Source organism: Hyperolius riggenbachi, chromosome 5 (genome assembly GCF_040937935.1).
Source record: "Hyperolius riggenbachi isolate aHypRig1 chromosome 5, aHypRig1.pri, whole genome shotgun sequence".
NCBI lineage: Eukaryota > Metazoa > Chordata > Amphibia > Anura > Hyperoliidae > Hyperolius > Hyperolius riggenbachi.
Genome location: NC_090650.1, coordinates 447,266,022 through 447,554,379, shown reverse-complemented (window position 1 = coordinate 447,554,379; position 288,358 = coordinate 447,266,022). Strand labels below are relative to the sequence as shown.

General features: G+C 50.5%; 2 protein-coding genes across 10 annotated transcripts in view; one reads left to right on the top strand and one right to left on the bottom strand.

Annotated features, from left to right (window-relative positions):
- Positions 1-6,065, bottom strand: part of LOC137519279 (alanine aminotransferase 2-like) — a 76,001-nt gene extending 69,936 nt beyond the window's left edge. The window contains exon 1 of the mRNA XM_068238197.1: positions 6,047-6,065. The gene's annotated coding sequence lies outside the window, so the exon portion shown is untranslated. The remainder of the gene's footprint in view (positions 1-6,046) is intronic.
- Positions 6,066-64,421: 58,356 nt separating this feature from the next.
- On the top strand, positions 64,422-258,568 carry LOC137519277 (DNA topoisomerase I, mitochondrial-like). Of its 9 annotated transcripts, XM_068238187.1 has the most exons (18): positions 64,422-64,526; positions 79,283-79,388; positions 87,636-87,737; positions 136,447-136,504; positions 138,065-141,204; positions 154,132-154,247; positions 158,637-158,758; positions 163,286-163,408; positions 164,821-165,008; positions 171,876-172,020; positions 197,530-197,673; positions 210,377-210,562; positions 213,396-213,464; positions 226,951-227,065; positions 235,904-236,031; positions 251,228-251,322; positions 254,278-254,427; positions 258,367-258,568. In XM_068238187.1, the coding sequence occupies exons 2-18, from the start codon at positions 79,291-79,293 to the stop codon at positions 258,467-258,469; spliced, it is 5,082 nt and encodes a 1,693-aa protein (XP_068094288.1). In that variant the 5' UTR covers positions 64,422-64,526; positions 79,283-79,290; the 3' UTR covers positions 258,470-258,568. The 9 variants fall into 9 exon arrangements, with proteins under 9 accessions (XP_068094288.1, XP_068094289.1, XP_068094290.1 ...); XM_068238188.1 differs by lacking the exon at positions 197,530-197,673; XM_068238189.1 differs by lacking the exon at positions 210,377-210,562.
- The last annotated feature ends 29,790 nt before the right edge of the window (positions 258,569-288,358 follow it).

Here is a 288,358-nt window from a genome sequence, read left to right as displayed (position 1 = left end):
TAGGGCGAGCTGCTGCAGACTGTCTCTCATGGGGAAAGATTAGTTAGGCTTAGCTTGTTCCTGGCTGCATACCTGTTCTGTGAACCCACCACTGCATACCTGTTCTGTGAACCCACCACTGCATACCTGTACTGTGAACCCACCACTGCATACCTGTTCAGTGAACCCACCACTGCATACCTGTTTTGTGAACCCACCACTGCATACCTGTACTGTGAACCCACCACTGCATACCTGTTCAGTGAACCCACCACTGCATACCTGTTCAGTGAACCCACCACTGCATACCTGTTCAGTGAACCTGCCACTGCATACCTGTTCTGTGAACCCACCACTGCATACCTGTTCTGTGAACCCTCCACTGCATACCTGTTCTGTGAACCCACCACTGCATACCTGTTCTGTGAACCCACCACTGCATACCTGTTGTGTTCAGTGAACCTGCCACTGCATACCTGTTCTGTTCAGTGGACCCGCCACTGTATACCTGTTCAGTGAACCCACCACTGCATACCTGTTGTGTTCAGTGAACCTGCCACTGCATACCTGTTCTGTGAACCCGCCACTGAATACCTGTTCTGTGAACCCGCCACTGTATACCTGTACTGCTCAGTGGACCCGCTACTGTATACCTGTTCTGTTCAGTGGACCCGCCACTGTATACCTGTTCTGTTCAGTGAACCCGCCACTGCATACCTGTTCTGTTCAGTGAACCTGCCAGTCACTGTTCTGTCATTCACCTACATCAGCCAGGCGACCACATGGGCTGTAAAGCCACCAAAACCTGCACTCTCGCCATGGTGCGCACCAGTCCAGCACGGCCGTCACTACACAAACAGCTGTTTGCGGTGCGTTACACGGTGAGTTTGGTGTGTCAGTGTGAAGCAGTACCTTAATTACACTACCTGATTGATGTATACACATGCAAGATGTTTTAAAGCACTTTAGGCCTGTCATTTAGCATTCAATGTGATTTCTGCCCTTAAACTGCTGCTTTGCGTCAAATCCAGATTTTTCCCGGGGACTTTTGGCGTGTATCCCACTCCGCCATGCCCCCCTCCAGGTGTTAGACCCCTTGAAACATCTTTTCCATCACTTTTGTGGCCAGCATAATTTTTTTTTTTTTTCAAAGTTCGCATCCCCATTGAAGTCTATTGCGGTTCGCAAACTTTAACGCGAACCGAACCTTCCGCGAAAGTTCGCGAACCCGGTTCGCGAACCTAAAATCGGAGGTTCGGCCCAAATCTAGTTCCCAGCCGCTATATCACCCTCTATGCTGCTATAGCATAGCAGAGGTTAAACTCCAAGACTGAATACAGAGAGATCCACCGCCTCTAACGCTAGGGCGAGTGCGATCCAAACCGACAGAGCGATTTTCTGTCAGCCACCGCTGGCGACAGAACATTTGAAACGGAAAGACAGAACGATTCACTACCGACAACCGCTGGCGACAGTGCAATCGCAAGGACAAGACAGAATAGGCATTACAAATTATAACACAATCCTGACTGCACTAAATAGGGATGCAAGGAGCACTCCCAAAGGGAACTACTCTAAGCTAGAAATAATAACCTACAATGAGCAGAGGGCTGAGACTCCAGATAAGTCAGCAGGAACAAACCATTATAACCAGCAGGGAATTCTGGGAGGAAATGGCATTTATACTGCAAGCCATCAAAGGAAGCAGCTAAGCAATTTGCATGACAACTGGATGCAAATTCCTCACCAGCAGAGCAACTCTGAAACTTGCAGAGTGAAGACAGGTCTCTTTTCCAGAGACCTGCAGCACTCAGACCTAAAAAATGGTCAAAAAGCTGTCTGCCAGTGCAGACAGCAGAGCAGATCATTACACAGTCACACCAGTATGCTCCTATGTACAGCCAGGCACCCCAGGATGCTCCTATGTACAGCCGGTCACCCCAGTATGCTCCTATGTACAGCCGGTCACCCCAGTATGCTCCTATGTACAGCCAATAAGCCCAGTATGCTCCTATGTACAGCCAATCACCCCAGTATGCTCCTGTGTACAGCCAGTTACCCCAGTATGCTCCTATGTACAGCCGGTCACCCCAGTATGCTCCTATTGTACAGCCAGTCACCCCAGTATGCTTTTTATGTACAGCCGGTCACCCCAGTATGCTCCCATGTACAGCCGGTCAGCCCAGTATGCTCCTATGTACAGCCGGTCACCCCAGTATGCTCCTATGTACAGCCGGTCACCCCAGTATGCTCCTATGTACAGCCGGTCACCCCAGTATGCCCCTATGTACAGCCGGTCACCCCAGTATGCTCCTATGTACAGCCGGTCACCCCAGTATGCCCCTATGTACAGCTGGTCACCCCAGTATGCTCCTATGTACAGCCAGGCACCCCAGGATGCTCCTATGTATAGCCGGTCACCCCATTATGCTCCTATGTACAGCTGGTCACCCCAGTATGCTCCTATGTACAGCCAGTCACCCCAGTATGCTCCTATATACATATACAGCCAGTCACCCCAGTATGTTCCTATGTACAGCCACTCACCCCAGTATGCTCCTATGTACAGCCGGTCACCCCAGTATGCCCCTATGTACAGCAGGGCACCCCAGTATGCCCCTATATACAGCCAGTCACACCAGTATGCTCCTATGTACAGCCGGTCACCCCGGTTTGCCCCTATGTACAGCTGGTCACCCCAGGATGCTCCTATGTACAGCCAGGCACCCCAGGATGCTCCTAGGTACAGCCGGTCACCCCAGTATGCTCCTATGTACAGCCGGTCACCCCAGTATGCTCCTATGTACAGCCAATCAGCCCAGTATGCTCCTATGTACAGCAAGTCACCCCAGTATGCTCCTATGTACAGCCAGTCACCCCAGTATGCTCCTATGTACAGCCATTCACCCCAGTATGCTCCTATGTACAGCCATTCACCCCAGTATGCTCCTATGTACAGCCAGTCACCCCAGTATGCTCCTATGTACAGCCAGTCACCCTAGTATGCCCCTATGTACAGCCAGTCACCCTAGTATGCTCCTATGTACAGCCAGTCACCCCAGTATGCTCCTATGTACAGCCAGTCACCCCAGTATGCTCCTATGTACAGCCAGTCACCCCAGTATGCTCCTATGTACAGCCAGTCACCCCAGTATGCTGCTATGTACAGCCAGTTATCCCAGTATGCTGCTATGTACAGCAAGTTGCCCCAGTATGCTCCTATGTACAGCCAGTCGCCCCAGTATGCTCCTATGTACAGCCGGTCACCCCAGTATGCTCCTATGTACAGCCGTCACCCCAGTATGCTCCTATGTACAGCCAGTCACCCTAGTATGCTCCTATGTACAGCCAGTCACCCTAGTATGCTCCTATGTACAGCCAGTCACCCTAGTATGCTCCTATGTACAGCCAGTCACCCCAGTATGATCCTATGTACAGCCAGTCACCCCATTATGCTAATATGTACAGCCGGTCACCCCAGCATGCTCCTATGTACAGCCAGTCACCCTAGTATGCTCCTATGTACAGCCAGTCACCCTAGTATGCTCCTATGTACAGCCAGTCACCCTAGTATGCTCCTATGTACAGCCAGTCACCCTAGTATGCTCCTATGTACAGCCAGTCACCCTAGTATGCTCCTATGTACAGCCAGTCACCCCATTATGCTAATAAGTACAGCCGGTCACCCCAGTATGCTCCTATGTACAGCCAGTCACCCTAGTATGCTCCTATGTACAGCCAGTCACCCTAGTATGCTCCTATGTACAGCCAGTCACCCTAGTATGCCCCTATGTACAGCCAGTCACCCTAGTATGCTCCTATGTACAGCCAGTCACCCTAGTATGCTCCTATGTACAGCCAGTCACCCCAGTATGCTCCTATGTACAGCCAGTCACCCCATTATGCTAATATGTACAGCCGGTCACCCCAGTATGCTCCTATGTACAGCCAGTCACCCTAGTATGCTCCTATGTACAGCCAGTCACCCTAGTATGCTCCTATGTACAGCCAGTCACCCTAGTATGCTCCTATGTACAGCCAGTCACCCTAGTATGCTCCTATGTACAGCCAGTCACCCTAGTATGCTCCTATGTACAGCCAGTCACCCTAGTATGCTCCTATGTACAGCCAGTCACCCCAGTATGCTCCTATGTACAGCCAGTCACCCCATTATGCTCCTATGTACAGCCGGTCACCCCAGTATACTCCTATGTACAGCCAGTCACCCCAGTATGCTCCTATGTACAGCCAGTCACCCCATTATGCTAATATGTACAGCCGGTCACCCCAGTATGCTCCTATGTACAGCCAGTCACCCTAGTATGCTCCTATGTACAGCCAGTCACCCTAGTATGCTCCTATGTACAACCAGTCACCCTAGTATGCTCCTATGTACAGCCAGTCACCCTAGTATGCTCCTATGTACAGCCAGTCACCCTAGTATGCTGCTATGTACAGCCAGTCACCCCATTATGCTAATATGTACAGCCGGTCACCCCAGTATGCTCCTATGTACAGCCAGTCACCCTAGTATGCTCCTATGTACAGCCAGTCACCCTAGTATGCTCCTATGTACAGCCAGTCACCCTAGTATACCCCTATGTACAGCCAGTCACCCTAGTATGCTCCTATGTACAGCCAGTCACCCTAGTATGCTCCTATGTACAGCCAGTCACCCCAGTATGCTCCTATGTACAGCCAGTCACCCCATTATGCTAATATGTACAGCCGGTCACCCCAGTATGCTCCTATGTACAGCCAGTCACCCTAGTATGCTCCTATGTACAGCCAGTCACCCTAGTATGCTCCTATGTACAGCCAGTCACCCTAGTATGCTCCTATGTACAGCCAGTCACCCTAGTATGCTCCTATGTACAGCCAGTCACCCTAGTATGCTCCTATGTACAGCCAGTCACCCTAGTATGCTCCTATGTACAGCCAGTCACCCCAGTATGCTCCTATGTACAGCCAGTCACCCCATTATGCTCCTATGTACAGCCGGTCACCCCAGTATACTCCTATGTACAGCCAGTCACCCCAGTATGCTCCTATGTACAGCCAGTCACCCTAGTATGCTCCTATGTACAGCCGTCACCCCAGTATGCTCCTATGTACAGCCAGTCACCCTAGTATGCTCCTATGTACAGCCAGTCACCCCAGTATGCTCCTATGTACAGCCAGTCACCCTAGTATGCTCCTATGTACAGCCAGTCACCAGGGACGGATCTAGGGGGGAGCAAGCAGGTCTCTTGCCCCAGGCGCAGTTTGCTGAATACTTAAAAAGGCGGCAAAATTTGGATGGGGAATGGCAGTTTAGGCGCCAAAACCTGACCTTGCCCCAGGCGCAACTTGGGGCAACTTGGTCTAGATCCGTCCCTGCCAGTCACCCTAGTATGCTCCTATGTAGAGCCAGTCACCCCAGTATGCTCCTATGTACAGCCAGTCACCCCAGTATGCTCCTATGTACAGCCAGTCACCCCAGTATGCTCCTATGTACAGCCAGTCACCCCAGTATGCTCCTGTGTACAGCCAGTCACCCCAGTATACTCCTATGTACAGCCAGTCACCCCATTATGCTCCTATGTACAGCCGGTCACCCCAGTATGCTCCTATGTACAGCCAGTCACCCCAGTATGCTCCTATGTACAGCCAGTCACCCCAGTATGCTCCTATGTACAGCCAGGCAGTCACCCCAGTATGCTCCTATGTACAGCCGGTCATCCCAGTATGCTCCTATGTACAGCCAGTCACCCTAGTATGCTCCTATGTACAGCCAGTCACCCCAGTATACTCCTATGTACAGCCAGTCACCCTGGTATGCTCCTATGTACAGCCAGGCACCCCAGTATACTCCTATGTACAGCCAGTCACCCCATTATGCTCCTATGTACAGCCGGTCATCCCAGTATGCTCCTATGTACAGCCAGTCACCCCATTATGCTCCTATGTACAGCCGGTCACCCCAGTATGCTCCTATATACATATACAGCCGGTCACCTCAGTATGCTCCTACGTACACGCACCCCCCCCCCCCAGTTACCCTGTTATGGGGTATTATGTAGCTTACCTGGTGCAGTGAGTGAGTTCAGCTGAGCAAAAGCCAGAGTGATAAAAGTTAGTAAAGAATTAATGATGAAGATGGCAGGACTAGTCTGGTTAATCTATAACTCACAGACACACATTAACCTCTGGACTGAAGGCTCATTATTGTAATCTGGTGCACAACCAGGGGCGTAGCAATAGGGGGTGCAGAGGTAGCGACCGCATCGGGGCCCTTGGGCCAGAGGGGCCCCGAAGGGCCCTCCCTCAACTGCAGTATTAGCTCTCTATTGGTCCTGTGCTGGTAATAATCACTTCTATAGATACTTTAAATAGTGCAAATCATTAACAAACTGTTGCCCATCTCCTTCTTGCACCTCTAACACTGTAGTTGCCATTGGCAGGGATTGCTATGTATAGTGTGCTTGGGGGTAATCAGTAACAAGCTGCTCCCCATCCCCTTCTTGTACCTCTGACACTGTAGTTGCCATTGGCAGGGATTGCTATGTATAGAGTGCTTGGGGGTAATCAGTAACAAGCTGCTCCCCATCCCCTTCTTGTACCTCTGACACTGTAGTTGCCATTGGTAGGGATTGCTATGTATAGAGTGCTTGGGGGTAATCAGTAACAAGCTGCTCCCCATCCCCTTCTTGCTCCTCTGACACTGTAGTTGCCATTGGCAGGGATTGCTATGTATAGAGTGCTTGGGGGTAATCAGTAACAAGCTGCTCCCCATCCCCTTCTTGCTCCTCTGACACTGTAGTTGCCATTGGCAGGGATTGCTATGTATAGAGTGCTTGGGGGTAATCAGTAACAAGCTGTTCCCCGTCCCCTTCTCTTGCTCCTCTGACACTGTAGTTGCCATTGGCAGGGATTGCTATGTATAGAGTGCTTGGGGGTAATCAGTAACAAGCTGCTCCCCACCCCCTTCTTGTACCTCTGACACTGTAGTTGCCATTGGCAGGGATTGCTATGTATAGTGTGCTTGGGGGTAATCAGTAACAAGCTGCTCCCCATCCCCTTCTTGCTCCTCTGACACTGTAGTTGCCATTGGCAGGGATTGCTATGTATAGAGTGCTTGGGGGTAATCAGTAACAAGCTGCTCCCCAGCCCCTTCTTGCACCTCTGACACTGTAGTTGCCATTGGCAGAGATTGCTATGTATAGAGTGCTTGGGGGTAATCAGTAACAAGCTGTTCCCCGTCCCCTTCTCTTGCTCCTCTGACACTGTAGTTGCCATTGGCAGGGATTGCTATGTATAGAGTGCTTGGGGGTAATCAGTAACAAGCTGCTCCCCATCCCCTTCTTGCACCTCTGACACTGTAGTTGCCATTGGCAGGGATTGCTATGTATAGAGTGCTTGGGGGTAATCAGTAACAAGCTGCTCCCCATCCCCTTCTTGTACCTCTGACACTGTAGTTACCATTGGCAGGGATTGCTATGTATAGAGTGCTTGGGGGTAATCAGTAACAAGCTGCTCCCCACCCCCTTCTTGTACCTCTGACACTGTAGTTGCCATTGGCAGGGATTGCTATGTATAGAGTGCTTGGGGGTAATCAGTAACAAGCTGTTCCCCATCCCTTCTTGCCCCTCTGACACTGTAGTTGCCATTGGCAGGGATTGCTATGTATAGAGTGCTTGGGGGTAATCAGTAACAAGCTGTTCCCCATCCCCTTCTTGCACCTCTGACACTGTAGTTGCCATTGGCAGGGATTGCTATGTATAGAGTGCTTGGGGGTAATCAGTAACAAGCTGTTCCCCATCCCCTTCTTGCACCTCTGACACTGTAGTTGCCATTGGCAGGGATTGCTATGTATAGAGTGCTTGGGGGTAATCAGTAACAAGCTGCTCCCCATCCCCTTCTTGCTCCTCTGACACTGTAGTTGCCATTGGCAGGGATTGCTATGTATAGAGTGCTTGGGGGTAATCAGTAACAAGCTGTTCCCCATCCCTTCTTGCACCTCTGACACTGTAGTTGCCATTGGCAGGGATTGCTATGTATAGAGTGCTTGGGGGTAATCAGTAACAAGCTGCTCCCCATCCCCTTCTTGCACCTCTGACACTGTAGTTGCCATTGGCAGGTTTTGGTGCGCCGTATCAATTGTTGTGTATAGAGTGCTAGGGGGGCCCCATTGTAAAACTTGCATCGGGGCCCACAGCACCATAGCTATGCCACTGTGCACAACAACAGCTTATTACCTAAATATGCCATCCCACCAACCCCCCCTAATAATAATAATGCAATACCTATATATACTTTATGGGTATTGTTGTACTCAGGGCAGCACCAGCAGTCTGCACATCCTGTACACACTCACAGCGCAGGAAGCAGCAGCACTGTGTGACAAGCAGCCACACCTCTAACCCCGCCCAACCACACCCCTCGTCATGCATACCACAAAGAATTCAGAAGCAAAAAGTGTAGTTTTATTATTCAGACCACACTGGTCCTCTCTATCATCAGTAGTTTTGTTTCATTTTGACACATAAAAATATGAAATCTGTCAATTTAATTGATGGGAATAAAGTTTACAGTCAATTAAACCCATTTTTCAGTAGAAAAATACATATTTACACAGATCTGTACATCAGCCCTGAAAGAGATTTATTTGCCAGTCCCAGGCCTCCAATACAGCCCAGGGTAGAGTGACCATACGTCCCAGATTACCTGGGACGGGTCCCAGATTCGGGGTCCCCTGTCCCAGGCTGGCTTGGGTCCCAGGAAAAGTCCCACTTTTAGATGCAGGACGTCCCAGCTGCGGGAGTATGTGACATCAGTGTTCCGTCCTCGGCCCACCGCCGCCCTGCTCTGCCCTGCTGCTACTGCTCCCCTCCCTCCCTGTCTTCTGCCTGCATTGAATTGGCTAACAACTGGATTCCTGTCGCAGTCTGCCCCGCCCCCCGCTGTTTAAAGGGAACCTAAACTGAGAGGGGTATGGATTTTTCTTTTAAACAATACCAGTTGCCTGGCAGCCTTGTTGCTCTCTATGGCTGCAGAAGTGGCTGAATGACACACCTGAAACAAGCATGCAGCTAATCCAGTCTGACTTCAGTCAGAGCTAGAGTGACCAGACGTCCCGGATTGCCCGGGACACGTCCCGGATTCGGGGTCCGCTGTCCCAGGCTTAATGAGGTCCCGGGAAACGTCCCGCTTTCAGCAGCGGGACGTCCCGGCCTCGGGACTCTGGCCACTCTCTCCTCAATGAACTGGCAGCGGCGTCTATAGACGCCGTGCCAGTTCATTGCCCGCAGCCCCGCTCCAGCCTCGTCTTCCGGTGTCTGTTTCCGACACCGGCAGGCGAGCAGGGCTACGGCAAGATGGCTGCCGAAGCCCTGTACTGGAGACCTATTTGTGTCACTAGTACAGGGCTTCGGGCGCCATCTTGCCGTAGCCCTGTCAGCGCGGGAGAGAAGAGCAGGAGGAGGAAGACAGTCCCGGGACGGAGCAGCGCGCCAGAGGCCGGACACTTCTGCCAGGTGAGTAAATGCTTTCTTTTCCAGGTGAAATGTTTGCCCGCATTGTTTCTTTTCCAGGTGAAATGTTTGCCCGCATTGTTTCTTTTCCAGGTGAAATGTTTGCCCGCATTGTTTCTTTTCCAGGTGAAATGTTTGCCCGCATTGTTTCTTTTCCAGGTGAAATGTTTGCCCGCATTGTTTCTTTTCTGGCGAAATGTTTGCCCGCAGTGCGTTTCTTTTCTGGCGAAATGTTTGCCCGCATTGCGTTTCTTTTCTGGTGAAATGTTTGGCCGCAGTGCGTTTCTTTTCTGGTGAAATGTTTGCCCGCAGTGCGTTTCTTTTCTGGTGAAATGTTTGGCCGCAGTGCGTTTCTTTTCTGGTGAAATGTTTGGCCGCAGTGCGTTTCTTTTCTGGTGAAATGTTTGCCCGCAGTGCGTTTATTTTGTACTGACATGTTGCCCGCATTGCGTTTATTTTGTACTGACATGTTGCCTATTGCGTTTATTTTCTGGTGTCCGGGGTAACTGTTACTGCATTTATTATTTAATGGTCATAGATGGCTATGTTTGCTGCTTTGTGGTTACGGTATACTATTAGCATCACACAGTTTCTGCACACCCATGATACAAAGTCTCGTTTGTCCACATCATGGCGTAAACACTGCTTTCTTATGCCTCGCTGTTACATCATTACGTTAGCTCCGCCCATACAATGTCATGGCCACGCCCATTTTTTCGGCGCGGCGCGCTGCGCGCGCCGCAGCCCCCCTCCCCCACGCTTCGCCGCTGCGTGCTCCTCACTCCTTCCCACTTTTCGCCGCGGCGCACTAAGCGCGCCGCCCCCCCCCCCACGCCCCCCCCCCGTCCCAGGTTGGACCCACAAAAATATGGTCACTCTAGCCCAGGGGCATAACAATAGCGGAATCAGCCCCTGCCCACTGGTGCCCGCTCGGGGCCGTTTTGGGGGGGGGGGGGGGGGGCAGGAGAGGTTGCAGCATGAGGGGAGAGCATTGCACAATGGCGAGGAGGGGAGCAGTCCCTCCCCCTCCTCACCTCGGGCTCTCCCCTCAGCGCTCCGCTCCAGCATCTATCACTGGCAGCGGCGGCAGGCAGGACACATACTTCCATCCACCACCGGATGCCTCTGATCTCTAACTGCTTCACACTACTTCCTGTTTAAACTGGAAGTAGCATGAAGCATGTCCAATATCTATCTCCGGGCAGGAGGGCCCGGTGACTTCTAGTTACGCCCCTGATACAGCCGTCATTCATGTGGGTGCTCTAAGCTGGGGGATGACCTCTGCTCCAAGTCCGTAACAGGCCGGAACCTGTTAGGGACCTTGCTGTGTACGAGTACGGCCGCTCCTGCGCAGTAACGCAAAGCCATCGCCCACAAGCACCTCTGTGTGACTGTGCGTCCATGCTCCTTGCTGTGTACGAGTACGCCCGCTCCTACACAGTAACGCAAAGCCACCGCCCACAAGCCCGTCCGTGTGACTGTGTGTCCATGCTCCTCGCTGTGTACGAGTATGGCCGCTCCTGCGCAGTAACGCAAAGCCACCGCCCACAAGCCCCACCGTGTGACTGTGCGTCCATGCTGCTCGATGTGTACGGGTACGCCCACTCCTGTGCAGTATGCCAAAGCCCCCCCCCTTTAGCGCCTCCGTGTGACTGTGCGTCCATGCTCCTCGCTGTGTATGAGTACACCCCGCTCCTGTGCAGTAACGCAAAGCCGCTGCCCACAAGCCCCTCCGTGCGACTGTGCATCCATGTTCCTCGCTGTGTACGAGTACGCCCGCTCCTGCGCAGTAACACAAAGTCACCGCCCACAAGCGTCTCCGTGTGACTGTGCATCCATGCTCCTCGCTGTGTACGGGTACGCCCGCTCCTGTGCAATAACGCAAAGTCACCGCCCACAAGGGTCTCCGTGTGACTGTGCATCCATGCTCCTCGCTGTGTACGAGTACGCCCGCTCCTGTGCAATAACGCAAAGCCACCGCCCACAAGTGCCTCCGTGTGACTGTGCATCCATGCTCCTCGCTGTGTATGAGTACGCCCGCTCCTGTGCAGTAATGCAAAGCCGCCGCCCACAAGCGCCTCCGTGTGACTGTGCGTCCATGCTCCTCGTTGTGTACGAGTATGCCCACTCCTTTGCAGTAATGCAAAGCCACCGTCCACAAGTGCCTCCGTGTGACTGTGCGTCCATGCTCCTCGCTGTGTGCGAGTACGCCCACTCCTGCGCAGTAATGCAAAGCCGCCGCCCACAAGCGCCTCCGTGTGACTGTGCATCCATGCTCCTCGCTGTGTATGAGTACGCCCGCTCCTGTGCAGTAACGCAAACCCACCGCCCACAGGCGCCTCTGTGCGACTGTGCATCCATGCTCCTCGCTGTGTACGAGTACGCCCGCTCTTCCACAGTAAGCCAAAGGAGACGCCCACAAGCGCCTCCATGTGACTGTGCGTCCATGCTCCTCGCTGTGTATGAGTACGGTCGTTCCTGCGCTGTAACGCAAAGCCGCCTCCCACAAGAGCCTCCGTGTGACTGTGCGCCCATGCTCCTCGCTGTGTATGAGTACGCCTGCTCCTGCGCAGTAACACAAAGCCGCCGCCCACAAGCGCCTCCGTGTGACTTTGTATCCATGCTTCTCGCTGTGTACGAGTACACCTGCTCCTGCGCAGTAACGCAAAGCCGCCGTCCACAAGAGCCTCCGTGTGACTGTGCGCCCATGCTCCTCGCTGTGTACGAGTACGCCCGCTCTTGCGCAGTAACGCAAAGCCACCGCCCACAAGCGCCTCCATGTGACTGTGCGCCCATGCTCCTCGCTGTGTACGAGTATGCCCGCTCCTGTGCAGTAAGCCAAAGGAGACGCCCACAAGCGCCTCTGTGCGACTGTGTGTCCATGCTCCTCGCTGTGTACGAGTATGCCCGCTCCTGCGCGGTAAACAAAAGGAGACGCCCGCAAGCGCCTCCGTGTGACTGTGCGCCCATGCTCCTTGCTGTGTACGAGTACGCCCGCTCCTGTGCAGTAACGCAAAGCCGCCGCCCACAAGAGCCTCCGTGTGACTGTGCGCTCATGCTCCTCGCTGTGTACGAGTACGCCCGCTCCTGCGCAGTAACGCAAAGCCACCACCCACAAGCGCCTCCGTGTGACTGTGCGCCCATGCTCCTTGCTGTGTACGAGTACGCCCGCTCCTGCGCAGTAACGCAAAGCCGCCGCCCACAAGAGCCTCCGTGTGACTGTGCGCCCATGCTCCTCGCTGTGTACGAGTATGCCCGCTCCTGCTCAGTAACGCAAAGCCACCGCCCACAAGCCCCTCCGTGCGACTGTGCGGCCATGCTCCTCGCTGTGTACGAGTACGCCCGCTCCTGCGCAGTAACACAAAGCCTCCGCCCACAAGCACCTCCGTGTGACTGTGCGCCCATGCTCCTCGCTGTGTACGAGTACGCCCACTCCTGTGCAGTAATGCAAAGCCACCGCCCACAAGCACCTCCGTGTGACTGTGCATCCATGCTCCTTGCTGTGTACGAGTACGCCCACTCCTGTGCAGTAATGCAAAGCCACCGCCCACAAGCACCTCCGTGTGACTGTGCATCCATGCTCCTCGCTGTGTACGAGTACACCCGCTCCTGTGCAGTAACGCAAACCCACCGCCCACAGGCGCCTCTGTGCGACTGTGCATCCATGCTCCTCGCTGTGTACGAGTACGCCCGCTCTTCCACAGTAAGCCAAAGGAGACGCCCACAAGCGCCTCCATGTGACTGTGCGTCCATGCTCCTCGCTGTGTATGAGTACGGTCGTTCCTGCGCTGTAACGCAAAGCCGCCTCCCACAAGAGCCTCCGTGTGACTGTGCGCCCATGCTCCTCGCTGTGTATGAGTACGCCTGCTCCTGCGCAGTAACACAAAGCCGCCGCCCACAAGCGCCTCCGTGTGACTTTGTATCCATGCTTCTCGCTGTGTACGAGTACACCTGCTCCTGCGCAGTAACGCAAAGCCGCTGTCCACAAGAGCCTCCGTGTGACTGTGCGCCCATGCTCCTCGCTGTGTACGAGTACGCCCGCTCCTGCGCAGTAACGCAAAGCCACCGCCCACAAGCGCCTCCATGTGACTGTGCGCCCATGCTCCTCGCTGTGTACGAGTATGCCCGCTCCTGTGCAGTAAGCCAAAGGAGACGCCCACAAGCGCCTCTGTGCGACTGTGTGTCCATGCTCCTCGCTGTGTACGAGTATGCCCGCTCCTGCGCGGTAAACAAAAGGAGACGCCCGCAAGCGCCTCCGTGTGACTGTGCGCCCATGCTCCTTGCTGTGTACGAGTACGCCCGCTCCTGTGCAGTAACGCAAAGCCGCCGCCCACAAGAGCCTCCGTGTGACTGTGCGCTCATGCTCCTCGCTGTGTACGAGTACGCCCGCTCCTGCGCAGTAACGCAAAGCCACCACCCACAAGCGCCTCCGTGTGACTGTGCGCCCATGCTCCTTGCTGTGTACGAGTACGCCCGCTCCTGCGCAGTAACGCAAAGCCGCCGCCCACAAGAGCCTCCGTGTGACTGTGCGCCCATGCTCCTCGCTGTGTACGAGTATGCCCGCTCCTGCTCAGTAACGCAAAGCCACCGCCCACAAGCCCCTCCGTGCGACTGTGCGGCCATGCTCCTCGCTGTGTACGAGTACGCCCGCTCCTGCGCAGTAACACAAAGCCTCCGCCCACAAGCACCTCCGTGTGACTGTGCGCCCATGCTCCTCGCTGTGTACGAGTACGCCCACTCCTGTGCAGTAATGCAAAGCCACCGCCCACAAGCACCTCCGTGTGACTGTGCATCCATGCTCCTTGCTGTGTACGAGTACGCCCACTCCTGTGCAGTAATGCAAAGCCACCGCCCACAAGCACCTCCGTGTGACTGTGCATCCATGCTCCTCGCTGTGTACGAGTACACCCGCTCCTGCACAGTAAGCCAAAGGAGACTCCCACAAGCGCCTCTGTGCGAGTGTGTGTCCATGCTCCTCGCTGTGTACGAGTATGCCCACTCCTGCGCAGTAAACAAAAGGAGACGCCCGCAAGCGCCTCCGTGTGACTGTGCGCCCATGCTCCTCGCTGTGTATGAGTATGCCCACTCCTGCGCAATAATGCAAAGCCACCGCCCAAAAGAGCCTCCATGTGACTGTGCATCCATGCTCCTCGCTGTGTATGAGTACGCCCACTCCTGTGCAGTAAGCAAAAGGAGACGCCCACAAGTGCCTGCGTGTGACTGTGCGCCCATGCTCCTCGCTGTGTATGAGTACGCCCGCTCCTGCGCAGTAATGCAAAGCCACCGCCCACAAGCGCCTCCGTGTGACTGTGCATCCATGCTCTTCGCTGTGTACGAGTACGCCCACTCCTGCGCAGTAAACCAAAAAAACCACCGCCCCACAACCCCCTCCGTGTGACTGTGCATCTATGCTCCTCGCTGTGTACGAGTACGCCCGCTCCTGCGCAGTACCACAAAGCTGCCTGCCCACAAGCGCTTCCGTGTGACTGTGCGCCCATGCTCCTCGCTGTGTACGAGTACGCCCGCTCCTGCGCAGTAACACAAAGCCGACACCCACAAGCGCCTCCGTGCGACTGTGTGTCCATGCTCCTCGCTGTGTACGAGTATGCCCGCTCCTGTGCAGTACCACAAAGCTGCCTGCCCACAAGCGCTTCCGTGCGACTGTGCGCCCGTGCTCCTCGCTGTGTACGAGTATGCCCGCTCCTGCTCAAGTAACACAAAGCCACCGTCCACAAGTGCCTCCGTGTGACTGTGCATCCATGCTCCTCGCTGTGTACGAGTACAGCTGCTCCTGCCCAGTAATGCAAAGCCTCCGCCCACAAGCGCCTCCGTGTGACTGTGCGTCCATGCTCCTCGCTGTGTATGAGTACGCCCACTCCTGTGCAGTATGCCAAAGCCACCGCCCACAAGCGCCTCCGTGTGACTGTGCATCCATGCTCTTCGCTGTGTACGAGTACGCCCGCTCCTGCGCAGTAAACCAAAAAAGCCACCGCCCAACAAGCCCCTCCGTGTAACTGTGTGGCCATGCTCCTCGCTGTGTACGAGTACGCCCACTCCTGCGCAGTAATGCAAAGCCACCGTCAACAAGTGCCTCCGTGTGACTGTGCGCCCATGCTCCTCGCTGTGTACGAGTACGCCCACTCCTGCGCAGTAATGCAAAGCCACCGCCCACAAGTGCCTCCGCGTGACTGTGCGTCCATGCTCCTCACTGTGTACGAGTATGCCCGCTCCTGTGCAGTAACGCAAAGCCACCGCCCACAAGCACATCCGTGTGACTGTGCGTCCATGCTCCTCGCTGTGTACGAGTACGCCCACTCCTGCGCAGTAATGCAAAGCCACCGCCCACAAGTGCCTCCGCGTGACTGTGCGTCCATGCTCCTCGCTGTGTACGAGTACAGCTGCTCCTGCGCAGTAATGCAAAGCCACCGCCCACAAGCGCCTCCGTGTCTCTGTGCGTCCATGCTCTTCGCTGTGTATGAGTACGCCCGCTCCTGAGCAGTAATGCAAAGCCACCGCCCACAAGCACCTCCGTGTGACTGTGCGTCCATGCTCCTTGCTGTGTATGAGTACAGCTGCTCCTGCACAGTAACGCAAAGCCACCGCCCACAAGCGCCTCCGTGTGACTGTGCGTCCATGCTCCTCGCTGTGTACGAGTACAGCTGCTCCTGCGCAGTAATGCAAAGCCACCGCCCACAAGCGCCACCGTGTGACTGTGCGCCCATGCTCCTCGCTGTGTATGAGTACGCCCGCTCCTGCACAGTAAGCCAAAGGAGATGCCCACAATCACCTCCGTGTGACTGTACGTCCATGCTCCTCGCTGTGTATGAGTACGCCCACTCCTGCACAGTAACGCAAAGCCACCGCCCACAAGCACCTCCGTGTGACTGTGCGCCCATGCTTCTCACTGTGTATGAGTACGCCCGCTCCTGCGCAGTAATGCAAAGCCACCGCTCACAAGCACCTCCGTGTGACTGTGCGTCCATGCTCCTCGCTGTGTATGAGTACAGCTGCTCCTGCACAGTAACGCAAAGCCACCGCCCACAAGCGCCTCCGTGTGACTGTGCTTTCCATGCTCCTCGCTGTGTACGAGTACGCCCGCTCCTGCGCAGTAATGCAAAAGGAGACGCCCGCAAGCGCCTCCGTGTGACTGTGCTCCCATGCTCCTCGCTGTGTATGAGTACGCCCGCTCCTGCACAGTAAGCCAAAGGAGATGCCCACAAGCCCCTCCGTGTAACTGTGTGGCCATGCTCCTCGCTGTGTACGAGTACGCCCACTCCTGCGCAGTAATGCAAAGCCACCGCCCACAAGCGCCTCCGTGTGACTGTGCGTCCATGCTCCTCGCTGTGTACGAGTACGCCCACTCCTGCGCAGTAATGCAAAGCCACCGCCCACAAGTGCCTCCGCGTGACTGTGCGTCCATTCTCCTCACTGTGTACGAGTACGCCCGCTCCTGTGCAGTAACGCAAAGCTACCGCCCACAAGCACATCCGTGTGACTGTGCGTCCATGCTCCTCGCTGTGTACGAGTACGCCCACTCCTGCGCAGTAATGCAAAGCCACCGCCCACAAGTGCCTCCGCGTGACTGTGCGTCCATGCTCCTCGCTGTGTACGAGTACAGCTGCTCCTGCGCAGTAATGCAAAGCCACCGCCCACAAGCGCCTCCATGTCTCTGTGCGTCCATGCTCTTCGCTGTGTATGAGTACGCCCGCTCCTGCGCAGTAATGCAAAGCCACCGCCCACAAGCACCTCCGTGTGACTGTGCGTCCATGCTCCTTGCTGTGTATGAGTACAGCTGCTCCTGCACAGCAACGCAAAGCCACCGCCCACAAGAGCCTCCGTGTGACTGTGCGCCCATGCTCCTCGCTGTGTATGAGTATGCCCGCTCCTGCGCAATTGCGAAAAGCCACCGCCCACAAGCGCCTCCGTGTGACTGTGCGCCCATGCTTCTCACTGTGTACGAGTACGCCTGCTCCTGCGCAGTAACACAAAGCCGACACCCACAAGTGCCTCCGTGCGACTGTGCGTCCATGCTCCTCGCTGTGTATGAGTATGCCCGCTCCTGTGCAGTAAGCAAAAGGAGACGCCCACAAGCGCCTCCGTGTGACTGTGCGCCCATGCTCCTCGCTGTGTATGAGTATGCCCACTCCTGCGCAGTAACACAAAGCCACCGCCCACAAGTGCCTCCGTGTGACTGTGCGCCCATGCTCCTCGCTGTGTACGAGTACGCCCACTCCTGCGCAGTAATGCAAAGCCACCGCCCACAAGCGCCTCCGTGTGACTGTGCGTCCAAGCTGTGCGTCCATGCTCCTCGCCCGCTCCTGCGCAGTAAACCAAAAAAGCCACCGCCCAACAAGCCCCTCCGTGTGACTGTGTGGCCATGCTCCTCGCTGTGTACGAGTACGCCCACTCCTGCGCAGTAATGCAAAGCCACCGCCCACAAGCGCCTCCGTGTGACTGTGCGTCCATGCTCCTCGCTGTGTACGAGTACGCCCACTCCTGTGCAGTAATGCAAAGCCACCGCCCAAAAGCGCCTCCGTGTGACTGTGCATCCATGCTCCTCACTGTGTACGAGTACGCCCACTCCTGCGCAGTAATGCAAAGCCACCGCCCACAAGTGCCTCCGCGTGACTGTGCGTCCATGCTCCTCGCTGTGTACGAGTACAGCTGCTCCTGCGCAGTAATGCAAAGCCACCGCCCACAAGCGCCTCCGTGTCACTGTGCGTCCATGCTCTTCGCTGTGTATGAGTACGCCCGCTCCTGCGCAGTAATGCAAAGCCACCGCCCACAAGCACCTCCGTGTGACTGTGCGTCCATGCTCCTTGCTGTGTATGAGTACAGCTGCTCCTGCACAGTAACGCAAAGCCTCCGCCCACAAGCGCCTCCGTGTGACTGTGCGTTCCATGCTCCTCGCTGTGTACGAGTACGCCCACTCCTGCACAGTAACGCAAAGCCACCGCCCACAAGCGCCTCCGTGTGACTGTGCGTCCATGCTCCTCGCTGTGTACGAGTACAGCTGCTCCTGCGCAGTAATGCAAAGCCACCGCCCAAAAGCGCCACCATGTGACTGTGCGGCCATGCTCCTCGCTGTGTATGAGTACGCCCGCTCCTGTGCAGTAACACAAAGCCGCCGCCCACAAGTGCCTGCGTGTGACTGTGCGTCCATGCTCCTCGTGGTGTACGAGTACGTCCCGCTCCTGCACAGTAAGCCAAAGGAGATGCCCACAAGCGCCTCCGTGTGACTGTGCGGCCATGCTCCTCGCTGTGTATGAGTACGCCCGCTCCTGTGCAGTAACACAAAGCCGCCGCCCACAAGTGCCTGCGTGTGACTGTGCGTCCATGCTCCTCGTGGTGTACGAGTACGTCCCGCTCCTGCACAGTAAGCCAAAGGAGATGCCCGCAAGCGCCTCCGTGTGACTGTGCGTCCATGCTCCTTGCTGTGTATGAGTAAAGCTGCTCCTGCACAGTAACACAAAAGGAGACGCCCGCAAGTGCCTCCGTGTGACTGTGCGTCCATGCTCCTTGCTGTGTACGAGTACGCCCGCTCCTGCGCAGTAACGCAAAGCCGCCGCCCACAAGCGCCTCCGTGTGACTGTGCGTCCATTCTCCTCACTGTGTACGAGTACGCCCGCTCCTGTGCAGTAACGCAAAGCCACCGCCCACAAGCACATCCGTGTGACTGTGCGTCCATGCTCCTCGCTGTGTACGAGTACGCCCACTCCTGCGCAGTAATGCAAAGCCACCGCCCACAAGTGCCTCCGCGTGACTGTGCGTCCATGCTCCTCGCTGTGTACGAGTACAGCTGCTCCTGCGCAGTAATGCAAAGCCACCGCCCACAAGCGCCTCCATGTCTCTGTGCGTCCATGCTCTTCGCTGTGTATGAGTACGCCTGCTCCTGCGCAGTAATGCAAAGCCACCGCCCACAAGCACCTCCGTGTGACTGTGCGTCCATGCTCCTTGCTGTGTATGAGTACAGCTGCTCCTGCACAGTAACGCAAAGCCACCGCCCACAAGAGCCTCCGTGTGACTGTGCGCCCATGCTCCTCGCTGTGTATGAGTACAGCTGCTCCTGCGCAGTAATGCAAAGCCACCGCCCACAAGCGCCTCCGTGTCACTGTGCGTCCATGCTCTTCGCTGTGTATGAGTACGCCCGCTCCTGCGCAGTAATGCAAAGCCACCGCCCACAAGCACCTCCGTGTGACTGTGCGTCCATGCTCCTTGCTGTGTATGAGTACAGCTGCTCCTGCACAGCAACGCAAAGCCACCGCCCACAAGAGCCTCCGTGTGACTGTGCGCCCATGCTCCTCGCTGTGTATGAGTATGCCCGCTCCTGCGCAATTGCGAAAAGCCACCGCCCACAAGCGCCTCCGTGTGACTGTGCGCCCATGCTTCTCACTGTGTACGAGTACGCCTGCTCCTGCGCAGTAACACAAAGCCGACACCCACAAGTGCCTCCGTGCGACTGTGCGTCCATGCTCCTCGCTGTGTATGAGTATGCCCGCTCCTGTGCAGTAAGCAAAAGGAGACGCCCACAAGCGCCTCCGTGTGACTGTGCGCCCATGCTCCTCGCTGTGTATGAGTATGCCCACTCCTGCGCAGTAACACAAAGCCACCGCCCACAAGTGCCTCCGTGTGACTGTGCGCCCATGCTCCTCGCTGTGTACGAGTACGCCCACTCCTGCGCAGTAATGCAAAGCCACCGCCCACAAGCGCCTCCGTGTGACTGTGCGTCCATGCTCCTCGCTGTGTACGAGTACGCCCACTCCTGTGCAGTAATGCAAAGCCACCGCCCAAAAGCGCCTCCGTGTGACTGTGCATCCATGCTCCTCACTGTGTACGAGTACGCCCACTCCTGCGCAGTAATGCAAAGCCACCGCCCACAAGTGCCTCCGCGTGACTGTGCGTCCATGCTCCTCGCTGTGTACGAGTACAGCTGCTCCTGCGCAGTAATGCAAAGCCACCGCCCACAAGCGCCTCCGTGTCACTGTGCGTCCATGCTCTTCGCTGTGTATGAGTACGCCCGCTCCTGCGCAGTAATGCAAAGCCACCGCCCACAAGCACCTCCGTGTGACTGTGCGTCCATGCTCCTTGCTGTGTATGAGTACAGCTGCTCCTGCACAGTAACGCAAAGCCTCCGCCCACAAGCGCCTCCGTGTGACTGTGCGTTCCATGCTCCTCGCTGTGTACGAGTACGCCCACTCCTGCACAGTAACGCAAAGCCACCGCCCACAAGCGCCTCCGTGTGACTGTGCGTCCATGCTCCTCGCTGTGTACGAGTACAGCTGCTCCTGCGCAGTAATGCAAAGCCACCGCCCACAAGCGCCACCATGTGACTGTGCGGCCATGCTCCTCGCTGTGTATGAGTACGCCCGCTCCTGTGCAGTAACACAAAGCCGCCGCCCACAAGTGCCTGCGTGTGACTGTGCGTCCATGCTCCTCGTGGTGTACGAGTACGTCCCGCTCCTGCACAGTAAGCCAAAGGAGATGCCCACAAGCGCCTCCGTGTGACTGTGCGCCCATGCTCCTCGTTGTGTACGAGTACGCCCCGCTCCTGCGCAGTAATGCAAAAGGAGACGCCCGCAAGCGCCTCCGTGTGACTGTGCGTCCATGCTCCTTGCTGTGTATGAGTAAAGCTGCTCCTGCACAGTAACACAAAAGGAGACGCCCGCAAGTGCCTCCGTGTGACTGTGCGTCCATGCTCCTTGCTGTGTACGAGTACGCCCGCTCCTGCGCAGTAACGCAAAGCCGCCGCCCACAAGCGCCTCCATGTGACTGTGCGTCCATTCTCCTCACTGTGTACGAGTACGCCCGCTCCTGTGCAGTAACGCAAAGCCACCGCCCACAAGCACATCCGTGTGACTGTGCGTCCATGCTCCTCGCTGTGTACGAGTACGCCCACTCCTGCGCAGTAATGCAAAGCCACCGCCCACAAGTGCCTCCGCGTGACTGTGCGTCCATGCTCCTCGCTGTGTACGAGTACAGCTGCTCCTGCACAGTAATGCAAAGCCACCGCCCACAAGCGCCTCCATGTCTCTGTGCGTCCATGCTCTTCGCTGTGTATGAGTACGCCTGCTCCTGCGCAGTAATGCAAAGCCACCGCCCACAAGCACCTCCGTGTGACTGTGCGTCCATGCTCCTTGCTGTGTATGAGTACAGCTGCTCCTGCACAGTAACGCAAAGCCACCACCCACAAGAGCCTCCGTGTGACTGTGCGCCCATGCTCCTCGCTGTGTATGAGTATGCCCGCTCCTGCGCAATTGCGAAAAGCCACCGCCCACAAGCGCCTCCGTGTGACTGTGCGCCCATGCTTCTCACTGTGTACGAGTACGCCTGCTCCTGCGCAGTAACACAAAGCCGACACCCACAAGTGCCTCCGTGCGACTGTGCGTCCATGCTCCTCGCTGTGTATGAGTATGCCCGCTCCTGTGCAGTAAGCAAAAGGAGACGCCCACAAGCGCCTCCGTGTGACTGTGCGCCCATGCTCCTCGCTGTGTATGAGTATGCCCACTCCTGCGCAGTAACACAAAGCCACCGCCCACAAGTGCCTCCGTGTGACTGTGCGCCCATGCTCCTCGCTGTGTACGAGTACGCCCACTCCTGCGCAGTAATGCAAAGCCACCGCCCACAAGCGCCTCCGTGTGACTGTGCGTCCAAGCTGTGCGTCCATGCTCCTCGCCCGCTCCTGCGCAGTAAACCAAAAAAGCCACCGCCCAACAAGCCCCTCCGTGTGACTGTGTGGCCATGCTCCTCGCTGTGTACGAGTACGCCCACTCCTGCGCAGTAATGCAAAGCCACCGCCCACAAGCGCCTCCGTGTGACTGTGCGTCCATGCTCCTCGCTGTGTACGAGTACGCCCACTCCTGTGCAGTAATGCAAAGCCACCGCCCAAAAGCGCCTCCGTGTGACTGTGCATCCATGCTCCTCACTGTGTACGAGTACGCCCACTCCTGCGCAGTAATGCAAAGCCACCGCCCACAAGTGCCTCCGCGTGACTGTGCGTCCATGCTCCTCGCTGTGTACGAGTACAGCTGCTCCTGCGCAGTAATGCAAAGCCACCGCCCACAAGCGCCTCCGTGTCACTGTGCGTCCATGCTCTTCGCTGTGTATGAGTACGCCCGCTCCTGCGCAGTAATGCAAAGCCACCGCCCACAAGAACCTCCGTGTGACTGTGCGTCCATGCTCCTTGCTGTGTATGAGTACAGCTGCTCCTGCACAGTAACGCAAAGCCACCGCCCACAAGCGCCTCCGTGTGACTGTGCGTTCCATGCTCCTCGCTGTGTACGAGTACGCCCACTCCTGCACAGTAACGCAAAGCCACCGCCCACAAGCGCCACCATGTGACTGTGCGGCCATGCTCCTCGCTGTGTATGAGTACGCCCGCTCCTGTGCAGTAACACAAAGCCGCCGCCCACAAGTGCCTGCGTGTGACTGTGCGTCCATGCTCCTCGTGGTGTACGAGTACGTCCCGCTCCTGCGCAGTAAGCCAAAGGAGATGCCCACAAGCGCCTCCGTGTGACTGTGCGCCCATGCTCCTCGTTGTGTACGAGTACGTCCCGCTCCTGCGCAGTAATGCAAAAGGAGACGCCCGCAAGCGCCTCCGTGTGACTGTGCGTCCATGCTCCTTGCTGTGTATTAGTAAAGCTGCTCCTGCACAGTAACACAAAAGGAGACGCCCGCAAGTGCCTCCGTGTGACTGTGCGTCCATGCTCCTCGCTGTGTACGAGTACGCCCGCTCCTGTGCAGTAACGCAAAGCCGCCGCCCACAAGCGCCTCCGTGTGACTGTGCATCCATGCTCCTCGCTGTGTATGAGTACGCCCACTCCTGCGCAGTAACACAAAGCCACCGCCCACAAGCACCTCCGTGTGACTGTGCGCCCATGCTCCTCGCTGTGTATGAGTACGGTCGCTCCTGCGCGGTAATGCAAAGCCACCGCCCACAAGCGCCTCCGTGTGACTGTGCGTCCATGCTCCTTGCTGTGTATGAGTACGGTCGCTCCTGCGCAGTAATGCAAAGCCACCGCCCACAAGCGCCTCCGTGTGACTGTGCGTCCATGCTCCTCGCTGTGCATGAGTACGGTCGCTCCTGCGCAGTAACGCAAAGCCGCCGCCCACAAGAGCCTCCATGTGACTGTGCGCCCATGCTCCTCGCTGTGTATGAGTACGCCCACTCCTGTGCAGTATGCCAAAGCCACCGCCCACAAGCGCCTCCGTGTGACTGTGCGCCCATGCTTCTCACTGTGTACGAGTACGCCTGCTCCTGCGCAGTAACACAAAGCCGACACCCACAAGTGCCTCCGTGCGACTGTGCGTCCATGCTCCTCGCTGTGTATGAGTATGCCCGCTCCTGTGCAGTAAGCAAAAGGAGACGCCCACAAGCGCCTCCGTGTGACTGTGCACCCATGCTCCTCGCTGTGTATGAGTATGCTCACTCCTGCGCAGTAACACAAAGCCACCGCCCACAAGTGCCTCCGTGTGACTGTGCGCCCATGCTCCTCGCTGTGTACGAGTACGCCCACTCCTGCGCAGTAATGCAAAGCCACCGCCCACAAGCGCCTCCGTGTGACTGTGCGTCCAAGCTGTGCGTCCATGCTCCTCGCTGTGCGTCCATGCTCCTCGCCTGCTCCTGCGCAGTAAACCAAAAAAGCCACCGCCCAACAAGCCCCTCCGTGTGACTGTGTGGCCATGCTCCTCGCTGTGTACGAGTACGCCCACTCCTGCGCAGTAATGCAAAGCCACCGCCCACAAGCACATCCGTGTGACTGTGCATCCATGCTCCTCGCTGTGTACGAGTACGCCCACTCCTGTGCAGTAATGCAAAGCCACCGCCCACAAGCGCCTCCGTGTGACTGTGCATCCATGCTCCTCGCTGTGTACGAGTACGCCCACTCCTGCGCAGTAATGCAAAGCCACCGCCCACAAGTGCCTCCGCGTGACTGTGCGTCCATGCTCCTCGCTGTGTACGAGTACAGCTGCTCCTGCGCAGTAATGCAAAGCCACCGCCCACAAGCGCCTCCGTGTCACTGTGCGTCCATGCTCTTCGCTGTGTATGAGTACGCCCGCTCCTGCGCAGTAATGCAAAGCCACCGCCCACAAGCACCTCCGTGTGACTGTGCATCCATGCTCCTTGCTGTGTATGAGTACAGCTGCTCCTGCACAGTAACGCAAAGCCACCGCCCACAAGCGCCTCCGTGTGACTGTGCGTTCCATGCTCCTCGCTGTGTACGAGTACGCCCACTCCTGCACAGTAACGCAAAGCCACCGCCCACAAGCGCCTCCATGTGACTGTGCGTCCATGCTCCTCGCTGTGTACGAGTACAGCTGCTCCTGCGCAGTAATGCAAAGCCACCGCCCACAAGCGCCACCATGTGACTGTGCGGCCATGCTCCTCGCTGTGTATGAGTACGCCCGCTCCTGTGCAGTAACACAAAGCCGCCGCCCACAAGTGCCTGCGTGTGACTGTGCGTCCATGCTCCTCGTGGTGTACGAGTACGTCCCGCTCCTGCACAGTAAGCCAAAGGAGATGCCCACAAGCGCCTCCGTGTGACTGTGCGCCCATGCTCCTCGTTGTGTACGAGTACGCCCCGCTCCTGCGCAGTAATGCAAAAGGAGACGCCCGCAAGCGCCTCCGTGTGACTGTGCGTCCATGCTCCTTGCTGTGTATGAGTACAGCTGCTCCTGCACAGTAACACAAAAGGAGACGCCCGCAAGTGCCTCCGTGTGACTGTGCGTCCATGCTCCTCGCTGTGTACGAGTACGCCCCGCTCCTGCGCAGTAACGCAAAGCCGCCGCCCACAAGCGCCTCCGTGTGACTGTGCGCCCATGCTCCTCGCTGTGTACGAGTATGCCCGCTCCTGCACAGTAATGGAAAGCCACCGCCCGCAAGCGCCTCCGTGTGACTGTGCGTCCATGCTCCTTGCTGTGCATGAGTACAGCTGCTCCTGCACAGTAACACAAAAGGAGACGCCCGCAAGTGCCTCCGTGTGACTGTGCGTCCATGCTCCTCGCTGTGTACGAGTACGCCCCGCTCCTGCGCAGTAACGCAAAGTCGCCGCCCACAATCGCCTCCGTGTGACTGTGCGCCCATGCTCCTCGCTGTGTACGAGTATGCCCGCTCCTGCACAGTAATGCAAAGCCACCGCCCACAAGCGCCTCCATGTGACTGTGCGCACATGCTCCTCGCTGTGTACGAGTGCGCCCACTCCTGCGCAGTATCGCAAAGCCGCCGCCCACAAGAGCCTCCGTGTGACTGTGCGCCCATGCTCCTCGCTGTGTACGAGTATGCCCCGCTCCTGTGCAGTAACGCAAAGCCGCCGCCCACAAGCGCCTCTGTAAGACTGTGCGTTCCTACTCCTGCAGGAAGGGAAGTCGCAAACTAAAGGAGGGTCTGTGACAATCCAGCCCCGCGATCCCGTCGAGATCTGCTCCCGTTAGCGTACGCAGGAAGTACGGGTGCAGACGGACAACAAGACCGGTTGCTGGATCGTCAGAGGTAAGAAGAAAAGGCGACAGAGCGTGCCAATCCCGTCTAATCTGCTCCCGTTAGCATACGCAGGAATTACGGTGAACAGACTGACAATACAGATTGGTCGCGCAGCTGCCGACAATATGTAATGGGACAAACATCCACCAATCCCGTATTACTAGGCCACTGTTGCCATGCAGGTCTCATGCACTAGAGACTGCTGGAGGCAAATTCACTGTGTGCGTAGTAAACGGTTAAGATTGGTTGGAGGTGCCCATACATGTACAATTCTGATTGTATATACAATCGGTAAACTAAAAATATCGATTTCGCGCTGGAAATCGGGTAAATAAACTGCCACCACTCTCTCAAGTTCAGGGAGGAAAGAGACTCCCGCTATCATAATACGGTAGCCAGCCCAATCACGTTCAACACGCTCAAGTCACCGTTCGGGGAATAATCACTTCCGACGGCTTAAAGACTGTGAGCAATGTGACGTTAAAGAAAGGTTACTGGGTCCCTATATGATGCAATCTCGAATTGTATTTATAATCGAGAAACTAAGTTATCGATTTCGCACAGGAAATCTGGTACTAGCTAATCCTAGAAGGAAGAAACGGTTATTTACAACCTAGCTAGCAAATCAACAATCATAAGCAAATCATAAAACAATGCGGTAGTATGACTGACTCTTCAGAGGGCAGATTCGTTATAGCAGCAATCAGATGACCAGAAAAGGCACAAGACTGAACGATAAAATCGTTAGTTTATTTCTAAACTACATACACACAGCTTATTTTAGAACAGATTGATTGGACAGAGAGAAGAGAGGAAGAGAAACAGAATGTCTGATTATATACAGTTCAAATACCGTTATTGGTAGTCCATGCGGCAATCGCAAGTCTTTGGCGAAAGTCCCAAAATGGCGGTTGCCATGCGGCCAACAGGCCTTTGTTAGAAAGTTCAAAGATGGAGGTTGGCCCGTGTCCCTGCGGGCTGCCAGGATGTTACTAGGCATCAGATTGAAGGTAAAGGACGCAGAGCTTTCTGGGCTCTGTCTGGTTATAGCCCCCACTCCAGCAAGGAGGGGTTAGGGGGCGTGGATCACACACCTCTTTGCAGCAGGAGGTCTCTGCCCCTCTTATAGAGGCAAGAATTTACCTGAATCATGATAAGTGTGCTCATCTGCAAACCGTACAAGTTATGTTAAATCTAATAACATTTTTAGGTTTGTCAGAATTTATCAAGAACGTTGATACCAAACTTGGGGGGTTTAGAGTGAACGGTGACCCCAAAATGCATATCTCTGCTTTGGCAGGGCTTACCTTGAATTCAGAAACATCCAATCATGTGGTTGGTTCCGAATTTCAGAATAAGCGGGTTCTTAAGGCCGTTGCCTATTTGGAAAGCCATCTTTATGGCAAAAGATGGATTTCATATTTGTGAGATCACAGAAAGGTCAGCTGGGAGATGGAATCTCCTTGATCCTTCAGCTGAGGTAATCCTGGGAGAACCCCCTGCTGTGATCGGTTCCTAGCAGTCTGAAGGAAGGGGCGGTTTATTAGCTTCTGTCCATCTAATCTCTGATGGATGAGCTATAACCTTTCCAGGGATGCTGGAGAAATACTTTCACACGGAGGTGAGAAGAGCTGTAATTAGAAGCTACCAAAGAGCCAGGGTTTGTTAGCATTTGACCAGGGAGAGGAACTGTATTAACCCCTGGCTCCCCTGATCTTCTTATAAACCAAGCCTTTCCCTCTGCTGTCACTTTTAATAGTGGCGACAGGGAATATTTTATAAGGCTCTAACTACTTTTTTAGGACGAATAAACGTTGATTCGTCACACCTCCCCTTTTTAAGAGATTAGCTGGGGAGGAGTCAACAAGACTCTGAGTAAAGCAATCCACTGTCTGCTGGGTCTGGTACGCCACATTCGGAAAGGCTGGGTTGCGCCTGACCTTGGGGGGTTGCCTTTTACCCATGGCATTGGTCAGTGGGTTAGTCAGGAGGCTACAGGGCGTAGCACACATCCTGTAGTATCCCGCTGTTTCCAGAGAGGCCTGTACCTCTGTCATCACAATCTGATCTGCGTCTGGTTCAACGGTCAGATTGTCAGCTGACAGCTGTCCTAGTACCAGGGACGAGTGATCGCAGTGTTGCTCCCAAGTCGGGGGGAACACAGGGATGTCATCCGGGTACGTGACTGTACAACCGTGCTTGCTCTTCCACAGGTCGTTCCACGCCTGGAGAAAGGTGGCTTGAGCATTCATCATGCCGAAAGACATCCGCATCGAGGCGTTTAAGTCCAAGGGCAGGGTGAATGTGGATTCCAGGCGTGCCTTGGGCACGGTTGGAATCTGCCAGTATCCGTAGCTCCGATCTATGATCGTTAGGTAGTTGGCGGATGCCAGCCAATCCAACAGATCACCGAGGGGAGTCATGGGATACGCAACGGTTATTGGGATGTCGTCCGGCATCCTATAGGCCTCACAGAACATGGTGGTCTGTGAGCTAGAGGATTTGCGGAGGACAGCCATCTGTAACATCTCCTCATACTTCATCTTTACTTTTGCTTGCACCTCCGGAGAGGCGCTGTGGGGGACCTGCCGTAAGGGCTTGTGAGTCCCCGGGTCCCTTCTGTGAACTGTTGTATCCTGCCCAGGGTTGCTGCGAAGATTTCGCTGTGGGGGCGCAGTGCGCTTCAGTGAGGCCTTCTGGGAGTACGAGAGGTGGGGGGTGACTTTCACATCATCCGCCAATTCTCGTGTGGGAGCTATCAAGCCTGGCAGGGGACCTGTGTCTTCCTGTTCTAATTGGCCGTGCTCTCCCAGAACTAACTGCGTTCTATCTGACTGGGCTTCTAACAGATCCACATGGACCGTGCTTTCACCTGGGGTGTCAGTTACATGGGGAATGGGTTCACTGGAGTAGTTACCATTCTCCCTGTACACCTGTAGTGGAGCTTCCACTGCTGGCGGCTTAGCGGTCTGGCCACTAAGCGCACGCAGGTTGGAGTCGCTCTGTAGTATCCTCACGGATGTGGGACTACAAGTCTCAGCCAGCTGCCTAGTGTGATCTGAGGTCAGCTGCTGAAAATCAAACTCTCTGGGGTCAGAGCTGACAGGAATGCCTGCAGGCTCTGAGCTCAGGTTACCAACAGTACTGTGTGTGTCTGTCTGCACAGGTATACCACAATGAACATCACCTTTTGGGTAAATCAAAATCACGTCAATATTGACATTGGTCTGGGGGTCAGAGATATCAGGGGAAGTCGAGACTCCTACCGATAGTCCTGAGTCCGGACTACCGGTGACACTGAAAACGTCATCCAGCGTACTCTCACAAACATGCACAACATTATCAAAAGCGTTTGCATAACATGATATGTCATTTTTAGCATGAGTGTCACCCGCCTGAAAGTCAGAATTGTCAGAGGGAATCCCTGCTGTCAGCTCTGAGTTCATGCGGCTGGCCATAGGGCATGTAATGGCCAAATAATGTACAGCGTTTCTATCACAATTATCACTGACACATGCAATTTCATTAGTAATAACAGGTGCAGAAAGAGATAAAAGACAGTCAGTTGCTGGTACATGTAAATCTGGGGGTACCTCCCGCCCAGCGGCGTTAGGTACAGTAGCAATAGCAGGTAAGGGTTTGACATCTCCCTGTTTTCCCAAAGGCTTGTACAGTACCTGGTGGTCAAGGAGTCCTGCTGGGAACTCCTGCATATCAGCAGAAAATTCCGAAGGGCACACAAGCGTGCCTAGATCAGTGCCAAGCACAGGAGGAGAGGGAAACTCAGCAACAGCCCACTCTGGAAAACCCACCCCCCATCCGGCCTTCTCGGGACCTGGGATAACAGGGTTGTGGTGGTTGGGCCTGACTTCAGTCAGGGTGAGGAGCTTTTGTGGGAGAATATCTTCCTCTGTGGCAAGGTCGGAACAGACCAAGGAAACATCTGCTTCTGGAGCACTGGAGCAAAAGATGATCTGGTCGTCCACTGGAGCACTGTGAAGAATTCCGGAACCGTAGAGCGTCTCTGACACGCTGACAGGCAGTGCAGAGGGTGATGCAGGTGACGGATCAGGGTTGCTGGCCATCTTCGGGCTAGGGACGGTCGTTCTCTTCCTCTTGGGACAGAAGAACTTTATGTGGCCAGTTGCGCCACAAAGATTACACGTGCGAATGGCAGGTGTGTCAGACTGGGATGCAGCAATAGCAGCAGCTGCAGGTCTCAGTGGCACAAAGCTCGCCGGACCAGGAGGAGCGAATGCAGTAGGCTTACCTCCTTCCAAGTCTTGGGACAGTGTTCTGTGACTGTCCAGCACCAGAGTTCTCTGGCTGTCAGGTACAGGAACCTGATGGTACGCCCTCTCAGAGGTGCATACAGGAAAGTCTCGTTCCGTGCCCTCTTCCATGGCAGGAAGTTTTGCTGTGGGGGTCACGGGTAGAGCTTCGCATCTCTCCACCGAAACACATAGTGAAGAGTGCTGATTTGATTGGGTTAGCTGGGCCAACTCCAATTCACGCTGGAGCCGTAGCTCTTCGATCTGGAGATCCCGCTGGCGCAGACACTCTCGGTGCTCCTGGTATCGGCGCAGTTCCTCGCCGGTCAGGTTTGCCAACTCCAATTCCCGCTGGAGTCGTCGCTCCTTGGCCTGGAGATCAAACTGGCGCAGCCACTCTTGGTGCTCTGCTTTACGCTGGAGCTCCTCCGCCTCATGCTGGAGCATGGCTGCCTCATGCTGGCGCTGACATTCTCGGAACTCCTGGTACAAGCGCAGATCCTCGCCGGTCAGGTTTGCCAACCACTCCGGGGTTATCAGGACTGCAGGGAATAGAGGCATTAAGCAAGGTGGCGACAAGGATTCCATCTCTGGGGTTATGCCACCAGCTCAGCCTTGCTTGTGCTGCAAGCAGCAATGCCGTGCGATTCGCAGAGGGCTTGCACGTCAGGAACTGACCAATTTTGGTGAAACTGAACTGAATCAGACATTCAGAAGAGAAGAGTATAAGAAAGAATAGGGTATAGCAAAGAAAAAGTTAGGAAATGTAGACCAATCTATTCGCTATCAATGTGTACCGTTTTGTGCCCAGAACTTCGGTTCTGCAAGACAGGATACTTAGCGACCACTGTCTTATTATTCTGGTTGCAAAGACTGAGTTTGTCAGATCTTTGCGCTCTGATTTCCCAAAAGCTGGCTATGCCTGGTTTTGGGGTGTGCTATCACCACCACTGCCCACCAATGTGACAATCCAGCCCCGCGATCCCGTCGAGATCTGCTCCCGTTAGCGTACGCAGGAAGTACGGGTGCAGACGGACAACGAGACCGGTTGCTGGATCGTCAGAGGTAAGAAGAAAAGGCGACAGAGCGTGCCAATCCCGTCTAATCTGCTCCCGTTAGCATACGCAGGAAGTACGTTGAACAGACTGACAATACAGATTGGTCGCGCAGCTGCCGACAATATGTAATGGGACAAACATCCACCAATCCCGTATTACTAGGCCACTGTTGCCATGCAGGTCTCATGCACTAGAGACTGCTGGAGGCAAATTCACTGTGTGCGTAGTAAACGGTTAAGATTGGTTGGAGGTGCCCATACATGTACAATTCTGATTGTATATACAATCGGTAAACTAAAAATATCGATTTCGCGCTGGAAATCGGGTAAATAAACTGCCACCACTCTCTCAAGTTCAGGGAGGAAAGAGACTCCCGCTATCATAATACGGTAGCCAGCCCAATCACGTTCAACACGCTCAAGTCACCGTTCGGGGAATAATCACTTCCGACGGCTTAAAGACTGTGAGCAATGTGACGTTAAAGAAAGGTTACTGGGTCCCTATATGATGCAATCTCGAATTGTATTTATAATCGAGAAACGAAGTTATCGATTTCGCACAGGAAATCTGGTACTAGCTAATCCTAGAAGGAAGAAACGGTTATTTACAACCTAGCTAGCAAATCAACAATTTATAAGCAAATCATAAAACAATGCGGTAGTATGACTCTGACTCTTCAGAGGGCAGATTCGTTATAGCAGCAATCAGATGACCAGAACAGGCACAAGACTGAACGATAAAATCGTTAGTTTATTTCTAAACTACATACACACAGCTTATTTTAGAACAGATTGATTGGACAGAGAGAAGAGAGGAAGAGAAACAGAATGTCTGATTATATACAGTTCAAATACCGTTATTGGTAGTCCATGCGGCAATCGCAAGTCTTTGGCGAAAGTCCCAAAATGGCGGTTGCCATGCGGCCAACAGGCCTTTGTTAGAAAGTTCAAAGATGGAGGTTGGCCCGTGTCCCTGCGGGCTGCCAGGATGTTACTAGGCATCAGATTGAAGGTAAAGGACGCAGAGCTTTCTGGGCTCTGTCTGGTTATAGCCCCTACTCCAGCAAGGAGGGGTTAGGGGGCGTGGATCACACACCTCTTTGCAGCAGGAGGTCTCTGCCCCTCTTATAGAGGCAAGAATTTACCTGAATCATGATAAGTGTGCTCATCTGCAAACCGTACAAGTTATGTTAAATCTAATAACATTTTTAGGTTTGTCAGAATTTATCAAGAACGTTGATACCAAACTTGGGGGGTTTAGAGTGAACGGTGACCCCAAAATGCATATCTCTGCTTTGGCAGGGCTTACCTTGAATTCAGAAACATCCAATCATGTGGTTGGTTCCGAATTTCAGAATAAGCGGGTTCTTAAGGCCGTTGCCTATTTGGAAAGCCATCTTTATGGCAAAAGATGGATTTCATATTTGTGAGATCACAGAAAGGTCAGCTGGGAGATGGAATCTCCTTGATCCTTCAGCTGAGGTAATCCTGGGAGAACCCCCTGCTGTGATCGGTTCCTAGCAGTCTGGAGGAAGGGGCGGTTTATTAGCTTCTGTCCATCTAATCTCTGATGGATGAGCTATAACCATTCCAGGGATGCTGGAAAAACACTTTCACACTGAGGTGAGAAAAGCTGTAATTAGGAGCTACCAAAGAGCCAGGGTTTGTTAGCATTTGGCCAGGGAGAGGAACTGTATTAACCCCTGGCTCCCCTGATCTTCTTATAAACCAAGCCTTTCCCTCTGCTGTCACTTTTAATAGTGGCGACAGGGAATATTTTATAAGGCTCTAACTACTTTTTTAGGACGAATAAACGTTGATTCGTCACAGGGTCCCGACAGCAAACAGAAGTGTGCTCCAAAATTTCGTGGTTGAGTTGCTGTTTTCAATGTACCAATCAATGGAGAGTAAATAATTTATATTGTCTAAGACCTGAGTCCCGAGTCATTACCGTATACAGGATGCTAGCAAGCAATAGTTTTCACCAAGGAGACCTCACTGGCAGCCCATAAAGATTGAGGGCGTTTATTAGGCTTCAAATACGAAGAAAGCCGCTATTAGAAGAGCGAATGAGCTGAGGGCTGAGTAGTGTTGGGCGAACATCTAGATGTTCGGGTTCGGGCCGAACAGGCCGAACATGGCCGCGATGTTCGGGTGTTCGACCCGAACTCCGAACATAATGGAAGTCAATGGGGACCCGAACTTTTGTGGTTTGTAAAGCCTCCTTACATGCTACATACCCCAAATTTACAGGGTATGTGCACCTTGGGAGTGGGTACAAGAGGAAAAAAATTTTTAGCAAAAAGAGCTTATAGTTTTTGAGAAAATCGATTTTAAAGTTTCAAAGGGAAAACTGTCTTTTAAATGCGGGAAATGTCTGTTTTCTTTGCACAGGTAACATGCTTTTTGTCGGCATGCAGTCATAAATGTAATACATATAAGAGGTTCCAGGAAAAGGGACCGGTAATGCTAATCCAGCAGCAGCACACGTGATGGAACAGGAGGAGGGTGGCGCAGGAGGAGAAGGCCACGCTTTGAGACACAACAACCCAGGCCTTGCATGAGGACAAGAAGCGTGCGGATAGCATGCTTTGTACCACCATGCAGTCATAAATGTAATAAAGATAAGTGGTTCAATAAACAGGGACCACGCGGCAACGCTAACCCAGCAGCAGCACACGTGATGGAACAGGAGGAGGCGCAGGAGGAGAAGGCCACGCTTTGTGAGACACAACAACCCAGGCCTTGCATGAGGACAAAAAGCGTGCGGATAGCATGCTTTGTACCGCCATGTAGTCATAAATGTAATAAAGATAAGAGGTTCCATAAACAGGGACCGGCAACGGTAACCCAGCAGCAGCAGCAGCAGCAGCAGCACACGTGATGGAACAGGAGGAGGCGCAGGAGGAGAAGGCCACGCTTTGTGAGACACAACAACCCAGGCCTTGCATGAGGACAAAAAGCGTGCGGATAGCATGCTTTGTACCGCCATGTAGTCATAAATGTAATAAAGATAAGAGGTTCCATAAACAGGGACCGGCAACGGTAACCCAGCAGCAGCAGCAGCAGCAGCACACGTGATGGAACAGGAGGAGGCGCAGGAGGAGAAGGCCACGCTTTGTGAGACACAACAACCCAGGCCTTGCATGAGGACAAAAAGCGTGCGGATATAGCAGCAATGCTTTTTGCCGCCATGCAGTCATAAATGTAATACAGATGAGAGGTTCAATAAACAGGGACCGGAAACGCTAAACCATCCCAGATGTTCATCGGTCATGTTACTTGGTTGGGGTCCAGGAGTGTTGCGTAGTCGTTTCCAATCCAGGATTGATTCATTTTAATTTGAGTCAGACGGTCTGCATTTTCTGTGGAGAGGCGGATACGCCGATCTGTGATGATGCCTCCGGCAGCACTGAAACAGCGTTCCGACATAACGCTGGCTGCCGGGCAAGCCAGCACCTCTATTGCGTACATTGCCAGTTCGTGCCAGGTGTCTAGCTTCATGCCCGGTTTCAGGTCCAGCGGTGCCAGCCACAAATCCGTCTGTTCCTTTATTCCCCTCCAAATTTCCTCCCCTGTGTGCTGCTTATCCCCAAGGCAGATCAGCTTCAGCAACGCTTGCTGACGCATGCCAACAGCTGTGCTGCACTGCTTCCACGATCCTACTGCTGCTGGTGCTGGGTTAGCATTTCCGGATGAGGTACAGCTTTGAGATGCGTTGGAGGAGAAGGAGTCAGAGAGGTAGGTGCTGCTGTTGTTATCCAGCTGTTTGCGGCGTGGGCAACACCCGCGCCGTAGCAGGTGAGGAATCGCTGCCAGGCTCCACAAGGTTCACCCAGTGCGCGGTAAGGGAGATGTATCGACCCTGGCCGAACGCACTCGTCCAGGTGTCAGTGGTGAGGTGAACCTTGCAGGCAACGGCATTCTTCAAGCTTCGGGTTATTTAGCTGACCACGTGCTCATGCAACTCAGGCACTGCAGAGCGCGCAAAGTGGTAGCGGCTGGGAACCACGTAACGTGGGATGGCCACTGACATCATGCCCTTGAAGCTGTTTGTCTCCACCACTCGATATGGCAGCATTTCGCAGGCCAGAAGCTTGGCTATGCTGGCTGGCTGTTACTGCCACGGCCCGGGGGTCATTTGCTGGCAATTTCCTCTTGTGCTCAAACATCTCAGAGACAGACAACTCAACCGTAGCGCTGCACACCGAAGGGCTGTTGGTTGTTGTGTTTGATGAACACTGGGAGACCTCAAGAGCACTAGTCCGGAAAGTGACAGTGTCAGCATCGTCTGATGTTTGTGAATGTTGTGAACCACGCAATGGCTGGGCTACTGCTGCTGCTGAGGCGGGTCTGGTGGTGAGTCTGGTGAACCCAAGGGAGGCAGTGTTGCTGGTGGTACCCTGTCCTGCCGCGTTTGCCCACAGAGTGGGATGTTTGGATAGAATGTGGCGGCTCATGCTGGTGGTGGAGAGGTTGTTAATACTTTTCCCCCTGCTCAGGCGGGTCTTGCACACCTTGCAAATCGCCATGGTAACATCCTCAGTGCAGTCTTCAAAGAAAGCCCAGACTTTAACTGGCTGAGGACTCGGACCTCGTGCGTGATGTGCTGGTGCTGCTTAACCCACTGCTGGACGCTTGAGAGGTCATCCAAGTAATTATCTGGTCCTGTTCTTTTGGATCTGTGAGGGTTGTTGTCCTGGACAACATGGGCAGTATTGAGTGGGTTTTCTTGGGTGCTCCCCTGTGGCCTGTACGTGAACCGTCAGGGGAAACACCTCTTCCCTTGCCCCTCCCTCTTTCACCGGATTTCTTCCTCATTTCACTTATCCTTAAAGTACACGCTGACTGGCAGCAGTACAGTGGCAGTACAGAAATGCTATACAGTGGTGGGTGAGCGGTGTACCACTATTGTCAGCAGTGACACAGAGCACAATGCTATACAGTGGCGGGTGAGCGGTGTACTACTGTTCCCAGCAGACACAGAGTGGAAGTAAACACAATGCTATATAGTGTGGCTGAGCCGTGTACACAGAGTGGCATTAAACACAATGCTATATAGTCTGCTATATAGTCACCCCGAACAGGGTGATGTTCTGCAGAACCCGAACAGTGGCAAACACTGTTCGCCCAACACTACTGGGAGGGAACGCAGATTTTAGTACCTAAACACACGATACAACATGTTTTCCGGGGTCGGACTCTGAGGCACATACAGATGGTCCCGATCATCATCCTCATCATACAACTCTTCTCCTGAGTCTGACCCACCCACCACCTCTGCCACCCCAACATCCCCAGACACAGACCCCTCATCGTCCTCAACATTAACTTGGGATGCTGGCCTGAGCCAGACCTCCTCCTCCACATCAGGCCCCATCATCTCCTCAATGGCAGCCCTCATTAATCGCTCTGGCGACGGACTGATGGACACAACGTTCTCCTCCGGGGAGGGCTGCTGCTGACCACTGGCTGCTGGGGTGGATGTTATAGCTTGCGTGGGGCGTTGGCTGTTGCTGTTGTTGGGAGTGCTGCTCACAGCGGAGGTCTCTGGGGAACTCATGTTGAGCTCATATAGTGGTTGACGGTGAGTGGAGTATTACTGATCCCAGCAATATACACACTGACTGGCAGAGTACGCAATGCTATATAGTGTGGCTGAGCGGTGTACACAGAGTGGCAGTAAACACAATGCTATATAGTCTGGCTGAGCGAGCGGTGTACTACTGTTCCCAGCAGAATCAGAGTGGCAGTAAACAATGGTATATAGTCTGGCTGAGCGGTGTACACAGAGTGTCAGTAAACAATGGTATATAGTCTGGCTGAGCGAGCGGTGTACTACTGTTCCCAGCAGAATCAGAGTGGCAGTAAACAATGGTATATAGTCTGGCTGAGCGGTGTACACAGAGTGTCAGTAAACAATGGTATATAGTCTGGCTGAGCGGTGTACACACAATGCTATATAGTCTGCTATATAGTGTCAGTAAACAATGGTATATAGTCTGGCTGAGCGAGCGGTGTACTACTGTTCCCAGCAGAATCAGAGTGGCAGTAAACAATGGTATATAGTCTGGCTGAGCGGTGTACACAGAGTGTCAGTAAACAATGGTATATAGTCTGGCTGAGCGAGCGGTGTACTACTGTTCCCAGCAGAATCAGAGTGGCAGTAAACAATGGTATATAGTCTGGCTGAGCGGTGTACACAGAGTGTCAGTAAACAATGGTATATAGTCTGGCTGAGCGGTGTACACAGAGTGTCAGTAAACAATGGTATATAGTCTGGCTGAGCGGTGTACACAGAGTGGCAGTAAACACAATGCTATATACTCTGGCTGAGCGAGCGGTGTACTACTGTTCCCAGCAGACACAGAACAGTAAACAGAATGCTATATAGTGTGGCTGAGCGAGCGGTGTACCACTATTCCCAGCAGACACAGAACAGTAAACAGAATGCTATATAGTGTGGCTGAGCGAGCGGTGTACCACTATTCCCAGCAGACACAGAACAGTAAACAGAATGCTATATAGTGTGGCTGAGCGAGCGGTGTACCACTATTCCCAGCAGACACAGAACAGTGAACAGAATGCTATATAGTGTGGCTGAGCGAGCGGTGTACCACTATTCCCAGCAGACACAGAACAGTGAACAGAATGCTATATAGTGTGGCTGAGCGAGCGGTGTACCACTATTCCCAGCAGACACAGAACAGTGAACAGAATGCTATATAGTGTGGATGAGCGAGCGGTGTACCACTATTCCCAGCAGACACAGAACAGTAAACAGAATGCTATATAGTGTGGCTGAGCGAGCGGTGTACCACTATTCCCAGCAGACACAGAACAGTGAACAGAATGCTATATAGTGTGGCTGAGCGAGCGGTGTACCACTATTCCCAGCAGACACAGAGTGGCAGTAAACAGAATGCTATATAGTGTGGCTGAGCAAGCGGTGTACTACTATTCCCAGCAGACACAGAGTGGCAGTAAACAGAATGCTATATAGTGTGGCTGAGCGAGGTACACAGAGTGGCAGTAAACAGAATGCTATATAGTGTGGCTGAGCAAGCGGTGTACTACTGTTCCCAGCAGTGACACAATGACAGGGGGGACCCTGGCTAGCGTGGCTGGAGCGCGAACTACCCTGCCTGCCTACCCAAAGCTAAACCCACAGACAAATGGCGGAGATATGACGTGGTTCGGGTATTTATTTACCCGAACCACGTGACAGTTCGGCCAATCAGAGCGCGTTCGGGTCCGAACCACGTGACCCGTTCGGCCAATCACAGCGCTAGCCGAACGTTCGGGGAACGTTCGGCCATGCGCTCTTAGTTCGGCCATATGGCCGAACGGTTTGGCCGAGCACCGTCAGGTGTTCGGCCGAACTCGAACATCACCCGAACAGGGTGATGTTCTGCAGAACCCGAACAGTGGCGAACACTGTTCGCCCAACACTAGGGCTGAGGTCAGGCTTCTGGAATTCGCTATGTCAGCTGACGTGATCGCTCTAACAACGACTCATTCTCTAAAGCAGGAACTTTAATCTGTTGTGTTTGGAAAAGCAGAAAGGTCAATGAGGTCAACTAATCATCTTCATAAGAGAAAAACTAAGAAACCGGTACTCTTTCTGGCCTGGGGCACACCAGAGGAGTTTTTCTGAGCGTTTTGAGTTTTTAAATCTGCTGCTAATGTTATCCTATGTGTCTGTGCACACTGGAGCAATGAGGTTTTGTAAAAAAAACCCATAGCATTACATTGGGAAGAGGTTTTAGAGGTTTCAAAAGCTCTTCCCAATGTAATGCTATGGGGTTTTTTACAAAACCTCATTGCTCCAATGTGCACAGACACATAGGATAACCTTAGCAGCAGATTTAAAAACTCAAAACGCTCAGAAAAACTCCTCTGGTGTGCACCAGGCCTCTGATGGAGCAGAGTGTTCTGTACAGGCAGATAGACACCCAGCATAAGAAGCTAGAACTCTTTACTGAAGAAAACATGCAGAGATAAATCACACACACCATTAGGAAATGCAGCTTACTGAGAGAATACAGAGTGAATACAGGAAGTAACAATCCCATAAAGTTTAACATGTTTTACACACAGTGACATCTTGTGGTTGTTTTTCAATACTGCAGTTTAAAGAGAACCTGAGATTAAGTAAAAGTAAAAGTCATACATACCTGGGGCTTCCTTCAGCCCTCTTTGGCTTGATCTGTCCCTCGCCGTCCTCGTCCATTGTCTCGTTCCTCCGCTATGGCTCCCGGTGACTTCAGGAGGCGGGGCTTACTGTGCAGGCGCGGCCCAGCTGCACATACCTCTTCACACTCCCGTCACCGGGAATGTACAGAAAATAAATCCCTGACTCCTCCACCAACAGGAGCATGACGGGGAGACGATCTGTTCCTGCGCTGACTGGCCTTGACTGGCTGAAGTTCCCGGGAGGATTGCGTAGGATCCAGGAGCTGGGGCTTCCTCCAGCCCCATAAGCTTGGATTGCTCCAACGCCGCCGTCCTCCGCTGCCTGTATCGCCGATATCGGGTCCCGTCAGTTCCGCCGGACGCGACCAGTCTTCCGCATGCACAGGGGCTCCTTCCGGCTCTGTACGCAAGCGCCTGCACAGTACGGAGGGAGCGCACTGCGCTTGCGTCGACTGGCCGAAATGAAGGGGACACGGTACCGGCGGATCCAGGTAGCGGTGGACGGCGGCGTGGGAGCGATCCAGGCTTATGGAGTTGGAGGAAGCCCCAGGTATGTATAAATATGTTATTATTTTGTCTCTGGTACACTTTACGGTAATAATGTTGTCAAATCTCTAACACGTTTAGCATGGAGCCGTCCTCAAAGACCAGCCAGCAATAGGCTGCACCGTCTCTGGGAAAACTGACCTGCAACCCCTGCGTCAGGGATGCGGCGAAAACATCACTTCTGTCGTATCACGCCGCCACGTTGGTATGAACGGCCCCGTAGACTTTTATTGGGCTGCGGTAAAAATACCTCACCGCCCCAGTGTGAAAGCACCGTCAAGGTAACAAAGGTTGGAGATTGACTGGATGTGTTGTGGGAGGGAATTCTAGAGGAGGGGTGAAAGATATGTAGGACCCTCCCTCACAGCATGGTGGGTCGCATTACAGAGAAAACCTGCTAGATCTGATGTCACAGGGGAGGCTCCTAGCAAGGAGGAGCAAACTCAAATAAGTGGGAGGAGCCGTTCCAAACAATTGTGAGCAGCTGGAGAGCAGTGTGACATAAACAAGGAAAGTAAGCAATATATTCTGTTACGGGACACAGGAGGTTAGCTCAGTGATTAGCTTCCAGGAAGGTGGAGGCATGTAAGGGTTGGGTGGCAGGTTAGGGGTAGTGTCAGGAGGGAGGAGGCATGTAAGGGTTAGGTGGCAGGTTAGGGATAGTGTTACTAGGAGGGAGGAGGCATGTAAGGGTTAGGTGGCAGGTTAGGGGTAGTGACAGGAGGGAGGAGGCATGTAAGGGTTAGGTGGCAGGTTAGGGATAGTGTCACTAGGAGGGAGGAGGCATGTAAGGGTTAGGTGGCAGGTTAGGGGTAGTGTCAGGAGGGAGGAGGCATGTAAGGGTTGGGTGGCAGGTTAGGGGTAGTGTCAGGAGGGAGGAGGCATGTAAGGGTTAGGTGGCAGGTTAGGGATAGTGTTACTAGGAGGGAGCAGGCATGTAAGGGTTAGGTGGCAGGTTAGGGATAGTGTTACTAGGAGGGAGGAGGCATGTAAGGGTTAGGTGGCAGGTTAGGGATAGTGTCACTAGGAGGGAGGAGGCATGTAAGGGTTAGGTGGCAGGTTAGGGGTAGTGTCAGGAGGGAGGAGGCATGTAAGGGTTAGGTGGCAGGTTAGAGATAGTGTCACTAGGAGGGAGGAGACATGTAAGGGTTAGGTGGCAGGTTAGGGGTAGTGTCAGGAGGGAGGAGGCATGTAAGGGTTAGGTGGCAGGTTAGAGATAGTGTCACTAGGAGGGGGGAGGCATGTAAGGGTTAGGTGGCAGGTTAGGGGTAGTGTCAGGAGGGAGGAGGCATGTAAGGGTTAGGTGGCAGGTTAGAGATAGTGTCACTAGGAGGGAGGAGGCATGTAAGGGTTAGGTGGCAGGTTAGGGATAGTGTCACTAGGAGGGAGGAGGCATGTAAGGGTTAGGTGGCAGGTTAGGGATAGTGTCACTAGGAGGGAGGAGGCAGGTAAGGGTTAGGTGGCAGGTTAGGGATAGTGTCACTAGGAGGGAGGAGGCATATAAGGGTTAGGTGGCAGGTTAGGGATAGTGTCACTAGGAGGGAGGAGGCATGTAAGGGTTAGGTGGCAGGTTAGAGATAGTGTCACTAGGAGGGAGGAGGCATGTAAGGGTTAGGTGGCAGGTTAGGGATAGTGTCACTAGGAGGGAGGAGGCATGTAAGGGTTAGGTGGCAGGTTAGGGATAGTGTCACTAGGAGGGAGGAGGCATGTAAGGGTTAGGTGGCAGGTTAGAGATAGTGTCACTAGGAGGGAGGAGACATGTAAGGGTTAGGTGGCAGGTTAGAGATAGTGTCACTAGGAGGGAGGAGGCCTGTAAGGGTTAGGTGGCAGGTTAGGGGTAGTGTCAGGAGGGAGGAGGCAGGTAAGGGTTAGGTGGCAGCTTAGGGATAGTGTCACTAGGAGGGAGGAGGCCTGTAAGGGTTAGGTGGCAGGTTAGGGGTAGTGTCAGGAGGGAGGAGGCATGTAAGGGTTAGGTGGCAGGTTAGGGATAGTGTCACTAGGAGGGAGGAGGCATGTAAGGGTTAGGTGGCAGGCTAGGGATAGTGTCACTAGTAAAGTTGGGCCGAACGGTTCGCCTGTGAACGGTTCCATGCGAACTTCCGTGGTTCGCGTTCGCGTCCCGCAGGCGAACCTTTGCGGGAGTTCGGTTCGCCCCATAATGCACATGGAGGGTCAACTTTGACCCTCTACATCACAGTCAGCAGGCCCAGTGTAGCCAATTAGGCTACACTAGCCCCTGGAGCCCCACCCCCCTTATATAAGGCAGGCAGCGGCGGCCAATACGGTCACTCGTGTGCCTGCATTAGTGAGAGTAGGGCGAGCTGCTGCAGACTGTCTCTCATAGGGAAAGATTAATTAGGTTTAGCTTGTTCCTGGCTGCATACCTGTACTGTGAACCCACCACTGCATACCTGTTCTGTGAACCCACCACTGCATACCTGTACTGTGAACCCACCACTGCATACCTGTTCAGTGAACCCACCACTGCATACCTGTTCAGTGAACCCACCACTGCATACCTGTTCAGTGAACTTGCCACTGCATACCTGTTCTGTGAACCCACCACTGCATACCTGTTCTGTGAACCCACCACTGCATACCTGTTCAGTGAACCCACCACTGCATACCCGTTGTGTTCAGTGAACCTGCCACTGTATACCTGTTCAGTGAACCCGCCACTGCATACCTGTTGTGTTCAGTGAACCTGCCACTGCATACCTGTTCTGTGAACCCGCCACTGCACACCTGTTCTGTTCAGTGGACCCGCTACTGTATACCTGTTCTGTTCAGTGAACCCACCACTGTATACCTGTACTGTTCAGTGGACCCGCTACTGTATACCTGTTCTGTTCAGTGAACACGCCACTGCATACCTGTTCTGTTCAGTGAACCTGCCACTGTATACCTGTTCTGTTCAGTGAACCCGCCACTGTATACCTGTTCTGTTCAGTGAACCCGCCACTGCATACCTGTTCTGTTCAGTGGACCCGCTACTGTATACCTGTTCTGTTCAGTGAACCCGCCACTGCATACCTGTTGTGTTCAGTGAACCCACCACTGTATACCTGTACTGTTCAGTGAACCCGCCACTGCATACCTGTTCTGTGAACCCGCCACTGTATACCTGTACTGTTCAGTGGACCCGCTACTGTATACATGTTCTGTTCAGTGAACCCGCCACTGTATACCTGTTCTGTTCAGTGAACCCGCCACTGCATACCTGTTGTGTTCAGTGAACCCGCCACTGTATACCTGCATACCTGTTCTGTGAAGCCGCCACTGTATACCTGTACTGTTCAGTGAACCCGCCACTGCATACCTGTTCTGTTCAGTGGACCCGCTACTGTATACCTGTTCTGTTCAGTGAACCCGCCAATGCATACCTGTTGTGTTCAGTGAACCCGCCACTGTATACCTGTACTGTTCAGTGAACCCGCCACTGCATACCTGTTCTGTTCAGTGGACCCGCTACTGTATACCTGTACTGTTCAGTGAACCCGCCACTGCATACCTGTTCTGTGAACCCGCCACTGTATACCTGTACTGTTCAGTGGACCCGCTACTGTATACCTGTTCTGTTCAGTGAACCGGCCACTGTATACCTGTTCTGTTCAATGAACCCGCCACTGCATACCTGTTGTGTTCAGTGAACCCGCCACTGTATACCTGTACTGTTCAGTTAACCCGCCACTGCATACCTGTTCTGTGAACCCGCCACTGTATACCTGTAGTGTTCAGTGAACCCGCCACTGCATACCTGTTCTGTTCAGTGGACCCGCTACTGTATACCTGTTCTGTTCAGTGAACCCGCCAATGCATACCTGTTGTGTTCAGTGAACCCGCCACTGTATACCTGTACTGTTCAGTGAACCCGCCACTGCATACCTGTTCTGTTCAGTGGACCCGCTACTGTATACCTGTTCTGTTCAGTGAACCCGCCACTGTATACCTGTACTGTTCAGTGGACCCGCTACTGTATACCTGTTCTGTTCAGTGAACCCGCCACTGCATACCTGTTCTGTTCAGTGAACCTGCCACTGTATACCTGTTCTGTTCAGTGAACCCGCCACTGCATACCTGTTCTGTTCAGTGGACCCGCTACTGTATACCTGTTCTGTTCAGTGAACCCACCACTGCATACCTGTTGTGTTCAGTGAACCCGCCACTGTATACCTGTACTGTTCAGTGAACCCGCCACTGCATACCTGTTCTGTGAACCCGCCACTGTATACCTGTACTGTTCAGTGGACCCGCTACTGTATACATGTTGTGTTCAGTGAACCCGCCACTGTATACCTGTTCTGTTCAGTGAACCCGCCACTGCATACCTGTTGTGTTCAGTAAACCTGCCACTGCATACCTGTTCTGTGAACCCGCCACTGTATGCCTGTTCTGTTCAGTGAACCCACCGCATCAGTGCGCATACCTGTGCAGTTAAGTGAACCCACCTACCTACGTGAGTGCACGCAGTGTGATATACCACTCCGTGCATACCGGATATGGACAAAACAGGTAGAGGAAGAGGTAGTGCCAGAGCCAGAGGAAGGCCACCCGGCAGGTCTGCGCGAGGTCGTGTAAATGTAATTTCGTGTGGACCTGGCCCACAGTAAAGTGCTCGGAAGAAGGCATGTCCCATCACCTCCCAAGATTGTCAGGACGTGGTTGAGTATTTAGCGACACAGAACACCTCATCTTGCTCAGTCACCAGCGCTACTACTAGCACCACTTCCGCTGCATTTGACACTTCGCAAGAATTATTTAGTGTTGAAATCACTGATGCACAGCCATTGTTGTTATAGCCAGATGAATTTTCACCAGCTCATATGTCTGAGTTACGCGGCAACACTATGGATGTAACGTGTAAGGAGGATGAAGGACCTACTGATGGTGCATGTTTGGATTTGTCTGAGGCAAGCGAAGCTGGGCAGGATGATTACGATGATGACGATGATAGGGATCCTCTGTATGTTCCCAATAGAGGAGATGAAGAGGGGGACAGTTCAGAGGGGGAGTCAGAGAGTAGTAGGAGGAGAGAAGTTGCTGAAAGAAGCTGGGGCAGCTCTTTATCAGAAACAGCTGGTGGCAGTGTCCGGCACCATGTACCGCATCCTATGTACAGCCAGCCAACTTGCCCTTCAGCATCAGCTGCTGAGGTCCCCATAGTGCCCACATCCCAGGGTGGCTCAGCGGTGTGGAAATTTTTTAATCTGTGTGCCTCAGATCGGACCAAAGCCATCTGTTCGCTCTGCCAACAAAAATTGAGCCGTGGAAAGGCCAACACTCATGTGGGGACAAGTGCCTTACGAAGGCACCTGGAGAAAAGGCACAAACAGCAATGGGATGGCCACCTGAGCAAAAGCAGCAGCAGCACACAAAAGAGGAGGCAGGTAAGGGTTAGGTGGCAGGTTAGGGATAGTGTCACTAGGAGGGAGGAGGCATGTAAGGGTTAGGTAGCAGGTTAGGGGTAGTGTCAGGAGGGAGGAGGCATGTAAGGGTTAGGTGGCAGGTTAGGGGTAGTGACAGGAGGGAGGAGGCATGTAAGGGTTAGGTGGCAGGTTAGGGGTAATGTCAGGAGGGAGGAGGCAGGTAAGGGTTAGGTGGCAGGCTAGAGGTAGTGTCAGAAGGGAGGAGGCATTTAAGGGTTAGGTGGCAGGTTAGGCATAGTGTCACTAGGAGGGAGGAGGCATGTAAGGGTTAGGTAGCAGGTTAGGGGTAGTGTCAGGAGGGAGGAGACATGTAAGGGTTAGGTGGCAGGTTAGGGGTAGTGTCACTAGGAGGGAGGAGGCATGTAAGGGTTAGGTGGCAGGTTAGGGATAGTGTCACTAGGAGGGAGGAGGCATGTAAGGGTTAGGTGGCAGGTTAGTGGTAGTGTCAGGAGGGAGGAGGCATGTAAGGGTTAGGTGGCAGGTTAGGGGTAGTGTCACTAGGAAGGAGGAGGCATGTAAGGGTTAGGTGGCAGGTTAGGGATAGTGTCACTAGGAGGGAGGAGGCATGTAAGGGTTAGGTAGCAGGTTAGGGGTAGTGTCAGGAGGGAGGAGGCAGGTAAGGGTTAGGTGGCAGGTTAAGGGTAGTGACAGGAGGGAGGAGGCATGTAAGGGTTAGGTGGCAGGTTAGGGGTAGTAGTGTCACTAGGAGGGAGGAGGCATGTAAGGGTTAGGTGGTAGGTTAGGAGTAGTGTCAGGAGGGAGGAGGCAGGTAAGGGTTAGGTGGCAGGTTAGGGATAGTGTCACTAGGAGGGAGGAGGCCTGTAAGGGTTAGGTAGCAGGTTAGGGGTAGTGTCAGGAGGGAGGAGGCAGGTAAGGGTTAGGTGGCAGCTTAGGGATAGTGTCACTAGGAGGGAGGAGGCCTGTAAGGGTTAGGTGGCAGATTAGGGGTAGTGTCAGGAGGGAGGAGGCATGTAAGGGTTAGGTGGCAGGTTAGGGGTAGTGTCACTAGGAGGGAGGAGGCATGTAAGGGTTAGGTGGCAGGCTAGGGGTAGTGTCAGGAGGGAGGAGGCAGGTAAGGGTTAAGTGGCAGGTTAGGGATAGTGTCAGGAGGGAGGAGGCAGGTAAGGATTAGGTGGCAGGTTAGGGGTAGTGTCACTAGGAGGGAGGAGGCATGTAAGGGTTAGGTGGCAGGTTAGGGATAGTGTCACTAGGAGGGAGGAGGCATGTAAGGGTTAGGTGGCAGGCTAGGGATAGTGTCACTAGGAGGGAGGAGGCAGGTAAGGGTTAGGTGGCAGGTTAGGGGTAGTGTCACTAGGAGGGAGGAGGCAGGTAAGGGTTAGGTGGCAGGTTAGGGGTAGTGTCACTAGGAGGGAGGAGGCATGTAAGGGTTAGGTGGCAGGCTAGGGATAGTGTCACTAGGAGGGAGGAGGCAGGTAAGGGTTAGGTGGCAGGTTAGGGGTAGTAGTGTCACTAGGAGGGAGGAGGCATTTTAGTGTTAGGTGGCAGGTTAGGGATAGTGTCACTAGGAGGGAGGAGGCAGGTAAGGGTTAGGTGGCAGGTTAGGGATAGTGTCACTAGGAGGGAGGAGGCATGTAAGGGTTAGGTGGCAGGTTAAGGGTAGTAGTGTCACTAGGAGGGAGGAGGCATGTTAGTGTTAGGTGGCAGGTTAGGGATAGTGTCACTAGGAGGGAGGAGGCAGGTAAGGGTTTGGTAGCAGGTTAGGGGTAGTGTCACTAGGAGGGAGGAGGCATGTAAGGGTTAGGTGGCAGGTTAGGGATAGTGTCACTAGGAGGGAGGAGGCATGTAAGGGTTAGGTGGCAGGTTAAGGGTAGTAGTGTCACTAGGAGGGAGGAGGCATGTTAGTGTTAGGTGGCAGGTTAGGGATAGTGTCACTAGGAGGGAGGAGGCAGGTAAGGGTTAGGTGGCAGGTTAGGGATAGTATCACTAGGAGGGAGGAGGCAGGTAAGGGTTAGGTAGCTGGTTAGGGGTAGTGTCACTAGGAGGGAGGAGACATGTAAGGGTTAGGTGGCAGGTTAGGGATAGTGTCACTAGGAGGGAGGAGGCATGTAAGGGTTAGGTGGCAGGTTAGGGATAGTGTCACTAGGAGGGAGGAGGTATGTAAGGGTTAGGTGGCAGGTTAGGGATAGTGTCACTAGGAGGGAGGAGGCATGTAAGGGTTAGGTGGCAGGTTAGGGATAGTGTCACTAAGAGGGAGGAGGCACGTAAGGGTTAAGTGGCAGGTTAGGGATAGTGTCACTAGGAGGGAGAAGGCAGGTAAGGGTTAGGTGGCAGGTTAGGGATAGTGTCAGGAGGGAGGAGGCAGGTAAGGGTTAGATGGCAGGTTAGGGATAGTGTCAGGAGGGAGGAGGCAGGTAAGGGTTAGGTGGCAGGTTAGGGATAGTGTCACTAGGAGGGAGGAGGCATGTAAGGGTTAGGTGGCAGGTTAGGGATAGTGTCACTAGGAGGGAGGAGGCATGTAAGGGTTAGGTGGCAGGTTAGGGATAGTGTCACTAGGAGGGAGGAGGCATGTAAGGGTTAGGTGGCAGGTTAGGGGTAGTGTCACTAGGAGGGAGGAGGCATATAAGGGTTAGGTGGCAGGTTAGGGATAGTGTCACTAGGAGGGAGGAGGCATGTAAGAGTTAGGTGGCAGGTTAGGGGTAGTGTCACTAGGAGGGAGGAGGCAGGTAAGGGTTAGGTGGCAGGTTAGGGATAGTGTCACTAGGAGGGAGGAGGCAGGTAAGGGTTAGGTGGCAGGTTAGGGGTAGTGTCACTAGGATGGAGGAGGCATGTAAGGGTTAGGTGGCAGGTTAGGGATAGTGTCACTAGGAGGGAGGAGGCATGTAAGGGTTAGGTGGCAGGTTAGGGATAGTGTCACTAGGAGGGAGGAGGCAGGTAAGGGTTAGATGGCAGGTTAGGGGTAGTGTCACTAGGAGGGAGGAGGCAGGTAAGAATTAGGTGGCAAGTTAGGGATAGGGTCACTAGGAGGGAGGAGGCAGGTAAGGGTTAGGTGGCAGGTTAGTGGTAGTGTCAGGAGGGAGGAGGCATGTAAGGGTTAGGTGGCAGGTTAGTGGTAGTGTCAGGAGGGAGGAGGCATGTAAGGGTTAGGTGGCAGGTTAGGGGTAGTGTCACTAGGAGGGAGGAGGCATGTAAGGGTTAGGTGGCAGGTTGGGGATAGTGTCACTAGGAGGGAGGAGGGACGTAAGGGTTAGGTGGCAGGTTAGGGATAGTGTCACTAGGAGGGAGGAGGCATGTAAGGGTTAGGTGGCAGGCTAGGGGTAGTGTCACTAGGAGGGAGGAGGCAGGTAAGGGTTAGGTGGCAGGTTAGGGATAGTGTCACTAGGAGGGAGGAGGTATGTAAGGGTTAGGTGGCGGGTTAGGGGTAGTGTCACTAGGAGGGAGGAGGCATGTAAAGGTTAGGTGGCAGGTTAGGGATAGTGTCACTAGGGGGGAGGAGGCACGAAAGGGTTAAGTGGCAGGTTAAGGATAGTGTCACTAGGAGGGAGGAGGCATGTAAGGGTTAGGTGGCAGGTTAGGGATAGTGTCACTAAGAGGGAGGAGGCACGTAAGGGTTAGGTGGCAGATTAGGGATAGTGTCACTAGGAGGGAGAAGGCAGGTAAGGGTTAGGTGGCAGGTTAGGGGTAGTGTCACTAGGAGGGAGGAGGCATGTAAGGGTTAGGTAGCAGGTTAGGGGTAGTGTCACTAGGAGGGAGGAGGCATGTAAGGGTTAGGTGGCAGGTTAGGGGTAGTGTCAGGAGGGAGGAGGCATGTAAGGGTTAGGTGGCAGGTTAGGGGTAGTGTCAGGAGGGAGGAGGCATGTAAGGGTTAGGTGGCAGGTTAGGGATAGTGTCAGGAGGGAGGAGGCATGTAAGGGTTAGGTGGCAGGTTAGGGGTAGTGTCACTAGGAGTGTGGAGGCAGGTAAGGGTTAGGTGGCAGGTTAGGGATAGTGTCACTAGGAGGGAGGAGGCATGTAAGGGTTAGGTAGCAGGTTAGAGGTAGTGTCAGGAGGGAGGAGGCATGTAAGGGTTAGGTGGCAGGTTAGTGATAGTGTCAGGAGGGAGGAGGCATGTGAGGGTTAGGTGGCAGGTTAGTGGTTGTGTCAGGAGGGAGGAGGCATGTAAGGGTTAGGTGGCAGGTTAGGGGTAGTGTCACTAGGAGGGTGGAGGCATGTAAGGGTTAGGTGGCGGGTTAGGGATAGTGTCAGGAGGGAGGAGGCATGTAAGGGTTAGGTGGCAGGTTAGGGATAGTGTCAGGAGGGAGGAGGCATGTAAGGGTTAGGTGGCAGGTTAGGGGAAGTTTCACTAGGAGGGAGGAGGCATGTAAGGGTTAGGTGGCAGGTTAGGGATAGTGTCAGGAGGGAGGAGACATGTAAGGGTTAGGTGGCAGGTTAGGGATAGTGTCAGGAGGGAGGAGGCATGTAAGGGTTAGGTGGCAGGTTAGGCATAGTGTCAGCAGGGAGGAGGCATGTAAGGGTTAGGTGGCAGATTAGAGGTAGTGTCACTAGGAGGGGGAGGCAGGTAAGGGTTAGGTGGCAGGTTAGGGATAGTGTCACTAGGAGGGAGGAGGCATGTAAGGGTTAGGTGGCAGGCTAGGAGTAGTGTCACTAGAGGGAGGAGGCATGTAAGGGTTAGGTGGCGGGTTAGGAGAAGTGTCACTAGGAGGGAGGAGGCATGTAAGGGTTAGGTGGCAGGTTAGGGATAGTGTCACTAGGAGGGTGGAGGCATGTAAGGATTAGGTGGCAGGCTAGGGATAGTGTCAGGAGGCAGGAGGCATGTAAGGGTTAAGTGGCAGGTTAGGGGTAGTGTCAGGAGGGAGGAGGCATGTAACGGTTAAGTGGCAGGTTAGGGAAAGTGTCAGGAGGGAGGAGGCATGTAAGGGTTAGGTGGCAGGTTAGGGGTAGTGTCTGGAGGGAGGAGGCATGTAAGGGTTAGGTGGCAGGTTAGGGGTAGTGTCAGGAGGGAGGAGGCAGGTAAGGGTTAGGTGGCAGGTTAGGGATAGTGTCACTAGGAGGGAGGAGGCATGTAAGGGTTAGGTCAGGTGGCAGGTTAGGGATAGTGTCACTAGGAGGGAGGAGGCATGTAAGGGTTAGGTGGCAGGTTAGGGATAGTGTCACTAGGAGGGAGGAGGCAGGTAAGGGTTAGGTGGCAGGTTAGGGATAGTGTCACTAGGAGGGAGGAGGCATGTAAGGGTTAGGTGGCAGGTTAGGGATAGTGTCACTAGGAGGGAGGAGGCATGTTAGTGTTAGGTGGCAGGTTAGGGATAGTGTCACTAGGAGGGAGGAGGCATGTTAGTGTTAGGTGGCAGGTTAGGGGTAATGTCAGGAGGGAGGAGGCATGTAAGGGTTAGGTGGCAGGTTAGGGGTAGTGTCACTAGGAGGGAGGAGGCATGTAAGGTTTAGGGACAGGTTAGGGGTAGTGTCACTAGGAGGGGGAGGCCGGTAAGGGTTAGGTGGCAGGCTAGGGATAGTGTCACTAGGAGGGAGGAGGCATGTAAGGGTTAGGTGGCAGGTTAGGGATAGTGTCACTAGGAGGGAGGAGGCATGTAAGGGTTAGGTGGCAGTTTAGGGATAGTGTCACTAGGAGGGGGAGGCATATAAGGGTTAGGTGGCAGGTTAGGGATAGTGTCACTAGGAGGGAGGAGGCATGTAAGGGTTAGGTGGCAGGTTAGGGATAGTGTCACTAGGAGGGGGAGGCCGGTAAGGGTTAGGTGGCAGGTTAGGGATAGTGTCACTAGGAGGGAGGAGGCATGTAAGGGTTAGGTGGCAGGTTAGGGATAGTGTCACTAGGAGGGAGGAGGCATGTAAGGGTTAGGTGGCAGTTTAGGGATAGTGTCACTAGGAGGGGGAGGCATATAAGGGTTAGGTGGCAGGTTAGGGATAGTGTCACTAGGAGGGAGGAGGCATGTAAGGGTTAGGTGGCAGGTTAGGGATAGTGTCACTAGGAGGGAGGAGGCATGTAAGGGTTAGGTGGCAGGTTAGGGATAGTGTCACTAGGAGGGAGGAGGCATGTAAGGGTTAGGTGGCAGGTTAGGGATAGTGTCACTAGGAGGGAGGAGGCATGCAAGGGTTAGGTGGCAGTTTAGGGATAGTGTTACTAGGAGGGGGAGGCATATAAGGGTTAGGTGGCAGGTTAGGGATAGTGTCACTAGGAGGGAGGAGGCATGTAAGGGTTAGGTGGCAGGTTAGGGATAGTGTCACTAGGAGGGAGGAGGCATGTAAGGGTTAGGTGGCAGGTTAGGGGTAGTGTCACTAGGAGGGAGGAGGCATGTAAGGGTTAGGTGGCAGGCTAGGGGTAGTGTCACTAGGAGGGAGGAGGCATGTAAGGGTTAGATGGCAGGTTAGGGATAGTGTCACTAGGAGGGAGGAGGCATGTAAGGGTTAGGTGGCAGGTTAGGGATAGTGTCACTAGGAGGGAGGAGGCATGTAAGGGTTGGGTGGCAGGTTAGGGATAGTGTCACTAGGAGGGAGAAGGCAGGTAAGGGTTAGGTGGCAGGTTAGGGGTAGTGTCACTAGGAGGGAGGAGGCATGTAAGGGTTAGGTAGCAGGTTAGGGGTAGTGTCACTAGGAGGGAGGAGGCATGTAAGGGTTAGGTGGCAGGTTAGGGGTAGTGTCAGGAGGGAGGAGGCATGTAAGGGTTAGGTGGCAGGTTAGGGGTAGTGTCAGGAGGGAGGAGGCATGTAAGGGTTAGGTGGCAGGTTAGGGATAGTGTCAGGAGGGAGGAGGCATGTAAGGGTTAGGTGGCAGGCTAGGGATAGTGTCAGGAGGCAGGAGGCATGTAAGGGTTAAGTGGCAGGTTAGGGGTAGTGTCAGGAGGGAGGAGGCATGTAACGGTTAAGTGGCAGGTTAGGGAAAGTGTCAGGAGGGAGGAGGCATGTAAGGGTTAGGTGGCAGGTTAGGGGTAGTGTCAGGAGGGAGGAGGCAGGTAAGGGTTAGGTGGCAGGTTAGGGATAGTGTCACTAGGAGGGAGGAGGCATGTAAGGGTTAGGTGGCAGGTTAGGGATAGTGTCAGAAGGGAGGAGGCATGTAAGGGTTAGGTGGCAGGTTAGGGATAGTGTCACTAGGAGGGAGGAGGCATGTAAGGGTTAGGTCAGGTGGCAGGTTAGGGATAGTGTCACTAGGAGGGAGGAGGCATGTAAGGGTTAGGTGGCAGGTTAGGGATAGTGTCACTAGGAGGGAGGAGGCAGGTAAGGGTTAGGTGGCAGGTTAGGGATAGTGTCACTAGGAGGGAGGAGGCATGTAAGGGTTAGGTGGCAGGTTAGGGATAGTGTCACTAGGAGGGAGGAGGCATGTTAGTGTTAGGTGGCAGGTTAGGGATAGTGTCACTAGGAGGGAGGAGGCATGTTAGTGTTAGGTGGCAGGTTAGGGGTAATGTCAGGAGGGAGGAGGCATGTAAGGGTTAGGTGGCAGGTTAGGGGTAGTGTCACTAGGAGGGAGGAGGCATGTAAGGTTTAGGGGCAGGTTAGGGGTAGTGTCACTAGGAGGGGGAGGCCGGTAAGGGTTAGGTGGCAGGCTAGGGATAGTGTCACTAGGAGGGAGGAGGCATGTAAGGGTTAGGTGGCAGGTTAGGGATAGTGTCACTAGGAGGGAGGAGGCATGTAAGGGTTAGGTGGCAGTTTAGGGATAGTGTCACTAGGAGGGGGAGGCATATAAGGGTTAGGTGGCAGGTTAGGGATAGTGTCACTAGGAGGGAGGAGGCATGTAAGGGTTAGGTGGCAGGTTAGGGATAGTGTCACTAGGAGGGGGAGGCCGGTAAGGGTTAGGTGGCAGGTTAGGGATAGTGTCACTAGGAGGGAGGAGGCATGTAAGGGTTAGGTGGCAGGTTAGGGATAGTGTCACTAGGAGGGAGGAGGCATGTAAGGGTTAGGTGGCAGTTTAGGGATAGTGTCACTAGGAGGGGGAGGCATATAAGGGTTAGGTGGCAGGTTAGGGATAGTGTCACTAGGAGGGAGGAGGCATGTAAGGGTTAGGTGGCAGGTTAGGGATAGTGTCACTAGGAGGGAGGAGGTATGTAAGGGTTAGGTGGCAGGTTAGGGATAGTGTCACTAGGAGGGAGGAGGCATGTAAGGGTTAGGTGGCAGGTTAGGGATAGTGTCACTAGGAGGGAGGAGGCATGTAAGGGTTAGGTGGCAGTTTAGGGATAGTGTTACTAGGAGGGGGAGGCATATAAGGGTTAGGTGGCAGGTTAGGGATAGTGTCACTAGGAGGGAGGAGGCATGTAAGGGTTAGGTGGCAGGTTAGGGATAGTGTCACTAGGAGGGAGGAGGCATGTAAGGGTTAGGTGGCAGGTTAGGGGTAGTGTCACTAGGAGGGAGGAGGCATGTAAGGGTTAGGTGGCAGGCTAGGGGTAGTGTCACTAGGAGGGAGGAGGCATGTAAGGGTTAGATGGCAGGTTAGGGATAGTGTCACTAGGAGGGAGGAGGCATGTAAGGGTTAGGTGGCAGGTTAGGGATAGTGTCACTAGGAGGGAGAAGGCATGTAAGGGTTGGGTGGCAGGTTAGGGATAGTGTCACTAGGAGGGAGAAGGCAGGTAAGGGTTAGGTGGCAGGTTAGGGGTAGTGTCACTAGGAGGGAGGAGGCATGTAAGGGTTAGGTAGCAGGTTAGGGGTAGTGTCACTAGGAGGGAGGAGGCATGTAAGGGTTAGGTGGCAGGTTAGGGGTAGTGTCAGGAGGGAGGAGGCATGTAAGGGTTAGGTGGCAGGTTAGGGGTAGTGTCAGGAGGGAGGAGGCATGTAAGGGTTAGGTGGCAGGTTAGGGATAGTGTCAGGAGGGAGGAGGCATGTAAGGGTTAGGTGGCAGGTTAGTGGTAGTGTCAGGAGGGAGGAGGCATGTAAGGGTTAGGTGGCAGGTTAGGGGTAGTGTCACTAGGAGGGTGGAGGCAGGTAAGGGTTAGGTGGCAGGTTAGGGATAGTGTCACTAGGAGGGAGGAGGCATGTAAGGGTTAGGTAGCAGGTTAGAGGTAGTGTCAGGAGGGAGGAGGCATGTAAGGGTTAGGTGGCAGGTTAGTGATAGTGTCAGGAGGGAGGAGGCATGTAAGGGTTAGGTGGCAGGTTAGTGGTAGTGTCAGGAGGGAGGAGGCATGTAAGGGTTAGGTGGCAGGTTAGGGGTAGTGTCACTAGGAGGGTGGAGGCATGTAAGGGTTAGGTGGCGGGTTAGGGATAGTGTCAGGAGGGAGGAGGCATGTAAGGGTTAGGTGGCAGGTTAGGGGAAGTTTCACTAGGAGGGAGGAGGCATGTAAGGGTTAGGTGGCAGGTTAGGGATAGTGTCAGGAGGGAGGAGACATGTAAGGGTTAGGTGGCAGGTTAGGGATAGTGTCAGGAGGGAGGAGGCATGTAAGGATTAGGTGGCAGGTTAGGCATAGTGTCAGGAGGGAGGAGGCATGTAAGGGTTAGGTGGCAGGTTAGGGGTAGTGTCACTATGAGGGGGAGGCAGGTAAGGGTTAGGTGGCAGGTTAGGGATAGTGTCACTAGGAGGGAGGAGGCATGTAAGGGTTAGGTGGCAGGTTAGGGATAGTGTCACTAGGAGGGAGGAGGCATGTTAGTGTTAGGTGGCAGGTTAGGGATAGTGTCACTAGGAGGGAGGAGGCATGTTATGTTAGGTGGCAGGTTAGGGGTAATGTCAGGAGGGAGGAGGCATGTAAGGGTTAGGTGGCAGGTTAGGGGTAGTGTCACTAGGAGGGAGGAGGCATGTAAGGGTTAGGGGCAGGTTAGGGGTAGTGTCACTAGGAGGGGGAGGCCGGTAAGGGTTAGGTGGCAGGCTAGGGATAGTGTCACTAGGAGGAAGGAGGCATGTAAGGGTTAGGTGGCAGGTTAGGGATAGTGTCACTAGGAGGGAGGAGGCATGTAAGGATTAGGTGGCAGTTTAGGGATAGTGTCACTAGGAGGGGGAGGCATATAAGGGTTAGGTGGCAGGTTAGGGATAGTGTCACTAGGAGGGAGGAGGCATGTAAGGGTTAGGTGGCAGGTTAGGGATAGTGTCACTAGGAGGGAGGAGGCATATAAGGGTTAGGTGGCAGGCTAGGGATAGTGTCACTAGGAGGGAGGAGGCATGTAAGGGTTAGGTGGCAGGTTAGGGATAGTGTCACTAGGAGGGAGGAGGCATGTAAGGGTTAGGTGGCAGTTTAGGGATAGTGTCACTAGGAGGGGGAGGCATATAAGGGTTAGGTGGCAGGTTAGGGATAGTGTCACTAGGAGGGAGGAGGCATGTAAGGGTTAGGTGGCAGGTTAGGGATAGTGTCACTAGGAGGGAGGAGGTATGTAAGGGTTAGGTGGCAGGTTAGGGATAGTGTCACTAGGAGGGAGGAGGCATGTAAGGGTTAGGTGGCAGGTTAGGGATAGTGTCACTAGGAGGGAGGAGGCATGTAAGGGTTAGGTGGCAGTTTAGGGATAGTGTTACTAGGAGGGGGAGGCATATAAGGGTTAGGTGGCAGGTTAGGGATAGTGTCACTAGGAGGGAGGAGGCATGTAAGGGTTAGGTGGCAGGTTAGGGATAGTGTCACTCGGAGGTAGGAGGCATGTAAGGGTTAGGTGGCAGGTTAGGGGTAGTGTCACTAGGAGGGAGGAGGCATGTAAGGGTTAGGTAGCAGGTTAGGGGTAGTGTCACTAGGAGGGAGGAGGCATGTAAGGGTTAGGTGGCAGGTTAGGGGTAGTGTCAGGAGGGAGGAGGCATGTAAGGGTTAGGTGGCAGGTTAGGGGTAGTGTCAGGAGGGAGGAGGCATGTAAGGGTTAGGTGGCAGGTTAGGGATAGTGTCAGGAGGGAGGAGGCATGTAAGGGTTAGGTGGCAGGCTAGGGATAGTGTCAGGAGGCAGGAGGCATGTAAGGGTTAAGTGGCAGGTTAGGGGTAGTGTCAGGAGGGAGGAGGCATGTAACGGTTAAGTGGCAGGTTAGGGAAAGTGTCAGGAGGGAGGAGGCATGTAAGGGTTAGGTGGCAGGTTAGGGGTAGTGTCAGGAGGGAGGAGGCAGGTAAGGGTTAGGTGGCAGGTTAGGGGTAGTGTCACTAGGAGGGAGGAGGCATGTAAGGGTTAGGTGTCAGGTTAGGGATAGTGTCACTAGGAGGGAGGAGGCATGTAAGGGTTAGGTGGCAGGTTAGTGGTAGTGTCACTAGGAGGGGGAGGCAGGTAAGGGTTAGGTGGCAGTTTAGGGGTAGTGTCACTAGGAGGGAGGAGGCATGTAAGGGTTAGGTGGCAGGTTAGGGATAGTGTCACTAGGAGGGCGAGGCAGGTAAGGGTTAGGTGGCAGTTTAGGGGTAGTGTCACTAGGAGGGAGGAGGCATGTAAGGGTTAGGTGGCAGGTTAGGGATAGTGTCACTAGGAGGGGGAGGCAGGTAAGGGTTAGGTGGCAGTTTAGGGGTAGTGTCACTAGGAGGGAGGAGGCCGGTAAGGGTTAGGTGGCAGGTTAGGGATAGTGTCACTAGGAGGGAGGAGGCATGTAAGGGTTAGGTGGCAGGTTAGGGATAGTGTCACTAGGAGGGAGGAGGCATGTAAGGGCTAGGTGGTAGGTTAGGGATAGTGTCACTAGGAGGGAGGAGGCAGGTAAGGGTTAGGTGGCAGGTTAGGGGTAGTGTCAGGAGGGAGGAGGCAGGTAAGGTTTAGGTGGCAGGTTAGGGGTAGTGCCAGGAGGGAGGAGGCAGGTATGGGTTAGGTGGCAGGTTAGGGATAGTGTCACTAGGAGGGAGGAGGCATGTAAGGGTTAGGTGGCAGGTTAGGGATAGTGTCACTAGGAGGGAGGAGGCATGTAAGGGTTAGGTGGCAGGTTAGGGATAGTGTCACTAGGAGGGAGGAGGCATGTAAGGGTTAGGTGGCAGGTTAGGGATAGTGTCACTAGGAGGGAGGAGGCAGGTAAGGGTTAGGTGGCAGGTTAGGGATAGTGTCACTAGGAGGGAGGAGGCATGTAAGGGTTAGGTGGCAGGTTAGGGATAGTGTCAGGAGGGAGGAGGCATGTAAGGGTTAGGTGGCAGGTTAGGGGTAGTGTCAGGAGGGAGGAGGCATGTAAGGGTTAGGTGGCAGGTTAGGGGTAGTGTCACTAGGAGGGAGGGGGCATGTAAGGGTTAGGTGGCAAGTTAGGGGTAGTGTCAGGAGGGAGGAGGCATGTAAGGGTTAGGTGGCAGGTTAGGGGTAGTGTCACTAGGAGGGAGGGGGCATGTAAGGGTTAGTTGGCAGGTTAGGGGTAGTGTCAGGAGGGAGGAGGCAGGTAAGGGTTAGGGTGACAGGCTAGGGATTAGGGGGGCTGGTTTGCAGGATTAGGGAGGCTGGTTTGCCGGTTTCGGATTCAGACATACCTCCTGGATTTCTCTGGGGTCACCGGCTGGAAGTTTCTGCTATAAACACACAATACAGCTGCACACAGTGGATGTTATTATGAAGGAACTTTGAGAATGTTGCGGAACTTACTGCTGTAGGCGGAGGGGGTCTGTGTGACAATCGCAGAGGGATGCCCAGCTCAGCAGAAAAGGCTTGTTTGTGAACCACACTGGAAATAACAAGAGGGGACTGAGCCAGCATCTGTCATTGTGGAGGAAGGGACTAGGCAAGAGCACAGAGCACTTCATGTGAACAGCGCCACCCGGTGGCCTTGCACAACACACACAGTCTAGGCATGAAAACTACAACTTGTGAAACCTGACTTCTTTACAATCTTCCCATCTCTACCTTGTGTGGAGACTCCTCAACTCCCTGCATAAGCTAGAGCCTTTGTTATCAGTATTCCGCACCAGGACTAGCTCAGTGACTAGCAGTAGCACCCCCATATGACAGTGGAATCATTGCATTTCTTATACATGAAAGTATAGGGCAATTTAGGTTGTGCCACACACAGATAAGCCTAACAACTATGTGTACTGGGCACATGCGAGGAAGGTTCGCACATGTGTGACGCCTTCGCTGTTTTTTCAATATTGAATGCATCATTTTAATTACAGAATCACATCAACCAGGACAGAGTTATTAGCTTTTTAGATCTCATCCTTTACCTGAGCTCCTTAGCACCCTGCTGATTGGCCGTAAATCACTTGTTGACAGAAACTCATAAAGTAGGCTCTTACCAGCCTGACAGTCTCCAAACATCACACAGCATTGTTAGAAGCTTCAAAAGGGATTCTTGTCTGTGTTCCTCACACAGCTGTTCTGTTGGTATGCCAGTCAAACCTGGAGAAACCTAAAATTCTTATTGCTTCATATTCATGCATTTCTAGCTGCTAGGAATGTGCTAGTTCATACATCCTTTCAGAAGTTATGAAGATCATTCTGACACACATTCTGGGGAATGAACAGGTGGATCGGACATAGAGCCACTTAGGAATTAAGGTTCTCCATAACGCTTTACAGTTTGATACTCATGTTTCATATGGGTGAATTCGGAATGCCTTACTGAATGCAAATATGCAGTTGGTTTCTTGCTTATGTTAGCTCCTCCCACCAGGATGAGTCTGGTACAAACAGATCTCTCTGTCCTTGTCTACCATCTTTTTCACATTCCAGCTATTGACAGGCCGACAGGACACTGGCCAAAATGCAATAGTTTGGAATACTCAGCACAAACACTTCACCGATTACTGTACTCAACCAAACACAGCATTTTGAACATTAAGACATTCTTCACAGAGATGCTCGGATACCCCCAATCAAGATTCGAGTGATCACGAATTCGACTCCGTACACTTTCAAATTGACTCGTGATCACGAATAGAAACAGATATCCGACTCGAGTTCGGTTTTGAGTTGAATAACGACATGTAATCATGATTCACGAGTCGTGTAAGCCCCTTTACATGCCAGAAACACCTAACTCACAGGTTATGTTCAGAAGAAAAGGCAGTGCAGGGGACTGTGCTACTTCCTGCACTAGATGTAGCACCCCTCCCCCTTCCTGTCCTGTGGGCAATGTGTCTTCTTGCTCCCTACACACAGCCTGCAGTGAGAGAATGTGCAGAGCAGCAGGGTGAGTAGAGAGTATGATTGCTGTGCTGCAGCTGGGACATTAGCAGGGAGAGGTGGCAGGATGTGGTTAGTGCTCCTGTGGACAATGTGTCTCCTTACTCTCTACACACAGCCTGCAGGGAGTGACTGTGCAGAGCAGCAGGGTGAGTAGAGAGAAGGATTGCTGTGCTGCAGCTGGGACATTAGCAGGGAGAGGTGGCAGGATGTGGTTAGTGCTCCTGTGGACAATGTGTCTCCTTACTCTCTACACACAGCCTGCAGGGAGTGACTGTGCAGAGCAGCAGGGTGAGTAGAGAGTATGATTGCTGTGCTGCAGCTGGGACATTAGCAGGGAGAGGAGGCAGGATGTGTTTAGTGCTTCAGAAGTTGCCTGTCATTAGTAGCCATGTGCATTAGCTGCTGTAATACCAGAGTGCTCTAGACTGATTGATTATTTATTCTGATCAAATAAATTGATCACTAAAGCAGGGCACTCTGCCAGTGATCCAGGTGCTGACAGCTGACTTCTGTAGTGAGCAAAGAAGCAAGCTCCGGGTAATTTAGATTAGCTAGATTGCAGGTAATCTTATCTCTTTTCCCAGCTCCCCCTCCCACCCTGTTGTTTTCCCCTTTCCTCTTTTCAGATTTTAGTGACTCCTTTTAACAGAATGTCCCTGACAGCACTGGTGATGTTTACAGTGCTGGTGAGAGGTCTCCCTGCCATTTCTCCTCTCCGACCAGGCTCTCTGTCTTGTGCCTCTACCTCTTTATCCCCCCCCCCCTCCTTCTATGCACCCCCCTCTTTTGTATGTCCCCCTTTATGACTGTCCTCACAATCTAATCCTACCAGTCATAGTCTAATGTCCTACCATATTATTATTATGTATTTATATAGCACTGACATATTCTGCAGCACATTACAGAGTACATAGTCATGTCACTGACTGTCCTCAGAGGAGCTTACGCTCTAATCCTACCATAGTCATAGTCTAATGTCCTACCATATTATTATTATGTATATATAAAGCACTAACATCTCCTGCAGCACATTACAGAGTACATAGTCATGTCACTGACTGTCCTCAGAGGAGCTCACACTCTAATCCTACCATAGTCATAGCCTAATGTCCTACCATATTATTACTATGTATTTATATAGCACTGACATCTTCTGCAGCACTGTACAGAGTACATAGTCATGTCACTGACTGTCTTCAGAGGAGCTCACACTCTAATCCTACCATAGTCATAGTCTAATGTCCTACCATATTATTATTATGTATTTATATAGCACTGGCATCTTCTGCAGCACATTACAGAGTACATAGTCATGTCACTGACTGTCCTCAGAGGCGCTCACACTCTAATCCTACCATAGTCATAGTCTAATGTCCTACCATATTATTATTATGTATTTATATAGCACTGACATCTTCTGCAGCACTGTACAGAGTACATAGTCATGTCACTGACTGTCCTCAGAGGAGCTCACACTCTAATCCTACCATAGTCATAGTCTAATGTCCTACCATATTATTATTATGTATTTATATAGCACTGACATCTCCTGCAGCACATTACAGAGTACATAGTCATGTCACTGACTGTCCTCAGAGGAGCTCACACTCTAATCCTTCCATAGTCATAGCCTAATGTCCTACCATATTATTATTATGTATTTATATAGCACTGACATCTTCTGCAGCACTGTACAGAGTACATAGTCATGTCACTGACTGTCCTCAGAGGAGCTCACACTCTAATCCTACTATAGTCCTAGCCTAATGTCCTACCATATTATTATGTATTTATATAGCACTGACATCTTCTGAAGCACATTACAGAGTACATAGTCATGTCACTGACTGTCCTCAGAGAGCTCACACTCTAATCCTACCATAGTCATAGTCTAATGTCCTACCATATTATTATTATGTATTTATATAGCACTGACATCTTCTGCAGCACATTACAGAGTACATAGTCTTGTCACTGACTGTCCTCAGAGGGGCTCACTATCTAATCCTACCATAGTCATAGTCTAATGTCCTACCATATTATTATTATGTATTTATATAGCACTGACATCTTCTGCAGCACATTACAGAGTACATAGACTTGTCACTGACTGTCCTCAGAGGGACTCACTATCTAATCCTACCATAGTCATAGTCTAATGTCCTACCATATTATTATTATGTATTTATATAGCACTGACATCTTCTGCAGCACATTGCAGAGTACATAGTCATGTCACTGACTGTCCTCAGAGGAGCTCACCCTCTAATCCTACCATAGTCATAGTCTAATGTCCTACCATATTATTATTATGTATTTATATAGCACTGACATCTTCTGCAGCACATTACAGAGTACATAGTCATGTCACTGACTGTCCTCAGAGGAGCTCACACTCTAATCCTACTATAGTCCTAGCCTAATGTCCTACCATATTATTATGTATTTATATAGCACTGACATCTTCTGAAGCACATTACAGAGTACATAGTCATGTCACTGACTGTCTTCAGAGGAGCTCACACTCTAATCCTACCATAGTCATAGTCTAATGTCCTACCATATTATTATTATGTATTTATATAGCACTGACATCTTCTGCAGCATATTACAGAGTACATATTCATGTCACTGACTGTCCTCAGAGGAGCTCACAATCTAATCCTACCATAATCATAGTGTAATGTCCTACCATATTATTATTATGTATTTATATAGCACTGACATCCTCTGCAGCACATTACAGAGTACATAGTCATGTCACTAACTGTCCTCAGAGGAGCTCACACTCTAATCCTACCATAGCCATAGTCTAATGTCCTACCATATTATTATTATGTATTTATATAGCACTGACATCTTCTGCAGCACATTACAGAGCACATAGTCATGTCACTGACTGTCCTCAGAGGAGCTCACAATCTAATCCTACCATAATCATAGTGTAATGTCCTACCATATTATTATTATGTATTTATATAGCACTGACATCTTCTGCAGCACATTACAGAGCACATAGTCATGTCACTGACTGTCCTCAGAGGAGCTCACAATCTAATCCTACCATAATCATAGTGTAATGTCCTACCATATTATTATTATGTATTTATATAGCAGTGGCATCTTGTGCAGCACATTACAGAGCACATAGTCATGTCACTGACTGTCCTCAGAGGAGCTCACAATCTAATCCTACCATAATCATAGTGTAATGTCCTACCATATTATTATGTATTTATATAGCACTGACAGCTTCTGCAGCACTGTATAGAATACAGAGTCTCATAATGGTTAGCTCCGTCTCCATCCACATCCTGATGACTCCTTTTCCACAAAAATCCCCCAAAATTTGCAGCGACACGCTCGGCGCCCCAAGCCATCAACCCTCCCATCAAAAAAAATTAGTTGTTTTGGTGGTGGTGGTTGGCTCCCCTGCAGGGGTCGCTGTGGAGCTCTGTACAGCCTGTGGAGCTCTGTACAGCCAGGCTGGCTCCCCTGCAATGCCCTCCTCCCCTGCAGGGGTCGCTGTGGCGCTCTGTACAGCCAGGCTGGCTCCCCTGCAATGCTCTCCTCCCCCGCTGGGGTTGCTGTGGATCTCTGTACAGCCAGGCTGGCTCGCCTGCAATGCTCCCCTCCGCCGCAGGGGTCGCTGTGGAGCTCTGTACAGCCAGGCTGGCTCCCCTGCAATGCTCTCCTCCCCCGCTGGGGTCACTGTGGAGCTCTGTACAGCCAGGCTGGCTCCTTGCAATGCTCTCCTCCCCCGCAGGGGTCGCTGTGGAGCTTTGTACAGCCAGGCTGGCTCCCCTGCAATGTTCCCCTCCCCCGCTGGTGTCGCTGTGGCGCTGTGTACAGCCAGGCTGGCTCCCCTGCAATGCTCCCCTCCCCCGCAGGGGTCGCTGTGGAGCTCTGTACAGCCAGGCTGGCTCCCCTGCAATGCTCCCCTCCCCCGCAGGGGTCACTGTGGCGCTCTGTACAGCCAGGCTGGCTCCCCTGCAATGCTCTCCTCCCCCGCAGGGGTCGCTGTGGAGCTTTGTACAGCCAGGCTGGCTCCCCTGCAATGCTCCCCTCCCCCGCTGGGGTCACTGTGGAGCTCTGTACAGCCAGGCTGGCTCCCCTGCAATGCTCCCCTCCCCCGCAGGGGTCGCTGTGGAGCTCTGTACAGCCAGGCTGGCTCCCCTGCAATGCTCTCCTCCCCTGCTGGTGTCGCTGTGGCGCTGTGTACAGCCAGGCTGGCTCTCCTGCAATGCTCCCCTCCCCCGCAGGGGTCGCTATGGAGCTCTGTACAGCCAGGCTGGCTCCCCTGCAATGCTCCCCTCCCCCGCTGGGGTCGCTGTGGAGCTCTGTACAGCCAGGCTGGCTCCCCTGCAATGCTCCCCTCCCCCGCTGGGGTCGCTGTGGCGCTCTGTACAGCCAGGCTGGCTCCCCTGCAATGCTCCCCTCCCCCGCTGGTGTCGCTGTGGAGCTCTGTACAGCCAGGCTGGCTCCCCTGCAATGCTCCCCTCCCCCGCTGGGGTCGCTGTGGCGCTCTGTACAGCCAGGCTGGCTCCCCTGCAATGCTCCCCTCCCCCGCTGGTGTCGCTGTGGAGCTCTGTACAGCCAAGCTGGCTCCCCTGCAATGCTCCCCTCCCCCGCTGGTGTCGCTGTGGCGCTGTGTACAGCCAGGCTGGCTCCCCTGCAATGCTCCCCTCCCCCGCTGGTGTCGCTGTGGCGCTGTGTACAGCCAGACTGGCACCCCTGCAATGCTCTCCTCCCCCGCAGGGGTCGCTGTGGAGCTCTGTACAGCCAGGCTGGCTCCCCTGCAATGCTCCCCTCTGCCGCTGGGGTCACTGTGGAGCTTTGTACAGCCAGGCTGGCTCCACTGCAATGCTCCCCTCTGCCGCTGGGGTCGCTGTGGAGCTCTGTACAGCCTGGCTGGCTCCCCTGCAATGCTCCCCTCTGCCGCTGGTGTCGCTGTGGAGCTGTAGCACTCCTCAGTACACCCGCTCAGACTCGGAGCCGCTGCCAGGCAGCAGACGTCCTCCTGAGAGCGGGTGCGCGGCGTGTGACGTCAGCACGTGGCGTGGAGCGGCGCTGCGCACAGGCGTGAGGGGAATAGGAGGGCAGCGTGTGCGGAGTGAGGAGACGCCCGAGGCTGCAGGTGAGGCCGGGAGACGTGCTGAGGGGGGCCGGGGAGCCGGTCACTGACCTCTGAGGACCACAGTGGGGGGACAGAGCATGCTGGGGTTGCCATATGAGACAGAAGTGTGGTTGCCATGGGGGACAGAGCATGCTGGGGTTGCCATTGGAGACAGAAGTGTGGTTGCCATGGGGGACAGAGCATGCTGGGGTTGCCATTGGAGACAGAAGTGTGGTTGCCATGGATGACAGAGCATGCTGGGGTTGCCATTGGAGACAGAAGTGTGGTTGCCATGGGGGACAGAGCATGCTGGGGTTGCCATTGGAGACAGAAGTGTGGTTGCCATGGATGACAGAGCATGCTGGGGTTGCCATTGGAGACAGAAGTGTGGTTGCCATGGATGACAGAGCATGCTGGGGTTGCCATTGGAGACAGAAGTGTGGTTGCCATGGGGGACAGAGCATGCTGGGGTTGCCATTGGAGACAGAAGTGTGGTTGCCATTGGAGACAGAGCATGCTGGGGTTGCCATTGGAGACAGAAGTGTGGTTGCCATGGATGACAGGGCATGCTGGGGTTGCCATTGGAGACAGAAGTGTGGTTGCCATGGATGACAGAGCATGCTGGGGTTGCCATTGGAGACAGAAGTGTGGTTGCCATTGGGGACAGAGCATGCTGGGGTTGCCATTGGAGACAGAAGTGTGGTTGCCATGGGGGACAGAGCATGCTGGGGTTGCCATTGGAGACAGAAGTGTGGTTGCCATGGATGACAGAGCATGCTGGGGTTGCCATTGGAGACAGAAGTGTGGTTGCCATGGGGGACAGAGCATGCTGGGGTTGCCATATGAGACAGAAGTGTGGTTGCCATGGGGGACAGAGCATGCTGGGGTTGCCATTGGAGACAGAAGTGTGGTTGCCATGGGGGACAGAGCATGCTGGGGTTGCCATTGGAGACAGAAGTGTGGTTGCCATGGATGACAGAGCATGCTGGGGTTGCCATTGGAGACAGAAGTGTGGTTGCCATGGGGGACAGAGCATGCTGGGGTTGCCATTGGAGACAGAAGTGTGGTTGCCATGGGGGACAGAGCATGCTGGGGTTGCCATTGGAGACAGAAGTGTGGTTGCCATGGATGACAGAGCATGCTGGGGTTGCCATTGGAGACAGAAGTGTGGTTGCCATGGATGACAGAGCATGCTGGGGTTGCCATTGGAGACAGAAGTGTGGTTGCCATGGATGACAGAGCATGCTGGGGTTGCCATTGGAGACAGAAGTGTGGTTGCCATGGGGGACAGAGCATGCTGGGGTTGCCATTGGAGACAGAAGTGTGGTTGCCATTGGAGACAGAGCATGCTGGGGTTGCCATTGGAGACAGAAGTGTGGTTGCCATGGATGACAGGGCATGCTGGGGTTGCCATTGGAGACAGAAGTGTGGTTGCCATGGATGACAGAGCATGCTGGGGTTGCCATTGGAGACAGAAGTGTGGTTGCCATTGGGGACAGAGCATGCTGGGGTTGCCATTGGAGACAGAAGTGTGGTTGCCATGGGGGACAGAGCATGCTGGGGTTGCCATTGGAGACAGAAGTGTGGTTGCCATGGATGACAGAGCATGCTGGGGTTGCCATTGGAGACAGAAGTGTGGTTGCCATGGGGGACAGAGCATGCTGGGGTTGCCATATGAGACAGAAGTGTGGTTGCCATGGGGGACAGAGCATGCTGGGGTTGCCATATGAGACAGAAGTGTGGTTGCCATGGGGGACAGAGCATGCTGGGGTTGCCATTGGAGACAGAAGTGTGGTTGCCATGGATGACAGAGCATGCTGGGGTTGCCATTGGAGACAGAAGTGTGGTTGCCATGGGGGACAGAGCATGCTGGGGTTGCCATATGAGACAGAAGTGTGGTTGCCATTGGGGACAGAGCATGCTGGGGTTGCCATTGGAGACAGAAGTGTGGTTGCCATGGGGGACAGAGCATGCTGGGGTTGCCATTGGAGACAGAAGTGTGGTTGCCATTGGAGACAGAAGTGTGGTTGCCATGGATGACAGAGCATGCTGGGGTTGCCATTGGAGACAGAAGTGTGGTTGCCATGGGGGACAGAGCATGCTGGGGTTGCCATATGAGACAGAAGTGTGGTTGCCATGGGGGACAGAGCATGCTGGGGTTGCCATATGAGACAGAAGTGTGGTTGCCATGGGGGACAGAGCATGCTGGGGTTGCCATTGGAGACAGAAGTGTGGTTGCCATGGATGACAGAGCATGCTGGGGTTGCCATTGGAGACAGAAGTGTGGTTGCCATGGGGGACAGAGCATGCTGGGGTTGCCATATGAGACAGAAGTGTGGTTGCCATTGGGGACAGAGCATGCTGGGGTTGCCATTGGAGACAGAAGTGTGGTTGCCTTGGGGGACAGAGCATGCTGGGGTTGCCATATGAGACAGAAGTGTGGTTGCCATGGGGGACAGAGCATGCTGGGGTTGCCATTGGAGACAGAAGTGTGGTTGCCATGGGGGACAGAGCATGCTGGGGTTGCCATTGGAGACAGAAGTGTGGTTGCCTTGGGGGACAGAGCATGCTGGGGTTGCCATTGGAGACAGAAGTGTGGTTGCCATGGGGGGCAGAGCATGCTGGGGTTGCCGTTGGAGACAGAAGTGTGGTTGCCTTGAGAAACAGTGCATGTTGTAGTTGCCATTGTAGACAGATCATAGTTGGAGTTGGTATGGGATACAGAGCATGTTGGATTTGCCATAGGAAACGGATCATGTTAAGAGTAATCATGAGAGACAAAGCATGTTGAAGTTGTCATTGGAGACAGGAGTATGGTTGCCATGGGAGACAGAGCATGTTGGGAGTTGCCATAGGAGACAGATCATGGTTGGAGTTGCTATGGGAGACAGAGGATGTTGGAGTTGCCGTTTGACACTGATCATGTTTGGAGTTGCCATTGGAGACAGGAGTGTGATTGGTTGCCATGGGAGACAGGTCATGTTTGGAGTTTCGATGGGAGGCAGGATTCTGGTTATTTGGCCTAGAGTTGCCATACAGGCCTCATCTTAGATAGACTTCTGGAGGCAAAACCACTGTGAACACCGTAAATTATTGTGTGTCCATACATGATCACATTTTGATTGTATGTAAAATAAAATGATTGATTTTGCACTGTACACAAAGTAATTTTGCTGCCACCAATCTCCAGATTGAAACAAGGTGTAAAGATCTCAGACTAGCTATTCCTAAAAGGAAGAAATGTTTATTTGCAACCTAGCTAACCAATCAACAATGTATAAAGATGAGACCATGCAGTAATGTGTCTCTTCTAAGGACAGAGATCTCTAGCATGGATCAGACATCAGACAATGCGGTAGTGTGTCTCTTCTGAGGACAGAGAGTTCTAGCATGGATCAGAGATCAGAAAATGCAGTAGTGTCTCTTCTGAGGACAGAGAGGTCTAGCATGGATCAGAGATCAGACAATGTGGTAGTGTGTCTCTTCTGAGGACAGAGAGTTCTAGCATGGATCAGAGATCAGACAATGCGGTAGTGTGTCTCTTCTGAGGACAGAGAGCTCTAGCATGGATCAGAGATCAGACAATGTGGTAGTGTGTCTCTTCTGAGGACAGAGAGTTCTAGCATGGATCAGAGATCAGACAATGCGGTAGTGACTCTTTTGAGGACAGAGAGCTCTAGCCTGGATCAGAGATCAGACAATGTAGTAGTGTCTCTTCTGAGGACAGAGAGCTCTAGCATGGATCAGAGATCAGACAATGCGGTAGTGTGTCTCTTCTGAGGACAGAGAGCTCTAGCATGGATCAGACATCAGACAATGCGGTAGTGTGTCTCTTCTGAGGACACAGAGTTCTAGCATGGATCAGAGATCATACAATGCGGTAGTGCGTCTCTTCTGAGGATAGAGAGCTCTAGCATGGATCAGAGATCAGACATTGCGGTAGTGTGTCTCTTCTGAGGGCAGAGAGGTCTAGCATGGATCAGAGATCAGACAATGCGGTAGTGTCTCTTCTGAGGACAGAGAGCTCTAGCATGGATCAGAGATCATACAATGCGGTAGTGCGTCTCTTCTGAGGATAGAGAGCTCTAGCATGGATCAGAGATCAGACATTGCGGTAGTGTGTCTCTTCTGAGGACAGAGAGCTCTAGCATGGATCAGAGATCAGACAATGCAGTAGTGTGACTTCTGAGGACAGAGAGCTCTAGCATGGATCAGACATCAGACAATGCGGTAGTGTGTCTCTTCTGAGGATAGAGAGCTCTAGCATGGATCAGAGATCAGACATTGCGGTAGTGTGTCTCTTCTGAGGACAGAGAGCTCTAGCATGGATCAGACATCAGACAATGCGGTAGTGTGTCTCTTCTGAGGACAGAGAGCTCTAGCATGGATCAGACATCAGACAATGCGGTAGTGTGTCTCTTCTGAGGAAAGAGAGCTCTAGCATGGATCAGACATCAGACAATGCGGTAGTGTGTCTCTTCTGAGGACAGAGAGTTCTAGCATGGATCAGAGATCAGACAATGCGGTAGTGTGTCTCTTCTGAGGACAGAGAGCTCTAGCATGGATCAGAGATCAGACAATGTGGTAGTGTGTCTCTTCTGAGGACAGAGAGTTCTAGCATGGATCAGAAATCAGACAATGCGGTAGTGTGTCTCTTCTGAGGACAGAGAGTTCTAGCATGGATCAGAGATCAGACAATGTAGTAGTGTCTCTTCTGAGGACAGAGAGCTCTAGCATGGATCAGAGATCAGACAATGCGGTAGTGACTCTTCTGAGGACAGAGAGCTCTAGCCTGGATCAGAGATCAGACAATGTAGTAGTGTCTCTTCTGAGGACAGAGAGCTCTAGCATGGATCAGAGATCAGACAATGCGGTAGTGTGTCTCTTCTGAGGACAGAGAGCTCTAGCATGGATCAGACATCAGACAATGCGGTAGTGTGTCTCTTCTGAGGACACAGAGTTCTAGCATGGATCAGAGATCATACAATGCGGTAGTGCGTCTCTTCTGAGGATAGAGAGCTCTAGCATGGATCAGAGATCAGACATTGCGGTAGTGTGTCTCTTCTGAGGGCAGAGAGGTCTAGCATGGATCAGAGATCAGACAATGCGGTAGTGTCTCTTCTGAGGACAGAGAGCTCTAGCATGGATCAGACATCATACAATGCGGTAGTGCGTCTCTTCTGAGGATAGAGAGCTCTAGCATGGATCAGAGATCAGACATTGCGGTAGTGTGTCTCTTCTGAGGACAGAGAGTTCTAGCATGGATCAGAGATCAGACAATGCGGTAGTGTGTCTCTTCTGAGGACAGAGAGCTCTAGCATGGATCAGAGATCAGACGATGCGGTAGTGTGTCTCTTCTGAGGACAGAGAGCTCTAGCATGGATCAGAGATCAGACAATGCGGTAGTGTGTCTCTTCTGAGGACAGAGAGTTCTAGCATGGATCAGAGATCGGACAGTGCGGTAGTGTGTCTCTCCTGAGGACAGAGAGTTCTAGCATGGATCAGAGATCAGACAATGCGGTAGTGTGTCTCTTCTGAGGACAGAGAGTTCTAGCATGGATCAGAGATCAGACAATGCGGTAGTGTCTCTTCTGAGGACAGAGAGTTCTAGCATGGATCAGAGATCAGACAATGCGGTAGTGTCTCTTCTGAGGACAGAGAGTTCTAGCATGGATCAGAGATCAGACAATGCGGTAGTGTGTCTCTCCTGAGGACAGAGAGCTCTAGCATGGATCAGAGATCAGACGATGCGGTAGTGTCTCTTCTGAGGACAGAGAGTTCTAGCATGGATCAGAGATCAGACAATGCGGTAGTGTCTCTTCTGAGGACAGAGAGTTCTAGCATGGATCAGAGATCAGACAATGCGGTAGTGTCTTCTGAGGACAGAAGGCTCTAGCATGGATCAGAGATCAGACAATGCGGTAGTGTGTCTCTCCTGAGGACAGAGAGTTCTAGCATGGATCAGAGATCAGACAATGCGGTAGTGTCTCTTCTGAGGACAGAGAGTTCTAGCATGGATCAGAGATCAGACAATGCGGTAGTGTCTCTTCTGAGGACAGAGAGCTCTAGCATGGATCAGAGATCAGACGATGCAGTAGTGTCTCTTCTGAGGACAGAGAGTTCTAGCATGGATCAGACCAAGTATAGTAACAGAGGCTGGTGATAGTATGCAGAACCAGCCTCTGTGTCCTAATGGCATTCTTCAAACACACCTCGGGTTCTCTTTAAATTGTTAGTTTTATTATAAAACTATACACACAAATATACAATTGAACTGCCAATAAATATATTTGGCAGCTGAACAGATTGGTTGGATGGGTCAGTAAAGGTAGCCATACATCTTGTGACTTGGCTGATCGACCGTCCAGTTTGATCATTTATTTTCGAATTGTATGAAGATTGGTGCTGCCATGTGCATGCCCAACCATTTTCAGGGAGAACATGCTGATTGGTAAGATGTTGTGTCGTTGTGGGCAGTCTGGTGCGCGGTGGTAACGGCCAGCGTTGAAACCCCCAAAGCTGCCCCCCCCTGTGCACCATACAATAACTGTTTGCCGCTGGCTCCATTCTCCATCCATACACAGCCCCATGTGGTTGCCAGCGCACTCGTGTGTGACATCACACATGCGTTCACATTACTCCGGCAACCACATGGGGCCCGTGTACGGATGGAGGATGGAGACCAAACCCAGCGAGGAACACGGACAGGTAATGCATAGTGCACTGGTCACCAGGGGGGGGCACTTCTAACATTAGCGGGGAGAGCACTGGGGCGGCAGATACGGCGTCACAAGGCTGATTCCGGATCGTTCTCAGCATGAAATTGATCAAGAATCGGTCTGTGGTGTATGGGCATCCGACAGATCTCTCTGATCACATTTGATCAGAGAGAGATCTGTCTCTTGGTCGATCTGCCCGTACATCATCTTATGTATAAGTGCACCTTATAAGATCAGAAACTATGAAGGGAAGACAAGAGACCGAGAGCCCGATATAGTGTAGTATTTCGATATAATAGAGATATCGTACCAAATACAGTGGTTATACTCACAAACATAGGTTGCCCTGTAGGCAGGTGGGGAGACTTATGACCTGACCCCACTCAGGTTTAAGAAGTCGCTCTCTATAGACAGGAAGAATTGGGGATACCCCCCTCCACTGAGGGTGGACTAGACTCGACTAGTCACACATACATTACATTCAGTAAGGCGTCGTGAATTCACAGATATTAGTATTGCCTTATAAAGCGCCAGCATATTCCGTGGCACTGTACAAACTACGTAAGAAACATACATGGGGTACAACATAATACAGACAATCTAATCTAGAGTGTAAGCCTTTGGCAGGGCCCTCTCCCCTTGTGTATCATACATGACTATGTGCACTTTACCCAGAATTATGGGAACTGGTAATTTTTTACCACTACCACTCCAGTTTATGATCTGGCATTGTACTATTATCTGCATTGTGTTGTGTATCTTATTGCTATTACCTGTATTGTTGTATCTATGGTCTGTTACCTGTATTGTTCTGTCACCCCTGTTATTGTCTGTAATCCTATTTATTGTACAGCGCTGCGTAATATGTTGGCGCTATATAAATCTAATTAATAATAATAATGATATACACCAATAGACGAAATACAGAGTCATTACAAAACACAGAATTGGTCATTACAGTGGCAAAAATAATATGAATAATTGTGTAATTAATTCCAAGACACTAAAGGGTGATAGAGCCCTGACCTGGTGAGCTTACAATCTAAAGGAATACAAAGGGGGAAACAAGAGGAGGGGTAGTACACAATATTCCTACCTAGAGGCAATGTGTGTTAGGTTATCCAGTAGGAGTGCAACTTGCCCAGAGGTCAAAAGGGGAACTTGCCTAAAGGTGGCCATACACTTATAGATTTGCAGCAGATTCGACCATCAGATGGATTTCTGTCATATGCCTGTCAGGTGGTATCTGACAGGAATCTGATGTGTGCCACACACTAGGAACAGATTCCAGAATGAAATCTATTGGAAATTGATCTAAGGGCATTATTGGACTATTCGATCCAATGCAACTCTATAGGCCATCCATCTACTGCCAGCCAGCAGATCCACCTAGATTTTCCTTCCTGTCAGATCAAATCGATCGAAATTGGCCGCAAATCGATCGATTGATAGATTTGATAGAATCGATTTCCGATCGATTCCATAGTATCGATCGATGGCTGAAATCGACCAGTGTATGGGCACCTTAAGTTAGAGCGCATGCTTTTTTGGAAAAGTGACTTTTCAGGGTGTGCTTAAAAATTTCAAGGGTTGGAGATTGACTGATGTGTTGGAAGGGGATTCCAGAGGAGGGGTGAAGCGCATGGAAAATCTTGTAACGTGAATGTGCGGAGGTGATTCTAAAGGAGGACAATAGAAGATCGTGTGCAGATCTGAGATTGAGTGTCTGACGTCAGACGTTCTATGTTACCGGTCCTGTAGCAGCCTCCGTGCAGTATCCGTAACCTCCGGGCAGTTATCCATACACACTACTGGCGCATAGTGTCTGACGTCAGACGTTCTATGTTACTGGTCCTGTAGCAGCCTCCGTGCAGTATCCGTAACCTCCGGGCAGTTATCCATACACACTACTGGTGCATAGTGTCTGACGTCAGACGTTCTATGTTACTGGTCCTGTAGCAGCCTCCGTGCAGTATCCGTAACCTCCGGGCAGTTATCCATACACACTACTGGCGCATAGTGTCTGACGTCAGACGTTCTATGTTACTGGTCCTGTAGCAGCCTCCGTGCAGTATCCGTAACCTCCGGGCAGTTATCCATACACACTACTGGCGCATAGTGTCTGACGTCAGACGTTCTATGTTACTGGTCCTGTAGCAGCCTCTGCGCGGTGTCTGTAACCTCCGGGCAGTTATCCGTACACGCTACTGGCACATAGTGTCTGACGTCAGACGTTCTATGTTACCGGTCCTGTAGTAGGCTCCGCGCGGTGTCCATAACCTCCGGGCAGTTATCCGTACACGCTACTGGCGCATAGTGTCTGACGTCAGACGTTATATGTTACTGGTCCTGTAGCAGGCTCTGCGCGGTGTCTGTAACCTCCGGGCAGTTATCCGTACACGCTACTGGCACATAGTGTCTGACGTCAGACGTTCTATGTTACCGGTCCTGTAGCAGCCTCCGTGCAGTATCCGTAACCTCCGGGCAGTTATCCATACACACTACTGGTGCATAGTGTCTGACGTCAGACGTTCTATGTTACTGGTCCTGTAGCAGCCTCCGTGCAGTATCCGTAACCTCCGGGCAGTTATCCATACACACTACTGGCGCATAGTGTCTGACGTCAGACGTTCTATGTTACTGGTCCTGTAGCAGCCTCCGTGCAGTATCCGTAACCTCCGGGCAGTTATCCATACACACTACTGGCGCATAGTGTCTGACGTCAGACGTTCTATGTTACCGGTCCTGTAGCAGCCTCTGCGCGGTGTCTGTAACCTCCGGGCAGTTATCCGTACACACTACTGGCGCATAGTGTCTGACGTCAGACGTTCTATGTTACCGGTCCTGTAGCAGCCTCCGTGCAGTATCCGTAACCTCCGGGCAGTTATCCATACACACTACTGGCGCATACTGTCTGACGTCAGACGTTATATGTTACAGGTCCTGTAGCAGCCTCTGCGCGGTGTCTGTAACCTCCGGGCAGTTATCCGTACACGCTACTGGCACATAGTGTCTGACGTCAGACGTTCTATGTTACCGGTCCTGTAGCAGCCTCCGTGCAGTATCCGTAACCTCCGGGCAGTTATCCATACACACTACTGGTGCATAGTGTCTGACGTCAGACGTTCTATGTTACTGGTCCTGTAGCAGCCTCTGCGCGGTGTCTGTAACCTCCGGGCAGTTATCCGTACACGCTACTGGCACATAGTGTCTGACGTCAGACGTTCTATGTTACCGGTCCTGTAGCAGCCTCCGTGCAGTATCCGTAACCTCCGGGCAGTTATCCATACACGCTACTGGTGCATAGTGTCTGACGTTATGCGTCAGTGTCGTGTATGGAGAGCAGCCTGTATGATGATGGACACAGCATGGAGGCTGCTACAGGACAGGTAACGTATAACTGCACACACCCAGCACATTTATATGTTACCTGTCCTGTAGCAGCCTCCGCACGGTGTCCATAACCTCCAGGCGGCTTTCCGTACACGCTACAGGCGTATAGTGTCTGACGTCAGACGTTATGTTACCGGTCCTGTACTAGGCTCCGCGCGGTGTCCGTAACCTCCGGGCAGTTATCCGTACACGCTACAGGCGTATAGTGTCTGACGTCAGACGTTCTATGTTTCCGGTCCTGTAGTAGGCTCTGTGCGGTGTCCATAACCTCCGGGCGGCTCTCCGTACACTCTACTGGTACATAGTGTCTGACGTCAGACGTTCTATGTTACCGGTTCTGTAGTAGGCTCCGAGCGGTGTCCATAACCTCTGTGCAGTTATCCGTACACGCTACTGGCTCATAGTGTCTGACGTCAGACATTCTATGTTACCAATCCTGTAGCAGCCTCCACGCGGTGTCCATAACCTCCGGGCGGCTCTCCGTACATTCTACTGGCACATAGTGTCTGACGTCAGACGTTATATGTTACCCGTCCTGTAGCAGCCTCCGCGCGGTGTCCATAACCTCTGGGCGGCTCTCCGTACACGCTACTGGTGCCTAGGGTCTGACGTCAGACGTTATGCGACAGTGTCGTGTATGGAGAGCAGCCATGATGATTATGGACACCTCACGGAGGCTGCTACAGAACAGGTAATGTATTACTGCACACACCCAGCACATTTATACATTAGGGGGGGGGGGCAGCGGCAGTGCGGATTCAGCCAATTCCCTGAAGGTTTCATGCTGGAATCGGGTGGGAATCGGCCTGCAGTATATGGGCAGAATCAACCAAAAACACATTTTATCTGTAATCAGATTTGATTAGAGATACATTTGTCTATTTGTCGAATCTGCCCATACATCACTAGATGTATGGCTACCTTCAGAGTGAAGAGTTTGAACTGGATCCTCTGGTTACTTGGCAGCCAGTGAAGAGCTTGACCGAGAGGAGCAGCAGAGGAAGATCGAGAAGAAAGATGAATGAGACGAGCAGCTGAGTTCAGTACCGACTGGGGCGGGGCCAGTCTGTTAGAAGATAGTCCACAGAGTAGTACGTTGCAGTAGTCCAGACGAGATATTATAAGAGCATGCCATGTACTAACATTTTAGTTGTGTCCTGGACGAGAAATGTCGGATGTGGGATATGTTTTGGAGTTAGAGATGACAGGAGCTGGTTAGGGAGTAAATGTGAGGAATAATAGCGAGAGGGTAGTCAAGTATTACCTCTAAGCACCGTGTTTTGGGAACTGAAAATTATCGGGGTGTTGGGGTTCTTTTCAAACTTTTTTCACATTGTTATGGGATGTTGTGTGTAGAATTCTGAAGAAAACAATGGATTTAATTCATTTTGGAATGAGGCTGTAACATTACAAAATGTGGAAAAGGTGATGTGCTGTGAATACTTTCCGGATGCACTGTAGCTTTAGGACAAGTCCACCATATATGCCACACAGGGATGTGCAGTTGGAGTTGACTAATCAAAGTCGGAGCAATTTTGGGTACCTGGAGTCGGAGTTGGTGGTTTCATACACTGAGGAGTCGGAGTTGGTGGTTTCATACACTGAGGAGTCGGAGTTGGTGGTTTCATACACTGAGGAGTCGGAGTTGGTGGTTTCATACACTGAGGAGTCGGAGTTGGTGGTTTCATACACTGAGGAGTCGGAGTTGGTGGTTTCATACACTGAGGAGTCGGAGTTGGTGGTTTCATACACTGAGGAGTCGGAGTTGGTGGTTTCATACACTGAGGAGTTGGGGTTGGATGATGTTTGTTTCAAATCCAGAGCCCTGGTATGTATTAGACTAAGGAGTCTGCGCCATTTTGGGTACCTGGAGTTGGAGTCGGATGATTTTTGTACTGACTCCTACAGAGTGCCCATGAGGCCGCAGCCTGTAATACGCATTGGTGATTTGTACCATATATATATATATATATATATATATATATATATATATATATATATATATATATATATATATAATGATCAGCGAGATGGATGTACGGTGAAGCAGTTTTAAAGGGATACTGAGCAGGTATAAAACAACATAATTGGTGCTTACCTGGGGCTTCCTCCAGCACACCATAGCCTGCGAGGTCCCCCAGCATCCTCCTGGCTCCTGATGATGCGTGGCGGGCGGTGTGATGACGCGTAGCATGCATGGCAGGGACTTGTAGTGGCGACTCCAGGTGGAAGTCGCCAGTTACCGGGGCCGCCAGCGGGACCAGGTGAGGACGCTGGGGGACATTGCGGCCTGCGGTGGACTGGAGCAAGCCCCAGGTAAGTACCAAACCTTTTCTTTTTTTTTTTGTATACCTGCTCAGTATCCCTTAACCTCACTGGTGTTTTTTTTTCTTTTTAAACTTGTTTTAAATCATGTAGCTGGCATGTTCTGACTCTGGTACGTATAACACTGCCGATCGTGGCTATCGGGGAGGGGGGAGCGGCGGCAAACGGACAACACATGTAGCTAGCAAAGTGCTAGCTACATGATGTACGAAAAGTTTTTTCCCCAAAAATCTCCCTGGGCCATGCTATCCCCTCCGGCGGCAATGGACGAGCTGAGCTCATCTGTACCGCTCAGGAGGTTAAATGCCCCCTGCATACTGCAAATCCCATTTCCCATTCTGGTTTCCGATTTCTCCTGGATGTTGCATGACAATTGTGATTGCATGTAGTGTGATGTGGGGGGTTCCAGGATAGAATAGTGACTGCTTTTAGTCAGTGTGTTCACAAGCAAGCAACTAGGACAAGAGGTTCTAGAAGAAAAATAAGAGGAAATCACTATGGGCTTCAGTCAGAGGGAACAAAGATGGCAAATGCCAGAAATACCATTTTTATTTACTACATAAAATTCGCTGAAATCAATATGTGGACAGTGTAATACGTGTGTGATATGTAAGAAGAACGAGTAGTTATCTACTTATATATGTGTTAGTCCCCTCCCTCCCCCGGCATCTACATGGAAACACAGTTCACTCTGAAACCAGAACAAATCCGAACCCTATAAAGTCATAAAAACTAGTAATGCGCGAGCTTCAAACTGCATCTCCAGGCAATTATCAGACATGGTTTCAGGACATTACTTACCACAGGCCTATGAAGTTGTTGGTAGCCTGGCAATGAGGCAATGGCCTTTCCAGCTAGGAGGTGAATGTGAAGATTCACGTCTGTCATATAAGTGTCCTGATTACAAACAGTGCAAACAGCGAGCCAATGTGACCGACTGCAGCTTCACAATAACATTTCCCAGGGATTCAGCATGGTAGACCAGTCAGATGGCTGGTGCTAATGGCTGAGCCAGGAGAATCTTACAAGGAACCCGAACTGAGACATACAGAGGCTGCCATACTTATTTACTGTACAATACCAGTTGCCTGGCAGCCCTGCTGGTCTATTTGGCTGCAGTAGTGTCTGAGATGTACTTACCAGGTGCTTCCTGTGCTCCTCGTCTGCAGCTCCGCTCTCTGCCAGTCTCCCGGGGCCCCCTCTGTAGCGGTCGCTGAGCTGGCCAGGTCAGTGGCTTCTATGCAAGTGTGTGGTCACAGTAGGCACAGTAATCCTGGAAACTGACTACAGGAACACAACCACAAGCGAGCCACTATGGAGGGGATCCCGGGAGACTGGCTGAGGGCGGAGCTCCGGCGAGGGGCACAGTGAGCCGACTACAGGAACACAACCACAAGCGAGCCACTATGGAGGGGACCCCGGGAGACTGGCTGAGGGCGGAGCTCCGGCGAGGGGCACAGTGAGCCGACTACAGGAACACAACCACAAGCGAGCCACTATGGAGGGGACCCCGGGAGACTGGCTGAGGGCGGAGCTCCGGCGAGGGGCACAGTGAGCCGACTACAGGAACACAACCACAAGCGAGCCACTATGGAGGGGACCCCGGGAGACTGGCTGAGGGCGGAGCTCCAGCGAGGGGCACAGAGGCTTCCAGGGGCTGGAGGAAGCACCGGGTAAGTACATCTGATTATTATTTTATTTTTTATTACTTTGCCTCAGGTATGCTTTTCAGGTGGCCATACATCAGTCCATATATGGCCAGACCAACCATTGATTCCTCTGTAATGGAATCTGATCAGAGAGGCATCTATTGTCTGCCCAGCGATTTCTAATAGACTTCAGCAGGAAATGTATCAGAAATCATCGTGCCCCCCCCCCCCTCCCCAGGTATAAGTGACGTTCCCCCACCTGTGCCCAGTGTAAAGTCTCACCTCTCCGCTGGCACCACTTCTGGCCTCCTCCGGTGCTCGGCATCTTAGTGAGCGTCTGTACCACGTGACTCAGCATTTAGTGACATCACAACATACGCCAGTGTCACGTGATGCCAAGCACTGGAGGAGACCAGTGACACCAGTCGGGTTGTTGCCATATCAGTCGCTGTAACCACTGTGCACTCAATCCAGCCCTTATGACCAATATTTACCCAGCACTCCCGATTGATTCTTTTGACCAATTTCGCTTGAGGTCAATCAAAGGCCATGTTGTGGTACCATTACAGTCCTGAACCTGCGTCTCTAGCAGTATTGTGCATTTGCAGTCCTTTGTCCTCCAGCGGCAGCTCACCCAGGCTTGTCACATCTCTGCATTGTCTAACTGCACTTCTCTTGTCTTGTGCTTTAGGGTAAAAGATGCGGTCTGGACCGGTGAAGATAAATAGGACTCCCTGTGTGGCAAATACCAGTAATGGGGGCTCTTCAGAGATTTCCAATACACTCTCCACTCACAGGTAGCCATGGCGGAGTCCCTCCTTAATCTAATCATCTGTCTACATTTTTCATCTAATCATCTGATCATAATTATCACCTAATATTCTCTATACCATCATCATCTATCTACAATGTTCATCTAATCGTCTGTCTACAATATTCACCTAATCATCTTTCTACAATGTTCACCTAATCGTCTTTCTACAATGTTCATATAATCTTTGTACAATCATCACCTAATCTTCTCTCTTCAATCACCTAATCTCTCTACAATCATCAGCTAATCTTCTCTTAACAATCATCAGATAATCTTCTCTCTACAATCATCAGATAATCTTCTCTCTACAATCATCAGATAATCTTCTCTCTACTTGTAAACATGTAAAAACAAAGAACCGAGAGCCCAATATAGTGTAGTATGCACTGGAATTGGTGAGTAAATGAGAAAGTATAAGTGTTATACTCACAAACCAGGGTTACCGCCAAGGCAACCACTGTAAAGGCAGGTGGGGAGAACAAGCCTGTCCCCACTCAGGATTAAAACGTCGCTCTCTGCGGATAGAAGGAAAAATAGGGTATGTCACCCTTCCACCAGGGTGGATTCTCGATGAGTAAAAAGGTACAGAGGCGCCAGTAGGATAAAATGCAATGAAAATGCAATAAAAGGTTTAAAATTTCGGGACGCGGTGGTGGACCAGCAAATCCCCAGAAACAGACAATGGTACTGTCAGCGGTACTGACAATGGTACTGTCAGCGGGCAAGATCCCGCTTCATCAGGCAATAAATCACCGGAGCAAACAACAGCACGGGGTCCAAACGGAGCTTGGCACCTCTGTGAAGCTCCGTTTGGACCCCGTGCTGTTGTTTGCTCCGGTGATTTATTGCCTGATGAAGCGGGATCTTGCCCGCGAAACGCGTTGCAACCTGTACTTGGAGTATGTGATTAAATTATTTATTGACCACAACTGACAGTACCATTGTCTGTTTCTGGGGATTTGCTGGTCCACCACCGCGTCCCGAAATTTTAAACCTTTTATTGCATTTTCATTGCATTTTATCCTACTGGCGCCTCTGTACCTTTTTACTCAATCTTCTCTCTACAATCATCAGATAATCTTCTCTCTACAATCATCAGATAATCTTCTCTCTACAATCATCACCTCATCCTCTCTCTACAATCATCACCTTATCCTCTCTCTACAATCATCACCTCATCTTCTCTCTACAATCGCCTAATCTTCTCTCTACAATCATCACCTCCTCTTCTCTCTACAATCATCAGCTAATCTTCTCTCTACAATCATCACCTCATCTTCTATCTACAATCATCAGCTAATCTTCTCTCTACAATCCTCACCTCATCCTCTCTCTACAATCATCACCTCTTCTCTCTACAATCATCAGCTAATCTTCTCTCTACAATCATCAGCTAATCTTCTCTCTACAATCATCACCTCATCTTCTCTCTACAATCATCACCTCATCCTCTCTCTACAATCATCACCTCATCCTCTCTCTACAATCATCACCTCATCTCCTCTCTACGATCATCACCTCATCTCCTCTCTACGATCATCACCTCATCTCCTCTCTCTACAATCATCGCCTAATCTTCTCTCTACAATCATCACCTCCTCTTCTCTCTACAATCATCAGCTAATCTTCTCTCTACAATCATCACCTCATCTTCTATCTACAATCATCAGCTAATCTTCTCTCTACAATCCTCACCTCATCCTCTCTCTACAATCATCACCTCTTCTCTCTACAATCATCAGCTAATCTTCTCTCTACAATCATCAGCTAATCTTCTCTCTACAATCATCACCTCATCCTCTCTCTACAATCATCACCTCATCCTCTCTCTACAATCATCACCTCATCTCCTCTCTACGATCATCACCTCATCTCCTCTCTACGATCATCACCTCATCTCCTCTCTACGATCATCACCTCATCTCCTCTCTACGATCACCACCTCATCTCCTCTCTACAATCATCACCTCATCCTCTCTCTACAATCATCACCTCATCCCCTCTCTACGATCACCACCTCATCTCCTCTCTACGATCACCACCTCATCTCCTCTCTACGATCACCACCTCATCTCCTCTCTACGATCACCACCTCATCTCCTCTCTACAATCATCACCTCATCTGCTCTCTACAATCATCACCTCATCCTCTCTCTACAATCATCACCTCATCCTCTCTCTACAATCATCACCTCATCTTCTCTCTACAATCATCACCTCATCTTCTCTCTACAATCATCACCTCAACTTCTCTCTACAATCACCTCATCCTCTCTCTACAATCATCACCTCATCCTTGTGACGCCGTTGATATGACATATCGAATGCGTCATGGAGTTACGAACGGCAGTTCTTCGCAAACCAACCAAACTGACAGTTTTTGGTTCAAATACACTTTTTTCCCTTCGCCAAAGGGCAGGAGAAATCTTTTCATGGTCAGTTAATTAGCCTCCTGTGAAAAGATTCTCTGCCAGCACAGGGGACCCCCTGAGGTGTTTATGACCTCATCCATCAGATGAAGGGTAGATATCAGTTGACCGAAGCTCATAAATTGTAGCTTTCTCCAGCCTGATCGGCCCCAGTCTCAGCATGAGACTCGACACCTAGGCTGCTCCCTGAGCTTCAAAAGACTTCTGACCTTAGGAAAACCTGCTGTGACCTCAGGAATCCCAATATTCATATGTTCTTCATATTTCCTTCATAATTCCTGGCATAGCAGATCTCCCTGGCCATGAAATCTGCACAGGTTATGGGATTCCACAGGGCGCTGGTTCTGACAGGTTTACGGACCAATCGGACTGCCAGATCTAGCGTAAGATTGTTTTAAAATTACCCTCTAATACCCCAGGGGTCTGATCCCCCAAGTTTGGTATCAACGTTCTTGATAAATTCTGACAAACCTAAAAATGTTATTAGATTTAACCTAACTTGTACGGTTTGCAGATGAGCACACTTATCATGATTCAGGTAAATTTTTGTCTCTATGAGAGGGGCAGAGATCTCCTATTCCAAAGAGGTGTGTGATCCACGCCCCCTAACCCCTCCTTGCTGGAGTGGGGGCTATAACCAGACAGAGCCCAGAAAGCTCTGAGTCCTTTACCTTCAATCTGATGTCTAGTAACATCCTGGCAGCCCGCAAGGACACGGGCCAAAACCTCCATCTTGGAAATTCTCACAAAGGCCTGTTGGCCGCATGGCAACCGCCATTTTGGGACTTTCGCCAAAGACTTGCGATTGCCGCATGGACTACCAATAACGGTATTTGAACTGTATATAATCGGACATTCTGTTCTCTTTTCCTCTCTCCTCTCTGTCAATCAATCTGTTCTAAAATAAGCTGTGTGTATGTAGTTTAGAAATAAACTAACGATTTTTGATCGTTCAGTTGTGTGCCTTTTCTCGTCATCTGATTGCTGCTATAACGAATCTGCCCTCTGAAGAGTCAGTCATACTACCGCATTGTTTTATGATTTGCTTATGATTGTTGATTTGCTAGCTAGGTTGTAAATAACCGTTTCTTCCTTCTAGGATTAGCTAGTACCAGATTTCCTGTGCGAAATCGATAACTTTCGTTTCTCGATTGTAAATACAATTCGAGATTGCATCATATAGGGACCCAGCAACCTTTCTTTAACGTCACATTGCTCACAGTCTTTAAGCCGTCGGAAGTGACTAATCCCCGAACGGTGACTTGAGCGTGTTGAACGTGATTGGGCTGGCTACCGTATTATGATAGCGTTGGAGACTGTCTGCTCCATACAACCAGACAGTGGTGGCAGTGTATTTACCCGATTTCCAGCGCGAAATCGATATCTTTAGTTTACAGATTGTATATACAATCAGAATTGTACATGTATGGGCACCTCCAACCAATCTTAACCGTTTACTACGCACACAGTGAATTTGCCTCCAGCAGTCTCTAGTGCATGAGACCTGCATGGCAACAGTGGCCTAGTAATACGGGGTTGGTGGATGTTTGTCCCATTACATATTGTCGGCAGCTGCGCGACCAATCTTTATTGTCAGTCTGTTCACCCTACTTCCTGTGTATGCTAACGGGAGCAGATTAGACGGGATTGGCACGCTCTGTCGCCCTTTACTTTCTTCCCTCTGACGATCCAGCAACCGGTCTCGTTGTCCGTCTGCGCCCGTACTTCCTGCGTACGCTAACGGGAGCAGATCTCGACGGGATCGCGGGGCTGGATTGTCACAATCCTCTCTCTACAATCATCACCTCATCTTCTCTCTACAATCATCACCTCATCTCCTCTCTACAATCATCACCTCATCTCCTCTCTACAATCATCACCTCATCTCCTCTCTACAATCATCACATCATCTTCTCTCTACAATCATCACCTCATCTTCTCTCTACAATCATCACCTAATCTTCTCTCTACAATCATCACCTCCTCTTCTCTCTACAATCATCACCTCCTCTTCTCTCTACAATCATCACCTCATCTCCTCTCTACAATCATCACCTAATCTTCTCTCTACAATCATCACCTAATCTTCTCTCTACAATCATCACCTCCTCTTCTCTCTACAATCATCACCTAATCTTCTCTCTACAATCATCACCTAATCTTCTCTCTACAATCATCACCTAATCTTCTCTCTACAATCATCACCTCCTCTTCTCTCTACAATCATCACCTCATCTTCTGTCTACAATCATCACCTCATCTCCTCTCTACAATCATCACCTCATCTCCTCTCTACAATCATCACATCATCTTCTCTCTACAATCATCACCTAATCTTCTCTCTACAATCATCACCTCCTCTTCTCTCTACAGTCATCACCTAATCTTCTCTCTACAATCATCACCTAATCTTCTCTCTACAATCATCATCACCTCTTCTCTCTACAATCATCATCACCTCTTCTCTCTACAATCATCACCTCATCCTCTCTCTACAATCATCACCTCATCTTCTGTCTACAATCATCACCTCATCTCCTCTCTACAATCATCACCTCATCTCCTCTCTACAATCATCACCTCATCTCCTCTCTACAATCATCACATCATCTTCTCTCTACAATCATCACCTAATCTTCTCTCTACAATCATCACCTAATCCTCTCTCTACAATCATCACCTCATCTTCTGTCTACAATCATCACCTCATCTTCTGTCTACAATCATCACCTCATCTTCTGTCTACAATCATCACCTCCTCTTCTCTCTACAATCATCACCTCCTCTTCTCTCTACAATCATCACCTCATCTTCTCTCTACAATCATCACCTCATCTTCTCTCTACAATCATCACCTCATCTTCTCTCTACAATCATCACCTCATCTCCTCTCTACAATCATCACCTCATCTCCTCTCTACAATCATCACCTTGTCTTCTCTCTACAATCATCACCTTGTCTTCTCTCTACAATCATCACCTTGTCTTCTCTCTACAATCATCACCTTGTCTTCTCTCTACAATCATCACCTCGTCTTCTCTCTACAATCATCAGCTCGTCTTCTCTCTACAATCATCACCTTGTCTTCTCTCTACAATCATCACCTTGTCTTCTCTCTACAATCATCACCTTGTCTTCTCTCTACAATCATCACCTCATCTTCTCTCTACAATCATCACCTCGTCTTCTCTCTACAATCATCACCTCATCTTCTCTCTACAATCATCACCTCATCTTCTCTCTACAATCATCACCTCGTCTTCTCTCTACAATCATCACCTCATCTTCTCTCTACAATCATCACCTCATCTTCTCTCTAAAATCATCACCTCTTCTCTCTACAATCATCACCTCATCCTCTCTCTACAATCATCACCTCATCTTCTGTCTACAATCATCACCTCATCTCCTCTCTACAATCATCACCTCATCTCCTCTCTACAATCATCACATCATCTTCTCTCTACAATCATCACCTCATCCTCTCTCTACAATCATCACCTCATCTTCTGTCTACAATCATCACCTCATCTCCTCTCTACAATCATCACATCATCTTCTCTCTACAATCATCACCTAATCTTCTCTCTACAATCATCACCTCCTCTTCTCTCTACAATCCTCACCTCATCCTCTCTCTACAATCATCACCTCATCTTCTGTCTACAATCATCACCTTATCTTCTCTCTACAATCATCACCTCATCTTCTCTCTACAATCATCACCTCATCTTCTCTCTACAATCATCACCTCCTCTTCTCTCTACAATCATCACCTCCTCTTCTCTCTACAATCATCACCTCATCTTCTCTCTACAATCATCACCTCGTCTTCTCTCTACAATCATCACCTCGTCTTCTCTCTACAATCATCACCTCGTCTTCTCTCTACAATCATCACCTCATCTTCTCTCTACAATCATCACCTCATCTTCTCTCTACAATCATCACCTCATCTTCTCTCTACAATCATCACCTCATCTTCTCTCTACAATCATCACCTCATCTTCTCTCTACAATCATCACCTCATCCTCTCTCTACAATCATCACCTCATCCTCTCTCTACAATCATCACCTCATCCTCTCTCTACAATCATCACCTCATCTTCTGTCTACAATCATCACCTCATCTCCTCTCTACAATCATCACATCATCTTCTCTCTACAATCATCACATCATCTTCTCTCTACAATCATCACATCATCTTCTGTCTACAATCATCACCTCATCTTCTGTCTACAATCATCACCTCATCTTCTGTCTACAATCATCACATCATCTTCTCTCTACAATCATCACATCATCTTCTCTCTACAATCATCACCTCATCCTCTCTCTACAATCATCACCTCATCCTCTCTCTACAATCATCACCTCATCTCCTCTCTACAATCATCACCTCATCTCCTCTCTACAATCATCACCTCATCTCCTCTCTACAATCATCATCTCATCTTCTCTCTACAATCATCACCTCATCTTCTGTCTACAATCATCACCTCATCTCCTCTCTACAATCATCACCTCATCTTCTGTCTACAATCATCACCTCATCCTCTCTCTACAATCATCACATCATCTTCTCTCTACAATCATCACATCATCTTCTCTCTACAATCATCACCTAATCTTCTCTCTACAATCATCACCTCCTCTTCTCTCTACAATCATCACCTCCTCTTCTCTCTACAATCATCATCTCATCTCCTCTCTCTACAATCATCACCTCATCTTCTCTCTACAATCATCACCTCATCTTCTCTCTACAATCATCACCTCATCTTCTCTCTACAATCATCACCTCATCTTCTCTCTACAATCATCACCTAATCTTCTCTCTACAATCATCATCTCATATCCTCTCTACAATCATCACCTCGTCTTCTCTCTACAATCATCACCTCATCTCCTCTCTACAATCATCACCTCATCTCCTCTCTACAATCATCACCTAATCTTCTCTCTACAATCATCACCTCCTCTTCTCTCTACAATCATCGCCTAATCTCCTCTCTACAATCAACACCTCATCTCCTCTCTACAATCATCACCTCCTCTTCTCTCTACAATCATCACCTCATCTCCTCTCTACAATCATCACCTCCTCTTCTCTCTACAATCATCACCTCATCTCCTCTCTACAATCATCACCTCATCTCCTCTCTACAATCATCACCTCATCTCCTCTCTACAATCATCATCTCATCTCCTCTCTACAATCATCATCTCATCTCCTCTCTACAATCATCACCTCATCTTCTCTCTACAATCATCACCTCATCTTCTCTCTACAATCATCATCTCATATCCTCTCTACAATCATCACCTAATCTTCTCTCTACAATCATCACCTCATCTCCTCTCTACAATCATCACCTCATCTTCTCTCTACAATCATCACCTCTTCTTCTCTCTACAATCATCACCTCATCTTCTCTCTACAATCATCACCTAATCTTCTCTCTACAATCATCACCTCGTCTTCTCTCTACAATCATCACCTCATCTTCTCTCTACAATCATCACCTCATCTCCTCTCTACAATCATCACCTCATCTTCTGTCTGTCAATAAATATGGCAGGCTCCATGTACCTCAGGTGTTCTTTGAATTCTCACTGACCTGATGTTGGAATAGGAAGGTGTTGCAGGAAGTGAATAGTGCAGATATTGGAGAAGCAGCTTGGATAAGAGTTGTTGTGCTGTTTTAGTTTGAGAATATCGTGTCTTTGTGGCTCCTTTTTGCTGCCCTGAATGTTAGCGAGCACAGAAGAGTAACGGATATGTTTCCTGGTTCCAGGGCTCCAGACCCTTCCCCCAGCATGGATGAGAACAGTAACTGGATAGCAGCGGAGACTGAATCGGACTGTAAAATGAGGCATCACCATGACGACAGTGACGGGTCAGTACATGTGACAGAGTGCTGTGCTGTGCTACACCCGGAACACACATCCAAGTTTGGTCAATAACCAGCAAATGTTATCACTTCCATGTAGTATGAGGATTACCTGCACACTCTGGTGGTAACATTGGCCAGTAATTGGCCAATCCTAATTGGATGTGTGTAGCAGGCTTAAGCCAATGGCAGAAGCAGGGAAATGTACTGTACACGGTACTAGATCCGGACAACGGAGTAGACTATAGGTAGGTATCTAGATTTAGATAGCTGTATGCTGCTAAGACCGCCTGCGTCTTTTCATCAGGTGTGGCGTTCTTGTAACCGATGAAGAGAAACAGTTCAGTCATCAGATCAAGTGGTAAGATGACTGCATCAGCTTTATTCACATTTAACCAAAACACTGGAGTACAACAGAAAACAAAACATAAACCCTAGTCCAGGCATGGGCAAACTTGGCCCTCCAGCTGTTACGGAACTACAAGTCCCACAATGTATTGCAGGAGTCTGACAGCCACAGTCATGACTCATGAAGGCAAATGCATTGTGGGACTTGTAGTTCCGTAACAGCTGGAGGGCCGAGTTTGCCCATGGCTGCCCTAGCCTGTCCGGCTCTAACTAACATGCATAAGCTCCCTCTCTATATAATACAGAGCATCTAGCATCCAGCTCTACACAAGTGTCGCTCTCTCCTTACTGCAGGCAGGCAGATCCCCAGGAAGAGAGAGAGCCTAAGGGTGCGTACAGACATGCGACTATAGTCGTTTAAAACGATCGTTACCGACGGCATTGCCCGACGATCGTTTGTAAAAAGTGCACGAACGATCATTAAAACGACCGACCAACGAGATATGTCGTTGGTAAAGAACGATCCATTCTGCCAGATCTTTTCCAACGACCATCGTTCAAGAAGTAATGTCTGTACAACGATCGGTCGTGGATCGTTCGTTCTCAAAGCTTTGCACATGTTCAAACAGCTCTTTTTGACACTTGTGTTTGAAATCAGTTTATACATCATGTTGCGCACGCAACGCTCGTTCCAAGATCGTTCGTACACTAACGATGTTCAAAGTAGCCTTTCTTCAAACGATCATCGGCCGATACCTCGTATGTCTATACGTACCCTAACACTGCAGGGTTTCCCCGCAAGCCTAATGAGGCAATTCGCTAGCCAGGCTTCTTCAAAAGCCTGGTAACCGGCAGTCCCACCCGCTCACTTCCATTCACTACAGGGCCACTTTTACCGGCTTTTCCAAAACCCAAATGCTGTGACCGTACACCCTTTCACTGCTGAAATGCTTGCCCGGGAGCTTAACATTAATACACACTTTCCACCTCTAACCCAGCATTTCTCTCAATATCTATCTATCTCTCTATAAAAAGGGAGGGGGGAGCCCCTGGGGGGTACTTACCTCAGGAGGGGGAAGCTTCTGGATCCTAATGAGACTTCCCCATCCTCCTAAGCCTCAGGGATCCAGCGCTGGAAGCCCCCAGTGGCCATATAAATATTTACCTTCCGCGCTCCTCAAGGACCCGATCAGGCTCCGCTATTTCGGTTTCCTCCCACATCCAAAAAACATACAGATGAGTTAATTGGCTTTCCCCTAAATTGGCCCTAGACTATGATAAATACAGTGGCTTGCAAAAGTATTCGGCCCCCTTGAAGTTTTTCACATTTTGTCACATTACTGCCACAAACATGCATCAATGTTATTGGAGTTCCACGTGAAAGACCAATACAGAGTGGTGTACACGTGAGAAGTGGAACAAAAATCATACATGATTCCAAACATTTTTTACAAATAAATAACTGCAAAGTGGGGTGTGCGTAATTATTCAGCCCCCTGAGTCAATACTTTGTAGAACCACCTTTTGCTGCAATTACAGCTGCCAGTCTTTTAGGGTATGTCTCTACCAGCTTTGCACATCTAGAGACTATATATCACACGTTGCCAAATCAGACTTGACCTTATTGTACATAACAAAGTTGTTTAAAACCTCTCACTGTACAGGAGTTGAGTTTATTTCAATTGGTCTGCTTTCAGGGATTTGCTGAATACATGAATTGTATCATAGACACCAGTCTGATCAGGTAGACTGCAACCTATATTCACAATTTGGCAGATAGGTAAGTATTGCTGCAGGGGTCTTTGCTGACCCCCCCCCCCCCCCCCCCCCGATAGTGTATACGTATATATCATGGGGTGTAGCTATCCCACAGAAACCTCACTGCCATTTGGCTGTGCCCGGTATGCAGTGTTAGACTAGTGACTGATAAAACACCTGTCAGTGTTGAAGATTGACCTATTCATATATGGCCAAAATGATATGTATAACACATCACATACATATTCCCCATAGGGGAAAAAACAATGCCTTCATAGAAGGTAACTGGGTCGGAATATTGTCACCATTAGGGTGTGTGAGCAGTGCAGATATAGATACCCAGAAGTGTGACTCAACAATTGTTTCACCTCATGTATGAGGCGTCGTCAGGAGTTTGTGATACACAGCAATTTACAATATATACAATATATACAAGCTCAACCCTCCACCCAACCAGCAGAGATTCCCCAGCAACACGCTCAAGTCGGAGCTGAATGTGTGATCATGCGGGATGCTTAAATAGCACTCTTCATATCCACCCCCTTCAAAAAACTCCACCCCTCCTGTTAATGCATATACTGTTTTCTCCCTCACCTTCAATAACGCCACCTTCGGCGCTCTGTATACTTTAAAAAACTCTCCCCAATGTGCTCCATTCATCGCCATTGTTCGCCAGCGTGTGACGTCACATCCGCCGGCCGTCACTGTGCGCGGATAGGCTGGATTGACTAGGTACATTGCGTCCAGCTCCATGGTTGTCCTGGCAACGAGTAAACATCACGCAAGTGATTGTTTACTACTCGTGCAGCAACCAAGGGACGCTGCTGGTACCAGGTGCATTCCTGTTTGCACAAGTATAGGGGTCCCGCTGTGCTGGTGTCTCACACTTCTTAAATGTCAAACACTGGATAAATTTATATCTCATAGTGATACTTATGTTGGTAGAGGGAACACCGCTCTGCCCCACCAGTGGATAGTTGTGCTGGACCAGGTTAGCAAGACCTCAGAGACACTCCAACAGAAGGAAGGTCCGCACCAATTCACCACGAATCCTCTTTATTGTTAGGACGTATCCAGTATTAAAACATCAAATCTCACGCTGACATGTTTCGGACCTACTGGTCCTTAATCATAGCTGATACTTAGATGTAATAAATGTAATCGGTCAGGACAGGGACCTGTCCCGATTTCAAATTTAAATACTCACCAGTGCTAATATCACACAGGTAGATGTCAGATGTTTAGGATGTGGGTCCATAAAAGGAGACTGTGGTCCCTGTCCTGACCGATTACATTTATTACATCTAAGTATCAGCTATGATTAAGGACCAGTAGGTCCGAAACATGTCAGCGTGAGATTTGATGTTTTAATACTGGATACGTCCTAACAATAAAGAGGATTCGTGGTGAATTGGTGCGGACCTTCCTTCTGTTGGAGTGTCTCTGAGGTCTTGCTAACCTGGTCCAGCACAACTATCCACTGGTGGGGCAGAGCGGTGTTCCCTCTACCAACATAAGTATCACTATGAGATATAAATTTATCCAGTGTTTGACATTTAAGAAGTGTGAGACACCAGCACAGCGGGACCCCTATACTTGTGCAAACAGGAATGCACCTGGTACCAGCAGCGTCCCTTGGTTGCTGCACGAGTAGTAAACAATCACTTGCGTGATGTTTACTCGTTGCCAGGACAACCATGGAGCTGGACGCAATGTACCTAGTCAATCCAGCCTATCCGCGCACAGTGACGGCCGGCGGATGTGACGTCACACGCTGGCGAACAATGGCGATGAATGGAGCACATTGGGGAGAGTTTTTTAAAGTATACAGAGCGCCGAAGGTGGCGTTATTGAAGGTGAGGGAGAAAACAGTATATGCATTAACAGGAGGGGTGGAGTTTTTTGAAGGGGGTGGATATGAAGAGTGCTATTTAAGCATCCCGCATGATCACACATTCAGCTCCGACTTGAGCGTGTTGCTGGGGAATCTCTGCTGGTTGGGTGGAGGGTTGAGCTTGTATATATTGTATATATTGTAAATTGCTGTGTATCACAAACTCCTGACGACGCCTCATACATGAGGTGAAACAATTGTTGAGTCACACTTCTGGGTATCTATATCTGCACTGCTCACACACCCTAATGGTGACAATATTCCGACCCAGTTACCTTCTATGAAGGCATTGTTTTTTCCCCTATGGGGAATATGTATGTGATGTGTTATACATATCATTTTGGCCATATATGAATAGGTCAATCTTCAACACTGACAGGTGTTTTATCAGTCACTAGTCTAACACTGCATACCGGACACAGCCAAATAGCAATGAGGTTTCTGTGGGATAGCTACACCCCATGATATATACGTATACACTATCGTGGGGGGGGGGGGGGGGGGTCAGCAAAGACCCCTGCAGCAATACTTGCCTATCTGCCAAATTGTGAATATAGGTTGCAGTCTACCTGATCAGACTGGTGTCTATGATACAATTCATGTATTCAGCAAATCCCTGAAAGCAGACCAATTGAAATAAACACAACTCCTGTACAGTGAGAGGTTTTAAACAACTTTGTTATGTACAATAAGGTCAAGCCTGATTTGGCAACGTGTGATATACAGTAGTTACCTGTACAAATATTTCGGTAGTGAGACATTGTTTCACATCTACAGACTGAAATCCTTGCCCATTCTTCTTTGCAAAACAGCTCCAGCTCAGTCAGATTAGATGGACAGCGTTTGTGGACAGCAGTTATAAATAATAGTTAGCGGTGTGAGGCTGGATGCGGCTGTTGGTCACACGCTGCTCCAGCACACTGGATAAATGATAGTTAGCGGTGTGAGGCTGATTGTGGCTGTCGGTCTCACGCTGCTCTAGCAGACTGGATAAATGATAGTTAGCGGTGTGAGGCTGATTGTGGCTGTCGGTCTCACGCTGCTCTAGCAGACTGGATAAATGATAGTTAGCGGTGTGAGGCTGGATGCGGCTGTCGGTCACACGCTGCTCTAGCAGACTGGATAAATGATAGTTAGCGGTGTGAGGCTGATTGCGGCTGTCGGTCTCACGCTGCTCTAGCAGACTGGATAAATGATAGTTAGCGGTGTGAGGCTGGATGCGGCTGTCGGTCACACGCTGCTCCAGCAGACTGGATAAATGATAGTTAGCGGTGTGAGGCTGATTGTGGCTGTCGGTCTCACGCTGCTCCAGCAGACTGGATAAATGATAGTTAGCGGTGTGAGGCTGGATGCGGCTGTCGGTCTCACGCTGCTCCAGCAGACTGGATAAATGATAGTTAGCGGTGTGAGGCTGGATGCGGCTGTCGGTCACACGCTGCTCCAGCAGACTGGATAAATGATAGTTAGCGGTGTGAGGCTGGATGCGGCTGTTGGTCACACACTGCTCCAGCACACTGGATAAATGATAGTTAGCGGTGTGAGGCTGGATGCGGCTGTCGGTCACACGCTGCTCCAGCAGGCTGGATAAATGATAGTTAGCGGTGTGAGGCTGGATGCGGCTGTCGGTCACACGCTGCTCCAGCAGACTGGATAAATGATAGTTAGCGGTGTGAGGCTGGATGCGGCTGTCGGTCACACGCTGCTCCAGCAGACTGGATAAATGATAGTTAGCGGTGTGAGGCTGGATGCGGCTGTCGGTCACACGCTGCTCCAGCAGACTGGATAAATGATAGTTAGCGGTGTGAGGCTGGATGCGGCTGTCGGTCACACGCTGCTCCAGCAGACTGGATAAATGATAGTTAGCGTTGTGAGGCTGGATGCGGCTGTCGGTCACACACTGCTCCAGCACACTGGATAAATGATAGTTAGCGGTGTGAGGCTGATTGTGGCTGTTGGTCACACACTGCTCCAGCACACTGGATAAATGATAGTTAGCGGTGTGAGGCTGGATGCGGCTGTCGGTCTCACGCTGCTCCAGCAGACTGGATAAATGATAGTTAGCGGTGTGAGGCTGATTGTGGCTGTTGGTCACACACTGCTCCAGCAGACTGGATAAATGATAGTTAGCGGTGTGAGGCTGATTGCGGCTGTCGGTCTCACGCTGCTCCAGCAGACTGGATAAATGATAGTTAGCGGTGTGAGGCTGATTGTGGCTGTCGGTCACACACTGCTCCAGCACACTGGATAAATGATAGTTAGCGGTGTGAGGCTGATTGTGGCTGTCGGTCTCACGCTGCTCCAGCAGACTGGATAAATGATAGTTAGCGGTGTGAGGCTGATTGTGGCTGTCGGTCTCACGCTGCTCCAGCAGACTGGATAAATGATAGTTAGCGGTGTGAGGCTGATTGCGGCTGTCGGTCTCACGCTGCTCCAGCAGACTGGATAAATGATAGTTAGCGGTGTGAGGCTGGATGCGGCTGTTGGTCACACACTGCTCCAGCACACTGGATAAATGATAGTTAGCGGTGTGAGGCTGATTGTGGCTGTCGGTCTCACGCTGCTCCAGCAGACTGGATAAATGATAGTTAGCGGTGTGAGGCTGATTGTGGCTGTCGGTCTCACGCTGCTCCAGCAGACTGGATAAATGATAGTTAGCGGTGTGAGGCTGGATGCGGCTGTTGGTCACACACTGCTCCAGCACACTGGATAAATGATAGTTAGCGGTGTGAGGCTGATTGTGGCTGTCGGTCTCACGCTGCTCCAGCAGACTGGATAAATGATAGTTAGCGGTGTGAGGCTGGATGCGGCTGTCGGTCACACGCTGCTCCAGCAGACTGGATAAATGATAGTTAGCGGTGTGAGGCTGATTGTGGCTGTTGGTCACACACTGCTCCAGCACACTGGATAAATGATAGTTAGCGGTGTGAGGCTGATTGTGGCTGTTGGTCACACACTGCTCCAGCACACTGGATAAATGATAGTTAGCGGTGTGAGGCTGATTGTGGCTGTCGGTCTCACGCTGCTCCAGCACACTGGATAAATGATAGTTAGCGGTGTGAGGCTGGATGCGGCTGTCGGTCACACGCTGCTCCAGCAGACTGGATAAATGATAGCTAGCGGTGTGAGGCTGATTGTGGCTGTCGGTCTCACGCTGCTCCAGCAGACTGGATAAATGATAGTTAGCGGTGTGAGGCTGATTGTGGCTGTCGGTCTCACGCTGCTCCAGCAGACTGGATAAATGATAGTTAGCGGTGTGAGGCTGGATGCGGCTGTTGGTCACACACTGCTCCAGCACACTGGATAAATGATAGTTAGCGGTGTGAGGCTGATTGTGGCTGTCGGTCTCACGCTGCTCCAGCAGACTGGATAAATGATAGTTAGCGGTGTGAGGCTGGATGCGGCTGTCGGTCTCACGCTGCTCCAGCAGACTGGATAAATGATAGTTAGCGGTGTGAGGCTGGATGCGGCTGTCTGTCTCACGCTGCTCCAGCAGACTGGATAAATGATAGTTAGCGGTGTGAGGCTGATTGTGGCTGTCGGTCACACGCTGCTCCAGCAGACTGGATAAATGATAGTTAGCGGTGTGAGGCTGGATGCGGCTGTTGGTCACACACTGCTCCAGCACACTGGATAAATGATAGTTAGCGGTGTGAGGCTGGATGCGGCTGTCGGTCACACGCTGCTCCAGCACACTGGATAAATAATAGTTAGCGGTGTGAGGCTGGATGCGGCTGTTGGTCACACACTGCTCCAGCACACTGGATAAATGATAGTTAGCGGTGTGAGGCTGGATGCGGCTGTTGGTCACACACTGCTCCAGCACACTGGATAAATGATAGTTAGCGGTGTGAGGCTGATTGCGGCTGTCGGTCTCACGCTGCTCCAGCAGACTGGATAAATGATAGTTAGCGGTGTGAGGCTGGATGCGGCTGTCGGTCTCACGCTGCTCCAGCAGACTGGATAAATGATAGTTAGCGGTGTGAGGCTGATTGTGGCTGTCGGTCTCACGCTGCTCCAGCACACTGGATAAATGATAGTTAGCGGTGTGAGGCTGATTGTGGCTGTCGGTCTCACGCTGCTCCAGCAGACTGGATAAATGATAGTTAGCGGTGTGAGGCTGGATGCGGCTGTCGGTCACACACTGCTCCAGCAGACTGGATAAATAATAGTTAGCGGTGTGAGGCTGATTGTGGCTGTCGGTCTCACGCTGCTCCAGCAGACTGGATAAATGATAGTTAGCGGTGTGAGGCTGGATGCGGCTGTCGGTCTCACGCTGCTCCAGCAGACTGGATAAATGATAGTTAGCGGTGTGAGGCTGGATGCGGCTGTCGGTCACACGCTGCTCCAGCAGACTGGATAAATGATAGTTAGCGGTGTGAGGCTGATTGTGGCTGTCGGTCTCACGCTGCTCCAGCAGACTGGATAAATGATAGTTAGCGGTGTGAGGCTGGATGCGGCTGTCGGTCTCACGCTGCTCCAGCAGACTGGATAAATGATAGTTAGCGGTGTGAGGCTGGATGCGGCTGTTGGTCACACACTGCTCCAGCACACTGGATAAATGATAGTTAGCGGTGTGAGGCTGGATGCGGCTGTCGGTCTCACGCTGCTCCAGCAGACTGGATAAATGATAGTTAGCGGTGTGAGGCTGGATGTGGCTGTCGGTCTCACGCTGCTCCAGCAGACTGGATAAATGATAGTTAGCGGTGTGAGGCTGGATGCGGCTGTCGGTCTCACGCTGCTCCAGCAGACTGGATAAATGATAGTTAGCGGTGTGAGGCTGGATGCGGCTGTCGGTCTCACGCTGCTCCAGCAGACTGGATAAATGATAGTTAGCGGTGTGAGGCTGAATGCGGCTGTCGGTCTCACGGTGCTCCAGCAGACTGGATAAATGATAGTTAGCGGTGTGAGGCTGGATGCGGCTGTCGGTCTCACGCTGCTCCAGCAGACTGGATAAATGATAGTTAGCGGTGTGAGGCTGGATGCGGCTGTTGGTCACACGCTGCTCCAGCACACTGGATAAATGATAGTTAGCGGTGTGAGGCTGATTGTGGCTGTCGGTCTCACGCTGCTCCAGCAGACTGGATAAATGATAGTTAGCGGTGTGAGGCTGATTGTGGCTGTCGGTCTCACGCTGCTCCAGCAGACTGGATAAATGATAGTTAGCGGTGTGAGGCTGGATGCGGCTGTCGGTCACACGCTGCTCCAGCACACTGGATAAATGATAGTTAGCGGTGTGAGGCTGGATGCGGCTGTCGGTCTCACGCTGCTCCAGCAGACTGGATAAATAATAGTTAGCGGTGTGAGGCTGATTGTGGCTGTCGGTCTCACGCTGCTCCAGCACACTGGATAAATGATAGTTAGCGGTGTGAGGCTGGATGCGGCTGTCGGTCACACGCTGCTCCAGCAGACTGGATAAATGATAGTTAGCGGTGTGAGGCTGGATGCGGCTGTCGGTCACACGCTGCTCCAGCAGACTGGATAAATGATAGTTAGCGGTGTGAGGCTGATTGCGGCTGTCGGTCTCACGCTGCTCCAGCAGACTGGATAAATGTTAGTTAGCGGTGTGAGGCTGATTGTGGCTGTCGGTCTCACGCTGCTCCAGCAGACTGGATAAATGATAGTTAGCGGTGTGAGGCTGGATGCGGCTGTCGGTCACACGCTGCTCCAGCAGACTGGATAAATGATAGTTAGCGGTGTGAGGCTGGATGCGGCTGTCGGTCTCACGCTGCTCCAGCAGACTGGATAAATGATAGTTAGCGGTGTGAGGCTGGATGCGGCTGTCGGTCTCACGCTGCTCCAGCAGACTGGATAAATGATAGTTAGCGGTGTGAGGCTGATTGTGGCTGTCGGTCTCACGCTGCTCCAGCAGACTGGATAAATGATAGTTAGCGGTGTGAGGCTGGATGCGGCTGTCGGTCTCACGCTGCTCCAGCAGACTGGATAAATGATAGTTAGCGGTGTGAGGCTGGATGCGGCTGTTGGTCACACACTGCTCCAGCAGACTGGATAAATGATAGTTAGCGGTGTGAGGCTGATTGTGGCTGTCGGTCTCACGCTGCTCCAGCAGACTGGATAAATGATAGTTAGCGGTGTGAGGCTGGATGCGGCTGTCGGTCTCACGCTGCTCCAGCAGACTGGATAAATGATAGTTAGCGGTGTGAGGCTGATTGTGGCTGTCGGTCTCACGCTGCTCCAGCAGACTGGATAAATGATAGTTAGCGGTGTGAGGCTGGATGCGGCTGTCGGTCTCACGCTGCTCCAGCAGACTGGATAAATGATAGTTAGCGGTGTGAGGCTGATTGTGGCTGTCGGTCTCACGCTGCTCCAGCAGACTGGATAAATGATAGTTAGCGGTGTGAGGCTGATTGTGGCTGTTGGTCACACACTGCTCCAGCACACTGGATAAATGATAGTTAGCGGTGTGAGGCTGATTGTGGCTGTCGGTCTCACGCTGCTCCAGCAGACTGGATAAATGATAGTTAGCGGTGTGAGGCTGGATGCGGCTGTCGGTCACACACTGCTCCAGCAGACTGGATAAATAATAGTTAGCGGTGTGAGGCTGATTGTGGCTGTCGGTCTCACGCTGCTCCAGCAGACTGGATAAATGATAGTTAGCGGTGTGAGGCTGGATGCGGCTGTCGGTCACACACTGCTCCAGCAGACTGGATAAATGATAGTTAGCGGTGTGAGGCTGATTGTGGCTGTCGGTCTCACGCTGCTCCAGCAGACTGGATAAATGATAGTTAGCGGTGTGAGGCTGGATGCGGCTGTCGGTCTCACGCTGCTCCAGCAGACTGGATAAATGGTAGTTAGCGGTGTGAGGCTGGATGCGGCTGTCGGTCACACAGTGCTCCAGCAGACTGGATAAATGATAGTTAGCGGTGTGAGGCTGGATGCGGCTGTCGGTCTCACGCTGCTCCAGCACACTGGATAAATGATAGTTAGCGGTGTGAGGCTGGATGCGGCTGTCGGTCTCACGCTGCTCCAGCACACTGGATAAATGATAGTTAGCGGTGTGAGGCTGGATGCGGCTGTCGGTCTCACGCTGCTCCAGCAGACTGGATAAATGATAGTTAGCGGTGTGAGGCTGGATGCGGCTGTCGGTCACACACTGCTCCAGCAGACTGGATAAATGATAGTTAGCGGTGTGAGGCTGGATGCGGCTGTTGGTCACACGCTGCTCCAGCAGACTGGATAAATGATAGTTAGCGGTGTGAGGCTGGATGCGGCTGTCGGTCTCACGCTGCTCCAGCACACTGGATAAATGATAGTTAGCGGTGTGAGGCTGGATGCGGCTGTCGGTCTCACGCTGCTCCAGCACACTGGATAAATGATAGTTAGCGGTGTGAGGCTGGATGCGGCTGTCGGTCACACGCTGCTCCAGCAGACTGGATAAATGATAGTTAGCGGTGTGAGGCTGGATGCGGCTGTTGGTCACACGCTGCTCCAGCAGACTGGATAAATGATAGTTAGCGGTGTGAGGCTGGATGCGGCTGTCGGTCACACGCTGCTCTAGCAGACTGGATAAATGATAGTTAGCGGTGTGAGGCTGGATGCGGCTGTCGGTCACACGCTGCTCCAGCAGACTGGATAAATGATAGTTAGCGGTGTGAGGCTGGATGCGGCTGTCGGTCACACGCTGCTCCAGCAGACTGGATAAATGATAGTTAGCGGTGTGAGGCTGGATGCGGCTGTCGGTCACACGCTGCTCCAGCAGACTGGATAAATGATAGTTAGCGGTGTGAGGCTGGATGCGGCTGTCGGTCACACGCTGCTCCAGCAGACTGGATAAATGATAGTTAGCGGTGTGAGGCTGGATGCGGCTGTCGGTCACACAGTGCTCCAGCAGACTGGATAAATGATAGTTAGCGGTGTGAGGCTGATTGTGGCTGTCGGTCACACGCTGCTCTAGCAGACTGGATAAATGATAGTTAGCAGTGTGAGGCTGGATGCGGCTGTCGGTCACACGCTGCTCTAGCAGACTGGATAAATGATAGTTAGCGGTGTGAGGCTGATTGTGGCTGTCGGTCACACGCTGCTCTAGCAGACTGGATAAATGATAGTTAGCGGTGTGAGGCTGGATGCGGCTGTCGGTCACACTCTGCTCCAGCAGACTGGATAAATGATAGTTAGCGGTGTGAGGCTGGATGCGGCTGTCGGTCTCACGCTGCTCCAGCAGACTGGATAAATGATAGTTAGCGGTGTGAGGCTGATTGTGGCTGTCGGTCACACGCTGCTCTAGCAGACTGGATAAATGATAGTTAGCGGTGTGAGGCTGGATGCGGCTGTCGGTCACACGCTGCTCTAGCAGACTGGATAAATGATAGTTAGCGGTGTGAGGCTGATTGTGGCTGTCGGTCACACGCTGCTCTAGCAGACTGGATAAATGATAGTTAGCGGTGTGAGGCTGGATGCGGCTGTCGGTCACACGCTGCTCCAGCAGACTGGATAAATGATAGTTAGCGGTGTGAGGCTGGATGCGGCTGTCGGTCTCACGCTGCTCCAGCAGACTGGATAAATGATAGTTAGCGGTGTGAGGCTGATTGTGGCTGTCGGTCACACGCTGCTCTAGCAGACTGGATAAATGATAGTTAGCGGTGTGAGGCTGGATGCGGCTGTCGGTCACACGCTGCTCCAGCAGACTGGATAAATGATAGTTAGCGGTGTGAGGCTGGATGCGGCTGTCGGTCTCACGCTGCTCCAGCAGACTGGATAAATGATAGTTAGCGGTGTGAGGCTGATTGTGGCTGTCGGTCACACGCTGCTCTAGCAGACTGGATAAATGATAGTTAGCGGTGTGAGGCTGGATGCGGCTGTCGGTCACACGCTGCTCCAGCAGACTGGATAAATGATAGTTAGCGGTGTGAGGCTGGATGCGGCTGTCGGGCACACACTGCTCCAGCAGACTGGATAAATGATAGTTAGCGGTGTGAGGCTGGATGCGGCTGTCGGTCACACGCTGCTCCAGCAGACTGGATAAATGATAGTTAGCGGTGTGAGGCTGGATGCGGCTGTCAGTCTCACGCTGCTCCAGCAGACTGGATAAATGATAGTTAGCGGTGTGAGGCTGATTGTGGCTGTCGGTCACACGCTGCTCTAGCAGACTGGATAAATGATAGTTAGCGGTGTGAGGCTGGATGCGGCTGTCGGTCACACGCTGCTCCAGCAGACTGGATAAATGATAGTTAGCGGTGTGAGGCTGATTGTGGCTGTCGGTCACACGCTGCTCCAGCAGACTGGATAAATGATAGTTAGCGGTGTGAGGCTGATTGCGGCTGTCGGTCTCACGCTGCTCCAGCAGACTGGATAAATGATAGTTAGCGGTGTGAGGCTGATTGTGGCTGTCGGTCTCACGCTGCTCCAGCAGACTGGATAAATGATAGTTAGCGGTGTGAGGCTGATTGCGGCTGTCGGTCTCACGCTGCTCCAGCAGACTGGATAAATGATAGTTAGCGGTGTGAGGCTGGATGCGGCTGTCGGTCACACGCTGCTCTAGCAGACTGGATAAATGATAGTTAGCGGTGTGAGGCTGGATGCGGCTGTCGGTCTCACGCTGCTCCAGCAGACTGGATAAATGATAGTTAGCGGTGTGAGGCTGGATGCGGCTGTTGGTCACACGCTGCTCCAGCAGACTGGATAAATGATAGTTAGCGGTGTGAGGCTGGATGCGGCTGTCGGTCACACACTGCTCTAGCAGACTGGATAAATGATAGTTAGCGGTGTGAGGCTGGATGTGGCTGTCGGTCTCACGCTGCTCCAGCAGACTGGATAAATGATAGTTAGCGGTGTGAGGCTGGATGCGGCTGTCGGTCTCACGCTGCTCCAGCAGACTGGATAAATGATAGTTAGCGGTGTGAGGCTGGATGCGGCTGTTGGTCACACACTGCTCCAGCACACTGGATAAATGATAGTTAGCGGTGTGAGGCTGGATGCGGCTGTCGGTCTCACGCTGCTCCAGCAGACTGGATAAATGATAGTTAGCGGTGTGAGGCTGGATGCGGCTGTTGGTCACACACTGCTCCAGCACACTGGATAAATGATAGTTAGCGGTGTGAGGCTGGATGCGGCTGTCGGTCTCACGCTGCTCCAGCAGACTGGATAAATGATAGTTAGCGGTGTGAGGCTGATTGTGGCTGTCGGTCTCACGCTGCTCCAGCACACTGGATAAATGATAGTTAGCGGTGTGAGGCTGATTGTGGCTGTCGGTCTCACGCTGCTCCAGCAGACTGGATAAATGATAGTTAGCGGTGTGAGGCTGGATGCGGCTGTCGGTCACACTCTGCTCCAGCAGACTGGATAAATGATAGTTAGCGGTGTGAGGCTGATTGTGGCTGTCGGTCTCACGCTGCTCCAGCAGACTGGATAAATGATAGTTAGCGGTGTGAGGCTGGATGTGGCTGTCGGTCACACACTGCTCCAGCACACTGGATAAATGATAGTTAGCGGTGTGAGGCTGGATGCGGCTGTCTGTCTCACGCTGCTCCAGCACACTGGATAAATGATAGTTAGCGGTGTGAGGCTGGATGCGGCTGTCGGGCACACACTGCTCCAGCAGACTGGATAAATGATAGTTAGCGGTGTGAGGCTGGATGCGGCTGTCGGTCACACGCTGCTCTAGCAGACTGGATAAATGATAGTTAGCGGTGTGAGGCTGGATGCGGCTGTCGGTCACACGCTGCTCCAGCAGACTGGATAAATGATAGTTAGCGGTGTGAGGCTGATTGCGGCTGTCGGTCTCACGCTGCTCCAGCAGACTGGATAAATGATAGTTAGCGGTGTGAGGCTGGATGCGGCTGTCGGTCACACGCTGCTCTAGCAGACTGGATAAATGATAGTTAGCGGTGTGAGGCTGATTGTGGCTGTCGGTCTCACGCTGCTCCAGCAGACTGGATAAATGATAGTTAGCGGTGTGAGGCTGGATGCGGCTGTCGGTCACACACTGCTCCAGCAGACTGGATAAATAATAGTTAGCGGTGTGAGGCTGATTGTGGCTGTCGGTCTCACGCTGCTCCAGCAGACTGGATAAATGATAGTTAGCGGTGTGAGGCTGGATGCGGCTGTCGGTCACACACTGCTCCAGCAGACTGGATAAATGATAGTTAGCGGTGTGAGGCTGATTGTGGCTGTCGGTCTCACGCTGCTCCAGCAGACTGGATAAATGATAGTTAGCGGTGTGAGGCTGGATGCGGCTGTCGGTCTCACGCTGCTCCAGCAGACTGGATAAATGGTAGTTAGCGGTGTGAGGCTGGATGCGGCTGTCGGTCACACAGTGCTCCAGCAGACTGGATAAATGATAGTTAGCGGTGTGAGGCTGGATGCGGCTGTCGGTCTCACGCTGCTCCAGCACACTGGATAAATGATAGTTAGCGGTGTGAGGCTGGATGCGGCTGTCGGTCTCACGCTGCTCCAGCACACTGGATAAATGATAGTTAGCGGTGTGAGGCTGGATGCGGCTGTCGGTCTCACGCTGCTCCAGCAGACTGGATAAATGATAGTTAGCGGTGTGAGGCTGGATGCGGCTGTCGGTCACACACTGCTCCAGCAGACTGGATAAATGATAGTTAGCGGTGTGAGGCTGGATGCGGCTGTTGGTCACACGCTGCTCCAGCAGACTGGATAAATGATAGTTAGCGGTGTGAGGCTGGATGCGGCTGTCGGTCTCACGCTGCTCCAGCACACTGGATAAATGATAGTTAGCGGTGTGAGGCTGGATGCGGCTGTCGGTCTCACGCTGCTCCAGCACACTGGATAAATGATAGTTAGCGGTGTGAGGCTGGATGCGGCTGTCGGTCACACGCTGCTCCAGCAGACTGGATAAATGATAGTTAGCGGTGTGAGGCTGGATGCGGCTGTTGGTCACACGCTGCTCCAGCAGACTGGATAAATGATAGTTAGCGGTGTGAGGCTGGATGCGGCTGTCGGTCACACGCTGCTCTAGCAGACTGGATAAATGATAGTTAGCGGTGTGAGGCTGGATGCGGCTGTCGGTCACACGCTGCTCCAGCAGACTGGATAAATGATAGTTAGCGGTGTGAGGCTGGATGCGGCTGTCGGTCACACGCTGCTCCAGCAGACTGGATAAATGATAGTTAGCGGTGTGAGGCTGGATGCGGCTGTCGGTCACACGCTGCTCCAGCAGACTGGATAAATGATAGTTAGCGGTGTGAGGCTGGATGCGGCTGTCGGTCACACGCTGCTCCAGCAGACTGGATAAATGATAGTTAGCGGTGTGAGGCTGGATGCGGCTGTCGGTCACACAGTGCTCCAGCAGACTGGATAAATGATAGTTAGCGGTGTGAGGCTGATTGTGGCTGTCGGTCACACGCTGCTCTAGCAGACTGGATAAATGATAGTTAGCAGTGTGAGGCTGGATGCGGCTGTCGGTCACACGCTGCTCTAGCAGACTGGATAAATGATAGTTAGCGGTGTGAGGCTGATTGTGGCTGTCGGTCACACGCTGCTCTAGCAGACTGGATAAATGATAGTTAGCGGTGTGAGGCTGGATGCGGCTGTCGGTCACACTCTGCTCCAGCAGACTGGATAAATGATAGTTAGCGGTGTGAGGCTGGATGCGGCTGTCGGTCTCACGCTGCTCCAGCAGACTGGATAAATGATAGTTAGCGGTGTGAGGCTGATTGTGGCTGTCGGTCACACGCTGCTCTAGCAGACTGGATAAATGATAGTTAGCGGTGTGAGGCTGGATGCGGCTGTCGGTCACACGCTGCTCTAGCAGACTGGATAAATGATAGTTAGCGGTGTGAGGCTGATTGTGGCTGTCGGTCACACGCTGCTCTAGCAGACTGGATAAATGATAGTTAGCGGTGTGAGGCTGGATGCGGCTGTCGGTCACACGCTGCTCCAGCAGACTGGATAAATGATAGTTAGCGGTGTGAGGCTGGATGCGGCTGTCGGTCTCACGCTGCTCCAGCAGACTGGATAAATGATAGTTAGCGGTGTGAGGCTGATTGTGGCTGTCGGTCACACGCTGCTCTAGCAGACTGGATAAATGATAGTTAGCGGTGTGAGGCTGGATGCGGCTGTCGGTCACACGCTGCTCCAGCAGACTGGATAAATGATAGTTAGCGGTGTGAGGCTGGATGCGGCTGTCGGTCTCACGCTGCTCCAGCAGACTGGATAAATGATAGTTAGCGGTGTGAGGCTGATTGTGGCTGTCGGTCACACGCTGCTCTAGCAGACTGGATAAATGATAGTTAGCGGTGTGAGGCTGGATGCGGCTGTCGGTCACACGCTGCTCCAGCAGACTGGATAAATGATAGTTAGCGGTGTGAGGCTGGATGCGGCTGTCGGGCACACACTGCTCCAGCAGACTGGATAAATGATAGTTAGCGGTGTGAGGCTGGATGCGGCTGTCGGTCACACGCTGCTCCAGCAGACTGGATAAATGATAGTTAGCGGTGTGAGGCTGGATGCGGCTGTCAGTCTCACGCTGCTCCAGCAGACTGGATAAATGATAGTTAGCGGTGTGAGGCTGATTGTGGCTGTCGGTCACACGCTGCTCTAGCAGACTGGATAAATGATAGTTAGCGGTGTGAGGCTGGATGCGGCTGTCGGTCACACGCTGCTCCAGCAGACTGGATAAATGATAGTTAGCGGTGTGAGGCTGATTGTGGCTGTCGGTCACACGCTGCTCCAGCAGACTGGATAAATGATAGTTAGCGGTGTGAGGCTGATTGCGGCTGTCGGTCTCACGCTGCTCCAGCAGACTGGATAAATGATAGTTAGCGGTGTGAGGCTGATTGTGGCTGTCGGTCTCACGCTGCTCCAGCAGACTGGATAAATGATAGTTAGCGGTGTGAGGCTGATTGCGGCTGTCGGTCTCACGCTGCTCCAGCAGACTGGATAAATGATAGTTAGCGGTGTGAGGCTGGATGCGGCTGTCGGTCACACGCTGCTCTAGCAGACTGGATAAATGATAGTTAGCGGTGTGAGGCTGGATGCGGCTGTCGGTCTCACGCTGCTCCAGCAGACTGGATAAATGATAGTTAGCGGTGTGAGGCTGGATGCGGCTGTTGGTCACACGCTGCTCCAGCAGACTGGATAAATGATAGTTAGCGGTGTGAGGCTGGATGCGGCTGTCGGTCACACACTGCTCTAGCAGACTGGATAAATGATAGTTAGCGGTGTGAGGCTGGATGTGGCTGTCGGTCTCACGCTGCTCCAGCAGACTGGATAAATGATAGTTAGCGGTGTGAGGCTGGATGCGGCTGTCGGTCTCACGCTGCTCCAGCAGACTGGATAAATGATAGTTAGCGGTGTGAGGCTGGATGCGGCTGTTGGTCACACACTGCTCCAGCACACTGGATAAATGATAGTTAGCGGTGTGAGGCTGGATGCGGCTGTCGGTCTCACGCTGCTCCAGCAGACTGGATAAATGATAGTTAGCGGTGTGAGGCTGGATGCGGCTGTTGGTCACACACTGCTCCAGCACACTGGATAAATGATAGTTAGCGGTGTGAGGCTGATTGTGGCTGTCGGTCTCACGCTGCTCCAGCAGACTGGATAAATGATAGTTAGCGGTGTGAGGCTGATTGTGGCTGTCGGTCTCACGCTGCTCCAGCAGACTGGATAAATGATAGTTAGCGGTGTGAGGCTGGATGCGGCTGTCGGTCACACACTGCTCCAGCAGACTGGATAAATGATAGTTAGCGGTGTGAGGCTGGATGCGGCTGTCGGTCTCACGCTGCTCCAGCAGACTGGATAAATGATAGTTAGCGGTGTGAGGCTGATTGTGGCTGTCGGTCTCACGCTGCTCCAGCACACTGGATAAATGATAGTTAGCGGTGTGAGGCTGATTGTGGCTGTCGGTCTCACGCTGCTCCAGCAGACTGGATAAATGATAGTTAGCGGTGTGAGGCTGGATGCGGCTGTCGGTCACACTCTGCTCCAGCAGACTGGATAAATGATAGTTAGCGGTGTGAGGCTGATTGTGGCTGTCGGTCTCACGCTGCTCCAGCAGACTGGATAAATGATAGTTAGCGGTGTGAGGCTGGATGTGGCTGTCGGTCACACTCTGCTCCAGCAGACTGGATAAATGATAGTTAGCGGTGTGAGGCTGATTGTGGCTGTCGGTCTCACGCTGCTCCAGCAGACTGGATAAATGATAGTTAGCGGTGTGAGGCTGGATGTGGCTGTCGGGCACACACTGCTCCAGCAGACTGGATAAATGATAGTTAGCGGTGTGAGGCTGGATGCGGCTGTCGGTCACACGCTGCTCCAGCAGACTGGATAAATGATAGTTAGCGGTGTGAGGCTGGATGCGGCTGTCAGTCTCACGCTGCTCCAGCAGACTGGATAAATGATAGTTAGCGGTGTGAGGCTGATTGTGGCTGTCGGTCACACGCTGCTCTAGCAGACTGGATAAATGATAGTTAGCGGTGTGAGGCTGGATGCGGCTGTCGGTCACACGCTGCTCCAGCAGACTGGATAAATGATAGTTAGCGGTGTGAGGCTGATTGTGGCTGTCGGTCACACGCTGCTCCAGCAGACTGGATAAATGATAGTTAGCGGTGTGAGGCTGATTGCGGCTGTCGGTCTCACGCTGCTCCAGCAGACTGGATAAATGATAGTTAGCGGTGTGAGGCTGATTGTGGCTGTCGGTCTCACGCTGCTCCAGCAGACTGGATAAATGATAGTTAGCGGTGTGAGGCTGATTGCGGCTGTCGGTCTCACGCTGCTCCAGCAGACTGGATAAATGATAGTTAGCGGTGTGAGGCTGGATGCGGCTGTCGGTCACACGCTGCTCTAGCAGACTGGATAAATGATAGTTAGCGGTGTGAGGCTGGATGCGGCTGTCGGTCTCACGCTGCTCCAGCAGACTGGATAAATGATAGTTAGCGGTGTGAGGCTGGATGCGGCTGTTGGTCACACGCTGCTCCAGCAGACTGGATAAATGATAGTTAGCGGTGTGAGGCTGGATGCGGCTGTCGGTCACACACTGCTCTAGCAGACTGGATAAATGATAGTTAGCGGTGTGAGGCTGGATGTGGCTGTCGGTCTCACGCTGCTCCAGCAGACTGGATAAATGATAGTTAGCGGTGTGAGGCTGGATGCGGCTGTCGGTCTCACGCTGCTCCAGCAGACTGGATAAATGATAGTTAGCGGTGTGAGGCTGGATGCGGCTGTTGGTCACACACTGCTCCAGCACACTGGATAAATGATAGTTAGCGGTGTGAGGCTGGATGCGGCTGTCGGTCTCACGCTGCTCCAGCAGACTGGATAAATGATAGTTAGCGGTGTGAGGCTGGATGCGGCTGTTGGTCACACACTGCTCCAGCACACTGGATAAATGATAGTTAGCGGTGTGAGGCTGATTGTGGCTGTCGGTCTCACGCTGCTCCAGCAGACTGGATAAATGATAGTTAGCGGTGTGAGGCTGATTGTGGCTGTCGGTCTCACGCTGCTCCAGCAGACTGGATAAATGATAGTTAGCGGTGTGAGGCTGGATGCGGCTGTCGGTCTCACGCTGCTCCAGCAGACTGGATAAATGATAGTTAGCGGTGTGAGGCTGATTGTGGCTGTCGGTCTCACGCTGCTCCAGCAGACTGGATAAATGATAGTTAGCGGTGTGAGGCTGGATGCGGCTGTCGGTCTCACACTGCTCCAGCAGACTGGATAAATGATAGTTAGCGGTGTGAGGCTGATTGTGGCTGTCGGTCACACTCTGCTCCAGCAGACTGGATAAATGATAGTTAGCGGTGTGAGGCTGATTGTGGCTGTCGGTCTCACGCTGCTCCAGCAGACTGGATAAATGATAGTTAGCGGTGTGAGGCTGGATGTGGCTGTCGGTCACACACTGCTCCAGCACACTGGATAAATGATAGTTAGCGGTGTGAGGCTGGATGCGGCTGTCTGTCTCACGCTGCTCCAGCACACTGGATAAATGATAGTTAGCGGTGTGAGGCTGGATGCGGCTGTCGGGCACACACTGCTCCAGCAGACTGGATAAATGATAGTTAGCGGTGTGAGGCTGGATGCGGCTGTCGGTCACACGCTGCTCTAGCAGACTGGATAAATGATAGTTAGCGGTGTGAGGCTGGATGCGGCTGTCGGTCACACACTGCTCCAGCAGACTGGATAAATGATAGTTAGCGGTGTGAGGCTGGATGCGGCTGTCGGTCACACGCTGCTCCAGCAGACTGGATAAATGATAGTTAGCGGTGTGAGGCTGATTGCGGCTGTCGGTCTCACGCTGCTCCAGCAGACTGGATAAATGATAGTTAGCGGTGTGAGGCTGGATGCGGCTGTCGGTCACACGCTGCTCTAGCAGACTGGATAAATGATAGTTAGCGGTGTGAGGCTGGATGTGGCTGTCGGTCTCACGCTGCTCCAGCAGACTGGATAAATGATAGTTAGCGGTGTGAGGCTGGATGCGGCTGTCGGTCTCACGCTGCTCCAGCACACTGGATAAATGATAGTTAGCGGTGTGAGGCTGGATGCGGCTGTCGGTCACACACTGCTCCAGCAGACTGGATAAATGATAGTTAGCGGTGTGAGGCTGATTGCGGCTGTCGGTCTCACGCTGCTCCAGCAGACTGAATAAATGATAGTTAGCGGTGTGAGGCTGGATGCGGCTGTCGGTCTCACGCTGCTCCAGCAGACTGGATAAATGATAGTTAGCGGTGTGAGGCTGGATGCGGCTGTCGGTCACACACTGCTCCAGCAGACTGGATAAATGATAGTTAGCGGTGTGAGGCTGGATGCGGCTGTCGGTCTCACGCTGCTCCAGCACACTGAATAAATGATAGTTAGCGGTGTGAGGCTGGATGCGGCTGTCGGTCTCACGCTGCTCCAGCAGACTGGATAAATGATAGTTAGCGGTGTGAGGCTGGATGCGGCTGTCGGTCTCACGCTGCTCCAGCAGACTGGATAAATGATAGTTAGCGGTGTGAGGCTGGATGCGGCTGTCGGTCTCACGCTGCTCCAGCAGACTGGATAAATGATAGTTAGCGGTGTGAGGCTGGATGTGGCTGTCGGTCTCACGCTGCTCCAGCAGACTGGATAAATGATAGTTAGCGGTGTGAGGCTGGATGCGGCTGTTGGTCACACACTGCTCCAGCACACTGGATAAATGATAGTTAGCGGTGTGAGGCTGGATGCGGCTGTTGGTCACACACTGCTCCAGCACACTGGATAAATGATAGTTAGCGGTGTGAGGCTGGATGCGGCTGTCGGTCTCACGCTGCTCCAGCAGACTGAATAAATGATAGTTAGCGGTGTGAGGCTGGATGCGGCTGTCGGTCACACACTGCTCCAGCAGACTGGATAAATGATAGTTAGCGGTGTGAGGCTGATTGTGGCTGTCGGTCTCACGCTGCTCCAGCACACTGGATAAATGATAGTTAGCGGTGTGAGGCTGATTGTGGCTGTCGGTCACACGCTGCTCCAGCAGACTGGATAAATGATAGTTAGCGGTGTGAGGCTGGATGCGGCTGTCGGTCTCACGCTGCTCCAGCACACTGGATAAATGATAGTTAGCGGTGTGAGGCTGGATGCGGCTGTCGGTCACACACTGCTCCAGCAGACTGGATAAATGATAGTTAGCGGTGTGAGGCTGGATGCGGCTGTCGGGCACACACTGCTCCAGCAGACTGAATAAATGATAGTTAGCGGTGTGAGGCTGGATGCGGCTGTCGGGCACACACTGCTCCAGCAGACTGAATAAATGATAGTTAGCGGTGTGAGGCTGGATGCGGCTGTCGGTCTCACGCTGCTCCAGCAGACTGGATAAATGATAGTTAGCGGTGTGAGGCTGGATGCGGCTGTCGGTCACACACTGCTCCAGCAGACTGGATAAATGATAGTTAGCGGTGTGAGGCTGGATGCGGCTGTCGGTCTCACGCTGCTCCAGCAGACTGGATAAATGATAGTTAGCGGTGTGAGGCTGATTGTGGCTGTCGGGCACACACTGCTCCAGCAGACTGAATAAATGATAGTTAGCGGTGTGAGGCTGGATGCGGCTGTCGGTCTCACGCTGCTCCAGCAGACTGGATAAATGATAGTTAGCGGTGTGAGGCTGGATGCGGCTGTCGGGCACACACTGCTCCAGCAGACTGAATAAATGATAGTTAGCGGTGTGAGGCTGGATGCGGCTGTCGGTCTCACGCTGCTCCAGCAGACTGGATAAATGATAGTTAGCGGTGTGAGGCTGGATGCGGCTGTCGGTCACACACTGCTCCAGCAGACTGGATAAATGATAGTTAGCGGTGTGAGGCTGGATGCGGCTGTCGGTCTCACGCTGCTCCAGCAGACTGGATAAATGATAGTTAGCGGTGTGAGGCTGGATGCGGCTGTCGGTCTCACGCTGCTCCAGCAGACTGAATAAATGATAGTTAGCGGTGTGAGGCTGGATGCGGCTGTCGGTCACACGCTGCTCCAGCACACTGGATAAATGATAGTTAGCGGTGTGAGGCTGGATGCGGCTGTCGGTCACACGCTGCTCCAGCAGACTGGATAAATGATAGTTAGCGGTGTGAGGCTGGATGCGGCTGTCGGTCTCACGCTGCTCCAGCAGACTGGATAAATGATAGTTAGCGGTGTGAGGCTGGATGCGGCTGTCGGTCACACGCTGCTCCAGCACACTGGATAAATGATAGTTAGCGGTGTGAGGCTGATTGTGGCTGTTGGTCACACACTGCTCCAGCACACTGGATAAATGATAGTTAGCGGTGTGAGGCTGGATGCGGCTGTCGGTCACACGCTGCTCCAGCAGACTGGATAAATGATAGTTAGCGGTGTGAGGCTGGATGCGGCTGTCGGTCACACACTGCTCCAGCAGACTGGATAAATGATAGTTAGCGGTGTGAGGCTGGATGCGGCTGTCGGTCACACACTGCTCCAGCAGACTGGATAAATGATAGTTAGCGGTGTGAGGCTGGATGCGGCTGTCGGTCTCACGCTGCTCCAGCACACTGGATAAATGATAGTTAGCGGTGTGAGGCTGGATGCGGCTGTCGGTCACACACTGCTCCAGCAGACTGGATAAATGATAGTTAGCGGTGTGAGGCTGGATGCGGCTGTCGGTCTCACGCTGCTCCAGCACACTGGATAAATGATAGTTAGCGGTGTGAGGCTGGATGCGGCTGTCGGTCACACACTGCTCCAGCAGACTGGATAAATGATAGTTAGCGGTGTGAGGCTGGATGCGGCTGTCGGTCTCACGCTGCTCCAGCACACTGGATAAATGATAGTTAGCGGTGTGAGGCTGGATGCGGCTGTCGGTCACACGCTGCTCCAGCAGACTGGATAAATGATAGTTAGCGGTGTGAGGCTGGATGCGGCTGTCGGTCTCACGCTGCTCCAGCAGACTGGATAAATGATAGTTAGCGGTGTGAGGCTGGATGCGGCTGTCGGTCTCACGCTGCTCCAGCACACTGGATAAATGATAGTTAGCGGTGTGAGGCTGGATGCGGCTGTCGGTCTCACGCTGCTCCAGCAGACTGGATAAATGATAGTTAGCGGTGTGAGGCTGAATGCGGCTGTCGGTCTCACGCTGCTCCAGCAGACTGGATAAATGATAGTTAGCGGTGTGAGGCTGGATGCGGCTGTCGGGCACACACTGCTCCAGCAGACTGGATAAATGATAGTTAGCGGTGTGAGGCTGGATGCGGCTGTCGGTCACACGCTGCTCCAGCAGACTGGATAAATGATAGTTAGCGGTGTGAGGCTGGATGCGGCTGTCGGTCACACGCTGCTCCAGCAGACTGGATAAATGATAGTTAGCGGTGTGAGGCTGATTGTGGCTGTCGGTCTCATGCTCTCCAGCAGACTGGATAAATGATAGTTAGCGGTGTGAGGCTGATTGTGGCTGTCGGTCACACGCTGCTCCAGCACACTGGATAAATGATAGTTAGCGGTGTGAGGCTGGATGCGGCTGTCGGTCACACGCTGCTCCAGCAGACTGGATAAATGATAGTTAGCGGTGTGAGGCTGGATGCGGCTGTCGGTCTCATGCTGCTCCAGCACACTGGATAAATGATAGTTAGCGGTGTGAGGCTGATTGTGGCTGTCGGTCACACGCTGCTCCAGCACACTGGATAAATGATAGTTAGCGGTGTGAGGCTGGATGCGGCTGTCGGTCACACGCTGCTCCAGCAGACTGGATAAATGATAGTTAGCGGTGTGAGGCTGATTGTGGCTGTCGGTCACACGCTGCTCCAGCACACTGGATAAATGATAGTTAGCGGTGTGAGGCTGGATGCGGCTGTCGGTCACACGCTGCTCCAGCAGACTGGATAAATGATAGTTAGCGGTGTGAGGCTGGATGCGGCTGTCGGTCACACGCTGCTCCAGCACACTGGATAAATGATAGTTAGCGGTGTGAGGCTGGATGCGGCTGTCGGTCACACGCTGCTCCAGCAGACTGGATAAATGATAGTTAGCGGTGTGAGGCTGGATGCGGCTGTCGGTCTCACGCTGCTCCAGCAGACTGGATAAATGATAGTTAGCGGTGTGAGGCTGGATGCGGCTGTCGGTCACACACTGCTCCAGCAGACTGGATAAATGATAGTTAGCGGTGTGAGGCTGATTGCGGCTGTCGGTCACACGCTGCTCCAGCAGACTGGATAAATGATAGTTAGCGGTGTGAGGCTGATTGTGGCTGTCGGTCACACGCTGCTCCAGCACACTGGATAAATGATAGTTAGCGGTGTGAGGCTGGATGCGGCTGTCGGTCACACGCTGCTCCAGCAGACTGGATAAATGATAGTTAGCGGTGTGAGGCTGGATGCGGCTGTCGGTCACACGCTGCTCCAGCACACTGGATAAATGATAGTTAGCGGTGTGAGGCTGGATGCGGCTGTCGGTCACACGCTGCTCCAGCAGACTGGATAAATGATAGTTAGCGGTGTGAGGCTAGATGCGGCTGTCGGTCTCACGCTGCTCCAGCAGACTGGATAAATGATAGTTAGCGGTGTGAGGCTGGATGCGGCTGTCGGTCACACACTGCTCCAGCAGACTGGATAAATGATAGTTAGCGGTGTGAGGCTGGATGCGGCTGTCGGTCTCACGCTGCTCCAGCACACTGGATAAATGATAGTTAGCGGTGTGAGGCTGGATGCGGCTGTCGGTCACACACTGCTCCAGCAGACTGGATAAATGATAGTTAGCGGTGTGAGGCTGGATGCGGCTGTCGGTCACACACTGCTCCAGCACACTGGATAAATGATAGTTAGCGGTGTGAGGCTGATTGTGGCTGTTGGTCTCACGCTGCTCCAGCAGACTGGATAAATGATAGTTAGCGGTGTGAGGCTGGATGCGGCTGTCGGTCTCACGCTGCTCCAGCACACTGGATAAATGATAGTTAGCGGTGTGAGGCTGGATGCGGCTGTCGGTCACACGCTGCTCCAGCAGACTGGATAAATGATAGTTAGCGGTGTGAGGCTGGATGCGGCTGTCGGTCTCACGCTGCTCCAGCACACTGGATAAATGATAGTTAGCGGTGTGAGGCTGATTGTGGCTGTCGGTCTCACGCTGCTCCAGCAGACTGGATAAATGATAGTTAGCGGTGTGAGGCTGATTGCGGCTGTCGGTCACACGCTGCTCCAGCACACTGGATAAATGATAGTTAGCGGTGTGAGGCTGGATGCGGCTGTCGGTCACACGCTGCTCCAGCAGACTGGATAAATGATAGTTAGCGGTGTGAGGCTGGATGCGGCTGTCGGTCTCACGCTGCTCCAGCACACTGGATAAATGATAGTTAGCGGTGTGAGGCTGGATGCGGCTGTCGGTCACACGCTGCTCCAGCAGACTGGATAAATGATAGTTAGCGGTGTGAGGCTGGATGCGGCTGTCGGTCTCACGCTGCTCCAGCACACTGGATAAATGATAGTTAGCGGTGTGAGGCTGATTGCGGCTGTCGGTCACACGCTGCTCCAGCACACTGGATAAATGATAGTTAGCGGTGTGAGGCTGGATGCGGCTGTCGGTCTCACGCTGCTCCAGCACACTGGATAAATGATAGTTAGCGGTGTGAGGCTGGATGCGGCTGTCGGTCACACGCTGCTCCAGCAGACTGGATAAATGATAGTTAGCGGTGTGAGGCTGGATGCGGCTGTTGGTCTCACGCTGCTCCAGCAGACTGGATAAATGATAGTTAGCGGTGTGAGGCTGGATGCGGCTGTCGGTCTCACGCTGCTCCAGCACACTGGATAAATAATAGTTAGCGGTGTGAGGCTGGATGCGGCTGTCGGTCTCACGCTGCTCCAGCACACTGGATAAATGATAGTTAGCGGTGTGAGGCTGGATGCGGCTGTCGGTCTCACGCTGCTCCAGCACACTGGATAAATGATAGTTAGCGGTGTGAGGCTGATTGCGGCTGTCGGTCACACGCTGCTCCAGCAGACTGGATAAATGATAGTTAGCGGTGTGAGGCTGATTGTGGCTGTCGGTCACACGCTGCTCCAGCACACTGGATAAATGATAGTTAGCGGTGTGAGGCTGGATGCGGCTGTCGGTCACACGCTGCTCCAGCAGACTGGATAAATGATAGTTAGCGGTGTGAGGCTGGATGCGGCTGTCGGTCACACGCTGCTCCAGCACACTGGATAAATGATAGTTAGCGGTGTGAGGCTGGATGCGGCTGTCGGTCACACGCTGCTCCAGCAGACTGGATAAATGATAGTTAGCGGTGTGAGGCTAGATGCGGCTGTCGGTCTCACGCTGCTCCAGCAGACTGGATAAATGATAGTTAGCGGTGTGAGGCTGGATGCGGCTGTCGGTCACACACTGCTCCAGCAGACTGGATAAATGATAGTTAGCGGTGTGAGGCTGGATGCGGCTGTCGGTCTCACGCTGCTCCAGCACACTGGATAAATGATAGTTAGCGGTGTGAGGCTGGATGCGGCTGTCGGTCACACACTGCTCCAGCAGACTGGATAAATGATAGTTAGCGGTGTGAGGCTGGATGCGGCTGTCGGTCTCACGCTGCTCCAGCAGACTGGATAAATGATAGTTAGCGGTGTGAGGCTGGATGCGGCTGTCGGTCACACACTGCTCCAGCACACTGGATAAATGATAGTTAGCGGTGTGAGGCTGATTGTGGCTGTTGGTCTCACGCTGCTCCAGCAGACTGGATAAATGATAGTTAGCGGTGTGAGGCTGGATGCGGCTGTCGGTCTCACGCTGCTCCAGCACACTGGATAAATGATAGTTAGCGGTGTGAGGCTGGATGCGGCTGTCGGTCACACGCTGCTCCAGCAGACTGGATAAATGATAGTTAGCGGTGTGAGGCTGGATGCGGCTGTCGGTCTCACGCTGCTCCAGCACACTGGATAAATGATAGTTAGCGGTGTGAGGCTGATTGTGGCTGTCGGTCTCACGCTGCTCCAGCAGACTGGATAAATGATAGTTAGCGGTGTGAGGCTGATTGCGGCTGTCGGTCACACGCTGCTCCAGCACACTGGATAAATGATAGTTAGCGGTGTGAGGCTGGATGCGGCTGTCGGTCACACGCTGCTCCAGCAGACTGGATAAATGATAGTTAGCGGTGTGAGGCTGGATGCGGCTGTCGGTCTCACGCTGCTCCAGCACACTGGATAAATGATAGTTAGCGGTGTGAGGCTGGATGCGGCTGTCGGTCACACGCTGCTCCAGCAGACTGGATAAATGATAGTTAGCGGTGTGAGGCTGGATGCGGCTGTCGGTCTCACGCTGCTCCAGCACACTGGATAAATGATAGTTAGCGGTGTGAGGCTGATTGCGGCTGTCGGTCACACGCTGCTCCAGCACACTGGATAAATGATAGTTAGCGGTGTGAGGCTGGATGCGGCTGTCGGTCTCACGCTGCTCCAGCACACTGGATAAATGATAGTTAGCGGTGTGAGGCTGGATGCGGCTGTCGGTCACACGCTGCTCCAGCAGACTGGATAAATGATAGTTAGCGGTGTGAGGCTGGATGCGGCTGTTGGTCTCACGCTGCTCCAGCAGACTGGATAAATGATAGTTAGCGGTGTGAGGCTGGATGCGGCTGTCGGTCTCACGCTGCTCCAGCACACTGGATAAATAATAGTTAGCGGTGTGAGGCTGGATGCGGCTGTCGGTCTCACGCTGCTCCAGCACACTGGATAAATGATAGTTAGCGGTGTGAGGCTGGATGCGGCTGTCGGTCACACGCTGCTCCAGCACACTGGATAAATGATAGTTAGCGGTGTGAGGCTGGATGCGGCTGTCGGTCTCACGCTGCTCCAGCACACTGGATAAATGATAGTTAGCGGTGTGAGGCTGGATGCGGCTGTCGGTCACACACTGCTCCAGCACACTGGATAAATGATAGTTAGCGGTGTGAGGCTGGATGCGGCTGTTGGTCACACACTGCTCCAGCACACTGGATAAATGATAGTTAGCGGTGTGAGGCTGGATGCGGCTGTCGGTCACACGCTGCTCCAGCAGACTGGATAAATGATAGTTAGCGGTGTGAGGCTGGATGCGGCTGTCGGTCTCACGCTGCTCCAGCAGACTGGATAAATGATAGTTAGCGGTGTGAGGCTGGATGCGGCTGTTGGTCACACGCTGCTCCAGCACACTGGATAAATGATAGTTAGCGGTGTGAGGCTGATTGTGGCTGTCGGTCTCACGCTGCTCCAGCAGACTGGATAAATGATAGTTAGCGGTGTGAGGCTGATTGTGGCTGTCGGTCTCACGCTGCTCCAGCAGACTGGATAAATGATAGTTAGCAGTGTGAGGCTGGATGCGGCTGTCGGTCACACGCTGCTCCAGCACACTGGATAAATGATAGTTAGCGGTGTGAGGCTGGATGCGGCTGTCGGTCTCACGCTGCTCCAGCAGACTGGATAAATAATAGTTAGCGGTGTGAGGCTGATTGTGGCTGTCGGTCTCACGCTGCTCCAGCACACTGGATAAATGATAGTTAGCGGTGTGAGGCTGGTTGCGGCTGTCGGTCACACGCTGCTCCAGCAGACTGGATAAATGATAGTTAGCGGTGTGAGGCTGGATGCGGCTGTCGGTCACACGCTGCTCCAGCAGACTGGATAAATGATAGTTAGCGGTGTGAGGCTGATTGCGGCTGTCGGTCTCACGCTGCTCCAGCAGACTGGATAAATGTTAGTTAGCGGTGTGAGGCTGATTGTGGCTGTCGGTCTCACGCTGCTCCAGCAGACTGGATAAATGATAGTTAGCGGTGTGAGGCTGGATGCGGCTGTCGGTCACACGCTGCTCCAGCAGACTGGATAAATGATAGTTAGCGGTGTGAGGCTGGATGCGGCTGTCGGTCTCACGCTGCTCCAGCAGACTGGATAAATGATAGTTAGCGGTGTGAGGCTGGATGCGGCTGTCGGTCTCACGCTGCTCCAGCAGACTGGATAAATGATAGTTAGCGGTGTGAGGCTGATTGTGGCTGTCGGTCTCACGCTGCTCCAGCAGACTGGATAAATGATAGTTAGCGGTGTGAGGCTGGATGCGGCTGTCGGTCTCACGCTGCTCCAGCAGACTGGATAAATGATAGTTAGCGGTGTGAGGCTGGATGCGGCTGTTGGTCACACACTGCTCCAGCAGACTGGATAAATGATAGTTAGCGGTGTGAGGCTGATTGTGGCTGTCGGTCTCACGCTGCTCCAGCAGACTGGATAAATGATAGTTAGCGGTGTGAGGCTGGATGCGGCTGTCGGTCTCACGCTGCTCCAGCAGACTGGATAAATGATAGTTAGCGGTGTGAGGCTGATTGTGGCTGTCGGTCTCACGCTGCTCCAGCAGACTGGATAAATGATAGTTAGCGGTGTGAGGCTGGATGCGGCTGTCGGTCTCACGCTGCTCCAGCAGACTGGATAAATGATAGTTAGCGGTGTGAGGCTGATTGTGGCTGTCGGTCTCACGCTGCTCCAGCAGACTGGATAAATGATAGTTAGCGGTGTGAGGCTGGATGCGGCTGTCGGTCACACACTGCTCCAGCACACTGGATAAATGATAGTTAGCGGTGTGAGGCTGGATGCGGCTGTTGGTCACACACTGCTCCAGCACACTGGATAAATGATAGTTAGCGGTGTGAGGCTGGATGCGGCTGTCGGTCACACGCTGCTCCAGCAGACTGGATAAATGATAGTTAGCGGTGTGAGGCTGGATGCGGCTGTCGGTCTCACGCTGCTCCAGCAGACTGGATAAATGATAGTTAGCGGTGTGAGGCTGGATGCGGCTGTTGGTCACACGCTGCTCCAGCACACTGGATAAATGATAGTTAGCGGTGTGAGGCTGATTGTGGCTGTCGGTCTCACGCTGCTCCAGCAGACTGGATAAATGATAGTTAGCGGTGTGAGGCTGATTGTGGCTGTCGGTCTCACGCTGCTCCAGCAGACTGGATAAATGATAGTTAGCAGTGTGAGGCTGGATGCGGCTGTCGGTCACCACGCTGCTCCAGCACACTGGATAAATGATAGTTAGCGGTGTGAGGCTGGATGCGGCTGTCGGTCTCACGCTGCTCCAGCAGACTGGATAAATAATAGTTAGCGGTGTGAGGCTGATTGTGGCTGTCGGTCTCACGCTGCTCCAGCACACTGGATAAATGATAGTTAGCGGTGTGAGGCTGGTTGCGGCTGTCGGTCACACGCTGCTCCAGCAGACTGGATAAATGATAGTTAGCGGTGTGAGGCTGGATGCGGCTGTCGGTCACACGCTGCTCCAGCAGACTGGATAAATGATAGTTAGCGGTGTGAGGCTGATTGCGGCTGTCGGTCTCACGCTGCTCCAGCAGACTGGATAAATGTTAGTTAGCGGTGTGAGGCTGATTGTGGCTGTCGGTCTCACGCTGCTCCAGCAGACTGGATAAATGATAGTTAGCGGTGTGAGGCTGGATGCGGCTGTCGGTCACACGCTGCTCCAGCAGACTGGATAAATGATAGTTAGCGGTGTGAGGCTGGATGCGGCTGTCGGTCTCACGCTGCTCCAGCAGACTGGATAAATGATAGTTAGCGGTGTGAGGCTGGATGCGGCTGTCGGTCTCACGCTGCTCCAGCAGACTGGATAAATGATAGTTAGCGGTGTGAGGCTGATTGTGGCTGTCGGTCTCACGCTGCTCCAGCAGACTGGATAAATGATAGTTAGCGGTGTGAGGCTGGATGCGGCTGTCGGTCTCACGCTGCTCCAGCAGACTGGATAAATGATAGTTAGCGGTGTGAGGCTGGATGCGGCTGTTGGTCACACACTGCTCCAGCAGACTGGATAAATGATAGTTAGCGGTGTGAGGCTGATTGTGGCTGTCGGTCTCACGCTGCTCCAGCAGACTGGATAAATGATAGTTAGCGGTGTGAGGCTGGATGCGGCTGTCGGTCTCACGCTGCTCCAGCAGACTGGATAAATGATAGTTAGCGGTGTGAGGCTGATTGTGGCTGTCGGTCTCACGCTGCTCCAGCAGACTGGATAAATGATAGTTAGCGGTGTGAGGCTGGATGCGGCTGTCGGTCTCACGCTGCTCCAGCAGACTGGATAAATGATAGTTAGCGGTGTGAGGCTGATTGTGGCTGTCGGTCTCACGCTGCTCCAGCAGACTGGATAAATGATAGTTAGCGGTGTGAGGCTGATTGTGGCTGTTGGTCACACACTGCTCCAGCACACTGGATAAATGATAGTTAGCGGTGTGAGGCTGATTGTGGCTGTCGGTCTCACGCTGCTCCAGCAGACTGGATAAATGATAGTTAGCGGTGTGAGGCTGGATGCGGCTGTCGGTCACACACTGCTCCAGCAGACTGGATAAATAATAGTTAGCGGTGTGAGGCTGATTGTGGCTGTCGGTCTCACGCTGCTCCAGCAGACTGGATAAATGATAGTTAGCGGTGTGAGGCTGGATGCGGCTGTCGGTCACACACTGCTCCAGCAGACTGGATAAATGATAGTTAGCGGTGTGAGGCTGATTGTGGCTGTCGGTCTCACGCTGCTCCAGCAGACTGGATAAATGATAGTTAGCGGTGTGAGGCTGGATGCGGCTGTCGGTCTCACGCTGCTCCAGCAGACTGGATAAATGGTAGTTAGCGGTGTGAGGCTGGATGCGGCTGTCGGTCACACAGTGCTCCAGCAGACTGGATAAATGATAGTTAGCGGTGTGAGGCTGGATGCGGCTGTCGGTCTCACGCTGCTCCAGCACACTGGATAAATGATAGTTAGCGGTGTGAGGCTGGATGCGGCTGTCGGTCTCACGCTGCTCCAGCACACTGGATAAATGATAGTTAGCGGTGTGAGGCTGGATGCGGCTGTCGGTCTCACGCTGCTCCAGCAGACTGGATAAATGATAGTTAGCGGTGTGAGGCTGGATGCGGCTGTCGGTCACACACTGCTCCAGCAGACTGGATAAATGATAGTTAGCGGTGTGAGGCTGGATGCGGCTGTTGGTCACACGCTGCTCCAGCAGACTGGATAAATGATAGTTAGCGGTGTGAGGCTGGATGCGGCTGTCGGTCTCACGCTGCTCCAGCACACTGGATAAATGATAGTTAGCGGTGTGAGGCTGGATGCGGCTGTCGGTCTCACGCTGCTCCAGCACACTGGATAAATGATAGTTAGCGGTGTGAGGCTGGATGCGGCTGTCGGTCACACGCTGCTCCAGCAGACTGGATAAATGATAGTTAGCGGTGTGAGGCTGGATGCGGCTGTTGGTCACACGCTGCTCCAGCAGACTGGATAAATGATAGTTAGCGGTGTGAGGCTGGATGCGGCTGTCGGTCACACGCTGCTCTAGCAGACTGGATAAATGATAGTTAGCGGTGTGAGGCTGGATGCGGCTGTCGGTCACACGCTGCTCCAGCAGACTGGATAAATGATAGTTAGCGGTGTGAGGCTGGATGCGGCTGTCGGTCACACGCTGCTCCAGCAGACTGGATAAATGATAGTTAGCGGTGTGAGGCTGGATGCGGCTGTCGGTCACACGCTGCTCCAGCAGACTGGATAAATGATAGTTAGCGGTGTGAGGCTGGATGCGGCTGTCGGTCACACGCTGCTCCAGCAGACTGGATAAATGATAGTTAGCGGTGTGAGGCTGGATGCGGCTGTCGGTCACACAGTGCTCCAGCAGACTGGATAAATGATAGTTAGCGGTGTGAGGCTGATTGTGGCTGTCGGTCACACGCTGCTCTAGCAGACTGGATAAATGATAGTTAGCAGTGTGAGGCTGGATGCGGCTGTCGGTCACACGCTGCTCTAGCAGACTGGATAAATGATAGTTAGCGGTGTGAGGCTGATTGTGGCTGTCGGTCACACGCTGCTCTAGCAGACTGGATAAATGATAGTTAGCGGTGTGAGGCTGGATGCGGCTGTCGGTCACACGCTGCTCCAGCAGACTGGATAAATGATAGTTAGCGGTGTGAGGCTGGATGCGGCTGTCGGTCTCACGCTGCTCCAGCAGACTGGATAAATGATAGTTAGCGGTGTGAGGCTGATTGTGGCTGTCGGTCACACGCTGCTCTAGCAGACTGGATAAATGATAGTTAGCGGTGTGAGGCTGGATGCGGCTGTCGGTCACACGCTGCTCCAGCAGACTGGATAAATGATAGTTAGCGGTGTGAGGCTGGATGCGGCTGTCGGTCTCACGCTGCTCCAGCAGACTGGATAAATGATAGTTAGCGGTGTGAGGCTGATTGTGGCTGTCGGTCACACGCTGCTCTAGCAGACTGGATAAATGATAGTTAGCGGTGTGAGGCTGGATGCGGCTGTCGGTCACACGCTGCTCCAGCAGACTGGATAAATGATAGTTAGCGGTGTGAGGCTGGATGCGGCTGTCGGGCACACACTGCTCCAGCAGACTGGATAAATGATAGTTAGCGGTGTGAGGCTGGATGCGGCTGTCGGTCACACGCTGCTCCAGCAGACTGGATAAATGATAGTTAGCGGTGTGAGGCTGGATGCGGCTGTCAGTCTCACGCTGCTCCAGCAGACTGGATAAATGATAGTTAGCGGTGTGAGGCTGATTGTGGCTGTCGGTCACACGCTGCTCTAGCAGACTGGATAAATGATAGTTAGCGGTGTGAGGCTGGATGCGGCTGTCGGTCACACGCTGCTCCAGCAGACTGGATAAATGATAGTTAGCGGTGTGAGGCTGATTGTGGCTGTCGGTCACACGCTGCTCCAGCAGACTGGATAAATGATAGTTAGCGGTGTGAGGCTGATTGCGGCTGTCGGTCTCACGCTGCTCCAGCAGACTGGATAAATGATAGTTAGCGGTGTGAGGCTGATTGTGGCTGTCGGTCTCACGCTGCTCCAGCAGACTGGATAAATGATAGTTAGCGGTGTGAGGCTGATTGCGGCTGTCGGTCTCACGCTGCTCCAGCAGACTGGATAAATGATAGTTAGCGGTGTGAGGCTGGATGCGGCTGTCGGTCACACGCTGCTCTAGCAGACTGGATAAATGATAGTTAGCGGTGTGAGGCTGATTGCGGCTGTCGGTCTCACGCTGCTCCAGCAGACTGGATAAATGATAGTTAGCGGTGTGAGGCTGGATGCGGCTGTCGGTCTCACGCTGCTCCAGCAGACTGGATAAATGATAGTTAGCGGTGTGAGGCTGATTGTGGCTGTCGGTCACACGCTGCTCTAGCAGACTGGATAAATGATAGTTAGCGGTGTGAGGCTGGATGCGGCTGTCGGTCACACGCTGCTCCAGCAGACTGGATAAATGATAGTTAGCGGTGTGAGGCTGGATGCGGCTGTCGGGCACACACTGCTCCAGCAGACTGGATAAATGATAGTTAGCGGTGTGAGGCTGGATGCGGCTGTCGGTCACACGCTGCTCCAGCAGACTGGATAAATGATAGTTAGCGGTGTGAGGCTGATTGTGGCTGTCGGTCACACGCTGCTCTAGCAGACTGGATAAATGATAGTTAGCGGTGTGAGGCTGGATGCGGCTGTCGGTCACACGCTGCTCCAGCAGACTGGATAAATGATAGTTAGCGGTGTGAGGCTGATTGTGGCTGTCGGTCACACGCTGCTCCAGCAGACTGGATAAATGATAGTTAGCGGTGTGAGGCTGATTGCGGCTGTCGGTCTCACGCTGCTCCAGCAGACTGGATAAATGATAGTTAGCGGTGTGAGGCTGATTGTGGCTGTCGGTCTCACGCTGCTCCAGCAGACTGGATAAATGATAGTTAGCGGTGTGAGGCTGATTGCGGCTGTCGGTCTCACGCTGCTCCAGCAGACTGGATAAATGATAGTTAGCGGTGTGAGGCTGGATGCGGCTGTCGGTCACACGCTGCTCTAGCAGACTGGATAAATGATAGTTAGCGGTGTGAGGCTGGATGCGGCTGTCGGTCTCACGCTGCTCCAGCAGACTGGATAAATGATAGTTAGCGGTGTGAGGCTGGATGCGGCTGTTGGTCACACGCTGCTCCAGCAGACTGGATAAATGATAGTTAGCGGTGTGAGGCTGGATGCGGCTGTCGGTCACACACTGCTCTAGCAGACTGGATAAATGATAGTTAGCGGTGTGAGGCTGGATGTGGCTGTCGGTCTCACGCTGCTCCAGCAGACTGGATAAATGATAGTTAGCGGTGTGAGGCTGGATGCGGCTGTCGGTCTCACGCTGCTCCAGCAGACTGGATAAATGATAGTTAGCGGTGTGAGGCTGGATGCGGCTGTTGGTCACACACTGCTCCAGCACACTGGATAAATGATAGTTAGCGGTGTGAGGCTGGATGCGGCTGTCGGTCTCACGCTGCTCCAGCAGACTGGATAAATGATAGTTAGCGGTGTGAGGCTGGATGCGGCTGTTGGTCACACACTGCTCCAGCACACTGGATAAATGATAGTTAGCGGTGTGAGGCTGATTGTGGCTGTCGGTCTCACGCTGCTCCAGCAGACTGGATAAATGATAGTTAGCGGTGTGAGGCTGATTGTGGCTGTCGGTCTCACGCTGCTCCAGCAGACTGGATAAATGATAGTTAGCGGTGTGAGGCTGGATGCGGCTGTCGGTCACACACTGCTCCAGCAGACTGGATAAATGATAGTTAGCGGTGTGAGGCTGGATGCGGCTGTCGGTCTCACGCTGCTCCAGCAGACTGGATAAATGATAGTTATCGGTGTGAGGCTGATTGTGGCTGTCGGTCTCACGCTGCTCCAGCACACTGGATAAATGATAGTTAGCGGTGTGAGGCTGATTGTGGCTGTCGGTCTCACGCTGCTCCAGCAGACTGGATAAATGATAGTTAGCGGTGTGAGGCTGGATGCGGCTGTCGGTCACACTCTGCTCCAGCAGACTGGATAAATGATAGTTAGCGGTGTGAGGCTGATTGTGGCTGTCGGTCTCACGCTGCTCCAGCAGACTGGATAAATGATAGTTAGCGGTGTGAGGCTGGATGTGGCTGTCGGTCACACACTGCTCCAGCACACTGGATAAATGATAGTTAGCGGTGTGAGGCTGGATGCGGCTGTCTGTCTCACGCTGCTCCAGCACACTGGATAAATGATAGTTAGCGGTGTGAGGCTGGATGCGGCTGTCGGGCACACACTGCTCCAGCAGACTGGATAAATGATAGTTAGCGGTGTGAGGCTGGATGCGGCTGTCGGTCACACGCTGCTCTAGCAGACTGGATAAATGATAGTTAGCGGTGTGAGGCTGGATGCGGCTGTCGGTCACACGCTGCTCCAGCAGACTGGATAAATGATAGTTAGCGGTGTGAGGCTGATTGCGGCTGTCGGTCTCACGCTGCTCCAGCAGACTGGATAAATGATAGTTAGCGGTGTGAGGCTGGATGCGGCTGTCGGTCACACGCTGCTCTAGCAGACTGGATAAATGATAGTTAGCGGTGTGAGGCTGATTGTGGCTGTCGGTCTCACGCTGCTCCAGCAGACTGGATAAATGATAGTTAGCGGTGTGAGGCTGGATGCGGCTGTCGGTCACACACTGCTCCAGCAGACTGGATAAATAATAGTTAGCGGTGTGAGGCTGATTGTGGCTGTCGGTCTCACGCTGCTCCAGCAGACTGGATAAATGATAGTTAGCGGTGTGAGGCTGGATGCGGCTGTCGGTCACACACTGCTCCAGCAGACTGGATAAATGATAGTTAGCGGTGTGAGGCTGATTGTGGCTGTCGGTCTCACGCTGCTCCAGCAGACTGGATAAATGATAGTTAGCGGTGTAAGGCTGGATGCGGCTGTCGGTCTCACGCTGCTCCAGCAGACTGGATAAATGGTAGTTAGCGGTGTGAGGCTGGATGCGGCTGTCGGTCACACAGTGCTCCAGCAGACTGGATAAATGATAGTTAGCGGTGTGAGGCTGGATGCGGCTGTCGGTCTCACGCTGCTCCAGCACACTGGATAAATGATAGTTAGCGGTGTGAGGCTGGATGCGGCTGTCGGTCTCACGCTGCTCCAGCACACTGGATAAATGATAGTTAGCGGTGTGAGGCTGGATGCGGCTGTCGGTCTCACGCTGCTCCAGCAGACTGGATAAATGATAGTTAGCGGTGTGAGGCTGGATGCGGCTGTCGGTCACACACTGCTCCAGCAGACTGGATAAATGATAGTTAGCGGTGTGAGGCTGGATGCGGCTGTTGGTCACACGCTGCTCCAGCAGACTGGATAAATGATAGTTAGCGGTGTGAGGCTGGATGCGGCTGTCGGTCTCACGCTGCTCCAGCACACTGGATAAATGATAGTTAGCGGTGTGAGGCTGGATGCGGCTGTCGGTCTCACGCTGCTCCAGCACACTGGATAAATGATAGTTAGCGGTGTGAGGCTGGATGCGGCTGTCGGTCACACGCTGCTCCAGCAGACTGGATAAATGATAGTTAGCGGTGTGAGGCTGGATGCGGCTGTTGGTCACACGCTGCTCCAGCAGACTGGATAAATGATAGTTAGCGGTGTGAGGCTGGATGCGGCTGTCGGTCACACGCTGCTCTAGCAGACTGGATAAATGATAGTTAGCGGTGTGAGGCTGGATGCGGCTGTCGGTCACACGCTGCTCCAGCAGACTGGATAAATGATAGTTAGCGGTGTGAGGCTGGATGCGGCTGTCGGTCACACGCTGCTCCAGCAGACTGGATAAATGATAGTTAGCGGTGTGAGGCTGGATGCGGCTGTCGGTCACACGCTGCTCCAGCAGACTGGATAAATGATAGTTAGCGGTGTGAGGCTGGATGCGGCTGTCGGTCACACGCTGCTCCAGCAGACTGGATAAATGATAGTTAGCGGTGTGAGGCTGGATGCGGCTGTCGGTCACACAGTGCTCCAGCAGACTGGATAAATGATAGTTAGCGGTGTGAGGCTGATTGTGGCTGTCGGTCACACGCTGCTCTAGCAGACTGGATAAATGATAGTTAGCAGTGTGAGGCTGGATGCGGCTGTCGGTCACACGCTGCTCTAGCAGACTGGATAAATGATAGTTAGCGGTGTGAGGCTGATTGTGGCTGTCGGTCACACGCTGCTCTAGCAGACTGGATAAATGATAGTTAGCGGTGTGAGGCTGGATGCGGCTGTCGGTCACACTCTGCTCCAGCAGACTGGATAAATGATAGTTAGCGGTGTGAGGCTGGATGCGGCTGTCGGTCTCACGCTGCTCCAGCAGACTGGATAAATGATAGTTAGCGGTGTGAGGCTGATTGTGGCTGTCGGTCACACGCTGCTCTAGCAGACTGGATAAATGATAGTTAGCGGTGTGAGGCTGGATGCGGCTGTCGGTCACACGCTGCTCTAGCAGACTGGATAAATGATAGTTAGCGGTGTGAGGCTGATTGTGGCTGTCGGTCACACGCTGCTCTAGCAGACTGGATAAATGATAGTTAGCGGTGTGAGGCTGGATGCGGCTGTCGGTCACACGCTGCTCCAGCAGACTGGATAAATGATAGTTAGCGGTGTGAGGCTGGATGCGGCTGTCGGTCTCACGCTGCTCCAGCAGACTGGATAAATGATAGTTAGCGGTGTGAGGCTGATTGTGGCTGTCGGTCACACGCTGCTCTAGCAGACTGGATAAATGATAGTTAGCGGTGTGAGGCTGGATGCGGCTGTCGGTCACACGCTGCTCCAGCAGACTGGATAAATGATAGTTAGCGGTGTGAGGCTGGATGCGGCTGTCGGTCTCACGCTGCTCCAGCAGACTGGATAAATGATAGTTAGCGGTGTGAGGCTGATTGTGGCTGTCGGTCACACGCTGCTCTAGCAGACTGGATAAATGATAGTTAGCGGTGTGAGGCTGGATGCGGCTGTCGGTCACACGCTGCTCCAGCAGACTGGATAAATGATAGTTAGCGGTGTGAGGCTGGATGCGGCTGTCGGGCACACACTGCTCCAGCAGACTGGATAAATGATAGTTAGCGGTGTGAGGCTGGATGCGGCTGTCGGTCACACGCTGCTCCAGCAGACTGGATAAATGATAGTTAGCGGTGTGAGGCTGGATGCGGCTGTCAGTCTCACGCTGCTCCAGCAGACTGGATAAATGATAGTTAGCGGTGTGAGGCTGATTGTGGCTGTCGGTCACACGCTGCTCTAGCAGACTGGATAAATGATAGTTAGCGGTGTGAGGCTGGATGCGGCTGTCGGTCACACGCTGCTCCAGCAGACTGGATAAATGATAGTTAGCGGTGTGAGGCTGATTGTGGCTGTCGGTCACACGCTGCTCCAGCAGACTGGATAAATGATAGTTAGCGGTGTGAGGCTGATTGCGGCTGTCGGTCTCACGCTGCTCCAGCAGACTGGATAAATGATAGTTAGCGGTGTGAGGCTGATTGTGGCTGTCGGTCTCACGCTGCTCCAGCAGACTGGATAAATGATAGTTAGCGGTGTGAGGCTGATTGCGGCTGTCGGTCTCACGCTGCTCCAGCAGACTGGATAAATGATAGTTAGCGGTGTGAGGCTGGATGCGGCTGTCGGTCACACGCTGCTCTAGCAGACTGGATAAATGATAGTTAGCGGTGTGAGGCTGGATGCGGCTGTCGGTCTCACGCTGCTCCAGCAGACTGGATAAATGATAGTTAGCGGTGTGAGGCTGGATGCGGCTGTTGGTCACACGCTGCTCCAGCAGACTGGATAAATGATAGTTAGCGGTGTGAGGCTGGATGCGGCTGTCGGTCACACACTGCTCTAGCAGACTGGATAAATGATAGTTAGCGGTGTGAGGCTGGATGTGGCTGTCGGTCTCACGCTGCTCCAGCAGACTGGATAAATGATAGTTAGCGGTGTGAGGCTGGATGCGGCTGTCGGTCTCACGCTGCTCCAGCAGACTGGATAAATGATAGTTAGCGGTGTGAGGCTGGATGCGGCTGTTGGTCACACACTGCTCCAGCACACTGGATAAATGATAGTTAGCGGTGTGAGGCTGGATGCGGCTGTCGGTCTCACGCTGCTCCAGCAGACTGGATAAATGATAGTTAGCGGTGTGAGGCTGGATGCGGCTGTTGGTCACACACTGCTCCAGCACACTGGATAAATGATAGTTAGCGGTGTGAGGCTGATTGTGGCTGTCGGTCTCACGCTGCTCCAGCAGACTGGATAAATGATAGTTAGCGGTGTGAGGCTGATTGTGGCTGTCGGTCTCACGCTGCTCCAGCAGACTGGATAAATGATAGTTAGCGGTGTGAGGCTGGATGCGGCTGTCGGTCACACACTGCTCCAGCAGACTGGATAAATGATAGTTAGCGGTGTGAGGCTGGATGCGGCTGTCGGTCTCACGCTGCTCCAGCAGACTGGATAAATGATAGTTAGCGGTGTGAGGCTGATTGTGGCTGTCGGTCTCACGCTGCTCCAGCACACTGGATAAATGATAGTTAGCGGTGTGAGGCTGATTGTGGCTGTCGGTCTCACGCTGCTCCAGCAGACTGGATAAATGATAGTTAGCGGTGTGAGGCTGGATGCGGCTGTCGGTCACACTCTGCTCCAGCAGACTGGATAAATGATAGTTAGCGGTGTGAGGCTGATTGTGGCTGTCGGTCTCACGCTGCTCCAGCAGACTGGATAAATGATAGTTAGCGGTGTGAGGCTGGATGTGGCTGTCGGTCACACACTGCTCCAGCACACTGGATAAATGATAGTTAGCGGTGTGAGGCTGGATGCGGCTGTCTGTCTCACGCTGCTCCAGCACACTGGATAAATGATAGTTAGCGGTGTGAGGCTGGATGCGGCTGTCGGGCACACACTGCTCCAGCAGACTGGATAAATGATAGTTAGCGGTGTGAGGCTGGATGCGGCTGTCGGTCACACGCTGCTCTAGCAGACTGGATAAATGATAGTTAGCGGTGTGAGGCTGGATGCGGCTGTCGGTCACACACTGCTCCAGCAGACTGGATAAATGATAGTTAGCGGTGTGAGGCTGGATGCGGCTGTCGGTCACACGCTGCTCCAGCAGACTGGATAAATGATAGTTAGCGGTGTGAGGCTGATTGCGGCTGTCGGTCTCACGCTGCTCCAGCAGACTGGATAAATGATAGTTAGCGGTGTGAGGCTGGATGCGGCTGTCGGTCTCACGCTGCTCCAGCAGACTGGATAAATGATAGTTAGCGGTGTGAGGCTGGATGCGGCTGTCGGTCTCACGCTGCTCCAGCACACTGGATAAATGATAGTTAGCGGTGTGAGGCTGGATGCGGCTGTCGGTCACACACTGCTCCAGCAGACTGGATAAATGATAGTTAGCGGTGTGAGGCTGGATGCGGCTGTCGGTCACACGCTGCTCTAGCAGACTGGATAAATGATAGTTAGCGGTGTGAGGCTGGATGCGGCTGTCGGTCACACGCTGCTCCAGCAGACTGGATAAATGATAGTTAGCGGTGTGAGGCTGATTGCGGCTGTCGGTCTCACGCTGCTCCAGCAGACTGAATAAATGATAGTTAGCGGTGTGAGGCTGGATGCGGCTGTCGGTCTCACGCTGCTCCAGCAGACTGGATAAATGATTGTTAGCGGTGTGAGGCTGGATGCGGCTGTCGGTCACACACTGCTCCAGCAGACTGGATAAATGATAGTTAGCGGTGTGAGGCTGGATGCGGCTGTCGGTCTCACGCTGCTCCAGCACACTGAATAAATGATAGTTAGCGGTGTGAGGCTGGATGCGGCTGTTGGTCACACACTGCTCCAGCACACTGGATAAATGATAGTTAGCGGTGTGAGGCTGGATGCGGCTGTTGGTCACACACTGCTCCAGCACACTGGATAAATGATAGTTAGCGGTGTGAGGCTGGATGCGGCTGTCGGTCTCACGCTGCTCCAGCAGACTGAATAAATGATAGTTAGCGGTGTGAGGCTGGATGCGGCTGTCGGTCACACACTGCTCCAGCACACTGGATAAATGATAGTTAGCGGTGTGAGGCTGGATGCGGCTGTCGGTCACACGCTGCTCCAGCAGACTGGATAAATGATAGTTAGCGGTGTGAGGCTGATTGTGGCTGTCGGTCTCACGCTGCTCCAGCACACTGGATAAATGATAGTTAGCGGTGTGAGGCTGATTGTGGCTGTCGGTCACACGCTGCTCCAGCAGACTGGATAAATGATAGTTAGCGGTGTGAGGCTGGATGCGGCTGTCGGTCTCACGCTGCTCCAGCACACTGGATAAATGATAGTTAGCGGTGTGAGGCTGGATGCGGCTGTCGGTTACACACTGCTCCAGCAGACTGGATAAATGATAGTTAGCGGTGTGAGGCTGGATGCGGCTGTCGGGCACACACTGCTCCAGCAGACTGAATAAATGATAGTTAGCGGTGTGAGGCTGGATGCGGCTGTCGGGCACACACTGCTCCAGCAGACTGAATAAATGATAGTTAGCGGTGTGAGGCTGGATGCGGCTGTCGGTCTCACGCTGCTCCAGCAGACTGGATAAATGATAGTTAGCGGTGTGAGGCTGGATGCGGCTGTCGGTCACACACTGCTCCAGCAGACTGGATAAATGATAGTTAGCGGTGTGAGGCTGGATGCGGCTGTCGGTCTCACGCTGCTCCAGCAGACTGGATAAATGATAGTTAGCGGTGTGAGGCTGATTGTGGCTGTCGGGCACACACTGCTCCAGCAGACTGAATAAATGATAGTTAGCGGTGTGAGGCTGGATGCGGCTGTCGGTCTCACGCTGCTCCAGCAGACTGGATAAATGATAGTTAGCGGTGTGAGGCTGGATGCGGCTGTCGGGCACACACTGCTCCAGCAGACTGAATAAATGATAGTTAGCGGTGTGAGGCTGGATGCGGCTGTCGGTCTCACGCTGCTCCAGCAGACTGGATAAATGATAGTTAGCGGTGTGAGGCTGGATGCGGCTGTCGGTCACACACTGCTCCAGCAGACTGGATAAATGATAGTTAGCGGTGTGAGGCTGGATGCGGCTGTCGGTCTCACGCTGCTCCAGCAGACTGGATAAATGATAGTTAGCGGTGTGAGGCTGGATGCGGCTGTCGGTCTCACGCTGCTCCAGCAGACTGAATAAATGATAGTTAGCGGTGTGAGGCTGGATGCGGCTGTCGGTCACACGCTGCTCCAGCACACTGGATAAATGATAGTTAGCGGTGTGAGGCTGGATGCGGCTGTCGGTCACACGCTGCTCCAGCAGACTGGATAAATGATAGTTAGCGGTGTGAGGCTGGATGCGGCTGTCGGTCTCACGCTGCTCCAGCAGACTGGATAAATGATAGTTAGCGGTGTGAGGCTGGATGCGGCTGTCGGTCACACGCTGCTCCAGCACACTGGATAAATGATAGTTAGCGGTGTGAGGCTGATTGTGGCTGTTGGTCACACACTGCTCCAGCACACTGGATAAATGATAGTTAGCGGTGTGAGGCTGGATGCGGCTGTCGGTCACACGCTGCTCCAGCAGACTGGATAAATGATAGTTAGCGGTGTGAGGCTGGATGCGGCTGTCGGTCACACACTGCTCCAGCAGACTGGATAAATGATAGTTAGCGGTGTGAGGCTGGATGCGGCTGTCGGTCACACACTGCTCCAGCAGACTGGATAAATGATAGTTAGCGGTGTGAGGCTGGATGCGGCTGTCGGTCTCACGCTGCTCCAGCACACTGGATAAATGATAGTTAGCGGTGTGAGGCTGGATGCGGCTGTCGGTCACACACTGCTCCAGCAGACTGGATAAATGATAGTTAGCGGTGTGAGGCTGGATGCGGCTGTCGGTCTCACGCTGCTCCAGCACACTGGATAAATGATAGTTAGCGGTGTGAGGCTGGATGCGGCTGTCGGTCACACACTGCTCCAGCAGACTGGATAAATGATAGTTAGCGGTGTGAGGCTGGATGCGGCTGTCGGTCTCACGCTGCTCCAGCACACTGGATAAATGATAGTTAGCGGTGTGAGGCTGGATGCGGCTGTCGGTCACACGCTGCTCCAGCAGACTGGATAAATGATAGTTAGCGGTGTGAGGCTGGATGCGGCTGTCGGTCTCACGCTGCTCCAGCAGACTGGATAAATGATAGTTAGCGGTGTGAGGCTGGATGCGGCTGTCGGTCTCACGCTGCTCCAGCACACTGGATAAATGATAGTTAGCGGTGTGAGGCTGGATGCGGCTGTCGGTCTCACGCTGCTCCAGCAGACTGGATAAATGATAGTTAGCGGTGTGAGGCTGAATGCGGCTGTCGGTCTCACGCTGCTCCAGCAGACTGGATAAATGATAGTTAGCGGTGTGAGGCTGGATGCGGCTGTCGGGCACACACTGCTCCAGCAGACTGGATAAATGATAGTTAGCGGTGTGAGGCTGGATGCGGCTGTCGGTCACACGCTGCTCCAGCAGACTGGATAAATGATAGTTAGCGGTGTGAGGCTGGATGCGGCTGTCGGTCACACGCTGCTCCAGCAGACTGGATAAATGATAGTTAGCGGTGTGAGGCTGATTGTGGCTGTCGGTCTCATGCTCTCCAGCAGACTGGATAAATGATAGTTAGCGGTGTGAGGCTGATTGTGGCTGTCGGTCACACGCTGCTCCAGCACACTGGATAAATGATAGTTAGCGGTGTGAGGCTGGATGCGGCTGTCGGTCACACTGCTCCAGCAGACTGGATAAATGATAGTTAGCGGTGTGAGGCTGGATGCGGCTGTCGGTCTCACGCTGCTCCAGCACACTGGATAAATGATAGTTAGCGGTGTGAGGCTGATTGTGGCTGTCGGTCACACGCTGCTCCAGCACTTTGGATAAATGATAGTTAGCGGTGTGAGGCTGGATGCGGCTGTCGGTCACACGCTGCTCCAGCAGACTGGATAAATGATAGTTAGCGGTGTGAGGCTGGATGCGGCTGTCGGTCTCACGCTGCTCCAGCAGACTGGATAAATGATAGTTAGCGGTGTGAGGCTGGATGCGGCTGTCGGTCACACACTGCTCCAGCAGACTGGATAAATGATAGTTAGCGGTGTGAGGCTGATTGCGGCTGTCGGTCACACGCTGCTCCAGCAGACTGGATAAATGATAGTTAGCGGTGTGAGGCTGATTGTGGCTGTCGGTCACACGCTGCTCCAGCACACTGGATAAATGATAGTTAGCGGTGTGAGGCTGGATGCGGCTGTCGGTCACACGCTGCTCCAGCAGACTGGATAAATGATAGTTAGCGGTGTGAGGCTGGATGCGGCTGTCGGTCACACGCTGCTCCAGCACACTGGATAAATGATAGTTAGCGGTGTGAGGCTGGATGCGGCTGTCGGTCACACGCTGCTCCAGCAGACTGGATAAATGATAGTTAGCGGTGTGAGGCTAGATGCGGCTGTCGGTCTCACGCTGCTCCAGCAGACTGGATAAATGATAGTTAGCGGTGTGAGGCTGGATGCGGCTGTCGGTCACACACTGCTCCAGCAGACTGGATAAATGATAGTTAGCGGTGTGAGGCTGGATGCGGCTGTCGGTCACACACTGCTCCAGCAGACTGGATAAATGATAGTTAGCGGTGTGAGGCTGGATGCGGCTGTCGGTCTCACGCTGCTCCAGCACACTGGATAAATGATAGTTAGCGGTGTGAGGCTGATTGCGGCTGTCGGTCACACGCTGCTCCAGCACACTGGATAAATGATAGTTAGCGGTGTGAGGCTGGATGCGGCTGTCGGTCTCACGCTGCTCCAGCACACTGGATAAATGATAGTTAGCGGTGTGAGGCTGGATGCGGCTGTCGGTCACACGCTGCTCCAGCAGACTGGATAAATGATAGTTAGCGGTGTGAGGCTGGATGCGGCTGTCGGTCTCACGCTGCTCCAGCACACTGGATAAATGATAGTTAGCGGTGTGAGGCTGATTGTGGCTGTCGGTCTCACGCTGCTCCAGCAGACTGGATAAATGATAGTTAGCGGTGTGAGGCTGATTGCGGCTGTCGGTCACACGCTGCTCCAGCACACTGGATAAATGATAGTTAGCGGTGTGAGGCTGGATGCGGCTGTCGGTCACACGCTGCTCCAGCAGACTGGATAAATGATAGTTAGCGGTGTGAGGCTGGATGCGGCTGTCGGTCTCACGCTGCTCCAGCACACTGGATAAATGATAGTTAGCGGTGTGAGGCTGGATGCGGCTGTCGGTCACACGCTGCTCCAGCAGACTGGATAAATGATAGTTAGCGGTGTGAGGCTGGATGCGGCTGTCGGTCTCACGCTGCTCCAGCACACTGGATAAATGATAGTTAGCGGTGTGAGGCTGATTGCGGCTGTCGGTCACACGCTGCTCCAGCACACTGGATAAATGATAGTTAGCGGTGTGAGGCTGGATGCGGCTGTCGGTCTCACGCTGCTCCAGCACACTGGATAAATGATAGTTAGCGGTGTGAGGCTGGATGCGGCTGTCGGTCACACGCTGCTCCAGCAGACTGGATAAATGATAGTTAGCGGTGTGAGGCTGGATGCGGCTGTTGGTCTCACGCTGCTCCAGCAGACTGGATAAATGATAGTTAGCGGTGTGAGGCTGGATGCGGCTGTCGGTCTCACGCTGCTCCAGCACACTGGATAAATAATAGTTAGCGGTGTGAGGCTGGATGCGGCTGTCGGTCTCACGCTGCTCCAGCACACTGGATAAATGATAGTTAGCGGTGTGAGGCTGGATGCGGCTGTCGGTCACACGCTGCTCCAGCACACTGGATAAATGATAGTTAGCGGTGTGAGGCTGGATGCGGCTGTCGGTCTCACGCTGCTCCAGCACACTGGATAAATGATAGTTAGCGGTGTGAGGCTGGATGCGGCTGTCGGTCACACACTGCTCCAGCACACTGGATAAATGATAGTTAGCGGTGTGAGGCTGGATGCGGCTGTTGGTCACACACTGCTCCAGCACACTGGATAAATGATAGTTAGCGGTGTGAGGCTGGATGCGGCTGTCGGTCACACGCTGCTCCAGCAGACTGGATAAATGATAGTTAGCGGTGTGAGGCTGGATGCGGCTGTCGGTCTCACGCTGCTCCAGCACACTGGATAAATGATAGTTAGCGGTGTGAGGCTGGATGCGGCTGTCGGTCACACGCTGCTCCAGCACACTGGATAAATGATAGTTAGCGGTGTGAGGCTGGATGCGGCTGTCGGTCTCACGCTGCTCCAGCACACTGGATAAATGATAGTTAGCGGTGTGAGGCTGGATGCGGCTGTCGGTCACACACTGCTCCAGCACACTGGATAAATGATAGTTAGCGGTGTGAGGCTGGATGCGGCTGTCGGTCACACACTGCTCCAGCACACTGGATAAATGATAGTTAGCGGTGTGAGGCTGGATGCGGCTGTCGGTCTCACGCTGCTCCAGCACACTGGATAAATGACAGATTACAGACGTGATCGCAGTAGAGTAGTGTCAGGACGTTGCTCTGTATATTGGCGTGTTTGCTGCTGATGCTTCTTGTTTATTGTCTACAGGCTGATGTCAGCGAGTCCAGCTAATGGCGTCCGTGAAGAGAAGACAGCTGAGCAGGAGGTATTCTATGTAATTATAATGTTTTGTTATTGTATCACTACGCAGGTGGCAATGTACCTGTGCTGCCCTCCATGCCACAGAGCGGGACAGCGCTACACTGTGGACAAGGTGCAAGCAGCAGTGCCATCCCAGAATGCACTTCTGTGCATCACACTAGTGCTAAAAAAAAAGGTTAGGTACTCTCTGAAGTGTCGAGTGGGACCCTTTTCTAGTTCACGACCTTACTGTTCTCTGTGTATGAGCACGTCTCTACTGCACCTACGCAGTATGGCTGCACTCATACACGGAGGGGACTGTGGCCAGGAGAGTATTGAGAGGGACCCCACTCAGCAGCAGTGGCCTCCTGGATAGATCACCCTCTGGCCCATCCAATGGCTTCCCCCTTGCTAGGTAATTACCCAGCTTCCAATCAATTTGAAGAAAAAAGCGGGGCACCACTCCTTTAAAAGTCCCTTTATTCCGGTGGGGGAGACAGCAGGTACATGCAGTGGGGGTATCAAGTGCCTTTTCAGGGTTTACAGCCTCTGGTTCTTGCATTTGTGCACAGTCCATAAACCTCAATTGGTATAAAAACAGAAAAAGACAACAGTACCTGGCAGCAAATGTAGCAGGGCAGACACACCAGGGCTGGGACCAAGATGCAGAGTGTGCTCATCCAAGAAACTTTGCCATCCAATCAATTTGAAGAAAAAAGCTGTTTTTATACCAATTGATGTTTATGGACTGTGCACAAATGCAAGAACCAGAGGCTGTAAACCCTGAAAAGGCACTTGATACCCCCACTGCATGTACCTGCTGTCTCCCCCACCGGAATAAAGGGACTTTTAAAGGAGTGGTGCCCCGCTTTTTTCTTCAAATTGATTGGATGGCAAAGTTTCTTGGATGAGCACACTCTGCATCTTGGTCCCAGCCCTAGTGTGTCTGCCCTGCTACATTTGGTGCCAGGTACTGTTGTCTTTTTCTGTTTTTAATTACCCAGCTTCTTTTGTTTATGATGTTACAGGTTCCCTTTTAATCCCTTTAGGGTCTGTACACCATCTTTATGTAAATGATTGACAACTGATCGGGTTCCAGGGGGAATAATCTGGAACAGAGATGTGATCAGGCAAGAGGTCCTGATCTCCTGGACAGAGATGTGATCAGGCAAGAGGTCCTGATCTCCTGGACAGAGATGTGATCAGGCAAGAGGTCCTGATCTCCTGGTGAGAGCGGTGGAGAAGCAGTTTCATGGTGCACAAGTCACTGCAAAGCCATTTACCAGAGGTTGATCTACAGATACTGCCTTCATCGGTAAACCTGTGTCGGATTATTCTATGGCCACCTTTATTCATCTTGTCCAAGGCGTCCTCTTTTGGTTGCATCAGTAGTCCAGATGAGCTTAATTGAGTGTTAGGCTTCTCTTGTTTAGACTTAGTCTTTCCCTTGTGCAGACTTTTATTTCCTTCCTCTTGGAAATTTGAATCCTCCTTCTGCTAAATCAAAATTCGGTATTACTTGCCTTAAAACTCATTAAGCACTGAACGCTGTTAATTACAGTTTCTCTTTTCTTTTATTTTGCAGTCTTCATCCATTAAGATTTCTGGAAACCAGTGTGATGATTTGCTGTCCATAGATAAGGACAGATCTTTGGAGAAACACAAAGCGGATGGAAACCTAACATCAGAAATCTCTGACATCTCCATACCCGAGAAAGATGAAAGCAATGCTGTGGAAGTTAGTAGAGAAAAATCCAAACATATTGTTACAAAGGAGGATTCTTCAAACTCAAGAGAGAGAGAAAATCAAGAAAACACGGATAAGACTGAAGAGCTTGTTGGGGAAACCAAGAGAGTTTCTAGTGAAAAACGAGAACAGAAGGACAAGACAGAGAAAGACAGAAGCAAGGTTCAAGAACACACAAAAGACTTAAATGAGAAGCACTCTAGAAAAGATAAAATAAAGCTGCCAGAAAGTGCAGACTTATCTCGTAAGGACAAGAAGGTCACAGACAAAGACAAGAGATTGACATTGAACCTAGACATAGACGGCAAAAGCACCTCCAGAAATCATAAAGATACTTCAGAAAAAAGCCACAATGCAACAGAATGTAAACAGTTGTCTCTAAACAGCAAGGAAGCCTCAGAAGATACCAAAAGACTGGAAAGGGAGGAGGACAGAGACAGCAAGGTCACTTCCAGGAAACATAAACCAACATCAGAAAAATGCTACACGGAGCCTGAAACTGGAGATTTATCTTTACAAGGTGAGACCTTCGAGAAGCAGAGAAGCCAGAATAGAGACCTGGGCAGAGAGGAGTTGAGCACCTCCAAGAACCAGACTACAGAGAGAACTCCCAAACGGACAGAAAATAAGGACATTATGTTAACAGTGGAGGACAGAACGATGTCCAGGAATCGGGACAAAAACGAGAAAATTACCTCCAGGAAACATAAACACACATCCGAAAAAAGCCATAAAGATCCCGAAAGTAAAGTCCTTCCTCTAAAAGACGAGGAGGATAGAAGATTGAATGAAGACAAGAAAGAGAAGAGTTCCTCTAGGAAACATAAACATGCTATAGAGAAAGCCCACAATGAGCTAGAAAGTGAAAACTTGACTGTAAAGGACAAAGAGGATGCAGCGAATGACCAAACATTGGCCAAGGACCAAGATAAAGACCAGAAGAGTACATCTAGAAAACATAAACACGAATCCCGAAAAGGCCATAAAGATCCGGACAATAAAGACCACCGCCTAAAAGATAAGGGGGCCTCAGAAGACCAGAAAAAGTTGAATGTAGACAAGGAAGAGAAGAGTGCCTCCGGTAAACATAAACATGCTACAGAAAACCCCCACAATGAATTAGAAGAGGAAAGTGTGTCTATAAAGTACAAAGAGAATGCAGTGAATGACCAAACATTGGCTAAGGCCCAGAAGGAAGACGAGAAGATTACCTCCAGGAAACAAAAGCATTCAGCAGAAAAAACCCACAGAGGTCCAGAAAGTAGAGATTCCTCTCAAAAGAATGCAAAGGCCGTAGCGGAGGACAAAAAAATACATGGAGACAATGAGAAAGATGCAAACCATCATGCTAGGAAACAAAAACACACATCAGAAAAGAACCACAAAGAGACAAAAAGTGAAGATTTATTCCAGAAGGACAAGGGTGCTATAGAGGAGAAGAAAAGATCACACAGAGGCCACGACAGAGAGCTGAACAAACAGAAACCTGAAACCCAAAATAGCTTGGAAGAGCCAGAAAGTGAAGAGGTCTCGGCAAAGGATAAGGAAGCCAATGATAAGGCCAGCAGGAACTCATACAGAGACCAGGATGGGGAAGAGACGTGCACAGCTAAGAGGCAACAACAAGCGGATGTGAACAGCGACAAAAAGCCAGAAAGTGAAGACTTGCTTTTAATGGACAAGGAAGCCAAAGAGGAGGACAACAAATCTGTTAAAAACGTTTGCGAAGATGTGGAGCGTTCCTCCAGTAAACAAATACACATAACAGATAAAAGCCCTAAGGGTCCACTGAGCGATGACTTTTCCCCGATGGACAGTGTGGCCACGGAAGAGGACAAAAGCTCACATACGGATCAGGAAAGAGAAGAGAGGACCACCCCCAGCAAACAAAATGACGCTACAGAAGAAAACTGTGATCCTGAAAGTGAAACATTTTTCGTAAGTGGCAAGGATGTCACAGAAGTGGACAAATCACATGGACATCAAGGCAAAGATGAGGAGAGCATCTCTGAGAAGCAAAACCAGACAATAGAAGAAAAGCACTATGATCTTGGAAGTGAAACTTCTTTTTCTGAAAGTGGCAAGGCTGTTATTGAGGTGGACAAATCATGTGGACATCAGGGCAAAGAGGAGGAAAGTATCTCTGAGAAGCAAGACCAGACAACAGAAGAAAACTACAAACATCCAGAAAGTGGAAGTTTGACTTCTAAGAGCAAGGAGGCTACAGAGGAGGAAGGAAGGTCACCTAGAGACCAGGAGAAAAAGGTAGAGAGCTCCAAAGGAAAGCATAAATCCACCACAGAAAAAAGACCAAAAGAACCACAAACCAAAGACCGGCCTCACAAGGGCAAGGAGGTCACAGCTAAAGACAGAACATCATCTAAAGACCAAGGCAAGAGCAGGAGCAGCTCTCGGAAACAAAAAGATACTTTAGAAGAAAAACACAGTGGCCCATCCAAGAGTAAGGAGAAAAGGGGTAATGAGAAGCATAGGAATCACATAGACACTCAGGGGGAAATCCCAATTAAGGAAGAAAAGTCAGACATACTCATTAAAGAGCTCAAACTTGATGTAAAAGGGCTTTGTGGGAAGAGGACACTAGTAGACTTGGACCTATTTCAAGAGCCGCAGGTCAAAGAGAAGAAGCCTAAGACCAAAGACCACTCTAAAGCACAATCTAAACAGAAGGATCATGTCAAAGGTTCAGAGGGAAAGAAGAAAAGTGAGAAAACAACAAAGCACATCAAGAGGGAGAGAGAGAATGACGACGCCAAAGAGTATGGACATCAGAAAAAGCCCAAACTTGAGCTGGACAGCGAGGAGATGTCAATGGAGATCAAAGAAGAGAAGAAGGAAGACGCTAAAAAAAGTAAAGCTAGTTCCTCCCAAAAGAAGAAGAAAGATAAAGAAGAAGCGGGTAAAGCTAAGAAAAGCAAGGAGGAGAAGAAGAAGGAAGAGGAGGCAAGCAAGTGGAAGTGGTGAGTGTCTGAGTGAGAGGTTTGTGTCGTCAGAGGGAGGAAGTAGCTCTTCAGGCATCGTAGACAGTACTGTGTTTGGTTTTCCACCGCAACACAGGTCCAGAGTCCTTAACATGGGCATTGGATTGGTTTGCCTCAGCTGACTCCAGCTCTCCAGGCATCGTTGTACACAGTGCTGTGTTGGTTGTCCCCCACACCCCAGGTCCAGAGTCCTTAACATGGGCATTGGATTGGTTTGCCTCAGCTGACTCCAGCTCTCCAGGCATCGTTGTACACAGTGCTGTGTTGGTTGTCCCCCACACCCCAGGTCCAGAGTCCTTAACATGGGCATTGGATTGGTTTGCCTCAGCTGACTCCAGCTCTCCAGGCATCGTTGTACACAGTACTGTGTTTGGTTTTCCACCACAACACAGGTCCAGAGTCCTTAACATGGGCATTGGATTGGTTTGCCTCAGCTGACTCCAGCTCTCCAGGCATCATTGTACACAGTGCTGTGTTGGTTGTCCCCCACACCCCAGGTCCAGAGTCCTTAACATGGGCATTGGATTGGTTTGCCTCAGCTGACTCCAGCTCTCCAGGCATCATTGTACACAGTGCTGTGTTGGTTGTCCCCCACACCCCAGGTCCAGAGTCCTTAACATGGGCATTGGATTGGTTTGCCTCAGCTGACTCCAGCTCTCCAGGCATCGTTGTACACAGTGCTGTGTTGGTTGTCCCCCACAACCCGGGTCCAGAGTCCTCCGATTGGGCATTGAATTGGTTCAACCGGCTTCAGCTCTTCATTTATGTGCCAAGTCTGTGGAGGGAGGATATTTGTTAATGTTGGATGTTGTGGGGGTAATTAGATAAGGAAGGGGGATATTGTAGTGTGTGTGTGGTGGAGGGGGGTCATGGTGTACATTGGGGAGTAGTTATGTGCCAAGTCTGTGGAGGGAGAATATTTGTTAAAGGGGAACTTCAGCCTAAACAAACATACTGTCCTGAAGTTACATTAGTTAATATAATATAATCTCTTACCCACCCTGTTTTAAAAGAACAGGCACATGTTTGTGATTTCATGAAGGCAGCCATCTTTTTGGTTGAAAGGAGGTGACAGGGAGCATGAGACACAGTTCCAACTGCCCTGTGTCCTGATCACTCCTCCCAGCTGCGTGCACTAGGCTTCCAATCAAAATTAAAAAACAAACAAATTTGCGCCTAAACAGCAGAAGGAAAACATCAGAAATCCCATCATGCTTTGCACAGCATCAGGGGGAAAATGGCCAGGCAGATTGCTTCTTTGTAGCTAAAAATGAGGCTTGAGTAAGAAAAACAAAATTCTGATGCTGTGAATCTGTTAAAGAAACACCGTGACCAAGCCTTTTTAGTGCTGCTGAGTAGATTTTTAGTCTGGAGGTCCAACTTTAATGTTGTATGTGGTGGGGGTAATTAGATAAGGAAGAGCGATAACGTAGAGAGTGAGTGAGCGTGTGTATGTGTGGTGTTACAGGGAGATTATGGAGGGAGTCATGTTGTACACTGGGGAGTGGTTATGGAGGGGAGTCATGGTGTACATTAAGGAGTGGTTATGGAGGGAGAGTCATGGTGTACATTGGGGAGTGGTTATGGAGGGGAGTCATGGTGTACATTGGGGAGTGGTTATGGAGGGGAGTCATGGTGTACATTGGGGAGTGGTTATGGAGGGGAGTCATGGTGTACATTGGGGAGTGGTTATGGAGGGGAGTCATGGTGTACATTGGGGAGTGGTTATGGAGGGTAGTCATGGTGTACATTGAGGAGTGGTTATAGAGGGGAGTCATGGTGTACATTGGGGAGGGGTTATGGAGAGGAGTCATGGTGCACATTGGGGAGGGGTTAGGGAGAGGTGTCATGGTGCACATTGGGGAGTGGTTATGGAAGGTAGTCATGGTGTACATTGGGGAGTGGTTATGGAGAGGAGTCATGGTGTACATTGGGGAGTGGTTATGGAGGGGAGTCATGGTGTACATTGGGGAGTGGTTATGGAGGGTAGTCATGGTGTACATTGGGGAGTGGTTATGGAGAGGAGTCATGATGTACATTGGGGAGTGGTTATGGAGAGGAGTCATGGTGTACATTGGGGAGTGGTTATGGAAAGGAGTCATGGTGTACATTGGGAGATGGTTATGGAGAGGAGTCATGGTGTACATTGGGGAGTGGTTATGGAGAGGAGTCATTGTGTACATTGGGGAGGGGTTATGGAGAGGAGTCATGGTGTACATTGGGGAGGGGTTATGGAGAGGAGTCATGGTGCACATTGGGGAGGGGTTAGGGAGAGGAGTCATGGTGTACATTGGGGAGGGGTTAGGGAGAGGAGTCATGGTGTACATTGGGGAGGGGTTAGGGAGAGGAGTCATGGTGTACATTGGGGAGTGGTATGGAGAGGAGTCATGGTGTACATTGGGGAGTGGTATGGAGAGGAGTCATGGTGTACATTGGGGAGTGGTTATGGAGAGGAGTCATGGTGTACATTGGGGAGTGGTTATGGAGAGGAGTCATGGTGTACATTGGGGGATGGTTATGGAGAGGAGTCATGGTGTACATTGGGGAGAGGTTTTGACTAGGTTAATTAGTCTATTGGAGTTGAGGGAACCTGTTATGGCTAAGTGGAGGGGTTGGAATGATAAGTCTGTATTCAGGTTCCCTTATGGTGCATACACACATCAGACCATAGTCTTTGGAAAATGAAAGAATACAGACCAATTTTATCCCCTTCCATGTAGTATGAGAGCCATACGCTACACAGTCTATTCTATGGAGCTGAACTCCCCATCAGACAGAAATATTTGCAAGATGCTGTACACATTCAACAAATCAGTATCTGCAAAAGATCTGTTCCTGCAAAAGATCTGTTCCTGCAAAAGATCCGTTCCTGCAAAAGATCCGTTCCTGCAAATTGCATTCATAGTCTGAGATCTGCAGATCATCATACACACCTTGTTTAACAGACATTCATCTGCAGAAAGTTCATTATTTTCTGTAATGTACTGATAAACATTAGACTTTCATATATGTTTTGGATTCATTACACACAACTGAAGTAGTTCAAGCCTTTTATTGTTTTAATATTGATGATTTTGGCATACAGCTCATGAAAACCCAAATTTCCTATCTCAAAAATTAGCGTATCATGAAAAGGTTCTCTAAACGAGCTATTAACCTAATCATCTGAATCAACTAATTAACTCTAAACACCTGCAAAAGATTCCTGAGGCTTTTAAAAACTCCCAGCCTGGTTTATTACTCAAAACCGCAATCCTGGGTAAGGCCCAGTGCACACCAAAACCGCTAGCAGATCCGCAATATGCTAGCGGTTTTGGGAGCGGATTTCAGAGCGATTCTAGGCATGTATAGAGAGGTTTTCTAAACATACCTAGCGGTTTTGGGTGCGTTTTTGTGTAGCAGATTACACATATTGTTACAGTAAAAGCTGTTACTGAACAGCTTCTGTAACAAAAACGCCTGGCAAACCGCTCTGAAGTAGCGTTTTTCAGAGCGGTTTGCGGTTTTCCTATACTTTACATTGAGGACGAAACGCTTCCGAAAACCCGAAACGTGCAGCAGGAGGTGCGTTTGCGGCTTGTCAAAAACCTCAAACCGCTGCTGTGCACCATCCTATTGCAATACATTAGCCAAGCGTTTTTACAGGAGGATGCGGCCGGCGGATCGCTCCAAAAACCGCTCGGTGTGCACTAGGCCTAAGACTGCCAACCTGACTGCTGTCCAGAAGGCCATCATTGACACCCTCAAGCAAGAGGGTAAGACACAGACATTTCAGAACGAATAGGCTGTTCCCAGAGTGCTGTATCAAGGCACCTCAGTGGGAAGTCTGTGGGAAGGAAAAAGTGTGGCAGAAAACGCTGCACAACGAGAAGAGGTGACCGGACCCTGAGGAAGATTGTGGAGAAGGACCGATTCCAGACCTTGGGGGAGCTGCGGAAGCAGTGGACTGAGTCTGGAGTAGAAACATCCAGAGCCACCGTGTACAGGCGTGTTCAGGAAATGGGCTACAGGTGCCGCATTCCCCAGGTCAAGCCACTTTTGAACCAGAAACAGCGTCAGAAGCGCCTGACCTGGGCTACAGAGAAGCAGCACTGGACTGTTGCTCAGTAGTACAAAGTACTTTTTTCGGATGAAAGCAACTTTTACATGTCATTCAGAAATCAAGGTGCCAGAGTCTGGAGGAAGACTGGGGAGAGGGAAATGCCAAAATGCCTGAAGTCCAGTGTCAAGTACCCACAGTCAGTGATGGTCTGGGGTGCCATGTCAGCTGCTGGTGTTGGTCCACTGTGTTTTATCAAGGGCAGGGTCAATGCAGCTAGCTATCAGGAGATTTTGGAGCACTTCATGCTTCCATCTGCTGAAAAGCTTTATGGAGATGAAGATTTCATTTTTCAGCACGACCTGGCACCTGCTCACAGTGCCAAAACCACTGGTAAATGGTTTACTGACCATGGTATTACTGTGCTCAATTGGCCTGCCAACTCTCCTGACCTGAACCCCATAGAGAATCTGTGGGATATTGTGAAGGGAAAGTTGAGAGACGCAAGACCCAACACTCAGGATGAGCTTATGGCCGCTATCGAAGCATCCTGGGCCTCCATAACACCTGAGCAGTGCCACAGGCTGATTGCCTCCATGCCACGCCGCATTGAAGCAGTCATTTCTGCAAAAGGATTCCCAACCAAGTACTGAGTGCATAACTGAACATCATTATTTGAAGGTTGACTTTTTTGTTTTAAAAACACTTTTCTTTTATTGGTCGGATGAAATATGCTAATTTTTTGAGATAGGAAATTTGGGTTTTCATGAGCTGTATGCCAAAATCATCAATATTAAAACAATAAAAGGCTTGAACTACTTCAGTTGTGTGTAATGAATGTAAAATATACGAAAGTCTAATGTTTATCAGTACATTACAGAAAATAATGAACTTTATCACAATATGCTAATTTATATATATATATATATATATATATATATATATATATATATATATATATATATATATATATATATATATATATATATATATATATATATATATATATATATATATATATATATATATATATATATATACAGTGGCTGGATAGTGTAATGGTGAAGGGCTCTGCCTCTGACACAGGAGACCTGGGTTCGAATCTCGGCTCTGCTTGTTCAGTAAGCCAGCACCTATTTCAGTAAGGAGTTTCTTGGGCAAGTCTCCCTAACACTGCTACTGCCTACTGAGTGCGCTCTAGTGGCTGCCTCACAAGCGCTTTGAGTCTGACAGGAGAGAGGCGCTATACAAATACTGCCTATATATATATATATTATTGATTTATAAAGCGCCAACATATTCCGTGGCGCTGTACAAAGTAAGAAACAAACATGGGGTACATAATACAGACAATGGTGTACACTAATATACAAGATACATAATTAGTGACAAAATGCAAAAAAATGATACAGCATACAGAATTGGGAATGGGGGGAAACGAGGAGGGGTAGTATACAATAAAATATATAAAGGCAGTGTGTTTTAGGATACCTAGTAGGAGTGCAATTTGGTCTTAGGACAAAGGGAAGTGGCCTAAGGTAGCGCATATGCTTGTCGGAACAAATGAGTTTTTAGAGAGCGTTTAAAAGTAACAAAGGTTGGCGAGTGACGGATGTGTTGTGGGAGGGCATTCCAGAGAAGGGGTGAAGCGCGTGCGAAGTCTTGTAAGCGTGAATGTGAGGAGGTGATTCTAGAGGAGGACAACAGAAGATCATGTGCAGATCTGAGATTGCGGTTGGGTTGGTATCTGGAGATTAGTGAGGAGATGTACCGGGGAGAGAGATTGTGGAGAGCTTTGTAATATATATATTATAATCTGATAATGTGAAATCCCCTCCAGTGAGGTGTGATCGTCATTCACAAGACATGAAAGCAATGTTGCAGGAAATGTTGTAATGGAAGAAGGAATGTGATGACAGAACCACGTAATGAATATTAACCTGGCAGCCTCTTACTCCTCTCAGCTGAGATGTAAAACACACATCATTTACAGTGTATCATGTTTGGCTTTGTTCTGTCATTCAGATTGTATCTGGGAAGTGTTTCCTCCTCTCCTTTATGTGGGAATATGCGGCAAAGTCACTCAGCTGTCAGCTCTGACCTCCACTGCACTATTTTACCTTTACTGTCTTACAACTACATTTCCCAAGATGCCGCGGTGTGTTGCTTTCAGCTGATTGGTTGAGTTACAGGAAGTGGTGTGTGCAGAGAAAGGTCTCACATGTGATGAGTGAATAACATGTTGAGGAATGGCTGCAGGCTGCTGTATAAGATCGCAGTGTGCTGTGATTCCCAGAATGCCAGGCTTATCCTGACCTCCCCGACCCTGAGGGCCACATCTGCCCAGCCTCAGTACAGATCCTGGTAATTATCTTCCCGGTATTGTCTGTCAGTGTGTGGTGTCTGTACAGCTCTCAGCAGATCATGTCTGCCCAGCCTCAGTACAGATCCTGGTAATTATCTGCCCGGGATTGTCTGTCAGTGTGTGGTGTCTGTACAACTCTCAGCAGATCATGTCTGTCCAGCCTCAGTACAGATCCTGGTAATTATCTGCCCGGTATTGTCTGTCAGTGTGTGGTGTCTGTACAGCTCTCAGCAGATCATGTCTGCCCAGCCTCAGTACAGATCCTGGTAATTATCTGCCCGGTATTGTCTGTCAGTGTGTGGTGTCTGTACAGCTCTCAGCAGATCATGTCTGCCCAGCCTCAGTACAGATCCTGGTAATTATCTGCCCGGTATTGTCCATCAGTGTGTGGTGTCTGTACAGCTCTCAGAAGATCATGTCTGCCCAGCCTCAGTACAGATCCTGGTAATTATCTGCCCGGTATTGTCTGTCAGTGTGTGATGTCTGTGCAGCTCTCAGCAGATCATGTCTGCCCAGCCTCAGTACAGATCCTGGTAATTATCTGCCCGGTATTGTCTGTCAGTGTGTGATGTCTGTGCAGCTCTCAGCAGATCATGTCTGCCCAGCCTCAGTACAGATCCTGGTAATTATCTGCCCGGTATTGTCTGTCAGTGTGTGGTGTCTGTACAGCCCTCAGCAGATCATGTCTGCCCAGCCTCAGTACAGAGCCTGGTAATTATCTGCTCGGTATTGTCTGTCAGTGTGTGGTGTCTGTACAGCTCTCAGCAGATCATGTCTGCCCAGCCTCAGTACAGATCCTGGTAATTATCTGCCCGGTATTGTCTGTCAGTGTGTGGTGTCTGTACAGCCCTCAGAAGATCATGTCTGCCCAGCCTCAGTACAGATCCTGGTAATTATCTGCCCGGTATTGTCTGTCAGTGTGTGATGTCTGTGCAGCTCTCAGCAGATCATGTCTGCCCAGCCTCAGTACAGATCCTGGTAATTATCTGCCCGGTATTGTCTGTCAGTGTGTGGTGTCTGTACAGCTCTCAGCAGATCATGTCTGCCCAGCCTCAGTACAGATCCTGGTAATTATCTGCCCGGTATTGTCTGTCAGTGTGTGGTGTCTGTACAGCCCTCAGCAGATCATGTCTTTTACAATCTCCTCATTCCCCTGCAGAGTACCTGCACATCATTCTTACATGTACCCACACTTACATTGCCTTGGGCCTGATCCATGTTCAGATTGTACATGAAGAATGTGTAATAGAGGAAGAATCCCCTCATTCCCCCGCAGAGTACCTGCACATCATTCTTACATGTACCCACACTTACATTGCCTTGGGCCTGATCCATGTTCAGATTGTGCATGAAGAATGTGTAATAGAGGAAGAATCTCCTCATTCTCCTGCAGAGTACCTGCACATCACTCTTACATGTACCCACAGTTACATTGCCTAAGGCCTGATCCATGTTCAGATTGTGCATGAAGAATGTGTAATAGAGGAAGAATCTCTCATTCCCCTGCAGAGTACCTGCACATCACTCTTACATGTACCCACAGTCACAATGCCTAGGGCCTGATCCATGTTCAGATTGTGCATGAAGAATGTGTAATAGAGGAAGAATCCCCTCATTCCCCTGCAGAGTACCTGCACATCACTCTTACATGTACCCACAGTTACATTGCCTAGGGCCTGATCCATGTTCAGATTGTGCATGAAGAATGTGTAATAGAGGAAGAATCTCCTCATTCTCCTGCAGAGTACCTGCACATCACTCTTACATGTACCCACAGTTACATTGCCTAGGGCCTGATCCATGTTCAGATTGTGCATGAAGAATGTGTAATAGAGGAAGAATCTCCTCATTCTCCTGCAGAGTACCTGCACATCACTCTTACATGTACCCACAGTTACATTGCCTAGGGCCTGATCCATGTTCAGATTGTGCATGAAGAATGTGTAATAGAGGAGGAATCCCCTCATTCTCCTACAGAGTACCTGCACATCATTCTTACATGTACTCACAGTTACATTGCCTAGGGCCTGATAGATGTTCTTTGTTCCGGTTTGTACCTTTTACAAGTACTCTTAACAAGGACTAGTTTTAGTCTAAAGGGAATAAATATAGTAGTCTACATATCCTTCTCACTTCAGTTGTCTTGTAAAATTCCTAAGCGTTGGCAGTTAAGAGACAAATTTCATGTTACATACTTTTAATCAACAAAATTGTAATATGCAAATTAGAGGAGTCGGAGTCGGTGGAATCCTAAACTGAGGAGTCGGAGTCGGTGGATTTTTGGACCGACTCCACAGCCCTGATTGTCAGTGTGTGGTGTCTGTACAGCTCTCAGCAGATCATGTCTGCCCAGCCTCAGTACAGATCCTGGTAATTATCTGCCCGGGATTGTCTGTCAGTGTGTGGTGTCTGTACAACTCTCAGCAGATCATGTCTGCCCAGCCTCAGTGCAGATCCTGGTAATTATCTGCCCGGTATTGTCTGTCAGTGTGTGGTGTCTGTACAACCCTCAGCAGATCATGTCTGCCCAGCCTCAGTGCAGATCCTGGTAATTATCTGCCCGGTATTGTCTGTCAGTGTGTGATGTCTGTGCAGCTCTCAGCAGATCATGTCTGCCCAGCCTCAGTACAGATCCTGGTAATTATCTGCCCGGTATTGTCTGTCAGTGTGTGGTGTCTGTACAGCTCTCAGCAGATCATGTCTGCCCAGCCTCAGTACAGATCCTGGTAATTATCTGCCCGGTATTGTCTGTCAGTGTGTGGTGTCTGTACAGCCCTCAGCAGATCATGTCTTTTACAATCTCCTCATTCCCCTGCAGAGTACCTGCACATCATTCTTACATGTACCCACACTTACATTGCCTTGGGCCTGATCCATGTTCAGATTGTACATGAAGAATGTGTAATAGAGGAAGAATCCCCTCATTCCCCCGCAGAGTACCTGCACATCATTCTTACATGTACCCACACTTACATTGCCTTGGGCCTGATCCATGTTCAGATTGTGCATGAAGAATGTGTAATAGAGGAAGAATCTCCTCATTCTCCTGCAGAGTACCTGCACATCACTCTTACATGTACCCACAGTTACATTGCCTAAGGCCTGATCCATGTTCAGATTGTGCATGAAGAATGTGTAATAGAGGAAGAATCTCTCATTCCCCTGCAGAGTACCTGCACATCACTCTTACATGTACCCACAGTCACAATGCCTAGGGCCTGATCCATGTTCAGATTGTGCATGAAGAATGTGTAATAGAGGAAGAATCCCCTCATTCCCCTGCAGAGTACCTGCACATCACTCTTACATGTACCCACAGTTACATTGCCTAGGGCCTGATCCATGTTCAGATTGTGCATGAAGAATGTGTAATAGAGGAAGAATCTCCTCATTCTCCTGCAGAGTACCTGCACATCACTCTTACATGTACCCACAGTTACATTGCCTAGGGCCTGATCCATGTTCAGATTGTGCATGAAGAATGTGTAATAGAGGAAGAATCTCCTCATTCTCCTGCAGAGTACCTGCACATCACTCTTACATGTACCCACAGTTACATTGCCTAGGGCCTGATCCATGTTCAGATTGTGCATGAAGAATGTGTAATAGAGGAGGAATCCCCTCATTCTCCTACAGAGTACCTGCACATCATTCTTACATGTACTCACAGTTACATTGCCTAGGGCCTGATAGATGTTCTTTGTTCCGGTTTGTACCTTTTACAAGTACTCTTAACAAGGACTAGTTTTAGTCTAAAGGGAATAAATATAGTAGTCTACATATCCTTCTCACTTCAGTTGTCTTGTAAAATTCCTAAGCGTTGGCAGTTAAGAGACAAATTTCATGTTGCATACTTTTAATCAACAAAATTGTAATATGCAAATTAGAGGAGTCGGAGTCGGTGGAATCCTAAACTGAGGAGTCGGAGTCGGTGGATTTTTGGACCGACTCCACAGCCCTGATTGTCAGTGTGTGGTGTCTGTACAGCTCTCAGCAGATCATGTCTGCCCAGCCTCAGTACAGATCCTGGTAATTATCTGCCCGGGATTGTCTGTCAGTGTGTGGTGTCTGTACAACTCTCAGCAGATCATGTCTGCCCAGCCTCAGTGCAGATCCTGGTAATTATCTGCCCGGTATTGTCTGTCAGTGTGTGGTGTCTGTACAACCCTCAGCAGATCATGTCTGCCCAGCCTCAGTACAGATCCTGGTAATTATCTGCAGTCAGCTAGTGTGTGGTGTCTGTACAACTCTTAGCAGATCATGTCTGCCCAGTCTCAGTACAGATCCTGGTAATTATCTGCCCGGTATTGTCTGTCAGTGTGTGGTGTCTGTACAGCTCTCAGCAGATCATGTCTGCCCAGCCTCAGTACAGATCCTGGTAATTATCTGCCCGGTATTGTCTGTCAGTGTGTGGTGTCTGTACAGCTCTCAGCAGATCATGTCTGCCCAGCCTCAGTACAGATCCTGGTAATTATCTGCCCGGTATTGTCTGTCAGTGTGTGATGTCTGTGCAGCTCTCAGCAGATCATGTCTGCCCAGCCTCAGTACAGATCCTGGTAATTATCTGCCCGGTATTGTCTGTCAGTGTGTGGTGTCTGTACAGCCCTCAGCAGATCATGTCTGCCCAGCCTCAGTACAGATCCTGGTAATTATCTGCCCGGTATTGTCTGTCAGTGTGTGGTGTCTGTACAGCCCTCAGCAGATCATGTCTGCCCAGCCTCAGTACAGATCCTGGTAATTATCTGCTCGGTATTGTCTGTCAGTGTGTGGTGTCTGTACAGCTCTCAGCAGATCATGTCTGCCCAGCCTCAGTACAGATCCTGGTAATTATCTGCCCGGTATTGTCTGTCAGTGTGTGGTGTCTGTACAGCTCTCAGCAGATCATGTCTGCCCAGCCTCAGTGCAGATCCTGGTAATTATCTGCCCGGTAGGGTCAGGCGCTGTGTGCGGGGTCAGGCGCTGTGTGCGGGGTCAGGCGTTGTGTGTGGGGTCCAGTGCTGGGATCAGGTGCTGTGCGTGGGGTCCGGTGCTGGGATCAGGTGCTGTGCGTGGGATCCGGTGCTGGGATCAGGTGCTGTGCGTGGGATCAGGTGCTGTGCGTGGGGTCCGGTGCTGGGATCAGGTGCTGTGCGTGGGATCAGGTGCTGTGTGTGGGGTCCGGTGCTGGGATCAGGTGCTGTGCGTGGGGTCCGGTGCTGGGATCAGGTGCTGTGCGTGAGGTCCGGTGCTGGGATCAGGTGCTGTGTGTGGGGTCCGGTGCTGGGATCAGGTGCTGTGTGTGGGATCCGGTGCTGGGATCAGGTGCTGTGCGTGGGATCAGGTGCTGTGCGTGGGATCAGGTGCTGTGCGTGGGGTCCGGTGCTGTGTGGGGTCCGGTGCTGGGATCAGGTGCTGTGTGTGGGGTCCGGTGCTGGGATCAGGTGCTGTGTGGGGTCCGGTGCTGGGATCAGGTGCTGTGTGTGGGATCCGGTGCTGGGATCAGGTGCTGGGATCAGGTGCTGTGTGGGGTCCGGTGCTGGGATCAGGTGCTGTGTGTGGGGTCCGGTGCTGGGATCAGGTGCTGTGCGTGGGGTTCGGTGTTGGGATCAGGTGCTGTGCGTGAGTTCCGGTGCTGGGATCAGGTGCTGTGTGTGGGATCAGGTGCTGTGTGGGGTCCGGTGCTGGGATCAGGTGCTGTGCGTGGGGTCCGGTGCTGGGATCAGGTGCTGTGCGTGGGGTCCGGTGTTGGGATCAGGTGCTGTGCGTGGGGTTCGGTGCTGGGATCAGGTGCTGTGTGTGGGATCAGGTGCTATGTGGGGTCCGGTGCTGGGATCAGGTGCTGTGCGTGGGGTCCGGTGTTGGGATCAGGTGCTGTGTGGGGTCCGGTGCTGGGATCAGGTGCTGTGCGTGGGGTCCGGTGCTGGGATCAGGTGCTGTGCGTGGGGTCCGGTGCTGGGATCAGGTGCTGTGCGTGGGATCAGGTGCTGTGCGTGGGGTCCGGTGCTGGGATCAGGTGCTGGGATCAGGTGCTGTGCGTGGGGTCCGGTGCTGGGATCAGGTGCTGTGCGTGGGGTCCGGTGTTGGGATCAGGTGCTGTGTGGGGTCCGGTGCTGGGATCAGGTGCTGTGCGTGGGGTCCGGTGCTGGGATCAGGTGCTGTGCGTGAGGTCCGGTGCTGGGATCAGGTGCTGGGATCAGGTGCTGTGCTTGAGGTCCGGTGCTGGGATCAGGTGCTGTGCGTGGGGGCCGGTGCTGTGTGGGGTCCGGTGCTGGGATCAGGTGCTGTGTGGGGTCCAGTGCTGGGATCAGGTGCTGTGTGGGGTCCAGTGCTGGGATCAGGTGCTGTGCGTGGGGCCGTCCGGCGCTGTGTGTGTGTGTGTGTGGTGCCCGGCGCTGTGCGGGATCTGGCGCTGTGTGTGAGGGGTCCGTTGCTGTGTTTGTGGGGTTGGGCCTGTTGCTGTGTGAGGGGCCCGTGGGGTCCTGTCCACTTTCTTAGCTCAGAATTGATGCTCTTTCCATTACAGGTGGGAAGAGGAGAATTATGAGGACGGGGTGAAGTGGAAGTTTCTGGAGCACAAAGGCCCGTATTTCGCTCCTCCCTATGAGCCTCTGCCTGATGATGTGCGCTTCTACTATGATGGTGAGGCCGGACTGTACCTTCCACTGTTACTTCCATTATATTCTCACACAAATCTGCTGGTTGAGTTGTGGTTAGTCTTCCATCTAGTAGCAAGGTATTTGTTACCTATTTTCCTATAAACAGGATCAGTAGATACTTCGTCTGCTCCAGACCTGCTTTGCACTGTGCCTATCCCAGTCAGCAAGAAGTAACTGCCACCTACCGCCTGTGTTTCAGTATGTTTATTTAGTACGTATAGCCAGGGATGCTAATCCGGGTAACCCCGATATTCGACCATTTTTACGCTATCCAGCCAGATCCGGATTCCAGATAGTTGGGTCCAAATCCGGATAACTATCAGCGGATAGTTTGACGCATGACCCGGATATCCGCGGATCTCTAACGGATATCCAAATCCGAATACTCCATTTCAGCAGCAAAAAAGACCACCATGCGATAAAGCGAGGTGCAAAAATGAAATCATGCCTAGCAGAGGATGGTTTCCATCCACCAACTACTGTGCATGCGCAGTAGAGCCCGGAGGACGTCCGATGACGTCAGCGCGCCGGCGTGGGACGCAGAAGTTCCGGGCCTTGGAGCGCAGAAGAGCCTGACCTGGCAGCCGGCCTGGCCAGGTCGGGTCGACCACCGGGAGCCTGCGGAGCGGCGGTGAGGGCACCTCCTGCCTGCCACGGGCTGGAGGAAGCCCCAGGTAAGTGGAAATTGATTTTTTTTTTACCCACCCTCCCTGAACCTTCCCTTTAAGCCAATGTGTTGTAAGCCACAAGTAAGCTTTAGGTTATCAGGAATGGTTGCATGGCCACCTAGCTTTCCATCCTTCCCACCCTTGCCCTGGAATCTTCCAGACTTCAAATTGCTGTCCTTTGCTGTGTGTGTTGCACCAGCATCATCCAGGGGGGCACATGATCTTTCTGAAGTCTTGAATTGAAGTCTGTAAGCAGTATCACCATGTGTCCCACTGCTTTCATCTAGCATATTAGACAAATAAGCAAGCTCATTTTTCTCTTGGGAATATCACAATGGTACATGCTAGGCAGGCTTCAGCATGTAGTGCTGTCGGTAGTATAGTGGTGAGCATAGCTGCCCTACAAGCAGTTGTCCTGGGTTCGATTCCTGGCCAATGTATGTGAGCTGGCTTTTGACATCCCACAAATCCCTGAAAGGCAAGATCAGAGAGAGAGAGAGAGAGGTGGTGGGTCTTTTTTAGCTTTTAAAACAGTTTGGAAGCATTTTAAAGGACACTTCCGGTCTATTTATCCAGATATCTGAATACGTCGCATATTCGCGGATAATGCGTCCGGAAGGCCGGATTCGGATATCCGAACTGGATCCAGATATCTGGGTATCGGGATCAATTTGGATTTTGAAAAGTACTATCCGAGCATCCCTGTTACATATAGTTACAGAAGACTGCAGCTTCTATAACACAGTGGGATAGGTAGTGATGCTGATTCCTCCTGGGATAGGCACAGTACTGAACAAGTCAGGAGACATTCTTTGTAGTTCTCCAAGGTCGGTGTTTGAGCTGCACAAGCGATGTACAATATGTACAGGGAAAAACAAAAACAAAATAGAAAACACAGTTGACAAATCCTCTCTAGGGGCACAAGCCTAACATTTGTCCCAAACCAAAATGAAATGTAATAGAAGTCTTTAGTAGCACAAATTCCAGCACATCCAGTTGCTTCTCAGAGTAGGACTGACTTGGTGGTGACTGATTAGCCCTGTTATTCTCACCTGAGCTCCCTTCTCAGGGAAAACACAACATACTGGAGTGAAATTGAACTAGCAGAGAAGAGAAATCCGAGACATATATAAACACCATCAGTTCTGCAGACTCTCTCCCTGCAGCTGCCACAGTACTGACCACTTCTGCAGACTCTCTCTCCCTGCAGCTGCCACAGTACTCATCACTTCTGCAGACTCTCTCTCCCTGCAGCTGCCACAGTACTCATCACTTCTGCAGACTCTCTCTCCCTGCAGCTGCCACAGTACTCATCACTTCTGCAGACTCTCCCTGCAGCTGCCACAGTACTGATCACTTCTGCAGATTCTCTCTCCCTGCAGCTGCCACAGTACTCATCACTTCTGCAGACTCTCTCTCTGCAGCTGCCACAGTACACATCACTTCTGCAGACTCTCTCTCCCTGCAGCTGCCACAGTACTCATCACTTCTGCAGACACTCTCCCTGCAGCTGCCACAGTACACATCACTTCTGCAGACTCTCTCTCCCTGCAGCTGCCACAGTACACATCACTTCTGCAGACTCTCTCTCCCTGCAGCTGCCACAGTACTCATCACTTCTGCAGATTCTCTCTCCCTGCAGCTGCCACAGTACTGATCACTTCTGCAGATTCTCTCTCCCTGCAGCTGCCACAGTACTGATCACTTCTGCAGCTGCCACAGTACACATCACTTCTGCAGCTGCCACAGTACACATCACTTCTGCAGACTCTCTCCCTGCAGCTGCCACAGTACACATCACTTCTGCAGACTCTCTCTCCCTGCAGCTGCCACAGTACTCATCACTTCTGCAGATTCTCTCTCCCTGCAGCTGCCACAGTACTGATCACTTCTGCAGCTGCCACAGTACACATCACTTCTGCAGCTGCCACAGTACACATCACTTCTGCAGACTCTCTCCCTGCAGCTGCCACAGTACACATCACTTCTGCAGACTCTCTCTCCCTGCAGCTGCCACAGTACTCATCACTTCTGCAGACTCTCTCCCTGCAGCTGCCACAGTACACATCACTTCTGCAGATTCTCTCTCCCTGCAGCTGCCACAGTACTGATCACTTCTGCAGCTGCCACAGTACACATCACTTCTGCAGCTGCCACAGTACACATCACTTCTGCAGACTCTCTCCCTGCAGCTGCCACAGTACACATCACTTCTGCAGACTCTCTCTCCCTGCAGCTGCCACAGTACTCATCACTTCTGCAGATTCTCTCTCCCTGCAGCTGCCACAGTACTGATCACTTCTGCAGCTGCCACAGTACACATCACTTCTGCAGCTGCCACAGTACACATCACTTCTGCAGACTCTCTCCCTGCAGCTGCCACAGTACACATCACTTCTGCAGACTCTCTCTCCCTGCAGCTGCCACAGTACTCATCACTTCTGCAGACTCTCTCCCTGCAGCTGCCACAGTACTCATCACTATTGCAGACTCTCCCTGCAGCTGCCACAGTACACATCACTATTGCAGACTCTCTCCCTGCAGCTGCCACAGTACTCATCACTATTGCAGACTCTCCCTGCAGCTGCCACAGTACTGATCACTTCTGCAGATTCTCTCTCCCTGCAGCTGCCACAGTACTCATCACTTCTGCAGACTCTCTCTCTGCAGCTGCCACAGTACACATCACTTCTGCAGACTCTCTCTCCCTGCAGCTGCCACAGTACTCATCACTTCTGCAGACTCTCTCCCTGCAGCTGCCACACTACACGTCACTTCTGCAGACTCTCTCCCTGCAGCTGCCACACTACACATCACTTCTGCAGACTCTCTCTCTCCTTGCAGCTGCCACAGTACTCATCACTTCTGCAGACTCTCTCTCCCTGCAGCTGCTACAGTACTCATCACTTCTGCAGACTCTCTCTCCCTGCAGCTGCCACAGTACTCATCACTTCTACAGACTCTCCCTGCAGCTGCCACAGTACTCATCACTTCTGCAGCTGCCACAGTACTCATCACTTATGCAGCTGCCACAGTACTCATCACTTCTGCAGACTCTCTCCCTGCAGCTGCCACAGTACACATCACTTCTGCAGACTCTCTCTCCCTGCAGCTGCCACAGTACACATCACTTCTGCAGACTCTCTCTCCCTGCAGTTGCCACAGTACACATCACTTTACAGACTCTCCCTGCAGCTGCCACAGTACACATCACTTCTGCAGACTCTCTCTCCCTGCAGTTGCCACAGTACACATCACTTTACAGACTCTCCCTGCAGCTGCTACAGTACTCATCACTTCTGCAGACTCTCTCTCCCTGCAGCTGCCACAGTACTCATCACTTCTACAGACTCTCCCTGCAGCTGCCACAGTACTCATCACTTCTGCAGACTCTCTCTCCTTGCAGCTGCCACAGTACTGATCACTTCTGCAGACTCTTTCCCCCTGCAGCTGCCACAGTACTCATCACTTCTGCAGACTCTCTCTCTCCTTGCAGCGGCCACAGTACTGATCACTTCTGCAGACTCTCTCTCCTTGCAGCTGCCACAGTACTGATCACTTCTGCAGACTCTCTCCCCCTGCAGCTGCCACAGTACACATCACTTCTGCAGACTCTCTCTCCCTGCAGCTGTCACAGTACACATCACTTCTGCAGACTCTCTCTCCCTGCAGCTGCCACAGTACAGAGTTATTTTGTATTCTAGGGCAGGAAATGAAGCTGAGTTTGGCAGCGGAGGAAGTGGCCACCTTCTATGGCAAGATGTTGGACCATGAATACACCACCAAGGAGATCTTCCAGAAGAATTTCTTCACAGACTGGAGATCGGTAAGTCTCAGATGTCCATATCTTATTGTGTCCTGTGTGTGGTTGGTGTGACCAGCTCGGGTGTGACGTGTTCTACCACAACAGATGTGTTCTTCTAACCATCTCATTTTCTCCATAACTATGGAAATCCTTAAACATGTTACATGGAGAGCATGACCTGCTTTCCTTCATGTTACACTATTCCACACTTTGCCTAAGTCACAGAATGCCTGAGGTCCTCTCAGGGGTCGTATGACATGAGCGACTTGATGATAAACTACTATTTATTGTAGAAACTGTGTCCCCGAAAACATAGCCTCATCTACAACTTTTGTTTACGTATATCTGAGCCGAGGTACAGCCCCTTGCGGTAAGCATAGAGGTAAGTTCATGTTGCGTCTGCCTACCTCTTTGTGTTGTCCGTTCCCCGCCTTGTTCCCCCTGAACCCCCCTAATCATTCCTCGAAAAATCTGTCTTTATGCTTAAAGCGGAATGAAACACAGCATTTCTTTTTATTATTATTTACAGCATATTATATACTACCACCATTTTTTTTTACTAGAACAGCAGTCAAAGGGTTAAACACAGGATTTACAAGCTCAGTGCAGAGAAAGCTGGACACATCCGAACTGGAGATAATGTTATCTTGTGTTTACTTAATTGTATCAAGTAAGGAATGTGACACATTCTCTGACACTGCAGACTCTCCTGAACACAGAGAGACACTCAGAAAGCATTTCTCCGTACAATACAATATGAAAACACGTTATAAATAAAATCCAAAGTCCGCTCTCAGAGCAAATAAAGTGTATTTTGGGAACTTTTAATTTCTAAATAATTCATAATGCTTATGCACAAATGCAAATATGATATGCGTATGGCATATAAACAGTAGGAAAACTTGTTTCTATTGAATATTATGTCAGGGTTTTATACCGCTTTAAGTCACATTTTCAGATAGGAAGAGACAGGCTTTATGCAATGTTCCCTCCCACTTCCCTCCTCTTCTCCGCCCCTAGATGATGGGAGGGAACATTGGCAGAAGCCGTCTCTTTCTGTCTGAATTTAGCGGAAAGTCATTGTTTCGAGGTGTTATACGGGGACTGGGGTGAATGAGGAGAGGAAGGGACAATGTGCAGAGGTGAATGAATCCCACATGGACACAGCTCTGTGCTTACCTTACATAGCTTTGCTTTGGCTCAGCTGAGTGCAGTGCCCGATCGCCGCCGCTACCCGCCGATCCGCCGCTATACGCGTCGCCGCAGCCGCGCTCCCCCCCCCCCCCAGACCCCGTGCGCTGCCTGGCCAATCAGTGCCAGGCAGCGCTGTGGGGTGGATCGGAGTCCCCTTTGACGTCACGACGTCGGTGACGTCATCCCGCCCCGTCGCCATAGCGACGGGGGAAGCCCTCCAGGAGATCCCGTTCTTTGAGGCTGGGGGGATGCCGCTGAGCAGCGAGACCTCGTCTCGCTACATGAAAAAAAAAAAAATTAAAAAACGTATTTGCTGCCCCCTGGCGGATTTTGACAAAACGCCAGGAGGGTTAAACGATAAATGTGAGGTATTACTGGGAATAAGGTTAGCAAGCAGTAGAGGAACAGTCATGGGACTTGTTGTTACAGTGTATGGATGATAGCCTATTGCTTTGTATTGTGATTCTGGTTTCCTTTGCTATTTAATAATACAGATTGCAGGGAGGCTGATAACTTATGGCTTCCATTGGCAAATTTAAGAGCACAGGTTTCTGACTAAATGTATGGTTTGTGTGGATCAGTATTATTCATTCATTATTTCATTACAATTCTATACTCTGGGTCTTACTACAGACTGGAGGTTCTTAAAGGACCTCTGAAGTGAGAGGTATATGGAAGCTGCCATACTTATTTCCTTTGAAACAATACCAGTTGCCTGGCTGATCTATTTGGCTGCAGCAATGTCTGAATAACCCCAGAAACAAGCATGCAGCTAATCTTGTCAGATCTGACAATGTCAGAAACACCTGATCTGCTGCATGCTTGTTCAGGGGCTATGGCTAAAAGTATTAGAGGCAGAGGACCAGCAAGATGGCCAGGCAACTGGTATTGCTTAAAAGAAAATAAATATGGCAGCCTCCGTATACCTCTCTCTTCAGTTGTCCTTTAACTGAAGGGTTCTGAGCTGTGATGTCTGCAGCAGCATTCAGCCAATAAATACACTTATTAGCAGGAAAGTAAGTGGTGATGGCCTAAGGACAAAAAGAAGGGACACCTAGGGCCCCTGAGCAATTCACTTTTTCACCTGAGTTTTCTCTTAGATTTTTCATCTTCAGTTTATAATGGCTTTTCAGCTCTCTGCAGTTCTCAAAATATCAAAAGGAGGTGAAAAAGTCCTGTCAGAATGATTCCGAGTATTTTCTTGCTGGTAGTTGAGGCATTTTCTTTCTAAGGGTTAAAAATATCACCTAGGAGGAAACTTAGGAGATATAGTGAATGACGTTTAGGCCCAGGAGCCCGATGGTGCAGCATCAATAGGAGTGGTAGTAGCTGTAAACTGTCAATGTATACTCACCAGGGTGGGATGCAAATCCTGGCAACCACCGCTAGAACCTGCAGGGAATTATCCATCCCCGCTCAGTATTCTCGATCTGTACAAAGGATTGATTGGTCTCTTTCCTCAGGGTGGGAAAAAACTAAAATCGATTACCTCCTAGTGAAGGGTAAAACCACCAATAACCACAAGGGTGGAGGCGATGGGGCAAATAGTAACATTCCAAGAGTAAAAAGGAGAGGCAATTTCTTACGTCTGAAGAATATTTCCAGTTTTACTGGAAATACTATTATTTCAGCAGAATAGTAAGACAACACGTTCTGTGGGTTCTTGCCCGCTTCCTCAGGTCAGTTCAGAATCAGAAAGTGCCTTCTGTTTTGGCTGTCATGAGTATGAGCTCATCTATAAGATATAGAGGCATTCATTACTGCCAAAACAGAAGGCACTTTCTGATTATAAACTGACCTGAGGAAGCGGGCAAGAACCCACGAAACACATTGTCTTAATATTGTGCTTAAAGAGACTCCGTAACAAAAATTGCATCCTGTTTTTTATCATCCTACAAGTTCCAAAAGCTATTCTAATGTGTTCTGGCTTACTGCAGCACTTTATACTATCACCATCTCTGTAATAAATCAATGTATCTTTCCCCTGTCAGACTTGTCGGCCTGTGTCTGGAAGGCTGCCAAGTTCTTCAGTGTTGTGGTTCTGATATGAACTCCCCCTTCCAGGCCCCTCCATGCACACTGCCTGTGTATTATTTAGGATTAGAGCAGCTTCTCTCTTCTCTCTTATCTTTTACAAGCTGGATAAATCGTCCTCTGAGCTGGCTGGGCTTTCAAATACTGAAGAATTACAGACAAGGGCAAAGCTGTTTGCAGGAAGAAACAAGCAGCCTGAAACTTCAGTGCATGAGAACAGGGGGAAAGAAACACACAAATGATCTCTTGAGATTCAAAAGGAAGGCTGTATACAGCCTGCTTGTGTATGAATGTATTTTCTATGTGTGGACATACTGTACATCAACCTACTTCCTGTTTTGGTGGCCATTTTGTTTGTTTATAAACAAACTTTTTAAAACTGTTTTTAACCACTTTTAATGCGGCGAGGAGCGGCGAAATTGTGTCAGAGGGTAATAGGAGATGTCCCCTAACGCACTGGTATGTTTACTTTTGTGCGATTTTAACAATACAGATTCTCTTTAAAGAGACACTGAAGTGAAAAAAAAAATGATGAGATTATGATTTGTATGTGTAGTACAGCTAAGAAAAAAAACATTAAGATCAGATACATCAGTCTAATTGTTTCCAGTACAGGAAGAGTTGAGAAACTCCAGTTGTTATCTCTATGCAAAAAAGCCATTAAGCTCTCCGACTAACTTAGTTGTGGAGAGGGCTGTTATCTGACTTTTATTATCTCAACTGTAATTGAACTGTTTACTTTTCCTCTGCCAGAGGAGAGGTCATTACTTCACAGACTGCTCTGAAAGACTCATTTTGAATGCTGAGTGTTGTGTAATCTGCACATATTATAGAATAATGCAATGTTAGAAAAAACACTATATACCTGAAAATAAAAATATGAGAATATTTTCTTTGCTGCTAATCTTCTAGTAATTATTCATAGTACACAACCAATTCATTATATCATATATATTTTTTTCGCTTCAGTGTCTCTTTAAATAATACTATTTCCAGTAACACTTGTTTTCTTCTTCTGGAGAGGTCAGACATTGATTCTCCTTTCATTTTAATATTTGAATTTCTCTATTTTCTCTGTGCGCCTCCACACATGTTAGTAGCGGTCTCATGGATCTCAGTCTGGCCAGAAGCTGTCCAGTCTCATGGGGGATTCAGTGTAAAGCTTTGGGAAGACGAAGTTCTCCTGAACCGTATCTTAAGGAATCCCACAGTGCCCCTAAACACAGCTGATCATTGCTGGGGTTCAGTGTTTGCTCATGCTCACTGCAAGTTTAGGTCATTTACATATTCTTCTCACTCATATTTGTCCTTCATTTTCAGCAAATGACGAGTGAGGAGAGGAAGATAATAAAGCACTTAGAGAAGTGCGAATTCACCGAGATCCACAAGTATTTCTATGATAAGAACGAGGCCAGAAAGGCGTTACCTAAAGAGGAGAAACAGGTGAGAGCGGCGCATGCCGTTCTATTGGGAGCGGCGCATTCCTCCCGTTGTTCCATAGAGAGTGGCGCATGCTTCCCGTTGTTCCATAGAGCGGTGCATGCCTCCCACTGTTTCATAGAGCGGTGCATGCCTCCCGCTGTTTCATAGAGCGGCACATGCCCCCCGTTGTTCCATAGAGAGGCGCATGCCTCCCGTTGTTCCATAGAGAGTGTTGTATGCCTCCCGTTGTTCCATAGAGAGTGTTGCATGCCTCCCGTTGTTCCATAGAGTGTTGCATGCCTCCCGTTTTTCCATAGAGAGCGGCGCATGCCTCCCATTGTTCCATAGAGCAGCGCATGCCTCCCGTTGTCCCATAGAGAGCGGTGCATGCCTCCAGTTGTTCCATAGAGAGCGGCTCATGCCTCCCGTTCCATAGAGAGTGGCGCATGCCTCCCGTTGTTCCATAGAGAGTGGTGCATGCCTCCCGTTGTTCCCTAGAGAGCGATGCATGCCTCCAGTTGTTCCATAGAGTGGTGCATGCCTCCCGTTGTTCCATAGAGAACAGCGCATGCCTCCCGTTGTTCCATAGAGAACAGCGCATGCCTCCCGTTGTTCCATAGAGAACGGCGCATGCCTCCCGTTGTTCCATAGAGAACGGCGCATGCCTCCCATTGTTCCATAGAGTGGCGCATGCCTCCCATTGTCCCATAGAGAGTGGTGCATGCCTCCCGTTGTTCCATAGAGAGTGGTGCATGCCTCCCGTTGTTCCATAGAGAGTGGTGCATGCCTCCCGTTGTTCCATAGAGAGTGGTGCATGCCTCCCGTTGTTCCATAGAGAGTGGTGCATGCCTCCCGTTGTTCCATAGAGAGTGGTGCATGCCTCCCGTTGTTCCATAGAGAGTGGTGCATGCCTCCCGTTGTTCCATAGAGAGTGGTGCATGCCTCCCGTTGTTCCACAGAGAGCGGCGCATGCCTCCCGTTGTTCCACAGACAGCGGCGCATGCCTCCCGTTGTTCCACAGAGAGCGGCGCATGCCTCCCGTTGTTCCATAGAGAGGGGCGCATGCCTCCCGTTGTTCCACAGAGAGCGGTGCATGCCTCCCGTTGTTCCACAGAGAGCGGTGCATGCCTCCCGTTGTTCCACAGAGAGCGGTGCATGCCTCCCGTTGTTCCACAGAGAGCGGTGCATGCCTCCCGTTGTTCCACAGAGAGCGGTGCATGCCTCCCGTTGTTCCATAGAGAGCGGTGCATACCTCCCGTTGTTCCATAGAGAGCGGTGCATGCCTCCCGTTGTTCCATAGAGAGCATGCCTCCCGTTGTTCCACAGAGAGCGGTGCATACCTCCAGTTCAATGCACAGGACATTATACAGTGTTTCATGCTGCTGTTTTTCACAGATGATTGTTGATTGAGACTCTATTTGTTTCCCCACCAGAAACTGAAAGAGGAGTCTAATAAGCTGCAGGAAGAGTATGGTTACTGTACTCTGGACGGTCATCGAGAAAAGATCGGGAATTTCAAAACGGAACCTCCGGGCCTCTTCCGAGGGAGAGGGGACCACCCCAAAATGGGAATGCTGAAGTTGAGAATTATGCCGGAGGACGTCATCATAAACTGCAGCAAGTGAGTGACTGCTTCCTGTAATAACCGCCCAGAAGCAGGAGCCGTGCTGTCACCAGATACACGTATGTGAGATATAATAACCTGCAGCCAGTGACCGCTGCCCAGACTGCTTCCTGTAATAACCGGCTAGAAGCAGGAGCTTTGCTGTCACCAGATACACGTATGTGAGATATAATAACCTGCAGCCAGTGACCGCTGCCCAGACTGCTTCCTGTAATAACCCGCCTAGAAGCAGGAGCTGTGCTGTCACCAGATACACGTATGTGAGATATAATAACCTGCAGCCAGTGACCGCTGCCCAGACTGCTTCCTGTAATAACCACCTAGAAGCAGGAGCCGTGCTCTCCTCAGATGCACGTATGTGAGATATAATAACCTGCAGCCAGTGACCACTGCCCAGACTGCTTCCTGTAATAACCGCCTAGAAGCAGGAGCTGTGCTTTCCTCAGATACAAGTATGTTAGATATAATAACCTGCAGCCGGTGACCGCTGCCCATACTGCTTCCTGTAATAACCGCCCAGAAGCAGGAGCCGTGCTGTCACCAGATACACGTATGTGAGATATAATAACCTGCAGCCAGTGACCGCTGCCCAGACTGCTTCCTGTAATAACCGCCTAGAAGCAGGGGCCGTGCTCTCCTCAGATACACGTATGTGAGATATAATAACCTGCAGCCAGTGACCGCTGCCCAGACTGCTTCCTGTAATAACCCGCCTAGAAGCATGTGATGTGCTCTCCTCAGATACATGTATGTGAGATATAATAACCTGCAGCCAGTGACCGCTGCCCAGACTGCTTCCTGTAATAACCGCCTAGAAGCAGGAGCCATGCTTTCCTCAGATACACGTATGTGAGATATAATAACCTGCAGCCAGTGACCGCTGCCCAGACTGCTTCCTGTAATAACCGCCTAGAAGCAGGAGCCGTGCTCTCCTCAGATGCACGTATGTGAGATATAATAACCTGCAGCCAGTGACCGCTGCCCAGACTGCGTCCTGTAATAACCACCTAGAGGCAGGAGCTGTACTTTCCTCAGATACACGTATGTGAGATATAATTACCTGCAGCCAGTGACCGCTGCCCAGACTGCTTCCTGTAATAACCCGCCTAGAAGCAGGAGCCGTGCTGTCACCAGATACACGTATGTGAGATATAATAACCTGCAGCCAGTGACCACTGCCCAGCTTGCTTCCTGTAATAACCCGCCTAGAAGCAGGAGCTGTGCTGTCACCAGATACATGTATGTGAGATATAATAACCTGCAGCCAGTGACCGCTGCCCAGCTTGCTTCCTGTAATAACTGCCTAGAAGCAGGAGCCGTGCTTTCCTCAGATACACGTATGTGAGATATAATAACCTGCAGCCAGTGACCACTGCCCAGCTTGCTTCCTGTAATAACTGCCTAGAAGCAGGAGCTGTGCTGTCACCAGATACACGTATGTGAGATATAATTACCTGCAGCCAGTGACCGCTGCCCAGACTGCTTCCTGTAATAACCGCCTAGAAGCAGGAGCCGGGCTTTCCTCAGATACATGTATGTGAGATATAATAACCTGCAGCCAGTGACCGCTGCCCAGACTGCTTCCTGTAATAACCGCCTAGAAGCAGGAGCCGTGCTCTCCTCAGATACACTTATGTGAGATATAATAACCTGCAGCCAGTGACCGCTGCCCAGATTGCTTCCTGTAATAACCCGCCTAGAAGCAGGAGCCGTGCTTTCCTCAGATACACGTATGTGAGATATATTAACCTGCAGCCAGTGACTGCTGCCCAGACTGCTTCCTGTAATAACCCGCCTAGAAGCAGGAGCCGTGCTGTCACCAGATACACGTATGTGAGCTATAATAACCTGCAGCCAGTGACCGCTGCCCAGATTGCTTCCTGTAATAACCCGCCTAGAAGCAGGAGCCGTGCTTTCCTCAGATACACGTATGTGAGATATAATAACCTGCAGCCAGTTACTGCTGCCCAGACTGCTTCCTGTAATAACCCGCCTAGAAGCAGGAGCCGTGCTCTCCTCAGATACACGTATGTGAGATATAATAACCTGCAGCCAGTGACCACTGCCCAGACTGCTTCCTGTAATAACCGTGTAGAAGCAGGAGCCGTGCTGTCACCAGATACACGTATGTGAGATATAATAACCTGCAGCCAGTGACCGCTGCCCAGACTGCTTCCTGTAATAACCCGCCTAGAAGCAGGAGCCGTGCTTTCCTCAGATACATGTATGTGAGATATAATAACCTGCAGCCAGTGACCGCTGCCCAGACTGCTTCCTGTAATAACCACCTAGAAGCAGGAGCCGTGCTTTCCTCAGATACACGTATGTGAGATATAATAACCTGCAGACAGTGACCGCTGCCCAGACTGCTTCCTGTAATAACCGCCTAGAAGCATGTGCTGTGCTTTCCTCAGATACACGTATGTTAGATATAATAACCTGCAGACAGTGACCGCTGCCCAGACTGCTTCCTGTAATAACCCGCCTAGAAGCATGTGATGTGCTTTCCTCAGATACACGTATGTTAGATATAATAACCTGCAGCCAGTGACCGCTGCCCAGACTGCTTCCTATAATAACCCGCCTAGAAGCGGGAGCCGTGCTTTCCTCAGATACATGTATGTGAGATATAATAACCTGCAGCCAGTGACCGCTGCCCAGACTGCTTCCTGTAATAACCGCCTAGAAGCAGGAGCCGGGCTTTCCTCAGATACATGTATGTGACATATAATAACCTGCAGCCAGTGACCGCTGGCCAGACTGCTTCCTGTAATAACCGCCTAGAAGCGGGAGCCGTGCTTTCCCCAGATACACGTATGTGAGATATAATAACCTGCAGCCAATGACCGCTGCCCAGACTGCTTCCTGTAATAACTGCCTAGAAGCAGGAGCTGTGCTTTCCTCAGATACACGTATGTGAGATATAATAACCTGCAGCCAGTGACCGCTGCCCAGACTGCTTCCTGTAATAACCGCCTAGAAGCAGGAGCCGTGCTTTCCTCAGATACACGTATGTGACATATAATAACCTGCAGCCAGTGACCACTGCCCAGACTGCTTCCTGTAATAACCGCCTAGAAGCAGGAGCCGTGCTCTCCTCAGATACACGTATGTGAGATATAATAACCTGCAGCCAGTGACCGCTGCCCAGACTGCTTCCTGTAATAACTGCCTAGAAGCAGGAGCCGTGCTGTCACCAGATACATGTATGTGAGATATATTAACCTACAGCCAGTGACCGCTGCCCAGACTGCTTCCTGTAATAACCCGCCTAGAAGCAGGAGCTTTGCTGTCACCAGATACATGTATGTGAGATATAATAACCTGCAGCCAGTGACCGCTGCCCAGACTGCTTCCTGTAATAACTGCCTAGAAGCAGGAGCCGTGCTGTCACCAGATACATGTATGTGAGATATAATAACCTGCAGTCAGTGACCACTGCCCAGACTGCTTCCTGTAATAACCGCCTAGAAGCAGGAGTCGTGCTGTCACCAGATACATGTATGTGAGATATAATAACCTGCAGCCAGTGACTGCTGCCCAGACTGCTTCCTGTAATAACCCGCCTAGAAGCAGGAGCCGTGCTTTCCTCAGATACACGTATGTGAGATATAATAACCTGCAGCCAGTGACCGCTGCCCAGACTGCTTCCTGTAATAACCCGCCTAGAAGCAGGAGCCGTGCTTTCCTCAGATACACATATGTGAGATATAATAACCTGCAGCCAGTGACCACTGCCCAGACTGCTTCCTGTAATAACCACCTAGAAGCAGGAGCCGTGCTTTCCTCAGATACACGTATGTGAGATATAATAACCTGCAGCCAGTGACCGCTGCCCAGACTGCTTCCTGTAATAACCACCTAGAAGCAGGAGCTGTGCTTTCCTCAGATACACTTATGTGACATATAATAACCTCCAGCCAATGACCGCTGCCCAGACTGCTTCCTGTAATAACCACCTAGAAGCAGGAGCCATGCTTTCCTCAGATAAAAGTATGTGAGATATAATAACCTGCAGCCAGTTACTGCTGCCCAGACTGCTTCCTGTAATAACCGCCTAGAAGCAGGAGCTGTGCTTTCCTCAGATACACGTATGTGAGATATAATAACCTGCAGCCAGTGACCGCTGCCCAGACTGCTTCCTGTAATAACCGCCTAGAAGCAGGAGCTGTGCTTTCCTCAGATACACGTATGTGAGATATAATAACCTGCAGCCAGTGACCACTGCCCAGACTGCTTCCTGTAATAACCGCCTAGAAGCAGGAGCCGTGCTGTCACCAGATACACGTATGTGAGACATAACCTGCAGCCAGTGACCGCTGCCCAGACTGCTTCCTGTAATAACCGCCTAGAAGCAGGAGCTGTGCTTTCCTCAGATACATGTATGTGAGATATAATAACCTGCAGCCAGTGACCGCTGCCCAGACTGCTTCCTGTAATAACCCGCCTAGAAGCAGGAGCTGTGCTTTCCTCAGATACATGTATGTGAGCTATAATAACCTGCAGCCAGTGACCGCTGCCCAGACTGCTTCCTGTAATAACCACCTAGAAGCAGGAGCCGTGCTTTCCTCAGATACACGTATGTGAGATATAATAACCTGCAGCCAGTGACCGCTGCCCAGACTGCTTCCTGTAATAACCGCCTAGAAGCAGGAGCTGTGCTTTCCTCAGATACACGTATGTGAGATATAATAACCTGCAGCCAGTGACCACTGCCCAGACTGCTTCCTGTAATAACCGCCTAGAAGCAGGAGCCGTGCTGTCACCAGATACACGTATGTGAGACATAACCTGCAGCCGGTGACCGCTGCCTGTCAGGAACCGGCCCGCGGCACGCCTGCGTATACGGTTCCCGACTGCGGGTTTGACCAGATCAAGCGGGGAACAGCCTTATTCAAGCTACAGACAAGGCTGGGACCCCTCAAACGCTCCTTACTGCCACCACTAGCTGTTGCTAGAAACGTCCACTCTGCGGTCGAGTGCTCATGCAATCCGCGTTTTCGTATTCGGGTCAACTTTTCGCTTAAGGCCGATTACGGGAACGCCACGCACACACACGCACAATTGCAATCTTACACTGTAGTGAAGCAAAACCATTAACAGTCGTTCCGAACGATACTGTCAGCAACTCTGCTGTCGAGCTACTCGCACTGGCGTTTTCGTACGTTGGGTCAGCTGCGCGCTTTGGCCGTTTGACAAACGCCCCACACACAATGCAATTACAATCTTATACGGTAGTGTCGCTCAATCATACAATCAGGCACGAACTTAGTTACACTTCAGTCTCTTCTGGGCTATGAGTGTTAGTTTAGTACAGCAGAAGTCACTTATTAAATAACGATTTAATATTCCAGAGAAAAAATGGAACAATGCAGAAAATAATATATACAAAAGATGTACAAAAACAAAGTAAAAAAGTTACAAAGTAAAAGTTACAAGATACACACAAGGTGATTTGCTTACCAAATAAACCAGGGATCAAGATAGAAGAACCTTGGACTTGGGTTTTGTGGACGGACACAGTTCTGGTTGGACCAGGAGTCACTTAGCTTCAGCTACCGTCAGGAGTGGACTGATTTTAGGTATCTGCCTCCTGCCTTTTATGCTGGAATATTTGCCTTGAGGCTGCAAGCCTGTTTGGATGGGGGGAACTAGTTTTAATTACATCCTCAGACATAATTTGATTCCCAGAGATCTACTTCCACATGTAAAAAGTGTATTATAGCACACACACAACAAAAGCCTTCCTTACTCCCGATACAGGTGACAACACATGGGTGACATTATTTCCTAGCATATCAAAGGGAAGGATTTGACTGGCTATTGAATAAGTAGTTTTCTCCTTGTCAGGGGCTAGCAAATCCATTTAGCATTCCCTGCTCCTAAGAGTCCCCTAATTAGCAGCAGACAATGATAGTTAATTCACATGTATATTCAGACTCTGGGAAGCTAGCTGCCACCTTCAAAGCCAGGCTGGCTGACATCTGAAGTACACGGCAGACAGGAAAATGAAAAAATATGGCTTCGGTGCGATACCATACGGCGGCTATATTCTGCATATTACCGTACATATCATCCTCACCCCAATATATCCTAACACTGCCCAGACTGCTTCCTGTAATAACCGCCTAGAACCAGGAGCCGTGCTTTCAGCAGATAGTGTCCTCCCCAGGCTCTTTTAGGCGGGTGCTCCACCCGGCTAGTTTTGGTGAGCACCCGGCTGTCATCGGCTCATCTCCTTCTCTGCTGTGAGCAGAGTTGTGCAGAGAAGCACTGGCCCTGCATTCTATCATCTCGCCCCAACCAGCTACTTTTTCATGCCACCTGGCTGGTGGGTCTGCTTCCTGTAATACCATGTGAAGAGAGTTCAGGAGCTTGACAGCCGAGGGGAAAAAACTGTTTCTATGCCTTGAGGTTCTGTTGGAGATGGACTGACTGTAGAAGTGGTAGCTTGGATGTGGGGGAATCGTTGGCGATCCTCAGTGCTCAGGAGCGCAGTGTGGAGTTGTAGTGGCGGTCGAGTGGGGGGTGGGGTATCCCGATTATCCTCTCCGCTGATCTGATGACCCTCTGAAGTTAGTATCTGTCGCTGGTAGAGGAGTCGGTGTACCAGACCAGGATGGAGGAGCAGAGGGCAGACTCAATGGTGGCGGTGTAGAAGCTCCTGGCCCATACCAGACTTCGGAGAAGGAACGTTGGGCAGACAGTTGTTGGAGGAATCCTTTTTAGTTGTAGGAACAGTAGTGTACGTTACTGCAAATCATAACCTGCTTATTTCTGTGAACGCGGCCAGACCTGACGTCTCATCACTAGGCAATGTAATGTGAGCTCTGGAATAATAGATCATTGTAATTGTCTTCCCAGAGAATCCAAGGTTCCCGAGCCCCCTGCTGGCCACAGGTGGAAGGAAGTGCGCTGTGATAACACCGTCACCTGGCTGGCTTCCTGGACAGAGAACATCCAGGGGGCCATCAAGTACATCATGCTGAACCCCAGCTCCAAGCTCAAGGTGAGGGGCCCATTCTAAGAGCCAGATCAATGGATTACAGGTACTCCCCGCTTCACAAGAGATTATATTATTATTATTATTGATTTATATAGCGGCAGCATCTTCCATGGCGATGTACAACAGCATACAGGGTATAACAATACAAAATAAACAATAACACAGGTAATACAAGGCAAGAGGGGATAACAGCTAATGCAGTGAACAAATTACATATTTTACGTAGAGGTGGGCGGTATGTATACCCATTCCACAGCATTGTGAGACAAAAGGGGAGGAGATACTCACATCTCTGCGCCTGTACTGATAGTAAACTAGCTGCAGTGTGTGCTGAGCTCTGCTACCTCCAGTATATACAGTATGTATGATGTGGGTCTCACTGCCTGTGTTGTTTATTGCTGGAAATAGCTTGTCATTTGATATCTCACTGATGGTGTGATGTGTATATTATTTGTCTAAACGTGTCCTTCATATTTACATGCCAGTATAAGACCATATGACTATGGTAGGATTATATTGTGAGCTCCTCTGAGGACAGTCAGTGACATGACTATGTACTCTGTAATGTGCTGCAGGAGATGTCAGGGCTATATATATACATAATAATAATATGGTAGGACATTAGACTATGACTATAGTAGGATTAGAGTGTGAGCCCCTCTGAGGACAGTCAGTGACATGACTATGTACTCTGTAATGTGCTGCAGGAGATGTCAGTGCTATATAAATACATAATAATAATATGGTAGGACATTAGACTATGACTATGGTAGGATTAGACTGTGAGCTCCTCTGAGGACAGTCAGTGACATGACTATGTACTCTGTAATGTGCTGCAGGAGATGTCAGGGCTATATATATACATAATTATAATATGGTAGGACATTAGACTATGACTATGGTAGGATTAGAGTGTGATCTCCTCTGAGGACAGTCAGTGACATTATTATGTACTCTGTAATGTGCTGCAGAAGGTGTCAGTGCTATATAAATGCATAATAATAATATGGTAGGACATTAGACTATGACTATGGTAGGATTAGAGTGTGAGCTCCTCTGAGGACAGTCAGTGACATGACTATGTACTCTGTAATGTGCTGCAGGAGATGTCAGTGCTATATAAATACATAATAATAATATGGTAGGACATTACACTATGACTATGGTAGGATTAGATTGCGAGCTCCTCTGAGGACAGTCAGTGACATGACTATGTACTCTGTAATGTGCTGCAGAAGAGGTCAGTGTTATATAAATACATAATAATAATATAGTAGGACATTACACTATGACTATGGTAGGATTGGAGTGTGAGCTCCTCTGAGGACAGTCAGTGGCATGACTATGTACTTTGTAATGTGCTGCAAAAGATGTCAGTGCTATATAAATACATAATAATAATATGGTAGGACATTAGACTATGACTATGGTAGGATTAGAGTGTGAGCTCCTCTGAGGACAGTCAGTGACATGACTATGTAATCTATGTGCTGCGGAAGATGTCAGTGCTATATAAATACATAATAATAATATGGTAGGACATTAGGCTATGACTATGGTAGGATTAGATTGTGAACCCCTCTGAGGACAGTCAGTGACATGACTATGTACTCTGTAATGTGCTGTAGAAGATGTCAGTGCTATATAAATACATAATTATAATATGGTAGGACATTAGACTGTGACTATGGTAGGATTAGAGTGTGAGCTCCTCTGAGGACAGTCAGTCACATGACTATGTACTCTGTAATGTGCTGCAGAAGATTTCAGTGCTATATAAATACATAATAATAATATGGTAGGACATTAGACATACGACTATGGCAGGATTAGAGTGTGAGCTTCTCTGAGGACAGTCAGTGACATGACTATGTAATCTATAATGTGCTGCAGAAGTTGTCAGTGCTATATACATACATACTACTACTAATATGGTGTTGGGGAATGTGCTGGGTGCTAGCTCGCCATTGTGATAACGGTATTGTGCTGTGTGTGCTGGGTGCTAGCTCACTGTTGTGATAACGGTATTGTGCTGTGTGTGCTGGGTGCTAGCTCGCTGTTGTGATAACGGTATTGTGCTATGTGTGCTGGGTGCTAGCTCGCTGTTGTGATAACTGTATTGTGCTGGGTGCTAGCTCACTGTTGTGATAACGGTATTGTGCTATGTGTGCTGGGTGCTAGCTCGCTGTTGTGATAACGGTATTGTGCTATGTGTGCTGGGTGCTAGCTCGCTGTTGTGATAACTGTATTGTACTGTGTGTGCTGGGTGCTAGCTCGCTGTTGTGATAACGGTATTGTGCTATGTGTGCTGGGTGCTAGCTCGCTGTTGTGATAACTGTATTGTGCTGTGTGTGCTGGGTGCTAGCTCGCTGTTGTGATAACGGTATTGTGCTGGGTGCTAGCTTGCTGTTGTGATAACGGTATTGTGCTGGGTGCTAGCTCGCTGTTGTGATAATGGTATTGTGCTGTGTGTGCTGGGTGCTAGCTCGCTGTTGTGATAACTGTATTGTGCTGTGTGTGCTGGGTGCTAGCTCACTGTTGTGATAACGGTATTGTGCTATGTGTGCTGGGTGCTAGCTCGCTGTTGTGATAACTGTATTGTGCTGGGTGCTAGCTCACTGTTGTGATAACGGTATTGTGCTATGTGTGCTGGGTGCTAGCTCGCTGTTGTGATAACGGTATTGTGCTATGTGTGCTGGGTGCTAGCTCGCTGTTGTGATAACTGTATTGTACTGTGTGTGCTGGGTGCTAGCTCGCTGTTGTGATAACGGTATTGTGCTATGTGTGCTGGGTGCTAGCTCGCTGTTGTGATAACTGTATTGTGCTGTGTGTGCTGGGTGCTAGCTCACTGTTGTGATAACGGTATTGTGCTATGTGTGCTGGGTGCTAGCTCGCTGTTGTGATAACTGTATTGTGCTGGGTGCTAGCTCACTGTTGTGATAACGGTATTGTGCTATGTGTGCTGGGTGCTAGCTCGCTGTTGTGATAACGGTATTGTGCTATGTGTGCTGGGTGCTAGCTCGCTGTTGTGATAACTGTATTGTACTGTGTGTGCTGGGTGCTAGCTCGCTGTTGTGATAACGGTATTGTGCTATGTGTGCTGGGTGCTAGCTCGCTGTTGTGATAACTGTATTGTGCTGTGTGTGCTGGGTGCTAGCTCGCTGTTGTGATAACGGTATTGTGCTGGGTGCTAGCTTGCTGTTGTGATAACGGTATTGTGCTGGGTGCTAGCTCGCTGTTGTGATAATGGTATTGTGCTGTGTGTGCTGGGTGCTAGCTCGCTGTTGTGATAACTGTATTGTGCTGTGTGTGCTGGGTGCTAGCTCACTGTTGTGATAACGGTATTGTGCTATGTGTGCTGGGTGCTAGCTCGCTGTTGTGATAACTGTATTGTGCTGGGTGCTAGCTCACTGTTGTGATAACGGTATTGTGCTATGTGTGCTGGGTGCTAGCTCGCTGTTGTGATAACGGTATTGTGCTATGTGTGCTGGGTGCTAGCTCGCTGTTGTGATAACTGTATTGTACTGTGTGTGCTGGGTGCTAGCTCGCTGTTGTGATAACGGTATTGTGCTATGTGTGCTGGGTGCTAGCTCGCTGTTGTGATAACTGTATTGTGCTGTGTGTGCTGGGTGCTAGCTCACTGTTGTGATAACGGTATTGTGCTATGTGTGCTGGGTGCTAGCTCGCTGTTGTGATAACTGTATTGTGCTGGGTGCTAGCTCACTGTTGTGATAACGGTATTGTGCTATGTGTGCTGGGTGCTAGCTCGCTGTTGTGATAACGGTATTGTGCTATGTGTGCTGGGTGCTAGCTCGCTGTTGTGATAACTGTATTGTACTGTGTGTGCTGGGTGCTAGCTCGCTGTTGTGATAACGGTATTGTGCTATGTGTGCTGGGTGCTAGCTCGCTGTTGTGATAACTGTATTGTGCTGTGTGTGCTGGGTGCTAGCTCGCTGTTGTGATAACGGTATTGTGCTGGGTGCTAGCTTGCTGTTGTGATAACGGTATTGTGCTGGGTACTAGCTCGCTGTTGTGATAATGGTATTGTGCTGTGTGTGCTGGGTGCAAGCTCGCTGTTGTGATAACTGTATTGTGCTGTGTGTGCTGGGTGCTAGCTCGCTGTTGTGATAACGGTATTGTGCTGTGTGTGCTGGGTGTTAGCTCGCTGTTCTGATAACGGTATTGTGCTGTGTGTGCTGGGTGCTAGCTCGCTGTTGTGATAACGGTATTGAGCTGAGTGCTGGGTGCTAGCTCGCTGTTGTGATAACGGTATTGTGCTGTGTGGCTGGGTGCTAGCTTGCTGTTGTGATAACGGTATTGTGCTGTGTGTGCTGGGTGCTAGCTCGCTGTTGTGATAACTGTATTGTGCTGGGTGCTAGCTCGCTGTTATTATAACGGTATTGTGCTGGGTGCTAGCTCGCTGTTGTGATAACGGTATTGTGCTGTGTGTGCTGGGTGCTAGCTCACTGTTGTGATAACGGTATTGTGCTGTGTGTGCTGGGTGCTAGCTCGCTGTTGTGATAACTGTATTGTGCTGTGTGTGCTGGGTGCTAGCTCGCTGTTGTGTTAACGGTATTGTGCTGTGTGTGCTGGGTGCTAGCTTACTGTTGTGATAACTGTATTGTGCTGTGTGTGCTGGGTGCTAGCTTGCTGTTGTGATAATGGTATTGTGCTGTGTGTGCTGGGTGCTAGCTCGCTGTTGTGATAACGGTATTCTGCTGTGTGTGCTGGGTGCTAGCTCGCTGTTGTGATAACGGTATTGTGCTGTGTGTGCTGGGTGCTAGCTCGCTGTTGTGATAACGGTGTTGTGCTGTGTGTACTGGGTGCTAGCTCGCTGTTGTGATAACGGTATTGTGCTGTGTGTGCTGGGTGCTAGTTCGCTGTTGTGATAACGGTATTGTGCTGTGTGTGCGCTGGGTGCTAGCTCGCTGTTGTGATAACGGTATTGTGCTGTGTGTGCTGGGTGCTAGCTCGCGGTTGTGTTAACGGTATTGTGCTGGGTGCTAGCTCGCTGTTGTGATAACGGTATTGTGCTGTGTGTGCTGGGTGCTAGCTCGCTGTTGTGATAACGGTATTGTGCTGTGTGTGCTGGGTGCTAGCTCGCTGTTGTGATAACGGTATTGTGCTGTGTGTGCTGGGTGCTAGCTCGCTGTTGTGATAACGGTATTGTGCCGTGTGTGCTGGGTGCTAGCTCGCTGTTGTGATAACGGTATTGTGCTGTGTGTGCTAGGTGCTAACTCGCTGTTGTGATAACGGTATTGCGGTGTGTGTGCTGGGTGCTCGCTCGCTGTTGTGAGAACGGTATTGTGCAATTTTTGCTGGGTGCTAGCTCGCTGTTGTGATAACTGTATTGTGCTATGTGTGCTGGGTGCTAGCTCGCTGTTGTGAGAACGGTATTGTGCTATGTGTGCTGGGTGCTAGCTCGCTGTTCTGAGAACGGTATTGTGCTGTGTGTGCTGGGTGCTAGCTCGCTGTTGTGATAACGGTATTGTGCTGTGTGTGCTGGGTGCTAGCTCGCTGTTGTGATAACTGTATTGTGCTGTGTGTGCTGGGTGCTAGCTCGCTGTTGTGATAACTGTATTGTGCTGTGTGTGCCGGGTGCTAGCTCGCTGTTGTGATAACTGTATTGTGCTGTGTGTGCTGGGTGCTAGCTCGCTGTTGTGATAACGGTATTGTGCTTTGTGTGCTGGGCGCTAGCTCACTGTTGTGATAATGGTATTGTGCTGTGTGTGCTGGGTGCTAGCTCGCTGTTGTGATAACGGTATTGTGCTGCGTGTGCTGGGTGCTGGCTCGCTATTGTGATAACTGTATTGTGCTGTGTGTGCTGGGTGCTAGCTCGCTGTTGTGATAATGGTATTGTGCTGTGTGCTGGGTGCTAGCTCGCTGTTGTGATAACTGTATTGTGCTGTGTGTGCAAGGTGCTAGCTCGCTGTTGTGAAAACGGTATTGTGCTGTGTGCTGGGTGCTAGCTCGCTGTTGTGATAACTGTATTGTGCTGGGTGCTAACTCGCTGTTGTGATAACGATATTGTGCTGTGTGTGCTGGGTGCTAGCTCGCTGTTGTGATAACGGTATTGTGCTGTGTGTGCTGGGTGCTAGCTCGCTGTTGTGACAACGGTATTGTGCTGTGCGTGCTGGGTGCTAGCTCGCTGTTGTGATAACGGTATTGTGCTGTGTGTGCCAGGTGCTAGCTCGCTGTTGTGATAACAGTATTGTGCTGGGTGCTAGCTTGCTGTTGTGATAACGGTATTGCGCTGTGTGTGCTGGGTGCTAGCTCGCTGTTGTGATTACAGTATTGTGCTGTGTGTGCTGGGTGCTAGCTCGCTGTTGTGATAACGGTATTGTGCTGTGTGTGCTGGGTGCTAGCTCGCTGATGTGATGTTACTGTGCTGTGTGTGCTGGGTGCTAGCTTGCTGTTGTGATAACGGTATTGTGCTGTGTGCTGGGTGCTAGCTCGCTGTTGTGATAACGGTATTGCGCTGTTTGTGCTGGGTGCTAGCTTGCTGTTGTGATAATGGTATTGTGCTGTGTGTGCTGGGTGCTAGCTCGCTGTTGTGATAACGGTATTGTACTGTGCGCTGGGTGCTAGCTCGCTGTTGTGATAACGGTATTGCGCTGTTTGTGCTGGGTGCTAGCTTGCTGTTGTGATAATGGTATTGTGCTGTGTGTGCTGGGTGCTAGCTCGCTGTTGTGATAACGGTATTATGCTGTGTGTGCTGGGTGCTAGCTCGCTGTTGTGATAACGGTATTATGCTGTGTGTGCTGGGTGCTAGCTCGCTGTTGTGATTACAGTATTGTGCTGTGTGTGCTGGGTGCTAGCTCGCTGTTGTGACACCGGTGTTGTGCTGTGTGTGCTGGGTGCTAGCTCGCTGTTGTGACAACGGTATTGTGCTGTGTGCTGGGTGCTAGCTTGCTGTTGTGATAACGGTATTGTGCAGTGTGTGCTGGGTGCTAGCTCGCTGTTGTGATGTTATTGTGCTGTGTGCTAGCTCGCTGTTGTGATAACGGTATTGTGCTGTGTGTGCTGGGTGCTAGCTCGCTGTTGTGATGTTATTGTGCTGTGTGCTGGGTGCTAGCTCGCTGTTGTGATAATGGTATTGTGCTGTATTTGCTGGGTGCTAGCTTGCTGTTGTGATAACAGTATTGTGCTGTGTGTGCTGGGTGCTAGCTCACTGTTGTGATAACGGTATTGTGCTATGTTTGCTGGGTGCTAGCTCGCTGTTGTGATAACAGTATTGTACTGTGTGTGCTGGGTGCTAGCTCGCTGTTGTGATCACTGTATTGTACTGTGTGTGCTGGGTGCTAGCTCGCTGTTGTGATAACGGTATTATGCTGTGTGTGCTGGGTGCTAGCTCGCTGTTGTGATCACTGTATTGTGCTGTGTGTGCTGGGTGCTAGCTCGCTGTTGTGATAACGGTATTGTGCTGTGTGTGCTGGGTGCTAGCTCGCTGTTGTGATAACGGTATTGTGCTGTGTGTGCTGGGTGCTAGCTTGCTGTTGTGATAACGGTATTGTGCTGTGTGTGCTGGGTGCTAGCTTGCTGTTGTGATAACGGTATTGTGCTGTGTGTGCTGGGTGCTAGCTTGCTGTTGTGATAACGGTATTGTGCTGTATTTGCTGGGTGCTAGCTTGCTGTTGTGATAACAGTATTGTGCTGTGTGTGCTGGGTGCTAGCTCGCTGTTGTGATAACAGTATTGTACTGTGTGTGCTGGGTGCTAGCTCGCTGTTGTGATCACTGTATTGTACTGTGTGTGCTGGGTGCTAGCTCGCTGTTGTGATAACGGTATTATGCTGTGTGTGCTGGGTGCTAGCTCGCTGTTGTGATCACTGTATTGTGCTGTGTGTGCTGGGTGCTAGCTCGCTGTTGTGATAACGGTATTGTGCTGTGTGTGCTGGGTGCTAGCTCGCTGTTGTGATAACGGTATTGTGCTGTGTGTGCTGGGTGCTAGCTTGCTGTTGTGATAACGGTATTGTGCTGTGTGTGCTGGGTGCTAGCTTGCTGTTGTGATAACGGTATTGTGCTGTGTGTGCTGGGTGCTAGCTTGCTGTTGTGATAACGGTATTGTGCTGTATTTGCTGGGTGCTAGCTTGCTGTTGTGATAACAGTATTGTGCTGTGTGTGCTGGGTGCTAGCTTGCTGTTGTGATAACGGTATTGTACTGTGTGTGCTGAGTGGTAGCTCGCTGTTGTGATAACGGTATTGTGCTGTGTGTGCTGGGTGCTAGCTCGCTGTTGTGATAACGGTATTGTGCTGTGTGTGCTGGGTGCTAGCTCACTGTTGTGATAATGGTATTGTGCTGTGTGTGCTGGGTGCTAGCTCGCTGTTGTGATAACGGTATTGTGCTGTGTGTGCTGTGTGTGCTGGGTGCTAGCTCCCTGTTGTGATAACGGTATTGTGCTGTGTGTGCTGGGTACTAGTTTGCTGTTGTTGTGATAACGGTATTGTGCTGTGTGTGCTAGGTGCTAGCTCCCTGTTGTGATAATGGTATTGTGCTGTGTGTGCTAGGTGCTAGCTCGCTGTTGTGAAAACAGATTTGTGCAGTGTGTGGTGGGTGCTAGCTCGCTGTTGTGATAACGGTATTGTGCTGTGTGTGCTGGGTGCTAGCTCACTGTTGTGATAACGGTATTTTGCTGTGTGTGCTGGGTGCTAGCTCGCTGTTGTGATAACGGTATTGAGCTGTTTGTGCTGGGTGCTAGCTCGCTGTTGTGATAATGGTATTGTGCTGTGTGTGGTTGGTGCTAGCTCGCTGTTGTGATAATGGTATTGTGCTGTGTGTGCTGGGTGCTAGCTCGCTGTTGTGATAACGGTATTGTGCTGTATGTGCTGGGTTCTAGCTCGCTGTTGTGATAATGGTGTTGTGCTGTGTGTGCTGGGTGCTAGCTCGCTGTTGTGATAACTGTATTGTGCTGTATGTGCTGGGTGCTAGCTCGCTGTTGTGATACCGGTGTTGTGCTGTGTGTGCTGGGTGCTAGCTCGCTGTTGTGACAACGGTATTGTGCTGTGTGCTGGGTGCTAGCTTGCTGTTGTGATAACGGTATTGTGCAGTGTGTGCTGGGTGCTAGCTCGCTGTTGTGATGTTATTGTGCTGTTTGCTAGCTCGCTGTTGTGATAAGGGATTGTGCTGTGTGTGCTGGGTGCTAGCTCGCTGTTGTGATAATGGTATTGTGCTGTATTTGCTGGGTGCTAGCTTGCTGTTGTGATAACAGTATTGTGCTGTGTGTGCTGGGTGCTAGCTCACTGTTGTGATAACGGTATTGTGCTATGTGTGCTGTGTGCTAGCTCGCTGTTGTGATAAGGGATTGTGCTGTGTGCTGGGTGCTAGCTCGCTGTTGTGATAATGGTATTGTGCTGTATTTGCTGGGTGCTAGCTTGCTGTTGTGATAACAGTATTGTGCTGTGTGTGCTGGGTGCTAGCTCACTGTTGTGATAACGGTATTGTGCTATGTGTGCTGGGTGCTAGCTCGCTGTTGTGATAACAGTATTGTACTGTGTGTGCTGGGTGCTAGCTCGCTGTTGTGATCACTGTATTGTACTGTGTGTGCTGGGTGCTAGCTCGCTGTTGTGATAACGGTATTATGCTGTGTGTGCTGGGTGCTAGCTCGCTGTTGTGATCACTGTATTGTGCTGTGTGTGCTGGGTGCTAGCTCGCTGTTGTGATAACGGTATTGTGCTGTGTGTGCTGGGTGCTAGCTCGCTGTTGTGATAACGGTATTGTGCTGTGTGTGCTGGGTGCTAGCTTGCTGTTGTGATAACGGTATTGTGCTGTGTGTGCTGGGTGCTAGCTTGCTGTTGTGATAACGGTATTGTGCTGTGTGTGCTGGGTGCTAGCTTGCTGTTGTGATAACGGTATTGTGCTGTGTGTGCTGTGTGTGCTGTGTGTGCTGGGTACTAGTTTGCTGTTGTTGTGATAACGGTGTTGTGCTGTGTGTGCTAGGTGCTAGCTCCCTGTGATAATGGTATTGTGCTGTGTGTGCTAGGTGCTAGCTCGCTGTTGTGAAAACAGATTTGTGCAGTGTGTGGTGGGTGCTAGCTCGCTGTTGTGATAACGGTATTGTGCTGTGTGTGCTGGGTGCTAGCTCACTGTTGTGATAACGGTATTTTGCTGTGTGTGCTGGGTGCTAGCTCGCTGTTGTGATAACGGTATTGAGCTGTTTGTGCTGGGTGCTAGCTCGCTGTTGTGATAATGGTATTGTGCTGTGTGTGGTTGGTGCTAGCTCGCTGTTGTGATAATGGTATTGTGCTGTGTGTGCTGGGTGCTAGCTCGCTGTTGTGATAACGGTATTGTGCTGTATGTGCTGGTTGCTAGCCTGCTGTTGTGATAACTGTATTGTGCTGTGTGTGCTGGGTGCTAGCTCGCTGTTGTGTTAACGGTATTGTGCTGTGTGTGCTGGGTGCTAGCTTGCTGTTGTGATGATGGTATTGTGCTGTGTGTGCTGGGTGCTAGCTCGCTGTTGTGATAACGGTATTGTGCTGTGTGTGCTGGGTGCTAGCTCGCTGTTGTGACAACGGTATTGTGCTGTGTGTGCTGGGTGCTAGCTCGCTGTTGTGATAACGGTATTGTGCTGTGTGTGCCAGGTGCTAGCTCGCTGTTGTGATAACAGTATTGTGCTGGGTGCTAGCTTCCTGTTGTGATAACTGTATTGCGCTGTGTGTGCTGGGTGCTAGCTCGCTGTTGTGATTACAGTATTGTGCTGTGTGTGCTGGGTGCTAGCTCGCTGTTGTGATAACGGTATTGTGCTGTGTGTGCTGGGTGCTAGCTCGCTGATGTGATAACGGTATTGTGCTGTGTGTGCTGGGTGCTAGCTCGCTGTTGTGAGAACGGTATTGTGCTGTGTGTGCTAGGTGCTAGCTCGCTGTTGTGAGAATAGTATTGTGCTGTGTGTGCTGGGTGCTAGCTCGCTGTTGTGAGAATAGTATTGTGCTGTGTGTGCTGGTTGCTAGCCTGCTGTTGGGGTAACGGTATTGTGCTGTGTGTGCTGGGTGCTAGCTCGCTGTTGTGATAACTGTATTGTGCTGTGTGTGCTGGGTGCTAGCTCGCTGTTGTGTTAACGGTATTGTGCTGTGTGTGCTGAGTGCTAGCTCGCTGTTGTGATAATGGTATTGTGCTGTGTGTGCTGGGTGCTAGCTCGCTGTTGTGATAACGGTATTGTGCTGTGTGTGCCGGGTGCTAGCTCGCTGTTGTGATAACGGTGTTGTGCTGTGTGTGCTAGGTGCTAGCTCGCTGTTGTGATCACTGTATTGTGCTGTGTGTGTGTGCTGGGTGCTAGCTCGCTGTTGATAACTGTATTGTACTGTGTGTGCTGGGTGCTAGCTCGCTGTTGTGATAACGGTATTGTGCTGTGTGTGCTTGGTGCAAGCTCGCTGTTGTGATAATGGTATTGTGCTGTGTGTGCTGGGTGCTAGCTTACTGTTGTGATAACTGTATTGTGCTGTGTGTGCTGGGTGCTAGCTTACTGTTGTGATAACTGTATTGTGCTGTGTGTGCTGGGTGCTAGCTCGCTTGTGTGATAACGGTATTGTGCTGTGTGTGCTGGGTGCTAGCTCGCTGTTGTGATAATGGTATTGTGCTGGGTGCTAGCTCGCTGTTGTGATAACGGTATTGTGCTGTGTGTGTGCTGGGTGCTAGCTCGCTGTTGTGATAACTGTATTGCGCTGTGTGTGCTGGGTGCTAGCTCGCTGTTGTGAGAACGGTATTGTGCTGTGTGTGCTGGGTGCTAGCTCACTGTTGTGATAATGGTATTGTGCTGTGTGTGCTGGGTGCTAGCTCGCTGTTGTGATAACGGTATTGTGCTGTGTGTGCTGGGTGCTAGCTCCCTGTTGTGATAACGGTATTGTGCTGTGTGTGCTGGGTACTAGTTTGTTGTTGTTGTGATAACGGTATTGTGCTGTGTGTGCTAGGTGCTAGCTCCCTGTTGTGATAATGGTATTGTGCTGTGTGTGCTAGGTGCTAGCTCGCTGTTGTGAAAACAGATTTGTGCAGTGTGTGGTGGGTGCTAGCTCGCTGTTGTGATAACGGTATTGTGCTGTGTGTGCTGGGTGCTAGCTCACTGTTGTGATAACGGTATTTTGCTGTGTGTGCTGGGTGCTAGCTCGCTGTTGTGATAACGGTATTGAGCTGTTTGTGCTGGGTGGTAGCTCGCTGTTGTGATAATGGTATTGTGCTGTGTGTGCTGGGTGCTAGCTCGCTGTTGTGATAACGGTATTGTGCTGTATGTGCTGGGTTCTAGCTCGCTGTTGTGATAATGGTGTTGTGCTGTGTGTGCTGGGTGCTAGCTCGCTGTTGTGATAACTGTATTGTGCTGTATGTGCTGGGTGCTAGCTCGCTGTTGTGATAATGGTATTGTGCTGGGTGCTAGCTCGCTGTTGTGATAACAGTATTTTGCTGTGTGTGCTGGGCGCTAGCTCGCTGTTGTGATAACGGTATTGTGCTGTGTGTGCTGGGTGCTAGCTCGCTGTTGTGATAATGGTATTGTGCTGTGTGTGCTGGGTGCTAGCTCGCTGTTGTAATAACAGTATTTTGCTGTGTGTGCTGGGCGCTAGCTCGCTGTTGTGATAACAGTATTGTGGCCGTGTGTGCTAGGTGCTAGCTCGCTGTTGTGATAACGGTATTGTGCTGTGTGTGCTAGGTGCTAGCTCGCTGTTGTGATAACTGTATTGTGCTGGGTGCTAGCTCGCTGTTGTGATATTGTGCTGGGTGCTAGCTCGCTGTTCTGATAACGGTATTATGCTGTGTGTGCTGGGTGCTAGCTCGCTGTTGTGCTGTTATTGTGCTGGGTGCTAGCTCGCTGTTGTGATAACGGTATTGTGCCGTGTGTGCTGGGTGCTAGCTCGCTGTTGTGATAACGGAATTGTGCTGTGTGTGCTGGGTGCTAGTTCGCTGTTGTAATAACGGTATTGTGCTGTGTGCCGGGTGCTAGCTCGCTGTTGTGATAATGGTATTGTGCTGTGGGTGCTGGGTGCTAGCTCGCTGTTGTGATAACGGTATTGTGCTGTGTGTGCTGGGAGCTAGCTCGCTGTTGTGATAACTGTATTGTGCTGTGTGTGCTGGGTGCTAGCTTGCCCATTGTGATAACTGTATTGTGCTGTGTGTGCTGGGTGCTAGCTCGCTGTTGTGATAACGGTATTGTGCTGTGTGTGCTGGGTGCTAGCTTGCTGTTGTGATAATGGTATTGTGCTGTGTGTGCTGGGTGCTAGCTCGCTGTTGTGATAACTGTATTGTGCTGGGTTCTATCTCGCTGTTGTGATAACTGTATTGTGCTGGGTGCTAGCTCGATTTTGTGATAATGGTATTGTGCTGTGTGCTGGGTGCTAGCTCGCTGTTGTGATAACGGTATTGTGCCGTGTGTGCTGGGTGCTAGCTCGTTGTTGTGAGAACGGTATTGTGCTATGTGTGCTGGGTGCTAGCTCGGTGTTGTGATAACGGTATTGTGCTGTGTGTGCTGGGTGCTAGCTCGCTGTTGTGAGAACGGTATTGTGCTGTGTGTGCTGGGTGCTAGCTCGCTGTTGTGAGAACGGTATTGTGCTGTGTGTGCTAGGTGCTAGCTCGCTGTTGTGAGAATAGTATTGTGCTGTGTGTGCTGGTTCCTAGCCTGCTGTTGGGGTAACGGTATTGTGCTGTGTGTGCTGGGTGCTAGCTCGCTGTTGTGATAACTGTATTGTGCTGTGTGTGCTGGGTGCTATCTCGCTGTTGTGATAACGGTATTGTGCTGTGTGTGCTGAGTGCTAGCTCGCTGTTGTGATAATGGTATTGTGCTGTGTGTGCTGGGTGCCAGCTCGCTGTTGTGATAACGGTATTGTGCTGTGTGTGCCGGGTGCTAGCTCGCTGTTGTGATCACTGTATTGTGCTGTGTGTGTGTGCTGGGTGCTAGCTCGCTGTTGATAACTGTATTGTACTGTGTGCTGGGTGCTAGCTCGCTGTTGTGATAACGGTATTGTGCTGTGTGTGCTTGGTGCAAGCTCGCTGTTGTGATAATGGTATTGTGCTGTGTGTGCTGGGTGCTAGCTTACTGTTGTGATAACTGTATTGTGCTGTGTGTGCTGGGTGCTAGCTTACTGTTGTGATAACTGTATTGTGCTGTGTGTGCTGGGTGCTAGCTCGCTGTTGTGATAACGGTATTGTGCTGTGTGTGCTGGGTGCTAGCTCGCTGTTGTGATAATGGTATTGTGCTGTGTGTGCTGGGTGCTAGCTCGCTGTTGAGATAACGGTATTGTGCTGTGTGTGTGCTGGGTGGTAGCTCGCTGTTGTGATAACTGTATTGCGCTGTGTGTGCTGGGTGCTAGCTCGCTGTTGTGAGAACGGTATTGTGCTGTGTGTGCCGGGTGCTAGCTCGCTGTTGTGATAACGGTGTTGTGCTGTGTGTGCTGGGTGCTAGCTCGCTGTTGGGATAACGGTATTGTGCTGTGTGTGTGCTGGGTGCTAGCTCGCTGTTGTGATCACTGTATTGTGATGTGTGTGTGCTGGGTGCTAGCTCGCTGTTGTGATAACGGTATTGTGCTTTGTGTGCTGGGCGCTAGCTCACTGTTGTGATAACGGTATTGTGCTGTGTGTGCTGGGTGCTAGCTCGCTGTTGTGATACCGGTGTTGTGCTGTGTGTGCTGGGTGCTAGCTCGCTGTTGTGACAACGGTATTGTGCTGGGTGCTAGCTTGCTGTTGTGATAACGGTATTGTGCAGTGTGTGCTGGGTGCTAGCTCACTGTTGTGATAACTGTAATGTGCTGGGTGCTAGCTCGCTGTTGTGATGTTATTGTGCTGTGTGCTAGCTCGCTGTTGTGAGAACGGTATTGTGCTGTGTGTGCTGGGTGCTAGCTCGCTGTTGTGATGTTATTGTGCTGTGTGCTGGGTGCTAGCTCGCTGTTGTGATAACTGTATTGTGCTGGGTGCTAGCTCGCTGTTGTGATAACGGTATTGTGCTGTGTGTGCTGGGTGCTAGCTCGCTGTTGTGATAACGGTATTGTGCTGTGTGTGCTGGGTGCTAGCTCGCTGTTGTGTTAACGGTATTGTGCTGTGTGTGCTGGGTGCTAGCTTGCTGTTGTGATGATGGTATTGTGCTGTGTGTGCTGGGTGCTAGCTCGCTGTTGTGATAACGGTATTGTGCTGTTTGTGCTGGGTGCTAGCTCGCTGTTGTGACAACGGTATTGTGCTGTGTGTGCTGGGTGCTAGCTCGCTGTTGTGATAACGGTATTGTGCTGTGTGTGCCAGGTGCTAGCTCGCTGTTGTGATAACAGTATTGTGCTGGGTGCTAGCTTCCTGTTGTGATAACGGTATTGCGCTGTCTGTGCTGGGTGCTAGCTCGCTGTTGTGATTACAGTATTGTGCTGTGTGTGCTGGGTGCTAGCTCGCTGTTGTGATAACGGTATTGTGCTGTGTGTGCTGGGTGCTAGCTCGCTGATGTGATAACGGTATTGTGCTGTGCGTGCTGGGTGCTAGCTCGCTGTTGTGAGAACGGTATTGTGCTGTGTGTGCTGGGTGCTAGCTCGCTGTTGTGAGAACGGTATTGTGCTGTGTGTGCTAGGTGCTAGCTCGCTGTTGTGAGAATAGTATTGTGCTGTGTGTGCTGGTTGCTAGCCTGCTGTTGGGGTAACGGTATTGTGCTGTGTGTGCTGGGTGCTAGCTCGCTGTTGTGATAACTGTATTGTGCTGTGTGTGCTGGGTGCTAGCTCGCTGTTGTGATAACGGTATTGTGCTGTGTGTGCTGAGTGCTAGCTCGCTGTTGTGATAATGGTATTGTGCTGTGTGTGCTGGGTGCTAGCTCGCTTTTGTGATAACGGTATTGTGCTGTGTGTGCCGGGTGCTAGCTCGCTGTTGTGATAACGGTGTTGTGCTGTGTGTGCTAGGTGCTAGCTCGCTGTTGTGATCACTGTATTGTGCTGTGTGTGTGTGCTGGGTGCTAGCTCGCTGTTGATAACTGTATTGTACTGTGTGTGCTGGGTGCTAGCTCGCTGTTGTGATAACGGTATTGTGCTGTGTGTGCTTGGTGCAAGCTCGCTGTTGTGATAATGGTATTGTGCTGTGTGTGCTGGGTGCTAGCTTACTGTTGTGATAACTGTATTGTGCTGTGTGTGCTGGGTGCTAGCTTACTGTTGTGATAACTGTATTGTGCTGTGTGTGCTGGGTGCTAGCTCGCTGTTGTGATAACGGTATTGTGCTGTGTGTGCTGGGTGCTAGCTCGCTGTTGTGATAATGGTATTGTGCTGTGTGTGCTGGGTGCTAGCTCGCTGTTGTGATAACGGTATTGTGCTGTGTGTGTGCTGGGTGCTAGCTCGCTGTTGTGATAACGGTATTGTGCTGTGTGTGCTGGGTACTAGTTTGCTGTTGTTGTGATAACGGTATTGTGCTGTGTGTGCTAGGTGCTAGCTCCCTGTTGTGATAATGGTATTGTGCTGTGTGTGCTAGGTGCTAGCTCGCTGTTGTGAAAACAGATTTGTGCATTGTGTGGTGGGTGCTAGCTCGCTGTTGTGATAACGGTATTGTGCTGTGTTTGCTGGGTGCTAGCTCACTGTTGTGATAACGGTATTTTGCTGTGTGTGCTGGGTGCTAGCTCGCTGTTGTGATAACGGTATTGAGCTGTTTGTGCTGGGTGCTAGCTCGCTGTTGTGATAATGGTATTGTGCTGTGTGTGGTGGGTGCTAGCTCGCTGTTGTGATAATGGTATTGTGCTGTGTGTGCTGGGTGCTAGCTCGCTGTTGTGATAACGGTATTGTGCTGTATGTGCTGGGTTCTAGCTCGCTGTTGTGATAATGGTGTTGTGCTGTGTGTGCTGGGTGCTAGCTCGCTGTTGTGATAACTGTATTGTGCTGTATGTGCTGGGTGCTAGCTCGCTGTTGTGATAATGGTATTGTGCTGGGTGCTAGCTCGCTGTTGTGATAACAGTATTTTGCTGCGTGTGCTGGGCGCTAGCTCGCTGTTGTGATAACGGTATTGTGCTGTGTGTGCTGGGTGCTAGCTCGCTGTTGTGATAATGGTATTGTGCTGTATGTGCTGGGTGCTAGCTCGCTGTTGTAATAACAGTATTTTGCTGTGTGTGCTGGGCGCTAGCTCGCTGTTGTGATAACAGTATTGTGGCCGTGTGTGCTAGGTGCTAGCTCGCTGTTGTGATAACGGTATTGTGCTGTGTGTGCTAGGTGCTAGCTCGCTGTTGTGATAACTGTATTGTGCTGGGTGCTAGTTCGCTGTTGTGATATTGTGCTGGGTGCTAGCTCGCTGTTCTGATAACGGTATTATGCTGTGTGTGCTGGGTACTAGCTCGCTGTTGTGCTGTTATTGTGCTGGGTGCTAGCTCGCTGTTGTGATAACGGTATTGTGCCGTGTGTGCTGGGTGCTAGCTCGCTGTTGTGATAACGGAATTGTGCTGTGTGTGCTGGGTGCTAGTTCGCTGTTGTAATAACGGTATTGTGCTGTGTGCCGGGTGCTAGCTCGCTGTTGTGATAACGGTATTGTGCTGTGTGTGCTGGGAGCTAGCTCGCTGTTGTGATAACTGTATTGTGCTGTGTGTGCTGGGTGCTAGCTTGCCCATTGTGATAACTGTATTGTGCTGTGTGTGTGATAACGGTATTGTGCTGTGTGTGCTGGGTGCTAGCTTGCTGTTGTGATAATGGTATTGTGCTGTGTGTGCTGGGTGCTAACTCGCTGTTGTGATAACTGTATTGTGCTGGGTTCTATCTCGCTGTTGTGATAACTGTATTGTGCTGGGTTCTATCTCGCTGTTGTGATAACTGTATTGTGCTGGGTGCTAGCTCGATTTTGTGATAATGGTATTGTGCTGTGTGCTGGGTGCTAGCTCGCTGTTGTGATAACGGTATTGTGCCGTGTGTGCTGGGTGCTAGCTCGTTGTTGTGATAACTGTATTGTGCCGTGTGTGCTGGGTGCTAGGTCGCTGTTGTGATAACGGTATTGTGCTATGTGTGCTGGGTGCTAGCTCGGTGTTGTGATAACGGTATTGTGCTGTGTGTGCTGGGTGCTAGCTCGCTGTTGTGAGAACGGTATTGTGCTGTGTGTGCTGGGTGCTAGCTCGCTGTTGTGAGAACGGTATTGTGCTGTGTGTGCTAGGTGCTAGCTCGCTGTTGTGAGAATAGTATTGTGCTGTGTGTGCTGGTTGCTAGCCTGCTGTTGGGGTAACGGTATTGTGCTGTGTGTGCTGGGTGCTAGCTCGCTGTTGTGACAACTGTATTGTGCTGTGTGTGCTGGGTGCTAGCTCGCTGTTGTGATAACGGTATTGTGCTGTGTGTGCTGAGTGCTAGCTCGCTGTTGTGATAATGGTATTGTGCTGTGTGTGCTGGGTGCTAGCTCGCTGTTGTGATAACGGTATTGTGCTGTGTGTGCCGGGTGCTAGCTCGCTGTTGTGATAACGGTGTTGTGCTGTGTGTGCTAGGTGCTAGCTCGCTGTTGTGATCACTGTATTGTGCTGTGTGTGTGTGCTGGGTGCTAGCTCGCTGTTGATAACTGTATTGTACTGTGTGTGCTGGGTGCTAGCTCGCTGTTGTGATAACGGTATTGTGCTGTGTGTGCTTGGTGCAAGCTCGCTGTTGTGATAATGGTATTGTGCTGTGTGTGCTGGGTGCTAGCTTACTGTTGTGATAACTGTATTGTGCTGTGTGTGCTGGGTGCTAGCTTACTGTTGTGATAACTGTATTGTGCTGTGTGTGCTGGGTGCTAGCTCGCTGTTGTGATAACGGTATTGTGCTGTGTGTGCTGGGTGCTAGCTCGCTGTTGTGATAATGGTATTGTGCTGTGTGTGCTGGGTGCTAGCTCGCTGTTGTGATAACGGTATTGTGCTGTGTGTGTGCTGGGTGCTAGCTCGCTGTTGTGATAACTGTATTGCGCTGTGTGTGCTGGGTGCTAGCTCGCTGTTGTGAGAACGGTATTGTGCTGTGTGTGCCGGGTGCTAGCTCGCTGTTGTGATAACGGTGTTGTGCTGTGTGTGCTGGGTGCTAGCTCGCTGTTGTGATAACGGTATTGTGCTGTGTGTGTGCTGGGTGCTAGCTCGCTGTTGTGATCACTGTATTGTGATGTGTGTGTGCTGGGTGCTAGCTCGCTGTTGTGATAACGGTATTGTGCTTTGTGTGCTGGGCGCTAGCTCACTGTTGTGATAACAGTATTGTGCTGTGTGTGCTGGGTGCTAGCTCGCTGTTGTGATACCGGTCATGTGCTGTGTGTGCTGGGTGCTAGCTCGCTGTTGTGACAACTGTATTGTGCTGTGTGCTGGGTGCTAGCTTGCTGTTGTGATAACGGTATTGTGCAGTGTGTGCTGGGTGCTAGCTCACTGTTGTGATAACTGTAATGTGCTGGGTGCTAGCTCGCTGTTGTGATGTTATTGTGCTGTGTGCTAGCTCGCTGTTGTGAGAACGGTATTGTGCTGTGTGTGCTGGGTGCTAGCTCGCTGTTGTGATGTTATTGTGCTGTGTGCTGGGTGCTAGCTCGCTGTTGTGATAACTGTATTGTGCTGGGTGCTAGCTCGCTGTTGTGATAACGGTATTGTGCTGTGTGTGCCAGGTGCTAGCTCGCTGTTGTGATAACGGTGTTGTGCTGTGTGTGCTAGGTGCTAGCTCGCTGTTGATAACTGTATTGTGCTGTGTGTGCTGGGTGCTAGCTCGCTGTTGTGATAACGGTATTGTGCTGTGTGTGCTGAGTGCTAGCTCGCTGTTGTGATAATGGTATTGTGCTGTGTGTGCTGGGTGCTAGCTCGCTGTTGTGATAACGGTATTGTGCTGTGTGTGCCGGGTGCTAGCTCGCTGTTGTGATAACGGTGTTGTGCTGTGTGTGCTAGGTGCTAGCTCGCTGTTGTGATCACTGTATTGTGCTGTGTGTGTGTGCTGGGTGCTAGCTCGCTGTTGATAACTGTATTGTACTGTGTGTGCTGGGTGCTAGCTCGCTGTTGTGATAACGGTATTGTGCTGTGTGCTTGGTGCAAGCTCGCTGTTGTGATAATGGTATTGTGCTGTGTGTGCTGGGTGCTAGCTTACTGTTGTGATAACTGTATTGTGCTGTGTGTGCTGGGTGCTAGCTTACTGTTGTGATAACTGTATTGTGCTGTGTGTGCTGGGTGCTAGCTCGCTGTTGTGATAACGGTATTGTGCTGTGTGTGCTGGGTGCTAGCTCGCTGTTGTGATAATGGTATTGTGCTGTGTGTGCTGGGTGCTAGCTCGCTGTTGTGATAACGGTATTGTGCTGTGTGTGTGCTGGGTGCTAGCTCGCTGTTGTGATAACTGTATTGCGCTGTGTGTGCTGGGTGCTAGCTCGCTGTTGTGAGAACGGTATTGTGCTGTGTGTGCCGGGTGCTAGCTCGCTGTTGTGATAACGGTGTTGTGCTGTGTGTGCTGGGTGCTAGCTCGCTGTTGTGATAACGGTATTGTGCTGTGTGTGTGCTGGGTGCTAGCTCGCTGTTGTGATCACTGTATTGTGATGTGTGTGTGCTGGGTGCTAGCTCGCTGTTGTGATAACGGTATTGTGCTTTGTGTGCTGGGCGCTAGCTCACTGTTGTGATAACGGTATTGTGCTGTGTGTGCTGGGTGCTAGCTCGCTGTTGTGATACCGGTGTTGTGCTGTGTGTGCTGGGTGCTAGCTCGCTGTTGTGACAACGGTATTGTGCTGTGTGCTGGGTGCTAGCTTGCTGTTGTGATAACGGTATTGTGCAGTGTGTGCTGGGTGCTAGCTCACTGTTGTGATAACTGTAATGTGCTGGGTGCTAGCTCGCTGTTGTGATGTTATTGTGCTGTGTGCTAGCTCGCTGTTGTGAGAACGGTATTGTGCTGTGTGTGCTGGGTGCTAGCTCGCTGTTGTGATGTTATTGTGCTGTGTGCTGGGTGCTAGCTCGCTGTTGTGATAACTGTATTGTGCTGGGTGCTAGCTCGCTGTTGTGATAACGGTATTGTGCTGTGTGTGCCAGGTGCTAGCTCGCTGTTGTGATAACGGTGTTGTGCTGTGTGTGCTAGGTGCTAGCTCGCTGTTGATAACTGTATTGTACTGTGTGTGCTGGGTGCTAGCTCGCTGTTGTGATAACGGTATTGTGCTGTGTGTGCTGGGTGCTAGCTCGCTGTTGTGTTAACGGTATTGTGCTGTGTGTGCTGGGTGCTTGCTTGCTGTTGTGATGATGGTATTGTGCTGTGTGTGCTGGGTGCTAGCTCGCTGTTGTGATAACGGTATGGTGCTGTGTGTGCTGGGTGCTAGCTCGCTGTTGTGACAACGGTATTGTGCTGTGTGTGCTGGGTGCTAGCTCGCTGTTGTGATAACGGTATTGTGCTGTGTGTGCCAGGTGCTAGCTCGCTGTTGTGATAACAGTATTGTGCTGGGTGCTAGCTTGCTGTTGTGATAACGGTATTGCGCTGTGTGCTGGGTGCTAGCTCGCTGTTGTGATAAAGTATTGTGCTGTGTGTGCTGGGTGCTAGCTCGCTGTTGTGATAACGGTATTGTGCTGTGTGTGCTGGGTGCTAGCTCGCTGATGTGATGTTACTGTGCTGTGTGTGCTGGGTGCTAGCTTGCTGTTGTGATAACGGTATTGTGCTGTGTGCTGGGTGCTAGCTCGCTGTTGTGATAACGGTATTGTACTGTGCGCTGGGTGCTAGCTCGCTGTTGTGATAACGGTATTGCGCTGTTTTTGCTGGGTGCTAGCTCGCTGTTGTGATAACGGTATTATGCTGTGTGTGCTGGGTGCTAGCTCGCTGTTGTGATAACGGTATTATGCTGTGTGTGCTGGGTGCTAGCTCGCTGTTGTGATTACAGTATTGTGCTGTGTGTGCTGGGTGCTAGCTCGCTGTTGTGATACCGGTGTTGTGCTGTGTGTGCTGGGTGCTAGCTCGCTGTTGTGATACCGGTGTTGTGCTGTGTGTGCCGGGTGCTAGCTCGCTGTTGTGATAACGGTATTGTGCTGTGTGCTGGGTGCTAGCTTGCTGTTGTGATAACGGTATTGTGCAGTGTGTGCTGGGTGCTAGCTCGCTGTTGTGATAACTGTAATGTGCTGGGTGCTAGCTCGCTGTTGTGATGTTATTGTGCTGTGTGCTAGCTCGCTGTTGTGATAACGGTATTGTGCTGTGTGTGCTGGGTGCTAGCTCGCTGTTGTGATGTTATTGTGCTGTATTTGCTGGGTGCTAGCTTGCTGTTGTGATAACAGTATTGTGCTGTGTGTGCTGGGTGCTAGCTTGCTGTTGTGATAACGGTATTGTACTGTGTGTGCTGAGTGGTAGCTCGCTGTTGTGATAACGGTATTGTGCTGTGTGTGCTGGGTGCTAGCTCGCTGTTGTGATAACGGTATTGTGCTGTGTGTGCTGGGTGCTAGCTCACTGTTGTGATAATGGTATTGTGCTGTGTGTGCTGGGTGCTAGCTCGCTGTTGTGATAACGGTATTGTGCTGTGTGTGCTGGGTGCTAGCTCCCTGTTGTGATAACGGTATTGTGCTGTGTGTGCTGGGTACTAGTTTGCTGTTGTTGTGATAACGGTATTGTGCTGTGTGTGCTAGGTGCTAGCTCCCTGTTGTGATAATGGTATTGTGCTGTGTGTGCTAGGTGCTAGCTCGCTGTTGTGAACACAGATTTGTGCAGTGTGTGGTGGGTGCTAGCTCGCTGTTGTGATAACGGTATTGTGCTGTGTGCTGGGTGCTAGCTCACTGTTGTGATAACGGTATTTTGCTGTGTGTGCTGGGTGCTAGCTCGCTGTTGTGAAACCCGGTATTGTGCGGTTTGTGCTGGGTGCTAGCTCGCTGTTGTGATAATGGTATTGTGCTGTGTGGTGGGTGCTAGCTCGCTGTTGTGATAATGGTATTGTGCTGTGTGTGCTCGGTGCTAGCTCGCTGTTGTGATAACGGTATTGTGCTGTATGTGCTGGGTTCTAGCTCGCTGTTGTGATAATGGTGTTGTGCTGTGTGTGCTGGGTGCTAGCTCGCTGTTGTGATATTGGTATTGTGCTGTGTGTGCTGGGTGCTAGCTCGCTGTTGTGATAACAGTATTTTGCTGTGTGTGCTGGGCGCTAGCTTGCTGTTGTGATAACGGTATTGTGCTGGGTGCTAGCTCGCTGTTGTGATAATGGTATTGTGCTGTGTGTGCTGGGTGCTAGCTCGCTGTTGTGATAACAGTATTTTGCTGTGTGTGCTGGGCGCTAGCTCGCTGTTGTGATAACAGTATTGTGGCCGTGTGTGCTGAGTGCTAGCTCGCTGTTGTGATAACGGTATTGTGCTGTGTGTGGTAGGTGCTAGCTCGCTGTTGTGATAACTGTATTGTGCTGGGTGCTAGCTCGCTGTTGTGATATTGTGCTGGGTGCTAGCTCGCTGTTCTGATAACGGTATTATGCTGTGTGCGCTGGGTGCTAGCTCGCTGTTGTGCTGTTATTGTGCTGGGTGCTAGCTCGCTGTTGTGATAACGGTATTGTGCCGTGTGTGCTGGGTGCTAGCTCGCTGTTGTGATAACGGAATTGTGCTGTGTGTGCTTGGTGCTAGCTCGCTGTTGTAATAACGGTATTGTGCTGTGTGCCGGGTGCTAGCTCGCTGTTGTGATAATGGTATTGTGCTGTGGGTGCTGGGTGCTAGCTTGCTGTTGTGATAACGGTATTGTGCTGTGTGTGCTGGGAGCTAGCTCGCTGTTGTGATAACTGTATTGTGCTGGGTGCTAGCTTGCCCATTGTGATAACTGTATTGTGCTGTGTGTGCTGGGTGCTAGCTTGCTGTTGTGATAATGGTATTGTGCTGTGTGTGCTGGGTGCTAGCTCGCTGTTGTGATAACTGTATTGTGCTGGGTGCTATCTCGCTGTTGTGATAACTGTATTGTGCTGGGTGCTAGCTCGATTTTGTGATAATGGTATTGTGCTGTGTGCTGGGTGCTAGCTCGCTGTTGTGATAACGGTATTGTGCCGTGTGTGCTGGGTGCTAGCTCGTTGTTGTGATAACTGTATTGTGCCGTGTGTGCTGGGTGCTAGGTCGCTGTTGTGATAACGGTATTGTGCTATGTGTGCTGGGTGCTAGCTCGGTGTTGTGATAACGGTATTGTGCTGTGTGTGCTGGGTGCTAGCTCGCTGTTGTGATAACGGTATTGTGCTGTGTGTGCTGGGTGCTAGCTCGCTGTTGTGAGAACGGTATTGTGCTGTGTGTGCTGGGTGCTAGCTCGCTGTTGTGATAACGTTATTGTGCTGTGTGTGCTGGGTGCTAGCTCGCTGTTGTGATAATGGTATTGTGCTGTGTGTGCTGGGTGCTAGCTTGCTGTTGTGATAACGGTATTGTGCTGTGTGTGCTGGGTGCTAGCTCGCTGTTGTGATAACTGTATTGTGCTGTGTGTGCTGGGTGCTAGCTCGCTGTTGTGATAATGGTATTGTGCTGTGTGCTGGGTGCTAGCTCGCTGTTGTGATAACGGTATTGTGCCGTGTGTGCTGGGTGCTAGCTCGTTGTTGTGATAACTGTATTGTGCTGTGTGTGCTGGGTGCTAGCTCGCTGTTGTGATAATGGTATTGTGCTGTGTGTGCTGGGTGCTAGCTTGCTGTTGTGATAACGGTATTGTGCTGTGTGTGCCGGGTGCTAGCTCGCTGTTGTGATAACGGTGTTGTGCTGTGTGTGCTGGGTGCTAGCTCGCTGTTGTGATCACTGTATTGTGCTGTGTGTGTATGCTGGGTGCTAGCTCGCTGTTGTGATAACGGTATTGTGCTGTGTGTGCTTGGTGCAAGCTCGCTGTTGTGATAATGGTATTGTGCTGTGTGTGCTGGGTGCTAGCTTACTGTTGTGATAACTGTATTGTGCTGTGTGTGCTGGGTGCTAGCTCGCTGTTGTGATAACGGTATTGTGCTGTGTGTGCTGGGTGCTAGCTCACTGTTGTGATAACGGTATTGTGCTGTGTGTGCTGGGTGCTAGCTCGCTGTTGTGATAATGGTATTGTGCTGTGTGTGCTGGGTGCTAGCTCGCTGTTGTGATAACGGTATTGTGCTGTGTGTGTGCTGGGTGCTAGCTCGCTGTTGTGATAACTGTATTGCGCTGTGTGTGCTGGGTGCTAGCTCGCTGTTGTGAGAACGGTATTGTGCTGTGTGTGCCGGGTGCTAGCTCGCTGTTGTGATAACGGTGTTGTGCTGTGTGTGCTGGGTGCTAGCTCGCTGTTGTGATAACGGTATTGTGCTGTGTGTGTGCTGGGTGCTAGCTCGCTGTTGTGATCACTGTATTGTGCTGTGTGTGTGCTGGGTGCTAGCTCGCTGTTGTGATAACTGTATTGTACTGTGTGTGCTGGGTGCTAGCTCGCTGTTGTGATAACGGTATTGTGCTGTGTGAGCTGGGTGTTAGCTCGCTGTTGTGATAACGGTATTGTGCTGTGTGTGCTGGGTGCTAGCTCGCTGTTGTGATAACGGTATTGTGCTGGGTGTGCTGGGTGTTAGCTCGCTGTTGTGATAACGGTATTGTGCTGTGTGTGCTGGGTGCTAGCTCGCTGTTGTGATAACGGTATTGTGCTGTGTGTGCTAGGTGCTAGCTCGCTGTTGTGATAACGGTATTGTGCTGTGTGTGCTAGGTGCTAGCTCGCTGTTGTGATAACGGTTTTGTGCTCTTTGTTCGGTTCAGGGGGAGAAGGATTGGCAGAAATACGAGATTGCTCGCCGTCTGAAGGGAGTTGTAGATCACATTCGAGCACAATACCGAGTAGACTGGAAGTCCCGGGAGATGAAGAAACGGCAGCGAGCTGTGGCTCTGTACTTCATTGACAAGGTTAGTAGTGCGCTAGACTGCTGCCCTGCCCTCTGTATGAAGTAAACATCAGGCTTCCTTTAGTACCGTGGTCACTGGATAATCATGTGTTACTGGTGTGTGTGTGTGTGCTTGTGTGTGCAGTGTATATATTGTGTGTGTGTGTATATATATATATATATATATATATATATATATATATATATATATATATATATATACACTTTTTTTTCTCACTTAATAATAAAAACCAACATTTAAAACTGCATTTTGTGTTCAATTATGTTATCTTTGACTAATAATTAACGGTTTTTGATGAGCAGAAACATTTAAGTGTGACAAATATGCAAGAGAATAAGAAATTAGGAACGGGGTAAATAGTTTTTCACATCACTGTATATATATATTAGAGATGGGCCGAACCTCAGATTTGTGGTTCGCGAACTTCCACGGAAGGTTCGGTTCGCGTGAACTTTCGCAAACCGCAATAGACTTCAATGGGGAGGCGAACTTGGAAAACTAGAAACACCTATGCTGACCACAAAAGTGATGGGAAAGATGTTTCAAGGGGTCTAACACCTGGACGGGGGCATGGCGGAGTGGGATACATGCTAAAAGTCCCAGGGAAAAATCTGGATTTGACGCAAAGCAGCGTTTTATGGGCAGAAATCCCATTGAATGCTAAATTGGAGGCCTAAAGTGCATTCAAACATCTTGCATGTGTATACATCAATCAGGGAGGGTAATTAGAGTACTGCTTCACACTGACGCACCAAACTCACTGTGTAACGCACTGCAAACAGCTGTTTGTGTAGTGACGGCCATGCTGGACTACTGCGCAACATGGCGAGATTGCTCTTCCTCACTCAGTGATGTCAGGTAACGTGTGACTGCCTTATCAACTTTCCATGGCATTGTTAAAAAGCTTACGTTTTGTTTTTAAATTACATTTTCTACTTGCTGTGTACTTGTTCAGTACCGCTACAATGAGAATCCTGTGGAGGCGGGCAAGTCTGCCATTGTGACCCCGGGTAATGGCCGGGGAATGAGAGGTTTGAATCCGGTGTGGAGCCTGAGCAACGGCTACCACTACACATCCAAGGAGGGCAGCGGGCAGGCATGCACGCCCGCCCGCCCCGAGGTAGTGACCAAAAATAACAATACTGGACTCGGGAGGATCTGCTGTATTTGAAATGAATGTACTTTAAATCCTTTAACGAGAACCAGTTATGGCGGGCAAAGATGACACCACATTCCTTTCACGAGAATCATATGGAGGCGGGCAAGTCTGCCATTTGTGACCCCGGGTAATGGCCGGGGAATGAGGGATGGAATCCGGTGTGGAGCCTGAAAAACGGCTACCACTACACATCCAAGGAGGGCAGCAGGCAGGCATGCACGCCCGCCCCGAGGTAGTGACCAAAAACAACAATACAGGACTCAGGAGGACTTTTGAGGCCCTAATTGTAATGAATTAACTTTAAATCCTTTAACGGGAATCAGTTATGGAGGGCAAGTCTGCCGTCCATTCAAGTGCAAGGTATGCACTGACTGCCAGGTATAATACAATGTGCAGTCACAGATGCAGTGAAAGGTATGCAGTGACTGCAAACAGCTGTTTGTGTAGTGACGGCCGTGCTGGACTGGTGTGCACCATGACGAGAGTGCAGGTGACGGTGGCTTTACAGCCCATATGGTCGCCCGGCTGATGTAGCTGAATGACAGAACAGTGACTGTCCAGCTGATCAAATTTGGTCTGACCACAATGAAACAACGACCTTATTATCTTTGGTGTGCCACCCCCACCCGAGACACTCATATAGCCGGCGGTCATTGCTTCATTGTGATACGCAAGCCCCTTCACCGCGGCAAGGTAATGATCACGAAGGGGGATGGGCACATGTACATGCCTTTTGTTTTTTTTGTTGCAGCCGCCCGCAGTGCAGCCAGAAAAATTAGGCAGGCATGTACACGCAGCAGAAAAATTAGTATAGCGGCCGCTGCTAGCAGCGGCCTTACAAATTCTGGAATCCGCCTAGAGTCCTGTACCCTGTTGGTGGTGGTGGCGGAGAAGGCAGTCAAGCGACCTGCAGGCAGAGATGCTGTGTGTGGGGACTGACTTAGTCTTTGGTCGGGCAGTAGCCCTCCGGGATCCATGCTTCATTCATTTTGATAAAGGTGAGATACTGAACACTATTGTGACTCAAGCGACTTCTCTTCTCAGTGACAATGCCTCCAGCTGCACTGAAGGTCCTTTCTGACAGGACGCTTGCGGCAGGGCAAGAGAGAAGTTGGATGGCAAATTGGGACAGCTCTGGCCACAGGTCAAGCCTGCGCACCCAGTAGACCAAGGGTTCATCGTCGCTGCTCGCAGTGTCTACATCCACACTTAAGGCCTGCCGGTCCAGGCGTTGGTGGAGGGTGGATCCGGAAGGGCTACGGCGAGGCGTTGGACTAAAGAATGTCCGCATGTCCGACATCACCCCGAGATCGCTGGAGCGTCCTGTCCTTGCCTGCGTGGACTTGGGAGGAGGAGGATTACTGTCAGTGGTACCTTTATTGCGTGGTCCTGTCACATCACCCTTAAAAGCATTGTACAGCATCATTGCCAGCTTGTTCTGCAAGTGCTGCATCCTTTCCGCCTTCTGTTGAGTTGGTAACAGGTCCACCACTTTGTGCCTGTACCGAGGGTCTAGTAGCGTGGCCACCTAGTACAGGTCATTCCCCTTGAGTTTTTTGATACGGGGTCCCTCAACAGGCTGGACAACATGAAAGAGGCCATCTGCACAAAGTTGGATCCAGACATACTCTCCATCTCCTCTAGCTCTTCTTCAGTGATGTCACGCAACTCCTCTTCCTCCCCCCAGCTACGAACAATACCACGGGAACGTGGAGCAGCAGAAGCCCCCTGTGACGGCTGCTGCGGTTGTTCTTCTGGCGCCGCCTCTTCCTCCTCCACAGATACACCTTCCTCATCATCCTCATCAGAGTCTGACTCCACTCCTTTCCCACACGACTCCTCCTCTTCCTCCTCTTCCCCCCTCTGTGCTGCCGCAGGTGTCAAGGATACATCTGGTTCAGATGAAAATCTCTCCCACGACTCCTCCTGCCGTAACTGTTCCTGTCCACGCTCCTCCACAGCTTCATGCACCACTCGACGCACGGCACGCTCCAGGAAGTAAGCGTAGGGGATCAAGTCGCTGATGGTGCCTTCAGCGCGACTCACCAGGTTGGTCACCTCCTCAAACGGCTTCATGGTCCTGCATGCATTTCGCATCAGTGTCCAGTTGTTGGGCCACAACATCCCCATCTTCCCAGATTGTGTCCTCTACTGTAATTATACAGGTACTGGGTGACGGCTTTCTCCTGGTCTAGCAGGCGAGAGAACATGAGCAGGGTGGAATTCCAGCGAGTCAGGCTATCACAAATGAGGCGTCTCACCGACAAGTTGTTTCTCCACTGAATGTCCGCAAACCGTGCCATGGCCGTGTAAGACCGCCTGAAATGCCCACACAACTTCCTGGCCTGCTTCAGGACGTCCTCTAAGCCTGGGTACTTTGACACAAATCTTTGAACAACCAGATTCAGCACATGTGCCATGCAGGGTACATGTGTCAGCTTTCCCAAATTCAACGCGTAAATGAGATTGCTGCCGTTGTCACACACCACGTTGCCGATCTCCAGCTGGTGCGGGGTCAGCCATTGCTCCACCTCTTTGTTAAGAGCAGCCAGGAGAGCTGTTCCAGTGTGACTCTCCGCTTTGAGGCAAGACATGTCTAAAATTGGGTGACACCGTCGTACCTGGCATGCAGCGTAGGCTCTGGGGAGATGGGGCTGTGTAGCTGGAGAGGAGGAGATGGCAGCACCGCTAGAGTTGAACTGCCACTCAGCCAAGGAGGAGGATGACCGCGAAGAGGATGTAGCAGAAGGAGAGGAGGTGGCAGGAGGCATGCCTGCAAGCCGTGGAGGTGTCACAAGTTGGTCCGCTGCGCAGCCACCTACTCCCTGCTTGCTGCCATCGGTTACCAGGTTGACCCAATGGGCTGTGTACGTAATGTAGCGGCCCTGCCCGTGCTTGGCAGACCAGGCATCCGTGGTCAGGTGGACCCTTGACCCAACGCTCTTCGCAATAGATGACACCACTTGCCTCTCAACTGCACGGTACAGTTTGGGTATGGCCTTTCGTGAAAAATAAGTGCGGCCTGGCATCTTCCACTGCGGTGTCCCAATGGCCACAAATTTACGGAAAGCCTCTGACTCCACCAGCTTGTATGGTAATAGCTGGCGAGCTAATAGTTCCGCCACGCCAGCTGTCAGACGCCGGGCAAGAGGGTGACTGGCAAAAATGGGCTTCTTCCGCTCAAAGACTTTCTTCACGGACACCTGGCTACTGCTGTGGGCAGAGGAGCAGGAACCGCTCAAGGGCACAGGCGGTGTGGAGGGTGGTGGCTGTGAAGGTGCAAGGGAGAAAGCGGAGGAAGACAATGCACCTGAAGGAGGAAGAGAAGGAGGGTGGCTTCTCTTTTGGGTGCTGCTTTTCCTCAGGTGTTCTTCCCATTGCTGTTTGTGCCTTTTCTCCAGGTGACTTCGTAAGGCACTTTTCCCTACGTGAGTGTTGGCCTTTCCACGGCTCAGTTTTTGGAGGCAGAGAGAACAGATGGCTTTGCTCCGATCTGAGGTACACACGTTAAAAAATTTCCAAACCGATGAGCCCCCCTGGGGTGATGGCGCTACGGTGGCATCAGCAGCTGACCTTGAAGGGCATGTTGGCTGCCTGTCCATAGCTGGCGATAAATGGCGCCGGACACTGCCCCCAGCTGTTTCTGAGGACGAGCTCCCTCTGCTTCTTTCATGGACTCTTCTCCTTCTACTCCTCTCTGGCTCCCCCTCTGAACTGTCCCCCTGGTCATCTCCTCTATTGGGAACATACGTGGCATCCGTATAATTGTCGTCATAATCCTCCTGCCCAGCTTCGCTTTCCTCAGACACCTCCACAACTGCACCAACTTCAGGTGGTTCATCATCCCCCTCCTCACACGTTACGTCCATACTATCGCCACCTAAAGACGTATGAGGTGGTGTACCTGCGCCTTAGTAGTGGCTGTGAATCAGTGATTTCACCACCACCAAATATCTCCTGCGAAGTGTCAAATGCAGCGGAAGTGGTGCTTGTTGTAGCGCTGGTGGCTGCGGGAGATGAGGTGTTCTGTGTTAAATAGTCAAGCACGTCCTCACAATTTTGGGAAGTGATGGCACGTGCCTTCTTCTGAGCACTGTATTTTGGGCCAGGGCCGCACGAAATCACATCAACACGACCTCGCACAGACGTGCCGGTGCCAGGTGGCCTTCCTCTGGGTCTGCCTCTTCCTCTACCTGGTTTGTCCATTTTGTCCATCTCGGGGGGATGCTAGGTATATGCAGAGAGGTGAGTTCACTCAACAAAGGTAATTATATGCAGAGAGGTGAGTTCACTCAACACAAAGGTAGTTATATGCAGTGAGGTGAGTTCACTGAACACAAAGGTAGTTAGATGCAGTGAGGTGAGTTCACTCAACACAACAAGTACTAGTAGGTATATGCAGTACTGTGTAGTACAATGTGCAGCTCCCTGTCACACACACAGGTAGTCACTGAATGTGCTGCTGCTGGCTGGGCTGCTGGCAGTGGCACACACACAGTATGAATTAGCAATGCTGTCTAAGCAACACAAGTGTCAGTTTGACACGCAGAAAAAAAAAATACACAACAGGATTAGCTCTGAAAAGAGCTGTTGAATGAGGGGTGCTATTTAAGCAATTAGATTCAGCCAGGAGCAAGTTCACAAGCCAAGAGCCTGACTAATCTGTCCCTAGGAAAACAAGTCTGCAGCAGCTCGCCCTAGTCTGTCTATGTGCAGGCACACGAGTGAGTCTAATGACCGCCGAAGCCTGCCTTATATAAGGGGGAGGGGGCTCCAGGACTGAGTGTAGCCGGATTGGCTACAATGTGCCTGCTGACTGTGATGTAGAGGGTCAAAGTTGACCCTCATAGAGCATTATGAGGTGAATCGAACTTCCGGGAAAGTTCGCCGGAGAACGCGAACCACCCGAAGTTCGCCTGGAACCGTTCGCCGGCGAACCGTTCGGCCCATCTCTAAATATATATAGTGCTGGTATAGTGCTTTCTGTAGTCCTGTGGTCACTCGATAATCATGTGTTACCGGTGTGCTTCGGTGGCTGTGTGTGTGTACAGTATATAGTGTGTGTGTGTGTGTGTGTGTGTGTGTGTGTGTAGTGTTGGTATAGGACTTTCTGTAGTTCTGTTGTCACTGGATAATCGTGTCCCCGGTGTGCTTTGTTGGCTGTGTGTGTGTGTGTGCAGTGTATATATTGTTTTTGTGCGCAGTGTGTATAGTGTTGGTATAGCACTTCCTGTGGTCACTGTATGACCGTGTGTCCCCGGTGTGCTCTGTTGGCAGTGTGTGTGCAGTGTATATAGTGTGTGTGTGTGTGTGTAGTGAATATAGTGTGTGTGTGTGTGCAGTGTGTATATAGTGAGTGTGTGTGTAGTGTATAGTGTGTATACAGTGTTGGTGTAGCACTTCCTGTGGTCACTGTATAACCGCGTGTCCCCGGTGTGCTCTGTTGGCAGTGTATATAGTGTGTGTGTGTAGTGTATATAGTGTGTGCAGTGTGTATACAGTGTTGGTATAGCACTTCCTGTGGTCCCTGTATAACCCCCGGTGTCCCCGGTGTGCTCTGTTGGCAGCTGGCGCTGAGGGCGGGCAATGAGAAGAAAGAGGGGGAGTGTGTATATTGTGTGTAGTGTATAGTGTGTGTGTATAGCATTTCCTGTGGTCCCTGTATAACCCCCGGTGTGCTCTGTTGGCAGCTGGCGCTGAGGGCGGGCAATGAGAAGAAAGAGGGGGAGTGTGTATAGTGTGTGTAGTGTATAGTGTGTGTGTATAGTGTGTGTATAGCATTTCCTGTGGTCCCTGTATAACCCCCGGTGTGCTCTGTTGGCAGCTGGCGCTGAGGGCGGGCAATGAGAAGAAAGAGGGGGAGTGTGTATAGTGTGTGTAGTGTGTATAGTGTGTGTAGTGTATAGTGTGTGTATAGCACTTCCTGTGGTCCCTGTATAACCCCCGGTGTGCTCTGTTGGCAGTGTGTGTGTGTGTGTGTGTGTGTGTGTGTGTGTGTAGTGTATAGTGTGTGTATATAGTGTGTGTATAGTGTGTGTATAGCACTTCCTGTGGTCCCTGTATAACCCCCGGTGTGCTCTGTTGGCAGCTGGCGCTGAGGGCGGGCAATGAGAAGAAAGAGGGGGAGTGTGTATAGTGTGTGTAGTGTATAGTGTGTGTAGTGTATAGTGTGTGTGTATAGTGTGTGTATAGCATTTCCTGTGGTCCCTGTATAACCCCCGGTGTGCTCTGTTGGCAGCTGGCGCTGAGGGCGGGCAATGAGAAGAAAGAGGGGGAGTGTGTATAGTGTGTGTAGTGTATAGTGTGTGTATAGCATTTCCTGTGGTCCCTGTATAACCCCCGGTGTGCTCTGTTGGCAGCTGGCGCTGAGGGCGGGCAATGAGAAGAAAGAGGGGGAGTGTGTATAGTGTGTGTGCAGTGTAAATAGTGTGTGTAGTGTATAGTGTGTGTGTGTATAGTGTGTGTGTATAGCACTTCCTGTGGTCCCTGTATAACCCCCGGTGTGCTCTGTTGGCAGTGTGTGTGTGTGTAGTGTATATAGTGTGTGTATATAGTGTGTGTATAGCATTTCCTGTGGTCCCTGTATAACCCCCGGTGTGCTCTGTTGGCAGCTGGCGCTGAGGGCGGGCAATGAGAAGAAAGAGGGGGAGTGTGTATAGTGTGTGTAGTGTATAGTGTGTGTGTATAGTGTGTGTATAGCATTTCCTGTGGTCCCTGTATAACCCCCGGTGTGCTCTGTTGGCAGCTGGCGCTGAGGGCGGGCAATGAGAAGAAAGAGGGGGAGTGTGTATAGTGTGTGTAGTGTATAGTGTGTGTGTATAGTGTGTGTATAGCATTTCCTGTGGTCCCTGTATAACCCCCGGTGTGCTCTGTTGGCAGCTGGCGCTGAGGGCGGGCAATGAGAAGAAAGAGGGGGAGTGTGTATAGTGTGTGTAGTGTATAGTGTGTGTGTATAGTGTGTGTATAGCATTTCCTGTGGTCCCTGTATAACCCCCGGTGTGCTCTGTTGGCAGCTGGCGCTGAGGGCGGGCAATGAGAAGAAAGAGGGGGAGTGTGTATAGTGTGTGTAGTGTATAGTGTGTGTATAGCATTTCCTGTGGTCCCTGTATAACCCCCGGTGTGCTCTGTTGGCAGCTGGCGCTGAGGGCGGGCAATGAGAAGAAAGAGGGGGAGTGTGTATAGTGTGTGTGCAGTGTAAATAGTGTGTGTAGTGTATAGTGTGTGTGTGTATAGTGTGTGTGTATAGCACTTCCTGTGGTCCCTGTATAACCCCCGGTGTGCTCTGTTGGCAGTGTGTGTGTGTGTAGTGTATATAGTGTGTGTATATAGTGTGTGTATAGCACTTCCTGTGGTCCCTGTATAACCCCCGGTGTGCTCTGTTGGCAGCTGGCGCTGAGGGCGGGCAATGAGAAGAAAGAGGGGGAGTGTGTATAGTGTGTGTAGTGTATAGTGTGTGTGTATAGTGTGTGTATAGCATTTCCTGTGGTCCCTGTATAACCCCCGGTGTGCTCTGTTGGCAGCTGGCGCTGAGGGCGGGCAATGAGAAGAAAGAGGGGGAGTGTGTATAGTGTGTGTAGTGTATAGTGTGTGTGTATAGTGTGTGTATAGCATTTCCTGTGGTCCCTGTATAACCCCCGGTGTGCTCTGTTGGCAGCTGGCGCTGAGGGCGGGCAATGAGAAGAAAGAGGGGGAGTGTGTATAGTGTGTGTAGTGTATAGTGTGTGTGTGTATAGTGTGTGTATAGCATTTCCTGTGGTCCCTGTATAACCCCCGGTGTGCTCTGTTGGCAGCTGGCGCTGAGGGCGGGCAATGAGAAGAAAGAGGGGGAGTGTGTATAGTGTGTGTGCAGTGTAAATAGTGTGTGTAGTGTATAGTGTGTGTGTGTATAGTGTGTGTGTATAGCACTTCCTGTGGTCCCTGTATAACCCCCGGTGTGCTCTGTTGGCAGTGTGTGTGTGTGTAGTGTATATAGTGTGTGTATATAGTGTGTGTATAGTGTGTGTATAGCATTTCCTGTGGTCCCTGTATAACCCCCGGTGTGCTCTGTTGGCAGCTGGCGCTGAGGGCGGGCAATGAGAAGAAAGAGGGGGAGTGTGTATAGTGTGTGTAGTGTATATAGTGTGTGTGTATAGTGTGTGTGTATAGCACTTCCTGTGGTCCCTGTATAACCCCCGGTGTGCTCTGTTGGCAGTGTGTGTGTGTAGTGTATATAGTGTGTGTATAGTGTGTGTATAGCACTTCCTGTGGTCCCTGTATAACCCCCGGTGTGCTCTGTTGGCAGCTGGCGCTGAGGGCGGGCAATGAGAAGGAAGAGGGGGAGTGTGTATAGTGTGTGTGCAGTGTAAATAGTGTGTGTAGTGTATAGTGTGCTGTGTATACAGTGTTGGTATAGCACTTCCTGTGGTCCCTGTATAACCCCCGGTGTGCTCTGTTGGCAGCTGGCGCTGAGGGCGGGCAATGAGAAGGAAGAGGGGGAGTGTGTATAGTGTGTGTGCAGTGTAAATAGTGTGTGTAGTGTATAGTGTGCTGTGTATACAGTGTTGGTATAGCACTTCCTGTGGTCCCTGTATAACCCCCGGTGTGCTCTGTTGGCAGTGTGTGTGTGTGTGTAGTGTATATAGTGTGTGTATATAGTGTGTGTATAGTGTGTGTATAGCACTTCCTGTGGTCCCTGTATAACCCCCGGTGTGCTCTGTTGGCAGTGTGTGTGTGTGTGTAGTGTATATAGTGTGTGTATATAGTGTGTGTATAGTGTGTGTATAGCACTTCCTGTGGTCCCTGTATAACCCCCGGTGTGCTCTGTTGGCAGTGTGTGTGTGTAGTGTATATAGTGTGTGTATATAGTGTGTGTATAGCACTTCCTGTGGTCCCTGTATAACCCCCGGTGTGCTCTGTTGGCAGTGTGTGTGTGTGTTGTGTGTATAGTGTGTGTATAGTGTGTGTATAGCACTTCCTGTGGTCCCTGTATAACCCCCGGTGTGCTCTGTTGGCAGTGTGTGTGTGTGTAGTGTATATAGTGTGTGTATATAGTGTGTGTATAGTGTGTGTATAGCACTTCCTGTGGTCCCTGTATAACCCCCGGTGTGCTCTGTTGGCAGTGTGTGTGTGTGTGTAGTGTATATAGTGTGTGTATATAGTGTGTGTATAGTGTGTGTATAGCACTTCCTGTGGTCCCTGTATAACCCCCGGTGTGCTCTGTTGGCAGTGTGTGTGTGTGTGTAGTGTATATAGTGTGTGTATATAGTGTGTGTATAGTGTGTGTATAGCACTTCCTGTGGTCCCTGTATAACCCCCGGTGTGCTCTGTTGGCAGTGTGTGTGTGTGTGTAGTGTATATAGTGTGTGTATATAGTGTGTGTATAGTGTGTGTATAGCACTTCCTGTGGTCCCTGTATAGCCCCCGGTGTGCTCTGTTGGCAGTGTGTGTGTGTGTAGTGTATATAGTGTGTGTATATAGTGTGTGTATAGTGTGTGTATAGCACTTCCTTTGGTCCCTGTATAACCCCCGGTGTGCTCTGTTGGCAGTGTGTGTGTGTGTAGTGTATATAGTGTGTGTATATAGTGTGTGTATAGTGTGTGTATAGCACTTCCTGTGGTCCCTGTATAACCCCCGGTGTGCTCTGTTGGCAGTGTATATAGTGTGTGTGTGTGTATAGTGTGTGTATAGTGTGTGTATAGCACTTCCTGTGGTCCCTGTATAACCCCCGGTGTGCTCTGTTGGCAGTGTATATAGTGTGTGTGTGTATAGTGTGTGTATAGCACTTCCTGTGGTCCCTGTATAACCCCCGGTGTGCTCTGTTGGCAGTGTGTGTGTGTGTAGTGTATATAGTGTGTGTATATAGTGTGTGTATAGTGTGTGTATAGCACTTCCTGTGGTCCCTGTATAACCCCCGGTGTGCTCTGTTGGCAGTGTATATAGTGTGTGTGTGTGTATAGTGTGTGTGTGTATAGTGTGTGTATAGCACTTCCTGTGGTCCCTGTATAACCCCCGGTGTGCTCTGTTGGCAGTGTGTGTGTGTGTAGTGTATATAGTGTGTGTATAGTGTGTGTATAGCACTTCCTGTGGTCCCTGTATAACCCCCGGTGTGCTCTGTTGGCAGTGTATATAGTGTGTGTGTGTGTGTGTATAGTGTGTGTATAGCACTTCCTGTGGTCCCTGTATAACCCCCGGTGTGCTCTGTTGGCAGTGTGTGTGTGTGTAGTGTATATAGTGTGTGTATAGTGTGTGTATAGCACTTCCTGTGGTCCCTGTATAACCCCCGGTGTGCTCTGTTGGCAGTGTGTGTGTGTGTGTAGTGTATATAGTGTGTGTATATAGTGTGTCTATAGTGTGTGTATAGCACTTCCTGTGGTCCCTGTATAACCCCCGGTGTGCTCTGTTGGCAGTGTATATAGTGTGTGTGTGTGTATAGTGTGTGTGTGTATAGTGTGTGTATAGCACTTCCTGTGGTCCCTGTATAACCCCCGGTGTGCTCTGTTGGCAGTGTGTGTGTGTGTAGTGTATATAGTGTGTGTATAGTGTGTGTATAGCACTTCCTGTGGTCCCTGTATAACCCCCGGTGTGCTCTGTTGGCAGTGTATATAGTGTGTGTGTGTGTGTATAGTGTGTGTGTGTGTATAGTGTGTGTATAGCACTTCCTGTGGTCCCTGTATAACCCCCGGTGTGCTCTGTTGGCAGTGTATATAGTGTGTGTGTGTGTGTATAGTGTGTGTGTGTATAGTGTGTGTATAGCACTTCCTGTGGTCCCTGTATAACCCCCGGTGTGCTCTGTTGGCAGTGTGTGTGTGTGTAGTGTATATAGTGTGTGTATAGTGTGTGTATAGCACTTCCTGTGGTCCCTGTATAACCCCCGGTGTGCTCTGTTGGCAGTGTATATAGTGTGTGTGTGTGTATAGTGTGTGTGTGTATAGTGTGTGTATAGCACTTCCTGTGGTCCCTGTATAACCCCCGGTGTGCTCTGTTGGCAGTGTGTGTGTGTGTAGTGTATATAGTGTGTGTATAGTGTGTGTATAGCACTTCCTGTGGTCCCTGTATAACCCCCGGTGTGCTCTGTTGGCAGTGTGTGTGTGTGTAGTGTATATAGTGTGTGTATATAGTGTGTCTATAGTGTGTGTATAGCACTTCCTGTGGTCCCTGTATAACCCCCGGTGTGCTCTGTTGGCAGTGTATATAGTGTGTGTGTGTGTATAGTGTGTGTGTGTATAGTGTGTGTATAGCACTTCCTGTGGTCCCTGTATAACCCCCGGTGTGCTCTGTTGGCAGTGTGTGTGTGTGTAGTGTATATAGTGTGTGTATAGTGTGTGTATAGCACTTCCTGTGGTCCCTGTATAACCCCCGGTGTGCTCTGTTGGCAGTGTATATAGTGTGTGTGTGTGTATAGTGTGTGTGTGTATAGTGTGTGTATAGCACTTCCTGTGGTCCCTGTATAACCCCCGGTGTGCTCTGTTGGCAGTGTGTGTGTGTGTAGTGTATATAGTGTGTGTATAGTGTGTGTATAGCACTTCCTGTGGTCCCTGTATAACCCCCGGTGTGCTCTGTTGGCAGCTGGCGCTGAGGGCGGGCAATGAGAAGGAAGAGGGGGAGACTGCGGACACGGTGGGCTGCTGCTCGCTGAGGGTGGAGCACATTAAGCTCTTCCGGGAGTTGGACGGACAGGAGTACATGGTGGAGTTTGACTTCCTGGGGAAAGACTCCATCAGATACTACAACAAGGTGCCGGTGGAGAAGGAGGTGAGGACCTGTCATGTGATAATGATTGGGACAGCGGGACACTTGCATTATAATGGGGGGGGGGGGGGGGGCAGAAAGAATGGCTTTTTTCATTGTTGCCATTATTTGATATAACAAGACGTTGCACCGCAGGGCGGATTCTGGGCGTAAGTATAAGTCACGGCCGGGGCCCCCAATGGTCACACCCCTCCCCCGGGTGCCCCTCACAGCCCAGAGGCCCCTCCCACAAGGGTCATACAACAAGTGTGGACGTTGTAATCCTCACACCCATAACAAGTGTAGCCACAAAACACATCATGTGGAGGATGGAGCCCTTTCATGGAGGGAGTGATGTAGTTGGGGCCCCCTCACAGCTCTGGGCCCCCTGCAGGCACAGAAGCTGCTCCCCTCTAGTTATGCCCCTGCTTTTTGCTACGCATTGGAATGGGGCGCAGGGCTACTTCTGTACTACTTCCCCTGGCCAGGAATCTCACCAATGGGCTTCCAGATTCTACCATAAGTCACCCCTAAGGGCCTCCCCACATTCATGGCTGGAGGAGGGTGTGAGCCCCTCCTCCTCCTGAGCATCGGGGGAGGGGTTGTAAGCCCCTCCTTCTCCTGAGCGCTGGGGGAGGGGTTGTAAGCCCCTCCTTCTCCTGAACCCCAGGGGAGGGGGTGTAAGCCACTCCTTCTCCTGAACACCAGGGGAGGGGTTGTAAGCCCCTCCTTCTCCTGAACACCAGGGGAGGGGTTTTAAGCCCCTCCTTCTCCTGAACACTGCGGGAGGGGTGTGAGCCCCTCCTCCTCCTGAGCATCGGGGGAGGGGTTGTAAGCCCCTCCTTCTCCTGAGCGCTGGGGGAGGGGTTGTAAGCCCCTCCTTCTCCTGAACCCCAGGGGAGGGGGTGTAAGCCCCTCCTTTTCCTGAACACCAGGGGAGGGGTTGTAAGCCCCTCCTTCTCCTGAACACCAGGGGAGGGGTTGTAAGCCCCCTCCTTCTCCTGAACACCGGAGGAGGGGGTGTGAGCACCACCTACTCCTGAACATTGGGGTGGGGGGTGGGAGGAAGGTGGGTGCTGGAGGAGGGTGTGATTCCCTCCTTATCCCGAACATTGGGGGAGGGGGTGGATTTCAGCTGACATTGTCCAGGGAGCAGGAATCTGTGCTTGTAAAGGCCACCATCCTGAGTATGGATACAGGGTTACAGCAGGCTTTTGGGAAATGTCGGCTGCAGCAGGTCTTACGAACATCCATTGTGCTCAGACTGTACTCCGCTGTTCCTGAAGTGGCCTTACAAGTGCTGCTCACAGTCGGTGCTGTGCTTGTGCTGCTCACAGTCTGTGCTGTGCTTGTGCTGCTCACAGTCTGTGCTGTGCTTGTGCTGCTCACAGTCTGTGCTGTGCTTGTGCTGCTCACAGTCTGTGCTGTGCTCGTGCTGCTCACATTCAGTGCTGTGCTCGTGCTGCTCACAGTCGGTGCTGTGCTTGTGCTGCTCACAGTCGGTGCTGTGATTGTGCTGCTCACAGTCTGTGCTGTGCTTGTGCTGCTCACAGTCTGTGCTGTGCTTGTGCTGCTCGTGCTGCTCACAGTCAGTGCTGTGCTCGTGCTGCTCACAGTCAGTGCTGTGCTCGTGCTGCTCACAGTCAGTGCTGTGCTCGTGCTGCTCACAGTCAGTGCTGTGCTCGTGCTGCTCACAGTCAGTGCCGTGCTCGTGCTGCTCACAGTCAGTGCCGTGCTCGTGCTGCTCACAGTCAGTGCCGTGCTCGTGCTGCTCACAGGCTGTGCCGTGCTCGTGCTGCTCACAGGCTGTGCCGTGCTCGTGCTGCTCACAGGCTGTGCCGTGCTCGTGCTGCTCACAGGCTGTGCCGTGCTCGTGCTGCTCACAGGCTGTGCCGTGCTCGTGCTGCTCACAGGCTGTGCCGTGCTCGTGCTGCTCACAGGCTGTGCCGTGCTCGTGCTGCTCACAGGCTGTGCCGTGCTCGTGCTGCTCACAGGCTGTGCCGTGCTCGTGCTGCTCACAGGCTGTGCCGTGCTCGTGCTGCTCACAGGCTGTGCCGTGCTCGTGCTGCTCACAGGCTGTGCCGTGCTCGTGCTGCTCACAGGCTGTGCCGTGCTCGTGCTGCTCACAGTCAGTGCCGTGCTCGTGCTGCTCACAGTCAGTGCCGTGCTCGTGCTGCTCACAGTCAGTGCCGTGCTCGTGCTGCTCACAGTCAGTGCCTTGCTCGTGCTGCTCACAGTCAGTGCTGTGCTCGTGCTGCTCACAGTCAGTGCTGTGCTAGTGCTGCTCACAGTCAGTGCTGTGCTCGTGCTGCTCACAGTCAGTGCTGTGCTCGTGCTGCTCACAGTCAGTGCTGTGCTCGTGCTGCTCACAGTCAGTGCTGTGCTCGTGCTGCTCACAGTCAGTGCCGTGCTCGTGCTGCTCACAGTCAGTGCCGTGCTCGTGCTGCTCACAGTCAGTGCCGTGCTCGTGCTGCTCACAGTCAGTGCCTTGCTCGTGCTGCTCACAGTCAGTGCTGTGCTCGTGCTGCTCACAGTCAGTGCTGTGCTAGTGCTGCTCACAGTCAGTGCTGTGCTCGTGCTGCTCACAGTCAGTGCTGTGCTCGTGCTGCTCACAGTCAGTGCTGTGCTCGTGCTGCTCACAGTCAGTGCTGTGCTCGTGCTGCTCACAGTCAGTGCTGTGCTCGTGCTGCTCACAGTCAGTGCTGTGCTCGTGCTGCTCACAGTCAGTGCTGTGCTCGTGCTGCTCACAGTCAGTGCTGTGCTCGTGCTGCTCACAGTCAGTGCTGTGCTCGTGCTGCTCACAGTCAGTGCTGTGCTCGTGCTGCTCACAGTCAGTGCTGTGCTTGTTCTGTTCCAGGTCTTCAAGAATTTGAAGCGATTCATGGAGAATAAGAACCCAGATGACGACCTTTTTGATCGGCTAAATGTGAGTGATTTATAACTGGAACAGAATCCTGCTCAATCACATCATTAACATTAACGTCAGTACCCCCGAATGTAGCCGGTAATTGTAAGACCCCAATACATGCTATTTCACCAGATCTGCCACATAGGTAAGAGAGGAGAGTGGCTACAAGGAAACTTTTAAAAAATGATGAAAAAAGAATGTGAGCAGTAATATGGGTGTAATGTGTCACATGTTGGCTGTACAGCATCGACTGACTATGGTAGGATTAGATTGTGAGCTCCTTTGGGGACAGTGACATGACTATGTACTCTGTAATGTGCTGCAGGAGATGTCAGTGCTATATAAATACATAATAATGATATGGTAGGACATTAGACTATGACTATGGTAGGATTAGAGTGTGAGCTCCTCTGAGGACAGTCAGTGACATGACTATGTACTCTGTAAAGTGCTGCAGAAGATGTCAGGGCTATATAAATACATAATAATAATATGGTAGGACATTAGACTATGACTATGGTAGGAATAGATTGTGAGCTCCTCTGAGGACAGTCAGTGACATGGCTATGTACTCTGTAATGTGCTGCAGAAGATGTCAGTGCTATATAAATACATAATAATAATATGGTAGGACATTACACTATGACTATGGTAGGATTAGATTGTGAGCTCCTCTGAGGACAGTCAGTGACATGGCTATGTACTCTGTAATGTGCTGCAGAAGATGTCAGTGTTATATAAATACATAATAATAATATGGTAGGGCATTACACTATGACTATGGTGGGATTAGATTGTGAGCACCTCTGAGGACAGTCAGTGACATGACTATATACTCTGTACAGTGCTGCAGGAGATGTCAGTGCTATATAAATACATAATAATAATATGGTAGGACATTAGGCTATGACTGTGGGAGGATTAGATTGTGAGCTCCTCTGAGGACAGTCAGTGACATGACTATGTACTCTGTAATGTGCTGCAGGCAGCAGGAGATGTCATTGCTATATAAATACATAATAATATGGTAGGACATTAAATTATGACTATGGTAGGATTAGAGTGTGATCTCCTCTGAGGACAGTCAGTGACATGACTATGTACTCTGTAATGTGCTGAAGAAGATGTCAGTGCTATATAAATACATAATAATAATAATATTGGAGGACATTAGACTATGACTATGGTAGGATTAGATTGTGAGCACCTCTGAGGACAGTCAGTGACATGACTATGTACTCTGTAATGTGCTGCAGGAGATGTCAGTGCTATATAAATACATAATAATAATATGGTAGGACATTAGACTATGACTATGGTAGGATTAGAGTGTAAGCTCCTCTGAGGACAGTCAGTGACATGACTATGTATTCTGTAATGTGCTGCAGGAGATGTCAGTGCTATATCAATAGATAATAATAATATGGTAGGACATTACACTATGACTATGGTAGGTACTAGATTGTGAGCCCCTCTGAGGACAGTCAGTGACATGACTATGTGCTCTGTAATGTGCTGCAGGAGATGTCAGTGCTATATAAAAACATAATAATATGGTAGGACATTATACTATGGCTATGGTAGGATTAGATTGTGAGCTCCTCTGAGGACAGTCAGTGACATGACTATGTACTCTGTAATGAGCTGCAGGAGATGTCAGTGCTATATAAATACATAATAATAATATGGTAGGACATTACACTATGACTATGGTAGGATTAGATTGTGAGCACCTCTGAGGACAGTCAGTGACATGACTATATACTCTGTACAGTGCTGCAGGAGATGTCAGTGCTATATAAATACATAATAATAATATGGTAGGACATTAGGCTATGACTGTGGGAGGATTAGATTGTGAGCTCCTCTGAGGACAGTCAGTGACATGACTATGTACTCTGTAATGTGCTGCAGGCAGCAGGAGATGTCATTGCTATATAAATACATAATAATATGGTAGGACATTAAATTATGACTATGGTAGGATTAGAGTGTGATCTCCTCTGAGGACAGTCAGTGACATGACTATATACTCTGTAATGTGCAGCAGAAGATGTCAGTGCTATATAAATACATAATAATAATAATATTGGAGGACATTAGACTATGACTATGGTAGGATTAGATTGTGAGCACCTCTGAGGACAGTCAGTGACATGACTATGTACTCTGTAATGTGCTGCAGGAGATGTCAGTGCTATATAAATACATAATAATAATATGGTAGGACATTAGACTATGACTATGGTAGGATTAGAGTGTGAGCTCCTCTGAGGACAGTCAGTGACATGACTATGTATTCTGTAATGTGCTGCAGGAGATGTCAGTGCTATATCAATAGATAATAATAATATGGTAGGACATTACACTATGACTATGGTAGGTACTAGATTGTGAGCCCCTCTGAGGACAGTCAGTGACATGACTATGTGCTCTGTAATGTGCTGCAGGAGATGTCAGTGCTATATAAAAACATAATAATATGGTAGGACATTATACTATGGCTATGGTAGGATTAGATTGTGAGCTCCTCTGAGGACAGTCAGTGACATGACTATGTACTCTGTAATGTGCTGCAGGAGATGTCAGTGCTATATAAATACATAATAATAATAATATGGTAGTGTCAAAAACCTGAGCGGTTTTTGCCTTTTTCATGATTGCTAACTCAGTAAAGGACCAGCCCTTAAAGCGTTGCTATCATATAAATCCGGCATAGTGGGGTCTGAACCCTCTATAACAGTAATTATAGATTGACGGTATACCTTGAAATGAATCAGAGCACTCAGTGTATGATTTTATATAAAAAATTGTATTTGCTTATCATACAGCATATATACAAAATATGAACAGTTCCAAGTAGTGTTTCCTTATAACAGTATTTCATCTCATCAAGACTTTAGAGCCAAGCAATTATCAATCTTCTAAGTACATTCAAAAAGTAATATAACGGTTGTGTTATGTAGAATGAGATCAAAAGTAGTCTCATCTGTATCAATAGCTGTGTATCTAGTAGCTGTGTAAAACTTGTAGTAATCTTCTCAAAGAAATAGCATAAAAAATAGCTTCTAAAAAACTTCTTGCTAACATCTTAATAAAACTTGATGCTGAAAAATTAATAAAGTAAATCACCAGAATATGAAGCATATTACCCCTTCTCTGTCATCTCTTCAGCATCTAGAACCACTTGTGGGAAGGTAGCTTCTGCCTCATGTGTCTTCTCAGGAGATTGTTGGGCTTCTGCAAACTATGAGCTTTCAGCTTCTACTTTTATAGGGGTTGGAGGCAATATGGCTGCCTAATCTGGACTTTCCCTGGATCCCAGGTTCTGATTGGCTAAAGCTTTCGTGCGTCAATGCTTTATCATGTTTTGATTACCTAAGTCACAATATTATTGTTTATAAATTCTTAATTACCTTATCTTGTGGGAATTAACGTCATTTGGAGTGCTTGACATTTTGTTTAGGTCATTTCTGACGCACGTAATTAAAAATGGACGTCAACAGCCATCTTGTCTGTTGACTGACCCAGACATGGAGACTAAACAATGTCATTCATGACGCATTTCTGATAAAGTGTTCCCTGTTAATTATGTTGGAATGTCTTGGTACTTTCCCAGGTCAGATTGACACTAACACAGACCTGCAAGAGCCTTCAGCAATTTAAGGCTTATTAAAACATACAGGACTTCTAATATACTTATCTAAATATAAAGCTTATTATATAATTCTTCTTAAAACAATTAATCATAAAATAAATAATTGCACATTAAATCTTGATAATATAAAATCCTTTTCCATATATTTGTCTTTCTTATAAAATAAATATAATGTCCACCGGCAGAGGTCAGCATTTCATAACAAATAACAATCTATTAATAATGTTGATTTTATAAAAGTATGAACCCGCCAGATGGCATCATTGTCCTAAATACGGGACAATACAAAAACCTTGGAACTTATTAACATTCCAAAGGACAATCATAGTCAAAACATGGCATTATATTCTTGCTGGCTGTGATGGCCTTCAAGCCACTGAACATGTCAACATCTTCTAAAACAATCTCACAAGAAGGTTTCACAGACTCAAATCATCACTAGCTTTTAAATATATTTTAAAGTAATAGATTCTATTATATAGGGTTTAACAATAACTATTTTTTTCTTTAAAGGGTCTGTATTGATCATTAATATTTAGATTAATAATATCTGTGTGTAATAATTATGTGCATTTATAATTACTGCAGTAATGTAAGTTTAACTTGCTTTTCTGTCTTCACACAGAAGCCTCTTTAAATGTCATGGCCACGCACTAGCGTAAACAAGAATGCTCTAACTTTTTGTAACTAGAATAATCTTATAGGCCTCACAGCCTGGAATATGCTATGTCACAGAGCAATATAAAGTACTCTAACTTTTCACTTTACCATGAAATTTTGCATAGAACATTAAAACTTTTTTTTTTTGTTTTACTGATGTTTATTAAAAGATTTTCTTAGAACATTAAAACTTAACACATATACATATGACATCTTTTCCTGCATAAATAAAACCGCTAGAATTCTGACAGTAGGACATTACACTATGACTATGGTAGGATTAGATTGTGAGCTCCTCTGAGGACAGTCAGTGACAGGACTATGTACTCTGTAATGTGCTGCAGAAGATGTCAGTGCTATATACAGTGGTGTGAAAAACTATTTGCCCCCTTCCTGATTTCTTTATCTTTTGCATGTTTGTCACACTTAAATGTTTCTGCTCATCAAAAACCGTTAACCATTAGTTAAAGATAACATAATTGAACACAAAATGCAGTTTTAAATGATGTTTTTTATTATTTAGTGAGAAAAAAAACTCAAAACCTACATGGCCCTGTGTGAAAAAGAAATTGCCCCCTGAACCTAATAACTGGTTGGGCCACCCTTAGCAGCAATAACTGCAATCAAGCGTTTGTGATAACTTGCAACGAGTCTTTTTCAGCACTCTGGAGGAATTTTGGCCCACTCATCTTTGCAGAATTGTTGTAATTCAGCTTTATTTGAGGGTTTTCTAGCATGAACTGCCTTTTTAAGGTCATGCCACAACATCTCAATAGGATTCGGGTCAGGGCTTTGACTAGGCCACTCCAAAGTCTTCTTTTTGTTTTTCTTCAGCCATTCAGAGGTGGATTTGCTGGTGTCTTTTGGGTCATTGTCCTGCTGCAGCACCCAAGATCGCTTCAGCTTGAGTTGACGAACAGATGGCCGGACATTCTCCTTCAGGATTTTTTGGTAGACAGTAGAATTCATGATTCCATCTATCACAGCAAGCCTTCCAGGTCCTGAAGCAGCAAAACAACCCCAGACCATCACACTACCACCACCATATTTTACTGTTGGTATGATGTTCTTTTGCTAAAATGCTGTGTTACTTCTACGACAGATTTAACAGGACACGCACCTTCCAAAAAGTTCAACTTTTGTCTCGGCAGTCCACAAGGTATTTTCCCACAAGTCTTGGCAATCATTGAGATGTTTTTTTAGCAAAATTGAGACAAACCTTCATGTTCTTTTTGCTTAAAAGTGGTTTGCGCCTTGGATATCTTCCATGCAGGCAGTTTTTGCCCAGTCTCTTTCTTATGGTGGAGTCGTGAACACTGACCTTAATTGAGGCAAGTGAGGCCTGCAGTTCTTTAGATGTTGTCCTGGGGTCTTTTGTGGCCTCTCGGATGAGTTTTCTCTGCGCTCTTGGGGTAATTTTGGTCGGCTAGCCACTCCTGGGAAGGTTCATCACTGTTCCATGTGTTTGCCATTTGTGGATAATGGCTCTCACTGTGGTTTGCTGGAGTCCCAAAGCTTTAGAAATGGCTTTATAACCTTTACCAGACTGATAGATTTCAATTACAGTACTTTTGTTCTCATTTGTTCCTGAATTTCTTTGGATCTTGGCATGATGTCTAGCTTTTGAGGTGCTTTTGGTCTACTTCTCTGTGTCAGATAGCTCCTATTTAAGTGAAAACAAACTCGTATTAAATACAGCAAAAACTGTGGAACTAATTGTGGACTTCAGAAGGAACGCTCCGTCTCCCAGTCCAGTCTCCATTAATGGTACTGAGGTCTCCAGGGTACACAGCGCTCGGTTCCTTGGTACCACCATCACGGACAACCTGAAGTGGGATGCGAACTCCTCCGTAATTCAAAAGAAAACCCAGCAGAGGCTGTTCTTTCTCAGGCAGCTGAAGAAGTTCGGGATGTCGCAGGAGCTAATGATCAGCTTCTACTCTGCCACCATCGAGTCTATCCTGTGCTCCTCCATCATTGTCTGGTACTCCCGGGGCTAATGCAAGGGACAAACACAAACTCCAAAGGGTAATCAGTGCTGCTGAGAAGATCATCGGGTCACCCCTGCCGCCCCTGGACATCCTGCAGTCATCTAGAATGAGGTCCAGGGCAAACAGGATCATTCAGGACCCCTCCCACCCGGGCAGTCGCTTCTTCGTCCCCCTTCCTCTAGGTCGCCGTTATAGGACCATTCTCACCAAAACCACGAGGCATAAAAACACCTTCTTTCCCCAAGCGGTTGCTCTACTTAATTCATGCACTCTCCCAACCTGACACCCCCTAATCTCCCTCAGCCACCCCCCTGCGGAATACGCGCACAGAAGGAACTGTCTCCAGCTGGCCACGCAGTACCACATGTCACCGTACAGTAGGTCTGCTTTGTATAAGATAGTCCTGCCAACCTGAACTATGAACTGCTGCTGTCTGTTAAACTGACGTCTGGGTGTCTCTGTAGCTAAGAATCTGTACCATGTGTTGTTTGCCAATTGCTGTCACTGTCTGTCAAACTGCGGTGGTGTCTATGTAGCCATTATCTGTACCATGTTGATGTTGCTTCTTATGCCAATTGTGTTTGATGTTTTTTATGCCAATTGCCGTGTGTCCACAAAAAATTCCGGGTGCGGCTCCTGCCGCACTTGGCGAATAAAGTTGATTCTGATTCTGATTTCTTGATTGAAACAGGTGTGGCAGTAATCAGGCCTGGGGGTGACTACAGAAATTGAACTCAGGTGTGATAAACCGCAGTTAAGTTATTTTTTAACAAGGGGGGCAATCACTTTTTCACACAGGGCCATGTAGGTTTTGAGGTTTTTTTCCTCACTAAATAATAAAAACCATCATTTAAAACTGCATTTTGTGTTCAATTATGTTCTCTTTGACTAATGGTTAACGGTTTTTGATGAGCAGAAACATTTAAAGAGAACCCGAGGTGGGTTTGAAGAATATTATCTGCATACAGAGGCTGGATCTGCCTATACAGCCCAGCCTCTGTTGCTATCCCAAACCCCCCTAAGGTCCCCCTGCACTCTGCAATCCCTCATAAATCACAGCCACGCTGCTGACAAACAGCTTGTCAGAGCTGGCTGTGTTTATCTCCATAGTGTCTGTCTGCTGCTCTCCCCGCCTCCTGCAGAACTCCAGTCCCCGCCTGCATCCCTTCCCTCCCTGCTGATTGGAGGGAAGGGACGGGGGCAGGGACCGGAGCTATGCAGGAGGCGGGGGAGCAGCTGAGACTGACACTACAGATGTAAACACAGCCTCACAGCAGGGCTGTGATTTATGAGGGATTGCAGAGTGCAGGGGGACCTTAGTGGGGTTTGGGACAGCAACAGAGGCTGGGCTGTATAGGCAGATCCAGCCTTTGTATGCAGATAACATTCTTTAAACACACCTCGGGTTCTCTTTAAGTGTGACAAACATGCAAAAGAATAAGAAATCAGGAAGGGGGCAAATAGTTTTTCACACCACTGTAAATACATAATAATATGGTAGGACATTAGACTATGACTATGGTAGGATTAGAGTGTGAGCTCCTCTGAGGACAGTCAGCGACATGACTATGTACTCTGTAATGTGCTGCAGAAGATGTCAGTGCTATATAAATACATAATAATAATATGGTAGGACATTAGACTATGACTATGGTAGGATTCGAGTGTGAGCTCCTCTGAGGACAGTCAGTGACATGACTATGTACTCTGTAATGTGCTGCAGGAGATGTCAGTGCTATATAAATACATAATAATAATAATATGGTAGGGCATTACACTATGACTATGGTAGGATTAGAGTGTGAGCTCCTCTGAGGACAGTCAGTGACATGACTATGTACTCTGTAATGTGCTGCAGAAGATGTCAGTGCTATATAAATACATAATAATTATATTGTAGGACATTAGACTATGACTATGGTAGGATTAGAGTGTGAGCTCCTCTGAGGACAGTCACATATAATAACATCAAATAACAATAACATTTGTAAAGCGCATTTCTATGATAGGACTCAAAACGTATAGATATATCTCAGATCAATACAGGGTTTCAGGTTGGACTGTGTTATGCTGGGGATACACGGTACGTTTCTGTACCGTGTATCGACCAGCTGATCCGGCCAGGTGATAATATTCAGCTGGCCCGATCAAGCCGCTCGACCCACGCCCGCTCGATTCTTGCCGGCGGACAACGGCAAGGAATAGAGCAGCTGATAAGGACCGCAGGGATCGATCTGCGGGGACGCCGCGGGGGTCGACCCGGCAGCTAATCGGCCGCTCGATCGACCCATGTACAGTGGCTTGCAAAAGTATTCGGCCCCCTTGACATTTTCCACAATTTGTCACATTACTGCCACAAACCTGAATCAATTTTATTGGAATTCCACGTGAAAGACTAATACAAAGTGGTGTACACGTGAGAAGTGGAACGAAAACTATACATGATTCCAAATTTTAAAAAAAAAAAATAACTGCAAAGTGGGGTGTGCGTAATTATCAAGCCTCCTTTGGTCTGAGTGCAGTCAGTTGCCCATAGACATTGCCTGATGAGTGCTAATGACTAAATAGAGTGCACCTGTGTGTAATCTAATGTCAGTACAAATACAGCTGCTCTGTGACGGCCTTAGTGGTTGTCTAAGAGAATATTGGGAGCAACAACACCCGTGAAGTCCAAAGAACACACCAGACAGGTCAGGGATCAAGTTATTGAGAAATTTAAAGCAGGCTTAGGCTACAAAAAGATTTCCAAAGCCTTGAACATCCCACGGAGCACTGTTCAAGTGATCATTCACAAATGGAAGGAGTATGGCACAACTGTAAACCTACCAAGACATGGCCATCCACCTAAACTCACAGGCCGAACAAGGAGAGCGCTGATCAGAAATGCAATCAATAGGCCCATGGTGACTCTGGACGAGCTGCAGAGATCTACAGCTCAGTTGGGGGAATCTGTCCATAGGACAACTATTAGTCGTGCACTGTACAAAGTTGGCCTTTATGGAAGAGTGGCAAGAAGAAAGGCATTGTTAACAGGAAGCATAAGAAGTCCCGTTTGCAGTTTGCCACAAGCTATGTGGGGGACACAGCAAACATGTGGAAGAAGGTGCTCTGGTCAGATGAGACCAAAATGGAAAGTTTTGGCCAAAATGCAAAACTCTATGTGTGGCGGAAAATGAACACTTCACATCTCTCTGAACATACCATCCCCACTGTCAAATATGGTGGTGGCAGCATCATGCTCTGGGGGTGCATCTCTTCAGCAGGATCAGGGAAGCTGGTCAGAGTTGATGGGAAGATGGATGGAGCCAAATACAGGGCAAACTTGGAAGAAAACCTCTTGGAGTCTGCAAAAGACTTGAGACTGGGGCGGAGGTTCACCTTCCAGCAGGACAATGACCCTAAACATAAAGCCAGGGCAACAATGGAATGGTTTAAAACAAAACCTCTCTGTGTTAGAATGGCCCAGTCAAAGTCCAGATCTAAATCCAATCGAGAACCTGTGGCAAGATCTGAAAACTTGTTCACAAACGCTGTCAATCTAATCTGACTGAGCTGGAGCTGTTTTGCAAAGAAGAATGGGCAAGGATTTCAGTCTCTAGATGTGCAAAACTGGTAGAGACATACCCTAAAAGACTGGCAGCTGTAATTGCAGCAAAATGTGATTCTAAAAAGTGCTGACTCAGGGGGCTGAATAATTACGCACACCCCACTTTGCAGTTATTTATTTGTAAAAAATGTTTGGAATCATGTATGATTTTCGTTCCACTCCTCACATGTACACCACTTTGTATTGGTCTTTCACGTGGAACTCCAATAAAATTGATTCAGGTTTGTGGCAGTAATGTGACAAAATGTGAAAAACTTCAAGGGGGCCGAATACTTTTGCAAGCCACCTTATGCCCAGCATTACAGAGGAAAGACTCAAGTGTTCATAAACTAATCTGGTGGCTTTCAGTTTGGACTTAAATGCTTCCAGGGATGGAGCTGTCCTGATTTCGTGTGGCAGGAAGTCCAAAAGTGTAGGAGCAGCATGTCAGAAGGCTCGGTCTCCAAAAGTTTAAATTTAAGATGAACTCTGGGAGTGTCAGTTATTAGATCTTTTTGATGTAAGATTGTGGGGGGGGGGGGGGGGTGATGCAGTTGCAACATGTCCTTCAGGTATCTGTGGCCCAGATCAAGCGAGAATTTGAATGTCAATAAGCCAATCTTAGGCCTCTTTTCCAGGGCTGTGGAGTCGGAGCAATTTTGGGGGCCTGGAGTCGGAGTCAGGAGAAAATGCACCGTCTCCGACTCCTAATGAATTTAAACTAATTAAAATATAAAATATGATAAAATGTTCTATTTCTCAGATAATAGTCATAAATAATCTATACAGTAATAGCTGTCTCATATATACTACATAACATCTATGCTGTAAGTATAAAGCCTGATGTGTAGCCGTGTCACTAATAGAGATGGTCAATGAGAGGGAAATAATTGTGCACTGATTCTGATTTATGCAAATGTATGCACTCCCTTTGCTGATGAAATCAAATAATTTGATATGTTGGTTAAATTTGGTTTGGTGACTACAAATTAAAGGGTACCTGAGAAGGATGAAAAGAAAGGTTTATACATACCTGGGGCTTCCTCCAGCCCCCTTCAGGCTAATCAGTCCCTCGTTGTCCTCCTCCACCACCTGGATCTTCTGCTATGAGTCCCGGTAATTGTCAGACAGATGGGGGTGCTGAGTAAAGCCGACCACCAGGTCTCACTCAGCCTCGTCCGTTGGCGCTCCATCCTTCCGTGGGTCACCACTCCACAACAAGCACATCAATAATGAAGGAGACGCTCCGATGGCGAATAAACTTGTGTTTTTATAGTACAGGTAGCAAACGCGACGTGTTTCGGGGCGAACCCCTTTCTCAAGTGTGCATACAGCCACGTGAGACACAGCATACTTATGCACAGCAATGCACCACACCCTTCATGGAGGACCCGCCCCATTTGGTCAGCTGATCAAAATGACATCAAATGTCCAAATTAACCCTTTCAGGGTAAGTCCATAATCCACATAACCCCTCAGGGTAAGTCCAATCTTGCTGGGCACTACAAAACAAGTGTCTACCCACTGCAAACACCTGAGAAACAGAAGTATACGCAAACATCCAGTAACAATACATGTATAGCAGACATTAAGCCATATTTGCATAGACTCATTGCCCCAGTGATGGGTATGTCCCCCTCTCTCCACCACCCACCAAAGCGATGACAAGTCATCACCACCTGCAAGAAAAAACAATGCAAAACAGGTCATTATTCACAAGAAGCAGAATTTATTATCACCAAGTACAACGGTGGATTGTACCCGGAATTGGTTTTGGCGCATACAGGGTCGTTGGTGAAGAGACAAGAAATAGCATACAGTTAAGCATGGCACATACATAGACGTGGGACAAGCATACATAGGACAACATTACAGCTTGTGCGTACAATTAAGCAGAGTGCAGAATCACATGCAGTCAAGCATGGGTCATACGTATAAAATATAAAAGCAAAAATAAAAAGCAAAACAGAGCATTACAGCATACACGTACAGTTAATGTAAATACAAACATAGCAAAGCATACACTGATAGCAGGAACAGAGTGGGACTGGAGGTGCAGCCTGAGAGCTGATCTGAGTGCTGCCATTTTCGGCACTGGACGCTACACAGCGACACGCTCCCAACAAGACAGGTGCACCGATTCGTCCACGAAAGTAGAGAAACTGAGAAAGCAACTGGGAAAGCTGAGGGGCATCATGATGGAGGCGGACAGCAGAGTTCACTCGGACCAGGCTGCCCGAGGAGTAGCGCTCCTGATTTTGAGTCCGCACGGCTGGGTAATGAGGGTGCAGATACAGTGGGGGCCCTGTGGGGCCAGGGTGCACCCGGGGGCACCTTTGGGTGGTGGATTTGGGGCCTGGGGGCACCCCGGCTGGGCAGCAGTGGTGGACAGGCCAGGGAGGTTTACCGTTGGTGGTGGCAGGACACTGATGCCCAGATGCGGCAGCCAGCTCCACTGTGAGGGGAGCAGCATCATCTCCTCTGTGGCTGAGTGGTAGCCTGCCTACAGCAGGTAGAGTTGCCATTCCGGGGCAGCAGCATTGGACAGTCACATGGCGGCGAAACAGCTGCAGGCCACGTGGACAGGCCAGGCCCAGGACTCCTGGCTGCTCGGCGAGGCAAAAGGAGCATTTCATGGTGAACATCTTGTTCAAGCCTCTAGCTTCTTTCTGTAACAATAACCTGTCTCTATCCCCTCCTCGCCCAGGTGGCAGAACATCATCCAAGACCATCCATTTAAGCTGTAACACTCCGTGTCCCTGGGCAAAAAATGTCTGCCCACCGGAGTGTGGCTGCCCGGATCGCATGGCTTGAATCCACGGATCGAGCCCGTGTTCCTGTACTCTCGGTCTGACGTCTCTGGTGGTTTTACCAATATATAGGAGCCCGCAGGAACACTACATAAACTACAAAAGTGCTGTCACCGGTGTACATAGATTTTATTCCAATTCTCTTTCCCATATGCGGGTGAGACAAGTACGTGGGAGGAGTTGCAAGAGATTCCTTGCTGGAGAGTGGACCCAGAGAGGATCGGGTGTCTGGCCGTATCCCGTTTGTGCAGACTTACTGTAAACAGTCGGGATTGGTCAGGCAGGCGTAAATCGGTATTGGCCAATTTTGCAGCAAGATCCTGTGTATGGTGAAATCGTTAAAGAACCTCCATTGTTTTCATTTAAAAGGGGTGGGTTTTGAAGGCTTGCTTGAATGTGTTGAAGGATGGGGCAAGTCTGATGTGCGGTGGAAGGGGGTTCCAGAGGGTGGGGGCAGCTTTTGAGAAATCCTGCCGGCGGGCATTGGCGTGAGGAAAAGTAGTCCAGCAAACAGTGAAATGTCATAGCGATTTCAGCAGCATGTTATGAAAGGGCAAGGTCATTACCTAACATAACTGAGTGTTGCATTATTCTGATGTCATTGTTGCCATTGGGTTTTTGGTTGTTTGTCGCTTCTTAAATGGTTTCCATGACGTTTTATTAGTAAAGGTTTATTATGGCTTTTCAACTATTGTTCAGTGAATAAAATGTTTAGTGATAACAGGAGCCTCAGGAGGGACTCTTGTGTATAAGTGGTCTGCTGGCTTTATCTATACTCATGATAGCATTTTCTCTCCAGACCTCCACACTAAACAAGCATCTCCAGGATCTGATGGATGGGCTGACTGCCAAGGTGTTCAGGACCTACAATGCCTCCATCACTCTGCAGAACCAGCTGAAAGAGCTGACCAATGGTGAGTGTGCAGGACCAGCTGACCAATGGTGAGTGTGCAGGACCAGCTGACCAATGGTGAGTGTGCAGGACCAGCTGACCAATGGTGAGTGTGCAGGACCAGCTGACCAATGGTGAGTGTGCAGGACCAGCTGACCAATGGTGAGTGTGCAGGACCAGCTGAAAGAGCTGACCAATGGTGAGTGTACAGGACCAGCTGACCAATGGTGAGTGTGCGGGACCAGCTGACCAATGGTGAGTGTGCAGAACCAGCTGACCAATGGTGAGTGTGCAGAACCAGCTGACCAATGGTGAGTGTGCAGAACCAGCTGACCAATGGTGAGTGTGCAGGACCAGCTGACCAATGGTGAGTGTGCAGGACCAGCTGACCAATGGTGAGTGTGCAGGACCAGCTGACCAATGGTGAGTGTGCAGAACCAGCTGACCAATGGTGAGTGTGCAGGACCAGCTGACCAATGGTGAGTGTGCAGAACCAGCTGACCAATGGTGAGTGTGCAGAACCAGCTGACCAATGGTGAGTGTGCAGAGCCAGCTGACCATCAATGAGTGTACAGGACCAGCTGACCAATGGTGAGTGTGCAGGACCAGCTGAAAGAGCTGACCAATGGTGAGTGTGCAGAGCCAGCTGACCATCAATGAGTGTACAGGACCAGCTGACCAATGGTGAGTGTACTGGACCAGCTGACCAATGGTGAGTGTACAGGACCAGCTGACCAATGGTGAGTGTGCAGGACCAGCTGACCAATGGTGAGTGTGGAGGACCAGCTGACCAATGGTGAGTGTGCAGGACCAGCTGACCAATGGTGAGTGTGCAGGACCAGCTGACCAATGGTGAGTGTGCAGGACCAGCTGACCAATGGTGAGTGTGCAGGACCAGCTGACCAATGGTGAGTGTGCAGGACCAGCTGACCAATGGTGAGTGTGCAGGACCAGCTGACCAATGGTGAGTGTGCAGGACCAGCTGAAAGAGCTGACCAATGGTGAGTGTACAGGACCAGCTGACCAATGGTGAGTGTGCGGGACCAGCTGACCAATGGTGAGTGTGCAGAACCAGCTGACCAATGGTGAGTGTGCAGAACCAGCTGACCAATGGTGAGTGTGCAGAACCAGCTGACCAATGGTGAGTGTGCAGGACCAGCTGACCAATGGTGAGTGTGCAGGACCAGCTGACCAATGGTGAGTGTGCAGGACCAGCTGACCAATGGTGAGTGTGCAGAACCAGCTGACCAATGGTGAGTGTGCAGGACCAGCTGACCAATGGTGAGTGTGCAGAACCAGCTGACCAATGGTGAGTGTGCAGAACCAGCTGACCAATGGTGAGTGTGCAGAGCCAGCTGACCATCAATGAGTGTACAGGACCAGCTGACCAATGGTGAGTGTGCAGGACCAGCTGAAAGAGCTGACCAATGGTGAGTGTGCAGAGCCAGCTGACCATCAATGAGTGTACAGGACCAGCTGACCAATGGTGAGTGTACTGGACCAGCTGACCAATGGTGAGTGTACAGGACCAGCTGACCAATGGTGAGTGTGCAGGACCAGCTGACCAATGGTGAGTGTGGAGGACCAGCTGACCAATGGTGAGTGTGCAGGACCAGCTGACCAATGGTGAGTGTGGAGGACCAGCTGACCAATGGTGAGTGTGCAGGACCAGCTGACCAATGGTGAGTGTGCAGGACCAGCTGACCAATGGTGAGTGTGCAGGACCAGCTGACCAATGGTGAGTGTGCAGGACCAGCTGACCAATGGTGAGTGTGCAGGACCAGCTGACCAATGGTGAGTGTGCAGGACCAGCTGACCAATGGTGAGTGTGCAGGACCAGCTGACCAATGGTGAGTGTGCAGGACCAGCTGACCAATGGTGAGTGTGCAGGACCAGCTGACCAATGGTGAGTGTGTGCAGGACCAGCTGACCAATGGTGAGTGTGTGCAGGACCAGCTGACCAATGGTGAGTGTGCAGGACCAGCTGACCAATGGTGAGTGTGTGCAGGACCAGCTGAAAGAGCTGACCAATGGTGAGCGTACAGGACCAGCTGACCAATGGTGAGTGTGCAGGACCACCTGACCAATGGTGAGTGTGGAGGACCAGCTGACCAATGGTGAGTGTGGAGGACCAGCTGACCAATGGTGAGTGTGCAGGACCAGCTGACCAATGGTGAGTGTGCAGGACCAGCAGACCAATGGTGAGTGTGCAGGACCAGCTGACCATCGGTGAGTGTGCAGGACCAGCTGACCAATGGTGAGTGTGCAGGACCAGCTGACCAATGGTGAGTGTGCAGGACCAGCTGACCAATGGTGAGTGTGCAGGACCAGCTGACCAATGGTGAGTGTGCAGGACCAGCTGACCAATGGTGAGTGTGTGCAGGACCTGCTGACCAATGGTGAGTGTGCAGGACCAGCTGACCAATAGTGAGTGTGCAGGACCAGCTGACCAATGGTGAGTGTGCAGGACCAGCTGACCAATGGTGAGTGTGCAGAACCAGCTGAAAGAGCTGACCAATGGTGAGTGTACAGGACCAGCTGACCAATGGTGAGTGTGCAGGACCAGCTGACCAATGGTGAGTGTGGAGGACCAGCTGACCAATGGTGAGTGTGGAGGACCAGCTGACCAATGGTGAGTGTGCAGGACCAGCTGACCAATGGTGAGTGTGCAGGACCAGCAGACCAATGGTGAGTGTGCAGGACCAGCTGACCATCGGTGAGTGTGCAGGACCAGCTGACCAATGGTGAGTGTGCAGGACCAGCTGACCAATGGTGAGTGTGCAGAACCGCCTGACCAATGGTGAGTGTGCAGGACCAGCTGACCAATGGTGAGTGTGGAGGACCAGCTGACCAATGGTGAGTGTGCAGGACCAGCTGACCAATGGTGAGTGTGCAGGACCAGCTGACCAATGGTGAGTGTGCAGGACCAGCTGACCAATGGTGAGTGTGCAGAACCAGCTGAAAGAGCTGACCAATGGTGAGTGTGCAGGACCAGCTGACCAATGGTGAGTGTGCAGGACCAGCTGACCAATGGTGAGTGTGCAGGACCAGCTGACCAATGGTGAGTGTGCAGGACCAGCTGACCAATGGTGAGTGTGGAGGACCAGCTGACCAATGGTGAGTGTGGAGGACCAGCTGACCAATGGTGAGTGTGCAGGACCAGCTGACCAATGGTGAGTGTGCAGGACCAGCTGACCAATGGTGAGTGTGCAGGACCAGCTGACCAATGGTGAGTGTGCAGAACCAGCTGAAAGAGCTGACCAATGGTGAGTGTACAGGACCAGCTTACCAATGGTGAGTGTGCAGGACCAGCTGACCAATGGTGAGTGTGCAGGACCAGCTGACCAATGGTGAGTGTGCAGGACCAGCTGACCAATGGTGAGTGTGCAGGACCAGCTGACCAATGGTGTGTGGAGGACCAGCTGACCAATGGTGAGTGTGGAGGACCAGCTGACCAATGGTGAGTGTGCAGGACCAGCTGACCAATGGTGAGTGTGCAGGACCAGCTGACCAATGGTGAGTGTGCAGAACCAGCTGACCAATGGTGAGTGTGCAGGATCAGCTGACCAATGGTGAGTGTGGAGGACCAGCTGACCAATGGTGAGTGTGCAGGACCAGCTGACCAATGGTGAGTGTGGAGGACCAGCTGACCATCGTGGAGTGTGCAGAACCAGCTGACCAATGGTGAGTGTGCAGAACCAGCTGACCAATGGTGAGTGTGCAGAACCAGCTGACCAATGGTGAGTGTGCAGGACTAGCCGAGGGAGCTGACCAATGGTGAGTGTGCCGAACCAGCTGACCAATGGTGAGTGTGCAGAACCAGCTGACTATCCGTGAGGCTGCTTCCTCTGCTGAGAATCTAGAGTATGTACAGCCACTACAATGCATCACCAAAAGATCCAGAATGCAATAAAAAGTTGGCGGGGCGCATTGTTACGCTCCTTATTCATCACGTGCCACTCCACCCCCCTCTCCCGCCCCACTAGAGTAACTACATGTCACTCCACCTGGAACTATTTCCTCAGAGAATGCTTGTGACAGTGATTGTGCGTCTGTGAACTCATCCATTGTCTAAACACTCATATCTGAGGTGGCTTTGCGAGATTTTATAGAAACACTCCGAAGGTCACAGGAGCAGTATTTCCCTGGACAGGATGTAGCATGCTACTGGGAACCCCGAATAATGATGCCTAGGGAGGCGTACGTATAACCGAGTGATGCATGCTCCTAGGGCTTCTTCCATCTGACTTGCCACATTATGTGTATTTTATGAGAAACATGGCCACATTGTGTGTATTTTGTGCGGGATATACTGCCACGTTATGTGTATTTTGTGCGGGATATACTGCCACATTGTGTGTATTTTGTGCAGGATATACTGCCTCATTATGTGTATTTTGTGCGGGATATACTGCCACATTATGTGTATTTTGTGCGGGATATACTGCCACATTGTGTGTATTTTGTGTGGGATATACTGCCACATTATGTGTATTTTGTGTGGGATATACTGCCACATTGTGTGTATTTTGTGCGGGATATACTGCCTCATTATGTGTATTTTGTGCGGGATATACTGCCTCATTATGTGTATTTTGTGCGGGATATACTGCCACATTATGTGTATTTTGTGCGGGATATACTGCCACATTGTGTGTATTTTGTGTGGGATATACTGCCACATTATGTGTATTTTGTTCGGGATATACTGCCACATTATGTGTATTTTGTTCGGAATATACTGCCACATTATGTGTATTTTGTGCGGGATATACTGCCACATTATGTGTATTTTGTTCGGGATATACTGCCACATTATGTGTGTTTTGTGCGGGATATACTGCCACATTATGTGTATTTTGTTCGGGATATACTGCCACATTATGTGTATTTTGTGTGGGATATACTGCCACATTGTGTGTATTTTGTGCGGGATATACTGCCACATTATGTGTATTTTGTGCGGGATATACTGCCACATTATGTGTATTTTGTGCGGGATATACTGCCACATTGTGTGTATTTTGTGTGGGATATACTGCCACATTATGTGTATTTTGTGTGGGATATACTGCCACATTGTGTGTATTTTGTGTGGCATATACTGCCTCATTATGTGTATTTTGTTCGGGATATACTGCCACATTATGTGTATTTTGTGTGGGATATACTGCCACATTGTGTGTATTTTGTGCGGGATATACTGCCTCATTATGTGTATTTTGTGCGGGATATACTGCCACATTATGTGTATTTTGTGCGGGATATACTGCCACATTGTGTGTATTTTGTGTGGGATATACTGCCACATTATGTGTATTTTGTTCGGGATATACTGCCACATTATGTGTATTTTGTTCGGAATATACTGCCACATTATGTGTATTTTGTGCGGGATATACTGCCACATTATGTGTATTTTGTTCGGGATATACTGCCACATTATGTGTATTTTGTGTGGGATATACTGCCACATTGTGTGTATTTTGTGCTGGATATACTGCCACATTATGTGTATTTTGTTCGGGATATACTGCCACATTATGTGTATTTTGTTCGGGATATACTGCCACATTATGTGTATTTTGTGTGGGATATACTGCCACATTGTGTGTATTTTGTGCGGGATATACTGCCACATTATGTGTATTTTGTTCGGGATATACTGCCACATTATGTGTATTTTGTGTGGGATATACTGCCACATTATGTGTATTTTGTGTGGGATATACTGCCACATTATGTGTATTTTGTGTGGGATATACTGCCACATTGTGTGTATTTTGTGCGGGATATACTGCCACATTATGTGTATTTTGTGCGGGATATACTGCCACATTATGTGTATTTTGTGTGGGATATACTGCCACATTGTGTGTATTTTGTGCAGGATATACTGCCACATTATGTGTATTTTGTGCGGGATATACTGCCACATTATGTGTATTTTGTGCAGGATATACTACCACATTGTGTGTATTTTGTGCGGGATATACTGCCACATTGTGTGTATTTTGTTCGGGATATTCTGCCACATTATGTGTATTTTGTGTGGGATATACTGCCACATTGTGTGTATTTTGTGCGGGATATACTGCCACATTATGTGTATTTTGTGTGGGATATACTGCCACATTATGTGTATTTTGTTCGGGATATACTGCCACATTGTGTATTTTGTTCGGGATATACTGCCACATTGTGTGTATTTTGTGCGGGATATACTGCCACATTGTGTGTATTTTGTTCGGGATATACTGCCACATTGTGTGTATTTTGTGCGGGATATACTGCCACATTGTGTGTATTTTGTTCGGGATATACTGCCACATTGTGTGTATTTTGTGCACGATATACTGCCACATTGTGTGTATTTTGTTTGGGATATACTGCCACATTGTGTGTATTTTGTGTGGGATATACTGCCACATTGTGTGTATTTTGTGTGGGATATACTGCCACATTATGTGTATTTTGTGCGGGATATACTGCCACATTGTGTGTATTTTGTTCGGGATATACTGCCACATTGTGTGTATTTTGTGCACGATATACTGCCACATTGTGTGTATTTTGTTCGGGATATACTGCCACATTGTGTGTATTTTGTGTGGGATATACTGCCACATTGTGTGTGTTTTGTGTGGGATATACTGCCACATTGTGTGTATTTTGTGTGGGATATACTGCCACATTATGTGTATTTTGTGCGGGATATACTGCCACATTATATGTATTTTGTGCGGGATTTACTGCCACATTGTGTGTATTTTGTGCGGGATATACTGCCACATTGTGTGTATTTTGTGCCGGATATACTGCCACGTTCTGTGTATTTTGTGCGGGATATACTGCCACATTATGTGCATTTTGTGTGGGATATACTGCCACATTGTGTGTATTTTGTGCGGGATATACTGCCACATTGTGTGTATTTTGTGCGGGATATACTGCCACATTGTGTGTATTTTGTTCGGGATATACTGCCACATTGTGTGTATTTTGTGCACGATATACTGCCACATTGTGTGTATTTTGTTCGGGATATACTGCCACATTGTGTGTATTTTGTGTGGGATATACTGCCACATTGTGTGTGTTTTGTGTGGGATATACTGCCACATTGTGTGTATTTTGTGTGGGATATACTGCCACATTATGTGTATTTTGTGCGGGATATACTGCCACATTATATGTATTTTGTGCGGGATTTACTGCCACATTGTGTGTATTTTGTGCGGGATATACTGCCACATTGTGTGTATTTTGTGCCGGATATACTGCCACGTTCTGTGTATTTTGTGCGGGATATACTGCCACATTATGTGCATTTTGTGTGGGATATACTGCCACATTGTGTGTATTTTGTGCGGGATATACTGCCACATTGTGTGTATTTTGTGCGGGATATACTGCCACATTGTGTGTATTTTGTGCGGGATATACTGCCACGTTCTGTGTATTTTGGTAAGACGCTCATGCATTATGTATATTTTATGGGAAACATGGCCACATTATGTGTATTTTGTGTGAGAAATACTGCCACGTTATGTGTATTTTGGTAAGACGTTCATGCATTATGTATATTTTATGGGAAACATTATGTGTATTTTAGGGGGGAAACACTGCCACGCTGTGTATTGGGGGGTGTGCGCTAAACACTGCCACGTTATGTGCATTTTGGGGGGAAACGCTGCCGCAGTAAGTGTATTTTTTGCAGAACCGCTGCTGCATTATGTGTATTTTGTGGGAAACGCTGCTGTATTTTGTGGGAAAGGCTGCGTACTATGTGTATTTTGTGGGAAACGCTGCTGTATTTTGTGGGAAAGGCTGCGTACTATGTGTATTTTGTCGGAAACGTTGCCGCATTATGTTTACCTGACTTTGTTTTGGGAGAAAACTCAGGCCCACTGTCTTCGTTCCATTGGTACATTACAGTTAGCTTAACCCACATCCTGTCATGACCACACCCGTTTTCTTGCTCTGCACTCGCTTCTATTCTGGTCCGGCCCCTCGATCAAACTTGAAAATCCCACATGGCCCTTGAGTCATAAAGTTTTCCCACCCCTTTCAGACCAAACCCTGCCTCCCTTTTTCCCCAAAAAGGTGCCCCGAGCAGTTTATAGAACAATGTAAACTTATATAAAATAATTGGCTGTGTTTGATTAACCACTTCACCTCAGAGCGGTTTTTACCCTAACGGACAAGAGCGATTTTCCCCTTTCAGTGCTCATCCCTTTCATTTGCCAATAGCTTAATCACTACTAATCACAATGATATGATCTATACCTTGGTTTTTTTCATCATTTATTAGGCTTTTTGGGGTTGATATTTGTTTTCAGTAATTACTTTATTTTCTATGCATTTTTAGGGAGAAACAAGGAAAAAATTAAAAAATACACTATTTCTCCAATTTCATCCCCTATAGCTTTAATACAAACACTGCTACTGTGCATAAAACCCACACATTTTATCTGCCTAGGTGTCCTGGTTATCACAAGATATTAATTATGTCCCTAGTACAAAGTAGGGTGACAATATAGTATTTGGAAATAAAGGTTTTTTTTTCCTATGGTGTTTTTTTTTCCCCACTAATCTCACGTTCACGTACGGGCGTGCGGGAATGCACGTGCACGCACGGGAGCGCACATACGTGCACACGCAGGGCGGCAGCAGCGCTGTCTGACTTATAAGAACGTCCTGGAGCCATTAGATGGCTATAGCAGGACCTTTTTTTATAAGTCAGCTTGTCATTAAGTGGTTAATATGCTGTGCAGTCTTCTCTTCAGATATCAGCATGATTGAAGTGTGCGAATCTCCTGAATTATACTCACGTCCTTCTCTTTATATCTGTGAACAGCGGCAGATAACGAAGCTGCAAAAATTCTGTCCTATAACCGAGCCAACCGAGCCGTCGCTCTTCTCTGCAATCACCAGAGGGCGCCACCAAAGACATTTGAGAAATCCATGCAGAATCTTCAGGCCAAGGTATTGATATCCGCTACTCTTTGTTGTGTGAAGGGATTAATTGGGGTTTATTTCATCTTGACATAAACCATTCACTTCCTTTTAGTAGAATGATCTGCACTACAGTGTGCACTGATTACATATCATAGGTATGCTTCTATTTTCATGTTAGGACCCAGTGCAGAATAATTGTAGGTCAATGTGGTCTGGAAATGACGGTTACATCAGCTGCTGCCTCCTGTGAATGTAACTAACAGATGAAATAGGAGAGCCATTGCTTGAAGCAATGTACGACCCTCCAAAGGAGGGAGCCCACCCACAATACAATACGTGGCAATCACTTGCGGCTGTCCCTCAGTACAAAAATGTGTTGTAATGGTTTCCATGGCAATAATCACATTGCTAAAAAACAAGTGTCAGCGCCAAGGCAGAAGGCGACCGCAGCCGAGAAGGACAATGTCCAAAAGTCCACACAAGCAATGAATATATAAAGTCAGCGCAGGTCTATAGTAATACAGCTTTCATCATTTTTTGGTATACAGGTTCTTCGAACAAAAGGGTAAAGAAGCAAGGCTTACCAGATTCCAACAACCCACATTATAAGGTTGTAAACGAGTTTGATAGGTGGTCAGCAGAACTTTCAAATGGTGTCGTTTCACCAGCGATGTTGCACACTACAGATTCCTCCGGAATATAGTAGATATCCTGAGATCGCAGAGACTCACCAAAGGGGAGTCCAGTAGGATAGTGACATGAAAGAGATGTACGGCACATCTAAGTGTAAACCGTCTTTATTACATAACAAGTAAAACAATTAAAAACAAGGATAAAGGAAAACTCACATACGGGGCCCGTGCACTGGGAACCCTGAAAAAGTAGCGCGCATAAAATGGTCAATAGAAGACCTCAAATAAAATGGTGCCGCCTGTCGCCTTCCCGACCGGTTTCGCAATCTTGCGTCATCAGGGGAGATGACGCAAGATTGCGAAACCGGTCGGGAAGGCGACAGGCGGCACCATTTTATTTGAGGTCTTCTATTGACCATTTTATGCGCACTACTTTTTCGGGGTTCCCAGTGCACGGGCCCCGTATGTGAGTTTTCCTTTATCCTTGTTTTTAATTGTTTTACTTGTTATGTAATAAAGACGGTTTACACTTAGATGTGCCGTACATCTCTTTCATGTCACTATCCTACTGGACTCCCCTTTGGTGAGTCTCTGCGATCTCAGGATATCTACTATATTCCGGAGGAATCTGTAGTGTGCAACATCGCTGGTGAAACGACACCATTTGAAAGTTCTGCGGACCACCTATCAAACTCGTTTACAACCTTATAATGTGGGTTGTTGGAATCTGGTAAGCCTTGCTTCTTTACCCTTTTGTTCGAAGATCCTGTATACCAAAAAATGATGAAAGCTGTATTACTATAGACCTGCGCTGACTTTATATAATAATCACATTGCTGCATGAGTTAAAATCATAAAAGCAATTCTAACATTTTTGGCTCTGTACACAACCACAATGGATGTGAAATGAAATTAACAGGCTGTTGCTTTATCTGCAGACTGTCAGCTTAATTTGAGGGTATTTACATCCAAACCAGGCCACACACGGGGGGTGGGGGGGAGCAGGAAATTGCCACCCTCGGAGGGAAAGAAAGGGGGGGATTTCTACAAATTGTGGGGGGGGAGGGGGGGGGCAGGAAATCGCCACCCTCGGAGAAAGAAAGGGGGGATTGCCACACACGGAGGAGGGGGGATTGCCACCCACAGAGGGGGAAAGATAAGGGGGATTGCCACACACAGCCGGGGAGGGGGGGGGAGTCAATACCTGGCTAATCTACTACTGGAGACATATATACCTACCTAATCTATACTGGAGGGCTAAGCATGTGCATCACGCAGATGGGGGAGACGTGGGGGGGGAGGGGGGGGGGGGAGACGATCGGAGTTGATGGCGCTGCGTGACATCATCAACATCTGGCGGCAAACAAATTTTTTTTGGGGGGGGAGGTTATGGAATTGAACACAATAACCTGCGGGGGATTCTGAAGCTGGATGGGCACCACACGGTGGGCGACATAGGACAGGTAATATATAAATGCACACACAAGGGGGTACAGGGGTACATTTATACACTGGGGGGCAGCGGTGAGTCAGCAGACGAGAGATTTCGAGCTCAAATCGATCAGGAATCGGCCTGCAGTGTGTGGGCAGCAGATCTTCTCCTAAAAAGGACTTTTTTTTTTTTTTAGATATCCCACAATTTGATTTTATATGTAAATCTAGTTTTTAGGTTTTTACTGTTTCATTGTCTCTGCTCAATGACACCTTCAATGAAATATGCCAGAGCTCATATCTTTGACTTATTGACCCATTTTATCTCTCTCCTGTTTTCAGAAGCCATTTGATGACAGGAAAGTGTTTTATGGCTGTAATTACTTATCGGTAAGGGTTATGCTATAGTCTGACCCAGTCCCGTCCCAGACAGAAACTGTCACTTGCATACCTGATTTTAACAAATAACAAATAACTAGGAACAAAGCCTAGGAATTAGTGTGCTAGGCACTGTACATACACTTGTCTATCTCATCATGTCACCTCGGTTGTCCTTTAACCAGCTGAGCGGTTTGGACGAGCTCAGCTCGTCCAACACCGCCAGCGGCTGCCGCTCAGGCCCTGCTGGGCCGATTTTAATGAAATAAAAAGCAGCACACGCAGCCGGCACTTTGCCAGCCGCGTGTGCTGCCTGATCGCCGCCGCTCTGCGGCGATCCGCCGCGAGCAGCGGCGAAAGAGGGTCCCCCCAGCCGCCTGAGCCCAGCGTAGCCGGAACAAAAAGTTCCGGCCAGCGCTAAGGGCTGGATCGGAGGCGGCTGACGTCAGGACGTCGGCTGACGTCGATGACGTCACTCCGCTCGTCGCTATGGCGACGATATAAGCAAAACAAGGAAGGCCGCTCATTGCGGCCTTCCTTGTTTATTCTGGGCGCCGGAGGCGATCGGAAGATCGCCTCCGGAGCGCCCTCTAGTGGGCTTTCATGCAGCCAACTTTCAGTTGGCTGCATGAAATAGTTTTTTTTTTATTTAAAAAAAACCCTCCCGCAGCCACCCTGGCGATTTAATCAGAACGCCAGGGTGGTTAATCCAACAATACAGGAATCTTTCCCCAGCAAGGTTACTGGCCAGCAGTTTAAAGGTGCATACACACGCACTACTGCCGCCGATGGGTCCGTCAGACCCTCCTGCTGGGCGGGCGTTACAGCGACAGTAGCATGTGTGACACGATGTATGTCTTATCTGCTATCTGTCTTGACAAAGGGGACCCTCGCGTGGCCCCGAAACATGCGTCGACCTAAGCAGGTCAGACTGTGTATCTATATACATGTATGTGATGGGAGAATAAATACTTCACGTTTATTGCTTCTACGGTTTGTGTGCGGGCTCCTTCATGAAAATAATTGTACGCACCTTAAGACTGATAAATATTATAACTGTAAGTACTTTTGTGGTATATCTTCTCTAATGTGCATGTGGCCTACAGAATGTTGGAAAAACTGAACGAGAATTTAAAGGAATACTGTAGGGGGGTCGGGGGGGAAATGAGTTGAACTTACCCGGGGCTTCTAATGGTCCCCCGCAGACATCCTGTGCCCGCGCAGCCACTCACCAATGCTCCGCCCCCGCAGACATCCTGTGCCCGCGCAGCCACTCACCAATGCTCCGCCCCCGCAGACATCCTGTGCCCGCACAGCCACTCACCGATGCTCCGCCCCGCCTCTGGTTCACTTCTGGAATTTCAGACTTTAAAGAAAACCTGAACTGAACATTAAAAGTCAAAATAAGCATACACAAGTCATACTTACCTCCTGTGTAGTCTACTCCTCAGTGTCTTTCTCCTGTCCTGCGTCCTGTTTGTCCACTGTGATCAATGGAATTCTCCATCCTCCATTTTGAAAATGGCCATTACCCATAACAGCTTTCTGGTCAGCACACTGTTAAACTGTAACATCACCCACTTGAGCCATAGGGAAACATGGACACATCAGTTCTCCTCTCAGCTGTAACTGACAGCAACTGATATATAACTGACAGCAACTGATATATTTCAGTTCTGACAAAATGTTGTCAGAACTGGAAGGGATTATTGTCAGAAGAAAATGGTGAGCTTCTGAGAGGAACTGATGGCAAGGTAACTATGTAATGTTCATTTGAAGTTACCTCATGTGTTTATTTTAAATAATTTTACTCAGTACAGGTTCTCTTTAAAGTCTGAAAACCACTGCGCCTGCGTTGCCGTGTCCTCGCTCCCGCTGATGTCACCAGGAGTGTACTGCGCAGGCCCAGTATGGTCTGTGTATGCGCAGTACGCTCCTGGTGACATCAGTGGGATTAAGGACACGGCAACGCAGGCGCAGTGGTTTTTTGACTTCAAAGTCTGAAATTCCAGAAGTGAACCGGAGGCGGGGGGCGGAGCATCGGTGAGTGGCTGCGCGGTCACAGGATGTATGCGGGGGGCGGAGCATCGGTGAGTGGCTGCACGGGTACAGGATGTGTAAGTTCAACTCATTTTCCCCCAATCCCCCCCCCTACAGTATTCCTTTAAACATAGACTATATAAACATAATATATGTAAAGGGGAGGTGGATCATATTCGATCCCCAATCATTTCACGGATTGCCACAAGGACCCCTCCCAACTAAAATTCTGTTATCGATCAATTTAAGAACGATTGGAGGGGACACAACAAAATAAGGGAACGGTTTTACGCTTGGGACAAATTTGAGTTTTAGTCTAAAGACTGAGATCAAATGGCCTGAATTGTGATTTTAATCTGAATTGTTTTATTGATAACTCATGATTGTTTTTAGTTCCTTTGGGGATTTTGTTTCTGTTTGTGTAATGTCCACTAGATGGCGCTGGGAACTGTGTAATCCATTCAATATAGGTTTTTGCATATGCAGTATTACAACAGCTTGTTTCATTTGCCTCACACTAAGGTCACCTATACCCTGTTTTACTCTGTTTTTACCCAAGTTCACCTTTACCATTCATCTTTTGTATCAGCACGCTTATTTGATGCTTTTTGTATGTCCTGTTTATGCCTATCTCTGCTGGGATTTTAAATGGGTTTGGGATGTTAGACAGCATCTTAATCCACATTGCCTTAACCTTACTGCTCTTTATTTGCTTCCAAATGGCTCCTGCCGCCTATTATACGCGGCATGATTTGGCAATTTAAATATTGGCATGATGTCACTTTAAATCTTGGCCGCCGGTGTGGCTGGTTATATCCTCCAATCACCGCCGCAAGCACAGCACTACATTTCCCATGGTGCAGCACTCTGTATGTATGCCACTTGGGATAGGTTTTCACCTATCAGAGCTGTCACTTGCCGGGAGTATTACCCGCCCCCCTTCCTTGACATCACATCACCATGTGATCTTTCCTGACCACACACAACATGGGCTTCTAGTTTCAGCCAATTGCGGAGACTCCTCCAGCCCGCTCCCCACATGACCCGCATGAGCCAATCAGAAGCTCCCAGCGTTAGGCTACGGCCACATTCACTATGCAGCCACACGGAGCCGTGCTCTGAGCTACCTGGTTGGTAGAGTCATTCCTTCATACGCTGCTCAAATGAATGAAACCTTCTTATTAAATACTTCATTCGTTACATGAATAAATGTCCTGACAACAAAATCACACAAATTATCAATGGAAATCAAATATATCAATCCATAGAGGTCTGGAGTTGGAGTGGCACTCTTAAAGTGGAAAAAAACTCTACAGGCTGATCCACTTGAGGACCCACCCTTTACCCCCCCTTAAGGACCAGCGCTGTTTCAGCTGATCTGTGCTGGGTGGGCTCTGCAGCCCCCAGCACAGATCAGCGTGCAGGCAGAGCGACCAGATCGCCCCCCTTTTTTCCCCACTAGGGGGATGATGTGCTGGGGGGGTCTGATCGCTCCTGCCTGCCGGGTGTTGCGGGGGGGGGGGCACCTCAAAGCCCCCCTCCGCGGCGAAATCCTCCCCCTCCCTCTCCTACCTGGCCCCCCCTGGAGATCCGGGCTGCACAGGACGCTATCCGTCCTGTGCAGCCAGTGACAGGCTGTCTCCTGTCACATGGCGGCGATCCCCGGCCGCTGATTGGCCGGGGATCACCGATCTGCCTTACGGCGCTGCTGCGCAGCAGCGCCGTACAATGTAAACAAAGCGGATTATTTCCGCTTGTGTTTACATTTAGCCTGCGAGCCGCCATCGGCGGCCCGCAGGCTATTCACGGAGCCCCCCGCCGTGAATTGACAGGAAGCAGCCGCTCGCACGAGCAGCTGCTTCCTGATTAATCAGCCTGCAGCTGGCGACGCAATACTGCGTCGCTGGTCCTGCAGCTGCCACTTTGCCGACGCACGGTATAAGCGTGCGGTCGGCAAGTGGTTAAAACAAGACAAAATGCGTCTCAGTAGTGTGTGTGGCCTCCACGTGCCTGTGTGACCTCCCTACAACGCCTGGCCATGCTCCTGATGAGGTGGCGGATGGTCTCCTGAGAGATCTCCTCCCAGACCTGGACTAATGCATCCACCATCTCCTGGACAGTCTGTGGTGCAACGTAGTGTTGGTGGATGGAGCGAGACATGATGTCCCAGATGTGCTCAGCTGGATTCAGGTCTTGGGCAAGACTCCTTAACACTGCAGGCTGGTCCCTTAAGCGCCCCTAGTGGTTGCAGCTCTTTAGAGTTTTGAGTCCAACAGGAGAAAAGCGCTACACAAATGTTATTATTATTATTAATATGGCTTCACAATTGCTAGGCTTTGGCTGCAGTTATAGGATATCCGAGGTGAATAAGATTGTAAGAACGGGTGGAGCAGACATGTACAGGGGACAGTTCTCATGCCCACCACCAGGGATGGGCTTTAGAGTCCAGAAGGACTCACACTCTGAATTCAAATGAAATCTAATGACGCCGGATGGGGGTGGGGGGGGGAGAGGGATGTGGTTTAACTTACCCAGAAATCATCAGGGACATCTGCGTTCTATTATGTTCTATTACGCATCATAGGCGTAATGACAGCCGCACTCCATGACTCACTATCGCGCTTCCTCCTTCCTGAAGACTTCTGGTTAACCCCACGTTGCCTGTGGTCCCACCTGAAGTCATTATACTTCATTTGAATTCCGAATTTGAGTCCCTCTGAACTGGAAGCCCATCCCTGCCCACCGCTCACCTCTGCCCCCTCTGTTCTCTCCTATAAGCCATTACAAGCTGCAGCAGTCAGTGATCCGGCAGCGATCTGCGCATGAGTCGACTCATAGTGCGCATGTTCGGATATTCTTTAAATGTCTTTTATATTAAATACATCATGGAAAATACATTGTGATATTAAAAATTGAGGCTTTGGAGGCACCATAAACGGAGAAGTTGAATGATTTTTGAACAGCGAGGAGAACGCCAGCGCATACCGCTAAGGCTGCATCTGAAATGACCACCAGCTCAGTGTACAGCACCTAAATAGATTTTCTGCACACTTTGCATTCAAATCAGATGCAAATCATATGCAAATCTGCTACTACTTATTATGCAAACAGGAAACTCAGGAGGAGGGGCTGGGAGCAGCTCTTCTTGGATGCAGGGCATGCATTTTTCAGTCTGACAGAGGCGGTGTATGCCTGAATGATTTTTGAACCAACACCACAGCCCTGAGTAGCAGAAGGTACGGTACTGCAGGATAGCCCCTCCTGTGCTGTCACACAGACCACACCCCTGAATATCTGTAGGAGCAGTACTGCAGGGTAGCCCCTCCTGTGCTGTCACACACAGACCACACCCCTGAATAGTAGTAGGAGCAGTACTGCAGGGTAGCCCCTCCTGTGCTGTCACACACAGACCACACCCCTGAATATCAGAAGAAGCAGTACTGCAGGGTAGCCCCTCCTGTGCTGTCACACAGACCACACCCCTGAATATCTGTAGGAGCAGTACTGCAGGGTAGCCCCTCCTGTGCTGTCACACACAGACCACACCCCTGAATATCTGTAGGAGCAGTACTGCAGGGTAGCCCCTCCTGTGCTGTCACACACAGAACACACCCCTGAATAGCAGTAGGAGCAGTACTGCAGGGTAGCCACTCCTGTGCTGTCACACACAGAACACACCCCTGAATAGCAGTAGGAGCAGTACTGCAGGATAGCCACTCCTGTGCTGTCACACACAGACCACACCCCTGAATAGCAGTAGGAACAGTACTGCAGGGTAGCCCCTCCTGTGCTGTCACATGCAGACCACACTCCTGAATAGCAGTAGGAGCAGTACTGCAGGGTAGCCCCTTCTGTGCTGTCACATGTAGACCACACCCCTGAATAGCAGAAGGAGCAGTACTGCAGGGTAGCCCCTCCTGTGCTGTCACACGCAGACCACACCCCTGAATAGCAGTAAGCGCAGTACTGCAGAATAGCCCCTCATGTGCTGTCACACACAGACCACACCCCTGAATTGTAGTAGGAGCAGTACTGTAGGGTAGCCCTTCCTGTGCTGTCACACGCAGACCACACCCCTGAATAGCAGTAAGCGCAGTACTGCAGGGTAGCCCCTCCTGTGCTGTCACACACAGACCACACCCCTGAATAGCAGTAGGAGCAGTACTGTAGGGTAGCCCTTCCTGTGCTGTCACACGCAGACCACACCCCTGAATAGCAGTAGGAGAAGTACTGCAGGGTAGCCCCTCTTGTACTGTCAAACGCAGACCACACCCCTGAATAGCAGTAGGAGAAGTACTGCAGGGTAGCCCCTCCTGTACTGTCACACACAGACCACACCCCTGAATATCAGAAGAAGCAGTACTGCAGGGTAGCCCGTCCTGTGCTGTCACACAGACCACACCCCCGAAAAGCAGAAGGAGCAGTACTGCAGGGTAGCCCCTCCTGTGCTGTCACACACAGACCACACCCCTGAATATCTGTAGGAGCAGTACTGCAGGGTAGCCCCTCCTGTGCTGTCTCACACAGACCACACCCCTGAATAGCAGTAGGAGCAGTACTGCAGGATAGCCACTCCTGTGCTGTCACACGCAGACCACACCCCTGAATAGCAGTAGGAGAAGTACTGCAGGGTAGCCCCTCCTGTACTGTCAAACGCAGACCACACCCCTGAATAGCAGTAGGAGAAGTACTGCAGGGTAGCCCCTCCTGTGCTGTCACACACAGACCACACCCCTGAATAGCAGTAGGAGCCGTACTGCAGGGTACCCCCTCCTGCGCTGTCACACACAGACCACACCCCTGAAAAGCAGTAGGAGCAGTACTGCAGGGTAGCCCCTCCTGCGCTGTCACACACAGACCACACCCCTGAACAGTGGTAGGAGCAGTACTGCAGGGTAGCCCCTCCTGCGCTGTCACACACAGACCACACCCCTGAATAGCAGTAGGAACAGTACTGCAGGGTAGACCCTCCTGTGCTGTCACACGCAGACCACACCCCTGAATAGCAGTAGTAACAGTACTGCAGGGTAGCCCCTTCTGTGCTGTCACATGCAGACCACACCTCTGAATAGCAGAAGGAGCAGTAATGCAGGGTAGCCCCTCCTTTGCTGTCACACGCAGACCACACCCCTGACTAGCAGTAGGCGCAGTACTGCAGGGTAGCCCCTCCTGTGCTGTCACACACAGACCACACCCCTGAATAGCAGTAGGAGCAGTACTGCAGGGTAGACCCTCCTGCTTTCACACACAGACCACACCCCTGAATAGCAGTAGGAGCAGTACTGCAGGATAGCCCCGCCTCTGCTGTCACACACAGACCACACCCCTGAATAGCAGTAGGAGCAGTACTGCAGGGTAGCCCCTTCTCTGCCCTCACACGCAGACCACACCCCTGAAAAGCAGAAAGAGCAGTACTGCAGGGTAGCCCCTCCTGTGCTGTCACATGCAGACCACACCCCTGAATAGCAGTAGGAGCAGTACTGCAGGGTAGCCCCTCCTGTGCTGTCACATGCAGACCACACCCCTGAATAGCAGTAGGAGCAGTACTGCAGGGTAGCCCCTCCTGTGCTGTCACACGCAGACCACACCCCTGAATAGCAGTAGGAGCAGTACTGCAGGATAGCCCCTCCTCCGCTGTCACACACAGACCACACCCCTGAATAGCAGTAGGAGCAGTACTGCAGGGTAGCCCCTCCTGTGCTGTCACACAGACCACACCCCTGAATAGAAGTAAGTGCAGTACTGCAGGATAGCCCCTCCTGAGCTGTCACACACAGACCGCACCACTGAATAGCAGTAGGAGCAGTACTGCAGGATAGCCCCTCCTGTGCTGTCACACACAGACCACACCCCTGAATATCAGTAGGAACAGTACTGCAGGGTAGCCCCTACTGTGCTGTCACACAGACCACACCCCTGAATAGAAGTAGGTGCGGTACTGCAGGATATCCCCTCCTGAGCTGTCACACACAGACCGCACCACTGAATAGCAGTAGGAGCAGTACTGCAGGGTAGCCCCTCCTGCGCTGTCGCACACAGACCACACCCCTGAACAGCAGTAGGAGCAATACTGCAGGATAGCCCCTCCTCCGCTGTCACACACAGACCACACCCCTAAATAGCAGTAGGAGCAGTACTGCAGGATAGCCCCTCCTCCGCTGTCACACACAGACCACACCCCTGAATAGCAGTAGGTGCAGTGCTGCAGGGTAGCCCCTCCTGCGCTGTCACACACAGACCACACCCCTGAATAGCAGTAGGAGCAGTGCTGCAGGATAGTCCCTCCTGTGCTGTCACACACAGACCACACCCCTGAATAGCAGTAGGAGCAGTACTGCAGGGTAGCCCCTCCTATGCTGTCACACACAGACCACACCCCTGAACAGTAGTAGATGCAGTACTGCAGGGTAGCCCCTCCTGTGCTGTCACACACAGACCACACCCCTGAATATCAGTAGGTGCAGTACTGCAGGGTAGCCCCTCCTGTGCTGTCACACACAGATCAGACCCCGGAATAGCAGTAGGAGCAGTACTGCAGGGTAGCCCCTCCTGTGCTGTCACATGTAGACCACACCCCTGAATAGCAGTAGGAGCAGTGCTGCAGGATAGTCCCTCCTGTGCTTTCACACACAGACCACACCCCTGAATAGCAGTAGGAGCAGTACTGCAGGGTAGCCCCTCCTATGCTGTCACACACAGACCACACCCCTGAACAGTAGTAGATGCAGTACTGCAGGGTAGCCCCTCCTGTGCTGTCACACACAGACCACACCCCTGAATATCAGTAGGTGCAGTACTGCAGGGTAGCCCCTCCTGTGCTGTCACACACAGATCACACCCCGGAATAGCAGTAGGAGCAGTACTGCAGGATAGCCCCGCCTTTGCTGTCACACACAGACCACACCCCTGAATAGCAGTAGGAGCAGTACTGCAGGGTAGCCCCTCCTGTGCTGTCACACGCAGACCACACCCCTGAATAGCAGTAGGAGCAGTACTGCAGGGTAGCCCCTCCTGTGCTGTCACACAGACCACACCCCTGAATATCTGTAGGAGCAGTACTGTAGGGTAGCCCCTCCTATGCTTTCACACACAGACCACACCCCTGAATATCTGTAGGAGCAGTACTGCAGGGTAGCCCCTCCTGTGCAGTCACACACAGAACACACCCCTGAATAGCAGTAGGAGCAGTACTGCAGGATAGCCACTCCTGTGCTGTCACACACAGAACACACCCCTGAATAGCAGTAGGAGCAGTACTGCAGGATAGCCACTCCTGTGCTGTCACACACAGACCACACCCCTGAATAGCAGTAGGAACAGTACTGCAGGGTAGCCCCTCCTGTGCTGTCACATGCAGACCACACTCCTGAATAGCAGTACTGCAGGGTAGCCCCTTCTGTGCTGTCACATGTAGACCACACCCCTGAATAGCAGAAGGAGCAGTACTGCAGGGTAGCCCCTCCTGTGCTGTCACACGCAGACCACACCCCTGAATAGCAGTAAGCGCAGTACTGCAGAATAGCCCCTCATGTGCTGTCACACACAGACCACACCCCTGAATTGTAGTAGAAGTACTGCAGGGTAGCCCCTCCTGTGCTGTCACACACAGACCACACCCCTGAATAGCAGTAGGAGCAGTACTGTAGGGTAGCCCTTCCTGTGCTGTCACACGCAGACCAGAAGTACTGTGCTGTCACACGCAGACCAGAAGTAGAAGTACTGCAAGGTAGCCCCTTCTGTGCTGTCACATGCAGACCACACCTCTGAATGGCAGAAGGAGCAGTAATTCAGGGTAGCCCCTCCTTTGCTGTCACACGCAGACCACACCGCTGACTAGCAGTAGGCGCAGTACTGCAGGGTAGCCCCTCCTGTGCTGTCACACACAGACCACACCCCTGAATAGCAGTAGGAGCAGTACTGCAGGATAGCCCCGCCTCTGCTGTCACACACAGACCACACCCCTGAATAGCAGTAGGAGCAGTACTGCAGGATAGCCCCGCCTCTGCTGTCACACACAGACCACACCCCTGAATAGCAGTAGGAGCAGTACTGCAGGGTAGCCCCTCCTGTGCTGTCACACGCAGACCACACCCCTGAATAGCAGTAGGAGCAGTACTGCAGGGTAGCCCCTCCTGTGCTGTCGCACGCAGACCACACCCCTGAATAGCAGTAGGAGCAGTACTGCAGGGTAGCCCCTCCTGTGCTGTCACACGCAGACCACACCCCTGCATAGCAGTAGGAGCAGTACTGCAGGATAGCCCCTCCTCCGCTGTCACACACAGACCACACCCCTGAATAGCAGTAGGAGCAGTACTGCAGGGTAGCCCCTCCTGTGCTGTCACACAGACCACACCCCTGAATAGAAGTAGGTGCAGTACTGCAGGATAGCCCCTCCTGAGCTGTCACACACAGACCGCACCACTGAATAGCAGTAGGAGCAGTACTGCAGGATAGCCCCTCCTGTGCTGTCACACACAGACCACACCCCTGAGTATCAGTAGGAGCAGTACTGCAGGGTAGCCCCTACTGTGCTGTCACACAGACCACACCCCTGAATAGAAGTAGGTGCGTTACTGCAGGATAGCCCCTCCTGAGCTGTCACACACAGACCGCACCACTGAATAGCAGTAGGAGCAGTGCTGCAGGATAGTCCCTCCTGTGCTTTCACACACAGACCACACCCCTGAATAGCAGTAGGAGCAGTACTGCAGGGTAGCCCCTCCTATGCTGTCACACACAGACCACACCCCTGAACAGTAGTAGATGCAGTACTGCAGGGTAGCCCCTCCTGTGCTGTCACACACAGACCACACCCCTGAATATCAGTAGATGCAGTACTGCAGGGTAGCCCCTCCTGTGCTGTCACACACAGATCACACCCCTGAATAGCAGAAGGAGCAGTACTGCAGGGTAGCCCCTCCTGCACTGTCACACACAGACCACACCCCGGAATAGCAGTAGGAGCAGTACTGCAGGATAGTCCCGCCTCTGCTGTCACACACAGACCACACCCCTGAATAGCAGTAGGAGCAGTACTGCAGGGTAGCCCCTCCTGTGCTGTCACACGCAGTCCACACCCCTGAATAGTAGTAGGAGCATTACTGCAGGGTAGCCCCTCCTGTGCTGTCACACGCAGACCACACCCCTGAATAGCAGTAGGAGCAGTACTGCAGGATAGCCCCTCCTCCGCTGTCACACACAGACCACACCCCTGAATAGCAGTAGGAGCAGTACTGCAGGGTAGCCCCTCCTGTACTGTCTCACGCAGTCCACACCCCTGAATAGTAGTAGGAGCAGTACTGCAGGGTAGCCCCTCCTGTGCTGTCACACGCAGACCACACCCCTGAATAGCAGTAGGAGCAGTACTGCAGGATAGCCCCTCCTCCGCTGTCACACACAGACCACACCCCTGAATAGCAGTAGGAGCAGTACTGCAGGGTAGCCCCTCCTGTGCTGTCACACAGACCACACCCCTGAATAGAAGTAGGTGCAGTACTGCAGGATAGCCCCTCCTGAGCTGTCGCACACAGACCGCACCACTGAATAGCAGTAGGAGCAGTACTGCAGGATAGCCCCTCCTGTGCTGTCACACACAGACCACACCCCTGAATATCAGTAGGAGCAGTACTGCAGGGTAGCCCCTACTGTGCTGTCACACAGACCACACCCCTGAATAGAAGTAGGTGCGGTACTGCAGGATAGCCCCTCCTGAGCTGTCACACACAGACCGCACCACTGAATAGCAGTAGGAGCAGTACTGCAGGGTAGCCCCTCCTGCGCTGTCGCACACAGACCACACCGCTGAACAGCAGTAGGAGCAGTACTGCAGGATAGTCCCTCCTCCGCTGTCACACACAGACCAAACCCCTGAATAGCAGTAGGAGCAGTACTGCAGGATAGCCCCTCCTCCGCTGTCACACACAGACCACACCCCTGAACAGTAGTAGATGCAGTACTGCAGGGTAGCCCCTCCTGTGCTGTCACACACAGACCACACCCCTGAATATCAGTAGGTGCAGTACTGCAGGGTAGCCCCTCCTGTGCTGTCACACACAGATCACACCCCCGAATAGCAGAAGGAGCAGTATTGCAGGGTAGCCCCTCCTGCACTGTCACACACAGACCACACCCCGGAATTGCAGTACTGCAGGGTAGCACCTCCTGTTCTGTCGCACACAGATCACACCCCTGAAAAGCAGGAGGAGCAGTACTGCAAGATAGCCCCACCTGTGCTGTCACACACAGACTACACCCCTGAATAGCAGTAGGAGCAGTACTGCAGGATAGCCCCACCTGTGCTGTTACACAGAGACCACACCCCTGAATAGCAGTAGGAGCAGTACTGCAGGGTAGCCCCTCCTGTGCTGTCACACGCAGACCACACCCCTGAATAGCAGTAGGAGCAGTACTGCAGGGTAGCCCCTCCTGTGCTGTCACACACAGACCACACCCCTGAACAGTAGTAGGAGCAATACTGCAGGGTAGTCCCTCCTATGCTGTCACACTTAAACCACACCCCTGAATATCAGTAGGTGCAGTACTGCAGGGTAGCCCCTCCTGGGCTGTCACACACAGATCACACCGCTGAGTAGAAGTAGGTGCAGTACTGCAGGGTAGCCCCTCCTGGGCTGTCACACACCACACCCCTGAATAGCGGTACTGCAGGGTGGTCCTCCTGAGCTGTGTCACGTGCGTATCACCCACTGTGTGAGGAGGGTGACATCTTGTGTTCTGTTCTGCAGATTGACACCAAGGAACAGCAGATAAAGGAAGCCAAGAAAGAACTGAAGGCTGCAAAAGCAGATCATAAAAACCGGAACACAGAAAAAACCAAGAAGTGAGAATAGTTTTATTCTTGTAGTTGGTGGGATCTATGTGACATCAGTGACACATGACTCTGTGTGTGCAGGTAGTTGGATAGAAGAAGCAGTCTGATAGGCTGGGGGGAGGGGTTATTGGTGTGACATCAGTGACACATGACTGTGTGTGTGCGGGGAGTTGGAGAAGAAGCAGCAGTGTGATAGACTGGGGGAGGGGTTATTGGTGTGACATCAGTAACACATGACTCTGTGTGGAGGGAGTTGGAGAAGCAGCAGTGTGATAGACTGGGGGAGGGGTTTTTGGTGTGACATCGGTAACACATGACTCTCTGTGTGTGCAGGGAGTTGAAGAAGAAGCAGTGTGATAGGCTGGGGGAGGGGTTATTGGTGTGACATCAGTGACACATGACTGTGTGTGTGCAGGGAGTTGGAGCAGAAGCAGCAGTGTGATAGGCTGGGGGAGGGGTTATTGGTGTGACTTCAGTGACACATGACTGTGTGTGCAGGGAGTTGGAGAAGAAGCAGCAGTGTGATAGGCTGGGGGAGGGGTTATTGGTGTGACATCAGTGACACATGACTGTGTGTGTGCAGGGAGTTGGAGAAGAAGCAGCAGTGTGATAGGCTGGGGGAGGGGTTATTGGTGTGACTTCAGTGACACATGACTGTGTGTGCAGGGAGTTGGAGAAGAAGCAGCAGTGTGATAGGCTGGGGGAGGGGTTATTGGTGTGACATCAGTGACACATGACTGTGTGTGTGCAGGGAGTTGGAGAAGAAGCAGCAGTGTTATAGGCTGGGGGAGGGGTTATTGGTGTGACATCAGTGACACATGACTGTATGTGTGCAGGGAGTTGGAGGAGAAGAAGCAGCAGTGTGATAGGCTGGGGGAGGGGTTATTGGTGTGACATCAGTGACACATGACTGTGTGTGTGCAGGGAGTTGGAGAAGAAGCAGCAGTGTGATAGGCTGGGGGAGGGGTTATTGGTGTTACATCAGTGACACGTGACTCTGTGTGTGCAGGGAGTTGAAGAAGAAGAAGCAGTGTGATAGGCTGGGGGAGGGGTTATTGGTGTTACATCAGTGACACGTGACTCTGTGTGTGCAGGGAGTTGGAGGAGAAGAAGCAGTGTGATAGGCTGGGGGAGGGGTTATTGGTGTGACATCAGTGACACATGACTCTGTGTGTGCAGGGAGTTGGAGAAGAAGCAGTGTGATAGGCTGGGGGAGGGGTTATTGGTGTGACATCAGTGACACATGACTCTGGGTGTGCCGGGAGTTTGAGAAGAAGCAGCAGTGTGATAGGCTAGGGGAGGGGTTATTGGTGTGACATCAGTGACACATGACTCTGGGTGTGCAGGGAGTTGGAGAAGAAGCAGTGTGATAGGCTGGGGGGAGGGGTTATTGGTGTGACATCGGTAACACATGACTCTGTGTGTGCAGGGAGTTGGAGAAGAAGCAGTGTGATAGGCTGGGGGAGGGGTTATTGGTGTGACATCAGTGACACATGACTCTGGGTGTGCCGGGAGTTTGAGAAGAAGCAGCAGTGTGATAGGCTAGGGGAGGGGTTATTGGTGTGACATCAGTGACACATGACTCTGGGTGTGCAGGGAGTTGGAGAAGAAGCAGTGTGATAGGCTGGGGGGAGGGGTTATTGGTGTGACATCGGTAACACATGACTCTGTGTGTGCAGGGAGTTGGAGAAGAAGCAGTGTGATAGGCTGGGGGAGGGGTTATTGGTGTGACATCAGTGACACATGACTCTGGGTGTGCCGGGAGTTTGAGAAGAAGCAGCAGTGTGATAGGCTAGGGGAGGGGTTATTGGTGTGACATCAGTGACACATGACTCTGGGTGTGCAGGGAGTTGGAGAAGAAGCAGTGTGATAGGCTGGGGGGAGGGGTTATTGGTGTGACATCGGTAACACATGACTCTGTGTGTGCAGGGAGTTGAAGAAGAAGCAGTGTGATAGGCTGGGGGAGGGTTTATTGGTGTGACATCAGTAACACATGACTCTGTGTGGAGGGAGTTGGAGAAGAAGCAATGTGATAGGCTGGGGGAGGGGTTATTGGTGTGACATCAGTGACACATGACTGTGTGTGTGCAGAGAGTTGGAGAAGAAGAAGCAGTGTGATAGGCTGGGGGAGGGGTTATTGGTGTGACATCAGTAACACATGACTCTCTACATATGTGCAGGGAGTTGGAGAAGAAGAAGAAGCAATGTGATAGGCTGGGGGGAGGGGTTATTGGTGTGACATCAGTAACACATGACTTTCTACATATGTGCAGGGAGTTGGAGAAGAAGCAGTGTGATAGGCTGGGGGGAGGATTTATTGGTGTGACTTCAGTAACACATGACTTTCTACATATGTGCAGGGAGTTGGGAAGAAGAAGCAGCAGTGTGATAGGCTGGGGGAGGGGTTATTGGTGTGACATCAGTGACACATGACTGTATGTGTGCAGGGAGTTGGAGAAGAAGAAGAAGAAGAAGCAATGTGATAGGCTGGGGGGAGGAGTTATTGGTGTGACATCAGTAACACATGACTCTCTACAAATGTGCAGGGAGTTGGAGAAGAAGCAGTGTGATAGGCTGGAGGAGGAGTTATGGGTGTGACATCAGTAACACATGACTCTGTGTGTGCAGGGAGTTGGAGAAGAAGCAGTGTGATAGGCTGGGGGAGGGGTTATTGGTGTGACCTCAGTAACACATGACTCTGTGTGTGCAGGGAGTTGGAGAAGAAGCAGTGTGATAGGCTGGGGGAGGGGTTATTGGTGTGACATCAGTGACACATGACTCTGTGTGTGCAGGGAGTTGGAGAAGAAGAAGCAGTGTGATAGGCTGGGGGAGGGGTTATTGGTGTGACATCAGTGACACATGACTGTGTGTGCAGGGAGTTGGAGAAGAAGAAGCAGTGTGATAGGCTGGGGGAGGGGTTATTGGTGTGACATCAGTAACACATGACTCTCTACATATGTGCAGGGAGTTGGAGAAGAAGAAGAAGCAATGTGATAGGCTGGCAGAGCAGCTGATGAAGCTGAAGGTCCAGGCCACAGACAAGGAGGAGAACAAACAGATCGCTCTGGGCACGTCCAAGCTAAACTACCTGGATCCAAGGATCACCGTCGCCTGGTAAGATGTGTCTCTATCCACTCACACATGCATCAGCCACTGCATAGTAACACACCCGCCTGAGAATGACTGTCCCTCTTCTGCACTATTAGCAGAGATGAGGTGGATTGCTGAGGTCCAAACTCTACCGGGGAAAATTTCCGTGAGAGATTGGTGATTGCAGACCGTCTTTGTATGTATTTGTTCAGGAGGTTTTAGTTAGCTCATTATACGGATAGTAATGGCTCCTTTCTGGCCTGTTTATTTGTAGGTGTGCTGTGATGGGTCAAGATACAGCTAGTATACGAGGGGTGGGGGACGGGTGGACTTGAGACCGGGAAAAAGCTCTGTTTGGGATGAACTGGGCTTTCAAATATTGGAATTAATTCAGCTTATTTGTAAGAAAAGGATCATTGATATTATTTATTCACTAAGCAGTGTTTCTGTTTTTTTGAAAAACGAACCTCCCTATAAGGAAGGTTCCTGATGGTGTGTGCTGATCCTCTGGCCCCTTTGCTGATCCTCTGGCCCCTTTGCTGATCCTCTGGCCCCTTTGCTGATCCTCTGGCCCCTTTGCTGATCCTCTGGCCCCTTTGCTGATCCTCTGGCCCCTGTGCTGATCCTCTGGCCCCTGTGCTGATCCTCTGGCCCCTGTGCTGATCCTCTGGCCCCTGCGCTGATCCTCTGGCCCCTTCGCTGATCCTCTGGCCCCTTCGCTGATCCTCTGGCCCCTGTGCTGATCCTCTGGCCCCTGTGCTGATCCTCTGGCCCCTGTGCTGATCCTCTGGCCCCTGTGCTGATCCTCTGGCCCCTGTGCTGATCCTCTGGCCCCTGTGCTGATCCTCTGGCCCCTGCGCTGATCCTCTGGCCCCTGCGCTGATCCTCTGGCCCCTGCGCTGATCCTCTGGCCCCTGCGCTGATCCTCTGGCCCCTGCGCTGATCCTCTGGCCCCTGCGCTGATCCTCTGGCCCCTGCGCTGATCCTCTGGCCCCTGCGCTGATCCTCTGGCCCCTGCGCTGATCCTCTGGCCCCTGCGCTGATCCTCTGGCCCCTGCGCTTGATCCTCTGGCCCCTGCGCTGATCCTCTGGCCCCTGCGCTGATCCTCTGGCCCCTGTGCTGATCCTCTGGTCCCTGCGCTTGATCCTCTGGCCCCTGCGCTGATCCTCTGGCCCCTGCGCTGATCCTCTGGCCCCAGCCCCTATCACATGCGTCATGTTTTTCACCCAACCGCCAGATTCTGCCGGCATTATTTACAGCGGGCATTGTGCACCCACGCCGAGATACATGCTGGGAGATGCCAGAACAGAGCTGTACTCACATCTAGGGACTAAATCTCCTGGTATGTATTGTGGCACGTGTGAAGAAGATGGTAGATGTCATAGGGGCCGGGGCCAGAGGATCAGTATAGGGCCCAGGGCCAGAGGATCAGCACAGGGGCCAGAGGAGCAGCACAGGGGCCGGGGCCAAGCCAGAGGGAGCAGCACAGGGGCCGGGGCCAGAGGAGCAGCACAGAGGCCAGGGCCAGAGGAGCAGCACAGGGGCCGGGGCCAAGCCAGAGGGAGCAGCACAGGGGCCGGGGCAAGAGGAGCAGCACAGAGGCCGGGGCCAGAGGAGCAGCACAGGGGCCGGGGCCAGAGGAGCAGCATAGGGGCCGCGGGGCCAGAGGATCAGCATGGGGGTCGGGGGCCAGAGGATCAGCATATAGGGCCCAGGGCCAGAGGATCAGCACAGGGGTGGGGGCCAGAGGATCAGCATAGGGGCTGGGGGCCAGAGGATCAGCTTAGGGGCCGGGGGCCAGAGGATCAGCATAGGGGCCGGGGGCCAGAGGATCAGCATAGGGGCCGGGGGCCAGAGGATCAGCATAGGGGCCAGAGGATCAGCACAGGGTCCAGAGGATCAGCACAGGGGCGGGGGCCAGAGGATCAGCACCACAAAGGTAAGTAACAGTGCTCCCCCCCCAATCCCCGTACCCAGTACGACACACACCAATCTAAACCTTCCTTATGTGGAGGCTCGGTTTTTAAAAAGATGACAGTCACTGCTCAGGTCACTCTAGAGGGAGTTTGTCTGAGGTGATTAGCGCTATGTGGGAGGTGCGTTATAGTGTAGAGGGACTTTAAGGTGTAGCTGCACTGGGTTTTCAGAAGCTGGATTTAAGCAGTATCTAAAAGCAGCCTCTCTCTGCAGATCCAGCTTTCTAGTAACTACATACCACAGTGACCACACCCTCCATCCTCCCTCTGTGGCCACACCCTCCATCCTCCCTCTGTGGCCACACCCTCCATCCTCTTAGTGGCCAGAGCAGGTCATCTACAGTGGTTTGTAAAAGTATTCGGCCCCCTTGAAGTTTTCCACATTTTGTCACATTACTGCCACAAACATGAATCAATTTTATTGGAATGCCACGTGAAAGACCAACACAAAGTGGTGTACACATGAGAAGTGGAACGAAAATCATACATGATTCCAAACATTTTTTACAAATCAATAACTGCAAAGTGGGGTGTGCGTAATTATTCAGCCCTCCTGAGTCAATACTTTGTAGAACCACCTTTTGCTACAATTACAGCTGCCAGTCTTTTAGGGTATGTCTCTACCAGCTTTGCACATCTAGAGACTGAAATCCTTGCCCATTCTTCTTTGCAAAACAGCTCCAGCTCAGTCAGATTAGATGGACAGCGTTTGTGAACAGCAGTTTTCAGATCTTGCCACAGATTCTCAATTGGATTTAGATCTGGACTTTGACTGGGCCATTCTAACACATGGATATGTTTTGTTTTAAACCATTCCATTGTTGCCCTGGCTTTATGTTTAGGGTCGTTGTCCTGCTGGAAGGTGAACCTCCACCCCAGTCTCAAGTCTTTTGCAGACTCCAAGAGGTTTTCTTCCAAAATTGCCCTGTATTTGGCTCCATCCATCTTCCCATCAACTCTGACCAGCTTCCCTGTCCCTGCTGAAGAGAAGCACCCCCGAAGCATGATGCTGCCACCACCATATTTGACAGTGGGGATGGTGTGTTCAGAGTGATGTGCAGTGTTAGTTTTCCGCTACACATTGCATTTTGGCCAAAAAGTTCCATTTTGGTCTCATCTGACCAGAGCACCTTCTTCCATGTTTGCCGTGTCCCCCACATGGCTTGTGGCAAGCTGCAAATGGGACGACTTATGCTTTTCTGTTAACAATGGCTTTCTTCTTGCCACTCTTCAATAAAGGCCAACTTTGTGCAGTGCATGACTAATAGTTGTCCTATGGACAGATTCCCCCACCTGAGCTGTAGATCTCTGCAGCTCGTCCAGAGTCACCATAGGCCTCTTGACTGCATTTCTGATCAGCGCTCTCCTTGTTCGGCCTGTGAGTTTAGGTGGACGGCCTTGTCTTGGTAGGTTTACAGTTGTGCCATACTCCTCCCATTTCTGAATGATCGCTTGAACAGTGCTCCGGGGGATATTCAAGGCTTTGGAAATCTTTTTCTAGCTTAAGCCTGCTTTAAATTTCCCAATAACATTATCCCTGACCTGTCTGGTGTGTTCTTTGGACTTCACGATGGTGTTGCTCCCAATATTCTCTTAAACAACCACTGAGGCCGTCACAGAGCAGCTGTATTTGTACTGACATTAGATTACACACAGGTGCACTCTATTTAGTCATTAGCACTCATCAGGCAATATCTATAGGCAACTGACTGCACTCAGACCAAAGAGGGCTGAATAATTACGCACACTCCACTTTGCAGTTATTTATTTGTAAAAAATGTTTGGAATCATGTATGATTTCCGTTCCACTTCTCACATGTACACCACTTTGTATTGGTCTTTCATGTGGAATTCCAGTAAAATTGATTCATGTTTGTGTCAGTAATGTGACAAAATGTGGAAAACTTCAAGGGGGCCAAATACTTTTGCAAACCACTGTATAATTGGGTGCATTTGGCTCACCTGTCTTCATTTCCGGTTTTCCAGGTGTAAGAAGTTTAGTGTGCCCATCGAGAAGATTTACAACAAGACTCAGAGGGACAAGTTTGCCTGGGCGATAGCCATGACCGATGAGGAGTTTGAGTTCTAGTCATCGTCTTCTCACTGTGACCTCTGATTGGATATTGCTGTCTCCTATGAAGACCTGATTGTGTCCAATGTGCACAAATAAACTGTTATATTGAATATTTCCAGCATTGATGAAGAACCTTCACCTCCCGACAGAGTGGCTTCTGTCTGCACCTGACTTGCCTCTGTTAGTTGTTTGCATTTATCTTCTCATTTGGTGCAGTGATCATCACATTGTAGAGCACTTATCACGTTTCTGCACCTGACAACATGGCCGCCGTGGTATCATGTGACCAGACTGAGGGGACACGGCTTGCTCAAGGCTCCGGACATCCCCCTCGGGACATGTGACCAGACAGAGGGGACACGGCTTGCTCAAGGCTCCAGTCATCCCCCCTGGTCATGTGACCAGACAGAGGGAACATGGCTTGCTCAAGGCTCTGCCCCCCCCCCCCCCCCCCAGGTCATGTGACCAGACAGAGGGGACACTGCTTGCTCAAGGCTCCGGCCGCCCCGCTGGGTCATGTGACCAGACAGAGGGGACACGCCTCGCTCAAGGCTCTGCCCCCCCCCCCCCCAGGTCATGTGACCAGACAGAGGGGACATGGCTTGCTCAAGGTTCCGGACATCCCCCCGGGTCATGTGACCAGACAAAGGGGATGCAGCTTGCTCAAGGCTCTGCCCCCCCCCCCAGGTCATGTGACCAGACAGAGGGGACACTGCTTGCTCAAGGCTCCAGTCATCCCCCCTGGTCATGTGACCAGACAGAGGGAACATGGCTTGCTCAAGGCTCTGCCCCCCCCCCCCCCAGGTCATGTGACCAGACAGAGGGGACACTGCTTGCTCAAGGCTCCGGCCGCCCCGCTGGGTCATGTGACCAGACAGAGGGGACACGCCTCGCTCAAGGCTCTGCCCCCCCCAGGTCATGTGACCAGACAGAGGGGACATGGCTTGCTCAAGGTTCCGGACATCCCCCCGGGTCATGTGACCAGACAAAGGGGATGCAGCTTGCTCAAGGCTCTGCCCCCCCCCAGGTCATGTGACCAGACAGAGGGGACACTGCTTGCTCAAGGCTCCGGCCGCCCCGCTGGGTCATGTGACCAGACAGAGGGGACACGGCTTGCTCAAGGCTCCGGACATCCCCCCGGGTCATGTGACCAGACAAAGGGGATGCAGCTTGCTCAAGGCTCTGCCCCCCCCCCAGGTCATGTGACCAGACAGAGGGGACACTGCTTGCTCAAGGCTCCGGCCGCCCCGCTGGGTCATGTGACCAGACAGAGGGGACACGCCTCGCTCAAGGCTCCGGACATCCCCCCGGGTCATGTGACCAGACAGATGGGACATGGCTTGCTCAAGGCTCTGCCCCCCCCCCCCCCCCCCCAGGTCATGTGACCAGACAGGGGACGCGGCTTGTTCAAGGCTCCGCCCACACCCCCCCCCCAGCACTTTCCTCCTGATCCTCAGGGATTGTTCGGCGTGTGGAGGACGCATGTGACAATGCAAAGTGGTTTTGTAACCTCAGATTTAGTTTTGCTTTATTATAGGAACGTGTGTGAATAAAGCTGCTCCAACAAGTAATGAAGGAAAGTTGAGTAGATAGTATTTTGTTATAATGTTACTGTGAGCTTAACGTGACCCTGAAGTAAATCCTCATGTCCTCGGCATTCATTGTTTCGGTTAAAGGACCGCGATTGTGAAATCGTGTAAGATTTAAAACACCTGTAAGCCGACACATATAAGATGTACATTTCTCCCTGATTAAAATGCCCTATAAATGGCCTTTTTCCTATTTTGTTGTCACTTACAGCCACCAATAGATATCTGACCGGGTTTGGACTAGTCCATCTCCTCGTAGGGGTACCTCACGGTTTCCATTATTCTATACAAAAGCGCTCCCTGTAATGAATCTGGACAAAGATTCCAAGTAGCCATTCTATTCAATTGCACAGTTTTTTTGACAGTTGGTCTGACCCAACTGCCTTTCAGTAAGTTCTTTTGAAAATATTCTAAGAATCCCCCATGAGGAGATGGACTAGTCCAAAACCTGTCTGATCTTTCAGATTTAACTACCTACTGTAAGTGACAGCAGCATAGGGCAAAAGAAGTTTATAGTGCATGTATTCTAGATGAAGCGTACATTTTATACACGAGTGTTGTGTTTTTACCATGTTTCATGATTCGCGGTCTGAGGAGTTCCTCACTGAAAAATCCACAGCACAGTTATTTTTTTTTTCAGAGATCTACCTCAGAGAATGATATGTAAATTAGTTGAGTTGTGTTGAAGCCCCTCCCCTTATGACTTTACACGTCTTCCTGTACATCTAGAAACTGAACTGGAGTGCATAGTGAGGATGACGGGATAGAGAGGTCTGGCCACTGTCATTTCATACTCGCAACAGTAACCCTCAGTGATGACATCATCTGTCTATCCTAATAACAGGAGGCGGAGCTTCTGATGGCACTGCTGGAAGCCCCGCCCTGACTAGTAGCATTTCCTCCTCCTGTCTACCTCATAGCTTGTTTGCAGAGACAGGAAGTGACATAATTCTTGTTTTTCTGCCAGTCCTAGGCCGCAGTGACCATATTGTGTATCTGAGTTCAACTCTCTAATTCCAATCTCTGGTATCCTCTTCTTAACATGTAGCCACGCCCCTCCAGGCATCACCTGTCTAACATAGCCAGGCCCCTCCAGGCATCCTCATTCCATCTCCTCCAATCTCTGAAGCTATTGCGTAGCCACGCCCATCCAGGCATCCTCTGCTTAAAGGAGAACTGTAGTGAGAGGGATATGGAGGCTGCCATATGTATTTTCTTTTAAACAATACCAGTTACCTGGCAGCTCTGCTGATCCTCTGCCTCTAATACTTTCAGCCATAGACCCTGAACAAGCATGCAGCAGATCACGTGATTGACATTCATTTGTCCGATCTGACAAGATTAGCTGCATGCTTGTTTCTGGTGTGATTCACAGACACATGCCAGGCAACTGGTATTGCTTAAAAGGAAATCAACATGGCATCCTCCATATACCTCTCACTACAGTTGTCCTTTAATGTGTACCCACGCCCCTCCAGGCATCCACTGCTTAACATGTAGCCACGCCCCTCCAGGCATCCTCATTTCCTGCAATCTCTGGAGCTATCATGTGGCCACTCCCATCCCAGCATCCCCTGTTTAACATATAGCCACGCCCCTCCAGGCATCCTCATTACCTCTCCTCCAATCTCTGGAGCTATCGTGTAGCCACTCCCATCCCGGCATTCTCTGCTTGTGCTGCATTCAATCTGTGCTTTGCTTCAGGGTTGCTGTAAAGCAGATCGTTTCAGTTGTAATTTATGTTGATGATTCATCCAGAAATAATACATTGAAATAAAACTGGTATGTTTGTGTATGTTGTGTCTATAGCAATATGGTATATTTCTGTTCATGCATCATCCACAGCACAGAGCTGCCGCTTCTCTCCCCCTAATCTATCTTGTAGTCCTCTAAAAGGCGGGGATTGTAATGGTAGGGTATGGAGGGCAAAGGCAAGTGATGTCAGAGAGAGGGGCTTTTGAAAATGGGGTAACCTCCCGTCCCTCTTAGCACCAATCCCTGGGTGTGTTCTGAAGGGACTGAACACCCCAGGGGTGTGTGCAAGAGAAGTGACATCAGCTCCTTGGACACCCCAGGGCACTACATGCCCTGGCATTCGGGGTACACTGGGCAGAGAAGGGGGGCTCAAGCCCTGATTCTTCATCCTTGACTACGGACCTGTCTTCATCTAATAATTGGGAAACTTAACATTTTGGCAGGTCTCAGTGTTTAAATCTTTGACCCGAGTTTCCATTGCAGGGGACTGTTCTGTCTAATTTCCTGGCTGACTCACTTTGACCCCCTTGATAACGGCTCGACCCATTTGGTATTCTGTGTGATGTGCCTTTCTGCATAGCACCAGGTGAAACCCCAGGTCCTCCATGAAAGCTGCTCGTGTTCTAGAGGCCTCTCTTGTACATACAAACGTTATCTTCTCAATAAGCCCGCTGCCCTCTCTCCTGTGAGGCTGTTGTTGGAGGACTCTGTTGCTATTACATTATCATTTGTCACTTAGACTCTCCCGGATTGTCTCAAGTGACTTTTGTCTTGTCAGAGTGAGTCAGACATGAGATTGTAGGTGGACAGCATCTCCAGCTATTGAGCTTTTCTTGGATACCACTACTGACAGAGTAGCAACACTCAGTTATGCTGCAGATAAGCGTTGTGAAGAGCCCCAGTTTAGGTTGTGTCCACACTGGAGGTTGCGTGATAACCTGAACTTTTGTAGAGAAAGTTTAGTAAGTTTGCTTTTTGTTGTAGCTACTAAAGACACTCCCCTGAAAGAACCTGTTCTGTCTTCATTCTGAACCTGACCCCATTGTGCCGGATCCCGTGACTACCTTTTGTTGATGGTATTTGTGTCAGAGTGTGACTTCAGTGTTTTCAACTTCCAGTAGGCTTCAAGCATCTGGGTGGAACCTGCCCAACTGCTAGAGGTGCCTCAAGCTCCCTGTAAACATCTGAGGTCCATCAGAAAGGCATCTTCTGCCTGACCGACCCTTTCCTCAGATGTGTGTCAGAGACTTGGAGACGCATTATAAATGTGTGTTCCCGGTGCAGAGAGGAAAGGGTGTGGTCCACTGAGAACAGACTGCTGTTCATGAGCCCTAGGGGGAGTCAGAGTGCAGAAGACCAGTTCCACAACCATGCTTAAAGTGTACCTAAAGCAAAGATAAGAGAGTTCCACTTACCTGGTGTTTCTAGCAGCCCCCTGCAGCCGTCCTGTACCTGCCACGTTACCAAACGATCTTCCGGACCCCCGCCGTGGCTTAGCTTTGTTTCTGCTGACTGATTAGTAAGCGAGCCACTGCGCCTGCACGGCCGTGGCACATGCACCCTCGTTCGCACTCCTGTCGGCGAGATCGTCCTGCACAGGCGCAGTGGCCCGCCAACTGATCAGTCAGCAGATACGAAACTCAGCCATTGTGGGGGTCTGGAGGATCGTTCTGTGACGGCGTGGGCACAGGGGGGCTGGTAGAGGCCCCAGATAAGTAAAATTCTTTTTGCCTTTGCTTTAGGTACTCTTTAAATGGAAGGAATGCTAAGGCGGTGGTCTTCTATTACCTACATACATTGTGCCATAATGACCCTGAACAAAGTAATCAGATCTTTCAATCTGTCATGGAAAAGCTCAAGCAATCGTTCCAGATAACAGAAGTTTATCTAGTGACAATCACGGCAGCCAGGAAGGAAGGATGATGCGGCAGCTGGGTGTGGTGGGGGAGGAGCCTGGGGTGCTCCTCCCACCTCTTTCATGGCTGCTGTGCTCTTCAGCATAAAGAGTGATTGTCTGTAGTAGAAGATCAAAGCAGGATAGTGTGGCAGATCAAACAGTCAATATCACGCTGGCAAAAACACCCTAAAGCTGGCCATACACTAGGCCGATTCCCGCCAGATCGACAGCAGATTCCATCACTGGGATCGAATCTGCTGTCACATGGTTCCCGCAACACGCTAAATTTCGATCCATTTTGTCTGATCCCGTCGATCGCTCCATGCGGAAAACTACCGTCGATCGCCCGCAGGTAGGGAGCGCGTCGCTAGCGGCGTTCGAGTGCCCGACGACCGACGCAATAAAGCCCACATACATTACCTGCTCCGCCGGCACGACTGCCCCCGGTCACCGCTGCTCCGTCTCCGCTCTGGTCTGGTCTCCGGCATGCTTCAGTTCCTCCTGCCCGGCAGGAAGTTTAAACAGTAGAGGGTGCTCTGCTGTTTAAACTTCCTGCCCACAGGAAGAAGTAAAGCATGCCGGACGCGGAGACGGAGCAGCGGTGCCGGCGGAGCAGGTAATGTATGCGGACGGCGGCAGCACCAACACCACAACAGATTGTGATCGGTTTCAGGCTGAAATCGGTTCACAATCTGTTTGCAGTAAGGTGGCCATACGATCCCTCTGGTCAGATTCGATCAGAGAGGGATCTATCTGTTGGTCGAATCTGATGGCTAATCGACCAGTGTATGGCTACCTTTAGAACAGGCAGCAGCATCTGCACTAACTGTCACAGGACGTGTGCTCCGCAATACAACCAGAAGGAACAGTTCAAACGAGACATCAAAAGGATCACTAGAGCGTCCACCTTCCGTCCACAAGCATTGATTCCTTCCACAAATGACAGTAACAAGGTGCAATACAATGATTTCATCTTGGTGTGCTGCGCATCGTACAATATTTCAAACATATGGATGGATCTTACATATCCTTGAAGTGCTCGGTCATCGGTGCAGGAGGTGGGTGGTGGGCACTAGGGTGGTGAGCGACGGCCGTTTCGCGTCTAGCGACGCTTGGTCACGCTGCGTACCACTGCAAAAGGCGGAAAGCGAGTACCCGGTATATGACGGAGACTAAACCCCGCCCCTTCCGATGTCGTCACTTCCTCCGTGTTCGGAGCAGGTTGCCATGGAGACGCAGGCGAAGGGCGTGGAAACAAGTCCCGCCCCTCTGGAAACAAAGGGTGTCTGTTTCATTGCAGCACCTGTAAAATACCAGGACTGCTGCGTGCATCTATATTGGGTAACCCTGCTCTGTGCTGCACATAGGGTACAGCTTACCTATCTGAAGTCTTCTTCGGTCCGTGCCTCGGGACCTCCCACGATGCGGTCCATGCACGTCACGTGAGTACAAACACTTCCTCCTTCAACCCGGAAGGAGGAAGTTTGTAATCACGTAACCGCCTCTTGGACCGCATCGTGGGAGGCGCCAAGGGATGGACTGAAGAAGAGGTCAGATAGGTAAGCTTGACCCCCCCCGCACAGGTAACTGGGTGAAATCCGGATAGCAACTATCCGGATTCAGCCGAATTCGAGCCCATCCCTGATGGCCACACTTGTTGTATGTCCCTTGTGAGATGGTCCCTCAGGCTGTAAGAGTCACCAAAGGTAGGCAAGGTGTGAACATTGTGGGGGGGGGGGGGGGGAGGTGTCAAATTGTTACTGGTTATGATTTGTAGTTCCGCCCCTTGGCCACGTTGCATCTGACTGATCCGTCCCTATCTATTCTCTCTGCAGGTCCTGGCCCCAATCTCAGGAGCCTAATAAGGTTTGCTCCCTGCATATAATGACGTATAATGTTAAGGGCCTGAATGCCCCCACAAGAGGTGTCTAGCTGTCCAGTCCTGCGAGGGCAGATATAATTCTCCTTCAAGAGACTCAGTACAAGGACAGGGGGCCGAAGTACTGACATGAGCTATATTCACAGGCATACTTTTCCTCCCCCTCCAGAAGAGATGAAGTGCTGCTATAATCTTGCGCAAGAGGTTACATTACAATGTGGCTGAGGTGGTCCTCACTGCATACCTGTACTGTGAACCCACCACTGCATACCTGTTCAGTGAACCCACCACTGCATACCTGTTCAGTGAACCCACCACTGCATACCTGTTCAGTGAACCCACCACTGCATACCTGTTCAGTGAACCTGCCACTGCATACCTGTTCTGTGAACCCACCACTGTATACCTGTTCTGTGAACCCGCCACTGTATACCTGTTCAGTGAACCCGCCACTGCATACCTATTGTGTTCAGTTAACCTGCCACTGCATACCTGTTCTGTGAACCCGCCACTGCATACCTGTTCTGTTCAGTGGACCCGCCACTGCATACCTGTTCTGTTCAGTGAACCCGCCACTGCATACCTGTTGTGTTCAGTGAACCCGCCACTGTATACCTGTTCTGTTCAGTGAACCCGCCACTGCATACCTGTTGTGTTCAGTGAACCCACCACTGTATACCTGTTCTGTGAACCCACCACTGCATACCTGTTCAGTGAACCCACCACTGCATACCTGTTGTGTTCAGTGAACCCGCCACTGCATACCTGTTCGGTTCAGTGGACCCGCCACTGTATACCTGTTCAGTGAACCCGCCACTGCATATCTGTTGTGTTCAGTGAACCTGCCACTGCATACCTGTTCTGTGAACCCGCCACTGCATACCTGTTCTGTTCAGTGGACCCGCCACTGTATACCTGTTCTGTTCAGTGAACCCGCCACTGTATACCTGTTCAGTGAACCCGCCACTGCATACCTGTTGTGTTCAGTGAACCCGCCACTGTATACCTGTTCTGTTCAGTGAACCCGCCACTGCATACCTGTTCTGTTCAGTGAACCCGCCACTGTATACCTGTTCTGTTCAGTGAACCCGCCACTGCATACCTGTTCTGTTCAGTAAACCCGCCACTGTATACCTGTTCTGTTCAGTGAACCCGCCACTGCATACCTGTTATGTTCAGTGAACCTGCCACTGCATACCTGTTCTGTTCAGTGAACCCGCCACTGCATACCTGTTATGTTCAGTGAACCTGCCACTGCATACCTGTTCTGTTCAGTAAACCCGCCACTGCATACCTGTTCTGTTCAGTGAACCCGCCACTGTATACCTGTTCTGTTCAGTGAACCCGCCACTGCATACCTGTTCTGTTCAGTGAACCCGCCACTGTATACCTGTTCAGTGAACCCGCCACTGCATACCTGTTGTGTTCAGTGAACCCGCCACTGTATACCTGTTCAGTGAACCCGCCACTGCATACCTGTTGTGTTCAGTGAACCCGCCACTGTATACCTGTTCTGTTCAGTGAACCCGCCACTGCATACCTGTTGTGTTCAGTGAACCCGCCACTGTATACCTGTACTGTTCAGTGAACCCGCCACTGCATACCTGTTCTGTTCAGTGAACCTGCCACTGTATACCTGTTCTGTTCAGTGAACCCGCCACTGTATACCTGTTCAGTGAACCCGCCACTGCATACCTGTTGTGTTCAGTGAACCCGCCACTGTATACCTGTTGTGTTCAGTGAACCCGCCACTGTATACCTGTTCAGTGAACCCGCCACTGCATACCTGTTGTGTTCAGTGAACCCGCCACTGTATACCTGTTCTGTTCAGTGAACCCGCCACTGTATACCTGTTCAGTGAACCCGCCACTGCATACCTGTTCTGTTCAGTGAACCCGCCACTGCATACCTGTTGTGTTCAGTGAACCCGCCACTGTATACCTGTACTGTTCAGTGAACCCGCCACTGCATACCTGTTCAGTGAACCTGCCACTGTATACCTGTTCTGTTCAGTGAACCCGCCACTGTATACCTGTTCAGTGAACCCGCCACTGCATACCTGTTGTGTTCAGTGAACCCGCCACTGTATACCTGTTCTGTTCAGTGAACCCGCCACTGCATACCTGTTGTGTTCAGTGAACCCGCCACTGTATACCTGTACTGTTCAGTGAACCCGCCACTGCATACCTGTTTTGTTCAGTGAACCTCCCACTGTATACCTGTTCTGTTCAGTGAACCCGCCACTGTATACCTGTTCAGTGAACCCACCACTGCATACCTGTTGTGTTCAGTGAACCCGCCACTGTATACCTGTACTGTTCAGTGAACCCGCCACTGCATACCTGTTCTGTTCAGTGAACCCACCGCATCAGTGCGCATACCTGTGCAGTTAAGTGAACCCACCTACCTACGTGAGTGCACGCAGTGTGATATACCACTCCGTGCATACCCGATATGGACAAAACAGGTAGAGGAAGAGGTAGTGCCAGAGCCAGAGGAAGGCCACCCGGCAAGTCTGCGCGAGGTCGTGTAAATGTAATTTCGTGTGGACCTGGCCCACAGTACAGTGCTCGGATGAAGGCACGTCCCATCACCTCCCAAGATTGTCAGGACGTGGTTGAGTATTTAGCGACACAGAACACCTCATCTTGCTCAGCCACCAGCGCTACTACTAGCACCACTTCCGCTGCATTTGACACTTCGCAAGAATTATTTAGTGGTGAAATCACTGATGCACAGCCATTGTTGTTACAGCCAGATGAATTTTCACCAGCTCATATGTCTGAGTTACGCGGCAACACTATGGATGTAACGTGTAAGGAGGATGAAGGACCTACTGATGGTGCATGTTTGTATTTTTCTGAGGCAAGCGAAGCTGGGCAGGATGATTACGATGATGACGATGATAGGGATCCTCTGTATGTACCTCTACAACTACAGTAGAATGAAAAAGTCTGGGAAGATGGGGATGTTCTGGCCCGACAACTGGACACTGATGAAAAATGCATGCAGGCTCATGCGGCCATTTGAGGAGGTGACCAACCTGGTGAGCCGCAGTGAGGGCACCATCAGCGACTTAATTCCCTACGCTTACTTCTTGGAGCGTGCTGTGCGTAGAGTGGCGGATGAAGCTGCGAATGAGCATGACCAGGAACCGTTACGGCAGGAACAGGCATGGGACCAATTTTCATCAGACCCAGCTGTTTCCTCAACACCTGCGGCAGCACAGAGGGGGGAGGAGGAGGAGGAAGAAGAGAAGTTGTGTGCAGAAGACGAGTCAGACTCAGAGGATGATGAGCAAGGTGTTTCTTTGGGGGAGGAGGAGGAGGGGACAGCGGCAGGAGAACAACCGCAGCAGGCGTCGCAGGGGGCTTGTGCTGCTCAACCTTCCCGTGGTATTGTTCGCGGCTGGGGGGAGGAGGTTGACTTACCTGACGTCACTGAGGAAGAGCAAGAGGAGATGGAGGGTACTGGATCCGACTTTGTGCAGATGTCGTCTTTTATGCTGTCCTGCCTGTTGAGGGACCCCCGTATAAAAAACCTCAAGGGGAATGAGCTGTACTGGGTGGCCACACTACTAGACCCTCGGTACAGGCACAAAGTGGCGGACCTGTTACCAACTCACCTGAAGGTGGAAAGGATGCAGCACATGCAGAACCAGCTGTCAACTATGCTTTACAATGCCTTTAAGGGTGATGTGACAGCACAACGCCAGCAAGGTACCACTGCCACTAATCCTCCTCCCGTGTCCACGCAGTCAAAGACAGGATGCTCCAGCGATCTCATGGTGATGTCGGACATGCGGACGTTCTTTAGTCCAACGCCTCGCCGTAGCCCTTCCGGATCCACCCTCCACCAACGCCTCGAACGGCAGGTAGCCGACTACCTGGCCTTAAGTGTGGATGTAGACACTGCTGTGAACAGCGATGAGGAACCCTTGAACTACTGGGTGCGCAGGCTTGACCTGTGGCCAGAGCTGTCCCAATTTGCCATCCAACTTCTCTCCTGCCCTGCCGCAAGCGTCCTGTCAGAAAGGACCTTCAGCGCAGCTGGAGGCATTGTCACTGAGAAGAGAAGTCACCTAAGTCACAAAAGTGTTAAGTACCTTACCTTTATTAAAATGAATGAGGCATGGATCCCGGAGGGCTGCTGCCCGCCCCAAGACTAAGTCAGTCCCCGCACACACAGCATCTCTGCCTGCACGCCATGTGACTGGCTGCCTGGCCTGCCCCAAGAAGACTAAGTCGCTCCCAGTCCCTCCACACAGCATGTCTGCCTGCAGGCCGCTTGACTACCTTCTCCGCCACCACCAACAGGGTCCGGGACTCCAGGCGGATTGCTGAATTTTTTAGGCCGCTGCTAGCAGCGGCCGCTGTAATAATTTTTCTGGTGCGTGTACATGACTGCCTAATTTTTCTGGCTGCACTGCGGGCAGCTGCAACAACAAAAGAAAAGGCATGTACATGCGCCCATTCCCCTTCGTGATCATTACCTTGCCGTGGTGAAGGGGCTTGCGTATCACAATGAAGCAATGACCGGCGCCTAGATGAGTGTCTCGGGGGGCACACAAAAGATAATAAGGTCGTTGCTACATTGTGGTCAGACCAAATTTGATCAGCTGGACAGTCACTGTTCTGTCATTCAGCTACATCAGCCAGGTGACCATATGGGCTGTAAAGCCACCAAAACCTGCACTCTCGCCATGGTGCACACCAGTCCAGCACGGCCGTCACTACACAAACAGCTGTTTGCGGTGCGTTACACGGTGAGTTTGGTGTGTCAGTGTGAAGCAGTACCTTAATTACACTACCTAATTGATGTATACACATGCAAGATGTTTTAAAGCATTTTAGGCCTGTCATTTAGCATTCAATGTGATTTCTGCCCTTAAAACGCTGCTTTGCGTCAAATCCAGATTTTTCCTGGGGACTTTTGGCGTGTATCCCACTCCGCCATGCCCCCCTCCAGGTGTTAGACCCCTTGAAACATCTTTTCCATCACTTTTGTGGCCAGCAGAATTTTTTTTTCCAAAGTTCGCCTCCTCATTGAAGTCTATTGCGGTTCGCGAACTTTTCTGCGAACCGAACGTTCCGCGGAAGTTCGCGAATCCGGTTCGCGGACCTAAAATCGGAGGTTCGGCCCAACTCTAATTGTGGGAATAACCGAGACATGGATGGATGAAAGCCATGACTGGATAGCTAATTTAAAAGGATACAATGTGTTTAGGAGGGATAGAACAGGGAAAAAAGGTGGAGGGGTTTGTCTCTTTGTTAACAATTCTCTTACAGCTGTCCTCAGTGATGAGATGGAGGAAGATTGCGAAGATGTGGAGTCCGTTTGGGTAAATATTCATGGTGGAAATAAAAGTTGCCAATTGCTTATTGGGGTATGCTACAGGCCACCTCTTATTAATGAAGCTGCAGAACTGCGATTACTACAGCAGATTGAAAAAGCTGCAAGTAAAAATGAGGTCATAATTATGGGCGACTTCAACTTTCCAGACATTGACTGGGGTATTGAGGCTACCCATTCTGGTAAAAGCAGCAGATTTCTGGCAGCACTACAGGACAATTACTTGACTCAAATGGTAACGGAACCAACTAGGGGGAATGCGTTACTGGATCTGATCATTTCTAATAGACCAGATAATGTATCAAATGTGCAGGTTCAAGAACATTTGGGAAATCGTGATCACAACATGATAACGTTTGATCTGGTGACAGGCCACGGGGCAGCGGGACCACTAAAACTATGAATTTTAGAAAAGCAAAGTTCAATCAAATTAGGCAGGCACTAAGTTTGGTGAACTGGGATAATGTACTACAAGGGGAGGACACTGAAGGGAATTGGCAAGCTTTTAAACTTATTCTCAATCAATATTGTAGTATGTATATCCCATATGGAAACAAAATGTCTAGGAATAAAAAAAGTCCTCTATGGATGAATAGAAAGGTTACAGATAAAATGAAGAGGAAAAAGAATGCCTATAAGATCTTAAAACAGGAGGGCACCGATGCTGCACTAAGCAATTATAAGGAGTGCAATAAAAATTGTAAAAAAGAAATTAGGCTGGCAAAGATTGAAGCTGAAAAAACAATCGCTAGGGATATCAAATCTAACCCAAAAAAGTTTTACACGTACATTAACTCTAAAAAAAGAAAGGTTGACTGTATAGGACTCCTAAAGGATGAGGGTGGGAACTCAATGGTGGATGACCAAGGTAAGGCAGAGTTATTAAATGCTTTCTTTGCTTCTGTCTTCACAAAGGAAACAGCACTGTTGCAAACTACAGAGGCGGAAGAGTCTCAATCTTCTAACTGTAATATTAAATACTTAACGCAGGAAGAAGTGAAGGCAAGACTAAATAAATTAAAAATAGACAAGGCACCTGGCCCGGATGGCATGCATCCTCGGGTCCTAAGGGAATTAAGTTCAGTTATAGATAAACCCCTTTATCTTATCTTTTGTGACTCTCTTTCAACTGGCAGAGTCCCAGTGGATTGGCGTACAGCCCACGTTTTCCCATTATTTAAGAAGGGCAAAAAATCTGATCCAGGAAATTATAGACCTGTAAGCTTAACATCAGTTGTATGCAAACTATTTGAGGGGTTACTAAGAGATACTATACATGACTTCATAGTAGAAAATAATCTTATTTCTCAGCATCAACATGGGTTTCCTAAAGACAGGTCCTGTTTGACTAACATGCTCAGCTTTTATGAGGTAGTGAATGCTAATATGGATATTGGGAATGCTGTAGATGTGATATACTTGGACTTTGCAAAGGCCTTTGACACTGTTCCCCACAAAAGTCTGGTGCAAAAGTTGAGGATGCAAGGACTGGGGGGAAGAGTCTGTGTTCATGGATAGGGAACTGGCTAATGGACAGAAAACAAAGAGTTGTGGTCAATGGATCGTACTCAAAATGGGAGACTGTTAGCAGTGGAGTCCCACAGGGGTCTGTACTGGGTCCAGTGCTCTTCAATTTATTTATTAAAGGATACCTGAACTGACATGTGACAGGATGAGATAGGCATGTGTATGTACAGTGCTTAGCACACAAATAACTATGCTGTGTTCCTTTTTTTCTTTCTCTGCCTGAAAGAGTTAAATATCAGGTATGCAAGTGGCTGACTCAGACAGGAAGTGACCTTCACTGATAAGAAATTCCCCTTTTTTACCTCTTTCTTGCTCTCAGAAGCCATTTTCTGCTAGGAAAGTGTTTTATAGTTGGAATTTCTTATCAGTGAGGGTCACACCGTAGTCACTTCCTGTCTGAGTCAGGACTGAGTCAGCCACTTACATAGCTGATATTTAAATCTTTCAGGCAGAGAAAGAAAAAAAGGAACACAGCATAGCTATTTGTGTGCTAGGCACTGTACACACACATGTCTATCTCATCACGTCACATGTCAGTTCGGGTATCCTTTAATGACCTAGTAGATGCAGTAGTGAGCAATGTTGCTATTTTTGCAGATACAAAATTGTGCAGAATCATCAACTCTCAGGAAGATGGTGTCATATTGCAACAGGATCTGGATAGGATGGCTATATGGGCACATAAATGGCAGATGAAATTCAAGGTTGACAAATGTAAGGTCATGCATTTTGGACGTACTAATGGTCTAGCACCATACAAAATAAATGGGATACAGTTGGGGACATCAAACTTGGAGAAGGACTTAGGAGTACTCATTGACAACAAGTTATATAATCGTACTCAATGCCAAGCAGCTGCAGCTAAAGCTAACAAAATTTTGGGATGCATTAAAAGGGAAATAAAAACTCGAGATGCTAGCATAATATTGCCCATGTTTAACTCTCTAGTAAGGCCACATCTGGAATATGGAATTCAGTTCTGGGCACCACATTACAAAAAAGATATTGCAGTCTTAGAGCAGGTGCAGAGACGAGCAACAAAATTGATGCGTGGGATGGAAGGACTCACTTATCGAGAAAGGTTAGATAAACTGGGTTTATTTAGTCTAGAGAAAAGGCGTACGTACAAAAAGGGCGCCTGGACAAAAAGGGCGCGGGGTGTAAACTCTAAATAATAATTAATCATTAATAGGGTTTATAAATATAGTGTGCTATATTTCGTTTACAAATAATGTTTAACAAAATTATAAATCATTAAATAATGTTTATGAAATCGGAAATTGTGAAAACGTTAATCTTCCCTGTTTCAAAAGTTAAACTTATAATTACGTTTATAAAAAAACCAATAATATATGTTTAATTGTTATAATTGTATATTATTGTGAATAACAGTCATTTATGGTTTGTTCTTATAATAAAATCTGAAAATATTGTTTATAAAGATGATATAAATATAACTACGTTCGTAATAAGTGTTGTAATACATTAGTAATTATTACTAAAATTTTACTAAAACTATACCTAAGCCTACTCTTACACAGAACCCTACCTGTACCTATCCCTAACCCCTAGACTCCCCTGTTGGTGCCTAAACCTAAGACCCCCCTGTTGGTGCCTAAACCTAAGACCCCCCCTGTTGGTGCCTAAGTAACCCTCCCTGTACCTACCCCTAACCCCTAGACCCCCCTGTTGGTGCCTAAACCTAAGACCCCCCTGTTGGTGCCTAAACCTAAGACCCCCCTGTTGGTGCCTAAACCTAAGACCCCCCTGTTAATGCCTAAACCTAAGACCCCCCTGTTGGTGCCTAAACCTAAGACCCCCCTGTTGGTGCCTAAACCTAAGACCCCCCTGTTAATGCCTAAACCTAAGACCCCCCTGTTGGTGCCTAAACCTAAGACCCCCCTGTTAATGCCTAAACCTAAGACCCCCCTGTTGGTGCCTAAACCTAAGACCCCCCTGTTGGTGCCTAAACCTAAGACCCCCCTTTATTATGTGGATAATTATGTTTTACTAATTGTGGATTAAAAAAATATTTTGCAATTTACGTTACGTACTGATCGCTTTATTTTGTGAATAATAATGTTTTACAAACAGTAAGGGATAAAACTTTAAATAATGTTTTAATTATTTAAATAAGATAAATATGTTTAGTATTTTCATAAACGTTATTCGGCACGGGTGCATTTTATAAACGTAAATCACCACAAGTTCAGTTATAAATCATTAAACAGCTCCGGGCGCCGTTTGTAAACTTTATTTAGCTCCTGGCGCCGTTTATAAACTTTATTTAGCTCCGGCGCCCTTTTTTCCTACCCGGCGCCCATTAAACGCTATTTATTATGGGAGTGAATGGCGGCGCCCTTTTTGTCCACTAGCGGCATGCGCCCTTTTTTCCCAGCTCCAGAGAAAAGACGCCTTAGAGGAGATCTAATTAACATGTATAAATACATCAGAGGGCAATATAATAGCTTGGCGGATGAGCTTTTTGTCCCTAGGCCTTCTCAAAGGACTAGAGGACATGATCTGCGCATGGAGGAAAAACGTTTTAGCCATTTATTTAGGAAAGGGTTCTTTACAGTAAGAGTGATTAAGATGTGGAATGCATTGCCACAGGAAGTCGTTATGGCAAACTCTATACCTGCATTTAAAGGGGGCTTAGATGCTTTCCTTGCATTGAAAGACATCCATGGCTACAATTACTAGGTAATGCCTAATGATGTTGATCCAGGGATTTTATCTGATTGCCATCTGGAGTCGGGAAGGAATTTTTCCCTTTAGGGGCTAATTGGACCATGCCTTGTAAGGGTTTTTTCGCCTTCCTCTGGATCAGCAGGGATATGTGAGGGAGCAGGCTGGTGTTGTACTTTGTACTGGTTGAACTCGATGGACGTATGTCTTTTTTCAACCAAAATAACTATGTAACTATGTAACTATGGCCTCAATTCACTAAGCTTTATCAAACACTTTATCAAATGTTTGATAATTTACCTCATGGGTAAAATCTAATTTTGAATTCACTAAGGTGTTATAGATTTATTGAACGTTTTATTGATAAAACATTTGATAAATATTTAACACCTTAGTGTATTCAAAATTAGATTTTACCCATGAGGTAAATTATCAAACGTTTGATAAAGTGTTTGATAAAGCTTTGTGAATTGAGGCCTATGTAATCTTCTCTGCTCTAGGTGTTTATCCCTGGGAGAGAGGGCAAGACCTCTTGGTCTTCCTGTAACCAGGCTCTCTGGGGAGGCCCTACTTCTAAATCCCTCTATACCACATGCTCAGCATTTGCGTAACTTGCGTATCACTCACAAACTTGCATGACCACAGAAAAGTGAAACTTGTTTGTCTGTTACTCAATGGAGCAGTGCCAGGTGCCTTCTAAAAGAACGCCTTTATACAATCAGCTCCATCATAGGTACTGCTAAAAACTATACCCATCCCCTGGTATATCCCTTAATTTGGAAATATTGGTTCATGAGATTGTTTATGAGGCACCAATCTCTTGACCAGGTTAATTTGTTTTCGTAATTTAACACACAACCTCACCTGTATAATGATGCCTAACGTTGTCATCCCCATCCAGACGACCAGTGGGTGTAGGAAGAAATTTTGAACTGCAGAGGCCCCGTCCGAGTGTCCCTGGAACATCACCGGAAACCTTTTCCACCAGGTCAGACTGGAACTCACCTGCTTATTTTTGTGTTCTACCTCATTAAGATCACCTGGACCATGATGAAATCTTACCTCTAACTTAGTGTTCTGTTTGTTTAACCGTTGTAACAAAGTTTGGTCGTCTTGTGTCAAAACCTGTACCCATTTGTCCCATGTCGTGTTATCTTTCAGGATGGGAATTTCACGTGAAACTTTGAACTTTAGAGTTCTCTTAACAATTTGAGGAATGACGTCCTCAAACTTGGATGACTTGATCCATATGGGTTCTCCGCTCACCCAATATGTTCCCCTTGAAAGAACCACCTTATCGGAACAATTATGAAAATACCTTGAATGTGTCCTTAGACATTATGTTAAAAAACCAAACCTTTGCTTTAGCCACCGGAACTGTCGGTTTGGCTTCAGGGCGGATCTTTTGAATGGTAGCCTCGCATTCTGTGTTATTGAGCCAGCAGGCTTCTTCACTAAATTTGACTTGCCGCGGCAAACACAGGTACCTCTGTGAGAATTGCCCGCATGAGGACAACTCTACTTGTTTCACCTCCACGTCTAGCACCAAAAAATTTTGACCTCTCAGGTCATGGTGTAAGACATGTGTTGAGGTGGGAACTAAGGAAGTGGCGGTGCCTAAAGAAGTGTTGCACCCTTTCCATCTGTTCACCCAAACATCTCGATGCTTCCATGCAAAAGATCCTTCTCCAGAAAAATCGATAAACCTCTCCTTGTCTAATCTCAGCTGTACAGGATCTTCTAGCATCTCCCTGACAAAATATGACCCCAACTGTCCTGATTGGGCCTCTTCCCCCCCTTTATGTCCTGAGGCAAAATGCGTACCTGAGGTCGGGAAGACTGTACTCTCTGCAATCTTTCAATTAAGAGTACCTCTTCACTTACCCATCTAGCATAAGGATAAGTGGCTGCATATGGACTGTGTAATATCGTCCCCTGTTGTGACCCGTGTAGTGTGAATGGGTTCCCTGTGTTGGCTTTCCCTCCCCCGGGACCGCTCTCCCCACCCTCTTTGTCACCTGGAAATGTGGCTTGATCTCGATTTTTACTTCTTGTTTCGAGAATCACCCACCCTTGGCTTTCCAGCCTTTACGTGTGTATAGTTGTTTCAGAGGCACTCTCTGTTGGTAGCTCCAGAGTGTGATGTTGTCCCCCGCGTCTCTCCGGCAGGAGAATTGACGCCTCCTGCTCGTTCCTCTCCAATCTGGAACCATCTCACTCTGCATAACCAAGACAAGGTACCCCTGAATCACACACTCCACCTTTTGCATGTTCCCATTGTACTGCAATGTACCTTTTAACAAAACTTTGGATCGGTGCATCGATTCTGGGAGTGTGACATTCAATAGCAGATTTACACTGCCATTCAATTCCCACTGCCCGCACACCTGACCCTTCATACCTTTCACCCACATTGTGCCATGAAATTTGTTTTCTCCTGGCACAAGTGCTCTTTTCCTCCATCCCTGCCTGGTACGTCTGTGCCAAGCGGAGGGAGGTGTGAAAGGATCAGTACCTTTTTTCCAAACATTAACATGCTTGGGCCTTGTGTTCTCATTAACCCCTTATTGTACATGAGAATGTCCTCTCTTCAGTCTCCTAGGACGGAATGGCAGCCTAGGATCACCATCATCATGGTACTCTTCATTATAAAAGCACCTCCTTGGAAAGGAAAAACATTAGCAATTTGCATTATGCTTTGCTCAGTCAGTTTTTTTTGTCTCTTTCCAATCTCAGAAATCTCGTTTTTTAGTCTCTTTCCGATTTCAGAAATCTCGCTGTTCTCCAAACTCGGATTGGCATCTGGAACCTTTTGCTTATCCAACTGACATCTCTGTCTCGGCTGCCAGCACCTCAGCTTTCTTGCTTCCATATTGCCCAACTCCTGAAATCGAAATACAAACAAATCAATTCTTATTAATGATTTGGGATTTGCCCTGCGGCTTGTACTCTGTACACGTTAGATTGATCAATATATACCGTAATTGATCTCGTTACTTTATGGTTCTCATGAACTCTGTTTACTCTTTTTGGTAGACTGGAGCTAAACTTCTCTCCTCACTACTTACCTGTTTAAAATATGCTCCCACGGACTTCACCTTTGGAAGCACTCACCCCATTGCAAGCTCTCACCTCATTGCAAACTCTCCCCACATCCCCCCCTTCTGTACATACGCGGCCGTAGTATGCACAGAGTACGGATGCCACACACCTATTGCTGCTTTGCAGGTGAGCCTACAATGTTCTTACTCATTTTCGCATTGACTTACCTAGAACTTCATTGAGCACTACCAGCTCAGCTAGAAGTCATGTGTGTTGTACCATCTGACCAATGTTTGCCAATGCTACTACCTCCAGACTACAAACGGCTGCCTCCATGTAGGAAGGAGCGCTTTACACTTTAACTACACAAGGCGCAGGGCTAAGCATTCCAGCTGCATATGCCTGTATGCAGATCCCTGAATGCCCACTTGGTAGGTAGTCCCATGGCAAACACTGTACTGACACACTGTCACTCTGTAAAAGGCAATTTCTTAATCTTTATAATCGCTCCAAGAACTGCTGTCAGTTCTGTTTTTTGTGCTACACTTGGTAAGAGCTGGAAAAAATATATTTGACCAATCAGTGGACGAGAAAAACGCACAAACAGCCCCAGCCCAGCATTGACCTCTGTCAAGCTCTGGCCCTGTCCATGACAAAAAAAACGGAAAAAAAGTTGCCACGGCGACGGATACCTGGATTGGTCAACTCCCTTTTTTTTTCCCAACTCCGGCACCCCTGATGCACTATTCCCCCTTTTTACTTTATTGGGAACCCATGCTTCACCCCTCGTTAAGGTGCCTCACTTAAAGAGAACCCGAGGTGGGATTTAATTATGTTAGTGGGGCACAGAGGCTGGTTGTGCACACTAACACCAGCCTCTGTTGCCCCATGGTGTGCCTCCAGGACCCCCCTGCGCGCCGCTATCCCCTCCGCAGTGCTAGCGACACACAGCGTGTCGCCAGGACAATGTTTACCTATGCCGTGTCTGTTAGCGCCGCTCCCCCGCCTCCTCTGTATCGGCGCTACCCGCCCGCGTCACTTCCCTCCCACTGATTGGAGGGTAGGAACACAGGCGGCTAGCGCCGATTCAGATGAGGCGGGGGAGCGGCGCTGACTGACACCGCATACGTAAACATTGTGCTGGCGACTCGCTGTGTGTCGCTAGCACTGCGGAGGGGATAGCAGCGTGCAGGGGGGTCCTGGAGGCACACCATGGGGCAACAGAGGCTGGTGTTAGTGTGCACAACCAGCCTCTGTGCCCCACTAACATAATTAAATCCCACCTCGGATTCTCTTTCAAGGAATAATCCCATAAGTAACCCAGTACAGATACTTCCCTGATCTGCTCTTGCAAACTTCCTGGGAAATATCTGACTGCGATGTGTTTCCCTGCCCCTTGCTGGAAAACCACTTTCTTGGTTCCCGTATTCTGGCATTCCTTTCCCTGGGCTCAGACTCTGGGGAAAATACTCCGGGATCCGAGATACTCAGTAGAGTGCCTCATTATCTCTACCATCCCTTCCTCTCAGCTGCTCTGCCCATTGCCGTAAGCACAGCCTGACGTGACATGGATCCTCCAGCCCCTCCTCCCCCCTTCCATGATGGGTGGGGGCCCTCCCATATGTCTCCATTTTGAGTCCTGGAATGCCAGCCAAGATGGCTGCTATGCAATCTCCCATAGCAACCTCTCAATCCTATACATATTAGGAAAGAAAAAAAATCAAGCAGAACAAACATTTTATGCCTAGTTACACATAGCATAATTACACATTGCAGAAAATCAGCATTCCGCTACATGCACTCTTGGATACCTGCGTGGAAAACTTAGAAAGACCCCGTCCCAGCTGTAATCCTAACTTCTTCATACATTAGAATCACCCAGTGACGTGCCAATCTCTCCACAAACACAGCCATCAGCTTATCTCAGACATGACTCAGAACTACTAGAGTGTGATGTGTCCTCTTCTCACACAAAAACCATTGCTGTATAACTCTAAACAACACCTTCTTCTGAAACTAACATCAGTCGCAGCTGGCCCAACCTGTCTCAACATGCTACTCTGTAAAATAGTAGAAAAGAGGGGGGCGCTGTACTGCTCCACACAACTAATATTGCAGCCAGAGGAAACTTGCACTCTTCGAACAGCATAAACATAACATAACAAATAACACTGACGTATGCAGAAATTACAGGAAAATAACATATAGCACTAAACTGGAACCAACTTTCTTTTCTCTAGGCTCTCTCTCCCCCATCTACTACCTGTAGACCGCAGGCCCCCCTTTCTCCCCTGTCAGGGACCAAAACCCAGCTGGCATCCATCCCAGCATCCCTAACCCTTTTTCCGATTACATAGTTACAGTTATTTGGGTGGAAAAAAGACAAACGTCCATCGAGGTGCGCCAGAAATGTTAAGTAAGATTAGATCCATGTGATCACCGGATCTGCACCCATAAAGCAGAATGCGGGGTTTTTGTGTGGGGACATACCTCCCAACATTTTAAACTAAGAAACCGGGACACTGGCCACACCCTTAACCACACCCCCAAGACACGCCTACCATCATTTATTAATATTTTTTTTTAATTAATATTTATGCCCTTTTTTTTAAAATTAAATATACCCTCATACACCCTGCCCATGGGTGGGGAGGAGGGTAAGGGTGCCCATGGGTGGGGAGGAGGGTGAGGATGGGTGCCAAAAAATGATCGAGGCGCCAGCCGTGCGTGGTATGCGGCCATATCATTACTACCTCCCTCCCTCCCTTGAGATCTGCCCCCGTGTCCCCGTTAGCAGAGTGCGCAGCGAGCGGAGCAGGCTGTCATCTTACCTCCGTCCATGCACGAGTACCGATGTCTTTCTCCAGCTTCCTGCTTCCTGTGACGTCACAGGAAGCAGAGTGAAGCCGGACATCGGTACTCGTGCATGGACTCAGGTAATGACAGCCCGCTCCGCTCGCTGCGCACTCTGCTAACGGGGGACACGGGGGGCAGATCTCAAGGGAAGGAGGGAGGGAGGTAGTAATGATATGGCCGGCATCCCGCATATCACTTAGGCGCGGCTGGCGCCTCGATCATTTTTTTTTTTACTGCTGCCCACTGCCGCCAGGACTTGGGGGGCTCATACCGTGACAGCGGGAGAGCCCCCCCAAATCGTGACAGTCCTGACGAGATCGGGACGGTTGGGCCCTCTGGTGGGGATGTCACACACACTGGCATGGGGCGGGTATCAGACACATGGAAAGGCTGTATATTTACACACACAAAGTGGAAGCACTTTACAAAGTAACTCGTTTACAAGCTGACAAAACAAAGTGAAACGTGAGAATTGATGTCAATATTCTTGTGACGTTTTCTGTATGGACAGAACATTCCGCGAGGTCTTCAGGTGTGACAGAGGAGCGGGATCGTCTTGTTTTTCTGCATGTCACACATACCACTCAGCAGGCAGAGCGCAACGCTTCATAAATGCCCCCCAGTCCCATCCATGTCCGGCTAGTATAATAACCCCACCAAACAGCCACATTCTTCATAGACATTAACCCTGAACGTGACAAGGCAGCATCACAATCCATCACAGGAAATACAAACTACTGTCCAGAGCCCGATCTAGCAACAATGGGGCCCCCAGACAAAGTATATCTGGGGGCCCCCCTGACAGACACCCCCAAACCAGAAAGTGGCATGAATGCAGCAAAATTTCCCCCAGGAGCCATGGGCGGGCTGCTGCACCCCCTGAAATCCACTACTTTCCACCCAACTTTACTGTGCTCCCCGGGGCCCCTGCAAAGTCTCAGTCCGTGACTTCATGCACTCCCTGACTTCCTCATCACAGGGGCGCGTCTCCTCCATGACCCGATGCATGTTGTTATGTAGTATTATACTTCGGGTCACAGAAAGGATGCAGCCAGGCGGGGGGGGGGGGGGAGGTACGGAGCAGCAGACTGACTCAGGCGTGCGCCCTCCCGGGACAGGTGAGACACTGCTCTGCTGAAGACTGCAGAGGTCCTGGGAGCAACAGTTACGTTCGGGGAGACTCCTTGTGGGGCCCCTGCAGGCTCTGGGGCAATTGCCCCCTTTGCCTCTATGGTAGCGCCAGCCCAGCTACTATCGTCCTTTACACCAAATGCCTTTCATGTACTGCAATAAAAAAAACCACAAAAGTTCATGAGGGTGTCCTCCTAATGGATACTCCCAGCCATGGAGTACCTCCTCTCTCTGACCAATAGCTGAGAGCTGTGAGTACTTTAACCACTTCACCACAAAGCGGTTTTTACCCTAACGGACCAGAGCGTTTTTCACCTTTCAGTGCTCATCCCTTTCATTTGCCAATAGCCCTGTAGCCCTGCTCCCTCCCTCCCCTCGCCAGCCAATCAGGGTGATCAGCTGTCATAGGCTTCAGCCTATGACAACCAATCACTGCCCAGCCTCAGGAGGGGACAGCCGTGTCACACAGTTGTCCCCAGTACAGCGCCGCTGCTGATCGCAGTATTGTACCAGTAATTAGACGGCGATTACACTGTCTAACAGTCTCCCAAGCAGCAATAGCCGCTCGGAGACTGAGTTCCATCACTGCAGCAGAGCAGACTCCATCCCTGCTGGCCATGTGACCTCAGCCCCGAGGGCATGCTGGGAGTTGTGGGATGGAAGTTTGCTGCGCTGAGCTATCGTCCCTCCATTGTGGCGACGCCCCTTGCACGTCATGTGACGCGGGTGTGAGACTCACTCAAACACATTATTTATGCTGTTTTCTCAGTATAGATAAACTGTGGATTGCCGGTAACTTACTTTAACCTCCTTGGCGGTATGAAAAATACCGCCAGGAGGGAGCGCAGCAGTTTTTTTTAAAAAAAAAATTTTTTAATCATGTAGCGAGCCGAGGACTCGCTACATGATAGCCGCTGCTGAGCGGCATCCCCCCGCCCGCTTCGATCGCCTTCGGCGATCTCCGATCAGGAAATCCCGTTCATAGAACGGGATTTCCTGGAGGGCTTCCCCCGTCGCCATGGCGACGGGGCGGGATGACGTCACCGACGTCACTGACGTCGGGACGTCATTGGGAGTCCCGGGCCACCCCTCGGCGCTGCCTGGCACTGATTGGCCAGGCAGCGCTGGGGTCTGGGGGGGGGGGGGGGACCCGCGCCGCAGCAGATAGCGGCGATCGGGCAGGGGCCGGCGGCGATCAGAGTGCTGGCGCAGCTAGCAAAGTGCTAGCTGCGTCCAGCAAAAAAAAAATTATGAAAATCGGCCCAGCAGGGCCTGAGCGGCACCCTCCGGCGGCTTACCCCGTGTCACACACGGGGTTACCGCCAAGGAGGTTAAGAGCGCTTTGCAAGACAAGCAAAAAATGTTAGGTTTGGCTCACAGAGGGACGCTGTGTTGTGATATTAAAGTCATAATGCAACATTACAGCGCAACACAACAAAAAAGGTGGTAACGCACATTAATGCTGCGTCACCGTGGCATGCAGTAGGTACAGTGAAGCATACAGGCAATGAAAGTATGCTTCCTTGTACCTGGTAACGTGTGCGTTTAGAGATAACACACTGCAGCAGTGCGTTACCATAACGCTACACGTTACAATGCAATGCTAACCTCCTCTATACCCCTTTGTGTCCCCCTTATGTCCACCATTGTCCCCTGTGTCCTCCGTCTGTCCACCTGTGTCCACCTCTGCATCGGCTCAGTACAGGAAGTCCCGACATTGCGGCAGGTTGGAGGTTGGTATTAGTGATGTCGCAAACCTCCGATTTTTGGTTTGCGAACCTCCGCGGAAAGTTCGGTTCGCGAAAAAGTTCGCGAACCGCAATAGAGTTCAATGGGGATGCGAACTTCAAAATTTACAAAAAATTCTACTGTCTAGAAAAATGATAGAAAACTTGTTTCAAGGGTTCTAATACCTGGAGCACCCTACTCCCTCCTACCAGAGGGAGGAGGGTCTCATCTGCCAGGGAATTCCAGTATTTCAAAAGCCAGCTTACACACCATGGCTGGGGATTGAACCCAGGTCTCAGTGTATGGTAGGTAACTAACATATCCATTATACCACCAACACTTCTAGCTGAAACTAGCCTAGCATGTACAGGATCTTCTCAAAAAATTAGCATACTGTGATAAAGTTCATTATTTTCTGTAATGTACTGATAAACATTAGAATTTCATATATTTTAGATTCAAATACACACAACTGAAGTAGTTCAAGGCTTTTATTGTTTTAACCACCCTGGCGTTCTATTAAGATCGCCAGGGCAGCTGCATGAGGGTTTTTTTTAAATAAAAAAAAAAATATTTCATGCAGCCAACTGAAAGTTGGCTGCATGAAAGCCCACTAGATGGCGCTCCGGAGGCGTTCTTCTGATCGCCTCCGGCGCCCAGAATAAACAAGGAAGGCCGCAATGAGCGGCCTTCCTTGTTTTGCTTAGATCGTCGCCATAGCGACGAGCGGAGTGACGTCATGGACGTCAGCCGACGTCCTGACGTCTGCCGCCTCCGATCCAGCCCTTAGCGCTGGCCGGAACTATTTGTTCCGGCTGCGCAGGGCTCAGGCGGCTGGGGGGACCCTCTTTCGCCGCTGCTCGCGGCGGATCGCCGCAGAGCGGCGGCGATCGGGCAGCACACGCGGCTGGCAAAGTGCCGGCTGCGTGTGCTGCTCTTTATTTCATGTAAATCGGCCCAGCAGGGCCTGAGCGGCACCCTCTGGCGGTAATGGACGAGCTGAGCTCGTCCATACCACTAAGGTGGTTAATATTGATGATTTTGGCATACAGCTCATGAAAACCCAAAATTCCTATCTCAAAAAATTAGCGTATTTCATCCGACCAATAAAAGAAAAGTGTTTTTAAAACAAGAAAAGTCAACCTTCAAATAATTATGTTCAGTTATGCACTCAATACTTGGTCGGGAATCCTTTTGCAGAAATGACTGCTTCAATGCGGCGTGGCATGGAGGCAATCAGCCTGTGGCACTGCTCAGATGTTATGGAGGCCCAGGATGCTTCGATAGCGGCCTTAAGCTCATCCAGAGTGTTGGGTCTTGCGTCTCTCAACTTTCTCTTCACAATATCCCACAGATTCTCTATGGGGATCAGGTCAGGAGAGTTGGCAGGCCAATTGAGCACAGTAATACCATCTGGTCGGTACAGAGAGAAGAAAGAGAGAAAGAAAAAACCGCAGGGGTACCAGGAGCCCTTATGGTGTATTATCTTCAGATAATGAAAAAAAGTTAAGAGTAAATATACTCACAAGTGTGGGTTGCTTGAAGGCAACCACTTGTACAGGCGTGTAGGGAAGTCCCGTCCCCACTCGGTCTTTATGATCGTTGGTCGCTGCTCCTTAGAAAAAGGCTTCGCTTCTCGTGCGTCGCGAAGTACCCCACGAGTGGGGTAATGCAAGATCGATTTCCGAAGAGGATAGGAGGCGCCCGTGTAGTGTATTAGGTGTTCTCTTTGTACAAAGAGACTCCACTTGGTAAGGATTAAGAGGGTTTATTTAGCACAATAGACAGACAACGCATTTCGCGGTCCAAGCCGCTTCCTCAGGTCAATGACAGGTGCTTTTAAAAACAAATAAATGAAATCAATAGAGGCGCTCAGAGTCATATAACACAATTACAGACATATAGTAGTATAGTGCTAAAATAGTAATACAATTAAAATAAAATTATATATATATAGGGGTTACCACCACGAAACACGTGGATCCATGGGGTCCAGCCCTTAGTAGTAAGCATAAAAAAAAAAAAAGGGACGATTAATAATAATAACAAAACAGCGATTGCTTTATGAGGAAGATATTAGATTGCTATATCAAGTGTGGCGGAGGGTGATAGGTAGAAGAGGGTGTGTGTGTCAATGGGACCTGAACCTATAATGGGATGGAACCAAGTACATTAGGTTGTAGGAAGGTCTGGAGGTAACAGGGGGAAGGGGTTGGGAAGAAGGACTGATGTGAGGGGGTGCGGGCTAGGGCTAAGCGGGGTAGCCATAAATTGAATGCCACTTTAAGGGTAGGGGGGGACTAGTTCCTGGTGTTAGGAACGGTCCGACTAGGATGTCATAAGGGTACCCATAGGTGTGTGTATATGTATAGAGTATATGGTATGGTCCAGGTATATTACATAGGGAACTAGGAAGTGGTGTAGGATAATGAAGAGGGTAACCTGGGACTGGACCAATGTGTCCTCTGTAGGTGGGATCCTACGTGGGTATCAGAGTAGAGGTCTATGGGGTGGTGTGATGGTATATGGGGTGGTTCGCAGAGGTCATAGGGTCTACATGAGGATCCCGTATAAATGTATAAGGGGTTTCTTACCTTAAGGTAGGTTATGGAGAGCCCGAGCGCCAAGCCGAGGGCTCTGTGGACGGAGATTTAAATCTACGTAGTTCCGGAGGAGGAGATGGTCATGTGGGGGGCGTGGGTGTTGTGGAGGCCTATCGGATGGGGCAGGGGGCGTGGTCAGGGTCCGTGCCTCCAGCCGATTGGTATAACGGCTGGAGGATGGAGCGCAGTGCGTCTCAAGTCTCGCATCCATGCGAGAGTGGGCGGGGCCGCTGACTGTGCGGCTTTACGTCAAGTCTGGGGGTGGGCGCATGCGCATGGGTAGGAATTCGCCATGTTGGGACGCTGGCAGGGCTGGCGAGCGTAACGAAGGGGGAAATTAATTACTAGAGGGAAATACAGGGGGGAAGGGGGAGAATATAAGAACACAGGCTGGGAGCGCCTGTGGGTATGTAGAAACACCTATAGAAACCTTCGTTCCAAGGGGTTAGGCTGAGTTAGTGTGAGGTCAGTCAGATCTACTGTGTTGCTGCCATCACATGGGTAATTGGAGAACTGTGGGAATAGCTGTTATTGTATCTCGTAGTAATAGGCTTGAATAAAAATAAATTAAAATAGCATAAAGTATTAGGTAAAAGGTTATAACCTAATGATTACATATGTTCTATATATGTTGGAAGCATTTTACACTTAAAAACATGTATACAAAGATTGCAAATATATAGAAAGATACATAGCCAGACCGACAGTGTGATAGATTTGTGTTCCAATATTAATTCTAAAATCTATGAGGTCTGTAGGACCTACTGTGTAGCTGCCATCCCATGGGTGATTTAAGACTATGTAAGGAGCCAGTGTTGGATCTTGTGCTTAGTTAGCTAGAATAAGAATAGCATGAAACATTAATATAATGGCTATGATCACATATATTACACCAATGTTAAAAACATTGTTAGGACTTGGATGCATATGTACAAAAGTTATATGTATATATATATATATATATATATACACAAAGATACATAGTCAGATAGAACATATAATAGATTTTTGTTCCAATACTAATTCTAAAAACCTTAGTCAGGTAGGTATGTACATATAATTGTGTTCGTGGTATCCTAGACTCTTGTTATTACTTTTATTTCAGTGGGGGAGGAATCTTTATCTAGCATTTGTGTGATCCAAGTATAACTAGAGGGCTTAGATGAAGTTCAGCAGGGCGAGGGGGGGGGGGAGGGGGAAGGGGGGGGGGGAGAGGGAACGGGGGGGGGGGAGGGGGAGGGGGGTGTAGGAAGGGGGGGGGGTGTTGAGGAGGGATGGGGAAGGGGAGAGTGAGTGAAGAGGGTATCTGGAGGTAAAGGATGAGACCGGTATGAGAGTCATGTTACAGATTGTGTTCGAGGCAGATGTTCAACCCCTCTGGATGCAGAGTCCTGAGTTTAAAAACCCAGTACATTTCTCGTGCTTTAAGTCTTTCTTTCCTATTCAGGACATCTGGGGGTATATATTCAATTGGACAAACTTTTATTCCTTTGTGATCTTGATTGTGTACTTCCTTGCAGTGTCTAGATAGTCCATGTTTGGTGAATCCCTTGTTAATGTTTCTCCGGTGTTGTCCCCATCTTGCTTTGAGTTGTTGTGTGGTACGTCCTATGTATTGCAGGCCACATTCGCATGTTAATAAGTAGATAATGTAGTCAGATGAGCAGTCCATTCTCTGTGTGATGTTATAGATATCACCTGTGGCCGTGGACTCAAAAGTCTTTTGATGGTTGTGTATCATCTGGCAGCACAGGCACATCTTTTGTTTGCATTTTTGGACTCCTGGGTTTTCCTGTTGTATCAGGGGCTCTTTTGATTGCGTATTTTTCAGTTTGCTTGGGGCATAACAGCTATTCC

Bases quoted from the DNA above. Each gene is read 5' to 3' on its own strand.
- LOC137519277 (XM_068238187.1), top strand. From the start codon at position 79,291: ATGCGGTCTGGACCGGTGAAGATAAATAGGACTCCCTGTGTGGCAAAT. The intron at 197,674-210,376 runs GTTAGTAGTGCG...CTCTGTTGGCAG, and splicing joins CTCTGTACTTCATTGACAAG to CTGGCGCTGAGGGCGGGCAA. The intron at 210,563-213,395 runs GTGAGGACCTGT...GTTCTGTTCCAG, and splicing joins AGGTGCCGGTGGAGAAGGAG to GTCTTCAAGAATTTGAAGCG.